This window comes from Pelmatolapia mariae, linkage group LG10_11 (assembly GCF_036321145.2).
Source record: "Pelmatolapia mariae isolate MD_Pm_ZW linkage group LG10_11, Pm_UMD_F_2, whole genome shotgun sequence".
Classification (NCBI taxonomy): Eukaryota; Metazoa; Chordata; class Actinopteri; order Cichliformes; family Cichlidae; genus Pelmatolapia; species Pelmatolapia mariae.
In genome coordinates, this window is record NC_086236.1 from 40,871,694 (window position 1) to 41,160,051 (window position 288,358).

General features: G+C 40.2%; 2 protein-coding genes, 1 long non-coding RNA gene and 1 pseudogene across 5 annotated transcripts; 2 read left to right on the forward strand and 2 right to left on the reverse strand.

The window, feature by feature from the left end:
* The first annotated feature begins 2,128 nt into the window (after positions 1-2,128).
* Positions 2,129-172,784, forward strand: tgfb2 (transforming growth factor, beta 2). Of its 3 annotated transcripts, XM_063487166.1 has the most exons (8): positions 2,129-3,384; positions 45,558-45,721; positions 125,078-125,210; positions 125,301-125,411; positions 126,015-126,189; positions 127,494-127,647; positions 127,762-127,896; positions 131,727-132,031. In XM_063487166.1, exons 1-8 carry the CDS (start codon positions 3,039-3,041, stop codon positions 131,727-131,729), a joined length of 1,221 nt encoding a protein of 406 aa, XP_063343236.1. In that variant the 5' UTR covers positions 2,129-3,038; the 3' UTR covers positions 131,730-132,031. The 3 variants fall into 3 exon arrangements, with proteins under 3 accessions (XP_063343236.1, XP_063343237.1, XP_063343235.1); XM_063487167.1 differs by lacking the exons at positions 127,762-127,896; positions 131,727-132,031 and adding an exon at positions 172,630-172,784; XM_063487165.1 differs by lacking the exon at positions 131,727-132,031 and having other exon boundaries at positions 127,762-130,634.
* Positions 34,107-34,225, reverse strand: LOC134638053 (5S ribosomal RNA; annotated as a pseudogene).
* Positions 172,785-175,344: 2,560 nt separating the features above from the next.
* cndp1 (carnosine dipeptidase 1) lies at positions 175,345-191,684 on the forward strand. Its single transcript, XM_063487992.1, has 12 exons — positions 175,345-175,454; positions 175,741-175,851; positions 177,816-177,959; positions 178,586-178,748; positions 182,461-182,549; positions 183,101-183,298; positions 183,388-183,472; positions 186,525-186,685; positions 187,052-187,216; positions 188,981-189,122; positions 190,679-190,826; positions 191,319-191,684. The coding sequence occupies exons 2-12, from the start codon at positions 175,741-175,743 to the stop codon at positions 191,395-191,397; spliced, it is 1,485 nt and encodes a 494-aa protein (XP_063344062.1). The 5' UTR covers positions 175,345-175,454; the 3' UTR covers positions 191,398-191,684.
* Positions 191,685-191,743: 59 nt separating this feature from the next.
* On the reverse strand, positions 191,744-220,198 carry LOC134637057 (uncharacterized). The gene is made up of 4 exons (XR_010095060.1): positions 219,816-220,198; positions 208,902-208,965; positions 195,386-195,587; positions 191,744-192,780 (listed from the first exon to the last, which is right to left on the reverse strand). It is a non-coding gene; the product is annotated as an uncharacterized LOC134637057 (long non-coding RNA).
* Between the last annotated feature and the right edge of the window lie 68,160 nt (positions 220,199-288,358).

Sequence of the window (288,358 nt, forward strand, 5' to 3'; positions counted from 1 at the left end):
ATTTAGATCTGGACTTTGACTGGACCATTCTAACACATGGATATGTTTTGTTTTTAACCATTCCATTGTGACCCTGGCTTTATGTTTAGGGTCGTTGTCCTGCTGGAAGGCGAATCTCCGCCCCAGTCTCAAGTCTTTTGCAGACTCCAAGAGGTTTTCTTCCAAGATTTCCCTGTCCCTACTGAAGAGAAGCACCCCCAGAGCATGATGCTGCCACCACCATATTTGACTGTGGGGATGGTGTGTTCAGAGTGATGTGCAATGTTAGTTTTCTACCACACATAACATTTTGCATTTTGGCCAAAAAGTTCCATTTTGGTCTCATCTGACCAGAGCACCTTCTTCCACGTGTTTACTCGGTCCCCCAAATGGCTTGTGGCAAACTGCAAACGGGACTTCTTGTGGTTTTCTTTTAACAATGGCTTTCTTCTTGCCACTCTTCCATAAAGGCCAACTTTGTGCAGTGCACGACTAATAGTTGTCCTATGGACAGATTCCCCCACCTGAGCTGTAGATCTCTGCAGCTCGTCCAGAGTCACCATGGGCCTCTTGGCTGCATTTCTGATCAGTGCTCTCCTTGTTCGGCCTGTGAGTTTAGGTGAACGGCCTTGTCTTGGTAGGTTTAACTGCTTGCTTTTATGTTGCTTTTATTATTCTACCATGTACAGTGTCCTTGAGTGTTCTGAAAGGCTTTCAAATAAAATGTATTATTATTATTATTATTATTATTATTATTATTATTATTATTATTGTTTACAGTTGTGCCATACTCCTTCCATTTCTGAATGATCGCTTGAACAGTGCTCCGTGGGATGTTCAAGGCTTGGGAAATCTTTTTGTAGCCTAAGCCTGCTTTAAATTTCTCAATAACTTTATCCCTGACCTGTCTGTCTAGATGTGCAAAGCTGGTAGAGACATACCCTAAAAGACTGGCAGCTGTAATTGCAGCAAAAGGTGGTTCTACAAAGTACTGACTCAGGGGGCTGAATAATTACGCACACCCCACTTTTCAGTTATTTATTTGTAAAAAATGTTTGGAATCATATATGATTTTCGTTCCACTTCTGATGTGTACACCACTTTGTATTGGTCTTTCACATGGAATTCCAATAAAATTGATTCATGTTTGTGGCTGTAATGTGACAAAATGTGGAAAAGTTCAAGGGGGGCGAATATTTTTGCAAGACACTGTATGTAGATTCTTCTGGGTCACTTGGGAAGTTTTGTAAGCAAAATTGACGATTGCAACGCACCCCATGAGCAGCCACAAAAAACAAAAAACAAAAGTACAAAGTCTTAAAACAATAAATAACATGTTGGTAAAGATTGGTGAGCTATTCTCTGGGAAAGCACACTTTGGAGATGTAGTCACTAAAAGAAATACACATATTTTTTCTTTATTAAAAGATGTCAACAAAACAATCAGTCCCTTTTCAGTAGCTGTGTGCAAACACTGGGGTGGCTTTTGCTCCTGAGGTAAAGCAGGTCATTTTGGTTCAATCCCTGGCTGCTCTAGTTTGCATGTTAAATATACTAACCCCACGTTGCTCTCCAATGCATCCATTGGAGTGTGGGAGTATTATACCTTATAACATTTAAATAGAAAGTCAAATAGAAATAATAATAACAATAAGCATAGAAGAAAAAAATCTTGCACAGATGGGTGAATGAGCCATGCTGTATAAAGGGCTTGAGTGCTCAGGTAGAATAGAAAATTACTATATAAGAACCAATCAATTTTCCATGATGTTTTTCTTAAGTTATGCAGCTCTATTTTTTTCTGTCATTTGGCAACCCCATTTCTGCTTTTGATTTTGGAAATAGAAACCACTAATCTCATTATGCAATTTTAATAAGATAATATGTGTTTTTGAAAATGTATGGTTTCAATATCTAAAGTTTAAGAGTCAAATTCTGGTTAAAATAATAATAAAAAAATCAATTTGTCTATTGTAAAAGACCGTGGACCCATGTGCACATGCCCAGGCCATATTAGAAAGGACAGAACCCCGGCTTTAAGACCCCGCATTCATGACCCGTGATGAGCCAGCGTATTAGAGTACTGTTGCCGCGCTGTCCCACTGTGCAAAACGAACACTCCTGTTTACCACAAATCGTCTGTTAACCTGGAATTGAAAGCATATCCTGCTCCGAAAAGTGAGGACGATAACTGTGGTTCAAAGCTCGTAGAAGGGGTAGCAAGCCGTACGACCAGTCCCTTAAAATGCTCCAGTAAGCGGCCACTACTAACAACTTAGCTTTTGTAAATAAGAAACGATCCTTCCCCCAGCTGGCTGAGCTGAAGGGAGACGCTCTGCTGTCGTACCAAGAACAACCTCCGATTTTTTGCTTTTGCTTTATTGTTTTCTTTCTCTCTTTTTTAAAGTGCTCTGCGTTTGCAGGAAGACTTTAGCGATGTGAGAACAAGACTGGAGATATTTTTGATTCGACTTCAAGGCGGCAGCTTAAGTTTGTGGCGCTGCTAAGAGTACGTTCGAGTTTTGATGCTAGTGTAAACCCATTTATCTGTCTGGACCATCAAAGCGCTGAAGTGTGACAGAGTGACTGTTTGGATTCCAGGAGAGCGATGAGAAGAGCGTTCGGATGCTCAGGCTCGCTGAAGATAGCTCTTCAGTTTTAGGCTCCCCTTCGTCTTTTTTTTTTTTTAAATCCGTGTGGGCTATTGCAGATCCGTTTGGTTGGCGAAGGTCCTTATCTGGAAACATTCAGTACCAGATTTACTCCTCACCCCCTTCAACGATCAAACAAGCCGGGAGCAGACCCTCGCTGTCCCACAGTAACGGATTTCTTTTTGGACTGAGGCAGTTGAATGGATTTTCCGGTACACTGCTAAAATTGGTTAAAAAGAACTGTTCGAGATTCAAATAATTTTTCGGTACCAGCTTACTCGTACTCGTAAATGCTCCACTTTGATCGTTGATAAAGGAATATATCTGTGTGAGATATTCAAAGGCAAAGTACTCCTGGTTTTGTTTCCTGATTATTTATTGTGATATTTGAATACGCTGGTGGAGAAAATGAACGTGTATGTCGTGTGCCTTTTCCTTACTTTGGATTTAGCCACCGTGGCTTTCTGTCTGTCTACGTGCAGTACGCTGGACATGGATCAATTCAAGAAAAAACGCATCGAAGCCATTCGAGGGCAGATTCTGAGTAAGCTGAAACTCGCCGCCCCCCCAGAGGACTTCCCCGAACCCGAGGAGGTGTCCCGGGACATCGTCTCTATCTATAACAGCACCCGGGACTTATTGCAAGAAAAAGCGAACGAACGGGCGGCGACTTGCGAACGGCAGCGGAGCGAGGAGGAGTACTACGCCAAAGAGGTGCACAAGATCGACATGCAGCCCTTCTACCCGTCAGAGAGTAAGTCTGTGTGCCCGCAGTGATACCATTTCAGGCTAAAAGGCACAACTTCGAATACCGCTGTTACGCGTGTTTGTGATTCTTTTGGAAAATCCTCTCCATCACGCTGGGAGAGTGAAAACCAGACAGAGCTAATATTAAAAATAAGCTACACTTTTTATATATCGGTCGCTTCTACTCTTCACAAGGCTGTGTGTTGCCTTGTAACTTTACCATTACACACCAAGTCAGCTGGCCACAATACATTTGTGAGCATGAACCTATGTTCGCTTCATCATGTCGCTAATTGAACTTGATATGTTTTGCTTCCTGATGTACATATTGCACATGCAAGTTTATTTTCCTTCCTCCTTCCTTTATCTTAGGGCTAAAACTGCAATTTGAGACAAAGAATTAACTAAATATATGGCCAGATTCTCTCAGGATTTCATGATAGATTAGTGATAGTTGATTAGTCTGTTAACTTATTAATTTGGCATTTACCATCCAGGTGGAATGTTACCCGCATTACTCACCACTCTGACCACTACAGTTTATATTCAGTCACACACACGAATTCATAGTTGTTTTGGGGGGGTTGTACTACATTACAGTTTTAGTTGCAGCAACTGTTACTCTGTTATTTTCTCGAGGGTGTGTGGTTAACCCTTTTCTACTATTCTAATGTTGTCAATTTCTAATTTTTGTAAAATATGCTGCTTTGCTGCCAGTATGTCAGTGAGCCAGTTCACATGAGTGATTGGTTATGTTGTAAAAACCTCTTTTTAGGTAGTCTAGTTCATAGCTAGAATGATCCTGGGTTAGCCGTGGTTGTTGAAACAAGATTTAGTCAAGTAGGGTAACAAAAATATACTTTGTATGTTAAACTTATTATTGACAGGATTATCAAGGTAACAACTTCCCAGGACATTTTCCCATAAATATAAATTGTCAGTGCTAATGACTGGTTGAAAAAAATAACATTTATGCATTCAAGTTTAATTGTACAAATGGAGTAACACAGTAGTGCTGTGGATAGCACTGTCATCTTCAGTGGTGGGATTGTTAAAACCCTTGCTGGACACGAATGGCCCCAAAATTTTGTTGTGCTTGCTGCTGCGTTCTACCTGTACATAATTTTGTTACACCCATTTTATGTGTACTAGACACACCTGTTCTGTCAATTCAAAACATGCATCACTCATCCATAAAGAAGAAAGCTTTGGCACTATCCCTACTAGTGAAGAGGTGTGTTGTTTCCACAACATTGCTTTCCTCACAAGTCTAGTGGCATTCAGTCAGTCAGTCAGTGGCATTCAGTAGTGGCCTCATTGTTTGACAAACAAAAAGAGCAGCTACACAGCACACTACGGTTGCAAAGGCCCGGTCACCTCTCGACTTCAGTCGAGACCTAGGTTGTGCTAGGAGCATCTGATTGGAAGATCTTAGTGCTCTATTGGGATTGTACAAATGGAGGAGTTCGGAAAGATAGCTGGGCGCTAAATCATTTAGAATATTAAAAGTGAACAAAAGAATTTTAAAATCTATACGATATTTAACAGGGAGCCAATGTAAGTTGGCTAAAATTGGAGTGATGTGTTCATAGATTCTAGTACCTGTCAAGAGACGAGCATCTGCATTATGAACTAACTGAAGCCGGTAAAGAGAAGAGTTTTGGAGGCCCAAGTAGAGGGAGTTACAGTAGTCCAGTCTGGATGTGATAAATGCGTGGATAAGCTTTTCAAGGTCCTTTAAAGGAAGGAATGGCTTTGCATTGGATATCTGACACAACTGGTAAAAGCTGTTTTTTACCACAGTGGAGACCTGTTTCTCAAGTTAAAAAGAGCTATCCAGGAACACTCCGAGGTTTCTTACAGTGAGCGAGAGATGGCTAGCAAGAGGACCTAGGGCATCAGCTAATTGGTCTGGCAGAATGTGACTATCAAAAACTATGATTTCGGTCTCAATAACTGAAACTAGCTGACCGTAGCACAAGTGTGCAGGAAGAAGTTGTTTTGAACATTTATCCCTGTGTCTGCAGGGGTTTACTCTAGGTATTTGCTCTTTTTTACACAGTCCAGAGGGATAAAATTATCCAGGCATGTGAGGCAGGAAAGGTGTTTAAAACTTAACTGTGGTTAATGACTATATAGTTTATTAAGTGTGCCTATGCACAGAGGCACACTTATTACTATTCGTCGGATTTATTATTATTTTTAAGTGTGCCTATGCCAAGAGGCACACTTATTACTATTCCTCGGATTTATTATTAAGTGTGCCTATGCCAAGAGGCACACTTATTACTATTCGTCGGATTTATTATTATTAAGTGTGCCTATGCCAAGAGGCACACTTATTACTATTCGTCAGATTTATTAAGTGTGCCTATGCCAAGAGGCACACTTATTACTATTCGTCGGATTTATTATTCTTATTGTGTGGATGCCTCAAGGCATCCACACTATTGTTTTCCTGTTTCTCTTTATTCTTTATCTTTATTATTGTGTGGATGCCTTTGAGGGCATCCACACTATTGAGTTCCTGTTTCTCTTTATTCTTTATACTTTATTCTTCAAGTTGCTAATTTCTTTGCCGCTTAACTACTCCCTCAGTTTTCATGCTATTTTCTCCATTCAAACTTTAAAAAATTCTGCTCTTTCTGCTAATGTGTCCTATATCTTTTGGTAATCATAACTTCTATACTTTTTGAGATATTGAATTTTTTTTGCAATATTTTTTGCCCATTTCTGCCATATTATCAGTGGCGTCACTGATTTTCTTGCTGGGATGACCTGTGTTTTAGCTCAGTGAGATGAGCATCCGTTCTCAGACTGGGAGGCCCGGGTTCAAATCCCTCTTATGGCAACATTTCTTTCAGTTAACAGTTAAACTTTTTTAACTCTTTTCAACACAAATTTCAGCTTTTTCACCACTTTTCAGCAGAATTTTCAGTTTTTTCACCAACTTTCGCTTTCTAGTTGTGTGGATGCCTCAAGGCATCCACACTATTGTTTTCCTGTTTCTCTTTATTCTTTATTATTCTAGTTGCTTCCGTACGTTTTTTGCCGTGGAACTACTCCCTCAGTTTTCAGCCGATTTTCTCAGTTCAAACTCTAAACTGTTCTGCTCTTTCTGCTAATGATGGCTATGACTTTTGGTGTTTATTACTATTATACTTTTTAAAATATTACACTTTTTTCCTTTAATTTGTCCCATTGAAATGAATGGAAAACTTCCACAACTCAGCTAAAACTTGCTTGGTTTTGAAACTTAACTACTTCCTCATACTTTCACCTAGAAACTCCATTCAAACTTTAAAATGTTCTCAAAGTATTGGACTATTCCTGTGTGATTCAGCTTTTTCAGACCTTCTACCGTTTTAATCTTATCTCTCTTTAAGTTTTCAGTTGCAAAGTTGTGATTTTTCAGAAAATACATGCGTTGCTATGGTTGCTATGCAATTAACTCAGAGTGTGTGCTGGTCTGTTCTGAATTTTCTCTTCATGTCTGAACAACTTCTTGCTACTCGCTTAATTTTCACTCAACCCCCACAAATTATACATCAAAACGTAGGTATTTCTGCTGGCTTTCAGACAATGTTACTATCTTTATTGTGAGATTTACCGTTTTTTCGCAATTTGCCTCGAAGTGACACATGGTCTGGTTACTCCCCATTCAAAGTCTATGGGGAGGTTTTGAAATTCAGAGCTGAAATTCTGTAACGGGAGGCATTTTTAAATCGCCATATCTCCTTAACAAAGCAAAGTTAGGACATGAGGCTTGTGCCAATATATCTTCAGACACTGCTGATACTCACAGTGGAAGCAGTTTTTACATTCATCTTACCGTTGAGCCATAAATTACGTTTGTTTGAGGGGTGGGTATCTGTCCTCCTCTCAGTTTTCACACTCTGAAAATGAAGCCGTTTCTTCTCTTGTCATATCTCCGCGACGGATGTAGAAAGAGCTATGAAAATCGCAGTCAAAATACACCAAAGTCCGCTGATTCACCCAGTACAAGAATTATGCTGCTAGCCCTCCTAGTTTTTGAGTTACACGACGTTTTGTAACTCCAAAAAGCGGCGCTTTTCGCCGCTCACCGCGATCTATTTTCTGACTGCCCAAATGTCTGTCTTTCAGCCGCCCGCCCCCTTGCCAGGTGGCGCAATCAGTAATGACACGGCTCTGCACCTCAAAGGTCGTGGGTTCAATCCCACCTTGGTCAACATTTGTTTTTTCACTACAAATTTATACACTATCACAGACCTGTCATTTATATTGATCATTTATTACAATTCTGCAAAGTTTTATAATTTTAGCAGCTTTTCTAATATGGACCGAAATACATACAAGTACCCAGCCTAATGAAGCAGACAGAGGCAGTAGCTCTGATTGGTGAATTTGAGCAGAATCAGGTTGTTCTTTCATTTCATTTCTTTATTTATTTCACACATGGTTCATCGTGTTTCTTTTTCTACATACAGAACCTTCTGCCTCTTTTCAGCAGAAATTCTGCCTCTTTTCAGCAGAAATTCTGCTCATTCACCTCTTTTCAGCGCAACGTTCTGCTTCTTTGCCTCTTTTCTGCAGAAATTCTGCTGATTCATCTCTTTTCTGCAAAATTTTCAGCCTTTTCACCTTTTTCAATGCTTTCATCTTTTTCAAATCATAGAGTTCAAATCAAAATATAGTATTTTCACCAAAGCATTGTATTTGTACGAAGTACAGTATTTCTGCCAAATCATAGAATTACTGCAATTCCATAGTATTTTGTGGAATCCCTATTGTTATAGTATTACTTCTAAGTCATAGTATTTCTGCTTTTTCATAGTATTTGTACTGAAACATAGTATTTCTGCCAAATCATAGTATTACTGCTATTTCATAGTATTTGATTGAAATTACAGTGTTTCTGCAAAAACATTGTATTTCTGCTACTGTATTTCCGCTGTATTACGTAGTGGCAAAGTAGGAAGCTGACTGTTACTAAGTGCATCAGTGTACATAGGTCATCTCTTGTGTTGGAGTGCCCTCTTGTGGCACCTTTTGGGTAGTGCTTTAGTAAACATGAACACTACAAAGAAGTGGAATCAGACTGGTTTGTAGTGGAGGAATTTGTTGCCAGTTTCTTTCATCTTTAATCCGTATTCATGTTGTAATGTAGTAGTACCACAATATGGCAGAAACACTATGTTTTGGCACAAATACTTTGATTTGGTATACTTTAGCTTCTTCACCCCTTTTCAGCAGAAATTCCAGCTTTTTTGGCTGTTTTCAGAAAAAAAACTCTTTTCAGCAGAAACTCTGCTGATTCATCTCTTTTCAGTGCAAGTTTCTGCTTCTTTGCCTCTTTTCTGCAGAAATTCTGCTGATTCACCTCTTTTCTGCAAAATTTTCAGCCTTTTCACCTCTCATCAGCACAATTGTCAGCAGCTTCTGCTAATTTCAGCAGAATTGTCCGTCTCTCCGCCTCTTCTTTGTAAGAATGACTTTGGCTCAAGGAAATGAGTAGCTGCCGTTAGAGTAGGAGGGCCAGGTTCAAATCCTGCTCAGGGTGACCTTTTTTTTTCCACCACCATACAACTTTTTGCAACTTTTCATCGTTTTCAGCTTTTCAGCAGACAGCTTCAGCGTTCCAGCATCCACACAGCATTTTCGCAGGAAATGCAAATTTTTCTAGTCTTTATACTTTATTGTGTGGATGCCCTAAAAGGGCTTCCACACTATTGAGTTCCTGTTTCTCTTTATTCTTTATACTTTATTGTGTGGATGCCCTAAAGGGCTTCCACACTATTGTTTTCCTGTTTCTCTTTATTCTTTATTATTCCTCTAGTTGCTTCCGTACGTTTTTTGCCGATTAACTACTCCCTCAGTTTTCAGCCGATTTTCTCAGTTCAAACTCTAAACTGTTCTGCTCTTTCTGCTAATGCCAGCTATGACTTTTGGTGTTTATTACTATTATACTTTTTAAAATATTACACTTTTTTCCTTTAATTTGTCCCATTGAAATGAATGGAAAACTTCCACAATTCTGCTAAAACTTGCTTGGTTTTGAAACTTAACTGCTTCCTCATACTTTCACCTAGAAACTCCATTTAAACTTTAAAATGTTCTCAGATTATTGGGCTATTCCTGTGTGATTCAGCTTTTTCAGATCTTCTACCGTTTAAATTTTATACCTCTTTAAGTTTTCAGTTCTAAAATTGTGATTTTTCAGAAAATACATGTGTTGCTATGGTTGCTATGCAATTAACTCACAGTGAGCGCTGGTCTGTTCTGAATTTCCTCTTCATGTCCGAACAACTTCTCGCTACTCGCTCAATTTCCACTCAACCCCCACAAATTATACATCAAAACATAGGTATTTTTGCTGGCTTTCAGACAATGTCACTATCTTTATTGTGAGATTTACCGTTTTTTCGCAATTTGCCTCGAAGTGACACAAGGTGTGTTAACTCCCCATTCAAACTCTATGGGGAGGTTTTGAAATTCAGAGCTGAAATTCTGTAACGGGAGGCATTTTCAAATCGTCATATCTCTTAAACAAAGCAAAGTTAGGACATGAGGCTTGTGCCAATATATCTTCAGACACTCCTGACACTCACAGTGGAAGCAGTTTTTACATTCATCTTACCGTTGAGCCATAAATTACGTTTGTTTGTGGGGTGGAAATCTGTCCTCCTCTCAGTTTTCACACTCTGAAAATGAAGCCGTTTCTTCTCTCGTCATATCTCCGCGACGGAGGTACGAAGAGCTATGAAAATCGCAGTCAAAATACACCAAAGTCCGCTGATTCACCCAGTACAAGAATTATGCTGCTAGCCCTCCTAGTTTTTGAGTTACACGACGTTTTGTAACTCCAAAAAGCGGCGCTTTTCGCCGCTCACCGCGATCTATTTTCTGACTGCCCAAATGTCTGTCTTTCAGCCGCCCGCCTCCTTTCCAGGTGGCGCAATCAGTAATGACACGGCTCTGCAGCTCAAAGGTCGTGGGTTCAATCCCACCTTGTTCATCATTTTTTTTTCACTACAAATTTATACACTATCACAGACCTGTAATTTATTTTGCTAATTTATTACAATTCTGCAAAGTTTTATGATTTTAGCAGCTTTTCTAATATGGACCTCAGATTCTTGTTAACGCTCCATGGCAGAAACAAGTACACAGCCTGATGAAGCAGACAGAGGCAGTACCTCTGATTGGTGAATTTGAGCAGAACCAGGTTGTTCTTTCATTTCATTTCTTTATTTATTTCACACATGGTTCAACAGTGTTTCTTTTTCTACATACAGAACCTTCTGCCTCTTTTCAGCAGAAATTCTGCTTATTCACCTCTTTTCAGCGCAACTTTCTGCTTCTTTACCTTCAGCCTGAGCCAGCTTCAGCTCAAAAGTTCTGCAGAACTCTTTTCAGCCCAAATTCTGCTTATTCACCTCTTCTGCAAAATTTTCAGCCTTTTCACCTCTTATTAGCACAAATCTCAGCTGTTTTCAGGAAAAACTCTTTTGAGCAGAAATTCTGCTGATTCATCTCTTTTCAGCGCAACTTTCTGCTTCTTTACCTCTTTTCAGCAGAAATTCTGCTGATTCACCTCTTTTCTGCAAAATTGTCATCCTTTTTGCCTCTTATCAGCACAATTCTCAGCAGCTTCTGCTCATTTCAGCAGAATTGTCCATCTCTCCACCTCTTCTTTGTGAGAATGAGTTTGGCTCAGTGAGCTGAGTGGCTGCCTTGAGACTAGGAGGGCCAGGTTCGAATCCTGCTCAGGGCAACATTTTTTTTTTTCACCACCAACTTTTTGCAACTTTTCATCTTTTTCAGCTTTTCAGCAGACAGCTTCAGCGTTAAGGCATCCACACAGCATTTTCGCAGGAAATGCAAATTTTTCTAGTTCCACTATATTATTCTAGTTGCTTCCGTACACTTTTTGGCACTTAACTACTCCTTCAGTTTTCAGCCGATTTTCGCCATTCAAACTTTAAAAAATTCTGCTCTTTCTGCTAATGCCGGCTATGACTTTTGGTGCTCATAACTTCTATACTTTTTGAGATATTGAATTTTTTTTGCAATATTTTTTGCCATATTATCAGTGGCCTCACTGATTTTCTTTGCCGGGAAGACCTGTGTTTTAGCTCAGTGAGATGAGCAGCCGTTCTCAGACTGGGAGGCTCGGGTTCAAATCCCGCTTATGGCAACATTTCTTTCAGTTAACAGTTAAACTTTTTTAACTCTTTTCAACACAAATTTAAGCTTTTTCACCCCTTTTCAGCACAATTTTCAGTTTTTTCACCACTTTTCAGCACAAATCCCAGCTTTTTCAGCTGTTTTCAGCAAAAACCTCTTTTCAGCAGAAATTCTGCTGATTGAACTCTTTTCAGCAGAATTTTCACCCCTTTTCAGCCCAAATTCTGCTTATTCACCTCTTCTGCAAAATTTTCAGCCTTTTCCCCTATTATCAGCACAAATCTCAGCTTTTTTCAGAAAAAAACTCTTTTGAGCAGAAATTCTGCTGATTCATCTCTTTTCAGCGCAACTTTTTGCTTCTTTACCTCTTTTCAGCTGAAATTCTGCTGATTCAACTCTTTTCTGCAAAATTTTCAGCCTTTTCACCTCTTATCAGCACAATTCTCAGCAGCTTCTGCTCATTTTAGCAAAATTGGCAGTCTCTCCACCTATTCTTTGTCAGAATGACTTTGGCTCAGTGAGATAAGTCGCTGCATTAGGACCTGGAGGGCCAGGTTCGAATCCTGCTTAGGGCAATGTTTTTTTTTTAGCAAAAATTTCCCTGTCTTTACCCCTTTCAGTAGAAGTTTTTGGCTTTTCACCACTTTTCAGCAAACATTTTCTGCTTCTTCACCTGTTTTCAGCAGAATTTTCAGTTTCTTCACCGCCATGTAACTTTTTGCAAGTTTTTAACTTTTTCAGCTTTTTCAGCAGGCAACTTCAGCGTTAAGGCATCCACACAGCATTTTCGCAGGAAATGCAAATTTTTCTAGTTGTGTGGATGCCCTAAAGGGCTTCCACACTATTGAGTTCCTGTTTCTCTTTATTCTTTATTGTGTGGATGCCTCATGGCATCCACACTATTGAGTTCCTGTTTCTCTTTATTCTTTATTCCACCATAATCTTGTTGCTTCCGTACGTTTTTCGGCACTTAACTACTCCCACAGTTTTTATCCGATTTTCACCATTCGAATCTTAAAAAATTCTGCTCTTTCTGCTCTTTCCGGCTATGACTTTTGGTGCTCATAACTTCTATACTTTTTGAGATATTGAATTTTTTTTGCAATATTTTTTGCCCATTTCTGCCATATTATAGATGGCCTCACTGAATTTCCTTGCCGGGTTGACCTGTGTTTTAGCTCAGTGAGATGAGCATCCGTTCTCAGACTGGGAGGTCCGGGTTCAAATCCCGCATATGGCAAAATTTCTTTCAGTTAACAGTTAAACTTTTTTTTTTTTTTTTTACCTCTTTTTAACACAAATTTCAGCTTTTTCACCCCTTTTAAGCAGAATCTTCAGTTTTTTCACCCCTTTTCAGCACAAATACCAGCTTTTTCAGCTGTTTTCAGCAAAAACCTCTTTTCAGCAGAATTCTGCTCATTGACCTCTTTTCAGCAGAATTCTGCTCATTGACCTCTTTTCAGCAGAAGTTCTGCTGATTCACCTCTTTTCTGCAAAATTTTCAGCCTTTTCACCTCTTATCAGCACAATTCTCAGCAGCTTCTGCTCATTTCAGCAGAATTGTCAGTCTGTCCACCTCTTCTCTGTGAGAATGTGTTTGGGTCAGTGAGATAAGCAGCTGCTCTGAGTCTGGTAGAGCCAGGTTCGAATCCTGCTCAGGGCAACATTTTTTTTTTTCACCACCATAAAACTTTTTGCAACTTTTCATCTTTTTCAGCTTTTCAGCAGACAGCTTCAGCGTTAAGGCATCCACACAGCATTTTCGCAGGAAATGCAAATTTTTCTAGTTGTGTGGATGCTGGAGGCATCCACACAATTGAGTTCCTCTTGGGACTTCCGTACACTTTTTGGCACTTAACTACTTCCACAATTTTCAGCCGATTTTCACCGTTCAAATTTTAAACTATTCTGCTATTTCTGCTAATGTGTGCTATGTCTTTTGGTATTTTTCACTATTATACTTTTTAAAATATTAAGCTTAATTTGTCCCATTGAAATGAATGGGAAACTTCTGCAATTCTGCTAAAACTTGCTTGTTTTTGAAACTTAACTACTTCCTCATATTTTCACGTAGAACAACCATTCAAACTTTAAAATGTTCTCAAATTATTGGGCTATTCAGGTATAAATCAGCTTTTTCAAATCTTTTACCGTTTTACTTTTATGCCTCTTAAAGTTTTCAGTTGCAAAATTGTGATTTTTCACAAAATACATGCGTTGTTATGGTTGCTATGCACTTGGCTTCCAGTGTGCCACTGAAGGTTTTGCAGTCTTCTCTTCATGTCCGAACAACTTCTTGCTACTTGCTCAATTTTCACTCAACTTCCACAAATTATACATCAAAACGTAGGTATTTTTGCTGGCTTTCCGAAAATGTCACTATCATTGTTTTGGGATTTATAGAATTTTGGCAAATCTCCTCAGACCAACACAAAGTCGCAAAACTCTCCATAGAAAGTCAATGGAGAGTTTGTTCAAAATCACCGCTTGATTTCTGTAATGAGAGGCATATTCGAATCGTCATATCTCCTTAACGAAGCAAAGTTAAGACATAAGGCTTGTCTCAGTATATCTTCAGACACTCCTGACGCTCACAATTCAAGAATTATTTTCTCACCTATTACCGTTCTGAAATGAGTTAGACTTGTTTGAGGGTAGGAAATTCGTCCTTCGCTCAGATTTCTTCAGATTTCAAACTCTGGAAATGAACCACTTTTTTCTCTCGTCATATCTTTTTGATGGATTTCCACAGAGACCTGAAAATTTCCATGACTGTTCACCAAAGCCTGCTGTGTCTTACGGTGAAACAATGATATCGATACTCTATATAGATTTAGAGTTACAAAGCGTTGTTTGAGCGCAAGTCAAAGCAGTTTTTGCTTCGCCTCTACTCAGTTATGGTGCATTGCAAGTCAAATATCTTTAATAATTCATATTTTAATGACAAATTGTCAACACTTTAAGATTCCCCCATCTCTTCTGAACAAAACGGTGTAAGAATGACTGTTCTAGCCCCTACGGTTAGGAAATTATAGCCATTTGTTTGAGGGGAATCCTGACTATGAAAAATACAGCACAAATCCTGTCTCTGTGCTGCGTGTGTGTAAAAACAGGTGCACCTGTTTTGGCGGGAAAAAGTACACAGCCTCTCTGATTGGTGGATTCAAATTTAGCAGCTCCCAGGCTGCTTGGCTGACCTAGAAACTTGCTTGTCTCTCCCTGTGTGTGTGTGCGTGTGTGTGTGTGTGTGACAAAGAGAGAGAGAAAGAGAGGGCGAGAGAGAGTTTTTATGGGAGCATCTTATTGTATGATTTAAATTCAATATATTTAGACTGGGTGACTGAATTTGATCCTGTGTGTGTCTCTCTGTGCATGTGTGTTTCCATATGTGTACATATTTGTGATTGTGTGACTGTTATACTTTTTTTTTACTGATTTTTTTTCGTTTCACAATTACATTTGAGGGACCCTTAGCATGTTCAGGATTTTTTCAGCTGTCCATTTTGCTTTTCCAATTTTTCTATTTAAGTTATTACTATTGTGCTAAGTCATAGCATTTCTGCTGCTTTTCAGTATTTATTTTTATTTCAGTAATCATACTATTTCTGCCATTTTATAGGATTTGTACTTAATATAGTATTTCTGCTTAATTATAGTATTTCTGCCATTTTATAAGATTTGTGCTAAATATAGTTTTTCTGCAAAAAAATAGTATCTCTGCCAAATATAGTATTTTTGATTAATTACAGTTTTTCTACCAAATCCTAGTACAGTTTTACTGCTTTTTCTATGGCTTCTAAGACAACCAATCATATCTGAGGGCTGGCACATTCAAATTTGCATATTGTTGCCTTCATGGCTTCCCAGCCAGCCAATCATATCTGAGGGCTGGCACATTCAAATTTGCATATTGTTGGCTTCATGGCTTCCCAGCCAGCCAATCATATCTGAGGCCTGGCACATTCAAATTTGCATATTGGGGCATTCATGGCTTCTAAGCCAACCAATCATCTATGTCATATGTCTTTAAATTTATATTTGTATTTTAAATGGTCAACATTTCAAGATTCCCCCATGTCTTCCGAACAAAATGGTCTCAAAATGACCGTTTTAGCCCCTACGGTTAGGAATTTATGGCTGTTTGTTTGAGGGGAGTCCTCACTATGAGAAATAGACTGCAAAAATCCTGTCTCTCTCTGTGCTGTGTGTGTAAAAGCCTGCACTTGGTGCACCAGTTTTGGCAGGAAAACGTACACAGCCTCTCAGATTGGTGGATTCAAATTGAGAAGCTCACAGCTGTTTGACTGACCTAGAAACATGCTGTTAACAGCCCCTGTTCACTTTCTGCTGCTGTGTGTGTGTGTGTGTGTGTGTGTGTGTGTGTGTGTGTGTGTGTGTGCGTGTGTGTGTGAGAGAGAGAGAGACACACACACACACAAAGACCCTTTTTAGGGCAGCATCTCATTGTTGGATAAAAATATAATATATTCAGACTGGTTGACTGGCATAGACCCTGTCTGTGTGTCTCTCTCTGTACATTTGTGTATCCATATTTGATTTCTTGTGTATTTGTTGATTTGTGTATCCATATTTGATTTTGTGTGTATCTGTTGGCTGTTCTTATTTTTTTTTTTCTAAATGTATTTTTATTTTATTTTTTCACAGGTGAACTACAATTAGTTTTCAGCGAACTTAACCATGTTCCTTTTTATTCAGCTTGTCATTTTACCTTTCCAATATTTTTACTTAAGTTATTACTATTGTGCTCAATCATAGAATCTGTTCTAAATCATTGTTATTAAGCTATATTGTAGGATTTCTGCTAAATCAAAGTATTTCTACTATATTATATTTTTCTTTCTAAATATAACATTTCTGCTATAGAATAGTATTTCTGCTATGTTATAATATTTGTGCTAAACTGGAGTATTTTTGCTAAAACATAGTATTTATTTAAAATTACAATATTCATAGTATATTGCACTGTCTCTGGTAAATCACAGCATTTCTGCTATGTTGTACTGTTTTTCTAAATCATAGTATTTCTGTAGTGATTAAGAATGTTTGGCTAAATATATTCTTTCTGTTATCTTATACTATTTCTCTTAAATTCTTGTATTTTTGAGAAGTTATCATGTTTCTGGTAACTTACAATGTTTCTGCTAAGTTCTGCTATGCTATTGTATTTCTGCCAAGTATTATGTTTCCTCTAAGATATTGCAGTTCTGCTAAATTACTACATTTTAGCAAAGTTCCTTAGCTTCTGCAAAATTTTTACAATTTCTGCAACTTTTCAGCTTTTTCAGCTATTTTTAGCAGACAGCTTCAGCATTCCAGCATCCACACTGCATTTTCGCAGGAAATGCAAATTTTTCTAGTTATTCTTCAAGTTGCTTCCGTACGTTTTTTGCCGTTTAACTACTCCCTCAGTTTTCAGCCGATTTTCTCAGTTCAAACTCTAAACTGTTCTGCTCTTTCTGCTAATGTTTGCTATATCTTTTGGTATTTATTACTATTATACTTTTTAAAATATTACACTTTTTATGCTTTTTTTTGTCCCATTGAAATGAATGGAAATCTTCAGAAATTCTGCTAAAACTTGCTTGTTTTTGAAACTTAACTACTTCCTCATACTTTCACCTAGAAACTCCATTCAAACTTTAAAATGTTCTCAGATTATTGGGCTATTCCTGTATGATTCAGCTTTTTCAGATCTTCTACCGTTTTAATCTTGTACCTCTTTATGTTTTCAGTTGCAAAATTGTGATTTTTCAGAAAATACATGCGTTGTTATGGTTGCTATGCAATTAACTCAGAGTGTGCACTTGTCCTTTCTGAATTTTCTCTTCATGTCTGAACAACTTGTTGCTACTCGCTTAATTTCCACTCAACCCCCACAAATTATACATCAAAATGTAGGTATTTTTGCTGGCTTTCAGAAAATGTCACTATCATTGTTGTGGGATTTAAAGAGGTTTTGCAAATCTCCTCAGAGCAACACAAAGTCTTAAAACTCTCCATAGAAAGTCAATGCAGAGTTTGTTCAAAATCAGCACTGGATTTCTCTAATGACAGGCATTTTCAAATCGTCATATCTCCTTAACGAAACAAAGTTGAGACATGACGCTTGTGCCAATATATCTTCAGACATCCCTGATGCTCACAATTCAAGAATTTGTTCCTCACCTATTACCATTTGGCCATGAATTACACTTGTTTGAGGATAGGAAATTTGTCCCTCGCTCAGATTTCTTCAGATTTCAAACTCTGGAAATGAGGCACTTTTTTCTCTCGTCATATCTTTTTGATGGATTTCAACAGAGAACTGAAAATTTCCATGACTGTTCACCAAAGCCTGCTGTTTCTTACGGTGAAAGAATCATTTTGATGCTCCATATAGATTTAGAGTTACAAAACGTTGTTTGAGGGCAAGTCAAGGCAGTTTTGCTTTGCCTCTACTCAGTTACAGTGTATTACAAGTCATATATCTTCAATAATTTATATCTTATCTCTGAATTATGAAGACCTGCAGATTCCCCCATCTCTTCTGAACAAAACGGTGTCAGAATGACCGTTCTAGCTCCTACGGTTAGGAAATTATGGCCATTTGTTCGAGGGGAATCCTGAATGTGAGAAATACACTGAAGAAAACCCATAGCTCTCTCTGTGTCTGTGTGTGTAAGGGCTGATTACAGCAGGTGCAGCCAATTTAGCTGACCTAGATATGCCAAGCCCAGACTCTCAACAGCGCCTGTACACTTTGATCTCTGTGTATGTGTGTGTGTATCAATATTTCTCCCATGTTAAAGTATTACTCCTCCATAATAGTATTTGTGCTAAATCAAAGTACTTTTACTACATCTTAGTACTTCTGCTCAATCATAGTATTTCTGCTGAATCATAGTATTTTTGCCATATCATGGTATTTGTGATAAAGCATTGTATTTCCACAAAATAACAGTATTATGTACTGTTATATTATTACTGCTTATAGTATTTCTGCCAAATCATAATATAACTGCAAAATAAAGATTTTTGAGCCAAATCATAGTGTTTGTGCTAAATCCTAGTAATTCTGCTCAGTGATATAATTTCTGCTATGCTGTAGTGCTTTTTGCTAGATTATAGAATTTCTTCTAAATCAAAGTATTTCATGTAAATCATAGAGCAGTTTTTACAGTCATCTTACTGTTAAGCCATAAATTACGTTTGTTTAAGGGTGGAAATCTGTCCTCCTCTCACTTTTCAAACTCTGAAAATGAAGCCGTTTCTTCTCTCATCATATCTCCGCGACGGAGGTACAAAGAGCTATGAAAATCGCAGTCAAAGTTCAGCAAAGTCTGCTGATTCACCCAGTACAAGAATCGTGCTTCTATCCCACCTAGTTTTGGAGTTACACAACGTTTTGTAACTCCAAAAATCGGCGCTTCACGCCTCTCACCGCGATCTAAATCGGACAGTTCATCTCCCCGTTTTCCAAGCTGCTACTCTGTTTCCCAGTGGCGCAGTTGGTAATGACGCCGGTCGGCAGTCCAAAGGTCATGGGTTCAATTCCACCTTCGTCAACATTTTTTTTTTTCCCTAGAAATTAATACACTATCACAGACAAGTAATTCATATTCATCATTTATTACAATTCTGCAAAGTTTTATGATTTTAGCAGCTTTTCTAATATGGACCTCAGATTCTTCTTAACACTCCATGGCACAAATACTCTTCCCTTTAGGCTCTGTGTATCTGTGTGTGTAACAATATTTTTCCCATTTTAAAGTATTACTCCTCCATAATTGCATTTCTGTTAAATCAAAGTACTTTTACTACATCTTAGTACTTCTGCTCAATCATAGTATTTCTACTAAATCACAGTATTTTTGCCATATCATGGTATTTGTGCCAAAACATTGTATTTGTACAAAGTCATAATATTTCTTCCAAATCATATTATTTCAATCAAATCTCAGGAGTTGTGCTAAAACACAGTATTATTACCAAATCATAGTATTTGTACCCAAACATATCTGTTCAACTTATTTAACTCTTCTCAACAGTCCAACACCTCTTCTTCACCCCGTTTCAGCAGAATTGAGTTTTTTCACCCCTTTTCAGCACAAATCCCAGCTTTTTCAGGTGTTTTCAACAGAAATCTCTTTTATTTCTGATTGCTGATGTCTTTGTTTTTCAGCCGCCCGCCCTCTTCGCAGGTGGTGCAATCAGTAATGACACGGCTCTGCAGCTCAAAGGGCGTGGGTTCAATCCCACCTTGGTCAACATTTTTTTTTCACTACAAATTTATACACTATCACAGACCTGTAATTTATATTGCTAATTTTTTTCACTACAAACGAGTAGTACAAAAACATACTATGTCTGCAACATCACAGTATATCTGTTATGTTATAGTATTACTACTAAATCACAGTATTTCTGCCAATTCAAGGAGGCTGACTGTTACTAAGTGCATCAGTGTACATAGGTCATCTCTTGTGTTGGAGTGCCCTCTTGTGGCGCCTTTTGGGTAGTGCCTTAGTAAACGTGAACACTGCAAAGAAGTGGTATCAGACTGGTTTGTAGTGGAGGAATTTGTTGCCAGTTTCTTTCATCTTTAATCCGTATTCATGTTGTAATGTAGTAACTTCTGTGGCACAAATACCACAATATGGCAGAAATAGTATGTTTTGGCACAAATACTTTGATTTGGTATACTTTAGCTTCTTCACCCCTTTTCAGCAAAATTTTCATTTTTTCACCCCTTTTCAGCACAAATTCCAGCTTTGTTTGGCTGTTTTCAGAAAAAAAACTCTTTTCAGCAGAATCTCTGCTGATTCACCTCTTTTGAGCGCAACGTTCTGCTTCTTTGCCTCTTTTCTGCAGAAATTCTGCTGATTCACCTCTTTTCTGCAAAATTTTCATCCTTTTCGCCTCTTATGAGCACAATTCTCAGCAACTTCTGCTCATTTCAGCAGAATTGTCAGTCTATCCACCTCTTCTCTGAGAGAATGAGTTTACTGCTCATTCTTCATCCCTTTTCAGCAGAATTGTGAGTTTTTTCACCCCTTTTCAGCACAAATCCCCTCTTTTCAGCAGAGATTCTGCTGATTCACCTCTTTTCAGTGCAACGTTCTGCTTTTTTCCCTCTTTTCAGCCGAAATTCTGCTGATTCACCTCTTTTCTGCAAAATTTTCAGCCTTTTCTCCTCTTATCAGCAAAATTCTCAGCAGCTTCTGCTCATTTTAGCAGAATTGTCCGTCTCTCCACCTCTTCTTTTGGAGCGTGACTTTGGCTCAGTGAGAAGACTAGCTTCGTTGATACTAGGAGGGCCAGGTTCGAATCCTGCTCATGGCAACATTTTCTTTTTCACCACCGTACAACTTTTTGCAACTTTTCATCTTTTTCAGCTTTTCAGCAGACAGCTTCAGCGTTAAGGCATCCACACAGCATTTTCGCAGGAAATGCAAATTTTTCTAGTCTTTATTATTATTCTTGGGCCTTCCGTACATTTTTTGCCGTTTAACTACTTCCTCAGTTTTCAGCCGATTTTCTCAGTTCAAACTCTAAACTGTTCTGCTATTTCTGCTAATGTGTGCTATGACTTTTGGTGTTTATTACTATTATACATTTTAAAATATTACACATTTTCCCTTTAATTTGTCCCATTGAAATGAATGGAAATCTTCAGAAATTCTGCTAAAACTTGCTTGTTTTTGAAACTTAACTACTTCCTCATACTTTCACCTAGAAACTCCATTCAAACTTTGAAATGTTCTCAGATTATTGGGCTATTCATGTATGATTCAGCTTTTTCAGATCTTCTACCGTTTTAATTTTATACCTCTTTAAGTTTTCAGTTGCAAAATTGTGATTTTTCAGAAAATACATGCGTTGTTATGGTTGCTATGCAATTAACTTACAGTGTACACTCATCCATTCTGAATTTTCTCTTCATGTCTGAACAACTTCTTGCAACTCGCTCAATTTCCACTCAACCCCCACAAATTATACATCAAAACGTAGGTATTTTTGCTGGCTTTCAGAAAATGTCACTATCATTCTTGTGGGATTTACACATATTTTGCAAATCTCCTCAGAGCAACACAAAGTCTCAAAACTCTCTATAGAAAGTCATAGGAGAGTTTGTTCAAAATCAGGGCTGGATTTCTCTAATGAGAGGCATTTTCAAATCGTCATATCTCCTTAATGAAACAAAGTTGAGACATGACGCTTGTGCCAATATATCTTCAGACACCCCTGATGCTCACAATTCAAGAATTTTTTTCTCACCTATTACCATTTGGCCATGAATTACATTTGTTTGAGGGTAGGAAATTTGTGCCTTGCTCAGATCTCTTCAGATTTCAAACTCTGGAAATGTGGCACTTTTTTCTCTCGTCATATCTTTTTGATGGATTTCCACAGAGACCTGAAAATTCCTATGACTGTTCACCAAAGCCTGCTGTTTCTTACGGTGAAAGAATGATTTTGATGCTCCATATAGATTTAGAGTTACAAAACGTTGTTTGGGGGCAAGTCAATGCAGTTTTGCTTTACCTCTACTCAGTTACAGTGTATTACAAGTCATATATCTTCAAAAATCTATATTCTATCTCTGAATTAAGAAGACCTGCAGATTCCCCCATCTCTTCTGAACAAAACGATGTCAGAATGAGCGTTGTAGCCCCTACGGTTAGGAAATTATGGCCATTTGTTCGAGGGGAATCCTGAATGTTAGAAATACACTGCAGAAAACTTATAGCTCTCTCTGTGTCTGTGTGTGTAAGGGCTGATTACAGCAGGTGCAGCTAATTTAGCTGACCTAGATATACCAAGCCCAGAGTCTTAACAGCCACTGCTCCCTTTAGGCTCTGTGTATGTGTATGTTTGTGTGTCTGTATCAATATTTCTCCCATGTTAAAGTATTACTCCTCCATAATAGTATTTCTGTTGAATCAAAGTGGAGAAGTTTTACAGTCATCTTACTGTTGAGCCATAAATTACGTTTGTTTGGGGGTGGAAATCTGTCCTCCTCTCACTTTTCAAACTCTGAAAATGAAGCCGTTTCTTCTCTCGTCATATCTCCGCGACGGAGGTACAAAGAGCAATGAAAATCGCAGTCAAAGTACACCAAAGTCCGCTGATTCACCCAGTTGAAGAATGATGCTTCTATTCCACCTAGTGTTTGAGTTACACGACGTTTTGTAACTCCAAAAAACGGCGTCTGTCGCCTCTCACCGCGATCTAAATCTGACAGGTCATCTGCCTGTTTTCCAAGTGGCCGCCATCTTCTTTCCCAGTGGCGCAGTTGGTAATGACGCCGGTCAGCAGCCCAAACATCGCGGGTTCAATCCCACCTTGGTCGACATTTCTTTTTCACTACAAATTTATACACTATCACAGACCTGTAATTTATATTGCTAATTTTTTTCACTACAAACGAGTAGTACAAAAACATACTATGTCTGCAACATCACAGTATATCTGTTATGTTATAGTATTACTACTAAATCACAGTATTTCTGCCAATTCAAGGAGGCTGACTGTTACTAAGTGCATCAGTGTACATAGGTCATCTCTTGTGTTGGAGTGCCCTCTTGTGGTGCCTTTTGGGTAGTGCCTTAAACATGAACACTGCAAAGAACTGGTATCAGCCTGGTTTGTAGTGGAGGAATTTGTTGCCAGTTTCTTTCATCTTTAATCCGTATTCATGTTGTAATGTAGTAGTACCACAATATGGCAGAAACACTATGTTTTGGCACAAATACTTTGATTTGGTATACTTTAGCTCTTCACCCCTTTTCAGCAAAATTTTCATTTTTTCACCCCTTTTCAGCACAAATTCCAGCTTTTTTGGCTGTTTTCAGAAAAAAAACCTCTTTTCAGCAGAAACTCTGCTGATTCATCTCTTTTCAGCGTAAGTTTCTGCTTCTTTGCCTCTTTTCTGCAGAAATTCTGCTGATTCACCTCTTTTCTGCAAAATTTTCAGCCTTTTCAAAAGGTTAAAAATTATTACCAAAAATATTATTACCAAACAGTATTATTACCAAATCATAGTATTTGTACCCAAACATATCTGTTCAACTTATTTAACTCTTCTCAACAGTCCAACACCTGTTCTTCACCCCGTTTCAGCAGAATTGAGTTTTTTCACCCCTTTTCAGCCCAAATCCCAGCTTTTTCAGGTGTTTTCAACAGAAATCTCTTTTATTTCTAATTGCTGATGTCTTTGTTTTTCAGCTGTCCGCCCCCTTTCCAGGTGGCGCAATCAGTAATGACACGGCTCTGCAGCATAAAGGTCGTGGGTTCAATCCCACCTTGGTCAACTTTTTTTTTTCACTACAAATTTATACACTATCACAGACCTGTAATTTATATTGCTAATTTTTTTCACTACAAACGAGTAGTACAAAAACATACTATGTCTGCAACATCACAGTATATCTGTTATGTTATAGTATTACTACTAAATCACAGTATTTCTGCCAATTCAAGGAGGCTGACTGTTACTAAGTGCATCAGTGTACATAGGTCATCTCTTGTGTTGGAGTGCCCTCTTGTGGCGCCTTTTGGGTAGTGCCTTAGTAAACGTGAACACTGCAAAGAAGTGGTATCAGACTGGTTTGTAGTGGAGGAATTTGTTGCCAGTTTCTTTCATCTTTAATCCGTATTCATGTTGTAATGTAGTAGTACCACAATATGGCAGAAACACTATGTTTTGGCACAAATACTTTGATTTGGTATACTTTAGCTTCTTCACCCCTTTTCAACAGTTCTGCTGATTGAACTCTTTTCAGCAGAATTCTGCTCATTCACCTCTTTTCAGCAGAAGTTCTGCTGATTGAACTCTTTTCAGCAGAATTTTCAGAATTTTCACTTCTTTTCAGCCCAAATTCTGCAAAATGTTCAGCCTTTTCACCTCTTATTAGCGCAAATCTCAGCTGTTTTCAGAAAAAAACTCTTTTGAGCAGATGTTCTGCTGATTCTTCTCTTTTCAGTGCAACTTTCTGCTTCTTTACCTCTTTTCAGCAGAAATTCTGCTGATTCACCTCTTTTCTGCAAAATTTTTAGCCTTTTCACCTCTTACCAGCACAATTCTCAGCAGCTTCTGCTCATTTCAGCAGAATTGTCCGTCTCTCCACCGCTTCTTTGTGAGAATGAGTTTGGGTCCGTGAGATGAGTAGCTGCCTTGACCTCTGGAGGCCCCGGTTCGGATCCTTCTCAGGGTGACATTTTTTTTCACCACCATACAACTTTATGCAACTTTTCATCTTTTTCAGCTTTTCAGCAGACAGCTTCAGCGTTAAGGCATCCACACAGCATTTTCGCAGGAAATGCTAATTTTTCTAGTTATTATTGTGTGGATGCCTCAAGGCATCCACACTCTTGTTTCCCTGTTTCTCTTTATTCTTTATTGTGTGGATGCCTCAAGGCATCCACACTATTGTGTTCCTGTTTCTCTTTATTCTTTATTATACTTTATTCTGGTTGCTTCCGTACGTTTTTTGCCGCTTAACTACTCCCTCAGTTTTCATGCTATTTTCACCGTTCAAACTTTGAAAAATTCTGCTCTTTCTGCTAATGTAGGCTATGACTTTTGGTGCTCATAACTTCTATACTTTTTGAGATATTGAATTTTTTATGCAATATTTTTTGCCCATTTCTGCCATTTTATCAGCGGCCTCACTGATTTTCCTTGCCGAGATGACCTGTGTTTTAGCTCAGTGAGATGAGCATCCGTTCTCAGACTGGGAGGCCGGGGTTCAAATCCCGCTTATGGCAACATTTCTGTCAGTTAACAATTAAACTTTTTCACCACTTTTCAGCACAAATCCCAGCTTTTTCAGCTATTTTCAGCAAAAACATCTTTTCAGCAGAATTCTGAAAAGAGTTCTGCAGAACTCTTTTCAGCAGAAATTCTGCTGATTGAACTCTTCAGCAGAATTTTCAGAATTTTCACCTCTTTTCAGCCTAAATTCTGCCTATTCACCTCTTCTGCAAAATTTTCAGCCATTTCACCCCTTATTAGCACAAATCTCAGCTGTTTTCAGAAAAAACTCTTTTGAGCAGAATTTCTGCTGATTCATCTCTTTTCAGCGCAACTTTCTGCTTCCTTACCTCTTTTCAGCAGAAATTCTGCTGATTCACTTCTTTTCTGCAAAATTTTTAGCCTTTTCACCTCTTATCAGCACAATTCTCAGCAGCTTCTGATCATTTCAGCAGAAATGTCATTCTCTCAACCTCTTCCTTGTGAGAATGAATTTAGCTCAGTGAGATGAATAGTTACTTTCAGACCAGGAGGGCCAGGTTCGAATCCTGCTCAGGGCGACATTTTTTTCTTCACCACCACACAACTTTTTGCAACTTTTCATCTTTTTCAGCTTTTCAGCAGACAGCTTCAGCGTTAAGGCATCCACACTGCATTTTCGCAGGAAATGCAAATTTTTCTAGTCTTTATTATTCCTCTAGTTGCTCCGTTCTTTGCCGATTAACTGCTCCCTCAGTTTTCAGCCGATTTTCACCGTTCAAACCTTAAAAAATTCTACTCTTTCTGCTAATGTGTGCTATGACTTTTGGTGCTCATAACTTCTATACTTTTTGAGATATTGAATTTTTTATGCAATATTTTTGCCCATTGAAATGAATGGAACACATTATCAATGTGGTCACTTATTTCTGCTCGCCGGGCTGAGCTGTGTTTTAGCTCAGTGAGATGAGCAGCCGTTCTCAGACTGGGAGGCCAGGGTTCAAATCCCGCTTGTGGCAACATTTTTTTCAGTTAACAGTTAAACTTTTTTAACTCAATTTCAGCTTTTTCACCCCTTTTCAGCAAAATTTTCAGTTTTTTCACCACTTTTCAGCACAAATCCCAGCTTTTTCAACTATTTTCAGCAAAAACATCTTTTCAGCAGAATTCTGAAAAGAGTTCTGCACAACTCTTTTCAGCAGAAATTCTGCTGATTGAACTCATTTCAGCAGATTTTGCACCTCTTTTCAGCCCAAATTCTGCTTATTTACCTCTTCTGCAAAATTTTCAGCCTTTTCACCTCTTATCAGCACAAATCTCAGCTGTTTTCAGAAAATACACTTTTGAGCAGAAATTCTGCTGAGTCACCTCTTTTCTGCAAAATTTTCAGCCTTTTCTCCTCTTATCAGCACAATTCTCAGCAGCTTCTTCTCATTTCAGCAGAATTGTCCGTCTCTCCACCTCTTCTTTTTGAGAATGAGTTTGGGTCAGTGAGATGAGTAGCTGCCTTGATCCCAGGAGGGCCAGGTTCGAATCCTACTCAGAGCAATGTTTTTTTTTTTTTCCCACCACCATACAACTTTTTGCAACTTTTCATCTTTTTCAGCTTTTCAGCAGACAGCTTCAGCGTTAAGGCATCCACACAGCATTTTCACAGGAAATGCAAATTTTTCTAGTTATTCTTCAGTTTCCGCCTGAAATTTTGCAGCGAAACTCGCCCCGCAGTTTTGAGACTGGCTTCATATATGTTACCTCACTTTGTGCGGCTGGATCTGGAATGGTGTGCTATGACTTTTGGTGTTTATGACTTTTATAGTTTTTTAAATATTAATATTTTAGTGAAAATTTTCCCGCGCTTCTCTGCCGCACAATTTTGACACAAGGGTTACATATGTTAGATCATTTTGTGCAGCTGGAGCTGGACTAGTATGGTATGACTTTTGGTGTTTATGACTTTTTATAGTTTTTTAAATATTTTGATTTTAGTGCAAATTTGGGCCAATTTCTAGGCTCCTGAGAAAGAAACTGACTTTTGGCCCCATAGAAACAGACGTCATTTGTGGTGTGTTGGCTCTCTCTAGTGGTATACCCGGAGTAGTACAGCCGAAAAGTTGTATGCTTGGGGGGAAACTCCATATTTCACAATTCATAGCACGCCTCTACAGCGTAAACAATGGCGGCCACCACTTCGTTTTATATGTCTTTTATTAGTGTTTCTAGGTCACAAAATAAAGTTTTAAGATATTTTCAGGCGAGAATGTAGGTGTGTAAACTTCAAATATCTGCTCGTTTTATCAAGACATCCCATATTAGCGACAATTCTCTTACGTGTTGCTGATAGCTAGCTAGCGCCGCTAGCGACCCTTCGTGAAAAAGCACCCAGGCTTGGCTTACAGTGAGGCGGCTGAAAGTCGTTTCAACACCCGATCGCTCGCTGACAGTCTGTGTTTTAGCTGGACTTATTTTTCGTTTATTTGGGCCGATGATGCTGGAAACCGAAGGCAGGATCGTGAGGTGAACTGAATTTCAGGTAAGAAGTTATGAACTGCACTCTATTTGGGTCAGATATAAACCGAGTTTAGGTTTAATTTATTTTCGTTGACCTTTTACAATCGTACTGCCACCGGAGTTTCTATACAGCTGTGTGCGCGCTAAGTTACTGACGTTGGACTTTATTTTATTCATAAGGGTTAGTTCGTAGAGTTGCCGTACAAACGGAATCGTCCCACATTCAGAGAAAATATTATGATTTATTCTGTCGTTACGAAGCCTCCACTGTCATTCTCTCGCGTGTTGAAACGTCAATCATGAAACTGATCAATGATCGGCTGTTCGCTCTTATTTATCGCGCTAAACAACAGCAGCACGTTTAAGCTTGATCAGCTGTTGTTAGAATTCATTTGATTTTAATTTCTAGTATCAGCTGATGTTTGCTGGAGCATGAAGATGAAACCAGGAGATGTCCTTACTGAATCATCAGAACTGAACTGGTGATGGAGAAACAGGTTTACACTTTAGGTGACATGAATGAGTTGAAGGGAAGTTATGAACTGTTTCTGAGAGACAAATAAAGACCAAGCTCCTTTTTTGTGTAGCTGACAGCTGGTAACTGTGCAGGGGCGGATCTAGCAAAGCTTTTGCCGGGGGGCCAGGTAGGGCATTAACAGAGAAAGGTGGACACAAAGATATACTTTTCTTTCTTACTCTCATATAAAATATTTAGCTTTTATTAAATAGTTATCTGAATCTTACAACCAAAGTTTGTATAATTATACACAAGATTGGCTGTAGACCATTGTTCATCATTCAGAACACTGTGTAAAAATAACAAAAAACAAAAAGTGAATGCACAGCCGGCTGTGTGGGTAAACCAACCATGTGTGAAAAGTGGTCCATAACGTAATGCTTCAAAGCGTGTTCATGCAAACATTGTCGGGTCTGCCGTGGTACAATGGGACTTCTGCTCACGAACCTGTGTGCACAGCGTCTGCAAATCGGCGCTGTACGAAGTAACTTCATCTTTACACAAAACTGTAAGCTGTCATCTGTGAAGCGTGAGCGGTGTTTGTTTTTACCATAGTTCATGGTGGAGAATGGCTGCTCTTCTGAGTTTTGCTCTCTGTAGCCGTATGAATGGCAAACTACACTGATTAGCAGCGGCATAGGCACACTTAAAATTTCTTGTGCAATGATTTGCATGAATAGAATATAGAAGACCTATCAAACGTCCCATTCTTGTTTTACAGAATTCTAGCTGCTCAGCCGTCCTTGGCTCTTCTTTATTGTATTTTTAGTTTCTTAATGTGCCAAGTGTTTTCATCTGCTGGCGGGCCATTCAGCACCCGGACTCTTCTACTATGAAGCCTTGCTGTTGTAAGAGATGCAGTATGCAGTTCAGTGTCATCTTGCTGAAATATGCAAGGCCTTCCCAAGATATGTTGCTCTAAAACCTGCATATACATTTCAGCACAGATGATGCCTTTCCAAATGTGCAACCCACTAATTTCATAGACATTTATGCACCCCCATGCCATCAGATATGCAGGCTTTTGAACTGAGCACTGATAATACGTCTCATATATTCCTCTATAGTCTGGAGGACTTGGCATCCATATTGTCCACAAAGAATTTCAAATTTTGATTCGTCTGACCAGAGAACATTTTTTTGCTTTTCCTAAGTCCATTTTAAATTAGTTTTGTCCCAGAGAAAACAGTGGCATTTCTGGTCATGTTCACATATAACTTCTTTATCTGCTTCATTAAAGGTTAAACCTGTATTTGTGGATGGCACAGTGAAATTTTCACAAAGATTCTGAAGGTGTTCTTCAAGGCCATGAACTTGCTTCCCATGACAGAATCGAGTTTTGTTTTTAATGGGGTGCCACTTGAAGGCCAAAGATCATGGCCATCTAATATTGATTTTTTTGAGTCGTCTCCCTTGCAGTACAGATTTCTGCATACTGCTACATACTGTACATGATTCCACAACAACAGACAAGTCTGGCAGAAGCAATAATGCTGTCAGTTATTATTAATAATAACATTAATCTTTGCCTAGTTGTCATAATTGTTATAACTCAAAAGCAAAAAAGTAGGATTAACAAAATATTTTTTTTAGTTTAGTTTTTTTTTTATTTTATTAAATGCCTACCAACACCATACTTTTGGACCGCCACCTCCAAACCACATTCTACATAAGTTATATTCCCCTTAAAACCATTTTTAATGTTTCTTTTTTATATTACCAAGTTTATTTAAAATTTTCTGCTCTCAGTGTAGAGGAAACATTATGCACAAGAATCCCAACTATAGCAAACTTGGCAACTGTGAAATGCACTTCACACACACAGTTCGTTATAGCGAGATGACACATTTAGTTCTGTTTTTTTTTGCTTATTGTGACAGTTCACAGTCTGGTCAGCTCCGGTCTCAGCTGTTCCAAGCTTCCCTCCGCTCCTCTCCCGTCTCACTAAAAAAGGGAAGAAACCGTCATCAGACCAAACGCCACCAGCTGTGTTCTCACCTGCCTCCCCAGCACCGCCCCGTTGAGCTCACTGCACCACTCCTCCCCTGCAGCCGAGCCCGGGACCACACCTCCGCCACAGTAACCTTGCTCATCTTTCTAACTGCTTTCCTCTGTGAAGCATTTTCCAACATTCAACAGAATGTTGAATACATTTCATGCCTATAATACAAAGCATGTGATTAACAAAAAAAAAAGTATAATAATAGTAATTGAGCTGAAAGAAGCACTTATTTAGCCAGTGCTATATCCGCCGGCTAACTCTGATCTATGAGCAAAGAAAAAAGTCATCTGTAAAAACAAAATAACAATGTAAAATGCAACCACAGATACATGGGGTGGCTCAGGAGGTAGAGAAGGTCATCTACTGATTAGTGGTTCGATCCCTGGCTCCTCCAGTCTGCATACCAAGTATCCTTGGGCAAGATACTAACCCCAAGTTGCTCTATGATGCATCCATTGGAGTCCCCAAAAGTTGATTCTGTTCATCTGGACAGTGGGAGAAACGTTTCGTCACTCATCCAAGTGACCCCTTCAGTCTCAGCTGACTGCAGGTTTCCCCAATCTTAAGAAGTCACTTGGATAAGTGACGAAACGTTTCTCCCACTGATAACGCTACGTCCAGATGAACAAAATAAACTTTTGGGGATTTACTTACCTGGATGATTGAGCATGCATCAAGAAACATCCATTGGAGTATGAATGTGTGTGAATGTTAGTTAGGAACCACTAAAAAGCTTAGAAGAAAGTGATTCGGTGAATGTGGCATGTTGTATTGAGCGCTTTGAGTACTCCGGGAGAGTAGAAAAGTGCTATGTAAGAATAAGTCCATTTACCATACAGTAACCCCAATCTGGTTTTCCTTTTCACATCAGAAACAAGAGCTCATAAACAGAAGTTAAAGTAAATTAACATGACACTGTATATGCGTTAAGATGTATTTTGCAGGACATGATAGGCTGATATAATCACTGATATCACTAATACATTCTTTCTGTGTGCCTATTTGATTTCAATGTTGTAGAGGGTAATTTACACAAAATTTCTATCTGTGAATTAGATGTACGTGATCTCTACAAATGTAACCACATTGTGCTGTTATTATGCACCTCATCTATCATGCACACATGCACCGTTACACAAAGAAGAAGAGGAAACCTTTTCTGGCTTGTTCCACTTCAGAAGCTGAAAAAGGTTCATGTCCTCATATCCTTAAAAACAAAAACTGTGTTTCATCTTATATTTTTTAATTGGTTGTCCCACAAGAGCGGTGGCAAGCCCCACAATCTAGTAAAGCAAGAGTAAACTCATAATTATCGTTTTAGAACATGAAGTGATATTTTCTAAAATAATACTTTTTGATCCCTAGAGTAGAGTTACATATACTAGGAGAATCAATGCCAAGGTTTGCCATTATGCCATGATGTTGTGACCCAACCCCTTTTGGCTATTTTTCTTAAATACTAACCCACATGTATTTTCTAAATTATTACTATCAACTTTGTAGTTTTGCTTTCCCTACAGTATCCAATACTGACAGACCACAAAGTGAATTGTATCATTTGGTAAAACAAGCAACTTTCTACAACCTAAGTAATACAAATTGGCTAGTAGGCATAATGGAAATGTAAGGAATTACTAGCAGTGTGCTCCACATACTTTTTTTGTACTACATTTTTGTTAAGTCATGGTCTAGCATGCAGGACGTGAATGCTATTGCTATTTGAACTGCTCAGCCACAGTGGCCAGCATTGCAAAACAGAAGGGAGAGAAAAGGGGAGATTGAGTGAGAGAGTTAAGAATACTACATTTTCCTCCAACAATGCATTGTTTACAGCAATGGCACCAGTCTGGTGTAAGATGATGGTTTTTGCAGAAGTGCAGGGGAAATGGGGGGGAAGATGTTTGATGCTCAGGCTGAGCCTGGGCTGGGGAGCATTTCTCATGCTACATGGGAGTTGGAGCTTTGTTTTTGGCTGTGCCTCAAATATGGCCTAATGGGTGGTGTGTAATTTATTGAGCCAATATTTGTCTGCCATGCTGTGATGTGTGTGTATACTGCCTTCTAGTAACTTGTTGCTATACATTTAAAAAAATGTGATGGAGAGCTATTACAGCAAGAAATTAAAGTGTGCAGCAAAAAAACTAAAAGAAAAAGGGTTTGGTATTTTTAACAGCTTTTTTAAGCATATATGGGATAAATAATCTAGACCAGGTTACTGGAATTTACTTCAGACAATAAAAATATATTATATTGTTGGCTGGGATTCTTTGGACATGTGCAGAGGAGGGATAGTGGATAATAGAGGGATTACACAAAGGATGTTGAAGATGGAGCTGCCAGGCAGGAGGAAAAAGGGAAGACCACAGAGAAGATTACTGGATATAGTGAAGGAGGAGATGTGCAAGGTTTGTATGATAGATGAGGATGCTGGGATAGGGTGAGATGAATGGTAAATGGACCGATTCTTACATAGCACTTTTCTACTCTCCCGGAGTACTCAAAGCGCTTTACACAACATGCCTCATTCACCCATTCGCACAAGCACTTTTTTCTATGGTCTGTGTAAGTGCTTTTTCTAATATTCACACATATTCATACTTCGATGGATGCATTGGAGAGCAACTTGGGGTTAGTATCTTGCCCAAGGACATTTGACAAGCTTCTGTATTACCCTTTTTTGCCCGATTTAGATTAATTTGGCAAAAAAGGTACTGAATCATAAAATGATTATAAATATAATACACTACATTATAGAAACATGGACATAGAAAAATGTCTGTGCATTTTGGGGTGGCTGTAGCTCAGAGGGTTAGTGGTTAGATCCCTGGATCCCCCTAGACTGCATGCCCAAGTATCTTTGGGCAAGATTAACCCCATGTTGCTGTCTGATGCGTCTATCAAAGTATGGATGTGTGTGACTGGTAGTTGGTAAGCACTTAACAGCATAGAAGACAGTGCTTGAGTGAATGGAGGAATGTAGCATGTTGTATAGAGTGCTTGGATTACTCCGGGAGAGTAGAATAGTGCTATATACGAATCAGGCCATTTAAGTACTTTTGTGCTGCAGTGTTACTCAGCTCTCTGTCGCTTCCCTTCTCCTTTCATTCCTCAAAACCCCATTTCTGTAGAGATTATGTCTGTTCCCAGACAATCCAAAAAAACAAAAAACAAAAAAAAAACAACCCAGAAAAATTTTAGCAAAAGAAATCAAAGAAATTACAATGCAGTATCCTCAATTGAACCAAAGAGGATTGGATGTGGATTATTAAACATTAGGTCTCTCTCCTCTAGGTCCCTGTTAGCATCTGATTTAATAATTGATCAACATCTTGATTTATTCTGCCTTTTAGAAACTTATTTATTACTATTATTAGTAGACTCAGTGGGCTTCTCTCAAAATTTAAAATAGCTGACTCACCACTATAATCACACTCTGGATCTCCTTCTGACACATGATATAGAAACTGAATATTTAACAGTATTTCCTGAAAACCACCTTTTGTTTGATTATTTCTTAATGACATTTAAATTTATAGTAACGTATTATACAGCAGTGGGGAGTAAATTTCATTCATTAGTGTGTCTATTATTGTAGACTCCATTGACGACTCAAAGAAGTCCTACCATTAATTAATACTTCATTCTGATCAGTAAACCCTTAATTAAATGGTAAATGGACTAATTCTTATATAGCGCTTTTCTACTGTTCCGGAATGCTCAAAGCACTGTATACAACATGCCACATTCACCCAATCAACACTTTCTCTATACGTAGTGCTTTCTAACTACATTCTCCAATACATATAGCACCTGGTATTCCCAGGCGGTCTCCCATTCAAGTACTAACCAAGTCCAGCCCTGCTTAGCTTCCGAGATCAGACGAGATCGGGCACGCTCAGGGTGATATGGCCGTAAGCATTAATTAAAAAGCCATCAGTTGACCCAGCTGTGTTATCTAACTATAGGCCAATCTGACACAGAGGAACGCACATGGGAACAAGGCAGACTAGGGAGTCAACGGGAGAAGACACAAAGAGGAAAACACAGAAACAATTAAGGGAGACAAGACACAGACTGAGAGAGACATGACGGTCTGGGGAGAACATGGCAGACAGGGAAGACATGGAATGAAACACGAGGGGAATGTGAAAACAGAAAAGGGAGATGAAACACAAAGACAAGACTAGGACACATGGAATGAGAAAGTGAGAGACATGGAAGGGGGAGAGAGGAACACACAGATGACATGAGAGACACACGTGACACAGGGGAGAGAGCAAGACACAGGGGGAACCTAACAGAGAAGAAACTAAACTGGGAAGACAAGGAAACTCAGTAACTCAGAAAGAATAAATTCAAGACAAACTAGTGAACCTTAAATCATCATCATAATACAGAAAAATCACGAAAACACAAGAAACTGAAAGGGGTGGCTGGAGTTTAGGAGATTGGTGGTTCGATTCCGATTCCTGAATGCTCCAATCTGTGTTAAATTGTTATTTTCTGTTATATCGCAAGAGTACTGTTGCCCGCGGGGAGTTGTTGATTTTCTGTACGCAATGTAAGATGGCATAAAGAATAAAGCGCTTGGAGTGAGACTACGACGTTGTGTCGTTGGTAGCAGAGGATGGTTACCAATTATAAAGTACCACCAAAGCTTGATGAAGCCAGGCCATACGAGTGCTGGAAGAATCAAGTTAATATTTGGAGATGAGTTACGGAGCTGGATAAAAAGAAGCAGGCACTCACGGTGGCACTGGGGCTCGAGGGGAGAGCCCGAGAAACGGCCATGGAGATACCCGCGGAAGATTTGAACAAAGGTGACAGTATGGAAACACTACTTGCAAAACTGGATGCGGTGTTTCAGAGAGAAGAAAAAGACAGCACGTATGAAGCTTACTTGTGTTTTGACTCCATTGTAAAGGATCACAGTGTGTCCATGGCAGACTACATTATAGATTTTGAACAACGTTATAACCGGATGAAAAAGTACAACATGACGCTGCCTGATGCTGTGTTAGCATTTAAGCTTCTAGATACAGCTTGTCTTGATGAGAACAGTTGACAGCTTGCACTGACAGCGTGCACAGACTTAACGTTTGCGTCTATGAAGTCTGCACTGAAACGGATTTTTGGAGGGAAAGTAGCCGGAGTTTTCAGCGGAATTCAACTGAACCAAGATGCAGTTTTCCTTACGGAGCAAAAGGGTCCTAAACACAAATGAAACAATGGTACTTCGTGGCAGAGTGGACAGCGACAACCACTACAAGGTACCAACCCACTTTACAAGTTTGGCAAGCGAACAAGATGTGCTATTTGTCAGAGTACTTACCACTGGGCTTAAGACTGTCCTCATTGGAATGGTGACCAAGTAAATCTAACTGAAGATGGAAAAGTGGAGGAGTGTAACATTACCTTGTACACTAAAGCCTCAATGACAGTCTCTGAAATCTTCCTGACTGAAGCACTAGGGTCAGCCATTATTGATACTGCATGTATGGTCAGAAGTGGCTAGATAGTTACGGATTATCTGATATCGTTGTGTTGGTGTTGTTCCCACATCATCATAATAAATGTTGTTCCAGGTTCAACATTGCAAGTGACCAATCACATTGTTGTGACGTCATACTTTTGCAAGCCAAGCGATTCATCCATTTATGAAATTCCAATGTTGCAAGGACAATATCTATAATGCTTACCATTTATTAAAGAACAGTATCCTGAAATGTAAAGAATTCAAATTGCTGGATCGGCGGACAGAGGCGGTTTCTCGCAAGTTAAGTAGATATTTTTTTTACGGCATTATTTTCCGAAGTCTCAAAAGTATGACGTCACAACAATGTGATTGGTCACTTGCAATGTTGAACCTGGAACAACATTTATTATGATGATGTGGGAACAACACCAACACGAGGATATCAGATCGTGCAAATAGTTACATGAGTGACCTCAGCCAAGGCCAAGTAAACAAGTTGCTGCAATCAGAAACCCCTAGCTCCAGACCAGTTCGCTTTGGGGATGGTACTGTAGTGTATTCCAGCAAAAAAGTAAAACTTTCGGCCAAAATTGGACAAACGAAGTGTGACATTGAAAGTGAAGTAGTTCCTGTTGATATTCCACTACCACTGAGCAAAACGTCTCTCATACATGGTTACAGTCCACATCAACTTGTATTTTGCCAAAACCCTAACCTTCCTTCTGTGTTGATGGATAAACCACCTGCCTTAGAGGGCACAACTGTAAGTGCAAGAGTAGCTGAACATATATCAGCATTACATGCTTCCAGGAAAGCATTTACAGAGGCAGAATGTTCAGAAAGGATCAGGAGAGCACTATGCAAGTAACTTAGGCCTATAGATGACAAATATGAGGCAGGAGATAAAGTATACTACAAACGAGTCGACTGTACAGAGTGGAAGGGTCCAGGTGTAGTTATTGGGCAGGATGGAGCTGTTGTATTTGTAAGACATGGGGTGACTCTTATAATAGTGCACCAGTCAAGGTTGAGTAAAGTGGATGCACAGAGTGGAGATAAACAAATACCACAGAGTACTACTGATGATGACACTGACAACAAAGACACAGTTGAAAATGATGAGACAGAAGCACTCGATGGTGGACAGAGTATTAGTGAGGAAGAAGACATCACTAGTGACAGAGAAACTAACACTACAGAAAACATGTCTGTGACACACTAAAATGAGCCTTCTACATACACTGATCCTGTCTCCTCTGCAGATGTAAAGTTAAGGGGAGGACAGCTGATCACTTTTACTCACAGGGACAACAGTGTTCAACATACAGCCAGAGTATTAGGTAGAGCAGGAAAAGCCAAAGGGCAATACAAAAACTGGTATAATGTGCAATATCTTGAGCCTGATGGTACTGAAGGTGAAAATAAAGCTTTAGACATGTCACTTGTTGATGGTTTTTGCACTGAACCTGAAAACAGAGATATAGATGTACTCATAACAAAAGATATCTCCTTTGATGCTGCTAAGCAGCAGGAGATTGAGAAGTAATGGTGTATTTGATGAAGTGAAAGACCTGGGTCAAAAATGTTTGTCTACTAGATGGATCTGTACACTTAAAGAAACTACTAATGGTATAGAGATCGACAGACCACGTGACTTCCGCGCATTGCATTGTAGGTACGAGTGGCGCTAGCATTTCCAGCGCCGGTAATCATTAATTCTGCAATTTTAATCCATACTTGCATTTTATTTGCCCCCAAAACAGTTATGTACAAAATGAAAGAGAACACGGCAGGTCCGTACAAAGACAGAGTTGACGAAAAGGCGAAAAAAAAGTACGAGGAAAAAATCAAAGGAGTGAAAGGGTTAGACTCATACGGGCATACAGAGTGGACTAAAGACGTTAGCGTGCTGCCCAACTTGCATCACGCACATATTTATAACTATATGGTCCTAAGTGTGAGTGCATACACTCACAAAATGTTTAGTAACTTCAGATCCCTGCAACAAGCCCAGGTCCAGTTTACTTTGGTGATTTGGACAATTCCATTTCACAGCTGTTGTTAAATTTTTTTTCTTCATCTCCTGTACAGGCCAACGCAATCTATTTGTCTTTTCAGGTTGTAGTATTACACAGCATTTTCAGATCCAATAGAAATGAAATAAGTGTTTCATAATTCATTACATTTATTGTCTTTATTTATAACTGGCATTATTGTTTCATTCTATTATAGAATCTTACAAGAAAGAGGAAAAATTGTATTCTATTGTGCTTTATTAGCTGCTTTGGTGAAAAACAAATCAACAATGCAAAAAAAAAACAAAACATTTCAAAACAACATACTGGAAAACAGTTATTCATCACTTGATTGCTTCAATACAACACTTGAGCACACATATGCGTGACCTTGCATGGCTGTTTTGATATCGCTCTCTCTCTTAACCGATCAAATCTCACTGTGGTAGCAGCTTTAAACTCGGTATGACCCAGGTTGATAGAGGGTGCCCAGTCTGGATCGCATTCCAGCATTTTGTAGGCTGGTTTTCCTACAAAACACAACAAACATTAGCCCGCAAAGCCACAGTAAACAAAGCAGCATAGCGCAACGAATTCAATTCAAATCAATATAAGACTTATTTGTGACCTATATCAACAATTATGTTATGATAAATTACGTAACAACTACAACAAAAGACTTACCTTTGTGGAAATACTTGGAGCAGACTAACATGTGAGCTGGAGTGTTCTGGAACGTTATATTTGGTCTTCGAATGGCTGCAATCCAGGCCATCCGGCGGCTCTTTGTTACTTCGGAAACATGGCTCGAGCAATTTCTCTTCCACGACAGAATCCGATTAAAACTGATCTCTTTACCAGTCGGCTTCCCGTGGCTGTTATGCGACCGGCTATTGCAGTTAATAATACAACAGCTTCTTGCCATTCTTTGTGTTTCTTTTTATCGCTGTGTGACTGTTTTCTTCTGAAAGCCAGCTTTTTTGCAAGGAATGGAACTGTCAAGAGACATTTATCTTAGCCACCTGAAGCTGGCAAGGACAATGTTCTATGGAAATTCAAAAAAGTGTGTGTATGGACTTGCAGATGCTTCACTTTATTGGTACAATAAGGTCGAAGACATTATGCTCAACACTGGTGATAAAATATCACAGGTTGATCCCGCAGTGTTCTATTGTCAGAATGAACAATTTGAGATTACAGGAGTGCTTGCATGCCACTTGGATGATTTCCTTTGGGCTGGTTCAAGTCACTTTGCAACTCATGTCATTGCTGCACTGAAATCTACCTTCCTTGTGGGACGTGAAGAACATGACAGCTTTTCTTATGTTGGTATGGACATTTGTACAGTTAATGATGTAATAGAGGTGCATCAACAACTTTACATTGACAACCTACAACCGGTTCAGTTACAAGCAGCAGGGGCTGTACAGAGGGATGCTTCCTTAAGTGAAACAGAACGGGAGCAACTCGGGTCAAAAATAGGACAGATTTTGTGGGTTGCCAAACAAACGAGGCCAGATGTTATGTTTGACATATACAGCCTGGCATCTAATATTAAAGATGCAACTGTGCAGTCCATTCATGAAGTGAACAAAGTTATCTGTAAACTTAAGGCAGAGAAAGTGACTCTTAAGTTTCAGCACTTGGGTAACAGTGAGGATTTGGCATTGGTTGTTTTCAGTGACGCGTCATTTGGCAACCTTCCTGATGGCGGTACTCAAGCAGGGGCATTAATCGTCCTTATGGGTAAAGGAGGAAAGTTTTGTCCTCTCTTTTGGCAGTCTAAAAAAATCAGGCGTGTGGTCAGAAGTACACTGGCAGGAGAAACTCTTGCCATGTCAGATGGAATAGACAGTGCAGTCTTCCTGGCAACACTTTTTTCTGAACTTACAACTGATAACACTGGTCTGAATCGCTCTTCCGTTGATCTGTGTGACTGACAATCATTCCTTGTTTGATGCACTCAAGTCCACTAAGCAGGTTACAGAGAAGAGACAGAGGCTAGAAATGAGCAGCATTAAAGAGCTCATACAAGCCAAGAAAATCAGACAGGTTTGTTGGTCAGATTCCAAATCCCAACTTGCTGATTGTCTGACAAAAAAGGGAGTTTCACCATTAACCCTCCTAAAAGCACTAGACGAAGGACTCTGGATACTGTGATCCTTTGTTTACTAAGTTTTCTTTGCATTAAAATGCACTATTGTTTATTTTGTGCAGTGATAGTATGCTTTAAGTAAAATGAAGCACATTGAAATGTTTTCTGAATGTTCAACAATGTTGACAATTTTTTGTTTACATATATATTCATGCAAATGTTTTAAAGAGGTGTGTATACTTCTATTTTAAAAAAGAAAGAGGGAGATTGTTAACTTGTTATTTTCTGTTATATCGCGAGAGTACTGTTGCCCGCGAGGAGTTGTTGTTTTTGTGTACGCGGTGTATGATGGCGTAAAGAATAAAGCGCTTGGAGTGAGACTACGACGTGTCTTTTGACTTACAATCTGTATGCCAAATCATGGGCGAGATACTAACATGAAGTTTCTCTCTGATACGTCCATTGGAGTTTGAATGTTAAAGCACTTAAGCATGGAAAAGAGTCCTTGTGTGAATGAGATAAGTATAAAGTACTTTGAGCGCTCAAGTAGAATAGAAAAGAGCTATATAAGAACCAGTGGAAAACCTAGTTCATGCGTTTATTACTTCTGGCCTGGACTATTGTATGTCACTATTATAAGGATGTCTTAAAAACATTTAATCCAAAATGTTGCAGCCAGAGTATATCTTTGGTTCCTCGTTTCAAGGACATTGAAGTGCCTCCCCAAGAGTGACAGAGAGAATGGATAAATGTTTACAGAGTTTTTTGTTAACATGAATGTTCAAGATGTTCAATAAACATGTTAAGTGCATATATTTTCCCTTTTTTCTCCAGTCTGTTTGCTCATGCAAAATGAAATGTGATTAATATAGAATAAAAATGAATGATATTTAATTGTGATTAATCAAAATTAATCCACAGTAACCCTGTGATGAATCTGATTAAACATTTTAACTGTTTGACAGCACTAATATATATTATATATTTGTGTATACTTTTTTTTAAAAAGTTGTATTTCACAGGAGAGAACCTGTGCTAAAAGATTAAAGAAAACTATTCAAATTCTCTTTGAATTTAAGCATACATTCTTTGTGTTTATTCTGCATTTACTTCCTTATATTGCATAAATGTCAGTTACAAGCTTAAATATAAAGTTAAAAAAATGTAACTGCAACCAGGCTCTTGATCTACTTGATCAAGAGCCTGGTTGCAGTTACATTGTGATTAATTACAGAAAATTGTGAGATTAATTAGTTTTTTTTAGATTTTTTTCAAATCTATTGACAGCACTAGTTTTTAGATTTAATGAATCAATATCGCATTATTCAAACTAAAATCGATTTAAATCAGGAAATTGACTTTATAAAGCCAAGAGTTGGAACACCTCTAGGAATTAGTAGCACCAACTTTCAATAGATTAATATAAGATACGATGGGTCCTGATTATTCAAGACCTTGTATGTAAGGAGAAGGATTTTAAACTAATTCTGGATTTAACAGGGAGCCAATGAAGAAAAGCCAGGATAGGAGAAATATGCTTTCTCTAGTCTGTCAGTCTGTCTAGTCTGTCAGTATTCTTGTGACAGCCTCATAATAATGAATTACAATAGTCCAGCCTAGAAATAATAAATGTATAAACTAGTTTTTCAGCATCCCTGAGACAGGATGTTTCTAATTTTAGAGATATTGCAAAAATGGAAGAAAGTGTTCCTAGGCATTTGTTTAATATGCGCATTGTAGGGAAAAAACAACTTCAAGATTCCTCATTGTTACTGGAGGTTAAAGTAATGCCAACCAAAGTAAGCATCTGGTTAGATGCCATACTCCTAAGAGATCTTTTATGCCTAAGAATAATACAATAATCACAGTTTTATCTGAATTCAGAAACAGAAAATTAGAGGTCATCAAGGTCTTTCCCACTAAACATGGGATGTGTCAGATAGATACGCGGATCATGTCTATATTGGGTCCGTTGCTCCATGACCAATTCTGGACATAAGTTTTCTAAACTAGGCCCACAATTTGGACATCCAACCATGACCCAACCTGGTTGTCAATATGATGTTCAATTTAAGATATGTCTGGAATACATATCTGATTTCCTGGCTGCTTGGGACGATCTGCGTGTTTGGGCGTGCTCTCTGCAATATCAAATGTGGAGCTACCCAGTGTGGTAGTTCCACACTGAGTAGCTTGTGAATAAGGTAGCAACCAAAAGAAAGAAACTACATGAAAATTGTTCTGCTGAGGAAATATGTTTTAATTTTGTACTGATCTCTGTGTAGAAATGTGACAAAAAACTGCAACATCTCAGTTCAGGTTGGTTTCAATAAAATATGAGTATTACTATAGAGCAGAGGTCCCCAATCCCCGGGCCTCGGACCGGTACCGGTCCGTGAGTCGTTTGGTACCGGGCCGCGAGAGTTGAGGCTCGGGTGTGAAATGTATGGCTTTCAGGGTTTTTATCGTTTTTCAGCGTTATTTTGTTATCGTTTTTTGTCGTTAACACAGTTTTCGTGTGTTATGAATAAATCTTCTTTTTTCGGTACCGGTACTAGTTTTATTTTGTTGTATTTATCCGCGACACCTTAAAGGCCGGTCCGTGAAAATATTGTCGGGCATAAACCGGTCCGTGGCGCAAAAAAGGTTGGGGACCGCTGCTATAGAGGAGCAGAAAGGGACTTAAACATGCAAGGTGAGGACTCAGTGAAGAGTTACAGGGCAGGGTCGAATTTTTGGACTATGTTCAAAGCATTGCACCATCTGCCTGGGACTATTATGCACTAGTTCTGAAAACATTTCCCACTCTCATTCCCAATAAATAAAACACCTCAAATATCACTAGCCCCATATACTCTTGGAACCAAAACTTTTGTAGGTTTAACACTAGTGTTAAATGTACTGTTTTTCTGTTTAATCTTCATAAATCATATTTATATGAGTGATTTAAATACTCTTCCCCCCCAAATTTTGTGCTATGAAAGGGACACTCCTTATGGAAAATGCCCAGCCACAAAATATATCTGTCCATGCTTTTCAGCTACTCTTTACTGTTTTTCTGTCATATCTTCAAATTGGATATATATTTTCACTGGTGAATGATGTCTGCATGAGGTGCGTGTTTTGTGAGTTGTACCAAGAATCTGGTTTTCTCTGATTCAATGCTTGTTTTTTCAAAGGGACAACAGTATTGAGTGTCGTACACAGTGAGTTCAGCTTGGTGCAACACCGTTTCTTTTTAGTTCTTTTTTTATTTCCCTTTGCATTTTCAGCTGGTTATTTTAGATGTTGCTTACTATACTATCGTTCTCAAAGACAGGGGGAGGCATAATTAAGCAACTGGCCACAGCTGCAATAACCAGCCTCACTTCATTTACGTGTGAATTATATTTCTGCATCAGATCTACGTCATAACTTAAGCCATAACTGGGAGTCCCATTTTAACCCTTCGCCACAAGCTTCTACGTAGCCTGGTGTGCAACTCTTGAGAAATGTAACTACATGTCGGTTTGATGCATACCACAACAATTGGAATGTAACGTTGCAGTATAGGGATTAAAAGGCGATTCCGGTTACCATCTGTCAGTGGCAAGACATTTTTAAAACACATTGAAAGAATACAAAGACAGTCAGAGTTAGTTCGCAGAGCTACGTGCACGGGTGAGTGATCGGATGATACTCACACCCTGCAGCAGTTGTCAGCCTTTATTTATACTCAAGCATGTTTGCGTCACAAACACATGTAGGAAGAACATACAACTCCTTACAAGGTGATAAGCATAAACATATACGTTCAACTGTCACAACAGGAACTGGTCCAGCCTATCTTAAGGGAAACAGAAGCCAGTTGGTTCCTGTTTCCAACGGCAGAATAGGGTTGCGTGTTTTTCTTAGAAGTCAGTAAGGGCTCACGTGCATGTGTAAGTGACAAGATACATGTAGTATAAAATATGTGAACATCATTGTACATTCACAAGCCTGTTTGGGGAAAGCATGTAACTTGACAAAACATTAAACGGTTGAATTAAATAAAATCTCTTAACATTCCCTGCTGTTGTTCAAATATTTTCTACCTACTTCAACTTCCAGTCACTTGTGTATACATTTTCAACCAGAGTATCATTTAGCAAAATTAATATGATCAACATTTAGGTTTGTTTTCACTTTGTTGACAATAATTAAAAATTGTCTTCTTCTTCAAAGTCTGTGTTTCGGCCCTGATGTGTAAGCAACATCATCGTCTCTTGGTGAAACGTAACATGTGGTGTGATGGCAGTGGCTATGAGTTTGTTGATTAATGCTCTAATGCAGGGAATACAACAACATCCACATAGAGTGAGTATTGCTGCAAATACAGCCATGGACACTAGAATTGATGACACCAGAGTACGGTACTTCCCGAACATATCCATCCAGCTGTCCCACATCGAAGTGTCGACTCCCGAATGTTCTTTCATTTTTTCATTTAGGGTCTTTAAACCCTCCAGGGCTCTGGTGAGGCTTCCATCCGCCGCTGTATTGTTAGGTATGAATGTGCAGCATTGTTCTCCAAACATAGGGTTGCGTGTTTTTCTTAGAAGTCAGTAAGGGCTCACGTGCATGTGTAAGTGACAAGATACATGTAGTATAAAATATGTGAACATCATTGTACATTCACAAGCCTGTTTGGGGAAAGCATGTAACTTGACAAAACATTAAACGGTTGAATTAAATAAAATCTCTTAACACCATCTAAGTTTGGATGTAGATTTCCTGAGAAGTCTAAATCAAGCATTTAGGCCAGGGAGCCATCTGGCCTAGCCTACTGCTACCCCTGCTGCCACAAGTGGGAGAAAAAAAAATCTGTGGCCGATTTTCTCTCCCACTCAATCACCTTGAATTTAATGGGGTGTAATGCCAGATATCAACGGCTGATTCGCATCATTTATGCGATGGAGCCCTGAACAGAGGGTGAAAGGGCGTTGTGAAAAAACAAGCAGTGCCTAACCAGTCTAGAGGGAAGACCCTTCCCGAAGTCAGCATCAACCTAGCATCACCACTGAGTGCAGCACAGACACTACATGTCCCTACCTGTTGTGAGCGCACCACTAAGCATTGTCCCACCAAGTTATCCTGCCTAATCGATTAATCTTAAAAGATTAGGGGTGGACAAGGTGATAGCTCTTGTTAGTAAGAGCAAAGGAACCTGCCATAGCACCCACTATTCCCTTGGCCACTGGTATGCCTTGGCTGTGTCTTTGATTAATACAATGGAAGACTGCTGCCCCTCCCTTTCTGCTTGTGTTTAGAAGATAATGACAAAGTATGTGCAATTTGTGGGCGCAGTTGTAAATGGTACATGCACTAACATTCATACAGCACTTTTCTTGTCTGGTAACCACTGAAAGCACCTTTTACAACACTTTATCAGATGCAAACTAACACTAATTGTTAGTGACAATTTTGTAATGTCTTGCTGAAGAACTCATCAAGCAGGCTTGACTAGTAGGGGATTGGACCATTGACCTTCAGTCCCACAACACTCTCAGGCTGTGATGTCTTTCCTTAATTGTAGTTTCATTTTAGTAGTTGGAATTGACTGCCTCAGTCCAAAGCAAGCGTTCCATTAGCAGTCATAAAGTATCCAATCCTTATCCAGACATTTTCTTTACATTTTTTTGCAGATGTTATTTCTCCTACACCCTTCAACCCTTACTTCCGGCGGCTGACTTTTGATGTGTCCTCTATGGAGAAGAATGCCTCCAACTTGGTGAAGGCAGAGCTCAGGATCTTCCGTCTTCAAAACCCTGGGGCCCGAGTGTCTGAGCAACGAATTGAGCTCTATCAGGTACAAACACTTTTGTCTGGAGTAACATTCATTATGCCATATTTCCTAAATATGAGTTGCTTTGTGTTTTATAAAGACTAGGAAGGATTGCTTAATATAATTTTAAAATGCAAAGATTTTTTACATTTCAAAAAAATATATTCTGATTTTTGTAGGTTTTTTTTCATAAACTTTGAAGATTCTTAATGATTAGTATAATGAGATTATCAGAATGGGAGCCCTGTGGAATTGTATAACTAACTTTTGTGTGTGGAAGGCTCATCGTTTAAATTTAAAAAATTAATTAATCCAATAAATATGACTCAAATCACTGTAGTATAGTTTTCATTCCCAGTGCAATTCAATTTTGCGATTACTGGTGTCAAAAGCAACAATGATCCAGCAGGACTTGCATAGAGACAGTCCATTGTCTGGCGCCATTAGAAGATTGTTAGTAACTGACTGGACATCCGTTTTTGTGCTAACTGAAACTTTTCAAACAATTGATTCCTTTCACAGACACAGAGATTTTAAAGGACTTTATCAGTAAAGGGAATGTTGGTTGTAGGTCTAAAGCACTCAGTTACACTCAACAAAAATATAACACTTCTGTTTTTGCTCCCATTTTTCATGAGCCGAACTTAAAGATCTGAAACATTTTTGACATACACAAAGGACCCATTACTATCAAATATTGTTCACAAATCTGTCTAAATCTATGTAAGTGAGAACTTCTCGTTTGCCGAAATAATCCATCCCACCTCACAGATGTGGCATGTCAAGGTGCTGATTAGAAAGCATGAATATTGCACAGGTGTGCCTTAGACTGCCGCAAATAAAAGGCCACTCTGAAATATGCAGTTTGATCACACAGCACAATGCTACAGATGTCACAGCTTTTGAGGGAGTGTGCAATTGGCATGCTGACTGCAGGAATGTCTACCAGAACTGTTGTTTGTGAAATGAATGTTCATTTCTCTGCCATAAGCCATCTTCAAAGGCCTTTCAGAGAATTTGGCAGTACATCCAACCGGCCTCACAATCGCAGACCACATGTAACCACACCAGCCCAGGACCTCCACATCCAGCATGATCACGTCAACGTTGTGGATTGAGTGGCCCATGGTGGCGGTGGGGTTATGGACAGTGAACACGAGTTCTTTCATGGCCAGCATACTCACCAGACATGTCACCCACTGATCATGTTTGGGACGCTCGGCTCGGCATATATGACAGCGTGTTCCAGTTCCTGCCAATATTCAGCAACTTTGCACAAGTATTGAAGAGGAGTTCACCAACATTCCACAGCCCACAATCAACAACTTGATCAACTCTATGCCCACTGCACACCATTTTCCTTACTGTGTGAGGCACCATTGTGAGTCAAATGGTGGCCACACCAGATACTGACTGGTTTTGCGACATCTGTAGCATTGTGCTGTGTTATCAAACTGCATATTTCAGAGTGGCCTAAGGCGCACCTGTGCAATATTCATGCTGCCTAATCAGCACCTTGACATGCCACACCTGTAAGGTGGGATGGATTATCTCGGCAAACGAGAAGTTCTCACTTACACAGATTTAGACAGATTTGTGCCCAATATTTGATAGTAATGGGTCCTTTGTGTATGTAGAAAATGTTTCAGATCTTTAAGTTCAGCTCATGAAAAATGGGAGCAAAAACAAAAGTGTTGCGTTCACATTTTTGTTCAGTGTAAATACTTGATTACAGAAGGTCTAAAAGCCTGTGGTGTGCAGCCTGCTGTATGACCCTACTACCGTATTTTTCGGACCATAAGGCACACCGAATTATAAGGCGCACTGTCGATAAACGGGTCTGTTTTCATACATAAGGTGCACTGGATTATAAGGCGCATTAAGCGAAACAAAACAGTCAGGTAAGTCAAACTTTACTCAACTTATTCTTCTTGCTTCCTCCACTTCCGTACCATTGATTCATTAATGTTGAATTCTCTCACAGCTGCTCTATTCCCATGTTGTTACAGTATATTAATAACTAACCTTGTGTTGTGGATTGATTATCTCAGTTTTCTCCTGACTGATGTTTGGTCCGTTTAAAGCATCCTGCCATGTGATTGCATTTGTCCCTAACCTTCTGGAACCCTCCCGTTAACTTTTATCAAGTGGAAAAAAGTTAGCATTCATCTTGAAGCTTCACTGTGTTTGTTATGATAACATAGCCGTGTCGCTAGCGATCACGTAGCATTATATACCAGCTAGTCCAACCCTACAAAAGTCACTGCTGTTTAGTTTTCTGTCGGGAGCGATAGCAGAGCTGTACGTTTTAATTTTTTCAGAAATCTCTCAGTCAGAACATGGTATATCATGTTTAGGTCGAAACTAGCGAGCTAACTTCCTGCTAACTTCTAACTCTATTAAATTTAATCAATTCTGTTTTCATGGGTGCCTGGATGTTTAACTTAATTCTTACACCTGGTAAAGCAGCAACACTGATCATTTTATTAAAGATGAAAGAATTTAGACAGTTTTTAACTCTCAGTGATGCCGCAGTGATGTAGCAGTGACTTTGGGACCTGAAGCGGATGGAGTTTTGGACCCAGATTACTCAAGGCTCCTGACTACAGTAGCTGTAATGCTTCAACAATCCATTCATGGCTTACCAAAGTCGTACTAAAGCATTTTTGACAGATTTTTGAGCGCCGTGTACCACATAAAATTGGTTCGAGGTCAGTAAGCACAACCAGAATTCATACATAAGGCGCACCGCAATATAAGGCGCACTGTGGATTTTTAAGAAAACTAAAGGATTTTAAGTCCGCCTTAGTGCGGAAAATACTGTAAATATTGAATTGTTTTAGACATGCTAAATAAATGTTGATGATTTCGATCAAGTGACAGTTAAAGCTAGTTTAGTGAGGGAGTCAATAGGACAAAGGTGGTAAATAGATTCGGTCATATATAGCATTTATCTACTGTCATAGCTCTTACAGTTGCCTCTTGTTGTTGTACTAGATGAAAGAATGGAAATGTTTATTAATCATGAATAATATATAGGTTTTTTATCATAAAGACATCCATGCTAGGTAACATTTTTCTAAATTAGTGGAAGACCAATTTCTTTTTAGCTTCTTTCACATTTACTTTTGTCTCTTATAAGGTGTATATTAACAGCCAAGAGCAAATTATATAATCTTTAAAAGTTCATTAAAAAAAAAATCACATCATGAAAACTTCGCCAAGTATTTTTTCTCTGTTTACTTTTTGTATTGTTAGTCTGTAAGGTTTCTCACTCAAGTCATAACAGGAGACCAGAGCAAAAAACAAAACTGTGGCTTATAGACACTCAAAACCCTGTACGCATTTCCTGACATTGTCTCTTATCTGCAGGTATCTGAAAATGTCTCTCCCTGGTAACTTGTATATCCCTTGTAACTGCTTGAAAGAGGCAAAGATACCCTCCCAGTATAGATTACTGATTGTGCAAAACTGATTGTGCACCTGTTTCTAAAGTCTAAATGTATTTTCTAGAAAAGATGGATTGCCTACAGTGGGCGTGATAGAAGATAAAGACTTCAAATTAAAGTGTAGTTTAGTAGCCATCATACATCGACTTATCAATGGGCAGGGAAGACAGCAGTAAAGCTCCTATACAATAAGGCTGACAAGCTCCAGTTGCAACCATGTGAGGGGACTGCTGTTGTCAGCTAAGCAGAATGTCATGAATTTTATATGCGAAGCCCAGTAATAGAACAAGAAATTTGGAAGCGCTAACCCTCACTCTATTTTAGACTTGAAAAGATGTTTCCTAGCAAATTCTATGTGTTTTATTGCCCCACAAAAAAGGTAAGATGAATGAATTCAGGTTTTTAAAAAATGATTTAGGAAGGAACATGGGGAGATTTTATAATAAGTACAACCACTTAGGCAAAATTATCATCTTTATAGCATAAACTCTACCAATGAGTAATATAGGGAGCATGTTGCAGAACTGTATACTTGACTGAAGCTCAGATATTAAGGGAGAGAAGTTAGGTTTTAATAGAGAGGAACAGCTGAATACCCAGATAAGTGAGCATCTCATAAACTCTGTCTATACCATGCTGGATGGGAGGTTTTGTAGCCAAGATGGGTTACTCACATGTATAGGGATTAGTTTACTTTTATTCAGATTCATCCTATGTCCAGAGAAGGACCCAAATAACTTAATTTTGACTAATACAGCAGGAATAGTCTTTTCTGGCTGGGTGATATGTAATAACACATTATCCATGTAGAGTGAGATTTTATTAGTAGTTGTGTCAGTATTATAACCAAAAACGTTGTAATTGGATCTTTACGTATGCTTTCAGCAAGGGGCTCTATTGCTAAGGCAAATATCAATGGAGGGAAGGGGTCTCCCTTAGCACTAAAACCTTAAATGGTAAATGGACTGGTTCTTACATAGCGCTTTTCTACTCATCTGAGCACTCAAAGCGCTTTACACAACTTGTGCATTCACCCATTCACACCCATTCGCACTAGCACATCTTTCTAAGTGCTTATAGCTAACATTCACACACATTCATACTCCGATGGATGCATCGGAGAGCAATTTGGGGTTAGTATCTTGCCCAAGGATATTTGGCACGTAGACTAGGGGAAGCCAGGAATCGAACCACTAACCTTCTGATCAGTGGATGACCTGCTCTACCACCTGAGCTACAGCCACCCTTAGAAAAGTGTTTGTGTGAATGGGTGTAATTGGGTGAATGAACGAGTTGTATAAAGTGTTTCGAGTGCTCAGATAGAGTAGAAAAGCGCTACATAAGAACCAGTCCATTTACCATTTACAAAGGAGTAAACCAGAGCCAATTACTCTGTCTTATCACCTTCACTGATGCATCCAACATCCAACTGCAGAGTCATCAGAAAACTCCTGAGATGGCAGGTCACTGTGCAGCTGCTGAAGTCTTGTGGTGTAGAGGATGAAGAGAAAAGGGAAGTGGATGGTCCCTTGTGTTGAACACGCACATATTGTGGTCTTCCTGTCAGGTATTCAAACAATCCAGGACACAAGGGGCATCCAGCTGCATCGCTGTCAGCTTATCACCCAAGAGGGTTGGCCTGACGGTATTGAATGCAGGCCTGTAATCCTGAGGGCGACTTAATTAATGCTTCAATCTTAAATATGGTCAACATAACTCAATTAATGGGCTATGTACCAAAGGCATTTTAGCTGGTAGTAATTAAACCACCAATATACCAGGCCAATCTCCAACCTTCCTTTTATCTAAACAATTCTTAAATGAGTAGTTGTAAAACAGATGCCTGATGATCTGCAGAGGGAGGGTTAATTTAAAGAGTTTCAGAGCTCATGAAAGTACAGAAACAGCTTTAATGAAATTTACAAAGAGATGTTCATATGACTTCTGACAGTGGACTCATCTTTGTGCTTGTCCTACTAGACCTCAGTGCAGCATTTGATACCGCTCACCATAATATTTCATTATAACAATTAGAGCATGCTGTAGGATTTAACAGTACTGTTCTGCAGTGGTTTCCTCATACACTAAGGTTAATTATGGAGTTCCACGGGGTTCTGTGTTTGCACTAATTCTGTTTACATTATAGGTGCTTCAGTTAGGCAGTATCAAAAACATAGCATTTTCACTGCTATGCAGATGATGCCCACCATATACATTCATGCTGCCAAATTACACACATGTACAGCCTGATGCAGGGGTGTCAAACGTACAGCATGTGGGCCAAAACCAGCCTGCTGGATGAATTTTGAAATATAAAAACAAAAAATCATAAAGACAGGAACTCAGAATTTGTAACAAAATGCAATTTCTAAATCGTCCGCACGGATGTTAGTCAGAAGAGAGGGGAGCACTGTGTTAGTCAAAGGGGAGGAGCGCAATGTTTTAATTAGAGTAAAAGAAGCAGCAACTCTGCCACTGTGAACAGCAGATAGTAGCAACACGACTTCTGCAAATTTGGTGTAGGCTACCTTATTCCCTACTCACCTTGACACCCTCGTTAGCCAAAATGTTTTTGTCAAAAAGGAGAAAAGTGGATAATGGGGTGTAGGGTTTTCCAAGAGAAATACACAGCTTCCTATTTATTCATACAGACCTGTGTGCTTGGAGTGTAATCAACAAGTGTCTGTGCCTAAGGAATATAATATTTATATAATATTCACTATTAGACTCATCATGGTGGAAAATACAACATCTTGCGAGGACAACTGAGGAGAGAGGAAAAATGAATTGCTGGGGGGTCTGAGGAAACAGCAGTTAATTTTAACCCGGAGCCGAGAGGTCAGTGAAGCAGCAGTAAAAGCCACCTATGTAATTGTTAATGAAATAGCATTAACATCAAAGCCGTATTCTGACGGTGAGTTTGTTAAAAGATGCATGACCAAAGCTGCAGAACTCGTGTCCTGAGAAGAGACAAGCATTTGCCAACATTAGCCAACAGCTGTAGGATCTTGCATTTCTGGTGGATATTACAGAGCACTTGAATATTCTGAACAAAATGTTCGAAGGCTGCAAAAAAGTTGTCATACGTGCATTCAAATTGAAGCTGACTTGTGGGAGACACAGCTGTCAAGTTGTGACCCTGCACAATTCCCTTGCCTAAGAAAGGTATGTGCAATAGGCATTAATGGTGACATTAAACAGGATAAAGACAAGATTGCAGGATTGCTGTGTGAGTTTGAGAAACGGTTTCAGATTTTTGATGAACTCGAGACAGAATTTGCAGTTTTTCGCTTACCCTTCACACTCAAAGCTTCTGATGTGCCTGTCAAAATCCAACTTTTGATTTGCAATGTGATGAAGATTTGAAGGACAAGTTTGCCTCAATAGGTTTGGACACATTTTATCAATATCCTTTGCCAGGGTACCCAAAATTAACAGCCCTGGCTGCACAAATGTTGTGCATGTTTGGGACAACCACCTTTGTGAAGAAGTTTTCTCAGTAATGAACATCAATAAAACAAAATTGCACTCAAGCCTCACACATAAGCACTTAGATGACATTCTGAGATTGACTGCTAGTCAAGACATGACACCTGATATTGATGCACATGTGCAAACTAAAAGATGCCAAGTTTCAGAAGCAAAAATAAAGTAGCCCAGAAATGACTAACTCCTTTAAAATGTTGCTTCAGACACAGATTACACTTAAAGAAAACAGTTCTGTGAAAATGAATTTTTGCTGTAGTTAAAAAATATTAAATTCAATGTAAGTCAACAGCTTCACTGCGAAAGAGTTTGGTGGAATCCTACTGTTCATGCAATGCTACATTTTCCATTTCCGAATGTTTTTGTCTTATAGTTATGTTTGTACTTGTGAAAACACTTACTTTAAGAAATCAGAGGTTGTTATATGTTTTCGTATGTTTTGTAAAAGGATATTTGATTAAACATGGAGGTTCTTTAATGTACTTCTACTTCTTTGCAGGAAAAAAAACATGGACTTATTATTATTTATAGGTAATTATGTTATAATTGTACTGCTCTGGCCCACTTGACATCTAATTACGCTCTATGTGGCCCCTGAACCAAAATGAGGGTTTTTTTTTTTGTTTGTTTGTTTGTTTGTTTTCTGCCTGTCCCGTTTGGTTCTTTTGCCATCAGAATTATTGTCTAAAGGCAAAGAAAGATGCCCAGACCAAAATGAGTTTGACACCTCTGGCTTAAAGACTTAGATACCCTCATATCCTCTAATTTTCTGCTTCTAAATTCAAGTAAAACTGAGGGTTAGTGTTGTATTGTCTACTTATTGTCCACTGATCTCAAATCAAAAGGAACAGAGTTCCAGAGTCTGGGGCACCATCAGCAGGCCTTGGTCACAGGACTTCAGAGAACTGCCAGACACAGAAGCCCTCTGAGATAACCTGGTGCCTCTCCATGAAAAGCTCCCCAAGTCAGCAAAAGAATCTTAAATTGCACTTGGAAACCAGAAACCAGTGTAGCTGCATCAAGATCGGAGCTTGTAGGATTTTGTCTGAAGCTTGGCAGCAACATTTTGAACAACTTGCCACCGTTCTAGGAGGTTTTGCCAAGACAAGTGTATAGTGCTTGCAGTAATTCAATTGTAAAGAAGCAAAAGCATGAATATTCATGTGACACAATGAAGCTTAGTTTGGTAATATTTCTCAGATGATGAAAGCAGGAATGAACCAGAGACTTGACATGTGCACCCAAAGTAAAACCAGAATCAAAGGATATGCTAAGGTCCCTAACAGATGATTTTGCTAAAAAACCAAGAGATCTAAGTGTTTCCGAAATGCATTTATCTAGTAGTGCAAAGATAATTGTTTTAGTTTTATGTTGATATAATTGAAGAAAACTGTCTACCTTCCACCGTTTAACAGTGTCTAGGCACTTTAACAAACTGTGGAGTTTAGACATTTAATTTGGGTGAAACAAGGTGTATAATTGAATATCATCTGCATAGATAAGAGATGTCCTTAAAGGTTGATAGAACATGCCCAAGGGGGAGCAAATATAATAAGAACAACAGAGGCCCCCAAACAGAACCTTGGGTTATACCAAAATGGACTGGATAAAGGGGAGATCTGTACTTAAAAGTAGGTACAGAAAGGGATCTGTCATATAGGTATGAAGAGAACCACTCCAAGGCAGTTCCTGATACCCCAACCAAGCACCTCAGCCTGTTAAGCAGAATATGATGGTCAACTGTATCAAAAGCTGAGGTAAGGTCCAACATGAGCAACATAGAACAGTTACTCTTGTCACTCTGCATCAAAATGTAATTTCATACTTTTAGAAGAGCTGTTTCAGTTGAATGTGACCTAAGAAAACCTGACTAAAAGTAGTCAGAGCAGCAGTTCAATGGTTGACCGCAACCTTCTCTAATACCTTAGCAGTAAATGGAAGCTTGGAGCTGGGTCTATAACTGCCAATGAGAGAAGGATCCAAGTTGTCTTTTTTCAAAAGCGGGTGGATGACAGCATTGAAATAAGTAGATAACTTACCAGAGGCCAGGACACATTTAGAATATTGAGCACACTGGAACCAATCCACTGCAAGACATTTTTTAACAAAGATGTAGGTGAAACATCCAGGGAGCAAGAAGAGTCTTTCATCGTACCAATAAGCTTCGCTAGACCAAGTAAAGTTTCTGGTGCAAAGCTGTCTAAGATAACAGGCTGACTGGTGTGGGAACCATCAACACAGATGCTGAGGAAGAGATTATTTCTTACATTTTTGACCTTGTCAACAAAAAAGGAAAGAAAACACTGACACTCCTTATTTGACAATATAGGAGCAGTAAGTGTAGCAGGAGTAATGATGCCACTAATAATGCTGAATAACAACTTATTATTACATGTGCTCTAAACCAGGTTAGAAAAATGTGTACCCCTCGCTTCCTTAAATGAGTTTTTAAAGGACACTAAAAGATCCCAAAAGGTTGATTCTGTTCATCTGGAAGTAGCATTTTCCATAGCGAGAAACATTTCGTCCCTCATCCAAGTGTCTTCTTTAGTCTCAGCTGACTGCAGGTTTCCCCAACCTTATAAACAGTACATTTGCACGATGACTGAACTAGCCCACTGAATGAACAATGGACTGTGAGGTCACTACTCAGTAAAAAAAATACTTATGACCCCCTGAAACGAGACTCAGGAAGTGGTTACAGGAAGAGGGTGATAGATTGTCTGAAGCAGTTAGAACAAGACAATGCTATTGACTGGACCTCATACCACAGGCAATACCCAGGGGAATCTACACCAAGTCTCTATGGTTTACCAAAGATACATAAACAGGGTGTACCTTTAAGACCGTTTTTCTGTATGATTAACTCGGTCACCTATAACATCTCAAAGTTTTTGGCTTCTATCCTAAACCTGTTGGTAGGGAGCTATTAACACCACATCCAGAACACCTTGGATTTTGTTGAGAAAGGTGAGAGATGTCATTATGGAGCAGATGAAACAATAGTCTTGAACAATGTTACATCCCTCTTTACTTGTATTTCAGTCACTGAAGCAGTGGAGGTAGTTCGTAAGACATTACAGGATCTCACCTACCTCAGAAACAGGACCACTCTCTGCACCAACCAAGCGTATTTGCTTTTGGAACTGTGTCTTCATTCCACATATTTCCCATACAAGGGTCAGTACTACAGGCAGAAACATGGATATGCCATGGGTTCTCCTGTTTCACCCATTGTGGCCAACTTGTACATGGAAGAAGTGGAAAAGAGGGCTTTGTTATCCTACCCTGGAACACCACCAAGTCACTGGTTCAGGTATTTGGATGACACCTAGGTGAAAATCAAATCTCAAGACGTACCACAATTCACAGATCACATTAACTCGGTAGACCAACACATCAAATTCACCAGAGAGGATATGAAAAGTGGCAGATTAGTCTTCCTAGACTGTGAGATTTCCATCAGTAATGGGGGACATTTCAAAATTGATGTGTACCGTAAACCCACACATACACAGAGTATTATCATTCCCAACGTGAAACATGCCAATGATTTGTTACACCACTAGGCATGTCATAGTAAAGCAAAAGGTACCTCGCTGTTGAGCCATGGTTTCTGGTTCAGGAACACTTTAACAGTCCTTGATGTTGTTAGACTCTCAGTACAGAAGTTGATGTATGAGAGTATGGCAGATGTGTGGCCCTCCAAGTCTGATGCTTCTGCAAATACACTCCAATCAGTGTTATCAAAACAGTCCTGTAGGGCTATGGTGGTTTCTGCGGTCCACACTCAAACAGTTTTTTCAGATGGTTTTTGTCTTTGAATTAGAGGTTGATAAGCAGGGATCAGGGACAAAGAGAGATGATCAGAGATTCCGAGGTGAGACAAGGGGGGTGGCTTTGTAGCATCCGGGATGTTGGTGTAGACCTGGTCCAGTGTGTTGTTTTCCCTCATCAGAAAGCTCACGTTTTTAAAGAATCCAGGCAGGACAGATTTCAGGTTTGCATGGTTAAAATCTCCTGCAACAATCACAGCGCAGTCCAGGGGCATTTTAAGCTGTTTATTAATGGAGCGCTGGAGTAGCTCCATGGCTAACTTAGCATTAGCTTGCAGCGGCACATAAACCGCTATTATTGTGATTGCCGTGAGGTCGCTCGGCAAGTAGAAGGGTCTACACTGAACCATCATGTACTCTATGTCCGGGCAGCAGTGGACAACTTTAACTGTGGTGCTGGTACAATAATTATTGTTTACAAACACTAGCAGACATTTCTTACCAGACTCTTTGTTCCTGTCCACTCTGAATGTAGCGTGTCCCGCTAGCTCGATTGCAGTGTCTGGGGTAAAAGAGTCTAGCCAAGTCTCTGTGATAATCATAACACAGTAATCCAAACAGCACGAGGTGATCTGCAGTGGTAGCTTATGCATCTTGTTGTTTATTGACCGTGAGTTGGCGAGAAAGAGACACTGAATAGCCAGTCTGTGTGGGTTAGCACGTAGCCTGGTCCTCAGCTCCGCTCTCTTCCCCTCCTCTGTTTCCTGTGCCTCCGTTGCCTATGCCACTTCAGCGGTTGTATGGTGAAATTAGAGTCTGTGTCCCTCCGGATCTCAGGGGGAATTGAGTCCCAGTCATTGTTAGCAAAGGTGTGCAGGTTTTTGTGGTTTATAACCGCAAGCAGTACGGTTTTACTATCCTGCATATGTGCTCCAGCATGTCGAAGGAAAAGTGAAAAAATTTTACACAAAATAAAAAGAAATCCGCTAAGTTGTGGAGAGCGCCGGGCCGCTGCGACTGCTCGTGCCGCCATCCTGGAAAAAGATTTAACATGCATCTTTTGTTCGGTTTATTTTCATGTAACACATGAAAAACATTTATAGATTCATTCCAACCCGCTCTCATTCCCAACGTGTAACATACTAACGATTGTCACAAATTGTCGGTATGTTACTATTTGGGATGAGAATGTGTTGGCATACAGCTCAGTTTTTAAGGTCTGATTCTCATCATCCACTGAAGCACAAACTGGGTGTCATCAGGACACATCAGGATCATATCAAGAAGGAACTGAGTAAATGTTGTTATCCCAGCTGGACATTTGTCAAAGCTGGGAAGGCGCATAAAGAAAGCTCCAGCCCTTCCCTTATGTGTCAGGATTATTGGAGCAGTTGAGATGCATTTTTTCTAAATACTGCGTTTCCATGGCTTTTAAACCCCAAAACACGTTGCGCCAAAAATTGGTCCACCCCAAGGATCATGTCCCCAGATACAAAGAGAGTAATATAGTGTATGCTGTTAAGTGCAAGGAGGATTGCCATGATTTTTACGGGGAAACCAAACAAACTCTGGCTAAGCGGCTATAACAACACAGAAGAGATAACCCGTCAGGCCAGGACTCTGCAGTCTATTTACACCTACAAGCCAGTGGACACTCTTTCAATGATGAGGATGTACACATCCTGGACAGGAAGGAGTGCTGGCTTTAGCGGGGAGTCAAGGAGGCCATTTACATGAAAAAGGAAAGACCATCTCTGAATTGAGGAGTGGGCCTAAGGGTACATCAACATTCACCATCTTACAATGCTGTGAATGCAGCCAAGTATAATAGGAATATATGTAAATTAATTTCTCTTTAGACTTTCAATTTTTCTGCAGGAACACTTTAAACAGCGTATATAATCATGGACCTATGGTGAGGACTGTAAAACTGTTAATTAAGGCTGACTGATAAAAGAGCCCCTCTCTTATCCCCTTCAGTAAAGGGGACCTTACTGCGGACCACTGCCTGGACTGAGTCAGGAATAAAAAAAAATAACAATCCACATTTTTGGATTGTATAAAGTCAGTCAGTAAGAATGATTTATTTGTTACTGACCAAGCATTAAACAACGCCATGCTTAGTAAGGTGGAGAACGAAGCAACGACAGATGTGACCAGACCCGTCTCACCCAAGAAAGTGGGTTTGATCCATGAAAGTCATTTAGTCTACTCACCATGGCTGTAGCTCAGGAGGTAGAGCAGGTTATTTACTGATCAGAAGGCTATTAGTTCGATCCCTGGCTCCTCCAGTCTGCATGCCAAGTATCCTTGGGCAAGATACTAACCCCAAGTTGTTCTCATTTGTAGTTTGCATCCATCAGAGTATGAATGTAGTTGGGAAGCACAGCAAGAGTACTGACAGGCACTAGAAAGAGAAAACCTATTTTTCCTATACAGTGGTCCCTCGTTTATTGCGGGAGTTATGTTCTAAAAATAACCTGCGATAGGTGAAATCCGCGAAGCAGCCAGCTTTATTTTTTACAATTATTCTAGATGTTTTAAGGCTGTAAACCCCTCACTACACACTTTATACACTTTTCTCAGACAGGCACGAACATTTTCACACTTTTCTCTCTTGTTTAAACACTCTCAAAGTTCAAACCTTCATAGAAAAATAAGTCCAGTATTAAAGAATGAAACCAAAGGCACCTGCAGGTGCCTTTGACGGTGCAAAACGTTTCATTGACATTGTTGTGTTCTTTGGGGAGAAAACTTACAAACATACAGCACAGCACTTCAGAGTCACACTGTTAGCGATCGAAGATTTATGTAAATTTGACAAACTGAACCCATTCTGTACTATACAGGAGACACAGCACTAGATTAACTGACAATGGTCTACAGCCAATCAGGACCAGAGATGGGCAGTAACGCAATACAAGTAACGCGTTACTGTAATCCGATTACTTTTTTCAAGTAACGAGTAAAGTAAGGGATTACTATTGCAAAAACGGTAATTAGATTACTGTTACTTTCCCGTAAGCACGCTGCGTTACTGCGTTACTAAAACCGTGATTTTTTTGCGAGAGTGTCTCATGACAATGACGTAAGCGAGTGCGACGTTCGTGGCAACAGCTGTGTGCAGATCAACAATGGATAATATATCGAGTGCGGGAGAGAGTATGAGCGTGAGCGTGCAGCGTTTAAAGCATGGAAGTACTGACCTTACTTTGAGTCTGATTCCGTAAAAAGTGACAAAAACATTAGCGTCCGCTGTTCACTGCGTGGGAAGAAAACTTCTTTTTACAGCGAAAAAACCCCTTAACTTCCGAGCAAGCACCAAGTACGCTACCACGGAATGAGAAATTCACAGACAAACTCGCGGATTCTTCCACTGACCGCTGCGGCACACCTGCACCAGGGCAAACATCCGCCTGCTATACAGGTGAAAATAGAGCAACAGGACCGCTGAGTCTTTGATTTTGTTTATTTTCTGCTGTATTTCACTTGCATTTATTTGAAAGACTGAGTGTAAACACAAAAAAATATTTTATTTTATGTGCTGGAATGTGCAGAAAATAGGTTTAAATGTTAAACAAATTTCTTCCAGTCAGAGAATGTTGCATATAATTTAATTTTTGCTTGATGCATAAAGTTAAAAGATTAAAACCAATAAAACCAAGTTTTAAAAAGAGACTTTTCAATTTGATTACATTTTGTATGATGGATTATGCAGAAAAAGTGGAACTGGGCTGAAAGATCTATTGCTTTATTACCTATTCAGGTTGTAAATCGTGTTTTTAAAAAGTAACTAAGTAACTAGGTAATTACTTTTTGAAAATAAGTAATCAGTAAAGTAACGGGATTACTTTTTGGGGGAAGTAATCAGTAATTAGTTACTGATTACTTTTTTCAAGTAACTTGACCAACACTGATTAGGACGCAGAACACAATGTGCTGTGAAAAAAAAAAGAAAAAAGAAAAAAAAAAGCATGCAAAATTGCACAAAAAAATCTGTGAAATAGCAAAGCCGCAAAAGTTGAAATGCGTTATAGCGAGGGACCACTGTAGTGGGTTCTCTTCACTGGCTGCCCGTTAAATCCAGAATTGAGTTTAAAATCCTTCTCCTCACGTTCAAGTTTTTGAATAATCAGGGTCCATTTCATCTTTAGGAATTCACAATACCATATCTAGTCATTTCAGAGAGTGAATTATACTCAACAGAGCACTTTACTGTCAGACTGCTGGCTTACTTGTGGTTTCTGGGATAATTAAAAATTGAATAGGAGGCAGAGCCTTCAACTTTCAGTCCTCTGTAAGGTGGAACCAGCTCCCACCTTGGATTTTGGAGACAGACACCTTCTGTTTTTTTCAAGATTAGATTTAAAACCTTCCTTTTTTCAAAGGATATAGTTAGCACTGGATCAGGTTACCTTGAATCCTCTCTTAGTTATGTTGCAATAGGCCTTGGCTGCTTATTTATCCTGTATTAATAATTACAAATGAATCAAAATTGCTAAACAGTAAATCAAATTTGTTTAATAATTACATGTATTTGAGGACTCAAAATAATGGCTGAAAACCTGTGTAGAAATTATATTAACATGACATCAAGATGGATAGTTTTGTCTGACATAAAATGAAGTGATAAATCAGATTGACATGATGTTTTTCAACCATAACCTTTAACTAGAAAAAATTGCATTTCCTGCGAAAATGCTGTGTGGATGCCTTATCGCTGAAGCTGTCTGCTGAAAAGCTGAAAAAGATGAAAAGTTGCAAAAAGTTGTATGGTGGTGAAAAAAAAAATGTCGCCATGAGCAAGATTTGAACCTGGCCCTCTTGGGCTGAAGGCAGCAACTCATCTCACTGAGCCAAACTCATTCTCACAGAGAAAAGATGGACAGACGGACAATTCTGCTGAAATGAGCAGAAGCTGCTGAGAATTGTGCTGATGAGAGGTGAACAGGCTGAAAATTTTGCAGAAAAGAGGTGACTCAGCAGAATTTCTGCAGAAAAGAGGGAAAGAAGCAGAATGTTGCGCTGAAAAGAGGTGAATCAGCAGAATTTCTGCTGAAAAGAGGCAGAAGGTTCTGTATGTAGAAAAAGAAACACTGTTCAATCATGTGTGAAATAAATAAAGAAATGAAATGAAAGAACAACCTGGTTCTGCTCAATCTCACCAATCAGAGGTACTGCCTCTGTCTGCTTCATCAGGCTGTGTACTTGTTTCTGCCATGGAGCGTTAACAATTGTGCTGATAAGAGGTGAAAAGGCTGAAAATTTTGCAGAAAAGAGGTGAATCAGCAGAATTTCTGTAGAAAAGAGGCAGAGAAGCAGATACTTGCACTGAAAAGAGATGAATCAGCAGAGTTTCTGCTGAAAATATTTTTTTTTTATGAAAACAGCCAAAAAAGCTGGAATTTGTGCTGAAAAGGGTTGAAAAAAATGAAAATTTTGCTGAAAAGGGGTGAAGAAGCTAAAGTATACCAAATCAAAGTATTTGTGCCAAAACTTTCATATTGTGGTACTACTACATTACAACATGAATACGGATTAAAGATGAAAGAAACTGGCAACAAATTCCTGCACTACAAACCAGTCTGATACCACTACTTTGCAGTGTTCACGTTTACTAAGGCACTACCCAAAAGGCGCCACAAGAGGGCACTCCAACACAAGAGATGACCTATGTACACTGATGCACTTAGTAACAGTCAGCCTCCTACTTTGCCACTACGTAATACAGCGGAAATACAGTAGCAGAAATACAATGTTTTTGCAGAAACACTGTAATTTCACTCAAATACTATGAAATAGCAGTAATACTATGATTTGGCAGAAATACTATGTTTCAGTACAAATACTATGACAAAGCAGAAATACTATGACTTAGAAGTAATACTATAACAAAAGGGATTCCTCAAAATACTATGAAATTGCAGTAATTCTATGATTTGGCAGAAATACTGTACTTCGTACAAATACAATGCTTTGGTAAAAATACTATATTTTGAGTTTAACTCTATGATTTGAAAAAGATGAAAGCATTGAAAAGGTGAAAAGGCTGAAATGAGCAGAAAAGAGATGAATCAGCAGAATTTCTGCAGAAAAGAGGCAAAGAAGCAGAACGTTGCGCTGAAAAGAGGTGAATGAGCAGAATTTCTGCTGAAAAGAGGCACAACAACCTGGTTCTGCTCAAATTCACCAATCAGAGGTACTGCCTCTGTCTTCTTCATTAGGCTGTGTACTTGTATGTATTTCGGTCCATATTAGAAAAGCTGCTAAAATCATAAAACTTTGCAGAATTGTAATAAATGATCAATATAAATTACAGGTCTGTGATAGTGTATAAATTTGTAGTGAAAAAAAAATGTTGAACAAGGTGGGATTGAACCCACGACCTTTGAGATGCAGAGCCGTGTCATTACTGATTGCGCCACCTGGGACGGGGGCAGGCGGCTGAAAAACATAGACATGACGAGTCAGAAGATAGATCACGGTGAGCGGCGAAAAGCGCCGTTTTTTGGAGTTACAAAACGTCGTGTAACTCAAAAACTAGGAGGGCTAGCAGCATAATTCTTGTACTGGGTGAATCAGCGGACTTTGGTGTATTTTGACTGCGATTTTCATAGCTCTTTGTACCTCCGTCGCGGAGATATGACGAGAGAAGAAACGGCTTCATTTCCAGAGTTTGAAGACTGAGAGAAGGACTGATTTCCACCCCTCAAACAAACGTAATTTATGGCTCAACGGTAAGATGAATGAAAAAACTGCTTCCACTGTGAGTGTCTGAAGATATATTGGCACAAGCCTCATGTCCTAACTTTGCTTTGTTAAGGCGATATGGCGACTTCAAAATGCCTCCCGTTACAGAATTTCAGCTCTGAATTTCAAAACCTCCCCATAGACTTTGAAAGGGGACTTGTCAGACCTTGTGTCACTTCGAGGTACATTGCAAAAAAACTGTGAATCTCACAATAAAGATAGTGACATTGTCTGAAAGCCAGCAAAAATACCTACGTTTTGATGTATAATTTGTGGGGGTTGAGTGAAAATTGAGCGAGTAGCAAGAAGTTGTTCAGACATGAAGAGAAAATTCAGAACAGACCAGCACACACTCTGAGTTAATTGCATAGCAACCATAGCAACGCATGTATTTTCTGAAAAATCACAACTTTGCAACTGAAAACTTAAAGAGAGATAAGATTAAAACGGTAGAAGGTCTGAAAAAGCTGAATCACACAGGAATAGCCCAATACTTTGAGAACATTTTAAAGTTTGAATGGAGTTTCTAGGTGAAAGTATGAGGAAGTAGTTAAGTTTCAAAACCAAGCAAGTTTTAGCAGAATTGTGGAAGTTTTCCATTCATTTCAATGGGACAAATTAAAGGAAAAAAGTGTAATATTTTAAAAAGTATAATAGTAATAAACACCAAAAGTCATAGCCATCATTAGCAGAAAGAGCAGAACATTTTAGAGTTTGAACTGAGAAAATCGGCTGAAAACTGTGGGAGTAGATCCACGGCAAAAAACGTACGGAAGCAACTAGAACTAGAAAAAATTGCATTTCCTGCGAAAATGCTGTGTGGATGCCTTAACGCTGAAGCTGTCTGCTGAAAAGATGAAAAGTAGCAAAAGTTGTATGGTGGTGAAAAAAAAAAATGTTGTCCTAAGCAGGATTTGAACCTGGCTCTCCTGGGCTTAAGGGAGCAACTCGTCTCACTGTTCCAAACTCACTCTGACAAAGAAAGAGATGGAGAGACTGAGAATTATGGTGGAATGAGCAGAGGCTGCTGAGAATTGTCATGAAAAACATAAAAGCGCTGAAAATTTCGCAGAAAAGAGGTAAATCAGCAGAATTTCTGCAGAAAAGAGGCAAAGAAGCAGAACATTGCGCTGAAAAGAGGTGAAATTGCTGAAAATTTTGCAGAAAAGAGGTGAATCAGCAGAATTTCTGCAAAAAAGAGGCAAAGAAGCAGAACGTTGCGCTGAAAAGAGGTGAATCAGCACAATTTCTCCTGAAAAGAGGCAGAACAACCTGGTTCTGCTCAAATTCACCAATCAGAGGTACTGCTTCTGTCTGCCTCATCAGGCTGTGTACTTGTATATATTTCTGCAAATTTATTGTGCTGATAAGAGGTGAAAAGGCTGAAAATTTTGCAGAAAAGAGGTGAATCAGCAGAATTTCTGTAGAAAAGAGGCAAAGAAGCAGAAACTTGCGCTGAAAAGAGATGAATCAGCAGAGTTTCTGCTGAAAAGAGTTTTTTTTTCTGAAAACAGACAAAAAAGCAGGAATTTGTGCTGAAAAGGGGTGAAGAAGCTAAAGTATACCAAATCAAAGTATTTGTGCCAAAACATAGTGTTTCTGCCATATTGTGGTACTACTACATTACAACATGAATAGGGATTAAAGATGAAAGAAACTGGCAACAAATTCCTCCACTACAAACCAGTCTGATACCACTTCTTTGCAGTGTTCACATTTTCACATTTAGTAAGGCACTACCCAAAAGGCGCCACAAGAGGGCACTCCAACACAAGAGATGACCTATGTACACTGATGCACTTAGTAACAGTCAGCCTCCTACTTTGCCACTACGTAATACAGCGGAAATACAGTAGCAGAAATACAATGTTTTTGCAGAAACACTGTAATTTCACTCAAATACTATGAAATAGCAGTAATACTATGATTTGGCAGAAATACTATGTTTCAGTACAAATACTATGACAAAGCAGAAATACTATGACTTAGAAGTAATACTATAACAAAAGGGATTCCTCAAAATACTATGAAATTGCAGTAATTCTATGATTTGGCAGAAATACTGTACTTCGTACAAATACAATGCTTTGGTAAAAATACTATATTTTGAGTTTAACTCTATGATTTGAAAAAGATGAAAGCATTGAAAAAGGTGAAAAGGCTGAAAATTTTGCAGAAAGGAGATGAATCAGCAGAATTTCTGCAGAAAAGAGGCAAAGAAGCAGAACGTTGCGCTGAAAAGAGGTGAATGAGCATAATGTCTGCAAAAAAGAGGCAGAACAACCTGGTTCTGCTCAAATTCACCAATCAGAGCTACAGCCTCTGTCTGCTTCATTAGGCTGTGTACTTGTATGTATTTCGGCCCATATTAGAAAAACTGCTAAACTCACAAAACTTTGCAGAATTGTAATAAATGATCAATATAAATTACAGGTCTGTGATTTTTGTAGTGAAAAAAAACCACGTTGGCCAAGCTGGGTTTGAACCCACGACCTTTGTGCTGCAGAGCCGTGTCATTACTGATTGCGCCACCTGGAAAGGGGGCGGCGGCCTGAAAGACAGAGACTTCAGCAGTCAGAAATAGATCGCGGTGAAAGGCGAAAAACGCCGGTTTTTGGTGTTACAAAACGTCGTGTAACTCAAAAACTAGGAGGGCTAGCAGCATAATTCTTGTACTGGGTGAATCAGCGGACTTTGGTGTACTTTGACTGCGATTTTCATTGCTCTTTGTACCTCTGTCGCGGAGATATGACGAGAGAAGAAACGGCTTCATTTCCAGAGTTTAAAGACGGAGAGAAGGACAGATTTCCACCCCTGGAACAAACGTAATTCATTGCTCAACGGTAAGATAATTGTAAAAACTGCTTCCACTGTGAGTGTCAGCAGTGTCTGAAGATATATTGGCACAAGCCTCATGTCCTAACTTTGCTTTGTTAAAGAGATATGGCGATTTGAAAATGCCTCCCGTTACAGAATTTCAGCTCTGAATTTCAAAACCTCCCTATAGACTTTGAATGGGAACTTGTCAGACCTTGTGTCACTTCGAGGCAAATTGCGAAAAAACGGTAAATCTCACAATAAAGATAGTAACATTGTCTGAAAGCCAGCAAAAATACCTACGTTTTGATGTATAATTTGTGGGGGTTGAGTGGAAATTGAGCGAGTAGCAAGAAGTTGTTCAGACATGAAGAGAAAATTCAGAACAGACCAGCACACACTCTGAGTTAATTGCATAGCAACCATAGCAACGCATGTATTTTCTGAAAAATCACAATTTTGGAACTGAAAACTTAAAGAGAGATAAGATTAAAACGGTAGAAGATCTGAAAAAGCTGAATCACACAGGAATAGCCCAATAATCTGAGAACATTTTAAAGTTTGAATGGAGTTTCTAGGTGAAAGTATGAGGAAGCAGTTAAGTTTGAAAACCAAGAAAGTTTTAGCAGAATTGTGGAAGTTTTCCATTCATTTCAATGGGACAAATTAAAGGAAAAAAGTGTAATATTTTAAAAAGTATAATAGTAATAAACACCAAAAGTCATAGCTGGAATTAGCAGTAAGAGCAGAACAGTTTAGAGTTTGAACTGAGAAAATCGGCTGAAAACTGAGGGAGTAGTTAAGTGCCGAAAAACGTACGGAAGCAACCAGAATAATAAAGAATAAAGAGAAACAGGAAAACAATAGTGTGGATGCCATGAGGCATCCACACAATAATAAAGAATAAAGAGAAACAGGAACTCAAGAATAAAGAGAAACAGGAACTCAATAGTGTGGATGCCTTTGAAGGCATCCACACAATTAGGGCCCGAGCACTAAAAGTGCGAAGGCCCTATTGTATCTGCTCCGTTTATTATTATTAGGGCCCGAGCACTAAAAGTGCGAAGGTTTGATTCCATTATCAGGAATATGCAGAGCGCCACCTAGTGGGAACAGGAAATGTCATGTCTTTCACTTTGATATACTGATTTTCACAGGTTCATCAGGTCCACCTCAAAAGCGGTAAATATTAACATCAGTCCCTCATGATGCTTCAGTGAGAAAATTGTGAGTTTAAAGTGAACGGCGCACCCTGGTGGCATGGCGGTTCACCATGAAAGATGAAGTGGCTTTTGAGGGGCTTGGAAAGTTCAAAAACTCTTGAAGTTTGGCCCCCACCTCCAATGTGATGAAGGCTTTCTTGTTATGTGATAATTTTTATGGAAAATTGCAAAATGGCTCCACAGCACCCCCTACAAAATTTCAAAACATCAGCCCCTGCTCTCTTTCATCTATGAGGTTGAAACCTGGTAAGCTCATGTAAGATATCAAGATATACAAAAAAGTCTCGTGGAGCAATATCCCATATATCTGTTATGTTATAGTTTTACTACTAAGTCACAGTATTTCCGCCAATTCGTAGTATTTGCAATAAATCATACTACTCGTGCCAAATCATAGTATTCAAATCAAAATATAGTATTTGTACCAAAGCATTGTATTTGTACGAAGTACGGTATTTCTGCCAAATCATAGAATTACTGCAATTTCATAGTAATTTTGAGGAATCCCTTTTGTTATAGTATTACTTCTAAATCATAGTATTTCTGCTTTGTCATAGTATTTGTACTGAAACATAGTATTTCTGCCAAATCATAGTATTACTGCTATTTCATAGTATTTGAGTGAAATTACAGTGTTTCTGCAAAATCATTATATTTCTGCTAAATCATAGTGTCTGCCAAATCATAGTATTTGTGCCAAATTATGGGATTTTGCCAAAACATGGTACTTGTGCCAAATTATAGTATTTGTGCCCAATTAATATTTCTGTTATGTTATAGTATTACTACTAAGTCGTAGAATTTCTGTTATGTTCTGCCAAATCATAGTATTACGGCTATTTCAAAGTATTTGAGTGAAATTACAGTGTTTCTGCAAAAACATAATCATATTATCTCTGCTAAATCATAGTGTCTGCCAAATCATAATATTTGTGCCTAAGCGCAGCATTTGTACCAAAACATAGTATTGCTGCTATATCATAGTATTTGAGCCAAATCATAGTATATGTCCTAAAACATAGTATTACTGCCAAATCATAGTATTTGTCCTAAAGCATAGTATTTCAACAAAATCACAGTATTTCTGCTATGTTCTAGTATTTGTGCTTGTAGAAAAACCTGTGTTATTGTGAGCTACATTACCCAGCAGCCTCTGATCAGTGAGAGAATTCATGGCACTTCTGAGCTAGATGGTCTTCCTTTGTTCCTGGGCTAACGATTGAGGAGAGAGCTGCTGGGAAGGGGAGCAAATAGCCCATCCTGTACTTGTTGGGGATGGTGTGTATCACATAAACGTGAGTTAATGTTCCATGCTTAAGATGTTTACCCTGCTACTTGTGTGTATCGGTTTTAGTTACCTTTAGCGTATGTGCTAGTTAGCGATAGCTATGGCAGCCCAGTTATTTGATTGTTTTGGGCTTGTTCCTGCTTTGTTTGTTCCCCCTGCAAATTTATGTCAATTTGTACACTGTAATATCGCTGTATTACTTAGTGGCTAAGTAGGAGGCCGAGTGTTACTAAGTGCATCAGTGTACATAGGTCATCTCTTGTGTTGGAGTGCCCTCTTGTGGCGCCTTTTGGGTAGTGCCTTAGTAAACGTGAACACTGCAAGAACTGGTATCAGACTGGTTTGTAGTGGAGGAATTTGTTGCCAGTTTCTTTCATCTTTAATCTGTATTCATGTTGTAATGTAGTAACTTTTGTTGCACAAATACCACAATATGGCAGAAATACTATGTTTTGGCACAAATACTTTGATTTGGTATACTTTAGCTTCTTCACCCCTTTTCAGCAAAATGTTGATTTTTCCCCCCCTTTCAGCACAACTTCCAGCTTTTTTGGCTGTTTTCAGAAAAAAACTCTTTTCAGCAGAAACTCTGCTGATTCACCTCTTTTCAGCGCAACGTTCTGCCTCTTTGCCTCTTTTCTGCAGAAATTCTGCTGATTCACCTCTTTTCTGCAAAATTTTCAGCCCTTTCACCTCTTATCAGCACAATTCTCAGCAGCTTCTGCTCATTTCAGCAGAATTGTCCATCTCTCCACCTCCTCTTTGTGAGAAAGAGTTTGGCTCAGTGAGATGAGTAGCTGCCTTGAAACTAGGAGAGCCAGGTTCGAATCCTGCCCAGGGCAACATTTTTTTTTCACCACCATACAACTTTTTGGCTGACTGTTACTAAGTGCATAAGTGTACATAGGTCATCTCTTGTGTTGGAGTGCCCTCTTGTGCCGCCTTTTGGGTAGTGCCTTAGTAAACGTGAACACTGCAAAGAAGTGGTATCAGACTGGTTTGTAGTGGAGGACTTTGTTGCCAGTTTCTTTCATCTTTAATCCGTATTCATGTTGTAATGTAGTAACTTTTGTGGCACAAATACCACAATATGGCAGAAATACTATGTTTTGGCACAAATACTTTGATTTGGTATACTTTAGCTTCTTCACCCCTTTTCAGCAAAATTTTCTTTTTTTTCAGCCCTTTTCAGCACAAATTCCAGCTTTTTTGGCTGTTTTCAGAAAAAAAAAAAACCTCTTTTCAGCAGGAACTCTGCTGATTCACCTCTTTTCTGCAAATTTATTTTGCTAATTTATTAAATTCTGCAAGGTTTTATGATTTTAGCATCTTTTCTAAAATGGACCTCAGATTCTTGTTAACGCTCCATGGCAGAAATATATACAAGTACACAGCCTGATGAAGCAGACAGAAGCACTACCTCTGATTGGTGAATTTGAGCAGAACCAGGTTGTTCTGCCTCTTTTCAGCAGAAATTCTGCTGATTCACCTCTTTTCAGCCCAATGTTCTGCTTCTTTGCCTCTTTTCTGCCGAAATTCTACTGATTTACCTCTTTTCTGCAAAATTTTCAGCCCTTTTACCTCTTATCAGCACAATTCTAAGCAGCTTCTGCTCATTCCACCATAATTGTCAGTCTCTCCATCTCTTTCTTTGTGAGAGTGAGCTTGGCACAGTGAGATGAGTCTCTGCCTTGAGCCCAGGAGGGCCAGGTTTGAAGCCTGCTCAGTGAGACATTTTTTTTTCACCACCATACAACTTCTTGCAACTTTTCATCTTTTTCAGCTTTTCAGCAGACAGATTCAGCGTTAAGGCATCCACACAGCATTTTCGCAGGAAATGCAAATTTTTCTAGTTCTTTATACTTTATTCTTCTAGTTGCTCCGTATTTCGCCGATTAACTACTCCCTCAGTTTTCAGCCGATTTTCTCCGTTCAAACTCTAAACTGTTCTGCTCTTTCTGCTAACGACTGCTATGACTTTTGGTGTTTATTACTATTATACTTTTTAAAATATTACACTTTTTTCCTTTAATTTGTCCTATTGAAATGAATGGAAAACTTCCACAATTCTGCTAAAACTTGCTTGTTTTTGAAACTTAACTACTTCCTCATACTTTCACCTAGAAACTCCATTCAAACTTTAAAATGTTCTCAGATTATTGGGCTATTCCTGTATGATTCAGCTTTTTCAGATCTTCTACTGTTTTAATCTTATACCTCTTTAAGTTTTCAGTAGCAAAATTGTGATTTTTCAGAAAATACATGCGTTGTTATGGTTGCTATGCAATTAACTCAGAGTGTGCACTTGTCCTTTCTGAATTTTCTCTTCATGTCTGAACAACTTCTTGCTACTCGCTCAATTTCCACTCAACCCCCACAAATTATACATCAAAACGTAGGTATTTTTGCTGGCTTTCAGAAAATGTCACTATCATTGTTGTGGATTTACACATTGTTTGCAAATCTCCTCAGAGCAACACAAAGACTGAAAACTCTACATAGAAACTCAATGGAGAGTTTGTTCAAAATCACCGCTGAATTTTTCTAATGAGATGCATTTTCAAATCATCATATCTCCTTAACGAAACAAAGTTGAGACATGAGGCTTGTGCCAATACATCTTCAGACTCTCCTGATGCTCACATTTCAAGAGCTTTTTCCTCACCTATTACCATTTGGCCATGAATTACATTTGTTTGAGGATAGGAAATTTGTCTCTCGCTCAGATGTCTTCAGATTTCAAACTCTGGAAATGAGGCACTTTTTTCTCTCGTCAGATCTTTTTGATGGATTTCCACAGAGACCTGAAAATTCCCATGACTGTTCACCAAAGCCTGCTGTTTCTTATGGTGAAAGAATGATTTTGATGCTCCATATAGATTTAGAGTTACAAAACGTTGTTTGAGGGCAAGTCAAGGCAGTTTTGCTTTGCCTCTACTCAGTTACAGTGTATTACAAGTCATATATCTTCAAGAATCTATATTTTATCTCTGAATTATGAAAACCCGCAGATTTCCCCACCTCTTCTGAACAAAACAGTGTCAGAATGAGCGTTCTAGCCCCTACGGTTAGGAAATTATGGCCATTTGTTCAAGGGGAATCCTGAATGTGAGAAATACACTGCAGAAAACTTATACTTCTCTGTGTGTCTGTGTGTGTAAGGGCTGATTACAGCAGGTGCAGCCAATTTAGCTGACCTAGATATACCAAGCCCAGACTCTTAACAGCCACTGCTCCCTTTAGGCTCTGTGTATGTGTGTGTGTGTGTGTGTGTGTGTCAATATTTCTCCCATGTTAAAGTATTACTCCTCCATAATAGTATTTGTGCTAAATCAAAGTACTTCTACTACATCTTAGTACTTCTGCTCAATCATAGTATTTCTGCTAAATCATAGTATTTTTGAGAAATCATGGTATTTGTGCCAAATCATGGTTTTGGGGCCAAACCATAATATTTACTTTATGTTATAGTATTACCACTAAGTGGAGGAGTGTCTGTTATGTTATAGTATATGTGCTGAATATAGTATATCTGCCAAATCATAGTATTTATCCCAAATCATAGTATTTATGCAAAATTACAGTATTTCTGCTAAATAGCAGAAATAGTACCTTTTAGCAGAAATTTCTGTCAAAAGATATTATTTATGTTAAAACATAGTATTTCTGCTAAATCATAGTATTTGTGCCAAATCATAGTATTTGTACTAAGTTATAGTACTTGTGCCAAATCAAAGTATTTGAACCCAATCATAGTATTTCTGCCATATCATCGTATTTGTGCCAAATCATGGTATTTTTTTGCCAAATCATGGTATTTGTGCCAAATCATGTTATTTTTGCCCAATTAAAATTTCTGTTATGTTATAGTATATCTGCTGAATATAGTATATCTGCCAAATCATAGTATTTATAACAAATCATAGTATTTGTGCCCAAACATAGTATTTCTGCCAAATTGTAGTATTTGTGCAAAAACATACAATGTCTGCAAAATCACATTATATCTGCTATGTTATAGTATTACTACTAAGGCATAGTATTTCTACCAAATCATAGTATTCCTTCAAAATCATAGTATTACTGCAATTTCATAGTATTTCAGCAAAATCGTAGTATTTGTGCAAAAACATAGAATGTCTGCAAAATCACAGTATATCTGTTATGTTATAGTATTACTACTAAGGCATAGTATTTCTACCTAATCATAGTATTCCTTCAAAATCATAGTATTACTGCAATTTCATAGTATTTGAGCAAAATCGTAGTATTTGTGCAAAAACATATTTTCTGTTAAATCACCGTATATATCTGTTATGTTAAAGTATTACTACTAAGTCACAGTATTTCTGCCAATTCGTAGTATTTGTACCTAATCATGGTACTTGTGCCAAATCATAGTATTTTTTGCAAATCATAGTATTTGAACCAAAACATAGTATTTGAACCAAAACATAGTATTTGTACGAAGTCATAGTTTTTCTTCTAAATCATAGTATTTCAATCAAATCTCAGTAGTTTTGCTGAAACGCAGTATTATTGCCAAATCATAGAGAGACATAGTTTTTCTGCCAATAAGAGTATTTCTACTAAATTATAGTATTTGTGCCAAATCATAGTATTTCTGCCACATTGTGCTAGTTGTCCCAAAACATAGACTGTCTGCAAAATCATAGGATATCTATTATGTTTTAGTATTACTACTAAGTCGTAGACTCTCTATTTTGTTATAGTATATCTGCTGAATACAATATATGTTCCAAATCATAGTATTTATAGCAAATCATAGTATTTGTGCTAAAAAAATAGTATTTCTGCCACATTATAGTATTTGTGTAAAACCAGAATGTCTGCAAAATCATCATATATCTGTTATGTTATAGTATTACTACTAAGGCATAGTATTTCTGGTAAATCATAGTATTTCAACTAAATAATAGTATTTCTGCCAAATTAAAGTATTTGTTTCAAATCATAGCATTTGAACCAATTCATAGTATTTGTGCCATATCATCGCATTTGTCAGTTCAACTTATTTAACTCTTCTCAACAGCCCAACACCTCTTCTTCACCCCGTTTCAGCAGAATTGTGAGTTTTTTCACCCCTTTTCAGCACAAATCCCAGATTTTTCAGGTGTTTTCAACAGAAATCTCTTTTTTACAGACATTCTGCTGATTCACCTATTTTAAGCAGAATTTTCAGTCTTTCACCTCTTATCAATACAAATCTCAGTATCTTCTGCTCATTTCAGAGGAAACCCTTTCACCTCTTTTCAGTACAAATTTGAACTTCTGTACCCCTTTGAAGCAGAATCTTTGCCTTTTCACCTCTTTTCAGCAAAAGTTTCTGTTTTTTTCACTTGTTTTCAGCATAATTTTTCAGTTTCTTTACTGTCATACAGCTTTTGCAGCTTTTCATCTTTTTCAGTCATTTTCAGCAGACAGCTTCAGCGTTCCGGCATCCACACAGCATTTTCGCAGGAAATGCAAATTTTTCTAGTTGTGTGGATGCCCTAAAAGGGCTTCCACACTATTGAGTTCCTGTTTCTCTTTATTGTGTGGATGCTGGAGGCATCCACACTATTGAGTTCCTGTTTCTCTTTATTCTTTATTATTGTGTGGATGCCCTAAAAGGGCTTCCACACTATTGAGTTCCTGTTTCTCTTTATTGTGTGGATGCCCTAAAAGGGCTTCCACACTATTGAGTTCCTGTTTCTCTTTCTTCTTTATTGTGTGGATGCCTTCAAAGGCATCCACACTATTGAGTTCCTGTTTCTCTTTCTTCTTTATTATACTTTATTCTGGTTGCTTCCGTACGTTTTTTGCCGCTTAACTACTCCCTCAGTTTTCAGCCGATTTTCACCGTTCAAACTCTATACTGTTCTGCTCTTTCTGCTGACGTAGGCTATGACTTGTGGTGTTTATTACTATTATACTTTTTAAAATATTACACTTTTTTCCTTTAATTTGTCCCATTGAAATGAATGGAAATCTTCAGAAATTCTGCTGAAACTTGCTTGTTTTTGAAACTTAACTACTTCCTCATACTTTCACCCAGAAACTCCATTGAAACTTTAAAATGTTCTCAGATTATTGGGCTATTCCTGTATGATTCAGCTTTTTCAGATCTTCTACCGTTTTAATTTTATACCTTGTTGAATTGTGATTTTTCAGAAAATACATGCGTTGTTATGGTTGCTATGCAATTAACTCAGAGTGTGCACTTGTCCTTTCTGAATTTTCTCTTCATGTCTGAACAACTTCTTGCAACTCGCTCAATTTCCACTCAACCCCCACAAATTATAGATCAAAACATAGGTATTTTTGCTGGATTTCAGAAAATGTCACTATCATTCTTTTGGGATTTACAGTTTTTTTGCAAATCTCCTCAGAGGAACACAAAGTCTTAAAAAGCTCCATAGAAAGTCAATGGAGAGTTTGTTCAAAATCAGCGCTGGAATTCTCTAATGAGAGGCATTTTCAAATCGTCATATCTCCTTAACGAAACAAAGTTGAGACATGAGGCTTGTGCAAATATATCTTCAGACACTCCTGATGCTCACAATTCAAGAAGTTTTTTCTCAACTATTACCGTTCTGAGATGAGTTACACTTGTTTGAGATTAGGAAATTCGTCATTCGCTCAGATCTGTTCAGATTTCAAACTCTGGAAATGAACCACTTTTTTCTCTCGTCATATCTTTTTGATGGATTTCCACAGAGACCTAAAATTTCCATGACTGTTCACCAAAGCCTGCTGTTTCTTACGGTGAAAGAATGATTTTGATGCTCCATATAGATTTAGAGTTACAAAACCTTGTTTGAGGGCAAGTCAAGGCAGTTTTGCTTTGCCTCTACTCAGTTACAGTGTATTACAAGTCATATATCTTCAATAATTTATATTTTATCTCTGAATTATGAAGACCTGCAGATTCCCCCATCTCTCCTGAACAAAACGGTGTCAGAATGAGCATTCTAGCCCCTATGGTTAGGAAATTATGGCCATTTGTTCGAGGGGAGTCCTGAATGTGAGAAATACACTGAAGAAGACTCACACTTCTCTGTGTGTCTGTGTTTGTAAGGGCTGATTACAGCAGGTGCAGCCAATTTAACTGACCTAGATATACCAAGCCCAGACTCTTAACAGCCACTGCTCCCTTTAGGCTCTGTGTATGTGTGTGTGTATCAATATTTCTCCCATGTTAAAGTATTACTCCTCCATAATAGTATTTCTGCTAAATCAAAGTACTTCTACTACATCTTAGTTCTTCTGCTCAATCATAGTAATTCTGGGTAATCATAGTATTTTTGAGAAATCATGGTATTTGTGCCAAATCATGGTTTTTTTGTCAAATCATGACATTTCCGATATGTTATAGTATTACTAGTAGGTGGAGGTATTTCTGTTATGTTATATTATATGTGCTGAATATAGTATATCTGCCAATTCATAGTATTCATCCCAAATCATAGTATTTATGCAAAATTGCAGTATTTCTGCTAAAAAGCAGAAATAGTACCTTTTAGCAGAAATTTCTGTCAAAAGATATTATTTATGTTAAAACATAGTATTTCTGCTAAATCATAGTATTTGTGCCAAATCATAGTATTTGTACTAAGTCATAGTACTTGTGCCAAATCACAGTATTTGTACCCAATCATAGTATTTCTGCCATATGATTGTATTTGTGCCAAATCATGGTATTTTTTTGCCAAATCATGGTATTTGTGCCAGATCATGTTATTTTTGCCCAATTAAAATTTCTGTTATGTTATAGTATTACTACTAAGTCGTAGAATTTCTGTTATGTTATAGTATATCTGCTGATTATAGTATATGTGCCAAACACATCACAGTATATCTGTTATGTTTAAGTATTACTAGTAAGTCACAGTATTTCTGCCAATTCGTAGTATTTGTACTAAATCATGGTACTTGTGCCAAATCATAGTATTTTTTGCAAATCATAGTATTCGAACCAAAACATAGTAGTATTTGTACGAAGTCATAGTATTTCTTCTAAATCATAGTATTTCAATCAAATCTCAGTAGTTGTGCTGAAACGCAGTATTATTGCCAAATCATAGTATTTGTACTGAAACATAGTATTTGTGCCAAATCATTGTGCTAGTTGTGCGAAAACATAGACTGTCTGCAAAATCATAGTATATCTGTTATGTTATAGTATTACTACTAAGGCATAGTATTTCTACCAAATCATAGTATTCCTTCAGAGTATTACTGCAATTTCTTAGTATTTGAGCGAAATCGTAGCATATGTGCAAAAATGTCTTCAACATCACAGTATATCTGTTATGTTATAGTATTACTACTAAGTCACAGTATTTCTGCCAATTCGTAGTATTTGTACTAAATCATACTACTCGTGCCAAATCATAGAATTCAAATCAAAATATAGTATTTGTACCAAAGCATTGTATTTGTACAAAGTACAGTATTTCTGCCAAATCATAGAATTACTGCAATTTCATAGTATTTTGAGGAATCCCTTTTGTTATAGTATTACTTCTAAGTCATAGTATTTTTGCTTTGTCATAGTATTTGTACTGAAACATAGTATTTCTGCCAAATCATAGTATTACTGCTATTTCATAGTATTTGAGTGAAATTACAGTGTTTCTGCAAAAACATTGTATTTCTGCTAAATCATAGTATTTCTCTCATCTTAAAGTACTCAATTATAGTATTTGTGCCAAAGTTGAGTATTTCTGCCAAATCATATTATCTCTGCTAAATCATAGTGTCTGCCAAATCATAGTATTTGTGCCAAATTATGGGATTTGGCCAAAACATGGTACTTGTGCCAAATTATAGTATTTGTGCCCAATTAATATTTCTGTTATGTTATAGTATTACAACTAAGTCGTAGAATTTCTGTTTCTGTTCTGCCAAATCATAGTATTACGGCTATTTCAAAGTATTTGAGTGAAATTACAGTGTTTCTGCAAAAACATTGTATTTCTGCTAAATCATAGTATTTCTGTTATCTTAAAGTACTTGCACTCAATTATAGTATTTGTGCCAAAACATAGTATTGCTGCTTTATCATAGTATTTGAGCCAAATCATAGTATATGTCCTAAAACATAGTATTTCTGCTAAATCATAGTATATATCCTAAAGCATAGTATTTCAACAAAATCACAGTACTTCTGCTATGTTATAGTATTTGTGCTTGTAGAAAAACCTGTGCTATTGTGAGCTGCATTACCCAGCAGCCACTGAGCAGTGAGGGAATATTTGTTGGGGATGGTGTGTGTCACATAAACGTGAGTTAATGTTCCATGCTTAAGATGTTTACCCTGCTACTTGTGTGTATTGGTTTTAGTTACTTTTAGCGTATGTGCTAGTTAGAGATAGCTATGGCAGCCCAGTTATTTTATTGTTTTGGGCTAGTTCCTGCTTTGTTTGTTCCCCCTACAAATTTTTGTGAATTTGTGCACAGTAATATCGCTGTATTACGTAGTGGCTAAGTAGGAGGCTGACTGTTACTAAGTGCATCAGTGTACATAGGTCATCTCTTGTGTTGGAGTGCCCTCTTGTGGCGCCTTTTGGGTAGTGCCTTAGTAAACGTGAACACTGCAAAGAAGTGGTATCAGACTGGTTTGTAGTGGAGGAATTTGTTGCCAGTTTCTTTCATCTTTAATCCGTATTCATGTTGTAATGTGGTAACTTTTGTTGCACAAATATGGCAGAAATACTATTTTTTGGCACAAATACTTTGATTTGGTATACTTTAGCTTCTTCACCCCTTTTCAGCAAAATTTTCTTTTTTTTCACCCCTTTTTAGAACAAATTCCAGCTTTTTTCGGCTGTTTTCAGAAAAAAAACTCTTTTCATCGGAAACTCTGCTGATTCACCTCTTTTCAGCGCAACGTTCTGCTTCTTTGCCTCTTTTCTGCAGAAATTCTGCTGATTCACCTCTTTTCTGCAAAATTTTCATCCTTTTCGCCTGTTATCAGCACAATTCTCAGCAGCTTCTGATAATTTCAGCAGAATTGTCAGTCTATCCACCTCTTCTTTGAGAGAATAAATTTGGCTCAGTGAGATGAGTAGCTGCCTTGAAACCAGGAAGGCCAGGTTCAAATCCTGCTCATAGCAAAATTTCTTTTTACCACTTTTCAGCAAAAATGTCTCCATCTTTACCCCTTTTCAGTAGAACATTTGGGTTTTCACCACTTTTCAGCAAAAATTTGTGCTTCTTCACCTGTTTTCAGCAGAATTTTCAGTTCTTCACCGCCATACAATTTTTTGCAACTTTTCATCTTTTTCAGCTATTTTCAGCAGACAGCTTTGGCGTTAAGGCATCCACACAGCATTTTCGCAGGAAATGCAAATTTTTCTAGTCTTTATTATTCCTCTAGTTGCTCCGTTCTTTGCCGATTAACTACTCCCTCAGTTTTCAGCCGATTTTCTCAGTTCAAACTCTAATCTGTTCTGCTTTTTCTGCTAATGTGTGCTATGACTTTTGGTGTTTATTACTATTATACTTTTTAAAATATTACACTTTTTTCCTTTAATTTGTCCCATTGAAATGAATGGAAAACTTCCACAACTCTGCTAAAACTTGCTTGTTTTTGAAACTTAACTGCTTCCTCATACTTTCACCTAGAAACTCCATTCAAACTTTAAAATGTTCTCAGATTATTGGGCTATTCCTGTGTGATTCAGCTTTTTCAGATCTTCTACCGTTTTAATTTTATACCACCTTAAGTTTTCAGTTGCAAAATTGTGATTTTTCAGAAAATACATGTGTTGCTATGGTTGCTATGCAATTAACTCAGAGTGGACAGTGGAAATTTCTGAATTTTCTCTTCTTGTCTGAACAACTTCTTGCTACTCGCTCAATTTCCACTCAACCCCCACAAATTATACATCAAAACGTAGGTATTTTTGCTGGCTTTCAGAAATTGTTACTGTCATCGTTGTGGGAATTACAGAATTTTGGCAAATCTCCTCAGAGCAACACAATTCTGTAAAGTCTCCTTAGAGATTCAATGGAGAGTTTGTTCAGAATCAGCACTGGATTTCTCTAATGACAAGCATTTTCAAATCGTCATATCTCCTTAACGAAACAAAGTTGAGACATGACGCTTGTGCCAATATATCTTCAGACACCCCTTATGCTCACAATTCAAGAATTTTTTTCTCACCTATTACCGTTTGGCCATGAATTACATTTGTTTGAGGGTAGGAAATTCGTGCCTTGCTCAGATCTCTTCAGATTTCAAACTCTGGAAATGAGGCACTTTTTTCTCTCGTCATATCTTTTTGATGGATTTCAACAGAGACCTGAAAATTCCCATGACTGTTCACCAAAGCCTGCTGTTTCTTACGGTGAAAGAATGATTTTGATGCTCCATATAGATTTAGAGTTACAAAACGTTGTTTGAGGGCAAGTCAAGGCAGTTTTGCTTCGCCTCTACTCAGTTACAGTGTATTACAAGTCATATATCTTCAATAATTTATATTTTATCTCTGAATTAAGAAGACCTGCAGATTCCCCCATCTCTTCTGAACAAAATGGTGTCAGAATGAGCGTTGTAGCCCCTACGGTTAGGAAATTATGGCCATTTGTTCTAGGGGAATCCTGAATGTGAGAAATACACAAATACAAATATCCTGCTCAGGGTGACGTTTTTTTTTTTTTTCACCACCATACAACTTTTTGCAACTTTTCATCTTTTTCAGCTTTTCAGCAGACAGCTTCAGCGTTAAGGCATCCACACAGCATTTTCGCAGGAAATGCAATTTTTTCTAGTTATTGTGTGGATGCCCTAAAAGGGCATCCACACTATTGAGTTCCTGTTTCTCTTTCTTCTTTATTATACTTTATTCTGGTTGCTTCCGTACGTTTTTTGCCGCTTAACTACTCCCTCAGTTTTCAGCCGATTTTCACCGTTCAAACTCTATACTGTTCTGCTCTTTCTGCTGACGTAGGCTATGACTTTTGGTGTTTATTACTATTATACTTTTTAAAATATTACACTTTTTTCCTTTAATTTGTCCCATTGAAATGAATGGGAAACTTCCACAACTCTGCTAAAACTTGCTTGGTTTTGAAACTTAACTACTTCCTCATACTTTCACCTAGAAACTCCATTCAAACTTTAAAACGTTCTCAAAGTATTGGGCTATTCCTGTCTGAATCAGCTTTTTCAGACCTTCTACCGTTTTAATCTGATCTCTCTTTAAGTTTTCAGTTGCAAAATTGTGATTTTTCAGAAATTACATGCGTTGCTATGGTTGCTATGCAATTAACTCAGAGTGTGTGCTGGTCTTTTCTGAATTTTCTCTTCATGTCCGAACAACTTCTTGCTACTCGCTCAATTTCCACTCAACCCCCACAAATTATACATCAAAACGTAGGTATTTTTGCTGGCTTTCAGACAATGTTACTATCTTTATTGTGAGATTTACCGTTTTTTCGCAATTCACCTCGAAGTGACACATGGTCTGGTTACTCCCCATTCAAAGTCTATGGGGAGGTTTTGAAATTCAGAGCTGAAATTCTGTAACGGGAGGCATATTCAAATCGCCATATCTCCTTAACAAAGCAAAGTTGGGACATGAGGCTTGTGCCAATATATCTTCAGACACTCCTGACACTCACAGTGGAAGCAGTTTTTACAATTATCTTACCGTTGAGCAATGAATTACGTTTGTTTAAGGGGTGGAAATCTGTCCTCCTCTCAGTTTTCAAACTCCGAAAATGAAGCCGTTTCTTCTCTTGTCATATCTCCCCGACGGAGGTACAAAGAGCAATGACAATCGCAGACAAAGTACACCAAAGTCCGCTGATTCACCCAGTTGAAGAATGATGCTTCTATTCCACCTAGTGTTTGAGTTACACGACGTTTTGTAACTCCAAAAATCGGCGTCTTTCGCCTCTCACCGCGATCTAAATCTGACAGGTCATCTGCCTGTTTTCCAAGCGGCCGCCATCTTCTTTCCCAGTGGCGCAGTTGGTAATGACGCTGGTCAGCAGCCCAAACATCGCGGGTTCAAACCCACCTTGGTCGACATTTCTTTTTCACTACAAATTTATACACTATCACAGACCTGTAATTTATATTGCTAATTTTTTTCACTACAAACGAGTAGTACAAAAACATACTATGTCTGCAACATCACAGTATATCTGTTATGTTATAGTATTACTACTAAATCACAGTATTTCTGCCAATTCAAGGAGGCTGACTGTTACTAAGTGCATCAGTGTACATAGGTCATCTCTTGTGTTGGAGTGCCCTCTTGTGGCGCCTTTTGGGTAGTGCCTTAAACATGAACACTGCAAAGAACTGGTATCAGCCTGGTTTGTAGTGGAGGAATTTGTTGCCAGTTTCTTTCATCTTTAATCCGTATTCATGTTGTAATGTAGTAGTACCACAATATGGCAGAAACACTATGTTTTGGCACAAATACTTTGATTTGGTATACTTTAGCTTCTTCACCCCTTTTCAGCAAAATTTTCATTTTTTCACCCCTTTTCAGCACAAATTCCAGCTTTTTTGGCTGTTTTCAGAAAAAAAACTCTTTTCAGCAGAAACTCTGCTGATTCATCTCTTTTCAGCGTAAGTTTCTGCTTCTTTGCCTCTTTTCTGCACAAATTCTGCTGATTCACCTCTTTTCTGCAAAATTTTCAGCCTTTTCAAAAGGTTGAAAATTATTACCAAAAATATTATTACCAAACAGTATTATTACCAAATCATAGTATTTGTACCCAAACATATCTGTTCAACTTATTTAACTCTTCTCAACAGTCCAACACCTGTTCTTCACCCCGTTTCAGCAGAATTGAGTTTTTTCACCCCTTTTCAGCACAAATCCCAGCTTTTTCAGGTGTTTGCAACAGAAATCTCTTTTATTTCTGATTGCAGATGTTTTTGTTTTCCAGGTGCCGCAATCAGTAATGACACGGCTCTGCAGTTCAAAGGTCGTGGGTTCAATCCCACCTTGGTCAACATTGTTTTTTTCACTACAAATTTATACACTATCACAGACCTGTAATTTATATTGCTAATTTTTTTCACTACAAATGAGTAGTGCAAAAACATACTATGTCTGCAACATCACAGTATATCTGTTATGTTATAGTATTACTACTAAATCACATTATTTCTGCCAATTGAAGGAGGCTGACTGTTACTAAGTGCATCAGTGTACATAGGTCATCTGTTGTGTTGGAGTGCCCTCTTGTGGCGCCTTTTGGGTAGTGCCTTATTATACGTGAACACTGCAAAGAAGTGGTATCAAACTGGTTTGTAGTGGAGGAATTTGTTGCCAGTTTCTTTCATCTTTAATCCGTATTCATGTTGTAATGTAGTAGTACCACAATATGGCAGAAACACTATGATTTGGTATACTTTAGCTTTTTCACCCCTTTTCAGCAAAATTTTCATTTTTTTCACCCCTTTTCAGCACAAATTCCAGCTTTTTTGGCTGTTTTCAGAAAAAAAAACTCTTTTGAGCAGAAACTCTGCTGATTCACCTCTTTTCTGCAAAAGGCCAGGTTCAAATCCTACTTAGGACAACATTTTTTTTTCACCACCATACAACTTTTTGCAACTTTTCATCTTTTTCAGCTTCAGTTTTTTTTTCACTACAAAATTGTACACTATCACAGACCTGTAATTTATATTGCTAATTAATTACAATTCTGAAAAGTTTTATGATTTTAGCAGCTTTTCTAATATGGACCTCAGATTCTTGTTAACGCTCCATGGCAGAAACAAGTACACAGCCTGATGAAGCAGACAGAGGCAGTACCTCTGATTGGTGAATTTGAGCAGAACCAGGTTGTTCTTTCATTTCTTTTCTTTATTTATTTCACACATGGTTCAACAGTGTTTCTTTTTCTACATACAGAAAAAAAAACTCTTTTCAGCTGAAATTCTGCTCATTCACCTCTTTTCAGCGCAACGTTCTGCTTCTTTGCCTCTTTTCTGCAGAAATTCTGCTGATTCACCTCTTTTCTGCAAAATTTTCAGCCTTTTCACCTTTTATCAGCACAATTCTTAGCAGCTTCTGCTAATTTCAGCAGAATTGTCCATCTCTCCACCTCTTCTTTGTAAGAATGACTTTGGCTCAGGGAAATGAATAGCCGCCTTGAGACCAGGAGGGCCAGGTTTGAATCCTGCTTTGGGCTTGTTCCTGCTTTGTTTGTTTCCCCTGCAAATTTATGTGAATTTGTGCACTGTAATATCGCTGTATTACGTAGTGGCTAAGTAGGAGGCTGACTGTTACTAAGTGCATCAGTGTACATAGGTCATCTCTTGTGTTGGAGTGCCCTCTTGTGCCGCCTTTTGGGTAGTGCCTTAGTAAACGTGAACACTGCAAAGAAGTGGTATCAGACTGGTTTGTAGTGGAGGAATTTGTTGCCAGTTTCTTTCATCTTTAATCCGTATTCATGTTGTAATGTAGTAACTTTTGTGGCACAAATACCACAATATGGCAGAAATACTATGTTTTGGCACAAATACTTTGATTTGGTATACTTTAGCTTCTTCACCCCTTTTCAGCAAAATTGTCATTTTTTTCACCCCTTTTCAGCACAAATTTCAGCTTTTTTGGCTGTTTTCTGCAGAAATTCTGCTGATTCACCTCTTTTCTGCAAAATTTTCAGCCTTTTCACCTTTTATCAGCACAATTCTCAGCAGCTTCTACTCATTTCAGCAGAATTGTTTGTCTCTCCACCTCTTCTTTGAAAGAATGAGTTTGGCTCAGTGAGATGAGTAGCTATCTTGAAACCAGGAGGGCCAGGTTCAAATCCTGCTCATGGCAGACTTTCTTTTCACCACTTTTCAGCAAAAATTTCTCAGTCTTTACCCCTTTTCAGTAGAATTTTTGGCTTTTCACCACTTTTCAGCAAAATAATTCTGCTTCTTCACCTGTTTTCAGCAGAATTTTCAGTTCTTCACCGCCATACAATTTTTTGCAACTTTTCAGCTTTTTCAGCTATTTTCAGCAGACAGCTTCAGCGTAAAGGCATCCACACAGCATTTTTGCAGGAAATGCAAATTTTTCTAGTTGTGTGGATGCCCTCAAGGGCTTCCACACTATTGAGTTCCTGTTTCTCTTTATTGTGTGGATGCCTCAAGGCATCCACACTATTGTTTTCCTGTTTCTCTTTATTCTTTATTATTCTGGTTGCTTCCGTACGTTTTTCGGCACTTAACTACTCCCTCAGTTTTCAGCCGATTTTCTCAGTTCAAACTCTAAACTGTTCTGCTCTTTCTGCTAATTCCAGCTATGACTTTTGGTGTTTGTTACTATTATACTTTTTAAAATATTACACTTTTTTCCTTTAATTTGTCCCATTGAAATGAATGGAAAACTTCCACAATTCTGCTAAAACTTGCTTGGTTTTGAAACTTAACTGCTTCCTCATACTTTCACCTAGAAACTCCATTCAAACTTTAAAATGTTCTCAGATTATTGGGCTATTCCTGTCTGATTCAGCTTTTTCAGACCTTCTACCGTTTTAATCTTATCTCTCTTTAAGTTTTCAGTTGCAAAATTGTGATTTTTCAGAAAATACATGCGTTGCTATGGTTGCTATGCAATTAACTCAGAGTGTGCGCTGGTCTGTTCTGAATTTTCTCTTCATGTCCGAACAACTTCTTGCTACTCGCTCAATATCCACTCAACCCCCACAAATTATACATCAAAACGTAGGTATTTTTGCTGGCTTTCAGACAATGTCACTATCTTTATTGTGAGATTTACCGTTTTTTCGCAATTTGCCTCGAAGTGACACATAGTCTGGTTACTTCCCATTCAAAGTGTATGGGGAGGTTTTGAAATTCAGAGCTGAAATTCTGTAACAGGAGGCATTTTAAAATCGCCATATCTCTTTAACAAAGCAAAGTTAGGACATGAGGCTTGTGCCAATATATCTTCAGACACTCCTGACACTCACAGTGGAAGCCGTTTTTTCATTCATCTTACCGTTGAGCCATAAATTACGTTTGTTTGAGGGGTGGAAATCTGTCCTCCTCTGTTCTCACACTCTGAAAATGAAGCCGTTTCTTCTCTCGTCATATCTCCGCGACGGAGGTACAAAGAGCTATGTAAATCACAGTCAAAATACACCAAAGTCCGCTGATTCACCCAGTACAAGAATTATTCTGCTAGCCCTCCTAGTTTTTGAGTTACACGACGTTTTGTAACTCCAAAAAACGGCGCTTTTCGCCTCTCACCGCGATCTATTTCTGATTGCTGATCTATTTATTTTTCAGCCGCCCGCCCCCTTGCCAGGTGGCGCAATCAGTAATGACACGGCTCTGCACCTCAAAGGTCGTGGGTTCAATCCCACCTTGCTTCAACATTTTTTTTTCATTACAAATTTAAACACTATCACAGACCTGTCATTTATATTGATCATTTATCACAATTCTGCAAAGTTTCATAATTTTAGCAGCTTTTCTAATATAGACCGAAATACATACAAGTACACAGCCTAATGAAGCACACAGAGGCAGTAGCTCTGATTGGTGAATTTGAGCAGAATCAGGTTGTTCTTTCATTTCATTTCTTTATTTACTTCACACATGGTTCATCGTGGTGCAATCAGTAATGACACGGCTCTGCAACTCAAAGGTCGTGGGTTCAATCCCACCTTGGTCAAAAAAAATTTTTTCACTAAAAATTGATACACTATCACAGACCTGTAATTTATATTGATCATTTATTACAATTTTGCAAAGTTTTATAATTTTAGCAGCTTTTCTAATATGGACCGAAATACATACAAGTACCCAGACAGCAGACAGAGGCAGTAACTCTGATTGGTGAATTTGAGCAGAATCAGGTTGTTCTTTCATTTCATTTCTTTATTTATTTCACACAGCATTTTCGCAGGAAATGCAAACTTTTTCTAGTTGTGTGGATGCTTTATGCATCCACACTATTGTTTTCCTGTTTCTCTTTATTGTGTGGATGCTTTATGCATCCACACTATTGTTTTCCTGTTTCTCTTTATTCTTTATACTTTATTCTTGTTGCTTCCGTACACTTTTTGGCACTTAACTACTTCCACAATTTTCAGCCGATTTTCACCGTTCAAATTTTAAACTATTCTGCTAGTTTTTCTCTTTCCGGCTATATCTTTTGGTATTTTATACTATTATACTTTTTAAAATATTAAGCTTTGTCCTTTAATTTGTCCCATTGGAAATGAATGGGAAACTTCTGCAATTTTGCTAAAACTTTCTTTTTTTTGAGACTTAACTACTTCCTCATATTTTCACCTAGAACAACCATTCAAACTTTAAAATGTTCTCAAATTATTGGGCTATTCATGTATAAATCAGCTTTTTCAAATCTTTTACCGTTTTAATTTTATCCCTTTTAAAGTTTTGAGTTGCAAAATTTTGATTTTTCAGAAAATACATGTGTTGTTATGGTTGCTATGCACTTGGCTTTCAGTGTGCCACTGAATGTTTTGCAGTCTTCTCTTCATGTCCAAACAACTTCTTGCTACTTGGTCAATTTTCACTCAACTTCCACAAATTATACATCAAAACGTATGTATTTTTGCTGGCTTTCAGAAAATGTCACTGTCATTGTTGTGGGATTTATAGAATTTTGCCAAATCCCCTCAGACCAAGACAAGGTCGGAAAAGTCTCCATAGAAAGTCAATGGAGAGTTCGTTCAAAATCACCGCTTGATTTCTGTCATGAGAGGCATAATCGAATCGTCATATCTCCTTAACGAAGCGAAGTTAAAACATGAGGCTTGTCCCAGTATATCTTCAGACACTCCTGACGCTCACAATTCAAGAATTTTTTTCTCACCTATTACCATTTGGCCATGAATTGGGTTTGTTTGAGGGTAGGAAATTTGTCCCTCGCTCAGATTTCTTAAGATTTCAAACTCTGGAAATGAGGCACTTTTTTCTCTCGTCATATCTTTTTGATAGATTTCCACAGAGACCTGAAAATTTCCATGCATGTTCACCAAAGCCTGCTGTCTCTTACAGTGAAAGAATGATATCGATACTCCAAATAGATTTAGAGTTACAAAGCTTTGTTTGAGGGCAAGTCAGGGCAGTTTTCCCTTCGCCTCTACTAAGTTATGGTGCATTACAAGTCAAATATCTTCAATAATTCATATTTTAATGATAAATTGTCAACACTGTAAGATTCCCCCATCTCTTTTGAACAAAACGGTGTAAGAATGACCGTTCTAGCCCCTACGGTTAGGAAAATATGGCCATTTGTTTGAGGGGAGTCCTGACTATGAAAAGTAGACAGCACAGATCCTGTCTCTGTGCTGCGTGTCTGTAAAAACAAGTGCACCTGTTTTGGCGGGAAAAGGTACACAGCCTCTCTGATTGGTGGATTCAAATTTAGCAGCTCCCAGGCTGCTTGAATGACCTAAAAACGTGATTTTCTCTCCCTGAGTGTGTGTGTGTGTGTGTGTGTGTGTGTGTGTGTGTGTGTGTGTGTGTGTGTGTGTGTGTGTGTGACACACAGAGAGAGAGAGAGAGAGATCCTTTTTATGGGAGGATCTTATTGTATGATTTAAATTAAATATATTTAGACTGGTTGACTGAATTTGATCCTGTGTGTCTCTCTGTGCTTGTGTGTTTCCATATGTGTTCATATTTGTGATTGTGTGACTGTTATACTTTTTTTTTTGCTCATTTTTTTTCATTTAACAATTACATTTGAGGGACCCTTAGCATGTTCAGGATTTTTTCAGCTGTCCATTTTGCTTTTCCAATTTTTGTATTTAACTTATTAGTATTGTGCTAAGTCATAGCATTTCTGCTGATTTACAGTATTTGTGCTAAATACAGCATTTGTGCTAAATCATACTATTTCTGCTATTTTATAGGATTTGTACTTAATATAGTATTTCTGCTTAATTATAGTATTTCTGCCATTTTATAGTATTTGTGCTAAAACATAGTATTTCTACTAAATGCAGTATTTCTGGGTAATCATTGTATTTCTATATATTTCTGCCAGGTCCCCAGGGAGTCAGTCCTCTGTAAGGACTGTAATATTCAAACTTACCTATCAGGACCTGGACGGCTTCCCAGCCAGCCAATCATATCTGAGCCCTGTCACATTCAAATTTGCATATTGGGGCCTTCATGGCTTCTAAGACAACCAATCATATCTGAGCCCTGGCACATTCAAATTTGCATATTGGAGCATTCATGGCTTCTAAGCCAACCAATCATCTATGTCATATATCTTTAATATTTCATATTTGTATTTTAAATGGTCAACATTTCAAGATTCCCCCATGTCTTCTGAGCAAAACGGTCTAAGAATGACTTTTTTAGCCCCTACGATTAGGAATTTATGGCTGTTTGTTTGAGGGGAGTCCTGACGATGAGAAATAGACTGCAAAAAACCTGTCTCTCTCTGTGCTGCATGTGTAAAAGCCTGCACTTGGTGCACCAGTTTTGGCGGGAAAAAGCACACAGCCTCTCTGATTGGTGGATTCAAATTGAGAAGATCACAGCTGTTTGACTGACCTAGAAACACACTGTTCACTTGCTGCTGCTGTGTGTGTGTGTGTGTGTGTGTGAGAGAGAGAGAGAGAGAGAGAGACAGGGAGGGAGGGAGAGAGAGAGAGACAGAGAGAGAGAGAGAGAAAGAAAGACACACACAAAGACCTTTTTTAGGGCAGCATCTCATTGGTGGATAGAAATTTAATATATTCAGACTGGTTGACTGGAATAGACCCTGTGTGTTTGGCTCTCTCTATGCTGCGTATGTGTAAGCAGTTGCACCTGTTTTGGCTAGAAAAAGTAAACAGCCTCTCTGATTGGTGGATTCAAATTTAGCAGCTCCCAGGCTGCTTGAATGACCTACAAACTTGCTGTTCTCTCCCTGTGTGTGTGTGTGTGTGTGTGTGTGTGTGTGTGTGACAAAGAGAGAGAGATAGAGAGGGCGAGAGAGAATTTCTATTGAAGCATCTTATTGTATGATTTTAATTTAATATATTTAGACTTATTGACTGAATTTGATCCTGTGTGTCTCTCTGTGCATGTGTGTTTCCATATGTGTACATATTTGTGATTGTGTGACTGTTATACTTTTTTTGCTGATTATTTTTCGTTTCACAATTACATTTGAGGGACCCTTAGCATGTTCAGCATTTGTTCAGCTGTCCATTTTGCTTTTCCAATTTTTCTATTTAAGTTATTACTATTGTGCTAAGTCATAGGATTTCTGCTGCTTTTCAGTATTTGTGCAAAATACAGCATTTCTGCTAAATCATACTATTTCCGCTATTTTATAGGATTTCTACTTAATGTAATATTTCTGCTTAATTATAGTATTTCTCTCATTTTTCATATTTCTGCTAAGTTCTGCTATGCTATTTTATTTCTGCCAAGTATTATGTTTCCTCTAAGATATTAGAGTTCTGCTAAGTTACTACATTTTAGCAAAGTTCCTTTGCTTCTGCAAAGTTTTTACAATTTCTGCAACTTTTCAGCTAGTTTCAGCAGACAGCTTCAGCGTTCCAGCATCCACACTGCATTTTCGCAGGAAATGCAAATTTTTCTAGTTCTTTATCTTTTCTTCATCTTCAAGTTGCTTCCGTACGTTTTTCGGTGCTGAACTACTTCCGCAGTTTTTGTCCGATTTTCTCCGTTCAAACTCGAAACTGTTCTGCTCTTTCTGCTTATTGCAGCTATGACTTTTAGTGTTTATTACTATTATACTTTTTTAAATATTACACTTTTTATGCTTTTTTTTGTCCCATTGAAATGAATGGAAACCTTCTGAAATTCTGCTAAAACTTGCTTGTTTTTGAAACTTAACTACTTCCTCATACTTTCACCTAGAAACTCCATTCAAACTTTAAAATGTTCTCAGATTATTGGGCTATTCCTGTATGATTCAGTTTTTTCAGATCTTCTACCATTTTAATTTTATACCTCTTTAAGTTTTCAGTTGCAAAATTGTGATTTTTCAGAAAATACATGCGTTGTTATGGTTGCTATGCAATTAACTCAGAGTGTGCACTTGTCCTTTCTGAATTTTCTCTTCATGTCTGAACAACTTCTTGCAACTCGCTCAATTTCCACTCAACTCCCACAAATTATACATCAAAACGTAGGTATTTTTGCTGGCTTTCAGAAAATGTCACTATCATTGTTGTGGGTCTTATAGATGTTTTGCAAATCTCCTCAGAGTAACATAAACTCTCAAAACTTTCCATTCAAAGTCAATGGACAGTTTGTTCAAAATCAGCACTGGATTTCTCTAATGAGAGGCATTTTCAAATCGTCATATCTCCTTAACGAAACAAAGTTGAGGCATGACGCTTGTGCCAATATATCTTCAGACATCCCTGATGCTCACAATTCAAGAATTTTTTTCTTACCTATTACCGTTTGGCCATGAATTACATTTATTTGAGGGTAGGAAATTCGTGCCTTGCTCAGATCTCTTCAGATTTCAAACTCTGGAAATGAGGCACTTTTTTCTCTCGTCATATCTTTTTGATGGATTTCAACAGAGACCTGAAAATTTCCATGACTGTTCACCAAAGCCTGCTGTTTCTTACGGTGAAAGAATGATTTTGATGCTCCATATAGATTTAGAGTTACAAAACGTTGTTTGAGGGCAAGTCAAGGCAGTTTTGCTTCGCCTCTACTCAGTTACAGTGTATTACAAGTCATATATCTTCAATAATTTATATTTTATCTCTGAATTATGAAGACCTGCAGATTCCCCCATCTCTTCTGAACAAAACGGTGTCAGAATGAGCGTTTTAGCCCCTACGGTTAGGAAATTATGGCCATTTGTTCAAGGGGAATCCTGAATGTTAGAAATACACTGCAGAAAACCCATAGATCTCTCTCTGTGTCTGTGTGTGTAAGGGCTGATTACAGCAGGTGCAGCCAATTTAGCTGACCTAGATATACCAAGCCCAGACTCTTAACAGCCACTGCTCCCTTTAGGCTCTGTGTATGTGTATGTTTCTGTGTCTGTATCAATATTTCTCCCATGTTAAAGTATTACTCCTCCATAATAGTATTTGTGCTAAATCAAAGTACTTCTACTACATTTAAGTACTTCTACTCAATCCCAGTGAAATCTGTCCTCCTCTCACTTTTCAAACTCTGAAAATGAAGCCGTTTCTTCTCTCGTCATATCTCCGCGATGGAGATACAAAGAGCAATGAAAATCGCAGTCAAGGTTCACCAAAGTCCGCTGATTCACCCAGTAGAAGAATGATGCTTCTATTCCACCTAGTTTTTGAGTTACACGACGTTTTGTAACTCCAAAAAACGGCGTTTTACGCCTCTCACCGCGATCTAAATCTGACAGCTCATCTCCCTGTTTTCTCAGCCGTCGCTCTCTTTCCCAGTGGCGCAGTTGGTAATGACGCCGGTCGGCAGCCAAAAGATCGCGGGTTCAATTCCACCTTGGTCCACGTTTTTTTCCCCCTACAAATTAATACACTATCACAGACCAGTAATTCATATTGATCATTTATTACAATTCTGCAAACTTTTATGAATTTAGCAGCTTTTCTAATATGTACCTCAGATTCTTGTTAACACTCAATGGCACAAATGCTGTTCCCTTTTGGCTCTGTATATATGTGTGTCTGTATCAATGTTCCTGCCATGTTAAAGTATTACTCCTCCATAATAGTATTTGTGCTAAATCAAAGTACTTCTACTACATCTTAGTACTTCTGCTCAATCATAGTATTTCTGCTAAATCACAGTATTTTTGCCATATCATGGTATTTGTGCCAAAGCATTGTATTTCCACAAAATAACAGTATTTCTGCTATGTTGTATTATTACTGCTCATAGTATTTCTGCCAAATCTTGGTATTTGTTCCAAAGCATAGCATTTCTGCCCAATCACAATATAACTGCAAAATAAAGGTTTTTGAGCCAAATCATAGTGTTTGTGCTAAGTCCTAGTAATTCTGCTCAATGATAGAATTTCTGCTATGCTGTAGTGCTTTTTTCTAGATTATAGAATTTCTGCTAAGTCAAAGTATTTCATGTAAATGATAGTATTTCTACCAAGTCCCAGTGTTTCTGCCCAATCATAAATAATGTGGTGTGTTGGGGGAACAGCTAGTTCTCTCCCATCATGCCTTGGGACATGTGCTGCTGTTTAGATGTTCTTGTTTCATGGTTTATGGTCACGTTACTTTTAACTGTTGTCTTGAATGTTGTGTTTATACTACGGTACAAAGTCACTGACAGTTATTGTTTTATAGGAAGAATGAAGTACCATAAGTGAGTTCTGTTATGCTGTTATTGACCCTTGAAGCACATTGTGGCACAAGCAAATGTGTTTAATTAAGAGCACTCCCTACCATCTTGGGGTGAAAAGACAAGCATAATCTCTCTCTGTCGGCTTCTTTGTAAGAATATACACTATCCAAGACATGTGATTTATATCAATCATTTATTACAATTCTGCAAAGTTTTATGATTTTAGCAGCTTTTCTAATATGGACCGAAATACAAACAAGTACACAGCCTAATGAAGCAGACAGAGGCAGTAGCTCTGATTGGTGAATTTGAGCAGAACCAGGTTGTTCTGCCTCTTTTCAGCAGAAATTCTGCTCATTCACCTCTTTTCAGCGCAACGTTCTGCTTCTTTGCCTCTTTTCTGCAGAAATTCTGCTGATTCATCTATTTTCTGCAAAATTTTCAGCCTTTTCACCTTTTTCAATGCTTTCATCTTTTTCAAATCATAGAGTTCAAATCAAAATATAGTATTTGTACCAAAGCATTGTATTTGTACGAAGTACAGTATTTCTGCCACATCATAGAATTACTGCTATTTCATAGTATTTGAGTGAAATTACAGTTTTTCTGCAAAAACATTGTATTTCTGCTACTGTATTTCCGCTGTATTACGTAGTGGCTAAGTAGGAGGCTGACTGTTACTAAGTGCATCAGTGTACATAGGTCATCTCTTGTGTTGGAGTGCCCTCTTGTGGCGCCTTTTGGGTAGTGCCTTAAACATGAACACTGCAAAGAACTGGTATCAGCCTGGTTTGTAGTGGAGGAATTTGTTGCCAGTTTCTTTCATCTTTAATCCGTATTCATGTTGTAATGTAGTAGTACCACAATATGGCAGAAACACTATGTTTTGGCACAAATACTTTGATTTGGTATACTTTAGCTTCTTCACCCCTTTTCAGAAGTTCTGCTGATTGAACTCTTTTCAGCAGAATTCTGCTCATTCACCTCTTTTCAGCAGAAGTTCTGCTGATTGAACTCTTTTCAGCAGAATTTTCAGAATTTTCACTTCTTTTCAGCCCAAATTCTGCAAAATGTTCAGCCTTTTCACCTCTTATTAGCGCAAATCTCAGCTGTTTTCAGAAAAAAACTCTTTTGAGCAGAAATTCTGCTGATTCTTCTCTTTTCAGTGCAACTTTCTGCTTCTTTACCTCTTTTCAGCAGAAATTCTGCTGATTCACCTCTTTTCTGCAAAATTTTCAGCCTTTTCACCTCTTACCAGCACAATTCTCAGCAGCTTCTGCTCATTTCAGCAGAATTGTCCGTCTCTCCAGCTCTTCTTTGTGAGAATGAGTTTGGGTCCGTGAGATGAGTAGCTGCCTTGACCTCTGGAGGCCCCGGTTCGGATCCTTCTCAGGGTGACATTTCTTTTTCACCACCATACAACTTTATGCAACTTTTCATCTTTTTCAACTTTTCAGCAGACAGTTTCGGCGTTAAGGCATCCACACAGCATTTTCGCAGGAAATGCAAATTTTTCTAGTTATTATTGTTATTCTCAATCTTTCGCCTAAATTTCGGCGCGTAACTCGCCCCGCAGTTTTGAGACAAGCTTCATATATTTTACCTCATTTTGTGCGGCTGGATCTGGAATGGTGTGCTATGACTTTTGGTGTTTATGACTATTATAGTTTTTTAAATATTAATATTTTAGTGAAAATTTTCCCGCGCTTCTCTGCCTGAACAGTTTTGACAATAGGGTTACATATGTTAGATAATTTTGTGCGGGTGGAGCTGGACTAGTATGGCATGACTTTTGGTGTTTATGACTTTTATAGTTTTTGAAATATTTAGATTTTAGTGCAAATTTAGGCCAATTTCTAGGCTCCTGAGAAAGATTCTGCTTTTGGCACCATAGAAACAGACTTCATTTGTGGTGTGTTGGCTCTCTCTAGTGGTATACCGGGAGTAGTACGGCCTAAAGGGTGTAATGCTTGGTGGAAAACTCCATATCCCACAATTCATAGCACGCCTCTACCGAGTCAAACAATGGTGGACACCACTTCGTTTTATATGTCTTTTATTCGTGTTTCTAGGTCACAAAATAAAGTTTTAAGATATTTTCAGGCGAGAATGTAGGTGTGTAAACTTCAAATATCTGCTCGTTTTATCAAGACATCCCATATTAGCAACAGTTCTCTTAGGTGTTGCTGCTAGCCGGCTAGCTAGCTAGCGCGGCTAGCGTCTCTTCGTTAAAAAGCACTCGGGCTTGGCTTACAGTGAGGCGGCTGAAACTCGTTTCACCAACCGATCGCTTGCCAACAGTCTGTGTTTTATCTGGACTTAGTTTTCGTTCATATGGGCCGTTGATGCTGGAAACCGAAGGCAGGAGCGTAAGGTGAACTGAATTTCAGGTAAGAAGTTATGAACTGCACTCTATTTGGGTCAGATATAAACCGAGTTAGGTGTAGTTTATTTTCGTTGTGCTGACCTTTTACAATTGTACTGCGTGCTAGCTAGCACGACGGGAGTTTCTATACAGCCGTGTGCGCGCTAAGTTACTGACGTTGAACTTTATTCATAAGGGTTAGTTCGTGAGAGTTGCCGTACAAACGGAATCGTCCCACATTCAGAGAAAATATTACGATTTATTCTGTCATTACAAATCCTCCCGTCATTCTCTCGCCTGTTGCAACTTCAATCATGAAACTGATCAACGATCGGCTTTTCGCTCTTGTTTCTCGCGCTAAACAACAGCAGCACGTTTAAGCTTGATCAGCTGTTGTTAGAATTCATTTCTCATTCAATCTCATATAAAATATTTAGCTTTTTATTAAATAGTTATCTGCATCTTACAACCAAAGTTTGTATAATAATACACAAGATTGGCTGTAGACCATTGTTAATCATTCAGAACACTGTGTAAAAAAAACCAAAACAAAAAGTGAATGCAAAAGTACATAAATATTTATTTTACGTGTTTGATGTGTGCTGCCGCTGCAGGGGAGGTGGACCCACGGGCGTAAAGTCTGTGCTCTCTCGGCTGTTTTTTGGGTGTGTGTCGGGCTGTGAGTTGAAAAGCTACAGCTGGCTGTGTGGGTACACCAACCATGTGTGAAAAGTGGTCCATAGCGTAATGCTTCAAAGCGTGTTCATGCAAACATTGTCGGGTCTGCCGTGGTACAATGGGACTTCTGCTCATGAACCTGTGTGCACAGCGTCTGCAAATCGGGGCTGTACAAAGTCACTTCATCTTTACCCAAAACTGTAAGCTGTCATCTGTGAGGCGCGAGCGGTGTTTGTTTTTACCATAGTTCATGGTGGAGAATGGCTGCTCTTCTGAGTTTTGCTCTCTGTAGCTGTATGAATGGCAAACTACACTGATTAGCAGCGGCATAGGCACACTTAAAATTTCGTCTGAAATTTTCGCTTTCTAGTTATTATTATTATTATTCCGGCAAAACAAGGGCCTTTTTGAGGGCCTAAACATGCTCAAAAACTTTTGCACACATGCCAGGTCTGGTGAAAAATTTTGTTTTTTAGTGGTTTTACATATGAGCACTGGGAAATGGCTCTAGAGCGCCACCTATGCCGTGTTAAATGCAGCCCTACGAACACATCGTTTGAGCTACATGTATGAAATCTGGCACACATGTGTATCATGCCAAGACGAACAAAAAAGTCAGTGGGACCATTCAATTCAATTCAATTCAATTTTATTTATATAGCGCCAAATCACAACAAAAGTCGCCTCAAGGCGCTTTATATTGTACAGTAGATAGCACAATATTAAATACAGAGAAAAACCCAACAATCATATCATATGACCCCCTATGAGCAAGCACTTTGGCGACAGTGGGAAGGAAAAACTCCCTTTTAACAGGAAGAAACCTCCGGCAGAACCAGGCTCAGGGAGGGGCGGCCATCTGCTGCGACCGGTTGGGGTGAAAGAAGGAAAACAGGATAAAGACATGCTGTGGAAGAGAGACAGAGATTAATAACAGATATGATTCGATGCAGAGAGGTCTATTAACACATAGTGAGTGAGAAGGTGACTGGAAAGGAAAAACTCGATGCATCATGGGAATCCCCGGCAGCCTACATCTATTGCAGCATAACTAAGGGAGGATTCAGGGTCACCTGGTCCAGCCCTAACTATATGCTTTAGCAAAAAGGAAAGTTTTAAGCCTAATCTTGAAAGTAGAGATAGTGTCTGTCTCCCGAATCCAAACTGGAAGCTGGTTCCACAGAAGAGGGGCCTGAAAACTGAAGGTTCTCCCTCCCATTCTGCTTTTAAATACTCTAGGAACAACAAGTAGGCCTGCAGTGCGAGAGTGAAGTGCTCTAATAGGGTGATATGGTACTACAAGGTCATTAAGATAAGATGGGGCCTGATTATTTAAGACCTTGTATGTGAGGAGCAGGATTTTGAATTCAATTCTGGATTTAACAGGAAGCCAATGAAGGGAAGCCAAAACAGGAGAAATATGCTCTCTCTTCCTAGTCCCTGTCAGTACTCTTGCTGCAGCATTTTGGATTAGCTGAAGACTTTTCAGCGAGTTTTTAGGACATCCTGATAATAAAGAATTACAGTAGTCCAGCCTGGAAGTAATGAAGGCATGAACTAGTTTTTCAGCATCACTCTGAGACAGGATATTTCTAATTTTAGAGATGTTGCGCAAATGGAAGAAAGCAGTCTTACATATTTGTTTAATATGTGCCTTGAAGGACATGTCCTGGTCAAAAATGACTCCAAGGTTCCTCACAGCATTACTGGAGGCCAAGGTAATGCCATCCAGAGTAAGAATCTGGTTAGATACCATATTTCTAAGATTTTCAGGGCCGAGTACAATAACCTCAGTTTTATCTGAATTAAGAAGCAGAAAGTTAGCGGCCATCCAGGTCTTTATGTCTTTAAGACATTCCTGCAGTTTAACTAATTGGTGTGTGTTACCTGGCTTCATGGATAGATAGAGCTGCGTATCATCTGCATAGCAGTGAAAATGTATGCTATGTCTTCTAATGATGCTGCCTAGGGGAAGCATGTATAATGTAAATGGAATTGGTCCTAGCACTGAACCCTGAGGAACACCATAATACACCTTAGTGTGTGAAGAGGACTCTTCATTTACTTGAACAAATTGGAGTCTATTAGATAGATATGATAAAAACCACTGCAGCGCAGTACCTGTAATACCTACAGCATGTTCCAATCGCTCTAATAGGATATTATGATCAACAGTATCGAACGCTGCACTAAGGTCTAGCAGGACAAGCACAGAGATGAGTCCACTGTCAGAGGCCATAAGAAGATCATTTGTAACCTTCACTAAAGCTGTTTCTGTGCTGTGATGAGCTCTGAAACCTGACTGAAACTCTTCAAATAAGCCATTCCTCTGCAGATGATCTGTTAGCTGTTTGACAACTACTCTTTCAAGGATTTTTGATATGAAAGAAAGGTTGGAGATTGGCCTATAATTAGCTAAGACAGCTGGGTCTAGAGATTGCTTTTTAAGTAAGGGTTTAACTACAGCCACCTTGAAGGCCTGTGGTACATAGCCAATTATTAGAGATAGGTTGATTATATTTAAGATTGAAGAATTAATTAATGGCAGGACTTCTTTAAGCAGTGTTGTAGGAATGGGGTCTAAAAGACACGTTGATGGTTTGGAGGAATTAATTATTGAAGTTAACTCAGAAAGATCGATTGGAGAAAAAGAGTCTAACTTAACATCAATGGTACTAAAAGTAGCTGTAGATAATATTACATCTGTGGGATGATTATTGGTAATTTTTTCTCTAATGATAAAAATTTTATTTCTGAAGAAGTTCATGAAGTCATTACTAGTTAACGTTAAAGGGATGGTTGGCTCAGTAGAGCTCTGACTTTTTGTCAGCCTGGCTACAGTGCTGAAGAGAAACCTGGGGTTGTTCTTATTTTCTTCAATCAATGACGAATAGTAAGATGTTCTGGCTTTGCGGAGGGCTTTCTTATAAAGCAGCAAACTATTTCTCCAGGCTAAATGATGATCCTCTAAATTTGTGACACGCCATTTCCTCTCCAGCTTACGAGTTATCTGCTTTAGGTTACGTGTTTGAGAATTATACCACGGAGTCAGGGACTTCGGATGTGAGGCCTTAGTTTTCACTGGAGCTACAGTATCCAGAGTCGTACGTAGTGAGGAGGTAAAATTATTAACAAGATAATCGACCTCTGTTGGAGTAGCGTTCAGATAGCTGCCCTGCTCTATGTTGGTACAGGGCATTGAAGATGATAACAGTGGGTGGATTATATTCTTAAACTTAGTTACAGCACTTTCAGAAAGACATCTACTTTGATAAAGTCTACTCTCCATTGCTGTGTAATCAATCATTGTAAATGTAAATGTTATCAGGAAATGATCAGGCAGCAGAGGGTTTTCAGGAAACACTGTTAAATGTTCAGTTTCTATGCCATATGTTAAAACAAGATCTAGAGTGTGATTAAAGTGGTGGGTGGGTTCTTTTACATTTTGAGAGAAGCCAATTGAGTCTAATAACAGATTAAATGCAATGTTGAGGCTGTCATTTTTAGCATCTACATGGATGTTAAAATCACCCACAATAATTATTTTATCAGAGCTGAGCACTAAATCATATAAAAAGTCTGAGAAATCAGAGAGAAACTCTATGTAAGGCCCAGGTGGACGATAGATGATAACAAGTAAGACTGGTTTCTGAGTTTTACAGCTGGGTTGGACAAGGCTAAGCATCAGGCTTTCAAATGAATTAAAAGTCTGTCTTGGTCTTTCGTTAATTAATAGACTGGTGTGAAAAATTTCTGCCACACCGCCCCCTCGGCCTGTGCTTCGAGGTTTCTGGTAGTTAGAATGACTCGGGGGTGTTGATTCATTTAAACTAACATAATCATCCTGCTGCAACCAGGTTTCTGTAAGGCAGAGTAAATCGATTTGTTGGTCAATTATTAAGTCATGTACTAACAGAGACTTGGAGGAGAGAGACCTAATATTTAATAATCCACATTTCACTGTTTTACTCTTTGGTTCAGATGTGGATTCTGTATTGTTCTTTCTTTTTGATTTTTTTATGTTTAAGTTTTTTATTGCTGGTTTTTGGTTTGTTTTTTGTCTTTTTGGGAGCTGACACAGTCTGAATGGAGATGGGTTTTTGGGGGGGTAGCAGGAGGAGAGAAGCTGCAGAGAGGCGTGTAAGACTGCAACTCTGCTTCCTGGTCCCAACTCTGGATAGTCATATTTTGGGGGGTTTAATAAATTGGTCCATATTTCTAGAAATGAGAGCTGCTCCATCCAAAGTGGGATGGATGCCGTCTCTCCTAACAAGACCAGGTTTCCTCCAGAAGGTTTGCCAATTATCTATGAAGCCCACATCGTTTCTGGGACACCACTCAGACAGCCAGCAATTTAAGGAGAACATGCGGCTAAACATGTCACTCCTGGTCTGATTGGGGAGGGGACCAGAGAAAACTACAGAGTCCGACATTGTTTTGGCAAAGTTACACACCGATTCAATATTGATTTTAGTGACCTCCGATTGGCGTAACCGGGTGTCATTACTGCCGACGTGAATTATGATCTTACTGTATTTACGTTTACCCTTAGCCAGCAGTTTTAAATTTCCTTCAATGTCGCCTGCTCTGGGCCCTGGAAGACAATTGACTATGGTTGCCGGTGTCTCTAGCTTCACATGTCTGAGAACAGAATCACCAATTACCAGAGTTTGACCCCCGGCGGGTGTGTCTCCGAGTGGGGAAAAACGGTTAGACACATGAACAGGTTGGTGGTGTACCTGGGGCTTCTGTTTAAGACTATGCTTCCTCCTCACCGTCACCCAACCGCCCTCGTTCCCCATCTGCTTGGGGTCTGCCGGGGGAGAGCTAGCGGGGCCTACGCTATCGTCGGCTGCACCAGCTACAGGGGCCTGGCTAGCTACGGGTGAATGAAGGGTGCGAAGCCGAGTCTCCAATTCAGTAATCCTGGCCTCCAGAGCTGCAAATATGCTACATTTGTTACAGGTATCATTACTGCTAAAGGAGGCCGAGGAGTAACTAAACATCTGACACAATGAGCAGGAAAGTGCAACAGGGACAGGTGAAGTAGCCATGGTGCTAAAGAGTCGGCTACGAGCTAAGCTAAGCTAGCAAAACAGTAAAGAGACAGTGAGTGAATACTTTGGCTATAAATTAGGTAGTGAGCACACAGAAAGGGTGATTCAGATGAAGCACGTTAAGATTATACTATGAAAAAGGGATGTATCAAAAGATTTCAATTAAATTGCTAAGCAGAAAAGCTACTCAGAAACACCACTGTGTTTGAGCAGGAACAGGAAGTGATACTCTACCACAAAGCGAGCGAAACACCAAGTGACAGCACCACCCACAGACCATCAGTTCTGTGGGTGGCGCCACCCAAAAGGAAGTCCGCCATTTAGAAGTGAAGGTGACATTTTGGCTCTAATTTTGCCATTTCCATGCCTCGAACTTTTTCGAACTCCTCCTTGGGATTTGGTCGTATAAGCTTCATATTTGGTCAGTGTCAACTACACACCTGGGCCATGTTAAATTGCGGAGCTATTGAGTTTTCGTGATACGGTGAAGCGGTGGCGCCACGGCGAATTTCGATGACTCGCCATGAAAATCTTATTGCCTCTCATTCTGTCATACATGGTCTGATCTGGACCAAAGAGCACACATACGATAAGGCTCCCCCCCTGAACATATTTGAACTGCCATATTTGACATCAGGGACAGCGCCACCTAGTGGGAACAGGAAATGTCATGTTTTACACTTTGGGGTTCAGTATTGTGATGGGGCACATCTGCAGCCTCAAATTTCTCCAGGAAAGCCTTAAGGAGTTGGTCTTGGGTTACAGTGAAAACTGTGAGTTTTCGAAAGAGGGTGTGACACCTGCAGCATGGCGAACTTTGATGTGTCGCCTTGAAGAAACAAATTAGTATAACTCAATGAAATCCACTCTGATCAGTACCATACTTTAGAGGCGTGATGTGAGACCCGCCCTGAACATATTGCTGTGCCCATTGTCAGGAATACGCAGAGAAATGTCATGTCTTTCGCTTTGTTGTACTGATTTTCACGGGTTCATCGTGGCCACCTCAAAAGCGGTGAATATTAACATCAGTCCCTCGTGATGCTTCAGTGCGAAAATTGTGACTTTAAACCGAACGGCGCACCCTGGTGGCAACACGGTTCACCATGAAAGATGAAGTGGATTTTGAGGGGCTTGGAAAGTTTAAGAAGTCTTGAAATTTGGCGCACACCTCCAATGTGATGAGGGCTTTCTGGTTATGTGATCACTTTCATTTAATCGCGCAAAATGGCTCCAGAGCGCCCCCTACAAAATTTCAAAACAACAGCCCCTGCTCTGTGTTTTATGTATGAGTCTGAAACCTGGTAAGCTTATAGGAGATATCAAGATGTACAAAAAAGTGTCTTGGAGCAATATCCCAAATCCAACAGGAAGTCAGCTATTTTAAAATTAATGTGTAATTTTGGCGACATTTTGCCCTCTTTTCAGGCACTGTTCTTTGACGAACTCCTCCAAGGGATTTCATCAGATTGACGTGATCTCCAGTGTGGGGAATCTAAATACCTTTGTGATGTTAAATTGCGGAGCTTTTTACGTTCAGAGAAACGGGGTGGTCATGGCGGCACGTGGAGTTTCAATCACTCGCCAAAAAGCAGTAATCTGCTATCACTCAAAAATACAATGTCCAATCTCTCCCACAGGTCGCAGTTATGATGAGACTGGAGCTCGGAAATGTTTGTTATGCCATTTTTCAATAAATGTTAGAGCGCCACCTAGTGGGACGACTATAATCATGATTGAATGAGATGAAATGTTAGCTGGTGGTTAAATGCATGAATTCCATCAATGTGACATCAGATAGGACATGCTGGTTTTAGGTGTTGAGCGTGCCTCAACGCGCGGGGGAGCGAGGGCCCTCATAACGCTGCTTGCAGCTTTAATTAGGGCCCGAGCACTGAGAGTGCGAAGGCCCTATTGTATCTGCTCCGTTTCTTCTTCTTATTATTATTATTATTAGGGCCCGAGCACTAAAAGTGCGAAGGCCCTATTGTATCTGCTCCGTTTATTATTATTATTATTATTATTATTATTATTATTATTATTTGGGCCCGAGCACTAAAATTGCGAAGGCCCTATTGTATCTGCTCCGTTTATTTATTTATTATTATTATTATTATTACGGCAAATGAATCGGCCTTTTGAGGGCCTAAACATGCCCAAAAACTCATGAAATTTTGCACACGCGTCAGGTCTGGTGAAACTTTACGTATTTTAATGTCCTCAGAAATGTCAAGGGAAAATTGGCTCAGTAGCGCCACCTAGAAAAATGAAAAATGAGAGCCCCCGGTGTGGGTATGACCTACATGCATGAAACTCGGAACACATATCTAACGTTAGGAGACGCACAAAAAAGTCTGTTATGGCCATGTCCTAAACCCAACAGGAAGTCCGCCATTTGGACGTGAATATGACATTTTGGCTCTAATTTTGCCATTTCCATGCCTCAAACTTTTTCGAACTCCTCCTTGGGATTTGGTCGTATAAGCTTCATCTTTGGTCAGTGTCAGCTACACCCGTGGGCCATGTTAAATTGTGGAGCTTTTGAGTTTTCACAATACGGTGAGTCCGTGGCGCCATGGCGAATTTCGATGACTCGCCATGAAAATATTATTGCCTCTCATTCTGTCATACATTGTCCCATCTGGACGAAAGAGCACACATACAATAAGGCTCCACCCCTGAACATATTTCAACTGCCATATTTGACACCAGGGACAGCGCCACCTTGTGGGAGCAGGAAATGTCATGTTTTACACTTTGGGGTTCAGTATTGTGATGGGTGACATCTGCAGCCTCAAATTTCTCCAGGAAAGCCTTAAGGAGTTGGTCTTGGTTTACAGTGAAAACTGTGACTTTTCGCAAAAGGGTGTGACCCCTGCAGAATGGCGAACTTTGATGTCTCGCCATGAAGAAACAAATTAGTATAACTCAATGAAATCCAGACTGATCAGTACCAGACTTTACAGGCATGATGTCAGACCCGCCCTGAACAGATTAATGTGTCCATTGTCAGGAATACGCAGAGCGCCACCTAGTGGGAACAGGAAATGTCATGTCTTTCACTTTGTTGTACTGATTTTCACAGGTTCATCGTGGCCACTTCAAAAGCAGTAAATATCAACATCAGTCCCTCTTGATGCTTCAATGCGAAAATTGTGACTTTAAACTGAACGGCGCACCCTGGTGGCAACGCAGTTCACCATGAAAGATGAAGTGGATTTTGAAGGGCTTGGAAAGTTTAAGAAGTCTTGAAATTTGGCGCACACCTCCAATGTGATGAGGGCTTTCTGGTTATGTGAACACTTTCCTTGAATAGTGCAAAATGGCTCCACAGCGCCCCCTACAAAATTTCAAAACAACAGCCCCTGCTCTGTGTTTTATCTATGAGTCTGAAACCTGGTAAGCTTATGGGAGATATCAAGATGTACAAAAAAGTCTCCTGGAGCAATATCCCAAATCCAACAGGAAGTCAGCTATTTTAAAATTAATGTGTAATTTTGGCGACATTTTCCCCTCTTTTCAGGCACCGTACCTTGACGAACTCCTCCAAGGGATTTCATCAGATTGACACGATCTCCAGTGCGTGGAATCTATAGAGCTTTGTGATGTTAAATTGCGAAGCTTTTTACATTCAGGGAAACGGGGTGGTCATGGCGGCACGTGGAGTTTCAATCACTCGCCAAAAAGCAGTAATCTGCTGTCACTCAAAAACACAGGCCGTTTATCAATGCCCAAGTACGCGAGTACGTACTCGCGTTCTCGGTGAGTACGTACCCGCCGAGAACGCACGGGAGTACGTACCCGCCGAGAACGCGAGCACGGACTCGTGGGACGTTTCTCAATTCTCAAGTATGCGAGCACGGACTCGTGATTTGTACAGTCGGAACACCAGCGTACGTGATGATGTCACAGGTCCGGAGTTTTTACTGCCGTCCCCTCCTAATTTAACTGTGAGTAACATGTTATGAAGCTTAACTTTAATCACAGCCAAACCAGTTTACTCAGGAACAAATAAAACACTGAAATAAACCAAACATTAACATTTAGAAGTGATCTAAGTGACTTATATATCATTGTTAACCTCAGTAGTGAAACCTCTATTAATAAAAATAGTGTACATGTACATACGTGTACATACCTTAATAAAAACAAGCAGGTGAGATGTTAGAACGCTTTTATTTCTATTCTAGTGGACACTCAATACTATAGACAGCTGCTGGGGTTTCTTTAACCTGAGTAGTGAGAAGTCCGCGAGCGGTTTGAGGGGGGGGGGGTGGGGGGGTTGGAACCGATGTGTCGGGAGTCCGCTGTTGAGTTTTGGACGAAATGCATTCTGGGATATATAGCTGTCCCAAGTCTACACCGATGCATGCTCGATAAAACGGGCGGATCGAGAACACATCCGGGACTTTTTCGCGTTCTCGGCGTGATGCGTACTTCGAATTGGAACAGTACTTGGTCTCCGACTGATGACTATCACGAGTACACGAGAACGCAAGTACGCACAAGTACGCATATTGATAAACGCCCACAATGTCCAATCTCTCCCAAAGGTCGCAGGTGTGATGAGACTCGAGCTCAGAAATGTTTGTTATGCCATTTGTCGGTAATGGTTAGAGCGCCACCTAGTGGGACGACTATAATCATGACTGAATGAGATGATATGTTAGCTGGTGGTTAAATGCGTGAATTCCATCAATGTGACATCAGATCGGACGTGCTGGTTGTAGGTGTTGGGCGTGGCTCGACGCGATGGGGTGCTAGGGCCCTCATAACGCTGCTTGCAGCTTTAATTATTATTATTATTATTATTATTATTATTATTATTATTTTCGGCAAATGAATCGGCCTTTTGAGGGCCTAAACATGCTCAAAAACTCATGAAATTTTGCATACTCGTCAGGTCTGGTGAAAATTTACGTATTTTAATGTCCTCAGAAATATCAAGGGAAAATTGGCTCAGTAGCGCCACCTAGAAAAATGAAAAACGTGAACCCCCGGTGTGGGTATGACCTACATGTATGAAACTCGGAACACATATCTAACGTTAAGAGACGCACAAAAAAGTCTGTTATGGCCATGTCCTAACCCCAACAGGAAGTCCACCATTTGGACGTGAATATGACATTTTGGCTCTAATTTTGCCATTTCCATGCCTCGAACTTTTTCGAACTCCTCCTTGGCATTTGGTCGTATAAGCTTCATCTTTGGTCGGTGTCAACTACACACCTGGGCCATGTTAATTTGAGGAGCTTTTGAGTTTTCACAATACGGTGAGGCGGTGGCGCCACGGCGAATTTTGATGACTCGCCATGAAAATCTTATTGCCTCTCATTCTGTCATACATTGTCCGACCTAGACCAAAGAGCACACATACGATAAGGCTCCACCCCTGAACATATTTCAACTGCCATATTTGACATCAGGGACAGCGCCACCTAGTGGGAACAGGAAATGTCATGTTTTACACTTTCGTGTACAGTATTGTTATGGGTGATATTTGCAGCCTCAAATTTCTCCAGGAAAGCCTTAAGCAGTTGTTCTTGGGTTACAGTGAAAACTGTGACTTTTCACTCAAAAACACAATGTCCAATCTCTCCCAAATGTCGCAGGCGTGATGAGACTTGAGCTCGGAAATGTTTGTTATGCCATTTTTCAATAAAGGTTAGAGCGCCACCTAGTGGGACGACTATAATCATGATTGAATGAGATGAAATGTTAGCTGGTGGTTAAATGCATGAATTCCATCAATGTGACATCAGATCGGACATGCTGGTTTTCTTTTTTTTTTTTTTTTTTTTTGTAAACCTGTCCCGTTTGGTTCTTTTGCCATCAGAATTATTGTCTAAAGGCGAAGAAAGATGCCCAACGGATTTACTTTACCAAATGGACCATCCCAGCCTTGCCGTAATGGTCCATTTGATTTACCTTTTATTGTTTATTTTATTTTATTTATTTATTTTTATTTTTTACTTGCTAGATACGGGACAGGGGAAAAGAAAAGGGAGAAAGAAAGAGGGGGAAGAAAAAAAAAACAGCGAAGAACAGGGACGGGGATAAAGGGCAAAAAACAAAAACCAACAAAATAAGCAGACAAAAAATACATATATCGATCACCTGGATCACCTGTTGGGAAAGAAAAAAGAAAACAAGCAGAAGAAAACGAGAGTAATAGAATAAACAACATCACAATGATATATGGGAATATAACGCTAAATACTTAATATTAAACATTATTGTGCAGCACGTAAGATCGACAGCGCACAGTGTGCTTTGAGGTAGGAGCCAAAAAGGGTGTAGTTTGTGTGTGTGATCACCTGTGTGTACACCTGTGAGCATGAGCGCGCTTGTATTTAAAAGGTTCCTTAATGTAATGATCTGCTAGGGGGTGTGGGGGCCACAGTCCCATCCTCCAGGGCATGAAGCAGGTATGGAGGAGATCAATACTCCAGACATCCAGAGGCCCCCAGAACACAAGAGACCAAGGAAGACCAACAGAGGGGCAGCCGCGCCACTGTCCCAGAAAGAGCTGAGGAGAGTCCCAGATGAGGGGTCACTCAGCAGCCGCGGAGCAGAAGCCAGGGGGGGTTGCAGTAACGTGCCCGTGAGCTCCGCCGGCAGCCAGCTGTGCCTGAGTGACCGAGCCCCAGGCCGAGAGGCCGAGGGCACCCCACCCCCGAAGTGGCCCGAGCGAGCCCCAGGTTCCAGGCCCCGATAAGCAGCCACCAAGGAGTGAGCCCACCCCCGGACACAAAGAACCACCAACGCATCGATGTCTGAGGGCGTCTGCCACCGGCAGGGGAAGTGGTGGGGGGAGATAGGCCTCCAAACCTTGGAGGGCCTGAGATGTCCCCAGAGAGGTGGCGTCTGATACCCAACCTGACATATAGACACAGACATACAGGCACACTCAAATACAAACATCCATTCCCACCCTCATGCTCTCATAGGCAATTACTCCACACTCAACCAACGTGGAGACAGACATAAAGAGACGCTGTACACACAATCACACTCCCCAAGCGTACTCTAAGAACCGGGTCTAGGTACCCTTGCCCCTGGAGGGGGAAACTGCACCCAGACCCAGGTGGTGTTACCCTTTTCCCTGCAGTGGGGAGAAGCAGACTGCCCCGACTCCGCAGCAGCAGGGAGGCCCCACACACCAGACCCCAGTCGGACGGCCAACTCCTCCTCCTAGCCCCTCCGCTCCAGCAGGCCGCAGAGACCGGGGGTGTGAGAAGACTCCAAACCTCCCTCTACCCGCTCATATGTAGTGTTGATGTATATGTGTTCTAAGGTGCAATTAAAACCCAGGAGGGCATGGAGCTACCTGCCAGAGAGCAGCAGGTAAGCGCATAGCCCCTCCTGATAGCCCTCAATGTCTACGTGTATTTAAAATTGAGAGGTGGGCAACGACGCCAGGGGTGAGGTGTACACCCTGATGGTAATTTGGAGTCCGTGTTGTGAGCCCACCCCCAAGATCCTATATGTATGTGTTATGAGAGTGTGAGTAATGTGAATGTCTAAGTTGTGAGATAAAATTGAGGCAGAGGCAGCCAGAAGGGGACAGAGGGGGGGGATGCCTCCTCTGCACCCTGGTGACACACCCCTACCCCAAGGCCCTGCATGTGTGGGTGATTGTGGTGGAGCGGGAAGAGGGAGGCAGCTGGAGATGGGGAGGGAAGAAAGGGAGGGGCAAGTGACCCCTCCCTGGGGCCAGCTCCCCCGCTGACCCCAGTAGGCACCCCCATGCTCTGCAACCCGCCAGGGAAAGGGGGCCCAGGCCCATCCGGACCAGGGCCCAGTGCAGCAGCGCCGCCCGGCCCCACAGAGCCCGGGACAGCCCACCCGACCCCACTACAGAGAAAACTGCACCCACCCCATCATCCACTCATCTTTCAGACTACACAAGACAATAGACGCCCGGGCTGAGATCTTCCTCCACCTCTCCTATATCTCCCCCTCCTGCAGAGAGAATTCCTGAGGAGAGGAAAGCTCCTGCAAGATGTGATAACCTCCCCCACCAGTTGAAGAGTCCCCCAGGTGGCTCGATGCACCGGTGGCGCCCTGCGCCAGGACTGGGCCCCCATATACCCACCCGCCCACAACCCCAGCAACACACCAACCAGGACCCGAGCCCCCGAGGCCCGGCCAGGGCCCCAGCCCAGAGACGGAGCGCTCCCAGAACCTCACGCCCGTCCCGGACCCTCACGCCCGTCCCGGACCATGCTGGTTTTCGGTGTTCGGCGTGGCTCGACGCGCCGGGGTGCGAGGGCCCTCGTAACGCTGCTTGCAGCTTTAATTAGGGCCCGAGCACAAAAGTGCGAAGGCCCTATTGTATCTGCTCCGTTTCTTATTATTATTATTATTATTAGGGCCCGAGCACCGAGAGTACGAAGGCCCTATTGTATCTGCTCCGTTTCTTCTTCTTCTTATTATTATTATTATTAGGGCCCGAGCACAAAAGTGCGAAGGCCCTATTGTATCTGCTCTGTTTATTATTATTATTATTATTATTATTATTATTATTATTATTATTATTTTTCATTGAAATGAATTGCCTTTTTGAGGGCTTTAACATGCTCAAAAACTCATGAAATTTTGCACACATGTCAGGTCTGGTGAAAAATTTTGTATTTTAATGGTTACACATATGAGCAGTGGGAAATGGCTCTGTAGCGCCACCTATGCGTTGTTAAATGCAGCCCTACGAACACATCTTTTGAGCTACATGTATGAAATTTGGCACACATGTGTATCATGCCAAGACGAACAAAAAATTTATTGGGACCATTGACGCAAACCCAACAGGAAGTCCGCCATTTTGGATTGAAGGTGACATTTTGGCTCTAATTTTGCCATTTCCATGCCTCGAACTTTTTCGAACTCCTCCTTGGGATTTGAATGTATAAGCTTCATATTTGGTCTGTGTCAACTACACACCAGGGCGATGTTAAATTGCGGAGCTTTTGAGTTTTCACAATACCGTGAGGCCGTGGCGCCATGGCGAATTTCGATGACTTGCCATGAAAATCTTATTGTCACTCATTCTGTCATACATGGTCCGACGTGGACCAAAGAGCACACATATGATAAGGCTCCACCCCTGAACATATTTCAACTGCCATATTTGACACCAGGGACAGCGCCACCTAGTGGGAACAGGAAATGTCATGTTTTACACTTGGGGGTACAGTATTGTGATGGGTGACATTTGCACCCTCAAATTTCTCCAGGAAAGCCTTAAGGAGTTGGTCTTGGGTTACAGTGAAAACTGTGACTTTTCGTCAGAGGGTGTGACCCCAGCAGCATGGCGAACATTGATGTCTCGCCATGAAGAAACAAATTAGTATAACTCAATCAAATCCAGTCTGATCAGAACCAGACTTTATAGGCATGATAACAGACCCGCCCTGAACAGATTGATGTGCCCATTGTCAAGAATACGAAGAGCGCCACCTAGTGGCAACAGGAAATGTCATGTCTTTCATTTTGTTGTACTGACTTTTACAGGTTCATCGTGGCCACTTCAAAAGCGGTGAATATCACCATCAGTCCCTCATGATGCTTCAGTGAGAAAATTGTGACTTTAAACTGAACGGCGCACCCTGGTGGCAACGCAGTTCACCATGAACAATGAAGTGCCTTTTGAGGGGCTTGGAAAGTTTAAAATGTCGTGAAATTTGGCGCACCCCTCCAATGTGATGAGCGCTTTCTTGTTATTTTACCATTTTCATTGAATAGCCCAAAATGGCTCCACAGCGCCCCCTACAAAATTTCAAAACAACAGCCCCTGCTCTGTGTTTTATCTATGGCTCTGAAACCTGGTAGGCTTATGGAAGATATCAAGATGTACAAAAAAGTCTCTTGGAGCAATATCCCAAATCCAACAGGAAGTCAGCCATTTTGAAATTAATGTGTAATTTTGGCGACAATTTCGCTACTTTTCAGGCACCGTTCTTTGACGAACTCCTCCAAGGGATTTCATCATATTGACCCAATCTCCAGTGTGTTGAATCTAAAGACCTTTGTGATGTTAAATTGCGAAGCTTTTTACGTTCAGGGAAACGGGGTGGTCATGGCGGCACGTGGAGTTTCAATCCCTCGCCATAAAGCAGTAATCTGCTGTCACTCCAGAACAAAATGTCCAATCTCTCCCAAAGATGGCAGGTGTGATGAGACTCGAGCTCGGAAATGTTTATTATGCCATTTGTCAGTAATGGTTAGAGCGCCACCTAGTCGGATGACTATAATAATAGTTGAATGACATAAAATTTAAGCTGGTGGATAAATGCATGAATTCCATCAATGTGACATCAGATCTGAAGCGCTGGTTTTTAGATGTTGGGCTTGGCTCGACATGCTGGGGTGCTAGGGCCCTCATATCGCTGCTTGCAGCTTTAATTAGGGCCCGAGTACCGAGAGTGCGAAGGCCCTATTGTATCTGCTCCGTTTATTATTATTATTATTATTATTATTATTATTATTATTATTATTATTATTTTTTATTGAAATGAATTGCCTTTTTGAGGGCTTTAACATGCTCAAAAACTCATGAAATTTTGCACACATGTCAGGTCTGGTGAAAAATTTTGTATTTTAATGGTTTTACATATGAGCATTGGTAAATGGCTCTAGAGCGCCACCTATGCCTTGTTAAATGCAGCCCTACGAACACATCGTTTGAGCAACATGTATGAATTTTGGCACACACCTGTATCATGCCAAGACGAACAAAAAAGTCAGTGGGCCCACTGACGCAAACCCAACAGGAAGTCCGCAATGTAGAGGTGAAGGTGACATTTTGGCTCTAATTTTGCCATTTCCATGCCTCGAACTTTTTCGAACTCCTCCTTGGGATTTGGACGTATAAGCTTCATATTTGGTCAGCTTCAACTACACACCTGGGCCATGTTAAATTGCGGAGCTTTTGAGTTTTCGCGATACTGTGAGGCCGTGGCGCCACGGCGAATTTCGATGACTCGCCATGAAAATCGTATTATCTCTCATTCCCTCATACATGGTCCGATGTGGACCAAAGAGCACACATATGATAAGGCTCCACCCCTGAACATATTTCAACTGCCATATTTGACACCAGGGACAGCGCCACCTAGTGGGAACAGGAAATGTCATGTTTTACACTTTGGGGTACAGTATTGTTATGGTTGACATCTAAAGCCTCAAATTTCTCCAGGAAAGCCTTAAGCAGTTGGTCTTGGGTTACAGTGAAAACTGTGAGTTTTCACAAAAGGATGTGACCCCAGCAGCACGGCGAACTTTGATGTCTCGCCATGAAGAAACAAATTAGTATAACTCAATGAAATCCAGACTGATCAGTACGAGACTTTACAGGGATGATGTCAGACCCGCCCTGAACAGATTGATGTGCCCATTGTCAGGAATATGCAGAGCGCCACCTAGTGGCAACAGGAAATGTCATGTCCTATATTTTGTTGCACTGATTTTCACAGGTTCATCGTGGCCACTTCAAAAGCGGTGAATATCACGATCAGTCCCTCGTGATGCTTCAGTGAGAAAATTGTGACTTTAAACTGAACGGCGCACCCTGGTGGCAACGCGGTTCACCATGAAAGATGAAGTGGCTTTTGAGGGGCTTGGAAAGTTTAAGATGTCTTGAAATTTGGCGCACACCTCCAATGTGATGAGCGGTTTCTTGTTATTTTACCATTTTCATTGAATAGTGCAAAATGGCTCCACAGCGCCCCCTACAAAATTTCAAAACAACAGCCCCTGCTCTGTGTTTTATCTATGACTCTGAAACCTGGTAAGCTCATGGAAGATATCAAGATGTACAAAAAAGTCTCTTGGAGCAATATCCCAAATCCAACAGGAATTCAACCATTTTGAAATTAATGTGTAATTTTGGCGACAATTTCCCTTCTTTTCAGGCACCGTTCTTTGACGAACTCCTCCAAGGGATATCATTAGATTTACGCGATCTCCAGTGAGTTGAATCCAAAGAGCTTTGTGATGTTAAATTGCGAAGCTTTTTACGTTCAGGGAAACGGGGTGGTCATGGCGGCACGTGGAGTTTCAATCACTCGCCAAAAAGCAGTGATCTGCTGTCACTCACAAATACAATGTCCAATCTCTCCCAAAGGTCACATGCGTGATGAGACTTGAGCTTGGAAATGTTTTTCATGCCATTTGTCAGTAATGGTTAGAGCGCCACCTAGTGGGACGACTATAATAATGGTTGAATTAGATGAAATGTTAGCTGGGGGTTAAATGCATGAATTCCATCAATGTGACATCAGATCGGACGTGCTGGTTTCAGGTGTTGGGCGTGGTTCGACGCGATGGGGTGCGAGGGCCCTCGTATCGCTGCTTGCAGCTTTAATTATTATTATTATTATTCAGGCAAAACAAGGGCCTTTTTGAGGGCCTAAACATGCTCAAAAACTCATGAAATTTTGCACACATGCCAGGTCTGGTGAAAAATTTTGTATTTTAATGGTTTCACACATGAGCACTTGGAAATGGTTCTGTAGCGCCACCTATGCGTTGTTAAATGCAGCCCTACGAACACATGGTTTGAGCTACATGTATGAAATTTGGCACACATGTGTATCATGCCAAGACGAACAAAAAAGTCAGTGGGACCATTGACGCAAACCCAACAGGAAGTCCGCCATTTGCAAGTGAAGGTGACATTTTGGCTCTAATTTTGCCATTTCCATGCCTCGAACTTTTTCGAACTCCTCCTTGGGATTTGGTTGTATAGGCTTCATATTTGGTCAGTGTCAACTACACACCTGGGCCATGTTAAATTGCGGAGCTTTTGAGTTTTCGCGATACGGTGCAGACGTGGCGCCATGGCGAATTTTGATGACTCGCCATGAAAATCTTATTGCCTCTCATTGTGTCATACATGGTCCGACCTGGACCAAAGAGCACACATATGATAAGGCTCCACCCCTGAACACATTTCAACTGCCATATTTGACACCAGGGACAGCGCCACCTAGTGGGAACAGGAAATGTCATGTTTTACACTTTGGTGTACAATATTGTAATGGGTGACATCTGCGGCCTCAAATTTCTCAAGGAAAGCCTTAAGGAGTTGGTCTTGGGTTACAGTGAAAACTGTGAGTTTTCGCGAGAGGGTGTGACCCCTGCAGAATGGCGAACATTGATGTCTCGCCATGAAGAAACAAATTAGTATAACTCAATGAAATCCAGTCTGATCAGAACGAGACTTTATAGGCATGATGTCAGACCCGCCCTGAACAGATTGATGTGCCCATTGTCAGGACTACATAGAGCGCCACCTAGTGGCAACAGGAAATGTCATGTCTTTCACTTTGTTGTACTGATTTTCACAGGCTCATCGTGGCCACTTCAAAAGCGGTGAATATCACCATCAGCCCCTCTTGATGCTTCAGCGAGAAAATTGTGACTTTAAACTGAACGGCGCACCCTGGTGGCAAAGCGGTTCACCATGAAAAATGAAGTGGCTTTTGAGGGGCTTGGAAAGTTTAAGAAGTCTTGAAATTTGGCACACACCTCCAATGTGATGAGCGCTTTCTTGTTATTTTACCATTTTCATTGAATAGCGCAAAATGGCTCCACAGCGCCCCCTACAAAATTTCAAAACAACAGCCCCTGATCTGTGTTTTATGTATGAGTCTGAAACCTGGTAAGCTTATAGCAGATGTCAAGATGTACAAAAAAGTCTCTTGGAGCAATATCCCAAATCCAACAGGAAGTCAGCCATTTTGAAATTAATGTGTAATTTTGGCGACAATTTCCCTTCTTTTCATTGACCGTTCTTTGACGAACTCCTCCAAGGAATTTCATCATATTGACCCAATCTCCAGTGTGTGGAATCTAAAGACCTTTGTGATGTTAAATTGCGAAGCTTTTTACGTTCAGGGAAACGGGGTGGTCATGGCGGCACGTGGAGTTTCAATCACTCGCCAAAAAGCAATAATCTGCTGTCACTCAAAAACACAATGTCCAATCTCTCCCAAAGGTCGCAGGCGTGATGAGACTCGAGCTCGGAAATGTTTGTTATGACATTTGTCAGTAATGGTTAGAGCGCCACCTAGTGGGACGACTATAACAAATGGTTGAATGAGATGAAATGTTAGCTGGTGGTTAAATGCATGAATTCCATCAATGTGCCATCAGATCGGACGCACTGCTTTTAGGTGTTGGGCTTGGCTCGACATCCTGGGGTGCGAGGGCCCTCATATCGCTGCTTGCAGCTTTAATTATTATTATTTTTCATTGAAATGAATTGCCTTTTTGAGGGCTTTAAAATGCTCAAAAACTCATGAAATTTTGCACACATGTCAGGTCTGGTGAAAAATTTCGTATTTTAATGGTTTTACATATGAGCACTGGGAAATGGCTCTACAGCGCCACCTATGCCTTGTTAAATGCAGCCCTACGACCACATCGTTTGAGCTACATGTATGAAATCTGGCACACATGTGTATCATGCCGAGACAAACAAAAAACTCATGGACACATATGACACAAACCCAACAGGAAGTCCGCAATTTGGAAGTGAAGGTGACATTTTGGCTCTAATTTTGCCATTTCCATGCCTCGAACTTTTTCAAACTCCTCCTTGGGATTTGGTCGTATAAGCTTCATATTTGGTCAGTTTCAACTACACACCTGGGCCATGTTAAATTGCGGAGCTTTTGAGTTTTCGGGATACTGTGAGGCCGTGGCGCCATGGTGAATTTCGATGACTCGCCATGAAAATCTTATTGCCTCTCATTCTGTCATACATTGTCCGATCTGGACCAAAGATCACACATATGATAAGCCTCCATCCCTGAACAAATTTCAACTACCACATTTGACATCATGGAGCGCGCCACCTAGTGGGAACAGGAAATGTCATGCTTTACACTTTGGGGTACAGTATTGTGATGGGTGACATCTGCAGCCTCAAATTTCTCCAGGAAAGCCTTAAGGAGTTGGTCTTGGGTTACAGTGAAAACTGTGAGTTTTCGCGAGAGGGTGTGACCCCAGCAGCATGGCGAACATTGATGTCTCGCCATGAAGAAACAAATTAGTATAACTCAATGAAATCCAATCTGATCAGTACCAGGCTTTACAGGGATGATGTCAGACCCGCCCTGAAAAGATTGATATGCCCATTGTCAGGAATACGCAGAGCGCCACCTAGTGGGAACAGGAAATGTCATGTCTTTCACTTTGTTGTACTGCTTTTCACGGGTTCATCGTGGCCACCTCAAAAGCAGTGAATATTAACATCAGTCCCTCATGATGCATCAGTGAGATAATTGTGAATTTGAACTGAACGGCGCACCCTGGTGGCAACGCAGTTCACCATGAAAGATGAAGTGGATTTTGAGAGCCTTGGAAAGTATAAGAAGTCTTGAAATTTGGCGCACACCTCCAATGTGATGAGGGCTTTCTGGTTATGTGATCACTTTCCTTGAATAGTGCAAAATGGCTCCACAGCGCCCCCTACAAAATTTCAAAACAACAGCCCCTGCTCTGTGTTTTATGTATGAGTCTGAAACCTGGTAAGCTTATACGAGATGTCAAGATGTACAAAAAAGTGTCTTGGAGCAATATCCCAAATCCAACAGGAAGTCAGCTATTTGAAAATTAATGTGTAATTTTGGCGACATTTTCCCCTCTTTTCAGGCACCGTTCTTTGACGAATTCCTCCAAGGGATTTCGTCAGATTGACGCGATCTCCAGTGTGTGGAATCTAAAGACCTTTGTGATGTTAAATTGCAAAGCTTTTTACGTTCAGGGAAACGGGGTGGTCATGGCGGCACGTGGAGTTTCAATCACTCGCCAAAAAGCAGTAATCTGCTGTCACTTAAAAACACAATGTTCAATCTCTCCCAAAGGTCGCAGGCGTGATGAGACTCGAGCTGTTATGTAACTAACATAACAATGTTTGTTATGCCATTTGTCATTAATGGTTAGAGCGCCACCTAGTGGGACGACTATAATCATGATTGAATGAGATGAAATGTTAGCTGGTGGTTAAATGCATGAATTCCATCAATGTGACATCAGATCGTACGTGCTGGTTTTAGGTGTTGAGCGTGCCTCGATGCTCCAGGGTGCGAGGGCCCTCGTAACGCTGCCTGCAGCCTTAATTAGGGCCCGAGCACCGAGAGTGCGAAGGCCCTATTGTATCTGCTCCGTTTATTAGGGCCCGAGCACAAAAGTGCGAAGGCCCTATTGTATCTGCTCCGTTTCTTCTTCTTCTTCTTCTTATTATTATTATTATTATTATTATTACGGCAAATGAATCGGCCTTTTGAGGGCCTAAACATGCTCAAAAACTCATGAAATTTTGCACACGCGTCAGGCCTGGTGAAAATTTACGTATTTTAATGTCCGTAGACATGTCAAGGAAAAATTGGCTCAGTAGCGCCACCTAGAAAAATGAAAAACGCGAGCCCCCGAGATGGGTATGACTTGCATGTATGAAAGTTGGCACACATATCTAACGTTAGGAGACGCACAAAAAAGTCTATTATGGCCATGTCCTAAACCCAACAGGAAGTCCCCCATTTGGAAGTGAACGTGACATTTTGACCCTAATTTTGCCATTTCCATGCCTCGAACTTTTTCGAACTCCTCCTTGGGATTTGGTTGTATAAGCTTCATCTTTGGTCAGTGTCAACTACACACCTGGGCCATGTTAAATTGCGGAGCTTTTGAGTTTTCACGATACTGTGAGGCCGTGGCGCCACGGCGAATTTCGATGACTCGCCATGAAAATCTTATTGCCTCTCATTCTGTCATACATTGTCTGATCTGGACCAAAGAGCACACATATGATAAGGCTCCATCCCTGAACATATTTCAACTGCCATATTTGACACCAAGGAGAGCGCCACCTAGTGGGAACAGGAAATGTCATGTTTTACACTTTGGGGTACAGTATTGTGATGGGTGAGATTTGCAGCCTCAAATTTCTCCTAGAAAGCCTTAAGGAGTTTGTCTTGGGTTATGGTGAAAACTGTGATTTTTCACGAAAGGGTGTGACCCCAGCAGCATGGCGAACATTGATGTCTCGCCATGAAGAAACAAATTAGTATAACTCAATGAAATCCAATCTGATCAGAACCAGACTTTACAGGCATGATGTCAGACCCGCCCTGAACAGATTGATGTGCCCATTGTCAGGAATACGTAGAGCGCCACCTAGTGGGAACAGGAAATGTCATGTCTTATATTTTGTTGCACTGATTTTCACAGGTTCATCGTGGCCACTTCAAAAGCGGTGAATATCACCATCAGTCCCTCATGATGCTTCAGTGAGAAAATTGTGACTTTAAACTGAACGGCGCACCCTGGTGGCAACGCGGTTCACCATGAACAATGAAGTGGCGTTTGAGGGGCTTGGAAAGTTTAAAAAGTCTTGAAATTTGGCGCACACCTCCAATGTGATGAGCACTTTGTTGTTATTTTACCATTTTCATTGAATAGCACAAAATGGCTCCACAGCACCCCCTACAAAATTTCAAAACAACAGCCCCTGCTCTGTGTTTTATGTATGAGTCTGAAACCTGGTAAGTTTATGGAAAATATAAAAATGTACAAAGAAGTCTCTTGGAGCAATATCCCAAATCCAACAGGAAGTCAGCCATTTTGAAATTAATGTGTGATTTTGGCGACAATTTCCCTTCTTTCCAGGCACCGTTCTTTGACGAACTCCTCCAAGGGATTTCATCATATTGACCCAATCTCCACTGCGTGTAATCTAAAGACCTTTGTGATGTTAAATTGCGAAGCTTTTTACGTTCAGGGAAACGGGGTGGTCATGGCGGCACGTGGAGTTTCAATCACTCGCCAAAAAGCAGTAATCTGCTGTCACTCCAAAACACAATGTCCAATCTCTCCCAAACATCGCAGGCGTGATGAGACTCGAGCAGGAAATGTTTATTATGCCATTTGTCAGTAATGGTTAGAGCGCCACCTAGTGGGACGACTATAATCATGATTGAATGAGATGAAATGTTAGCTGGTGGTTAAATGCATGAATTCCATCAATGTGACATCAGATAGGACATGCTGGTTTTAGGTGTTGAGCGTGCCTCAACGCGCGGGGGAGCGAGGGCCCTCATAACGCTGCTTGCAGCTTTAATTAGGGCCCGAGCACTGAGAGTGCGAAGGCCCTATTGTATCTGCTCCGTTTCTTCTTCTTCTTCTTCTTATTATTATTATTATTACGGCCCGAGCACCGAGAGTGCGAAGGCCCTATTGTATCTGCTCCGTTTCTTCTTCTTCTTCTTCTTCTTCTTCTTCTTCTTATTATTATTATTATTATTATTCAGGCAAAACAAGGACCTTTTTGAGGGCCTAAACATGCTCAAAAACTCATGAAATTTTGCACACATGCCAGGTCTGGTGAAAAATTTTGTATTTTAATGGTTTTACACATGAGCACTAGGAAATGGCTCTGTAGCGCCACCTATGCCTTGTTAAATGCAGCCCTACGAACACATCGTTTGAGCTACATGTCTGAAATTTGGCACACATGTGTATCATGCCAAGGCGAACAAAAAAGTCAGTGGGCCCATTGACGCAAACCCAACAGGAAGTCCGCAATTTAGAGGTGAAGGTGACATTTTGGCTCTAATTTTGCCATTTCCATGCCTCGAACTTTTTCGAACTCCTCCTTGGGATTTGGTCATATAAGCTTCATATTTGGTCAGTGTCAACTACACACCTGGGCCATGTTAAATTGCGGAGCTTTTGAGTTTTTGCGATACGGTGAGGCCGTGGCGCCACGGCGAATTTCAATGACTCGCCATCAAAATCTTATTGCCTCTCAAACTGTCATTCTGTCATACATGGTTCGACCTGGACCAAAGATCACACATATGATAAGGCTCCACCCCTGAACATATTCCAACTACCATATTTGACTCCAGGGACAGCGCCACCTAGTGGGAACAGGAAATGTCATGTTTTACACTTTGGTGTACAGTAGTGTTATGGTTGACATCTGAAGCCTCAAATTTCTCCAGGAAAGCCTTAAGCAGTTGGTCTTGGGTTACAGTGAAAACTGTGAGTTTTCACAAAAGGGTGTGACCCCTGCAGCATGGCGAACTTTGATGTCTCGCCATGAAGAAACAAATTAGTATAACTCAATAAAATCCAGACTGATCAGTACGAGACTTTTCAGGGATGATGTCAGACCCGCGCTGAACAGATTGTTGTGCCCATTGTCAGGAATATGCAGAGCGCCACCTAGTGGCAACAGGAAATGTCATGTCTTATATTTTGTTGCACTGATTGTCACAGCTTCATCGTGGCCACTTCAAAAGCGGTGAATATCAGCATCAGTCCCTCATGATGCTTCAGTGACAAAATTGTAACTTTAAACTGAACGGCGCACCCTGGTGGCAACACGGGTCACCATGAAAAATGAAATGGCGTTTGAGGGGCTTGGAAAGTTTAAAATGTCGTGAAATTTGGCGCACACCTCCAATGTCATGAGCGCTTTCTTGTTATGTGATCACTTTCCGTGAATAGTGCACAATGGCTCCATAGCGCCCCCTACAAAATTTCAAAACAACAGCCCCTGCTCTGTGTTTTATGTATGAGTCTGAAACTTGGTGAGCTTACGGGAGATGTCAAGATGTACTAAAAAGTCTCTTGGAGCAATATTCCAAATCCAACAGGAAGTCAGCCATTTTGAAATTAATGTGTAATTTTGGCGACATTTTCCGCTCTTTTCAGGCACCGTTCTTTGACGAACTCCTCCAAGGGATTTCATCATATTGACCCACTCTCCAGTATGTGGAATCTAAAGACCTTTGTGATGTTAAATTGCGAAACTTTTTACGTTCAGGGAAACAGGGTGGTCATGGCGGCACGTGGAGTTTCAATCCCTCGCCAAAAAGCAGTAATCTGCTGTCACTCCAAAACACAATGTCCAATCTCTCCCAAAGGTCGCAGTTATGATGAGACTCGAGCTCGGAAATGTCTGTTATGCCATTTGTCAGTAATGGTTAGAGCGCCACCTAGTGGGACGACTATAATCATGATTGAATGAGATGAAATGTTAGCTGGTGGTAAAATGCATGAATTTCATCAATGTGACATCAGATCGGACGTGCTGGTTTTAGGTGTTTAGTGTGGCACGATGCGCGGGGGTGCGAGGCCCCTCATATCGCTGCTTGCAGCTTTAATTATTATTATTATTATTATTCAGGCAAAACAAGGGCCTTTTTGAGGGCCTAAACATGCTCAAAAACTCATGAAATTTTGCACATATGCCAGGTCTGGTGAAAAATTTTGTATTTTAATGGTTTTACACATGAGCACTTGGAAATGGCTCTGTAGCGCCACCTAGGTGTTGTTAAATGCAGCCCTACGAACACATCGTTGTAGCTGCATGTATGAAATTTGGCACACATGTGTATCATGCGAAGACGAACAAAAAAGCCTGTGGGCCCATTGACGCAAACCAAACAGGAAGTCCGCCATTTTGGATTGAAGGTGACATTTTGGCTCTAATTTTTGCCATTTCCATGCCTCGAACTTTTTCGAACTCCTCCTTGGGATTTGGTCGTATAAGCTTCATATTTGGTCAGTGTCAACTACACAGCTGGGCCATGTTAAATTGCGGAGCTTTTGAGTTTTCGCGACACGGTGAGCCCGTGGCGCCACGGCGAATTTCAATGACTCGCCATGAAAATCTTATTGCCTCTCATTCCCTCATACATGGGCTGACCTGGACCAAAGATCACACATATGATAAGGCTCCACCCCTGAACATATTTCAACTGCCATATGTGAAAATAAGGACTGCGCCACCTAGTGGGAACAGGAAATGTCATGTTTTACACTTCGGGGTACAGTATTGTGATCGATGACATCTGCAGCCTCAAATTTCTTCAGGAAAGCCTTAAGGAGTTGGTCTTGGGTTACCGTGAAAACTGTGACTTTTCGTCAGAGGGTGTGACCCCTGCAGAATGGCGAACATTGATGTCTCGCCATGAAGAAACAAATTAGTATAACTCAATGAAATCCAATCTGATCAGTACCAGACTTTACAGGGATGATGTCAGACCCGCCCTGAACAGATTGATGTGCCTATTGTCAGGAATACGTAGAGCGCTACCTAGTGGGAAGAGGAAATGTCATGTCTTACATTTTGTTGTACTGCTTTTCACAGGTACATCGTAGCCACCTCAAAAGCGGTGAATATCACGATCAGTCCCTCGTGATGCTTCAGTGAGAAAATTGTGACTTTAAACTGAACGGCGCACCCTGGTGGCAACGCAGTTCACCATGAAAGATGAAACGGATTTTGAGGGGCTTGGAAAGTTTAAGAAGTCTTGAAATTTGGTGTACACCTCCAATGTGATGAGGGCTTTCTTGTTATGTGATCACTTTCCGTGAATAGTGCAAAATGGCTCCATAGCGCCCCCTACAAAATTTCAAAACAACAGCCCCTGCTCTGTGTTTTATGTATGAGTCTGAAACTTGGTAAGGTTATGGAAGATATCATGATGTATAAAAAAGTCTCTTGGAGCAATATTCCAAATCCAACAGGAAGTCAGCCATTTTGAAATTAATGTGTAATTTTGGCGACATTTTCACCTCTTTTAAGGTACCGTTCTTTGACGAACTCCTCCAAGGGATTTCATCATATTGACCCAATCTCCAGTATGTGGAATCTAAAGACCTTTGTGATGTTAAATTGCGAAGCTTTTTACGTTCAGGGAAACGGGGTGGTCATGGTGGCACGTGGAGTTTCAATCACTCGCCAAAAAGCAGTAATCTGTTGTCACTCAAAAACACAATGTCCAATCTTTCCAAAAAGTTGCAGTTATGATGAGAAACAAGCTCGGAAATGTTTGTTATGCCATTTGTCAGTAATGATTAGAGCGCAACCTAGTGGGACGACTATAATCATGATTGAATGAGATGAAATTTTAACTGGTGCTTCTACGTATGAATTCCATCAATGTCACATCAGATCTGACGTGCTTTTTGTAGGTGTTGGGCGTGACTCGACGTGCTGGGGTGGGAGGGCCCTCGTTTCGCTGCTTGCAGCTTTAATTATTATTATTATTTTCGGCAAATGAATTGGCCTTTTGAGGGCCTAAACATGTTCAAAAACTCATGAAATTTTGCGCACATCTCAGGTCTGGTGATCATTTACGTATTTTAATGTCCACAGATATGTCCAGGGAAAATTGGCTCAGTAGCGCCACCTAGAAAAATGAAAAACGCGAGCCCCCGGTGTGGGTATGACCTACATGTAGGAAATTCAGAACACATATCTAATGTTAGGAGACCCACAAAAAAGTCTGTTATGGCCATGTCCTAAACCCAACAGGAAGTCCGCCATTTGGAAGTGAACGTGACATTTTGGCTCTAATTTTGCCATTTCCATGCCTCGAACTTTTTCGAACTCCTCCTTTGCATTTGGTCGTATAAGCTTCATATTTGGTCAGTGTCAACCACACACCTGGGCCATGTTAAATTGCGGAGCTTTTGAGTTTTCGGGATACGTTGAGGCCGTGGCGCCATGGTGAATTTTGATGACTCGCCATGAAAATCTTATTGCCTCTCATTGTGTCATACATTGTCCGATCTGGACCAAAGATCACACATATGATAAGGCTCCATCCCTGAACAAATTTCAACTGCCACATTTGACATCATGGAGAGCGCCACCTAGTGGGAACAGAAAATGTCATGTTTTACACTTTGGGGTACAGTATAGTGGGGTACACTTTGGGGTACAGTATAGTGATGAGCACTAGCCTCAAATTTGTCCAGGAAAACCTTAAGAAGTTTGTCTTGGGTTACAGTGAAAACTGTGAGTTTTCGTAGAAGGGTGTGACCCCAGCAGCATGGCGAACATTGATGTCTTGCCATGAAGAAACAAATTAGTATAACTCAATGAAATCCAGTCTGATCAGTACCAGGTTTTACAGGAGTGATGACAGACCTGCCCTGAGCAGATTGATATGCCCATTGTCAGGAATACACAGAGCGCCACCTAGTGGGAACAGGAAATGTCATGTCTTTCACTTTGATATACTGATTATCACAGGTTCATCATGGCCACTTCAAAAGCGGTAAATATTAACATGAGTCCCTCATGATGCTTCAGTGAGAAAATTGTGAGATTAAACTGAACGGCGCACCCTGGTGGCAACGCGGTTCACCATGAAAGATGAAGTAGCTTTTGAGGGGCTTGGAAAGTTTAAAAAGTCTTGAAATTTGGCCCACACCTCTAATGTCATGAAGGCTTTCTTGTTATGTGATGGCTCCACAGCGCCCCCTATAAAATTTCAAAACATCAGCCCCTGCTCTGTGTTTCATCTATGAGTCTGAAACCTGGGAAGCTTATGGAAGATATCGAGATGTACAAAAAGTCTCTTGGAGCAATATCCCAAATCCAACAGGAAGTCAGCCATTTTAAAATTAATGTGTAATTTTGGCGACATTTTCCCCTCTTTTCAGGTCTCGTACTTTGACGAACTCCTCCCAGGGATTTCATCAGATTGACTTGATCTCCAGTGCAGGGAATCTAAAGACCTTTGTGATGTTAAATTGCAAAGCTTTTTACATTCAAGGAAACGGGGTAGTCATGACGGCATGTGGAGTTTCAATCACTTGCCAAAAAGCACTAATCTGCTGTCACTCAGAAACACAATGTCCAACCTCTCCCAAACTTCATAGGCATGAGTCGAGAGTCAAGCTCGAAAATATTTGATATGCCATTCGTCATTAAAGGTTAGAGCACCACCTAGTGGGACGACTATACTCATCATTGAACGGGATGAAATTTTAGCTGGTGGTTCTACGCATGAATTCCATCAATGCTACATTAGATCGGACATGCTGGGTGTAGGTGTTGGGCATGGCTCGATGCGCCGGGGTGCGAGGGCCCTCTTAAAGCTGCTTGCAGCTTTAATTTTAACTATTTATGTCTTGAGGGTGTCTAATTCTAACCACCCTTAGCCCCACAGATGCCATCTGCAAACCTTTATAGACATATATAGGTCTAAAAAGACCTTTATAGGTAATTTTAGAAACCATTTACCAATATTTTTTTGTAAATTGTTGGCCATGACTACAAGGCTACAAAATAATTTTATTTAAATTTTGGCTCAGTTTTAGTATTAATACAGGTATTTTATCCATCTTTTTATCTACAGTGTAAATTAGTACTATTGAACATTCAACATTTAATTAATCAGAACTTTGACTTCACATTCCTTTAATTTGTCAACAGATTTTAGGATATAAAGATCTGACATCCCCAACACAGCGGTATATTGACAGCAAGGTAATACGAACACAAACAGAGGGGGAGTGGTTATCCTTTGATGTTACAGAGGCAGTTAGTGAATGGCTAAACCACAGAGGTGAGTACATTCTGTCCCATCAGTATTGCCTTTTCCTAATTGTTTATGCTTTGTGTTAAATAACTTCTCATTACTTTTGTTTTTCCATAGACCGAAACAGTGGATTCAAGATCAGCCTGCACTGCCCGTGCTGCACTTTTGTACCATCAAATAACTACATCATTCCTAATAAGAGTGAGGAGCTGGAGGCACGATTTGCAGGTTATTCGAAAAATGTTGCATCAAGGCACTTTTATGTTGTAAGGTAGACCCTATAATAATAGTTCAGACTAGAAAGCTGTTGTGGTTTGGCACCCCAGTACATCTCAGAATTAATCACCATCTACAACCCAGTCAGACCTCTCACATCATCAAGTTTAGATTTTTTAAATGATCCCAGAATCAGATCTCAGTCTGCTGAGGGTTATTTCAGTTACTGTGGTCCTGTTCTTTGGAACAAGCTGCCTGCTGACTTGAGATCAATTACATCTGTGCGTACATTCAATAACAGATTCAAAACCTTTTTATTCACACACATTAATTAATAGGTGTTGTCATTTTGTTTTGTGCTATTTAGCCATTTTCACTGTGTCAAGGCATTGCAAATCTATGCAGGTTTTGTGTTCTGTGTTAAGTAGAGTACATGTCAGTCATTATTTCTGTCTGACCCCCTCCCCCTTTAACAGAAATTTCACCTTTCTGTAAGCACTGGAGCTATGCTGATGATTTTACTCTGAATACTTTGATAATGTTTTGTTTTTTTAATGAACTTTTCTGTCATTACCAGCCCTTGCGGTGCTGCTTATTAATCTCTTATGTTTTCAGGCATCGACGACAACCTAATCCATGGTCGTGACCTAAAGGTTTTTAGGAAGTGGCAGCACACTGTTCGGGATCCACATCTTCTCCTCATGTTGCTGCCTTCATACCGCCTGGAGTCCCAGTCCCAACAAAAGAACCATCGATCCAAGAGAGCTCTCGATGCTGCCTACTGCTCCAAGTACTTGTCTGAAAACCAAATTGCCAAATGCAAAGCAATAACAATGTCCCTATCTGTTGTGGAGATTTTCAGAAATGAGTCGTCAAGTAAAAAGGGGCCAAGCAACACTAATAGCACTAGGCACTGCACAGAATTGGTTGTCATTAGGTACAAAGATATAGAATAACTGTTAACACTCTGACTTCTTGGCTAGAACCCATAGTGATGTTAAAGGTGAGTGCATGTTTTAACCCACAGCCCATCAACCAGAGCCTAAACTTCAACAAGTAACAAAAGGCAGTGATCAGCAGTCAGGGTGCAGCCTCCGTTTCCACCCGTTCATGTTTCTAAAGTAGAATCACCGTGGTGATTGCTTTAAGTCTCTTTGTGCTGGTTTTCATCTTTGCTTTGAGTTCATACATAAGTGTAAAAGGAAAAATATTATGTGTATCCTCATTAGGATAGGGTTTTGTGTTGATGTATTGGATTGTACTCAGGTTTATATTGTTAACTGGTAATTATGTGACAATGCATTAATGTAACTTTAGTGTAACAAATGAGTTTCATTGTTACTTTTGAGTGATGACCCCTACACAAGCTATTTTGTTCTTACCACTGTGCAATACTTCATAATGCCATGCAATCCTTATTTTAAATAAGGAAACATCTTTACCTCCAGGTGAAGGGGAAAAAGTAGCAACAGTGTTGTAAGAAAAAAAGTCGGTACCAGTTCAAGTCCAACTGAAGAAACTGGAACAATTTTGTTAAACGAAGAAGCCAGGAAGAGCGCAGCTTTCCAAAGTGTTTTCCAACAGAATGCTGACAATTTGAAAACAAACAAACAAACAAACAAATAAAACAAGGTTCTGGATATAGCTTTCCTTTTCTTCGTGAACTACGCTTGATGTACCCTTTCCTGGTGAATTAAAATGAAAAACTGTGCATTGGTTCAGTTCCCACAGTCCCTCTCTCTGGACAGTCAATGGGGCATACATACTAAGGCACTGATGCTTGGCAGCACACAGAGAGTGTCAACAAGTTGACCACTAACTGGTATTGCAAACTGCTTTCAAAACAGGCTGAAAGCAGAAGTGAAAGGCAACACAGAAATTGTCACCCTGGACAACTTGTTGGCTGATCTGTTTAACTCTGTATATTTATCTTGTCTGGTTCAGTGGTTGCCCACAATAAGTAAAGAATCCAATCTGAGCGCATCTTCACCTATCTTCATCTCTCCATCTGTGACTTTTTATAGACTGCACACACTAGTGACGAGAGGATTCCCACAGCTCTGTTATTCACTTTTCCACTTTATGTCTTTACAGAAATGTTCAGGATAACTGCTGCTTACGATCGCTCTACATTGATTTTAAGAGGGACCTGGGCTGGAGGTGGATCCATGAGCCCAAGGGCTATGAGGCCAACTTTTGTGCAGGGGCCTGTCCATATCTGTGGAGTGCGGACACCCAGCATTCCAAGGTATTGAATGAGGAAGTTTGAAAGGCTACACAGTAAACGTAAACATGAATGCAGTTGCACTGCACTGTAAATCAGATTTTATTTTATGGTATGGTTCTAATATGTATATTCCAGGTGTTAGGTCTGTATAACACCATCAACCCTGAAGCATCGGCATCCCCCTGCTGTGTCTCCCAAGACCTGGAGCCTCTCACTATCCTGTACTACATCGGCAAGACCCCCAAAATAGAACAGCTCTCAAATATGAAGGTCAAGTCCTGCAAGTGCAGCTAGAAGTCCTTAGAAAATACATACTCTTCTTTCATCCAGAGTGGAGTGAGTTAACGTACCGTCAAAGTGCCGCTGCACTCATTTACTAGCAATCCTACAGCAGTCGTTTCACACAGGCATGGCCAGGAATGGTATATTAGAGAATAAAAGGAACAAGTCAATGTGAGTTCAATGCATATTCAACATACAGGACCAGAGCAGTTATAATACCAAAAACTTTAGTTCGATGCACTGTATGGACAAAAAATGTTGGGCCTTCATGTAAATTCATGTGTGTCTTGTTGCTACAGGTGTTAATAATCATGCACCTAGCCATGAAGTCTGCCTTTAAAAGATCTGTAAAAGAATTGGTCATTCTAAAGAGCTCGTTGACTGAGTATGGTACTATAATAAGATTTAAAGATTGCAACGAGTCATTTTGTTAAATTTTATTTCTCATAGATATGAAGTGATCAACTGTAAGTAGTTTTATCCCAAAGTGAAACAGCAACTCATCCAGGAAGTGAAAGACCGTGTAAAGTTACAAAGGAGTTCTGAAGCATGTTGTACATAAAAGTCACTAACACTCTGTTGATTCAATAACTGCAGAGTTAATTAATTATTTATACCAGAACTGCATACCAGAGCTGTCAGAAGCTTCATGTATAGGTAACCCAGTACTTTTGTTCATATAGGAAGAATTGTATTTCTGTATTGACACAGGTTTGCAAGTAAAATGAGCTTGTGTGCTGTTCTCCTAATAAATGGTCAAAGAAGAATAATACTTCTTAATAATATTTCTTAGTAAGGGTAATTTACACCATGAAGGCCTGCTCTCAAAAACTGATATAGATAAATCCAGCTACACAAACAGTTATAAGAAATAAGTGCTTACAGTTTTTTAGAAAATGTTTAGTGCCATCTTGTGTCAGTACAGAACATTATGTCACCTGGTTGGTTTGTTGGTTGCTGTTAACAGACTTGCACTGAACCAACCAACTCAGGTGAAAATAAGGACACTAAAACTAACCCTAACCCTTTTCTACTCTCCCGGAATACTCAAAACGCTCTATACAACACGCCACATTCACGACATTCACACAAGCACTGTCTTCTATGCTTTTAAGTGCTTACTAACTACGGTGGATGCATCGGAGAACAAGTTGGGGTTAATATCTTGCCCAAGCATATTTGGCATGCAGACTGGGGGGGAGCCAAGGATCAAACCACCGACCTTCCGATCAGTAGATGCTCTACCTCCTGAGCTATAGCCACCCTACAGAGTAGGCAGCACAAAAGTGAACCCTTTAAATGAAATTTTAGTTTTAGCCTCCTCATATTCCACTGAGTTACTAGTTCTGTTATTAGTTTGCTAAAATAAACGGAAGTCAAACAAACCAACCAACTCGGTGATGTAGCATTCTGTATCACAAGATGGTGCTAAACATGTTTAAAACACGCACTTGTTTCTTAAATCCAGCTACAAGGAGTGTTAAATCCACATCAGTTTTTGGGAGCAGGGCTCCATGGTGTAAATTAGCCTTTGTCCACTTTAATCCATCAGAAAAATAAATAATGAATAGTTCACATGGTTTTTTTCCCTCACCAATATGCAATACTGAAATATTTTCCTCAATAACGAAATGATCAAGTCTAGTATTTACAGTTAATTTTATTATTGAGTCTTCGTCATTGACTTTTTAGGAGTCTTGTTAAAATCCAGTGGCGTTTTAGATCATAACAAACTTTCCACCAGTTATATTTTTGGTTCATTACATGAGGCTAGAGATTTGTTTGGAGTTTTTTTTTTTTTAAATCGTACACTTGCAGAGTTCTGAATTTAAAAAAACAGAAAAGTACTGTCATCTCCAATATCTTTTTGAAATATTGTGGCACTAAAGCGGCACACATTCAAAAAATCCAGGCCGGTATAGTATTCAGTACCAAGTTATGTGAGAATACAGCAAACACTGGAAATGTAAGTGATATGTGTATATATGTGAAATAAGTCCTTGAAAAAACAGATCTACTCAGACCTACCTAACACTTTGCTTTCAACCACTTAGCCCTTCAGCAGATATCAAAGGCACAATACCACATTCTTATACATCATTATTTATTTTATTCCTTGAGAAGTATTCTTAGTTTTGCATTTTCTGATTCTGTACAGTAAGACATTGCAGTAAGATGTCCTGCAACCTTGCAGTGTTGACATATATTATCTACTCCATTTTGTAGTTTATATAATACACACACACAACTTTTATTAAGCCGTTATAAGAGAGAATAAGATGTTGCATTAGAATTGTAAAGGCTATTTGGATTTATTATGGCAATAGTATTAATTTTATAGCTTCCCATTTATATTATAAAACACTTTTTCAAGGGGTAAGAAAAACAGTGTTGTATGTAATAACTTTTAATTGCTAAATTGGCATACTATGTTAACAGTTTTAAACAGTAATGGAGCGATAGTCTCCTTCTAGAATTTCTCATGAAAATTATTAGTTTTGTTTGTTTGGATGAACTGGCAACTGGCCCTTTTAAATAGCCCAGTGTAACAGATGCCATAACACGTTTAAGTAAAAAGCTTAGATTCTGAATCATTACAACCCCGAGTCTGCTGTCTGTGTTGTTTAAAAACTAAAATACATGTTTATTTATGATGTCCAGATTTCTGAAACAGAAAATTCTGTAAATGTGTAATGGCAATGAATAAAATGTGTTTTCATCATTAACAGGTTACTTGCTGAAATTAGTTTACAATGTGCGGTCACATCCTACGTATAATTGTGACAGTAATGCTGTACGGTATTAGTGACAATAATACATACAGTAAAACTGTTGACAATAGAAATATTTCTGACTTTATGAACAACAACAATAATAATAATGATAGTAATAATTTTTAAATTATTATTATTATTATTAGTATTATTATTATTATCATAGCAATTTTAAAGATATTATAATTCTTTGCGTCAGTTCAGCAGTGTGTGAATGTGTGTGAATGGGTGGATGGCTGAATGTGTAAAGCGCTTTGGGGTCCTTAGGGACTAGTAAAGTGCTATACAAATACAGGCCATTTACCATTTACCATTCAGCAATTTGAGGTAGGTTTTGGGATTTGGGATAGAGAGAATATAAAACATGGATATTAATGAAATAAAATCAAATTCAAACAATCTTATTGAGCTGGGAACAAAAAAAATGGAAACAAATGTGAAAAAAAAGGTCTGCTGCTCAGCTCAATGAAATATCCAGTTATTAGTGCTTAGAATTAGTTTGCAATTTTCACATTACGATTGTTGAAATATGCAACCCTAAGCTCCACCACATTTTATGTTATAATGGGGAAAACTAAAGATTATCCAGAGGCCATCCAATTCATTTTCATTTACATAGCACCAAATAACAACAATAGTTGCCTGGTGGTGCTTTACATTGTAAGGTAAAGATGGTAAATGGACTGATTCTTATATAGCGCTTTTCTGCTCTCCCGCAGTACTCAAAGCAATCAATACAACATACCACTTTCACCCATTCACACAAGCACTGTCTTCTATGCTTTTAAGTGCTTACTAACTACCCTTCACACACATTCATACTCCGATGGATGCATCAGAGAGCAACTTGGGGTTAATATCCTGCCCAAGGATATTTGGCATGCAGTCTAGGGGGAGCCAGGGAACCACCAACCTGAGCCATCAACCTGTGGCTGCAGCTCAGCTGCAGGGGCAGAGTTGAGCAGCGAGTTCAGGGTGAGGCGTCAGGGAAGGTTAGTTTTCGCAGCCGGCAAGCACCACCTAATCATTCCTTCCTTATTTCAGTAGCGGCTTGGCCAGACAGGAGAGAAGAGCTGCTGGAGCAGAGAGAGAGAGAGCACTGAGCACTGCAAAGTGCAGAAGCGCAAGAGTAAAAGTGCAAAACACTGTTAATAAAATATCCTGTGGAACCCCATAATTAACCTTTTTGTGTCACGAAAGACACAACACCACACAAACATTGGAGAAAAACTAGATAGATATGCTTCAAACTACTGTATTGCAGTACCTTTAATTCATGCTCTAATCCAGGGGTGTCAAATTCATTTTACATTGTGGGCCACATACACTTTGATCTTAAGCGGGCTGGATCAGTGAAACTCCCCTTTCTGTGAAGTTCCATATTTAACTGTTTTTCTACATGTTAAAGAAAAAGCTGCTGTGACAAAGAAAAGAATCTGTCAAGCACAACTCTTTGGAATTTAAATTGTAAGAAATAAATGTGTTATATTACACAAGAAGTTCTGGTAGCTCGTTGCCCAGACTGTCCGTTTTGTTGTTTTAGTTTTTTTTTTAACTGTAGTCATAAAAAATAGAATTATATAGCAGAAAGTGAAAAACAAAAAGTTTTCTGTTTTTCACAAAATAAGAGAGGTTTTATTAGAGACATAGCTAAAAGGTTTTGCAAAATTTTGCATAAATTGTGAATTTTCTTTGGTATTGAATAGCAGAAATTAGGCTTTGCCAGATGTAATTTTTTTGGGGGAGGAAAAAAAAGCGGTATACAGCGGCCGACAGCGCTGTATAGAACGCTAGACTGGTGTCTAATAAGCAAGCAAATAAGGCAGAAAATAGAGAAGTGCACTGAGAGATAGAGCTGTGCGATTTTATTATCTGCATACTTACTGTGAACCCCTGTTTGTTAATTTTATCTTGTGCTTTTGTTTATATTGTTCTTCATTTTGTCAGTAGTAATATAGGTGCTCTTGTTTAGCAGGCAAAAAAGAGCACCTATATTACTACTTTTGTCATTGTTCTATTATGTATTTTGTTCTATTGTTAAGTGTCCTTGGGTGTCTTGAAAGGCACTTTATAAATAAATAAATATGTCTGTGAAGGTTCTCAGTCATCCAGGTCATCGTAGTCTAAGGAGCTTGGAAAGTAAAGCGTCTGGACTTCTTTGAGTTGCTTGAAGACGTTTCACCTCTCATCCGAGAAGCTTCTTCAGTTCTAATGGTCAAATGGTGGAGAGTCCCAGATTTAAACCCAGTGGGAGTTTCCCCCCAAAGAGGGACAAAGGTCCTAAACACAACAGATTACCACACAAAGATCACTACTCTCCTCAGTGACAACAATACCTACGAAGCCTTAAAGCGAGACCCAACAAGCAGCTACAAAAAGAAAGTTATAGCTTGCCTTCAAGACCTTGAAAGGGACAAAATCATTGACCGCCTTACATATCACCGCCTTTACCCAGGGGATGCCATACCCTGCATTTACGGACTTCCTAAGATCCACAAAGAAGGTGTCCCACTCAGACCCATTGTCAGTAGCATAAACTCAGCCACTTACAACATCTCGAAACACCTTGCTACCATCCTAGCACCTCTTGTGGGGAACACCCCACATCACATCAAGAACTCCACCAACTTCACCGACAAGGTCCAGAAACTTACCCTGGACTCAGATGAAACCATGGTGTCCTTTGATGTAGTCTCCCTCTTCACTTGCATACCCACCATGGAGGCAGTGGAGACTGTCAGAAAACGACTACAAGAAGACAGCTCCTTGGAAGACAGGACCAACTTCACACCCAATCAGATTTGCACACTGTTAGACCTCTGCCTCACCACTACATATTTCAAATACAACGAGGGTTTCTACAGACAAAAACATGGCTGCGCCATGGGCTCCCCCGTGTCACCTATTGTAGCCAACCTTTACATGGAGGAAGTGGAAAGAAAGGCTCTTGGCTCTTTTAAAGGGAGCGTACCCAGCCACTGGTACAGATATGTAGACGACACCTGGGTCAAAATCAAAACACAAGAAGTGGAATCCTTCACTGCGCACATTAACGCCGTGGATAAAAACATCAAGTTCACCAGGGAAGACACAAAGGATAACTGTTTGCCTTTCCTGGACTGCGCTGTGCACATTGAAGAGAATGGCAACCTTAACATTGAAATTTACCGGAAACCCACACACACAGACCAGTACCTCCTCTTTGACTCCCATCACCCTCTGGAACACAAACTTGGGGTAATCAGGACCCTACACCACCGGGCAGAACATGTTCCCTCTAAGCCTGAAGGGAAAAAGAAGGAACACACACATATAAAGGAAGCACTTAAAACATGCGGTTATCCTAATTGGGAGTTTATAAAGTCAGCAAAGATGCACAGAAAAGAAGATCAGACACCAGCTAGGGAGGATAAGAAAGACAGACGTAACAACATTGTCATCCCCTATGTAGCTGGTGTATCAGAGAAACTCAGGAACGTTCTCTCCAAACACAATATCCCAGTGTACTTCAGACCCAGCAACACACTCAGACAAAAACTGGTTCACCCGAAAGACAAAACTCCTAAACACAAACTTAACAACGTGGTGTATGCTGTACAGTGCAGCGAGGAATGCCCAGACCTCTACATCGGAGAGACCAAACAGCCACTTCACAAGCGCATGGCACAACATAGAAGAGCCACCTCCACGGGACAAGACTCAGCTGTCCATCTACATCTAAAGGACAAAGGTCACTCTTTCGAGGATGCCAATGTTCACATTTTGGACAGAGAGGACAGATGGTTTGAAAGAGGAGTGAAAGAAGCCATTTACGTCCACTGTGAGTGACCATCTTTGAACAGAGGCGATGGTTTACGACACCAACTGTCTGCCATCTATAATCCAGTTTCGAGATCCCTTCCCAGACGCCTTAACGCCCACTCACATCCTGGGCCATCTGACCTCAGGAAATCACATGATAGGGTGGGGCCAGGTTTCACAATGAGCTCACCCAAAACCCTGGCTGATTGTGACCCACACCCGCTTTCACACCTTGGCTCATGTGATTAGGTAGAGGATCATCAGGGGGTCATTTGTCCCTCTTTGGGGGGAAACTCCCACTGGGTTTAAATCTGGGACTCTCCACCATTTGACCCTTAGAACTGAAGAAGCTTCTCGGATGAGAGGTGAAACGTCTTCAAGCAACTCAAAGAAGTCCAGACGCTTTTCTTTCCAAGCTCCTTAAATAAATAAATACACTTATTATTGTGGTGGAAGCAGGGCAGCCAAAGAAAGAGGGAACTCATGACAATGTTTTTCAAACGCAAAGTTTAGTGGTCTTCTTATGCTGCTGGTTCATTGAATTTTGCTTTCATAGTGATGATGTGAGATGTCGGCTTTCTGTTCTAATCGATGTAATAAAACATTTTGGTCAATAGTATTGAACGTTGCACTGAGGTCTACCACAGAGATCATTTGTAACTTTCAGTTTGCTGTTTTACAAATACTCTTTCAAGAATTTTTGAGATAAAGGGAAGGTTGGAGATCATTTCTTCACAAGTAAATTTGAACATTTAGAGAAAAAAATAATGTAAATTCAGTTCAGTTTTATTTATATTTCACCCAATCACCACAACAGTTGCCTTAAGACACTTTACATTATAAAGCGAACTTTATAACAGGTTACTTGTTCTGACCTGTCTCCCCAATGTGATGTTTGTGTAATGTATGTATGGTTGGTACGGGGCCGATTTCATTGCAGGTAACTGCATTCATTAATTCATAAAGACCTTACAATAATTCAAAGACCTTTAAGAAATCATCAAACTAGTTAATGTTAAAGGAATATTCAGTTATTATCATTATTATCATTTATTATTATTTTAGTAACAGACTTCTGACTCTTAGTCAGCCTTTCTACAGGGCTCGGAAATTTCTCTTCAGCACTGTAGGACAGGCTGACTAAGAGTTACCCCTCTTTTTAAATCCTTGACTCCTTGTCCTGTGATTCTCAGATTCTGACAGTTAATGACTCAGGTGTTGACTCATTTAAACTAACCTTTTGTAAGGCAGAATAAATTAATATGCTGGTCAATTATTAAACAGGGATTATTTAACAGGGACTTGGAAGAGATATCAAATAGTTATAATCACCCATATTTCACTGTTTTAGTCTTTGGTGAAGTTGTAGATATATTGTTCTTTGTGATTGTTTTTATATTTAAATAATGATTTTTAGTTTGTTTGGGAGCAGACAGTCTAAGGACATAACAAGACTGAAACTCTGCTTCCTGGTCCTGGTTTTGGGGGGTTTAATAAATTTGGACAGAGTTCTAGAAATGAGAGCTGCACAATCTAAAGTGGGATGGATGCAGTCTCTCTTTACAAGACCAGGTTTTCCCCAGAGAGTTTACCAATAATCTAAATTATCTAATAAAGCTGACATCAGTTTTTTGGACACCACTCAAACAGCCATCAAAGTAAATATTTGGTATAATCACCTTTATTCTTCACACCTTGAAGCTTCCATATCATTTCTTAAAGTGTGAAATTCTCCCAAAAACTTCAATTCAGAATTTGTGTAGTTCTCTGGGTATGATAGTCTGCCCACACAAGTCTGAGATTGTCCATTACTGTAAATTGTACCACAACTGCCCAATCTAACTGGCGCTTTTAGTCCGGTATAGTTTTTAACTAACGTGGAATTATGAAAAGATAATAATTCCACATTATTAAAGACATTTCTCTACGTAGAATAACCAGATAACAGCAAATCATTTATAGATCCACTGAAATTGAAAAAAATGAACATGAATTATAACGAAAATGTCAGGTTTAAATTTCCAGTTTATGAAATGTTGCTTGCCTTACCTTTGAAAATAATCTCTTATCTTCCTCCCCAGTGCTCCCTCTATTATATTTGTCATGCAATGGCATTCTTTTTCTTCCTGAAAAATACAGCAACTATACTTATAGCTAAGAAGACAGACTGTGTGCTAAAGTGCATGGAACTATTTGTTTGTGTTAATTTGTTTTGAAGCTTTTTGAAGTTACCTACCACCTGGGAAGTGTTACTCAGTTTATACTTTAAGCGTCTTGAGGTAACTGTTGTGAAATGTGGCTATATAAGTAAAAATGAATTGAACTAAATAGAATACTTGCTCATCTTTGCTAGAGCTATTTAGATGCTCAAGTACCATAACCACAAATTTATAGTGGCATAAACACATGCTGTTGTCATAACATGGCCAATAATAAATGAAAGTAACTGTGCACAGGAGACTAGCCTATCAGACTAGACTTTAGAGTTATTCACTAATGGAAAAGTGAAAGTCATTATATAATGAGGTACAGCTAAATGATTTCTAATCAGTGTATTATACCTTTAAAATAAAATGTAATCAACTCTTTCTTTGAAGTTTTTTTGTTTTGTCACTGGTGTCACTGTCTCTTGGTCTGTCACTTTTTGAGAAGTGTTAACCTGATCGGCTTCAAACTTGAATTGATCGGCGGCCTGATAGGTCCAGAGTTGAATTTGAGGTTAACAGTCTAATCATATTCTGATTATTAAAAATAATCTACTTTTCTTGTCACATAATAAAAAGGCATACAATTCTGTATTCACACAAAGTTACACAGTTCAAATGTATATGAAGGTATAATACACTGATTAGAAATCATTTAGCTGTACCTCATTATATAATGACTGAAGCTTTTGTATGCTCCCTATCTCCTCCTAGACAAGTGGACCAGTTTTGATGACACTTTGCTCAAAGACTACCAACTTCTGCATTTTAAAGAAATCCCATAATCAAATATATTTGTTCAACTGTGCACCGAATGAAACTAAACGCCAGCATTCACTCATGCTCTGGAATATGAGATAAGAATGGTGTGTCAACTCAAACACACTGAAAGACTTGGTTTGTGTCATAGCTATATCAACAACCCTCTCCACAGCCTGCCTTTCTGCTTGTTTGAATGCTGTCCTTTTGCGGGGCAGTATATGAAGCGTGGTTTTTTCACAGTCATGAACAGTGGTAACACTGTTGTGCAGTGGGAAATGGACTGGTTCTTATATAGTTCTTTCTTTCTGCGCTATACAAGTCTCATTCACCAACCTATACAAGCACTTGTGTTTTATATAGTTTATATGGTTTTAGTTTTATATATGTATTTTTAAAACCTAATCATTTGACTTACAGGCTGCCACGGCTTACGCTGCAATGCATTCTGGGTAGCTAGTTCAAATGGGTTGCATTCAGAATCCTTAAGTGAAGAAGCCACAAGACTGATGACAGATCCAGAGTGTGTGAATTCATGTCCAGTGCTCTTACATTCAGTCAATTGGCTACAGCTGCCATCTACACCTTTAAATTACATTCTGCTTTCTACAAGTCCTGCTGAAAAACCAGTGTCCTTTCCTAGCTACAGCTTCCAATGATAATGTTGATTGATTCCCCCAGTTTCACTCTGATGGCATTCTCTGCCAAAATGAGAAGCTTTCCAAGCAGACGCAAGAGGGGATTTGCTGACACCTGCTGATGTACTGCCGAAATTACATTTGTACATAATGGCCTGCATAGACAGTATCTGGAATTTGGTGTATTTCCTCAGGGGATGAAGTCCAAACTAACAACTCTACTGCGTAAATGTGCTATACTTTGTATATTACGTCAGATGATCAGTGATGACTGATGTCAGATGTTTAGCATTAGTCTGCAAAATGAACTATGACCAATAACACAGACTATTAAAATAATATATTCAGCCCACTGAAATGTGTTATTTTATTGGAGCTGAAAACAATATATCCCAAACATAAGCAATGGAATATAATAATCTTGTGTTGTATGTAAATTCCAATATATTTAAGAAATGCATTTAAAACAGAAGCAGACACATGCAGACACACAAACTATATAGAAAAAGATAGGTGAAAGGTATTGTGAAAACAATCAACAAATGTGTTCAGATTTGGCAAATTGATGGCAAGTCAGCTCATAATACATGATTCCACCCTTTGTGATGATAAGAAACACACATTTAAAAAAACAACAAAAAAACACAAAAATATTGAAATTTCTTTTCCAACTCCTGGAACGGTGTTATTTTATTGGAGCTGAAGACACCATCAACACCATTGTGCACTCAACGAATTTTCACAATGTGCATCCTTCCACAGTCAGAGGAGGGGAAAAAAAACAATTTCAAACTTGAATTTTCATTCTTACTCGCACTATGCCCTACTCTGAGTCACCACCCTTTTGTTCAAACGATGACAGTAATAATACAAAAAACTTCACAAAAACATGAAATTACACAGAAATATGAAACAGCATTAGTTGTTCATGTGCTAAAAGAAAGCTTCAACTTTACCTACATCAAGTTGTGCATTTATGAGAAACTGTTGTTAAGATAAGCCATAAGGAAGCCATTTGGTGTGAGACATATTTCTCCACTTTATCATTAAATCCATCAACATATTTCCCAATTTAGTAATTCTTTCTATAACAAAAACAAATAAACAAAAAAACAAACAAACCCACAACCCTCATCCCTAGCTAACTGATTAAGGCACAACGTCTCACCAAACATCACACACACTCCTCAGTGCCATTCTATTTTGCTATGTCCAGATGTGTACCATCATGGACAGGGAAGTGCGACTGAACCTGTAGGTCAACGAACACAACAAACAAAAGCTAATTCTGATGTTAGTGCATCTAAAAGTCTGGGGTAAAACTCAGAAGTAGCCATGTGTTTCCACACTGCCACCATACATCTTCTGATCCAAATATGACAACAGAGTGATAGATCTTGTTTGCCATCTATGCAGTGTACTGTAATCTTTACCTTTGTAGGGCAATCAGCCCATTTAAAATAGAATAGAATTTAACGTTATTGTCATTGCACATGTCACAAGTACAAGGCAACGAAATGCAGTTTGTATCCATCCAGAAAGTGCTTTAGCAATAATATAGATATATTACAGAATATGGCTCTATTATAGGTATGTTACAATGTACATGGTATGGAGGTATGTTATGAATATGCTATAACTATAAGTATGCATAACTATAAGTTATACATATATATGTGTTAGTTAAGTTAGTTATACTATATACTATAGTTAGTTATACTATAGTTAGTATAGTATAACTATATATTATACTATAAGTATAACTATAAGGCTGTAGTGAGTGTACAAGCTATGTACAGGCTTGTACAGGATATAAATATGGTTAAAAATATGAAAACTATACAGAAATATGAAATTACAGTGGTTCCCTCGTTTATCGTGGTAGTTACATTCTAAAAATAACCTGCGATAGGTGAAATCCGCGAAGTAGCAAAATTTATTTTTTACAATTATTATAGATGTTTTAAGGCTGTAAAACCCCTCACTACACACTTTCTACACTTTTCTCAGACAGCCACGAACATTTTCACACTTTTCTCTCTTGTTTAAACACTCTCAAAGTTCAAACCTTCGTAGAAAAATAAGTCCAGTATTGTAGAATGAGACCAAAGGCACCCGCGGTTGCCTTTGATGGTGCAAAACGTTTCTTCGACATTGTTGTGTTTGTTGGGGAGAAAACTTACAAACATACAGTACAGCACTTCAGAGTCACACTGCTAGCGATCGAAGATTTATGTAAATTTGACAAGCTGAACCCATTCTGTACTGTACAGGAGACACAGCATGAGATTAACTGACAATGGTCTACAGCCCCCAAAAAGAAAAAAAGAAATCAGCGAAACAGCGAGACCGCGAAAGGTGAACCACGTTATAGCGAGGGACCACTGTATATAGTGTCCCGAGTTCTTTGATGTTGGGCTGAGAACAAACAACCAATACTCAGAGCAGGTCCAGTCAATACACAATTATTTATTTATCATGCATGCAAGGGAGAAGTACACAATACCACCTTCCACGTAGATCTCAAAGAGGAAGCACTTTGATACACAGTTTTATATGTCAGGGTTCACGCCCCTTTGTGCATAAGCAGATAACATAACATGCATCAGTTACAGTTAGTGACAGCTAGATACGATTCCTTTTTTGGTGATCTTCTACAATTACTCAGAAATCTATCTTAACTGCCTTTCACCCCCACCTGTATCCTGTTGTTCTCGTTATGAGTCTTATAATAGTAAATGACACATCCTGAGTCCATCCTGTTCTGACTGTCACTGTGCAAGCACGTATGCAATTGCAAGCAAAGCTCTTCTTAGTAAGATTAGTACTTAATTTGGTACGATACTACTGAAACATAACACTTTATTGGGGTTAATGATACTTCATATATTGCCATTTAGGCTTTTATTTCCCATATTCCCCCTTTTCACCGTCGCAAGAAGCTCACCATACTTCTGATGCTACTACTCCCCTAGGCACCCCATATATGTTAAAAACCCCACAAATAAGTCAAACAAGTAAGTGTACGTTCAGAATCAGCAACTTGCGTCTATGCCGGGCTGTGAGCTGCCCTGCCCTCTTTCCTGAGACCCTTACCCCCTTTTCACCCAGCATAATAGTACAAACCCGCTCTTACCCATGGGCCAATTTATGTCATGTTTTCCCCTGGAGGCATTCCCTTGAGCTGGATACACCACCGTACACCAGTCCGCTGGGATCTCTCCTGCGTCATACTTCTGACTTCCCTCGCTGCTCACTGTAAAATCAAAACAGGTATAGTTAGCTTTTCTTCAGGTAAAAGGTCCTGGATTAGTTTTATTATAAATTAGTGGAAACAAGCTGGATAGAGTTAAGCAGTTTCCTATATAAACAGCACTTCTGGTTATTTTAAGCACACAAACAAATCCCCACGTGTCATTCGAATAGACAGGGCCAGGTTTGGTGGACAGGTGTGGGCGGGTTGCTACGCACGGCACACAGTCTGACACCTTTTGTTCCTTTATATTTTGAATTAGCCAATTTAACCCCGGGTTGCTATTTCTATACCCAGTACATGTCAGTTCTCTTAGTTGTCGCGCTTTTTCCCTCCCCGGACAGTCTGTCCCCCTTTAACGGCTGGACCGGATGTGGGATGACCACTGTGTTCGGGCAATTAACATAACATAAAAATCACACAGACTATTAGTAAAGCTAATACTCTCAGACCTCCCATTACTATGAAACTATACAGATGGTAGATATACAATTGTGAGTATTAATTAACAGTTGTAAAGAGTTGAACTATAATTATTGTATTGTACGGAATGATTGTCTATGCAGCATTTTACAGTAGTGCAGTTGATTGTCTATACAGCATTTACATTAGTGCAGTTTAGATCATATGGATCATATGGATAATTCTATAGTAGTTATCTAAAGTGCTAGTGGTTGTAAGTGGTGGTGGTTCAGTCCATGTTATTATTGTGTGTATGAGGGCACAGTTGGCCATTTGTTTGTTTTGTTCATTGTGTGTGTTTTCAGTTATAGGTGTGTATGCTGAGTCCATGAGTTTAATGTGGGTGAGGTGTCAGGAGGCAGAGTTCAGGAGTCTGACAGCTGTAGGGAAGAAGCTGTTCCGGTACCTGGTGGACTTAGTCCGGAATCTCCTGTAGCGCCTCCCAGAGGGCAGGAGGGTGAAGAGTCCATGTGCTGGATGACTGGGGTCTTTGATGATTTTCCCAGCCCTTTTCAGACCCCGCTTCCTGTAGATGTCTTGTATGGCAGGAAGTGGTGCTCTGGCAATGCGCTGGGCGGTTTCACGACCCTCTGAAACACCTTCCGGTCTGAGGTAGAGCAGCTCCCATACCAGACTGTTATACAGTTGGTCAGGATGCTCTCGATGGTGTTGCGGTAGAAGTTCACCAGGATGTCTGAGGACAGGTGGTTCTTCCTCAGAGTCCTTGGAGCAGTTGATCGTCCAGATGGGATCCTCAGAGATGTGGACTCCCAGGAACTTGAAGCTGTTCACATGCTCCACAGCCGTCCCTTTAATGTAGATGGGTGGATGTGGGTCAGCATTTCTCCTGTAGTCCATGATGAGCTCCTTGGTCTTCTCAGTATCGAGCAACAGGTTGTTGGTGTCACACCACTAAGCCAGACGATCCACCTCCTCCCTGTAACCGGCCTCATCATTGTCTTTGATGAGGCCAATCACCGTGGTGTCATCTGCAAGCTTAATGATTGTGTTTGATCTGCAGTCATGGGTGAAGAGGGAGTAGAGGAAATGGCTCATCACATAGCCTTGTGGTACACTGGTGTTCATTGTGATTATAGATGAGCAGTGGTTGTCCAGCCAGACACCATGGGGCCGATTGGTCAGGAAGTCCAGTAACCATTTGCACATGCGGGAACTGATGCCTAGGTCTGTGAGTTTCCAGATGAGTTGTGAGGGGAAGATTGTATTGAATGCTGAACTGAAGTCTATAAACAGCATTCTGGCGTAGGTGTTTTTATTGAACAGGTGTGAGAGGACAGAGTGTAGCACAATGGAGACTGCATCCTCTGTGCTCCTATTCTGACGGTATGCGAATTGGTGGGGGTCCAGGGTAGGGGGGAGACAGGATTTGAAGTGTGCTAGGACCAGCCGCTCTAAGCACTTTGTAATGATGGGGATGAGGGCTACCAGGCGGTAGTCGTTGATGCTTGATGTTTTGGAGTTTTTGGGTATCGGGACGATGGAGGTGGATTTGAAGCAGGCTGGTACCACAGCTTGGGCCAAGGACAGGTTGAATATGTCTGTCAGCACTCCTGCCAGCTCCCCATAACATGCTCTGAGAACACACCCGGGGATGCCATTAGGACCTGGACATTAATTCTGCTCAGCACCCCTCCTACATCCGTGGGGGAGAGAGTCAGTTGGTGGTCTGGAGTCACGTCTGCTTTAGTTGCAGTTGTTGGATTCCCTCGCTCAAAACGAGCATAAAAGTTGTTGAGCTCATTGAGGAAGGAGACATCGGAGGATGCAGGGGAGGGTTTGGTGGTCCTGTAGTCTGTAATGGTCTGGAATCCTTGCCACATACGTCGGGGGTTGGAGTTGGAGAAGTGTTCTTCTACCTTCTTTTTGTAGTGGTGTTTGGCATTTTTGATGCTCCTCTTTAGCTTAGCCCTGGCTGTATTGTAGGCCTGTGCATCTCCTGACCTGAATTTAAAACCTCTCAAGGGCATTTACAATAATCTTTACTGTCCCCACATCAGTGATGCCTGTTGGGGAAACCAAAACAATCAATTACAGTTAGCTCTGAAAGAACAACCTCATTCTTTAGGTGCTCCCAGCATGTTTGAGGCCTAGTAGTAATAAAATGTGATGAGCCCAAAATCCTACCTTTAGGGTGTCAAAACAATGTGTCAAAATTCAGTACAGATGTCAGGAGTAACTTACAAGTGTTGTTACTATGTTTACTAAGATAATCAGGATCTAATGCATTTATGCATCTGTTACGACCCCCTCTGCTAGGCGACAGGAGGGGAGTAACATACACAAGCCCCCACACAAAAACTGAGTAAAATAAAAGGTTTTATTGCAAACTTTAAACAGAAAACCGATAGGGCTGTTCAACAGTCCACTGGGCAACCAATTAATACATAAAGGGAAAAAAAAGACAAGAGTAAAAGCTAAGGGTTAACTAAGGCAAGCTAGCGTCACAAAACTCTAATAAAACTAAGTTCAGCTGTATACCAGGTTTAACAAAGAATGTGCAACACTGTGAACAGGTTTAGCAAACAAAGTTCAAAAGAGAGGCAGACGAGGGGGACACTGCATGTTCACTTCTGAGCAGCAGTCCCCGTAGTGTGAAGGATCTTCAGCCTTTTATACCCACAGGTGCACATAATCAGCCAGTCATTTCCTCTTGGAGTGTCATGGGATCCCCAGGCAGCTAATCGTTTGTGTGGACTGGCACACTTCAATCTGAATAGAAGAGGGCTGGCACAGGTCTCCCAGTAACCAATCATCCACGAGTCCTAGCACACTTGGATTTGCATAAATATAAAAAGGCATTCTCACTCCCAAGGCTCAGAGCCGTAACACTCCTCCCCTTAAAATACAAAACTAGGTTTTGTATACACAGACTTCACAGTTCATAACAGAAAACAAAACAAGTCATACTCACAACCAGGAGAGGCCAGCCAGTACATTTTCTGATCCCTTTATATGCCGAATCTCTAAATTGTACTCTTGCAGCAGCAGGGCCCATCGCATGAGGCGTTGATTGTGATTAAACATTCGGGCAAGGAATACAAGCGGATTATGATCAGTGTACACTACAATGGGTAATGCACCAGACCCCAAGTAAACATGGAAGTGCTGAAGAGCTAGCAACAGAGCCAATGTCTCCTTCTCAATGGTGGAGTAATTTACCTGATGCTTGATAAACTTGCGGGAGAAGTAACAAATGGGGTGGTCGTATCCCTGCAAGTCTTCTTGCAACAGTACTGCCCCAGCCCCAACAGCACTGGCATCAACCTCTAACTTGAATGGATACTCAGCAGGTACTCAGTTTCCTGTTTCATCAACAAGCGTTTGGTGGGATTTACGCGAAAAGGATGTTGCTTGATGGGCTTTGCATTTTGGACGTCTATGTCATGTTTTAGCACTGTAGTGCGTGTCGGCACGTCACCAAATAAACAGGGGTACTCATGAACCAAACTCGCTATGTCTTCTTGTTGCTCGGGAGACAGGTGATCAAGCTGACTCTGAAATGATTTTAACACTTCAGAGGTAAGCAAGCAGGGCCAAGAACAACTGGAGTAGTTCAGTTTTAAACCATCAGCCTCGTCTGTGCTTTGTACTTCTGAGTGACTGAAGACGGTCAAAGGAGCACAGCTCCCAGTGGGTTCGGATTGGCGTCGGGAGTGGTATAACTTTAACATGTTTATATGGTAAACACGAGTTTTATGTCTTCGATTCGGCGTGCCGATTATGTAACCAGTTTCTCCTACTCTTTTGCGTACCTCATAAGGTCCCTCATACTTAGCAGGGAGAGATGATCCGGGGACAGGCAAGAGAACAAGTACTTTATCTCCTACCTGGAAGTGTCGTTTGACAGCAGCCTTATCATAAGTGCCTTTCATTTTCCCTTGTGAAACACCGAGGTGCTGCTTAGCCAGAGCATTAGCCTGGCTCAAACGCTCACGAAAATCTTGCACATACTTTGTCACTCCCACTCTAGGGCTCCCTTCTTAGGTCAAAAGTTCCTCTTTTATTGCTTTAATTGGGCCATGAGGTGTATGGCCAAATACTAATTCAGAGGGACTGAACCCGAGTAACTCTTGGATGCTTCGCAAGCAGCAAACAACACAAAGGGAATCCGTTCATCCCAATTCACTCAGGCTTCTAAGCAATACTTGCGGAGCATGGCTTTTAAGGTTTAATGCCACCGTTCTAAAGCTCCTTAGGATTCTGGGTGATAGGCAGAGGACACAACCTGTTTGATATTTAGGCTTTTAGCTACTTGCTTGAATAATTTAGACTGGAAGTTAGAACCTTGATCTGTTTGAATGACTTTGGGCAGGCCGAATACAGAAAAAAACTTAGTTAGGGCTCTCACAACCGACTTTGCTGTAATTTTGTGTAGTGGAATAGCCACAAGGAAACGTGTAGCTGCACACATAATGGTGAGTAAATATTGGTTTCCCAACTTTGTTCTTGGTAGTGGTCCTACACGGTCTACTATGATGTGATCGAATGGTTGATCCACTACATAACCCATCGCTTTTCTTTGGCTCCTGACGAAGGCGGTCACACTTTTCTCCTCTCCCTTTCCTTTATCTTCCCTGCTTGGCTTCTTGTGTCCTTGTCTAGTCTTGTCTACTTTTCTGCTTTTTGCCCTGGAACACTCTCACAGTCTGTTCTCTAAAACCTAAAAGAAGAATTATGGATTTGATCAACTGGTCCCTGAATGCAATTGACACCCTCTTCTCAACGAGAAGCCTGGGCTCGGGTGAGCCTGAGTGTCCTGGAGGGACGTTCCCTGCCGGATACACGATGGACGGGTGGAACAGTCGACCTGGCGGAGAGTCCCGCCAGGTTGTGTGCCTGGCGGGACTGTCGATCGAGGACATTGAAGACATCTACCTTTTCGGAACCTTTTCGGAACCATGATAACAGGGTTCTTGCTGATCGGAGTTTGGTTGGCCCTGGCTTATCAAAGATTAAAGAAAGCGGAATCAGCTGTTGAAAACCCCACAAGGCTGCCCGCTGTGATTGAAGCAATGGGACGAGTTGTGACTTCTCAAAATGGGCTCATTGAACGCAGCACGGAAAAGATCTTGGAGAGGCTTGAGGCTGCCGTGAACATTAAGACTAAGACCTCTGAACGAAAATTGGATAACATCTTGGGGAAGCTCACGGCGGCCGTGAGTTCTCGGAATTTGCTCTTTGAGCGCAAGATTGATAACATCTCACAGAAGCTCACGGCTCTCCAACCGGGAGTTTGAGAGACCAGTATTGCTAGAGTGGCTGTGAAATTGACATGCAGTTGTTCGCACTAAAGAAAAAACCACCATCATTTCATGCGGCTACCATCTCGGCGCCAGCTGTGGTCTCAAGGCCACCTGGGTCGGCTGGAAGACTGTTTACGTAGCCTGGCATTGCGAAGGACACTCTCTCAGCTAAACTCAGGACACACACACGCATACACATACACTGATACACACTCATCCCCCCTCCCTTTCCAAATGCCTTCGATGCTTGTCCCCTCCCGGGGCAGATGGCGAGTCGACTGGACCAGCGCAGACATGCTGCAGGACTGGATGCGCTGTCTACACCGGCTCTCGCTTACCCTTACCCACCCCTGTTGCTTGTCTTGTGTTTCTATGGTGTATTGACAGTCATGTGCTTTTGTGCTGGGGTGTTTTTATTTGTTCTCCAACTGTTCTCCCATTAGGAGCTCAGTCTGAGTGGAATTTTTTTTCTCCTCCTCTCTCTGGTTTATAGGACACTGGTTTTTCAGCAGGACTTGTTATAAGCAGAATGTAATTTAAAGGTGTAGACGGCAGCTGTAGCCACGTGACTTAATTCACATTTGCTGACACCTGCTGATGTACTGCCAAAATGACTTTTGTACATAATGGCCTGCATCAGACAGTATCTGGAATTTGGTGTATTTCCTCAGGGGATGAAGTCCAAACTAACAACTCTACTGCGCAAATGTGCTATGTTAACATCTTGAATTGAAAATACCTTGACTTATTTTTTTGTGTCTTGAAGAAATTTTACCTCTCATCCAAAAGACCTTTACAACAGTTTCAGACTTAAAAGCAGTTGCTGAGCCATTCACACTTCCAAGTCACTGAATTTATGTGTTGTATTACAATAAAAGACCTTGACATTGCTTTAGAAAGTAACGACTCCAATTGCAACTAACTGAAAAAACCCCTCAAAACACTCCTACTAGTATATTTCTGGTATCCATCAAATTTTGAATAGAATTGAATTTTGAAATCTACACTGCTTTGTATGTCAAACTCTATAAAAAAAAATAAAATACAAAAATAAAAATACAAACAACACTTGCTACTACTCATTCCACTGTCGAACAGCAAAATCAAACCAATATGCAGATATTAAAGTTTTTCTCCGTCGCTTTGGTGCTTTTCTCAGATCAGAATGAAAATTCTCAAAACCATTAGTGCAACATCCACAACATTTAGTCATTTGTACACATCATAGTTGCAATTTCTCCTTCCTCTGAACAAATTGCAAATGCTCTTGGACATGTATCAGTTGCTTCCATACAAGTCTCTGCCGTTTTATAACATTATCATTTGCTTATGTCATGTCAGTCAAAATGAACTCTACTTTTGGATGCTGAATAGCCGTTCCCAATAAAACTAATAGTCTTCATTTCATTGCTTGAGTCATTACATGCAAAATTGGTGAATTTGTTTTCAAATGCTGTCTAGCAAATTTTATACCTTTTTTAAAATTATTTTTTCCTGGAAATGTCCACGAAAATGAACAATTTCTCTCAGCTGAACTTCAGCTTTCACTGATGAGGAGGTGTGGAAAGTATTGGTTGTAACCAATGACAAGCAACTTGTTCACAGTCACTCATCGATCAATCCCATGAACCCTCAATTGGTAAGCATATATGAACCGAGCAGGACATAGTGTGTACCATTTCTACAATTCTGTGACACAGAAATGGAAGGTCAGCATCGTGGAAGAGGGGTGAGGATGCGGGGGGGGGACAAAACAGGGGAAGAGGGAAAAGACGCCAAATACATAGGCAGATCCCTAATGAAATTAGGGCAACACTTGTTGACCATGTTGTCAATCACGGCCTCACAATGCATGAGGCTGGTCGGAGGGTGCAACCAAATGTTGGAAGAACACTGTGAATTCAATCAGTCAAACATTTCGTAGGGAGAACAGTTATGCATAGTATTGGACAGTAATCCAACATCTCATAATATCTCATGCTTAGTGTACATTACTGTAATTTTACTTTTACTTTGCTGTCTTGAGCATTTTCAGGTAATGTCACCGAGTTCTGACCTTTTTTGCATTGGAAAACACTGAGAGAATACTGTAAACTGTCATAATGGAAACATGACAAAGCCATTTGACTATCTTGTTCATCAAGATGGTGTCAAGACTTATCATTTTGATGACACTGGCAGTTTCATTGACATGAATACTTGCTTTTGAGGAATGGATTATCGATTTTGAGCAAGTGACCTGTTTTTGCAGGTTATCCACTAGGTTTTGCAGTTTGCACCAATTGTTTTGAGAAATACACTAACTGCTGTGCAAATGTTAATGGTGATGTGAGAAAAGCTCCAAAGTGACTGAGAGAAACTGTAATAACATATCAATGTAATAGTCTGACTATGCGATTTATAAGCAGCCATAGTCAGCCATTGATTTCTTCAAAACAATAAACAACTAATGTTTTGAGGAAACTGCAAACCCTTCTGGCCAATAATCACACAAGATATACATGCAGGAAGCAAAGGCTGATAAAGGAGCAGGCACAAAATTCAGACAAATCCAAGACATAATGAAACTAATTAAAATAACAGTGTCCATGCACAAATCAGGCATCAGTAAACACTTAAAGGTCACAATCTTTAGAACCACAGCCAAACAAGAATCCCTTTTCTTCTTTTTTTTTATAAATAAATGTGTAGATTCTAGCTAAATGCATTACAAAAAGGAAAACAAAAGGAGGGCCATAGCAATCATGGTAAGAGGAGTTGGCACTGTGGCCCTAACAAGACCATTCAGTTCTGCTTAAAAAATCAGTTTCCCTTGTGTCCGAACAACACAACAGCTGTATTTTATTTTGGTTTTTCTTCTTCTTCTTCGAAAAAAAATATTGCGGTCACTGATCTGCCCCTCTGACTGCTGTGCGTGCTCCCGACACAGGGGGAGGAGCTGGGGAAGCTGATGAACTAGGGGTGTATAAAAACGACCATTTTTATCCACCCCTACCCTCATTGAGCTGTGAGGAATGAAGCTAATATAGATTAGACTGCAGCAATTTTGGTTGCTGTGATATACAACTTGATGTTAAGTACACATAGTTATTAATTTTGGTGCTAGAGAGTGGGGCCAAGTTCTTTCGCTGGTTACATTCCGTGCTGAGATTGGTGAGCCCGTTGCAGTGCCTTAGACTGTGTGTGTGAATGTAAAAGCGCGAAAGGTCACGTCTCGATTGAAATCGGGTAGTTAATTGAGTTTAAAGTTAAAAATTTGCGTCTAAAACCGTGCATGTGTAGAGTGAGACACGCACTCGTAATAGTGTGTTGGCTGTAAGAGAGAATGGGAGAAGTGTCTCCCAGACTGCAGCTAGGCAGAATGACAGAGAGAGGAGGAGCAAGTGGCCCAACTCAGAGGGGTGGAGTTGAGCGCGAGGGCGTAACTGAGGAGGAGCGCCAAGGAAGACAGAAAAAGAACAAGGGTGACATCTGGTGGACAGTGGTAAGTATTACAATTGAGAAGTGAAAAATGGCAGATTCAAAGGAAATGATCAGAGAGGACTCTAGGGCCCAAATAGAAGATGGAAGCAAATGGAAGGCATTGGAAAACAGAAGGAAGAATTGGGAAAAGCCCTGAAGAATACTATTACTGGAAACAATACAGGTAAGGATGGGAAAATATTGGAAATGTGGAGAGAAATTAAAGAAATATGTGATGAGCAGGGGGTGACGGATGACATGTGCCGCCCGCTGGCCAAGGTGTTGCTGGAAGCAGCACGAGCTTCTGAAGAAAAGGAAAAGAAGCTGAGAAAGGCGACGGAGGGAATTAAAACATTGAAGAAAAGGGGAATTAAGAAACAAATTAAGGATGAGGAGAGAAGTGCTAAACTAATGAGATGGGGAACTAGCTGCCAAAGGGTGGAGCACTGGATGAGGGAACCAGTGCAGGAAAAAGGTAAGCAGGGTCTCAGTTCTCCACTGCCCCGGCCCACTGCGCCGCCTGCTGCGTATGCTCTGCCACTGTATTCCGGAAATTACCCTACGCTAGTGGTAATGGATGGAAGCATGGAGAATCGGGATGGCACAGTGGTGAGGCTCAAATCTGAGACCATCAATTGTGATTATGAGCTGACTCAACGAGCTAGACCCCTGAATAAAACCTCACCAACGACTTCTAACTCGGACCCGAAGAAGACCACTTTGGAAATGGCCACAAAAGGGGGTCCTGAGGGGGCCTTGGTGGAAAGTGAAGGAGGAGAAGAGCTGTTCCAGTTTAAAGAGTTACCCACTCCAGGCCAGACTGAGGGAGAGGACAGAGGGTGCAGTGCAGCCCAGGAGGAAGAGGAAAGTCTGGAGGTTACAGAGCGCGAGAGGAAAACGGGATACACCTGGTGTGACCCTGGCCCCTAAGAAATTGGTGAAGAAATTAGAGGGAGATCTGGAGCAAGGGAGCTGGGAAAAATATTATAAGGGGTCTACTCCGCCGCTGGAGCATAAAATGAAAATAAATGATAAAGAGTGGGATGATGATTCGTGGGGCGGTTGGGTGACGGCTGCATTGGAGTAGGACGAGGACCCCACGAAATGGCGACTGAACTTTAATGAGACTGAAGACCCTGAAGAGTATGAAGAGTATGAAGGCGGGACAGAGAGAACGACGTGAGAAGAAGAAGCGAGGACCAGAAAGAGAAGGTTGTCGTATGCGCAGCCAGTCCAAAGGGGGGAAGATCCATTGGGATCCTCAGAGCCAGGCTCATAGAATGTACCCCATATTGGCTTTGGGCGACGGAGACAGAAGGTACAAACCCTATAGTGTGGGGGATGTAGCCAGTCTGGTACAGATGCTGCCTCCAATTACTGATGGAGGGGCAGGGTGGCTGAGACAACTGGATAAAGTGACTTCAGGCAATCAATTGGCTCTGGGAGACTTTAGGGCCATAGCTGGAAGATGCATTACTATAACAGTGTTAGAAGAGGTGCAGGTGATAGCAAGGGTGGTGGATCTTCCTAACACCACACCTTACTGCCGTGTGCAGGAGAGAGTGGGGAATGCTGTCAGACAGAAGTATCCAACCCCAAATGCTTTGGCTATTACTAAGTTGGAGTGGAAATTAGACCAGAACCCCAGAGACCATATAGAGTAGGGCAAAGAGAAGTGGCTGCAGCAAACTGGCCACAACTCCACTACAAGGGGTCTTAATCAGGATTGGTTTATGAAAGCAGTGTTGGAAGGAGTTCCAGAGGAGGCAAGGGAGAAAATTTTGGGGGCAGAGGCACACCGTTGGGAAAAACATTTGGTGCATCATATTGAAAAGCACAAACAGGGAAAGACAAAAACAAAGGTGATTTGGAGGAACTCCAAGAACAATTATTGAAGTTTAAGGTGGGAGAAGTGAGACAACAGTCGACAGGCAGAAAGAAAGAACAGAAAGGTGATTGTGGCTCAAGGCTACCCACCTGATTCTAATTGGCCTGATTTTTATTCCAATAATTATCCATCAAATCCATATCCAGGACGCTATGACAGACTGCAGGCTGCACCCATGGCCAGCAAGGGTGGTAATATTGGGCCTGGTAGGGGCAGGGCAAGAGGCCGTGGTGCCCCGGTGGGTTTGAGGGGGGCACCTGGCTACAGAAGGGGAGCACCTGGGGCCGGACGTGGGCCGCATGGCGTTTGTTGGATCTGTGGTCAGTCAGGGCACTGCGTCAGAGACTGTTATCAGCAGCAGCCTCAACAATACACTGGTCAGCCACAAGGGGGCAGAGGGGGACCCCAATACCAAGCACCTAACCCACACATGAAACCTGGACCATGCCCAAAATTGCCGACCTGGGAGGCCGGCTGGGACGGGCAGCAGTGGATGTAGTGACACACCCCACAGAGAAGCCGGGGAGACAGGGGAAAGACAGATCCCTTACTCCCAATGACGGTGAATGGACTGACTCTGCCGTCCCTGGTTGATACAGGAGCCACATACTCCACCATTTGTGAGGTTCCACGCTTCGTCCCCACACTTATCTGGGTTCGAAGTCAGTGTGGTCGGCTTCTCTGGGGTTCCAATGACGCTGCCTGTGACAACACCTCTAAAGACTGAAATTGGTAATCAAGCAGTGACGCACCCGTACGTGATTTCAGCACAAGATTTTCAGCTCTGTCACCCCTGGATAATGGCCTACTCTTCTCCCATTGACCCATACCACGTGACGCTCTTTTCCGATCGCGATAAAACTGAATGGTATGAAGATCTGTTCTTTGAGTTTCTCGAAGGCAAATCTTGGGAGATCTGTTCTAAAGACATTTATGTGGGACCTCAGGGTGTCGCCGCCCTGGTCCTGTTACCGGAAGACAAACAGAGCTGGTTCAGAATGGGCGATGAGTCAGTCCTTCATGTGTCCTTGGCAGTGCACTCCAGACATCAGACGAAGGACCTGGGTCCCATGATATGGGTGCCAATTGGTTGCTCCCGAGCAACCAATTGGCAACATACTCAGATTCCTGAGGTCTCCTTCTCCCCAAGTACAAGCACGTACAGAATCTCTACTACCCAGAACGATGAGGGGGTGTTGGAACACTGCCCCATTCGCAGGACTCATGGCAGGGAGCTCACGGACCACCCGGAGGCCGTTAAAGGCCTGGCGGCCCTGCCATCCTCCCTGTGGTCACAGGGGCCCACAGATGTTGGCTTAACCACATGTTCCCCTGTGACTTTTGAGTTAAAGACGAAGGCTCCGATTTGGCATCTGCAATACCGTCACAAACCTGAGGCAGAGGAGGGTATTACGGAGACCATCGAAGGCTTGTTGGAGGTGGGGGTGTTAGAACCCTCAACCTCGCGGTGGAACACCCCGATTTTGCCTGTAGAGAAGCACAGCACGGGAATGTATCGTATGGCGCATGATTTGAGGGCCATCAATGATGTTTTGAAAACTAAAACTGTTCCTGTTCCCAATCCTTTCACGGCCCTTACCAATCTCTCACCGGAACATAGGTGGTTTACCTGCATTTATTTGGCTAATGCTTTCTTCTGTTTGCCATTGCACCACTCCCTGAGAGATGTCTTCTCGTTCACCTACAAGGGTCGCCAGCTTAGGTACACTAGACTGCCACAGGGGTTCGCTTTATCACCAGGTATTTTTAATCAGGTACTCAAACAGACACTGGAAACATGTGCTTCCAGCGAATTGCACCCTGGTTCAGTATGTGGACGACCTGCTCATCGCGGCTCCCATGGCAGACGCCTGCTTCCAAGCTACCATGACCATGCTCAGTAGACTGGCGGAGGCAGGGTTTAAAGTAAGTAAGGATAAACTGCAGCTGGTGAGGCCCCAGGTTACATTCCTGGGAAGAGAGATCCAGCAATTTCGGGTAGGAATGTTGGCCAACCACAGAAGTGCCATATTGTCCCATCCCAGACCAGAAACGGTGAAGGAAATGCTTTCTTTCCTGGGTCTTACGAGGTATAGCCGGCACTATGGTGGGCCACACCAAACCCCTGCATGACTTGGTTAAGCAGCATGGCATGAGGGACCTGACTGCTAAACTGGATTGGACCGAGGCGGAGCAGACCTTTATTTCACTGAAACAGGATCTGTCACGCGCTGCAGATCTTGCGGGTCCAGACTATAACAGAGATTTCTTTTTGGATGTTTCTGAAACAAATGGGGTAGTGAATGGAATTTTGTTTCAGAAAAAAGGGGGAGGTAGACAGGTGCTGATGTACATTAGCATTGGCCTAGACAGCATGGAGAAGAGACATCCAACATACACACAGCATGCGGCAGGAGCAGCTAAAGCTATCCAAAAGGTCACTGACATTGTAAGGGGGCACCCGCTGAGAGTGTTGACCAGACACAGCGTGGTGGCCTATGTGAACTCACAGGCTTTCACTATGACTCCGCTGAGACAGCAGAGACTCAGCAGAGTGCTGGAAGCCCCAAATTTGATATTTACACATGAAGGAATCAACATGGCAGACCAAATGGGATCCGGAGAACCACATCTCTGCCCCCAGGCGGTCTGGAAGAAGGAAAAGACTAGACCAGGCCTTAAAGCAGAGCCATTGGAGGGGGTGGAAGACCTCTTCACAGACGGCTGCTGTTTTATAGATGAGAAAGAGGGATTGAGGGCAGGCTATGCAGTAGTGAGGGGAGAAAATGGAAGAGTGGTGACTGAAAGAGAGGGAATATTGCGGGCCCAACAGTCTGCCCAGCATGATGAGCTTAAGGCTGTTATTGAGGCCCTGAAATTAGGGAAAGGAAAAAGAGTAAACTACACGTATTCAGCATATGTGTTCGGAGCTGCACTTGTGGACTTGGGCCAGTGGAAACGGGCTGGATTCCGAACCTCAGCACAACAGCCCATCAAACATGAAAAGGAAATGAAAGAGCTAGAAGAAGCACTAGAAGGACCTCTGGAGGTGGCAATCATTAAATGCAAAGGTCATGATGACTCAGATACATGGGTGGCGAGAGGAAACAGAGCAGCAGATGAGGTGGCAAAGAAAGTGGCCAGATACACGGGAGTGAAACAGATGGTGAGTATGGGTATGGAATATGAGGAAAACCCTGGATTGGAGAAGGAGGAAATTATTAAAGAGCAGGAGAAGGCCCCACCGGAAGAGAAATCAGCATGGAGGGGGGGGGGGGGCAGAAAAGTGGAGGAAATATGGAGAGGACCCGATGGGAGACCAGTCATAACGGCAGGTCTGGCAGAGAGGAAGATTAGAGAGGCTCATGGCCTAGGCCATGTGGGTGTGGCCCAGATCGAGAGGAATTTCTGTCATTGGTGGCACCCACACCTGAAGGACATGGTGCGAGAGCATGTGAGGACTTGCTTGATCTGTGGACAGTACAACTCCAAGGAGCGAAGACAGTAAGACAGTGATTAAGTGCTTGGTGAACCATTACATTCCTTGGCATGGTTTCCCCGAAAGAATCAGATCAGACAATGGGACTCATTTTAAAAACAGACAGATACAGGAGGTGCAACATATGTTGGGGCTCCAACATAGATTCGGGACTGTTTATCATCCACAATCCCAGGGCAGAGTGGGAAAAATGAATTGAAATTTGAAAAACAAATTGGCAAAAATCTGTGCACAGACAAAAATGGATTGGGTTGATGCGCTCCCAACGGCCCTGATGAGCATTAGATGCTCTGTGAATCAGTCTACTGGGTTCACTCCTTATGAGTTGCTCACGGGGAGACAATTTCCTGGGTCCACTGCAGGGGTCCCAGCTTTGAGGGAGGAGGCACCTGAGTCAGAACATTTAAGGCAATTTAAAGCACTCAAGGCTCTTGTCTCAAGTTTTACATCACAGGTAAACGGAGATCAAGGACAGGAGCAGGGAGAAATCGGAGAAGTGATCAAAATGGGGTTGTGGGGAAATTGGAGAGTAATGGGAGTTTTAGGTGTCATTACTGTTGTTATTTTTCTTGCATGTGAGTTGCCCCGAGACAGACCTCAGATCACGCCAGTGACTCTGACATACCAGGCCACGGTGAGACGAATCAAGCGCAGCACATCAGGTAAAACTGACACCTGTTTAAATTACTACGGCGGAATAGAGTTGGACTTTATAACAGGGTCCATGACTTTGCTCACATTTGATCTCTGTGCAGTCATAAATTGTGGGGGCCGAAGCTACAGGATTTATGATATTTGGGTGTGTTATCAACTCTCGGTCAATCGCTTCTGCCAACAGGTGTGGACACGCATGAGCGGGAGATTGTCTGGTTGCAAGTTGTGGAAACCACATGACCAAAATCAAGGGAGCTGGGGGGACAGGTTCTATATACAGCGAGATTTTAGCACCACACAGAATCTAGTGACTCTGTCGTTGGGGAACTGGACGGCTCTGCCACGCACAGGGATCACCAATAGGGCGGTTTATTTTAGTCTAGGAATAAATGTCATTGGGAGTGACCCATATGGGGTGATCAAGGTGAACTTTAGAAGTCCACCACAAAATTCGACCTTGTCAACCCAAGTACCACTTTTACCTTTAACAGAGAATTTTACGGGGATTATTGAAGCAGGTTACACTAAACAGAAACCCAGACAACTGATCTATATGGCTACTGGCTATAGGGATAGTAATTTGTGGTTAGATTGGCTAATTCAAAACTCCCAAGAGCAAAATGTGTCTCATTGTGTGGCCTGTGCGGTGGCCAGACCACATCTGTTTACTGAACCGGCACCCCTCTATCCAGAGGATCGCTGGGGATTTAAGTGTATGGTCAGATTAATTAGGGAGGCGGTTTCGAAGGGTAACTGTACCACACTAGCCAGCCTGTTTCCCCCAATTGATAATAAAACTGTATTAGGACCGTTCACACAGAGAAAAGCAAATTACACCTGTTTTAACTTTACTGTTTCTGGACTTTCCAGCCACAAGCATGATGCCAGTGAAATTCGAGCTGACTGGTGTGTAGAAGTCTATCCAGCCAGGGGGAATGCCTCACGGGACAATGACACGTATATTGGTTCATGGGCACGATCTGGTTTGTATTACTATTATGTAGAATATCGCTTGTTCGTGAATTCCAAGGGGAACATCTGGCCTGTGCGCGCTGGTGCGGTTGGGAGCCCCATTAATCCTAGTGGGTGAAAACGGGGTGAGACTGGGTAAACCCGGCACTACCCAATTAACGGCGAGGTGTAGACGCCATGTTTTGAGAAAGCGTTCGACAAGCTTGTTTGTTTGACCTTTCTGTGGGTTCACCAATGTATATAGACTCTATTGGTGTGCCCAGAGGGGTGCTGAACGAGTACGAATTGGCTGACCCAATTGCAACTGGGTTTGAGAATTTGCCTGTACCTGCGGGAATTATTCCAATAACTCCAAATAAGAATGTGGACCGTATTAACTACGTCCACTACAATATCCTTAGATTGGCAAACTTAACCCGTGATGCAGTAGAAGGATTAGCAGAGCAATTAGGCCCCACTTCTCTTATGGCTGTGCAGAATTGAATGGCATTAGACATGTTGTTGGCGAAAAAAGGGGGCATTGCGTGATGTTTGGCGATATGTGCTGTACTTTTATTCCTAATAATACCACCCCTGGTGGATCTGTGACCAGAGCATTGGAAGGCCTGAAGACTTTGTCTAACATCACGTATGAGCACTCGGGAGTCAATAATCCGTTGGAGGAGCGGATGACCTCTGTCTTTGGGCAATGGAAGGGTTTTATTATGTCTATTATGGTTTCTCTATCCATTCTCTATCCATTTTTACAGCTATTCTGATAACTTGTGGTTGTATCAGAGCATTATTGGTGAGATTGATTAACCACGCTGATACCAGGGCAGACAACATGATGCCGATGTTGGGAAATGAGGAGAATCAAAATGCTGATATTATGTTTGATGATTTGCAGTAGTGTTGATCTGTCATTGGGGCAGATCAAAAGGGGGAATGTTAAAATGATGTTTCTGAAGTGCCTTAATGCTGTGCTTTATATTAACCAAAATGTAATATAATCATATAGTGTAGTATTGGAGTGGACGCGGCCCTGATAATAAAGGCATTAGACTATGTGTCCTTTAGTAGTAGAATGATGGAGACCTTCGCCCACACTTGTCTGTAGCAGTAGATAACAGGGAACCATCTTTTAGTGGAAATTTACTGAAATACTGTTGTTTAGACTAGAATGGGACACCTGGTAATAAAACTGTTAGGGGCGCACCGCCATTTCGAGATCCGTGGCAGCGTGTCATGCAGGACGCATCTCCCTTCTAGAAGTGTTTTGTGAGAGAATAAAAGTGTTAAATGACCTACTGAGTAGTGTGTTGTTCTCCATCGGATGCCTATGAGGAATCAAAAGAACCTGGTGAAATGTTGATATTTAACAGTATGTAGTTGTACCTGATGACTTATGCTTAAAGTTTTAAGGTCAACTATGGCTTGTGCAAGAGACTGAGCATTGAAAGAAGCCTCTGCTCACTCTCTCATCCCCAAACACATGGCCCTGTTTAGAAATGAAATGGCGCAATTCATTTTTTCTTTAAAGTTTGTTTTGTAACTACCTCACAAAAGGCTTTATTTCAAGAAACACATTTCTCTAATGTATGATCTTAAGTCATTTCAGATTGCTCAGTAAACAAGTGGCTGACGAGCCAAAGAGCTGGGAGAAATTTCTTTCATCCATCAGATAGCTGACTAAAAGCACAGGGTCTCGTTTTTTTGTTTTGCAGAGTGGAAAGGTATCCATCAGAGATCCCAGAGGAATACGAGAGAACAAGCTTTAATATATTAGACAGAAAATGTTTGGATCCAGTTGCAGTAACTCATTAATCTGTTTTTGCTGGCTAGTGAGGAAAAGGTCTCTAGTCCACTGTGATGGCATTGCACGTCTGAGTAGATTTTGTTAAACTGATTTGAGTTTTATTTATGTACAGCCAAATCACAACAAAAGTGGCCTCAAGGAGCTTAACATTATAAGGTAAAGACCCTACAACATGGGCGTCAAACATAAGGCCAGGGGGGCAGAATGGAAAATGTAAAGGAAGGCATACACTTAGGACTTTTAATTGTATAAAAATGACCAATAAACAACAGAAATTTCTATTTAACATTTTTTAATATATGATGATATTAGTTATGAATGCATTTTTGAAGTAGCCTCATGCTTAGTATGCATAGCATGAATATTACCAAGTGTTGGTTTTTTGTTTGTTTTTCTTCTCGTTTTTTCCCACCACAACAACAATAATTAAAAAACAAAAACAAAAAAAAAAAAACTAGCGGTATTTAAACCAGTCCCACATTCGTCACAGGAGAAATATTGATCATGTTAATGACTTGATCGTTCGGTGGCAGTTTCCGAAAAGCAAATCTGTTGGGTCTGTGCTTCCACAGGTCCCGCTAGTTTAGAAACTTATTCCTCATGAAGAAAGCAAGACAATCAGCGATCGATTGATTTTACTTGCGCAAGGGAGGCCATGGTCGGTGTCTCAGAAAAGCACTTCGAATCCTACCACAGACAACCTCGACTCAGGCCTCCACTCGCTGCCTTTTATTGAAAAAACAGTTACAATACACACAACAGTTTACACAAGCACCTCCCCTCGTAAACCCTCCTATGGTTACAAAAGACGAGGCACTGTGTGTGTATGTGTGTGCACGTGAGTGAGTGTGTGTGAGAATGTGTGTGTGTGTGTGTGTGTGTGTGTGTGTGTGTGTGTGTGTGTGTGTGTGTGTGTGTGTCTGTGTGCGTGACTTCCTGATCACAACTGTTTTTAACAACATCCTTGGTCATAAAGAGGGTAACCTCCCCCACACACAATATATGGCTCAGTTCCTGTGTTGGTTCACCATGCACAACACAGGTGAAGCCATAAAAGGGCAGGAAGTTTACCAAACAACAAACAGAATCTTCACATGGGATGTGTCTGTGATAAAACACTACAGCCTCCCCCAAAACCATCGACAGGCTGGGGAGGGGAACAATGGAATGTCTTTGATCACACAGTTTAAAACAATGTAGAGATGGTAAGCATAAAAATGACAACATTTAACAATTCACTTTAACATATCCCTCCCGTTTCGTTATTTTTATGCTCCAGATTATTCCTGTGTAGTATATTCTAAGCCATGCACCACTTGCTTGACATTTTCAGCGCAGGCGTCACTTATACACAGGCTTCATTCATGTCATTCATTACACATTGTTGCAAAAGTACATAATTAACAAATGTATTAGAAATCATTTTAGTTAGCACTGATCTTATACAAGGTCAAATGCATCCTATACATAAACAAATCAATGTTAACAGTCCAAAAACAGGAGTTAATATTTTCAAAAGAAAATGTCACCAAGGTCTAGACATTAACCAAGCTATCCAGCTTTGTGGTGCATCTCCTCCCGGTGTGCGATTCATCATCTATTTCTGCAATGTGGTTAAATTCTGCAGTGCTTCATAAATGTCTCCTCCACTTGTATATCCATCTGTTATAAACGTACAACATGTTTCTCCTATCAATTTGCATACTCCTCCTTGCGATGCAGTTATCAAGTCCAAAGTCAGTCTGTTTTGCAATACCATTGTCCTTATGGCCTTTTGCTCCTCTGCTAAAGCTGTCCCAAGGGTCTGGGTCCAGTTTATGTGTCTCAGTAGTGCATATCTGTTGATTTCTACATGAGTTCCAACTTTCCTGACCCCGATCCATGGGAACAATCCTTATAAGAACTTGGCTCCGGGTCCCCAGATGCGAAATTCCCAGGGGACCTCACTCAAATCCGTGAGCCCCGTGCTTGCACTCTGTACGACTCTCTTTGTCTTTGATCCTGGATGGTGTTCAATTCTTTCCATGAAGAAAACATGATCAGACAATTTCACGAGTGCACATAGACCACCCCACTGTGCTGGTAAAGATGGATAAGCCTTATGTCCACATAAGAAATACCAGTCTGCTAACACACTCGTACCTTTAGGTGTTGGTGCGATCGTTGAGCATTTGGTCACATTCTGTCTTCCCTCAGTAAGTGTCGTTTGGTATGAGGAGTCAAATGCAGTCTGCTGTTCGCTGTATTTCATCACTCGCACATCTGGCATTCATCAGACACGTCAGGCACTTAATTCTGTTCAACAGAGGGCAAAAAGAATAGGTGGCGTTGCACAAATTCCATGGCAAATCCCCAGCTTGGACTGACCCATTGCCTTTCATACTCATGGGTAACTGGCCTGCTTCCAGTTTGTTTAGCAGTATTATGTCTGGCAGTGGGTCAGATACTTGGGATCAGGCTAGCAGGTCTGTCGTACCAGAGCAATTCACCTTCCCAGCTACTGGTGAATCAACCTTCCATTCAGGTTCAGGGGAGTTGAAAAGTTGGCAGTCTTCCAAGTATGTCTTACTCCTGGGTGTGGTTTGCTTTGTCTCAGTGCGCTCCTGTCAACCCACTCAGGGCTAACAGGCTCAAGGAGATGCACAGCACATCCCTAGCCATTTTAAATGGGTTCTGGATCCGTTGGTTTCTTCACCAGGATTGAGATGGAAGGCCCTAGAGACTTTCTCCCCCCTTTGTACCCTGGACTTTTCACCATTACCCAGAGTTGGCCAGGAAGTGTGTTACCTTCTTGCAGTGCGCTTGATGTATCCAAATGGGCCTCTCAACAATCTTCACTGCTCTGGGCGTCGTCAGCAGCACCTCAGAGGGACCTTGCCACCGCGGACTGGACCAGCACTTCCTCTTGATGGCCTTTATCAGCACCCAATCTCCAGGCTTCAGGCTCTTAGCTTTACATTAGTTCTTTCTACCAACCCTGCACTTTGTGGGTGATATGAACAGTGATGGTTTAATGTTATCCCTAGATGCTGTGCCATTAACCCAATCACTTCATTTACAAAGTGTGGGCCATTATCACTATAAATGGTCTCCGGAATCCTGTGTTCCAGGATGATATTCTTACATACTGCTTTGGCAACCGAAATAGCATCTGCTTTCCTAGTTGGAATGATTTCTACCCACTTTGAAAAGGGCACACTATCACTAGACAGTACTTATAGTTATTTCAGTTGGACAGCTCTATAAAGTCCATGTGAATAACTTGAAATGGGTGACTGGGTCTGGGGAATTTCCCTCTCTTAGGTTTCAAATTACCCCGAGAATTGTGCTTGCAACATATCATACATGACCTGCAAAATTTTTTTTTAAAAAAGCATTAAATCCTAGAGTATGAAAAAGCATTAAATCCTAGAGTATGAAAATATTGCTCTACTGCTGCCAGCATCCCCCCAGTTGAGACTCAAAGTCGCAGCAGTCTTATATAAATTCTTAGGCAGTATTGGTTTATCACATAGATAATAAACATCATCTTGCAAGCTCGCTCCTTTTGTGAACCACAACTGTTTGTCTGCAGTAGGTGAGTGGGACTGCATGTCTGCCAATACATCTCGTGTAATAGGAATGTCTGCTGGTGTTGCACTGCTAAAATGTGAACACCATGTGCTCCCAAAGCTGCCTCTTTTGCAATCTTATCTGCTAAGGCATTCCCTAATGTGACTGGATATTTCCCTCGGGTACGTGCTGCACATTTACAAACGGCAATTGTACTGGGCAATAATACTGCTTCCAGCAGATTTTGCAGGAGTTTGGTATGTTCTACAGGTTTCCCTGTAGAGGTTGTCATACCTCGTCTTGCCCACTGTGCTGCAAAGAAATGTAATGTAGCAAATGCATATTGGCTATCAGTGTATATTGTCACATTTTGTTTCTCTGCAGCTTTACACGCTTCCGTTAAAGCTACTATCTCTGCTGCTTGAGCAGACATGGAACATGCTAATTGTCCTGCACAGATAACTTTCTCACTATCTACTACAGCAAAACCTATTTTAGCCTGTCCCTCTGCTGTTGTAAAACTCGAACCATCAACAAACCAAACCTTTCCCTCAACGAGTGGCACATCTGTTAAGTCATTTCTTGGTTTACACTCCATATCCACATGCCCTCTACACTCATGAGGAGTACCCTCTTCCTCCATCGGCAAAAGGGTTGACGGATTCAGAGTTGTGCACCGCTTTATGGTTATGTGTGGTTGTAAGAGTAGCAGTGGCATTAAAGACAAGTGTCTTGCAGGTGACAGAAATGTCATTTTAGCCTGCAGCAGTAAAACATCTATCTCGTGTGGAACTAACAGTGTCAAAGGGTGAAATAAAACTATTTCCCAGAACATTGTACAGCTTGAGCCGCTGCACATACTGATCTCACACACGGAGGTAAAGCGCAAGCAACTGGATCTAATCTTTTACTGGCTTCATTTTTGGGAAAAGTGCTGTTAGTTATTTCACAGTCACCTGGCATTTGTGCTGTTCACAGAACCACAAGTCCATCGCTGAACTTCCTCTCTGCATCATCGGATAGAGCTTGGCACGCTCCCTTCATCCTTCATCCAAAATCTACACATGCCTGTTTGACCGTTGCCAGTTAATCTAACACCAGTTAATGCGAAACACTGGTGTGGGGATGTAACATGAATTTCGACGTGACCTAGGCAGTAATGGAGCCCGTTAGGTTTTGATTTACCCATCTCATATGCCGGTTTAATTTAAAGCAATCATAAGGACTTTAATAGCCAATAACGAAAAGCCACTATACTGAAACAGCTCATTTGCAATCAAACATATACAGCTACCGTTCTGCCTTTTATACTTGGCATCCGTGCTAACGGTATCGCTTGCACATTTCAACACTAAGTAAGAGGAAACTTAGATTTTGATACTTACCTGAATTAAAGTAGCTGGAACAGACTTCCAAGCATCTTGAAATCATGGAAAATTCGATGTCTGCAAGTCTTACTGCAGATATCAAAGCTATCCATAACTCGTTACGGCTTAACAAATAGCGCCTTCTCTGACAACTAGGTGGCGATCCAAATGCGGCACAATCCTGGATGTCTTTACATTGTCAAGTCCTATAATGGGCCACCGTCACTATGACAACTCCTGGGTTTTTGCGGTTGACCGTAAATAAGCGGTAAAATCTCAGTAGGGTGGGTATTGTCCTACTGTTACATTGTGCATAATTGGGGTTGCTTATATCTCACCTGTTGCTGTAAAATGTTTTTTTGATTCACAGCCTGTGCATTTTTTTAGTGTTTCAAATCACATTTTATCCACCATTAGCTCAAACCTTTTGTATAAGCATGGTTGTGATTAATTTCAAAAAGCGTAATTTTAGACATGCTCGTCTAAGGAGCTTGGAAAGAAAAGCGTCTGGACTTCTTTAAGTTGCTTGAAGACGTTTCACCTCTCATCCGAGAAGCTTCTTCAATTCTAAGAGTCAAATGGTGGAGAGTCCCAGATTTAAACCCACTGCGCTGTGCACATTGAAGAGAATGGCAACCTCAACATTGAAGCCCACACACACGGACCAGTACCTCCTCTTTGACTCCCATCACCCTCTGGAACACAAACTTGGACTAATTAGGACCCTACACCACCGGGCAGAACATGTTCCCTCTAAGCCTGAAGGGAAAAAGAAGGAACACACACATGTAAAGGAAGCACTTAAAACATGCGGTTATCCTAATTGGGCATTTATAAATTCAGCAAAGAGGCACAGAAAAGAAGATCAGACACCAGCTAGGGAGGATAAGAAAGACAGACGCGACAACATTGTCATCCCCTATGTAGCCGGTGTATCAGAGAAACTCTGATAACGACATCCCAGTGCATTTCAGACCCAGCAACACACTCAGACAACTGGTTCACCCGAAAGAGAAAACTCCAAAACACAAACTTAACAATGTGGTGTATGCTGCACAGTGTAGCGAGGAATGCCCAGACCTCTACATCGGAGAGACCAAACAGCCACTTCACAAGCGCATGGCACAACATAGAAGAGCCACCTCCACGGGACAAGACTCAGCAGTCCATCTGCATCTAAAGGACAAAGGTCATTCCTTCGAGGATGCCAATGTTCACATTTTGGACAGAGAGGACAGATGGTTTGAAAGAGGAGTGAAAGAAGCCATTTATGTCCACTGTGAGCAACCATCTTTAAACAGAGGCGGTGAGTTATGACACCAACTGTCTGCCATCTATAATCCAGTTTTGAGATCCCTTCCCAGACGCCTTAACGCCTACTCACATCCTGGGCCATCTGACCTCAGGAAATCACATGATAGGGTGGGGCCAGGCTTCACAGTGAGCTCACCCGAAACCCTGGCTGATTGTGACCCACACCCGTTTTCACACCTTGGCTCATGTGATTAGGTAGAGGATAACCAGGGGGTCCTTTGTCCTTCTTTTGGGGGATACTCCCACTGGGTTTAAATCTGGGACTCTCCACCATTTGACTCTTAGAACTGAAGAAGCTTCTCAGATGAGAGGTGAAACATCTTCAAGCAACTTAAAGAAGTCCAGACGCTTTTCTTTCCAAGCTCCTTAGACTATGATGACCCGGATGACTGAGAATCTTCACAGACATTTAGACATGCTCAGTGTTTTATGAAAAGCCATGATAGCAGAACAGGTATTTACAAAAAAAGCTATGCATGCTTAATGCTATGTTGTGATTAATATAAAATGTAAATAACTGAGTTTAGATATCTGAGGGGTTATTAAAAAAATTATTAGTTCTCTTTATGCATTTTATAGTGACCTTAGAGCATACCACCCTGAGCACACCCAATCTTGTCTGATCTCAGACGGAAAGCAGAGAGTCAATCTTCAAGCTGGCAGGAGTTAAACATACTTAAAAATCCATCACTTGACTGTCTTAGGTAATTATAGGCCAATCTCTAACCTTTTATCTCAGAAATCCTTGAAAAAGTAGTTGTAAAACAGCTAACTGGTCATCTGCAGTGGAATTGTTTATTTGAACAGTTTCAGTCAGGTTTCAGCACTCACAGTACAGAAATAGCTTTAGTAAAGTTTACAAATGACCTTATGGTTTCTGAGCGGACTCATCTCTCTGCTTGTCCTCCTAGTTTCGATTCGGGAGAAATATAGCCTTTCTACTTTTAAGATTATGTTTTAAACATTCCTTTTTGTTAAAGAATATAGTCAGCGCTGAATCAGATACATGAATAGGTTTAGGCTGCTGGGGGATTCCCGTGATACATTAAGTGCTGGGCGCTGTCACTTGGTGTTCGCTCGCTCTGCGGTAGAGTATCACTTCCTGTTCCTGCTCAAACACAGTGGTGTTTCTGAGTAGCTTAGCAATTTAATTTAAAACTTTTAAATACATTCTTTTTTCATAGTATAATCTTCACGTGCTTCATCCGAAGCACACTTTCTGTGTACTCACTAGCTAATTTATAGCCAAAGTATTCACTCACTGTCTCTGTACTGTTTCGCTAGCTTAGCTTAGCTCATAGCTGACTAGTTAGCACCATGGCTACTTCACCTGTCCCTCCTGCACTTTCCTGCTCATTGTGTCAGATGTTTAGCTACTCCTCGGCCTCCTTTAGCAGTAATGATACCTGTAACAAATGTAGCATATTTGCAGCTCTGGAGGCCAGGATTACTGAATTGGAGACTCGGCTTCGCACCCTTCATTCACCCGTAGCTAGCCAGGCCCCTGTAGCTGGTGCAGCCGACGATAGCGTAGGCCCCGCTAGCTCTCCCCCGGCAGACCCCAAGCAGATGGGGAACGAGGGCGGTTGGGTGACGGTGAGGAGGAAGCATAGTCTTAAACAGAAGCCCCAGGTACACCACCAACCTGTTCATGTGTCTAACCGTTTTTCCCCACTCGGCGACACACCCGCCGGGGGTCAAACTCTGGTAATTGGTGATTCTGTTCTCAGACATGTGAAGCTAGAGACACCGGCAACCATAGTCAATTGTCTTCCAGGGGCCAGAGCAGACGACATTGAAGGAAATTTAAAACTGCTGGCTAAGGGTAAACTTAATTCAGTAAAATCATAATTCATGTCGGCAGTAATGACACCCGGTTACGCCAATCGGAGGTCACTAAAATCAATATTGAATCGGTGTGTAACTTTGCCAAAACAATGTCGGACTCTGTAGTTTTCTCTGGTCCCCTCCCCAATCAGACCAGGAGTGACATGTTTAGCCGCATGTTCTCCTTAAATTGCTGGCTGTCTGAGTGGTGTCCCAGAAACGACGTGGGCTTCATAGATAATTGGCAAACCTTCTGGAGGAAACCTGGTCTTGTTAGGAGAGACGGCATCCATCCCACTTTGGATGGAGCAGCTCTCATTTCTAGAAATATGGACAAATTTATTAAACCCCCCAAAATATGACTATCCAGAGTTGGGACCAGGAAGCAGAGTTGCAGTCTTACACGCCTCTCTGCAGCTTCTCTCCTCCTGCTAACCCCCCAAAAACCCATCTCCATTGAGACTGTGTCAGCTCCCAAACAGACAAAAAGCAAACTAAAAACCAGCAATAAACAACTTAAACATAAAAATTCACAAAGAAAGAACAATATACAGGGTGGGCCATTTATATGGATACACCGTAATAAAATGGGAATGGTTGGTGATATTAAAGTCCTGTTTGTGGCACATTAGTATATGTGAGGGGGCAAACTCCTCAAGATGGCTGGTGACCATGGTGGCCATTTAGAAGTCGGCCATCTTGGATGCAACTTTTGTTTTTTCAATAGGAAGAGGGCCATGTGACACATCAAACTTATTGGTAATGTCACAAGAAAAACAATGGTGTGCTTGGTTTCAATGTAACTTTATTCTTTCATGAGTTATTTACAAGTTTCTGACCACTTATAAAATGTGTTCAATGTGCTGCCCATTGTGTTGGATTTTCAATGCAACCCTCTTCTCCCACTCTTCACACACTGATAGCAACACCGCAGGAGAAATGCCAGCACAGGCATCCAGTATCCGTAGTTTCAGGTGCTGCACATCTCGTATCTTCACACCATAGACAATTGCCTTCAGATGACCCCAAAGATAAAAGTCTAAGGGGGTCAGATTGGGAGACCTTGGGGGCCATTCAACTGGCCCACGACGACCAATCCACTTTCCAGGAAACTGTTCATCTAGGAATGCTCGGACCTGGCACCCATAATGTGGTGGTGCACCATCTTGCTGGAAAAACTCAGGGAACGTGCCAGCTTCAGTGCATAAAGAGGGAAACACATCATCATGTAGCAATTTCAAATATCCAGTGGCCTTGAGGTTTCCGTTGATGAAGAATGGGCCCACTATCGTTATACCCCAAATACCACACCAAACCATCACTTTTGTTGTTCCAACAGTCTTGGAGGGATCCATCCAATGTGGGTTAGTGTCAGACCAATAGCGGTGGTTTTGTTTGTTAACTTCACCATTCACATAAAAGTTTGCCTCATCACTGAACAAAATCTTCTGCGTGAACTGAGGGTCCTGTTCCAATTTTTGTTTTGCCCATTCTGCAAATTCTGTGCGCCGATCTGGGTCATCCTCATTGAGATGCTGCAGTAGCTGGAGTTTGTAAGGGTGCCATTTGTGAGTAGCTAATATCCGCCGAAGGGATGTTCGACCAATGCCACTCTCCAGTGACATGCGGCGAGTGCTACGCTGTGGGCTCTTGCTGAATGAAGCTAGGACAGCTACTGATGTTTCTTCATTACTGACTGTTACGTCCCCACAGTGACAGTTTTCTTGCGTCCACATTTTGGCAAATCCAACACTGAACCAGTTTCGCGAAACTTAGCAAGCAGTTTGCTAACTGTAGCATGGGAGACGGGTGGTCTCGTAGGGTGTCTTGCATTGAAATCTGCTGCAATGACCCGGTTACTGCGTTCACCAGATATCAACACAATTTCGATCTGCTCCTCACGTGTTAACCTCTTCAACATGTCAATGGCTGTGAACAAAGAGAAACTTGTAAATAACTCATGAAAGAATAAAGTTACGTTGAAACCAAGCACACCATTGTTTTTCTTGTGACATTACCAATAAGTTTGATGTGTCACATGGCCCTCTTCCTATTGAAAAAACAAAAGTTGCATCCAAGATGGCCGACTTCTAAATGGCCACCATGGTCACCAGCCATCTTGAGGAGTTTGCCCCCTCACATATACTAATGTGCCACAAACAGGACTTTAATATCACCAACCATTCCCATTTTATTACGGTGTATCCATATAAATGGCCCACCCTGTAGTATCCACATCTGAACCAAAGAGTAAAACAGTGAAATGTGGATTATTAAATATTAGGTCTCTCTCCTCCAAGTCTCTGTTAGTACATGACTTAATAATTGATCAACAAATCGATTTACTCTGCCTTACAGAAACCTGGTTGCAGCCGGATGATTATGTTAGTTTAAATGAATCAACACCCCCGAGTCATTCTAACTACCAGAAATCTCGAAGCACAGGCCGAGGGGGCGGTGTGGCAGCAATTTTTCACACCAGTCTATTAATTAACGAAAGACCAAGACAGACTTTTAATTCATTTGAAAGCCTGATGCTTAACCTTGTCCAGCCCAGCTATAAAACTCAGAAACCAGTCTTACTTGTTATCATATATCGTCCACCTGGGCCTTACACAGAGTTTCTCTCTGATTTCTCAGACTTTTTATCTGATTTAGTGCTCAGCTCAGATAAAATAATTATTGTGGGTGATTTTAACATCCATGTAGATGCTAAAAATAACAGCCTCAACATGGCATTTAAACTGTTATTAGACTCAATTGACTTCTCTCAAAATGTAAAAGAACCCACCCACCACTTTAATCACACTCTAGATCTTGTTTTAACATATGGCATAGAAACTGAACATTTAACAGTGTTTCCTGAAAACCCTCTCCTGTCTGATCATTTCCTGATAACATTTACATTTACAATAATTGATTACACAGCAGTGGAGAGTAGACTTTATCACAGTAGATGTCTTTCTGAAAGCGCTGTAACTAAGTTTAAGAATATAATCCACCCACTGTTATCATCTTCAATGGCCTGTACCAACATAGAGCAGAGCAGCTATCTGAACGCTACCCCAACAGAGGTCAATTATCTTGTTAATAATTTTACCTCCTCACTACGTATGACTCTGGATACTGTAGCTCCTGTGAAAACTAAGGTCTCAAATCAGAAGTACCTGACTCCGTGGTATAATTCTCAAACACGTAGGAAATGGCGTGTCACAAATTTAGAGGATCATCATTTAGCCTGGAGAAATAGTTTGCTGATTTATAAGAACGCCCTCCGCAAAGCCAGAACATCTTACTATTCGTCACTGATTGAAGAAAATAAGAACAACCCCAGGTTTCTCTTCAGCATTGTAGCCAGGCTGACAAAAAGTCAGAGCTCTTTTGAGCCAACCATCCCTTTAACACTAACTAGTAATGACTTCATGAACTTCTTCACAAATAAAATTCTTATCATTAGAGAAAAAATTACCAATCATCATCCCACAGATGTAATATCGTCTACAGCTACTCTTAGTACCATTGATGTTAAGTTAGACTCTTTTTCTCCAATTGATCTTTCTGAGTTAACTTCAATAATTACTTCCTCCAAACCATCAACGTGTCTTTTAGACCCCATTCCTACAAAACTGCTCAAAGAAGTCCTGCCATTAATTAATTCTTCGATCTTAAATATGATTAACCTATCTCTAATAATCAGCTATGTACCACAGGCCTTCAGTCTTAGCTGATTATAGGCCAATCTCCAACCTTCCTTTCATATCAAAAATCCTTGAAAGAGTAGTTGTCAAACAGCTAACAGATCATCTGCAGAGGAATGGCTTATTTGAAGAGTTTCAGTCAGGTTTCAGAGCTCATCACAGCACAGAAACAGCTTTAGCGAAGGTTACAAATGATCTTCTTATGGCCTCTGACAGTGGACTCATCTCTGTGCTTGTCCTGCTAGACCTCAGTGCAGCGTTCGATACTGCTGACCATAATATCCTATTAGAGCGATTAGAACATGCTGTAGGTATTACAGGTACTGTACTGCAGTGGTTTGTATCATATCTATCTAATAGACTCCAATTTGTACATGTAAATGGAGAGTCCTCTTCACACACTAAGGTCAATTATGGTGTTCCTCAGGGTTCAGTGCTAGGACCAATTCTGTTTACATTATACATGCTTCCCCTAGGCAGCATCATGAGAAGACATAGTATACATTTTCACTGCTATGCAGATGACACGCAGCTCTATCTATCCATGAAGCCAGGTAACACACCCCAATTAGTTAAACTGCAGGAATGTCTTAAAGACATAAAGACCTGGATGGCCGCTAACTTTCTGCTTCTTAATTCAGATAAAACTGAGGTTATTGTACTCGGCCCTGAAAATCTTAGAAATATGGTATCTAACCAGATTCTTACTCTGGATGGCATTACTTTGGCCTCCAGTAACGATGTGAGGAACCTTGGGGTCATTTTTGACCAGGACATGTCCTTCAACGCACATATTAAACAAATATGTAAGACTGCTTTCTTCCATTTGCGCAACATCTCTAAAGTTAGAAATATCCTGTCTCTTAGTGACGCTGAAAAACTAGTTCATGCATTTATTACTTCCAGGCTCGACTACTGTAATTCATTATTATCAGGATGTCCTAAAAACTCGCTGAAAAGCCTTCAGCTAATCCAAAATGCTGCAGCAAGAGTACTGACAGGGACTAGAAAGAGAGAGCATATTTCTCCTGTTTTGGCTTCCCTTCATTGGCTTCCTGTTAAATCCAGAATTGAATTCAAAATCCTGCTCCTCACATACAAGGTCTTAAATAATCAGGCCCCATCTTATCTTAATGACCTTGTAGTACCATATCACCCTATTAGAGCACTTCACTCTCACACTGCAGGCCTACTTGTTGTTCCTAGAGTATTTAAAAGCAGAATGGGACGGAGAACCTTCAGTTTTCAGGCCCCTCTTCTGTGGAACCAGCTTCCAGTTTGGATTCGGGAGACAGACACTATCTCTACTTTCAAGATTAGGCTTAAAACTTTCCTTTTTGCTAAAGCATATAGTTAGGGCTGGACCAGGTGACCCTGAATACTCCCTTAGTTATGCTGCAATAGACGTAGGCTGCCGGGGATTCCCATGATGCATTGAATTTTTCCTTTCCAGTCACCTTTCTCACTCAGTATGTGTTAATAGACCTCTCTGCATTGAATCATATCTGTTATTAACCTCTGTCTCTCTTCCACAGCATGTCTTTCATCCTGTCTTCCTTCTCTCACCCCAACCGGTCGGAGCAGATGGCCGCCCCTCCCTGAGCCTGGTTCTGCCGGAGGTTTCTTCCTGTTAAAAGGGAGTTTTTCCTTCCCATTGTCGCCAAAGTGCTTGCTCATAGGGGGTCATATGATTGTTGGGTTTTTCTCTGTACCTATGAAGCACCTTGAGGCGACTTTTGTTGTGATTTGGCGCTATATAAATAAAATTGAATTGAATTGAATTGAAGTGTTTTTATTCTTCAGTCAACTTTTTCACTCTCTGCACCTCTCTGCATTTAATCATTATCAATCTCTGACTCTCTTCCACAGCGTGTCTTTGTCCTGACTCCTCCTCTTACCTCAACCTGTCGTAGCAGATGGCAGCCCCTCCCTGAGCCTAGTTTTGCTGGAGGTTTCTTCCTGTTAAAAAGGAGTTTTTCCTTCCCACTGTCGCCACTGTAGCTGGACGATTGCTAGTTTGTGCTATTGCTAGTTTTCTTGGTAGGCTGTCCTGAGCAGTCATTGTTTACTAATACTCTTTGTTTGTCACCATCATCAAATTTGTCAAAAAAGAAGACTTCTTTCATGTCTCTTAGGAGAGAGAGTATTGACAAGAGTATTGACAATTTAGTGATCGTAGATCAAACATAAATTTCAAAGTTCAGGTATTTAGGGTAACTTACTTACTGTTTCTCACATTATTGTGGGTGAAGTTTGGCCCACTCATCTTTATGATGTTGCTTCAGTTCAGATCAGTTGAGGTTTGCTGGCATTTAATTCGGCTCTCCTGACACAGCATTTCAGTCAGGTTGAGGTTTGCACTTTGACTAGGCTAGTGCAACACATTGATTCTTTTCGTTTTCAGTCATTCTGTTGTAGATTTATTGATGTGCTTGGGTTGTTTTCCTGTTGTATGACACAGTTTTAGTCTGTGAAACAGATGGTGTTACATTTGACTCTACATTACTGTGGTATACAGAGGAGTTGGTTGACAGAATGGCTGTACAGATCCTGTGGGTGCAAAACAAGCCCAAATCAGCATGTTTGACCAGTTGGTACAAGGTATTTATGTTGGTGTGCTGTCTTTGGTTTTCACCAATCTTGGCGCTGTGCATTATGGCCAGACATCTGCATTCCAAAATGGCATTGTTCCAGAAATTATGTGGTCTGTTCATATCCTTTGCAAGCCTAAGCTGTGTTAATGTGTCATATTCTTTTTAAAGAGAACAGGCTTTCTCCTGGTAACCCGTTGAACAAACCATAATATATATATATTTAATGATAGTCCTTTTTTTCACAGGCAGCACGGCAGTGGAGTGATTAGCACTGTTGCCTCATAGCAAGAAGGCCCTGAGTTTGATATCACCACCAGGCCGGGTCCCTTCTGTGTGGAGTTTGCATGTTCTCCCCGTGTTTGTGTGGGATCTCTCCAGATACTCTGGCTTCCTCCCACAGTGCAAAGACATGCATTTAGTGGGGTTAGGATAATTGGCCATTCTAAATTGCCCATTGTGAGTCTGAACCTGAGTCTCTATGTGCTAGCCCTGTGACCCCCCCCCCCCCCCCCCCCCCCCCCCGCCACCCCCCGTGAACCTGAAAAGGATGAGCGGAAGTGGATGGATGGATAGGTGGATTAATGGATGGAGTCCTTTTTTTTGCTAATTGTGCTGTCATGAACGTTAACATTTAACATGTTAAGAGATGTAGGTCCTGGGTTTTTTGCATATTCTCTGATCGTTTTTCTCTGTCTTGAATCCTTTTCACTTGTGAGTAATCTATCTTGAATTTAAAAGTGAATTGAATTTCTCAGTGTAGGATGAGATAGTTCACATTTTTTCGATATGACCTTTTCCACGATGGGAACAATTGCTTCTCTAAGATCACTGGTAATGTCTTTCCTTGTTGGTATAGTGTTTACTGAGTGCTCCACATCAGCAAACTGCCAAAACTTTCTTCTATAGAAGTGCTTGCTGATGAGCAGTTAATCAAGTACATAGCAGCAGCTTCTACATACCCTCTTAATTCCTATGCAAGCAGTAGGAGTCTGCTTAGTTCAGGGCTACATTAAAAAAAAAACCTTCTTTTTCACATGACTGTATCAGCTCATTGTGGAAAATAAGAAAGACCATAAGAGCATTCATGCATATAGGTAAACAAAGTAAGAACTAAGAAGTTGGCAGCTGTCTTTGGCTTTCTTGACCCCCCCCCCCCCCCCACCCACCCCGTACATTTTTATTTCAGTGTGACAAATCCAGAGTCTCTTTTCCTGTCTCACACTGAGACCCACAAAAAGAAACAGGATGTTGTGAGCAAGGACAATTTATCCAATGAACAGGAGGTGGTGACGGGATTAAATATGTTCAGACAATCCCAGCTTAGGTTAATAATGTCAGGTAGAAATGGCTGACATTAAGTTAACCACAGTGGGACACCAGGCTAATATGGAACAACAAAAGCTTTGCTGAGCTCTGTTTTTGTCCTCATGGTTGGGTTTGCTTGGAGATTCCAAAACACAAACAGCGGGACTTTCACATGCTCCTTTGTTCCCGCTGACCCTGCATTCCTAAGGTCCACTCTTTGCCCACAGGTACACATACTTGGAGTCAAATCAATAGATCAGAGTGTAATTCCTGCACTTTTCAGCAAAAGAAAAAATCACTTTGTCAGCTGTCCTGGCTTTATGTCAAGAAATGTTTCACTGCTTGACCCTGGGGCTCGGTAGGAGTGTGATAAGAAGGGTGGGTGTATAAAAAGTCAACAGCACAGGGCCACAATCTGCGAGCCTGAGGAAACTATCTTACACATTTCCAGCAGAGAAAAGGTAAGACACAAGTTAGCGGACAGTAACTTTCAGAACGCTTGTAGGTGAATTTTATATCAAACTAAATTAAAACATGCATGATTTCAGGATACAGTCCTCCATTTCAGCTTATATTCTAAACTGATGTGGAGATTAACAAAAATGTGACAAAAATTTAAAATAGGAAAGTTTTAATCTGTTGTGTTTTGGCTGTGGGAGCTTTCGGAGTACACACATCTAGTGTAATAAAGTAATAATCTTTTTGTGTGTGTGGTTTTGCTGATTTTGTTTCTGACTCTTGTAACAGATGAACCCTCAAGTCCTGCCTTCCATCCTGCTGCTCATTTCTGCTGCCCATGCTTTCCAGTACACGGAGCTAGCGCAGTATGTTGACAGCCACCAGGACGAATATGTGGAGGTACAAATATCTGCTCCTTACTCTAGCACCACTGAACTCTGAATGCTAGAACTGTTGTAATCTATGCCGTTAGGTGTATTGGGTTTAGACAATTTACTTTCATATCTGAGCTTGTGAGTCAAACAAAATCTCAATCATCATCAATAACGACCCTAGTGCCAGCCCTAACCTAACCCCACACAGATTCAAAATATATGAGTTTTGGTTTTATTAAATTATTCTGTCAAGTCGTCAAGGTTTATTGTCATTTCGTATGGTATCTACAGAAATACACAGACTGAAACTAAATGATTATTGCAGCCTATATACTAAAATAATCAGTAAAAAATAAAAGTACTGTATAACAATCAGCTTGCCGAGATACTCAGCAAACTCAAGTGTAAAACAATCACACTCATTCCGCTAGCAGCGGTCCGCTCAGAGAGGGATTCAATTAGATCAGCTAAGTGTTTTTATGAGGAGAATGCTATATGTGTGTGCCTGTCACAGTCCATTTGTTGGTTTTGCAGTATGGCTTCTGTCTGTCAGTGTGTCATACAGTTTGACAACATTAAAGACCTTGGCCAAAAAAGGGCCTCCATCTCCAGTTCATTCAAATGTATAAATGTATCAATATTATCTTCAAACCAAAATGTAATTATTTTTATTTAAAAAACAACAAAAAAACACCACCAATCAGCTGAACTGACCCTCTAGTTTACCTGCATACATCCTGTTTACATGTCAGCTGTTTAACACCTGCTGGTGATTTAGGAAACACGCCCACATTACCTTGTTATCGTCAGGCAGCTTCTGGTCAGTATAATGTAACGATATTCAGCACAAAATTATGGCTTCAATACATATATATATATATACATATATATATGTATATGTATATATATATATGTATATATATATATATGTATATATGTATATGTATATATATGTATATGTATATATATGTGTGTGTATATATATATATATATATGTATATAGAGCATACTTATAGTTCCATATTTCACTCTAGACCATTATTAGAGAAGAAGAAAGAATAGAATTTAATACCAATAGATAGGCCATTAGAATAAGACACCAAATAAGAAATAAAAGTAAGGCTAATTTGCAGCTAAGCATGCTGTATATAATCACTAACTACAAAGGAATCTGCATGTGATATAAGTGTGAATCCTTGAAGATTGTCGGGGCTGAGGTCAAAAGTACACTCTAATGATTCTGGATCACTTTCTTTACTCAGCATCAACACGGAAAGACAGTAAGGTGAGGTGCTGACTCTGAAGTAACAACCACAACTTTTACCTGTACAATATCAGCTGTTGTTGATAAAAATAATAATACTCTGACTACTTGAATATGAATCTGAAAGCAGTTATTCCAACTAAAGAAACATTAAAATGTATTTTTGTCAAAATTTTGACAAAATTTAAAATAAAAACATCAAATAAAGGCTCAGGAACAGAGTTTTTAGAGAGAAAAGTTAAGGAAAAAAATGGGGTAGGGTAATCTCCAAATATCATGAATAGTACTTTTAAAAATTTTACTATCCATTGGTATGCACGAATACATCCGCTAAAGCACAAAGCAAGTTTGAAGAAGAAATTAGCCAACTCTCACATTCAGCTTATTCCAAGACATTGCAGGAGACTTGAATAAATCATCAACAGTATTTCACACTTTTTGTGTGTTTTTTACATCTTGAACACAGTGATTTTCCAACAGGGAGAAATGTAATATGTAATGTCCTATGAATGAGTGTTGGTGGCCAAAGTCAAAAAGTGGCAATATAGCAACTGACTATTTCTGAATGTCGGTGTTGCAAATAAAATATATCTTTAGAATCAAGTGCACATTTTGCATACTGGACACTAGTTGTGGGCAGCAGTATTAAATAACATAAAACTCAGTGGCAGGTGGATTAGATCAAGTCCAGTGACGATGTTTTGGATCTTGGTTGTGTGTTTCAGATGCTGAGGGACTGGGTTGCAATCGAAAGCGACTCCAGCAATGTCCAAAAGAGACCAGAGCTGCACCGTATGATGGAGACTGTGGCTCAGAAACTCCGGCTGATGGGAGGGACTGTACAGCTGGTGGATATCGGAGAACAAGAAGTCAGTGAAAGAACCGCCTCTCTTTGCAATATTACCCCTCCCTGCTCTTTAGAAGTGCTTGTTGATATATTGGAGCTTTGTATCTAATCGTCAGTCTAATTGGCTGGTAAATGTGGTGGATTTCTCACAGAGGTCAGCTCATTGGCAAACCTCAAAAAAGCAGGAGAGCGCTCAGGACTAGCTTTGCCTTCTTATTACTGACTGGGCCACAACAAAGCCGCTTTCCACACTCATTAAACACACTGTGTAGGTGTGTGTGTGTGTGTGTGTGTGTGTGTGTGTGTGTGTGTGTGTGTGAGAGAGAGAGAGAGAGAGAAAGAGGCCATACTAGAGGGCCACATCTTAGCTTTTCACCATTAACCATTAATTAGGTGCCACCCAGTGTGAACTGTTACTGTACTATAATGCCTCCAGAAAAGTAGATCTTCTGGCCTCCTGGAGGATTATCCCTCTTACACACAGTGCATTGTTGAAATTCCATTGATATGTGAGAGAGTCATAGACTGAGTGTGCATCCAGCTGAATACTATTGCAAGCGTTTTGAACACACTTTAAAATCAAAATGATTGATAGATTGATGGAAAAGAAATTGTGTGCTGATCTCGACTGTTCTGTTGTATGTGCAGCTTCCTGATGGCCAGACATTAGAGTTGCCTAAAGTGGTGATGGCTCAGTTTGGTAATGACTCCAGCAAACACACAGTGTGCATCTACGGCCATGTGGATGTCCAGCCAGCAAAACTGGAGGACGGCTGGGCAACAGATCCATACAACCTGACTGAAATCAATGGTAAGAGCCTTTAAGCTAATTAAAAATACAAAGGAATGCTATCCAAACTCACAAATTTCATTTGATTCTAAAAAAGAGGAACATGTCTGGGTAAACCATGCCTCCCTAAGACGATGACCAGAGGGGCAACTGGTTTCCTGCTCAACAATGTGTGGTGCTGTGATAAAGAATAGAAAAAGGGAGCTGATGTCAGTTTCATAACAGGAAGGTTTATTCTTCACAAGAGCTTCAGGTATCACCACACTAACTGCAAAGAAATGGCCTTATGCTTCAGTCCAATTTACAGTACATGGCCACAGTTTCCTGAGCTAGAGACTGTATTAATCTCTCACAACACAACTTTGACAAAGCATAAACAAAATGTTGCTTAAATCCATTGACAATATCACATCCACAACAAACACATTTGTTTTACAAAGATAAACAAAATACAATAGTGTACTTCATTTTTAACTACATTTACAAACATCATAAATGAACTCATTTTTAAACATTTTAGTTCTCGTTTCAGCACTAAATTATTTATGTGAAATGTATTTCCACTGTACTGACAATGTAACTTCCGTTTTTTATATATAGCTATTTTACTCTTTACAAAAAAAATGTCTTTGACATACAACAAACACATTCACTGTTGTTATACAACCTGCAAACTATATAGAGTGCAATGCTCCTTTAACAGCGTTCACTACTACTATGCAGTCACCATTGATCCATAAGTTTCCTTATAACATTCTATAATTGTCTTTGGTATTAAACCACAAAATTGTTCTTCTAAACACAACATTAACCAGAAAAATAAAACACTGTATAAAACCCATTTAACAGAGAGCATAATACATTAATGGTTCAGGGTCCAGCAGTCTCTCAGAGGTTAGATTAGCTTCCCCACACACACACACTATTCCACGTCAGCCAGGTCCGCTAGCATTAGCATTATTTAACCTGCAGCCTTAACCCATGATTCAGTTACAACTCAAAACGAACCCATTTCTTTAGCGAGTTGCGCTCATTACCCACATAAACAACATCCTCTGTTTGTAAGGTCTGCAGTATACATTCATTTAAATGCATTTACTAACCTGTGATAAAGAATAGAAAAAGGGACACATGTTGAGCTGATGTCATTTTCACAACAGGAAGGTTTATTCTTCCTCTGTGCCCCAAAACGCTACTTGATACCACTGCGCACAATGCGCCCTATAGCGGCTGGATGGAGAATAGCGTGTTTAAATGACAGGTACACAAATACAATCATAATGTGTTGGGCAGGTTACTTTGAAAAAGTAATTAATTATAGTTACTAGTTACTTCTTCAAAAAAGTAACTGAGTTAGTAACTGAGTTACAATATTCTAAAAGTAATTAATTACTTGAAAAGTAACTATTGCGTTACTTAAAAAAATGTTTAACCCTATGAGGTCAAAAGAAGTCAAAAATGGTCAATTATACATTGGCCATTTTTGACTTCTTTTGATTTTCCCTCTACATTTTACCTTTAAAAACTATTTACTTTGCCTTGTTTGGTATCATTCTTTTCAGCACAACCTCACGGGTCTGAATTTACAGTTATGTTTTCATTTTTGACATACTGTCTTAACACAATTGATCTAAAATCAGACAAAAAACATAAAATCCGAGTAGAAAGTTATATTTTTTTTACTGTAACAACCACAAACATGTTTATTGAATCATATTTCATAACTTTAAATATAAATTGTCAATTTTAAAATCATATGAACAAGTTTTACAAACAACAAAGTTATTTGCAGCCATTTACCTTTTACCCTTTTTTAAATAACCATTTCAACAATCAGGCGTTCTGCATTCAATAAGATGCCACACAAATTATTTGTGCCACTCCAAAAAAATAATTTCTGTCCACTATAAAGGAGAACATCACAGGACTGATACCTGCAGGCCTGACAGCAGCAGGTGTATCACAGCAGTCACCTCATTGTTCTGACACACAACACAAAACTATCCACGACACTACACACTAACTATACAAGACAACACATTAACTACACACTGCAAACACGCTAAACGTCACAAATCTCTCACATCTCAAAACTCGCTCTCTCTCTTTTTCTGCTCTCTCTCTCTCTCTCTCTCTCTCTCTCGCCGTCACTCCTAAAACTTCCCCCTTTTCCTAAACAACCAAATATCACGTTGCCATATCATTTTTGATTGGTCGACATGGTGCATTTTTCCACCATTTGTTTTTTTATTTTTTGGTCATAAGCAGAGAGTGCTTGCTAGCGCTGTCCTTAGACGTTAAACGTGACGAAACTATTCAGAAAAAACCCCACCGCGTATATATTGTTCATCATGACTCTGGTTTTAGTGGACTATCAACACAATTTAAAAACTGGTATATATCACCTTGTTGTTTTGTAATCTTGAAGTGGTCATGTGATTGGCTTACCACGACTACTTTATTCTTCCTCAGTCAAACAGCAGCACTCATGCGATTGTTTTGCCCCATTAGCTCCAGGTGTTGTGCCAGAAAGTGATCGTGATTGCCGTCCACGGGAGCGCGCGCAGCTGCTTAAAGCTGTAGCATCCAGATTACTTACAGCTACTTCCGTGCAACTGATATGAGGTGCTGTAAGCTGAACACAGCTTCAACTGTCTGTTTGTTGAAAAATAGTAACGGACCTCACCGAATTTTCTTGTTCCTATCGTTACAACGCCGTTGTAACGATAGGAATAGTAGTTAGTTAGATTACTCTTTACTGAAAAAAGTAACGCCGTTAGTAACGCCGTTATTCCCATCACTGATCATAATAAAAAACTTTAGGGGGGGGCGCGGCTGTTTTCCCAGTCTATTTCTGATACCAGATTTTAATAGAAAGCTATTTCCAACTTTCTACACACTAAACAGCTAGAATATTCTCATGTGATGAAATGGTGCAGCCAAAAAAGCATAAGAGAAGCATGTACAAGGAAATTATGGGTGCTCCATGCCAACTGTGTAGGGATAACATACAAATAGTAAGGCAGCAGGAACAAATAACAAACAGGATAAATATATGCAGTTAAGAGAAATATATACAAACTAGAGGAATATACACAAAACAAGAGAAAGACACACATTGGAGTGCAAAGTTGAAGTAGTGCAAAGAACTTGGTCTGAGTATAGTCCACATATGAGTGGCTTGAGTGATGAAGGTTACTCAGACCATGACTCAGATTGGTGAGGTGAGTCGGGAGGGTAATAACTATTCATCACAACCAAGCTATGTAGAGTATATCAACCCGTAGGGCACCTTTGGGACTGTTCATCTAGATGTAGCGTTTTCAGTGGGAAAAACGTTTTGTCACTCATCCAAGTGACTTCTTCAGTCTCAACTGACTGCAGCTTTCTCCAACCTTATAAACAGTACTTTTGCACAATGGCTGAAACTAGCACCACTGGTGAACAATGAGCAGTTGAGTTTCTTGGGGAAACCTTGAGCTGAGACTGAAGAAGTCACTTGGATGGCTGACGAAACTCTTCTCCCACTGAAAATGCAATGTCCAGATGAACAGAATCAACTTTGGGGGTTTTATGTAAAGAGTCAAAACGATTTGGAAGGTGATGCTTTTTTCATATGAGGCTTCATGGATGCATGTAGATACATTTAAAAAAATAGGATGAAAAATAGAATGCAAAAGTTTTATCTACATCATAAATAAATACAGTGATATTGTAATTTTTATACTTTTAGGCAATCTGTATGGACGAGGAGCATCAGACAACAAGGCCCCAGTTTTAGCCTGGATCCATGCTGTGGAGGCTTACCAGGCTCTCAGTATGGTAAGAGACTGAGTTCACCATATTGTTAGATAGGCTTTCACGTCCCAGCTGAATGGAAACATTTGAAATGCAAAGAGTGGGAACAGAGAGAGGTGCCTTTGGCAGGCTAGATTCAAGAGATAACTTCTATTGCTGTAGCAGATTTTTTTAAGCTGAGTGAAGTACTCAGCAGCTATATGGGGAACAAAGTGCGTACCCTCAGGCTAGTGAGACAGCAGAGCCAAGTCTAAGGCAGACTAACTTTCCGTGTCAGTGCTAGTTGTGTGGAGTCACTAGAACAGTCTGTTCCTGCCATCCATGCTGCTTTGTTGTCATGTTACAAAATATGGAGCTATATGTACACATCAGAAGGCCTCAGCCACATGCTGAGTGCACTGTGGAAGAAGAAATGCGTTGGTGTGGACGCTGAGAAGACTGATTCAAACAAAGCTAATCACTCACAATGTCAAAAAGACAATTTAGGTTTTTATGGAAACAATAATTTTCTGCCCAGAAAGCCTGTTTGTTTGCTTCCTACCAAACATCATGGAGCTGTTCCCCCCATTCACCAGGATCTGCCAGTGAATGTGAAGTTTGTCATAGAGGGCATGGAGGAGACGGGCTCTAATGGCCTGGATGCCATGATCATGGCCCAGCGAGACACCTTCTTCTCAGAAGTGGATTACATCATCATATCAGACTGTGGCTGGCTCAGCAGACGCCCCGCCCTCACCTATGGCACCAGAGGCAACTGCTACTTCTTTGCTGAGGTGGTGTATTAAGAAGCATCCATCCATCCATCCATCCTTTATTCAAAGAGTCACCCTCCAGTCTTTGATTTGTGCTGCCATGTTTGCAGGTTGAAGGACCGAAGCAGGACTTGCATTCTGGTGTTTATGGAGGCACTGTGATTGAACCAATGACCGACCTCATTGGAATTCTCGGTGAGCTCATATTTGAATGCGCGTAAGCGAGCAGCCCTTGTTCATGAACCGCATAATTCAGTCAAATGTATGAAGAACTTCTCTGAATGTCCAACACATCAGACCTTGAAGCAGATGGGTTACAGCAGTAGAACTGGGTGACACTCTTCAACCAAAGAAAATTGGAAAAATGTTGCCAATTCTGATGAGTCTTAATTTCTTCTGTGACATTGATGGAAGTGTCAGAATTTGGCATTAACAACATTAAATGATTCTTAATCCTGCCTGTTATCAACAATACAGTATTTCAGTAGATACTGCCCTTAGTACCAGTGGAGCATAGTTTAAATGCCGATCTTCTGTACCCTTCTTCTGCTTCCGGCTGCATAATGCACCATGTCATAAGCTCATATCATCTCACACTGGTGTCATGAACATTATAATAACTGAATTTTACTCAAATGGCCTCCAAATTCACTAAATCACAAACCAATAGAGCACCTTTTTGGGATGTGGAAGATTCACAACACTGTGAAATGCCATCATGTCAATACAGCCCAAAATCTCAGGAATGCCATGAAGAATTAAAGCAAATCTGGAGGCAAAAGTGGGTCCAACTAGCAAGAATTACCTAATGAAGTGCCCACTAAGGGTATATACATATATATATATAGATATATATATATATATATATATATAGATATAGATATATATATATATATATATAGATATATATATATAGATATATATATAGATATACACATATATATGTTAACGTTATACAAGCACTGGTGCAATTGGAATTACAGCTGATCTGTTCTGAGCACTGTCCGGCAAAGTGCCTCAGTGCTGACCGGCTTACATATTTGTGAGAGTTGCTTCTCATCCTTCAGTCTGGAAGCACTAGGAAATTGTTGTTTTAAAAGTACTCTTGGCTCATCAGCAGAATACCAGTTATCTCCCCCCGCCCAAGCTAACATCCAGTCAAGCGCCCTGTTTTATTACATTAGACTTAAATAATCAAGGAACTGATCTAACAGCCCATTGTTCATTGAGTGGACTAGTTTCAGTTATCATGCAAATGTACTGTTATATGGTTGGGGAAACCTGCAGTCAGCTGCAGAAGTCAGTTGGATGAGTGACAAAAAGTTTCCCTCACTGAAAATGAACAGAATCAACCTTTTGAGATTTACTTACCTGAATGATTGAGCATGCATCAAGACAAAGACTTAAATAAATTGTAGAAGCTAAATTGTTGTCAGAAAATATACCCAGTACTCTCAACATTGCATTTCCAGTTCCCTGGAAGCAATGACTACAAATGGAAACTGGAGGAGCTCTCTGCAACAAGAAATCTTTTTCCTACCTTCAGATAACACAGAGATTGCAAATCAAGCGTTCTGTCTGTTGCTGACAAGTCGCTGTTTCATTGATTTTGTTCAGCAGGGTTTATATGAACTCAGTGGTGATAAGGTTAACCCTTGGTGCTTTCAAACATTTTGAACTCACTGTGATAAGGAATCCCACTATTCCAGCCAGAAATGTGAAATGAGACCACATTTCCAGAAAGATTGTCTTCTTAGGGTGCCGTTTTAGCTCAGTGCGTTGAGCAGGCGCCCACATGCTATATGGCTGAGAGCGGCCAGCCCGGGTTTGAGTCCGAAGTGCGGCCCTTTGCCACATGTCTCCCCCCTTCTCTCTCTGCCCCCGATTTTCTGTTGTTTCTTCACTGATCTATCTATAAAGCCGAAAAAGGCCAAAACAAAAGAATGTGTTCTTGGAAGGCTGTGCTATATCAGCATTAGGCAAAAACAGTTCTGACAGTACCAGATCTCCTGGAGACAGGAGATTGAGTTAGTGTGTGTTCATGGCTATGCGATTTTGTACAAGCTACAATGTGTGTCTGTGTGTGTGAGAGAGAGGTGGTTGCATATCAGCATTCTTTGAGGTTTGCGCTCCTCTGGGAAATTTTCTGTTGCATACAAACAGACGTTCTGATGGTGTAGATCAGAGATTCCTACAGTGAAGGTGTCCCCTTGTGGGTTATGTAGGTACTGCATGTGGGCCGTAGCAATAACAGAAGTTTTAAATTAAAGCATAAAAGTATGTACAGTTCTATATTTTTATAAATGTAATTATTTATATAAAACATGAATTAAAATTGTTAATAGGAGGTGATTAGTTTGTGATACTAGTCATTACTGTGACCTTCATTTATTGCTCTTGTATTAAGTTTGTGTCCCAGTCACACACTGGCCTTAACACTTTACATGTGATTGGCCAGCGCTAGCAATTTATTGCCAACAGCCTGTGTTGTTTATGTTTTTTGTAAATAAAACATCAGGGAAGACCATCACATTCGCTTGCATTTTGATTAGACTAAAGCTTTAAGATTGGGCGTCTGTTTTTTAAGTGGACCACAGCATTCTTGTCTGTGTAGTCATAGACTCCAACTCTACATTAAACTGCTTACATGGTGAGAACTGAGCTTCATTTAATCCACAGTCGTGGATTAAATGAAGCATCAGAGCAAAAGAATTGCAACGAGAGTTTTTTATTTACAGTTTGATAAATCTTTGTAGCCCTATGACAGGCCTTGGTTGCCTACTGCAGCCAAGGCCTGTCATAGGGCCTTGGCTGCATTCAGTAAGCTACATTCTCTTGGATCAGGCATAAGAGGCATGCGTAATAATCAGTGGGACTCCAGCATCAGGAGGATCAGGTCTCATCAGTACGTGATTAACCCTGTGAGGCCTAAGTCAGTGTCAAAGATGAGAAGTAAACCAAATAAAAATAAAATCTAAGATTTGGTTGAAAAATGTTAATAATGTTCGCTGATTTGGGAGTGGGAGAATTTTTTTACATTTTCAAATGTCATATACAGTAATCAGTAATCATAATAGAGATTTTTTTTAGTCCTTACAGTGTTGAAAGAATCTTCCCTACTGAAGTCCTTGAGCAAAGCATCAAATAATTCTCCTAAGTATTTGCAATAAACCAGTCCAGTCTTATCTTTGGAAAATCTAAGTTTAGTTCCATTAACAATAACATCATCCTATTATTACTTCATTAGACACACTGATCAGCCCCAGTGGAAAGATCCTGATTCCTGGGATCAGGGAGGCTGTAGCTCCCCTCTCTGATGAAGAATGGAAAATGTACCAGGATATCCAGTTTGACATGGACAACTACAAGAATAAGATTGGTGTCAACCAGCTCATGTACAGCAATAAGGTAATGTAAGGCATCCTTGGTGTCAGAAGACCATTAAGAGCAGTTGAGTACAATCCAGAATTTAGATTGTCATTACCCTTCCTTCCAATGTTACTGTGAAGAACCTTTTTAACTACTGTTTAAACAAGTTTCTCATATGGCTTTATTTCCTACGTAAAACATTACCAGAACTAGGATGATCCTGAAAAAATAGTTCATCTATTTGCTTCTTTCCATGTATAGAAAGTGCTTGGTCATAGAAGATCAACGCTTACAATCTCGTGAGATCTTTACAGGATAAAGCTCCTTAAAATGAGTGTTGTTTTCATTGACCATATATAAGTAAAATTTTTAGTGAAAATAAAGAATTATATCCCTCTTCCAAAGGTGGACTTGTTGGCTCACATGTGGCGCTACCCCACAGTCTCCATCCACGGTATTGAGGGGGCCTTTTCAGACCCTGCGACTAAGACTGTCATCCCTGCTAAGGTTACTGCTAAGTTTTCAATTAGACAAGTTCCTGACATGGACCCTGCTATGGTCAAGAAACAGGTAAAATACATGAAAAGTATGTACAGGGTGGGCCATTTATATGGATACACCGTAATAAAATGGGAATGGTTGGTGATATTAAAGTCCTGTTTGTGGCACATTAGTATATGTGAGGGGGCAAACTCCTCAAGATGGCTGGTGACCATGGTGGCCATTTAGAAGTCGGCCATCTTGGATGCAACTTTTGTTTTTTCAATAGGAAGAGGGCCATGTGACACATCAAACTTATTGGTAATGTCACAAGAAAAACAATGGTGTGCTTGGTTTCAATGTAACTTTATTCTTTCATGAGTTATTTACAAGTTTCTGACCACTTATAAAATGTGTTCAATGTGCTGCCCATTGTGTTGGATTTTCAATGCAACCCTCTTCTCCCACTCTTCACACACTGATAGCAACACCGCAGGAGAAATGCCAGCACAGGCATCCAGTATCCGTAGTTTCAGGTGCTGCACATCTCGTATCTTCACACCATAGACAATTGCCTTCAGATGACCCCAAAGATAAAAGTCTAAGGGGGTCAGATTGGGAGACCTTGGGGGCCATTCAACTGGCCCACGACGACCAATCCACTTTCCAGGAAACTGTTCATCTAGGAATGCTCGGACCTGGCACCCATAATGTGGTGGTGCACCATCTTGCTGGAAAAACTCAGGGAACGTGCCAGCTTCAGTGCATAAAGAGGGAAACACATCATCATGTAGCAATTTCAAATATCCAGTGGCCTTGAGGTTTCCGTTGATGAAGAATGGGCCCACTATCGTTATACCCCAAATACCACACCAAACCATCACTTTTGTTGTTCCAACAGTCTTGGAGGGATCCATCCAATGTGGGTTAGTGTCAGACCAATAGCGGTGGTTTTGTTTGTTAACTTCACCATTCACATAAAAGTTTGCCTCATCACTGAACAAAATCTTCTGCGTGAACTGAGGGTCCTGTTCCAATTTTTGTTTTGCCCATTCTGCAAATTCTGTGCGCCGATCTGGGTCATCCTCATTGAGATGCTGCAGTAGCTGGAGTTTGTAAGGGTGCCATTTGTGAGTAGCTAATATCCGCCGAAGGGATGTTCGACTAATGCCACTCTCCAGTGACATGCGGCGAGTGCTACGCTGTGGGCTCTTGCTGAATGAAGCTAGGACAGCTACTGATGTTTCTTCATTACTGACTGTTACGTCCCCACAGTGACAGTTTTCTTGCGTCCACATTTTGGCAAATCCAACACTGAACCAGTTTCGCGAAACTTAGCAAGCAGTTTGCTAACTGTAGCATGGGAGACGGGTGGTCTCGTAGGGTGTCTTGCATTGAAATCTGCTGCAATGACCCGGTTACTGCGTTCACCAGATATCAACACAATTTCGATCTGCTCCTCACGTGTTAACCTCTTCAACATGGCTGTGAACAAAGAGAAACTTGTAAATAACTCATGAAAGAATAAAGTTACGTTGAAACCAAGCACACCATTGTTTTTCTTGTGACATTACCAATAAGTTTGATGTGTCACATGGCCCTCTTCCTATTGAAAAAACAAAAGTTGCATCCAAGATGGCTGACTTCTAAATGGCCACCATGGTCACCAGCCATCTTGAGGAGTTTGCCCCCTCACATATACTAATGTGCCACAAACAGGACTTTAATATCACCAACCATTCCCATTTTATTACGGTGTATCCATATAAATGGCCCACCCTGTACATTCTCTGTGCTGTTGCATTTACTTTTTGTAAACTGCTTCTGATGTTTTCTTGTTGTGCTGTTCTTCAGGTAACAGACTACCTTCACTCTGTGTTTGCCAAAAGAAAGAGTCCCAACAAGCTCAAAGTCACAATGGTGATAGGAGCCAAACCTTGGCTGGCTGACACTCACCATCCACTCTACGAGGCTGGAAAGGTTGCTATTAAGAGAGGTATTGACCGTTCACCTTACCTTAATCACCGGTGATGTTGTCAGTTATCAGAATGTCGGGTCTCGGGTTTGATAAACTGCAAATAAAATTACACCAAAACTGGCTCTTACAAGCCAGACAATTACTGACAGTTTTTACCCAAATAATCTTCATTTTCATATGTTAACATTACTAGGCAAATATTTTCATTTTTCGGTCATTTGAATAGACTTTAATGAAATGATAAAGCATTGGGACATTGTGTTGATACTGATTTTCCCTGTCCCACAGCAGCTATAAATGACTTTTGTTGGCATAAGGCCACTCTGTTTTGACAGGAGTACACCCTAAACCTAGTGGAACTAGTAGTAATAATAACAACCATTTCTTTGTTATGATTATGATCACATTGGTGTTTTGGATGGCAGTCTTCAGTTTCCCTTACATAACAGTCTCCTCAAGGCAAAGACTCTAGAGTATCAACAAAACTGATGACATCAAAGAAGTGGGTTGGAACAGTGGGAATGAAGAACTCTTTTTAATAGGAAGAAACTTCCAGAACCAGAACCAGTCTCAGGGAGGAGCAGTCATCTGCTTTTTCATCATATTTGAAAATGACTCTTGGTGGTTATAGTTATTGTTTAAACTAGTGCTGTCAGCGTAAATCTCGTTAAAATGATGTTAACGCCATAACCGCATTAACGCAGCAAATCTCCGTTAGTGAGTTAACGCGGATCGCCCCGTGCAAGGGCTGCACGGCGTCAACGTGTTAGCGCAGTTAGCCTGTTAATCCGTTAGCGCTGTGCAGCCCCTCGCACGGGTCGAGCCGCGTTAACTCGCTAACGGACATATGCCGCATTAATGCAGTTATGACCTTAACGTCATTTTAACGAGACTAACGCTGACAGCACTAGTATATATACAAAGTATTGTAGCGTCTGTTGTATGACAGAGAACTAGGTGACAGGAGTTAGAAACTGACATGATATAGGTGTATGTACTAAAAATCTTCGATGAGATCAAATCCCAGTGACTTTGATCTCAAGGCCAAGGTCAGAGGTCATGTTTTTGAAAATCTTGCGAATGCAACAACGTAGGACCTAGGTGACTTAGGATTTGGAAATTGATACCATGGGTGTTTCTACTAGGAGGCTGAGGGGTAGCACTATAAGGCCACCAGTATTTTACTCCAGTAAAATACAAAACCTGGAGCTCTTAGTTTAGTAGAAACACAAGAAATGCATTTTCAATGGTTTTGACACAGCCTTAGGATATTGACTAACTTTTAACTTTTGTATCTTTTTATTATTATTATAGCTTCATTCCTTTGTAGTGTGCTTTGTTGCATGTATATCCTGCAGGTTTTTAAAAGGTTACCAAAGAAACAGTGTATGTTTTCACCTGTCCTTAATTGTTTAGTATTATAGAAATGTAAAAAAAATGTGAGACAATGTAAAGAAAACAAGTTAGTCTTTTAATTTTCACAATTAGTCATTCAAACATGCCAGAATAGTTCCCACTTAGTGTTCATGTCCACTTTACTAGCAGAAAATATTCTGTCTTTGCTCTATCTTTAGTTTTCAACACGGATCCTGATCTAATCCGTGAGGGTGGAACCATCCCAATTGCCAGGACCTTCCAAGATGTGACGGGAAAAAGTATCATCATGATGCCCATCGGAGGCTTTGATGATGGTCTGCACTCTCAGAATGAGAAAATGAGCAGGTTAGACTGTACTGTCTGTACACTCCTGCAGTTTTATTCATTTCACAGGAATGTTTAAAGAAAGCAGCTTGTACTGAGTCTTTCTGAGTGTTTAACACAATATTTAAGAGAAAAGCTTGAGGGCGAAAGCTTTGCAGTCTGTTAGAACCATCCACAGCCTTGAACTGAAAAATAATTTAACTACCATAGAGACACCATACAGGACCTGGACACAGGAAATTATTTTAACACTGAAACATTAAGCAGACCCAGGTAGACAAATTTTAGAGGCAGTTTTGTTGGAATCCAGCATAGGACAACAAGGGTAAATAGGCAGATTCTGGAGAAATCAGAAAAGATGGGGACTTCTAAGAAGGTGTAATGTACCCATCTATTGCTGCAAATAATAGTGTATGTGAATTTATTGTATTTATGTTAAGGAAACTTGGAAATTTGCAACCCAACAAACAGGACCTTTAACTCTGCCAACCATATTTTTTCTCTCTCTCCTAGGTACAATTATATTGAAGGAACCAAGTTATTCATCGCATACCTGAATGAAGTGTCCCAGATTAAGAGGACTAGTGTGTGATGTTTTATGGTATGATCACATGACCTCATCAAAAACATTCCAGCTATAGAAAAGTGTCTTTTGATATTTTTACTGTGCCTTTATCTTTATTTCATAAGGTTTTGAAACTTGTGGTGCATTTATTGATCTGCACCTCAAGTCTGTCTATCTGTCTATCTATTTTTGCATTATCTCATGGTTATTTGGCTGTTTCCACCTCTTTTGCCAGTGTTTATGTTCACATAAACTTAGGCAGTACTGTGAATGTGTATGTATGTGTGTCATGTAATAAAAGCTGTACAATGCAATATTACGAATATGTCTTTTATTTTATGAGAAATACAAAATGTTATTTTATGAATGTTAATAATACGAGAGACATATACAAATACTGTTTTTTCTTTAGCCATTAGTCATTTATTCACTCTTATAGTATGTCATTCCTTAATCAAATGATTAGTTCATTACCAGGCCTCTGGAGAACTTCAAAACATGTTGAGGAGGTAATTTAGCCATTTACAGTTTTTCTCAGTCGCTTTGGTGCGTTTCTCACATCACTATTAATATTTGCACAGCACTTAGTGTATTTCTCAAAACAATTGGTGCAAACTGCAAAACCTAGTGGATAACCTGCAAAAGCAGGTCACTTGCTCAAAATGGATAATCCATTCCTCAAAAGCAAGTATTCATGTCAATGAAACTGCCAGTGTCATCAAAATGAGAAGTCGTGACACCATCTTTATGAACAAGATAGTCAAATGGCTTTGTCATGTTTTCATTATGACAGTGTACAGTATTCACTCAGTGTTTTCCAATGCAAAAAAAGGTCAGAACTTGGTGACACTACCTGAAAATGCTCAAGAAAATGCTCCACCCTCTCCACTCTGCTGTGATGTTGTCACATGCTGCATCCATGGCTGCTAGCAGGGCCATTTGCACATGTGAATGCCAGTCATAAAACTTCCACCACCAGGCAGAGAAAAACTCCTCTATCAGATTAAGGAATGGGGAGTAGGGAGGGAGATATTGAACCAGCATTCTGTCATGTGCTGCAAACCACTGTCTGACCAGATGTGAGTAGTGAAAACTGACATTATCCCACACAACAACATACTTGTTGAGTTGGCCTCCACCCCTCTCATTCTCAGGGACTATGTACCTGTAAAGAGTGTCTAAAAAAGTCAGGAGATGTTGTGTATTCTATGGACCAAGAAGGGGAATATGGGTGAGAATGCCATTGTCTGAGATGGCTGCACACATTGTAACATTCCCTCCGCGCCGGCTTGGGACTTCAGTGGTTGCTCTCTGTCCAATGCAATTTCTTCCACGCCTTCTGCCTTCGGCCAGATTGAAACCCGCATCATCAAAGTATATGAATGTGTGCAGTGGTTCCCTGGCTTCTAGCTTCAGAGAGAGAGAGAGAGAGAGAGAGAGAGAGAGAGAGAGAGAGAGAGAGAGAGAGAGAGAGAGAGAACTGTAACAACTTTTCCTGTGTAGCATAATGCATTTTGTATGTACTGTGAATATATATACAGAATTGCTAGTCTACTGCATGAAACTACACAAAGTAAAACAGTTTACAGTGCTGAACATTAGAGTATACATAGAAGACATGTTTTACCTATACATACTGGTGACGGATCTCCTTCACTCTTTCACTGTTCCGTTCAAATGGCACTTTGTACAATTGTTTCATGTGTATTTCTTTTGTCTTGAGCACTCTGTCAATTGTTGCAATTGACACAAATACAATATAGAAGCTTCTCGACAGAGAGGTGAAATGTTTTCAAGAAACTTAAAGAAGGCCACTTGCTTTCTTTCTTTCCCTTATACTGTCCAGTGGTTCCCAATCCCAGTGAACAGTAACACACACACACACACACACACAAAAAAAAAACTGTTGTGGTTGGTTGTAGCCACACGTAACACTGTGCATTATGGTCAACCACGTCCACTTGTCTGTCCAAACATTACTGTTCCAGAAATCTTGTGAATTGCAGATGTAACAGATGTAACTTTGCAAATCTAAGCTGTATTGCGATCTTCTTTTTTAGCGAGAACAAGCATCCTGGAAACCATTCCTAACAAGTCAGTTTAGTTTTTTCTAATTGCACTGTCATGAGCTTTAACATTTAACATGTTAACTGAGGTCTATAGACGGCCAGATGAGTTTTTATTGTGCCTTGATATGAAAACTCTTAAAACTGACTTTCTTTATGCCATGACTGTACTGTAGCAATACAAATTAAATGAAAAGACAATACAAGACTGCTATGAAAGTAAATGCTGAGGAACATGCTTAGTCTACTCTCTATTCTAAGAAATGGTAAATGTGAAATTGATTGTCTTATAGTAATAGACTGAAAATGAAAGAAACTCCCAATGACTTTAGATCAATTAACAAATAAATTTGTTCAAAATCATTCTTTTATTCTTTACACTCTTATGCAATACTACTTACACCAGGACATTCAGAATAAACTGACAATCTTTCATGAAGCAACCCTACAAGCATTTCAGAGAAGAAAAAAGAGATACAAAAATATATACAAAAAGTCTCAAGCCACCTCTCATTTCCTGATATTTTGCTTTCAATTTGCTAGACTTCCTTTTTTGGTTTTTATTTTTATTTATTTTTTTCTTTTTTCTTTCTTTGTTCTCCAGGCTTTCTGAAAGTCTCTCAAAGCTTTTCTTCAGACATTGCACTGGATCATTTTCTGAATTTTTGGATTTCTGAATTTTTGAATGTTTTTAAGACACTTGTCTAAAAAGGTACAAGTGTAAAAAACCATTGTTGTGTCTACACACAACAGACAACTTAGCAATGAACCTATTTTACGCAGACATATTGTTATTAGAACCTCCCACCCTGTTTCTTTATTTAAAACTATGAAAAATGCCAAATAAAATACAATTTGACAGACAGAAAATAATATTTCCAGAGGTGGTGAAAGCTTGACATGTCTCGAGAGGCAGTAAAGTGTGTCCTGTAAAAATCTGAGGAAACTGGACAAGCAGAGCACAAAAACATAAGTGGCAGGGCTGAAACAGATGAACTGATTCTGAAAGTCATGCCCTTAAATAACTGGAACAAATCCAACAAAGACCTAATACAGAACCTGAGAGATGCACCTGACACCTGGTGATCCATCTACTGATCACTGAAGTGTGGGATCATGTTGAAAGAATGATAGTGCAGAACAAAAGACAGCCAGCATCCAGACAAGAGCTTGTAATGTCATTCAATGAGCCTAAAGTTATCAAAGTATTCCTGAAGAATACTTCAACAAATGACAAGAAAGCTTGTCTAAGAGAGTTCATGCTGTGTTGAAGAATAAATGTGCTCAAAGCAAGGATTGACTTTCAAGCTTGTTAGAATTGAAATGAAATGAAGGGTGGCCCAAGACTTTTGCAAAGTCCTTAAGTCGTAAAGTAGATTACGATCCATAGTCTAAATAGTTTAGTGTGTAACATGGCAAGAAAATATACCTATATTTTATATATATATATATATATTTTTTTTTTTTTTTCAGTTTCAAAAGGGCACAACAGTGTAGATAATAGTGATAATAGCAAACTGTTCCAAAGCTGGTAGGTAACACGATACTATTGGTAATAAGTCATAAGTTAATTGTTATTTACTGTTTAACAATGAAATGACATTCTTTAAAAACTTGTTAGTAACTCGTACATTTACACTTTGTGTTTTGCTGTATTCTGATGTACAGCATTGTGCAGAGACATGTGGTGGATGTGTCCTAGCAGGAAGTAGTAGGGAGGAACCCTGGTGTTGTGAAAAAGCCGTGCGTGACACTTCAGCGGCCTGATTCACAACACCAGCTGACCCTCCCCACCCATCAGTGCTGTGGTAGCTAATGGAAGCTTATCTTCAGTGACAGGACCAAGTCAAACTGTCAACCAGTATTTTTGAAGCTTTTTTGTTCATCACACTGTGGAGCCATTAAAACCATTTATTTGCATGAGAAGTTGGTTGACTGAGAATACTCACCTTTCCTCTCCACTCTTGCTATACAACTAACTGCAGCAGCAGCAGATGGTGATTAACTAACAAACACTGAAAGGAGAGCAGGGAGCACTTTGCACACAGTACACAGTCTCCACCGGGGGGGCACCCAACATCTTTCCTTCTTGCCCCCACACTTTGAGGACGATGATCTGATGCTGGCAGCTTGCACACACCACAACTTAACCTGCAGATAATGAGGCAGAAACAGGAACATTAATTTCATGCTGGAGGATTAGCTTTCAATGCAAATGTAGTGTTTGAGAATTAAAGTTGAATAAGTAGGTTGTGACCCAAGGACAGCCTTAAACATCACACAGGACTCAGCTACATAAACACATCTTTAGCCAAAAAAAAAAAAGTGTGTGACTGCAAAGTGAAATGCAAAGCAGGGTCCTTGGATGTAACAGTGCTCTATTTATTGCCTATTTTTAAAGTGCTTTGGAATTGAGGTTAGGGCCATGATGGAGCTGAGAATAACTTTGGTTTCACAGCGGCAAGCCTTAATCCACCTTGAAGCGGCCCGCTGTGTACCGAAGCTCAGAGTAATGTCACTGTAAAGTAGGTTTACAGTAAAATGATCTGCATGCAGGGCTTCAGTATAACAGGGCATGTTAGGAAAATCAGTTTCCCGGTATGTCTGTTTGTTGGAATTGTTAACAGAATTGTGTACAGGCTTTGTGCAATTGTGCAATGACCGGGTCCTAAAGAGTCATGACGTTTAAGAGTCAGGAGCAAAATAGAGTTAGATAGAATTTGTCAGTCTATGAAATATGAAGAATGCCATCCAATTTGTGTCCTGATACTTTGGTATCAAAATCCAAAACATAAAAATATTACTGTTAATCAAAGTTCAGCCATTCGGGCATCAAAGGGAAAAACCTGAACTCCTGACCACTAAAATGTGGGTGTTTGGTGGGTCTGTCATGCTGTGCCAGGCTCTTTTGTTCCTCTTTTATAACTGTGTGCTTGATTCTTCTTATTTATGGCAGCAGCTAGTCAGATCTGGGATGTGTCATGTGATATTTCTGTTATTAATGGGATGCCTTTAGTCAGCTCTCCCACAGAGCTCTGTTAAAAATCCAAATGCTTGCCATCTTAAACGGCACTTGGGCACTTTGGCAGTTACCCAAAATATTTTGCCTAAGTAGGCACTTCACCCCAATCTAACCCTGCTGGGACGGACAGAGACCCAGAGGCTTCATACTGTAGAAGGAAGTATCTGTCCTCATGATGGTGTTCACTCAATTAAACTGTGTGTCTTGCTTTATCTGTCAACTTGAGAGAGTTTCTTATTTAAAAAGTGCTCTGATTTTCTTGCTGCTACATTAACTGAAGTGTATCAGTTTATTGTGCTAACATAAATGTGAATTCTTAAAATCATTGTTTCCCCCTATACTGTCATTTAAACCTCTGGCTGTCCTAACAGACGGGTTGCCTTTATTCTTGGAGCGGACTAACATTTATAACAAGATGTGAGCTAAATGAAATCTTTACGGCACCTAGGACCTGATCAAAACCTCCACATTTCCTGGTACTATAAACTTTTACAAAATACTGTACCAAAGTTTTAAAATCACGCTCAAAGCCCAATCATTGTAAAAAATGTTTTGGTTATTACTTTATTTACCTTGACCAACAAGCGGCAGGTGAAAAACCCAAATATACCGACGATTTGTCACCTAGCCTAAAATGTTACACTTTGGGAGTGAGAACGTGTTGGACATGCATTAAATAAACAAATATCAATTTTACAAATATGTGTTTCATTGTTTAGAAAATTTGTTTCTCTGTTTAGGAATAAATATCAAGTTTACTTTGTTATGATAATTATAGCTGTTCAGAAATGTGTGTTTTTGTATTCTAATTGTTATATATTTAAAAGATAACAATTTGTTATTGTAATGCATGTAAAAAAAGTCATAATAAAATAATGTGGCAAAATAATAACAAAGTATAGAACATGCTGTTGTATTATAATGTATTATATTAGCCTAGGTCACCATCAGTGTGTGGTAACTGTGGACCTGGGCACTGCATCTATATTTTTTATTTATCCATATTATATGTTATTCTAATAGAACAATGCGATTTATTGAGGATGGTCAAATCTGATCTTTTCCTGGAACACCCATGTTGGCATAAATCATATTTTGGTCTGGGGGTGGGGGCACCTCACTCCACCGGTTTGGGCCCTGCTGACTGGGGCTGACTACACTGGGCTGTTTGACGTAACAGATTTTCCTGGCAACCTGACTCAGTCCAATTTAAAAAGCATCATAAAACTGGTGCAGGCAGCTCCTCCCTTATCATTCTAATAATGATGTTGATCATACCACTGTGCTGCTGAGGCATATTTCTTGGGCTCTGTGGAGTTTGAAGTAAATCACCAGCTTCAGTTAAAAATCAATAAAGTAACAAGAGCATAAAAGTTTTCCAGAAGCAGAAGTCCAGTCCCAGATCCTGTGTGGTGTCGCCCCCTTTAGGCCAAACTCTGCACCCTCACAGCAGGCAACCTCACAGGATGAAGTTGCACCCTGCTGTTCTGAGGTGCTGTCCTGGACAGCAGTCGAGAGGGACAGTTTACAATACCATGGGAGGTGTGCAGTAGGACCAGTGTCCACATTGTTGTGTTGTGAAACTGGGTTGTAAGTGTAGCCTCTGACCACTCCATTAATCACAGGTTTGTCCTTTTGCCTGACTAATCCAGGACGGGTCAGGCCTGCACTAATTCTTCCACAAGTGGCCATGTCACACTGAACATAATATCCCAGCAATGCATTTCTTCTAATCCCTTTTTATCAGGTCTGCTGGCCTTTCTGGTCAATCTAATTGTGACAAAGCACACATAAGGGCTTTTGTGCCAAAAGAAAGTTCTTTTACGGTTTCAATTAAACGCCTCGGCCAGCCCAGCGGAAGCCTCTTGGCTCAACGCCAGTGTCCTTCAGACAAAGAATGTCACTGCGCATAATGGATAGAAACACTTGAGTGAGGAAGGAGGAAAAGAAGTGCAAAATGTGGGGGGATTTTTTTTTCTTTTCAGAGGGAAGGAACACAAAGATTTAAGTAACAATCAAAACTAGCCTGAGGGATTAGGAGCTGGAGAAAGCTGTGTGTGTGTGCGTGTGGAAATAGAGGGGGAAGCTCAGTCACAGTTCAGTCACAGAACGCTATTGGAGGAAACACAGTTTAGAAAATAAGGTCTAGCATTTCAGTTTGAAGATTTTGGGAAATGACTTTTTTAAAAGCTTCCATTGATTTCTGTTTTGTTTGATGTTCCAGCAAGTCCGAAAACCTTTCATATTTTACCACAGCTCACAGAATCTTTCCTTTTCCTTTAAAACATCCAAGTGCATGACTCCAGAACTCTTTCCTTCTCTGACTGTCCAGAATGATTTTAAGCTTTTCCACCCAACTCTCTCAGCAGCCTTTACATCACCAGTTCTCCTCTCTCATTTGGACCGAGTCACACATACGGCTGCACAGAGCTTGTGAAAAAGTGGATCGCAGTGCACTTTGTCAGAAAAGGCTCATATGTATTTGTCCGTACACATCAGTGTGTGTACAGTTGCAGAGACTTCAGTGCCAATGCTGTTAGTGTGCTGTACAGAGGCAGAAAGTGAGGGTGGTGGAGGTTTCCCTGTAGTGAATGATTCAGTGTTAAACCAATACTTCGTTGTAATATTAGGAACTTCTAATATTTTGACATCTGCTAAGAATTGAAACAACAGATGCATTAAGAGAGCAGCAAACAGAGCTGCCACTCAGCCTCTTGTCCGGTTCCTCTCAAAGGTGACTTGCTCTAATGCAAGGAATAAAAAAATTCCAAAAAGGATGCTGCTGTGAAAGAGACATCTGTTTCACTCTTCTTCTGTTCTTGGCTGTTGGTGTTTATCATTGCTTTATTTAATCCTTGAATATTAAATGTTTAGACCTTCTTAATCATTTTGACTTTCATGTCTTATTATGTTTTGCTGGGGGGTTGATGGTTAGAATGGGAACATTTCTTTAACAGTTTTCTTTACTTTACATATCTAATATGTAAAGTAAAGATATCTAAACAGCTTTAGTTTTATATATCTAATATTTTTTTCTTCACATTTTCTATTAAGCTTTTCTATCATGGCTTTTGTGGCAGCACACTATGCCTCCACCTGGTGTAAAATTTGCTATTCACTGCAGTCTTAAAAAAATATCTGTTTATGACAACAATGCCAAGGTAATTTACTGGTTAAGACAGGTTAAGACCTTAAATATCTGAGAGATAACTCTAGTGATGAAACAATTAAATCCCCTGGAAATGGTGGGAAGGAAAAACTCCCCTTAAACAGGAAGAAACCGCCACCAGAACAAGGCTCACGACGGGTTGCCTTCTGCCACGATCTGTTGGGGGTGATGGGAGGAAGGACAGGACAAGTTGCAGCTCAACTTCATTTACACCTGGTTAATAATAACATCTACGAGAGATTTCAATCTGGTTTTCGCTCATGTCACAGTACAGAAACTGCTTTACTTAAAGTCACTAACGATCTTCTAATCGGAGCTGACTCTGGTCTTCTCACTATTCTCGTCCTTTTAGATCTGAGCTCAGCCTTCGACACCATTTCTCACTCTGTACTTCTAAGCAGACTTTCTGCTCTCGGCATCTCTGACACACCCCTCGCCTGGTTTCAATCATATCTCCTCGACCGTTCCCAGTTTATTCAACTAAGATCATTCCGCTCTCGTCTATTCCCCGTCACCTCTGGTGTACCCCAAGGCTCAGTCTTAGGCCCTCTTCTCTTCATAATACACATCCTCCCTCTAGGTACCATTTTCCGCAAATTTGATCTCCAGTTTCACTGTTTTGCTGATGACACCCAGTTATACCTCTCTTGCAGACCTGACTCCTCCCTCCCACCTTCCTCCCTTTCAGAATGTCTATCTGAGCTAAAATCCTGGTTTAACTCTAATTTTTTAAAGCTCAATGAGGATAAAACTGAGATCCTCCTTATTGGCACCAAATCCAACCTTTTAAAGGCGAACCATTTCTCACTCACCATCGATAACTCCACAGTTTTCCCTTCTCCTCAGGTTAAGAGCCTTGGTGTCATCCTAGACAGTTCACTTTCCTACAAATCTCACATCAATAATCTCACCCGTTCTGCCTACTTCCATCTACGCAATATTAACAGATTACTTCCTTCTCTTTCCACCCAGTCTACGTCCATTCTTGTCCACAGTCTTGTTACATCCCGTATTGACTATTGCAACTCTCTTCTGCATGGTCTCCCCCAAAAATCCCTCCATAAGCTTCAACTGGTTCAGAACTCTGCTGCTCGCATTATCACCAGAACCCCCTCCTACCAGCACATCACCCCTGTTCTTCAGGAACTTCACTGGCTCCCTGTGAATTTCCGGATAATATTCAAACTTCTTCTGCTCACCTTCAAGGCCATTCATAGCCTCGCTCCTCCTTACCTTTCTGACCTGTTAACCACTACCTGCTCTGCCCGTTCACTTCGATCTTCCTCTTCTATCCAGCTTGCTGTACCTTCCTTCCGCCTCACCACCATGGGAAGCAGAGCTTTCAGCTGCTCTGCTCCCAGGCTGTGGAACTGCCTACCCCCAGAAATAAGAAACATTGGTTCTCTCCCCCAGTTTAAATCCCAACTCAAAACTCATCTGTTCAAATCTGCATATTCACTGTGAATCCACTGTTTGTTAATTTTATCTTGTGCTTTGTTTTATTGTTCTTATTTTACCATTGTTTTACTATGTGTCTTCCTATTGTAAAGTGTCCTTGGGTGACTTGAAAGGCGCTCATAAATAAAATTTATTATTATTATTATTAAAGACACGCTATGTAAAAGAGCCAGAGACTACTGATAACTAATGATTAACTGCATGTGTATAGACACGTAGTGAATGAAGAATAAACACTCAGTGCATCATTGGAAGCCCCCAGCAGCCTAGGCCTATTGCAACGTAACTAAGGGAGCATTCAGGGTCACATGATCCAGCCCACACTATATTCCTTATCAAAAGAAAGTTTTAAGGCTAATTTTAAAAGTAGAGAGGGTGGCGGTTCCCCTATGCACTGAAAACACACTTAATCAGAAGCAGCTGAAAATCTTCTTCAAGTGTAAAAAGTAAAATAATTAATTTTGCAAAGCGGCCCAAAGGCTTGACAATTAATTTTGTAAAGGTGGTATTGGAGGTATTGTAATTGACTGAATAATACATATACATATGCATATGCAAGCATCAGATTAATACCGTCAAGCTAATTTGAAAAACTTCCTAATAATCTCTTTGCTCTATCTCTCTCTGTATCAAGCCTCAGCTGTCTGCCTGAGGTGGTCACTGACTGCACTGAGTACAGGACAAAACCCTCTTGGTGCCTCTCTTCTGCAAGGCTGGCAGCCCCTCTGTGGTTTTCATTTTTATATTGAATATTCCTGAATTGTTTTGCATTTAAACATTTTACTGAATGTAACTAACTTCGGTTTTATGGTCTGAATCCCAGGCTTTGAAATTTCCAGCCCTTGACAGAGCTTTAGGTCAGGCGGGCCAAGAAGTCAAGCTTCACCACTGTCCTGACAGATCTCAGTACCAGCCCACAATGCAATACTACTGACTGACATCCTACTAATAAATCTCCTAGTGGCTGTTTTATTTAAGCTCCCTCAGTCTGTCCACTGCTACAGCAGGTGTTTGCATACCACTTTGCAACCCAGCTCCTCCCTTTCTGCTGCACCTGACTTAATCAGAATAATTAAGGACAGTCCTGTTGTGTGCTGGGGTCTATCTGCTGCACTCTCTGCCTTATGCTTTCCATGGAAGGATGGGGGCGGGGGTCCCAGAATAGAAATAACAACCTGCCTTCGACAGATGGGTGGTCCTGACTGAACTTAACTTTAGGGAAAGATTTCCCATGGTCTAATAGGACAATTAAAGCTTTGGTTATTAAAAATACCGCATAGGTTCATGTTATCATCAAAGTTGTTATTAAAGGTTTGGGCTTAACTCTTTCCCCTGTAAAGACAAGACAACAGAGACAATAACTCTGTATCTTTAATAACGAGTTGTGACACCTTCGTATGTATCAGTTAAGATGTGGTTTGACAACCATCAGAACAGTTTGCAGGTTAGCTGCAAAGGCAGAGAGCACCCTCACTAACCTCAATACCACTCAGTTGAGAAAAGAGCTTCAAGTGTTACTTCTGATAGTCTTTGAAGAGGTAAAGAGTCCAAGCCTTCCCCACCTCCTTCCTTCTTCCCTCAGCTCCTGTAAGAGACGTCCATCCTTCATGCTGCTTTTAGACAGCTGTGCTTACGTTGCATTACGCAGAGGGGAGTGTGGGGAAGACAGAAGATGGAGAGGAGAAACAGAGAGTGCCTGCTGGATAAAAGCAAGCTTTTTGTTTCCTAATGGATCCTTGCCCATTTTATTCAGATCAGTCATGCAGGCAGTGGCTGACATTGGCATCATTGATTTAACATCATTCATTTCAGAAGGAGGAGGAGGAGAACGAGGAGCTGAAGGTAGCTGACACTTGTGAGAAATGAGGAGAGCAGCAGGAATTCTGCATTCACCCAGTCATTCATTAAGTCGCATTCTTTTTTATAAATATGTCAGTTTAAAGCATAACCAGAATCTTTTGATTCCAGCTTAAAGGCCTGTTCATTGCTCAAGCAGATGTTTTCCTATTTTAAGATTTAACTGTGAATCAAATCCATTATTCAACTTTAGTGACAGGATGAGAGTGTAGAAACAAAACTGTTTCTCAGCTATGGATTCAAAAAAATTACCAGAAAAAAAACCACAAGAATTTACAAACAAGCTCGTTCACCCTCATCACGGCCGATTGAACGACAGTGAGAAACCTGTGATCTGGTTTGTGAGAAGACAGAGAGGCTAGGCGATCGGCACGCAGCCAGACTGAGTCCGGTATTTTCAGCCTCAGAATAAACTCCAGTCTTATCACAGGCGGAGCAGCTGGCTGCCGAGCAGGACAGGTGACGGAGACAGATACTGACAGCAGCCCGACCTGCCAATCTAACGTCTTTCCAGATTCCCAGAGCGAGGAGGGAAACGTGGAGGTGAACTCCACTGCTGCTTGAAAGGAGCTGCACAGTTAAAGTTGCAGTCTTCTCGTGAGTCACAGAAAAATGTAGCTGATCTGCAGATTGAGCTGCATTTACAGCTCAGGAAATGCAAAATGTGACTTCCTGACATGCGTCATCTAATAGGATCGAGGAATTTGGAACAATCCCCGGTTTGAGTGACTGGTACCGCATGTTCAACATGTAGTGACAGAGCCTGATCTCAGAGGAAATTCCTTTTGACACTCACCAAAAATATGTTTTTGTCACTATGATGTTGTAGAGTTTGACACCAGAGGGCTGTTTCCACCTCTTCATCTGCTGAAGAAGGGAACGTTCCTCTGTGCTCAGCTCAACTTCGAGTTTGACACGTGGATCTGCAAGCAGGATTTTGTGACATCGCAGCTAATTTTACAACATTCATGCTCCAGAATTTGGGGAAGGTGATTCAGCTTTTATTCACAAATATATCTGCAGAGAATCTTGGGGGGAAAAAACCCCAGGCATTAAGCAAAACTATATATTGTTTTTTAGCCTCTCCCAGTGGATGTGTCTGTTTCCTGGCGGTTCATTTTCAGCATCCTTATCTTCTCTTTTCTGTTAATTTAAACTGTGTTTAAAATGCTTTCAGTGCTGCAGATCATTAGCGCAAAGGAGCTCTTAACATTGATGTGGGAAACACCTGGAAAGAGCATTAATGTAAATGCTCTGAAAAACACCAACACAAAGCGTGCTTGGTGTTATGCTGAACTTTATGATATTTGTTTTTCCTCGAGTCAGAATCAGTTTTCAAGGTCAGAAAGGTTTCATTACTTTATGTTTAGCTAATTAGAAAAAAGTGACCATTTAAAACCATAAAGAATTAAACTCTGAATGTTGCACTTAAGGCATCACAAAGACTACACAAAGCATAAACACACACTCTTGATAATTCCATCAAAACTGCCACTCACACGACAAACCTAATGCAGTGACTGGAATTAGAAGAGGTGAATCCCCATAGAGGGGTAACTTGTGTTTGCATCCACCTGTGAGCTTTGTTTAAAACAGTCAGTTAAACATAAGAAAGCTGTTTTATGGAGCAAAATTAGCTATACATGCTAAAATTTAAGCAGCTGTTTGGTTTTAATACTTACCTAACCCTTCATTTTCTCTCCAAAGTAAATGTGGCAGTATCTCCAGGTCATATCAGGACAGTGGCAGAGCTTCAGGAAGATTAATTAACGCCTATCAACAGCAGACTGTCTCTTTCTGTGCTGGTAGATGTCTAAACTTGAACCAGGCCTTACCAGACTCTATGACTGCATATGCAAATGAAACATAGGAATGAAAATTCCGATTTTTTTTCCCATCCCCCAGTAATTTTCTTTGACTTGCATAAAAATCTGGACTTTCTTGTCAAAGAAGGCAACTTTTAGTGCTTAATTAGTTCATAAAATCTTGCAATGTGTGCCAGCCCTGAAGCAGGGTCCCCACGGCAGACCAACAACAGTCTGCTCATTAGAGGAAGCCATTGGTCTGTGTCTATTGCTCTGCATGGGCTGCTATCAAAGTCTCTGTGGTTTAGAGGATGCTACAGGAACACACATGCTCAAATGTAGGTACATGTGCACACTATGCACTCTGAAAACTCTGAGATTTTTTTCTTTGTGCCTACAAATCCCAAGAAAAGAACCAAAACCAACTAACAAATATATCTTTTTCCGTTTTGTGCCAGAGAGCTCACATATAAAAACATGTCAAATCTTTAGTTGTTAAATTTGTACACCACATTGTATTTATATTAATGCCTTTGCCATCTCTAAAAAAATTAATTTAACTGATGTGGGTATTATACTGATTGTTCTCTCAGTTCAAATATAATTTACAGAGCTACACTGAAGGAGGACACTATTTTGGTTTAAGTTAGGAAAATAGCTCAGCAGCAGGGCTGTTTCTATACAGCATAGCACAAAGAGATTAAGATAATGTAAAAGACCTGGAATATTTTACTATTTTAACACTGGAAACAAAAGAAATGGAAATATACTGGATAACAAGATGTGAAATATATATGCTTCAACAGAATTAATTTTATAAGATAAAATGCAAACAGTTCCAAATTCTGCAAATTATAAGCATACTGTGGACTTAAATAAATATAGTGTTCTAAAATGTTTAAATATATATGTAGATGGCTGTAAAGAAAAGCTGAACGGCAGTATTAGCTTTATTTAACTGGAAAAATCTGGTATGTTTTTATCTTTTCTTGAGCTTTGCTGCCTTAATGTTTTGATATGTCACCTATATTAGTGCCTTTTTGGTATGATGAGCAACCTTTAATCTAAACCCTGCTGCATCCTGTTTAATGAAATTAATTTTAAAGCATCTTATGTGTGTGGAAATGGAACCGGACTTTGTATTTATATACTGCTCTAGTCTTAGCGTCCACTTAAAAGTCTGTAGGCTGTACAGAACTTGATTTAGAATCACCAGTTAGCCTAATGTGGATGTCTTTGGGATGTGGGAGGATGCTGGACTACCTGAGGGACTCCTACCTTTTGCTTTAAGAGGACAGCTCTAACCAGTGTTTACTGTCACTCTCATCCCTCTCCCTGCTGTTTTTCTTTTCCTTTTTAGGAACCGTGTGTCAGCACTCTGACAGAGAACACCAACTATACCACCATCTGTGCCTGCAAGTAAGAGGCACAATGCAACAAAGTGGTGTGTCACGGTATCGCAAGGCGAGGCCGTGGAGCCACTGATAATTTCATGATGGGGGAGCTATTGTGTTGCAGCTGCAGAGAGGGGGAGAAAAGAGAGAGGGACTCTGGGCTGGATACTTGGCAGGCGTGGCACCACAGCAGCAGCAGCAGAAGCTCTGAAGCAGCTGGCATCCACAATTAGAAAGACGGGAACAGAAAGAGACAGGAAGGAAGCTATGAGACAGAGGTGAAGAAAGGGAGGGTGAGGGAAGGTTAGGAGGGATAGAAAGGAATGGAAGACAAGCACTCTTTGCACACACACATGTGAGAAATGTTCACATCTGGTTCTCTCCTCTCTGTGTACAGGGCACCAAATTGAGTTGTCATCTGCAAGAGCCTGTGGTAGCGAATCACAGATTAAATTGTTGCTTTCCCTAATTAGCTCCAGTGTGAACTCTGAGGCCCAGCATCCCAGAATGTGTGTCACTTTTATAATCCTTCCCGCAGAGCAATTTAAAATGGGAGGTAACTACCTTTAGGCTGCACCGTGGCTGGAGTCATTTCCAGGCCACATTAAATGATAAGATCTGTAATAAGGCTGAAATATAGCTTAGCTGATTGAGCCAGGTGAAGGAGACAGCTTTTGTCATATTAATCCTAATGTGAAAATGATGGAAGAAAAATGAAGTCAGGGATGAAAATGATTAATCGTGCAAGGAGTTGGATGTGCCAGTTGTGTAACAAAAAAGAGAAAGGAAAAGAAAAAAAAATACATTCAAGCATTTAAGCAATTATGTAATTTGTTCCATGCTTCGAAGAGTGCAAATGCAAATTGAATACAGTGACTCACAGCCACGAAGCAGGTGCACGCGAGCAGAGGCAGGATTATCTGATTGAATCCAACCCAGAACTCAAAACTAATTAAAACATTCTCAGACACAAGAGCATTATCTCCTGGTCTTTATGAGCAAGTTTGTTGTGTGTTTAGTGTCGATTTTTCGAGCAAAGGAAGAACTTTCAGGGATAAGAGTGAAAGTGTGGGATTATTCGGAGGAGAGAAAAGGTTGCTATGGCGTTACTCAAGAGCTGTGCCGACAGTTTGCTTTATCCCTCTAGTTAACTGAGTAGGATGTCTGCCAAGCTCCCCAGGGATCTGTGTGTGTGAGAGAGAAAGAAAACAGAGCGAGAGGAAGGAGAGTAGTTCCAGTGGGGCAGGATTTGCTGAATGGACTGACAGGCAGAGACTTTATGAAAGTGGTCTGTCACAGCGGACACACAGCTACGCCAGAGGACAGCTTGACGTGAAGCTCAGCCGGCTGGCAGAAATCATTTTCGTAGTGTACATGTTAGAACTGACCAACACTGCATTATGTAGCTCACATTGTGTGTAAAGAGCCAGAGCCTATTCATCATATTTTGTCACTGTAGACATCAGGGTGTGTTGACAGAAAAGAATTTAACTGGATTTATGTCTGCCAGCAGGTACAAGTAATAAACTACTCCACCACAAGTGAAAGTAGCAGAATAATATCAAAATTCTAAAAAGTAAAAGACGTCAGCGTGCAGTAAGGCAGTCGATGTCTGGTTAATTGAGGTTTAATGCTTTTGGAGCAAGGCAAAACCGACTTGCTCCAAAAGCACTGGAGCAAGTAGATTATAATATGTGTGCCTGTGAATCATTACAAATGATGACTTAGACTTCAGAGGGTAGAACATATGATAAAAAGTTGTTTTAATGTGAGAAAATATTATTTAAAAAATAAAAAAAAATAAAAATACAAGGTTATTATTTATCTTTATTCTTAAAAGATGCTTTGCTGGACATAAATTAGTCAGCACTTAGTATGGCTATCATACACCCCAACCACCTCCTACTGACTGTGATGAACTTTATGAATATGTTGCTTCATTCATTCATGAAAAAAATTCTCCAAAAACCCATTTAGTCAGTAATTACATTTCTTATCACAGAGTAATTGAAAAACAGTTTATCCATATATGAAAATAAATGAGCATTTTTATAGACATGTTAGGAAATAATGGTCGTTTTTTACTGTGTTATTATGTCTTTTTTTATATATAAAACACAATTTATAAGACCTTAGCATAAAAATAAGAGACTCTAATTAAAATAACTGCCTTTTTATCATTATCTTTGGAAAAATATGGATAATTCCGAATGTTAGAGTCGCCTTTAAAATAGCTGCCTCGGTGCATTTCAGCTGAATCATTGAAGTTTCCAGGACGAGGAGTCGTCCTGCTGCCACCTCACACTATCAGCCACAGTGGCCTCCTAATCAGCAGTGGAACCAGCCCGACTGAACAAACAGGCAGTTTTATACAGAGGAGACATGCAGAGCGTGACCTTGACCTGACTGCCAACCAGAGTAACCAGTGGAAACCACAAAAAAGCAAATGCTTTTCATTGATTTATGGAGCTATATTCGTTAAATGTAATTTATTTCTTTTCTTTTTTTTTCTATTCAATTTGGACCCATGATTAGGTGCAATTAAATTCAGACACGGGAGGAACAGCATTTTTTTTTCTTTTCTCACACAGAGTTTGGTTACAAGGTGTCACTGCAGCTGTTACATCTGAAAAGGAGAAACTTGAAGTATAAATTTAATGCAATCAAATGAGTGCAATCAAAGCCAAATGAAAGTGACCTTCATGTTCACATGGCTGAAGCAAACAGGCAGTAAACAGACTCATTTGCAGTAATTCCTACCTCTCAGCTGATTTCAGGTAGTGTGGAAAAGCTTCTGCTCTCCAAATAAAGGCTGACAGCTGGCCTGTGGGAGGAAAGCAAATGTCAGAGTAATTAATTTGTTTTCCTTTAAGAATAATAATAGAGGGTCAGTGGTGTGTGTTAAACAGGCTGGACTGGGACTCCTCACACATATAGAATCTTTGTATTAATTAACTGTAATAAATCACATAAGCATGGTCAGCGACTGCACACAGGCATATGATGCATGTGCTCTGCATCCGTGTGTACATATACATGCACCTCCCCGTTGACCGTGTCTGTCCCAAGCAGCGCTGTGGCGCTGAGGTCCGTTTTGTGTTGATAGCAGTCTCGTTAATCATGCACACGGACAGCCTGCAGCTCCACACCTATGATTATCAGCATTGATTGGCTCAGAGAAAAAGCAACTGCCGTCTTTGGACCAATGGAGGCAGAGGTTGTTGGGGTGTAACAGAGTGGATGGTTATTGATTTAAGTGTGAGAGGAGACTAAATGGAATCTGAATATTTTTCCTCAGAGATGAGACAGTTATTGGTGGTGCTGGGTGTGTCAGCAAGACACAGTCCCCAAAAGGATGGATTCAGTTTCGCACTCAGGATATAATAACTTAAATTGAAGTAATTAATATTAATTAATTACTTCAATTCTGTTGATTTTAATGTATGCATTAGATTCTAAACCAGTCCTGCAAAAGCGGTAAAACATCACTTTGATTACACTGAAAATTTCAAAAATAATACACCTCATCTGGTTGTTTTTTTGTTTGAATTAATTATTATTATAATTTTAATATAACAAAAGTGGTGCTGTCATAGCAGATTACAAAGGGCTAAAATATATTTACCACAACATGGAATTAAAGATGGTAAAAAAATACCATCAATTCAATTCAATTCAACCTTATTTATACAGCGCAAAATCACAACAGCCTCAAGCTGCTTAATAATGTAAGGTAGACCCTACAATAAAAAATATTGTGTAAAAAATTTGAATTTTTTCATGATTTCTTCATAACAGGTATCTGAAAGGTGATTACCTGCTTCTGTGACAGGGTGCAGCTGCAGACTGTCATGATATCAAATTTTCACAGCATGATTATTGCATCCAAAATGACTCACAATAATGATTTCCTTAAAACGGCAGTAGAAAATGTAATTACTATATATACACTTATACTGTGTAAAACTCATCTTTAATATGTGTTTGTCTATTTTTTGGCAAATGAATTAACTCAGACTGTACGGAGGTGGAAAAAGACAAGAACTGTGCAAAAGCTATAGAATAATTACATATCTATTTACAATTTTATCAATTTTATCAAGTATTAATATTTCATTTTTAACAACAAACTAATCTGAAAATGTTACTTGGAAGGAAGAAGCGTCTAAATAGAATTTTAAATTTTAAGCTTCACATTATGAAATGAAAAGACTGTATGGTGGATAATCTTTAAATTATGGAGCTACTAAAATATAAATTCTTATGTTAAATGATGAATACGATTCACTTTTTCATGCTTACATCATGTCATGTTGTACTTGCTGCCACTGATGCAGGGATTTATTTATTTTTTATCTTTAGTGTGTTTTATGCATATTCTATTTATGTCATTCAAATTTAATAAAATCCTATGCAACAGAGTTATTCATTCAGGGTGAATAATAATAATGAACTATAACAATAAAAATAAATAATAAAAGTCATTAATGTAGTTTATCGTTGTTTGTAAGCACATTCTAAAGTGACTGTTTGCTATTATTCTTGTGTATGTTTGGAAATAGGCTGCAATCACAAAAATCGATTACCAGCATTAACAAAATGGATATATTAAGCAAATAACATTCATTTAAATACATAATCACTTATTAGGCTTCCATACATTGCGCTTTAATTAATTCGGTTTACAAATGCATGAATGAGGACCATTTTGCTCATTGTCAGCTCAAAGTCATATGCAGATCATCTGACTGATCACACAAACTGATATTAGTATTTGTAAAAAAAAAAAAAAGAAGAAGAAGAAGAAGAACCAAGAAGCTGTTTAAACCATTTATAATTAGCAACAACTCTTAAATCCATGGTTAGGTTAATGCATCCATGTGGATAATGTTGCTTTTATCTGACTTTGCTAACAGTGTTGTTTGTATTTTAGGCAAACTGAGCCTTTAATTCCTGTGAAAGTCTGAACTGTATCAGTCATTGAAATATAATGAGGCGTCATATGGCGCACTCAGGGGTGCGTTATATTCACATGTATCTCTGTTACCATCAGAGTGAATGCTGTACTTTGTGCTACAACAGTTCCTCACCTTCTCTACAAAAAAACCAGGATATGGAATCAGGGCAGCCTAAAAAAGAGATGGGAATAGAAAAGATGAGCACAGAGGCTCCAGGGTCTGGTCAAAATTACCTCAGTCTGCTCCTCAAATGAAAGCAAATGTGTCCTCAAAGCCCCGCTAAAAGCGTCACACGGAGGCTGCTGGAGACGCACTCACACAAGGCCTTGAATAGTATTAGCTTTCAACTGTGGCAAAAACTTTTTGAGCACTGATTAACAAACTCGGGACTCACGTATGTCCGTGTATGAGAAAAGGGTCACTTTTGCTCTTTCCTGGAGGTGATTCGAACTGTGTGAGAATCTGGAGATCTCGACACAAATCACAGCATCTGAAGAGAAATGACATGCAAGGATGCTCACATCTTTTAAAGCCTCCCCTCCGAGTGGCCTATCAAAGCTCTCTGATTTCAAGTTTCTGTTGGGATCAAGAGGCTTTTAAGACAGCTGCACACGCTGAGGAAGGTAGCGGCACCTGGTTCACCTATCCTCGCTCTCACACCTCCTGCCTACACACCGGGCTCCTAGGAATGGCCCGAAACCAGCAGACCAAAAAAAGAAAAAAAAAGAGAGACTCAGTAAGACCACACAAGCATAAATCCTCTTTTTCTCACAAGCCTGCACACACACACACACGTATCCTGTGATAAAACCCACTAGCAAACTCTGTCACTCAATTAATGTCTCGTTTTATCTGGTTTTAACATACCTGCCATCCTCAGCTGGAATTAAAGCCTCACCTCTTTCTCCCCCCTCTCTCCCCTCCCCTTCATGCACACACTTTCTCTCTCTCTCTTTCTCTCTCTCTCTCTCTCTAAGTAGCTGCACACAGTGTGCAGGATTAAGCGCTGTGGTAATAACTTCCATATTGAAAAAAAATGCAGGGTTGGGCTTCCTCACGTTCACAAAGACTTCTTAGAAACAGAAATGCCTTACACTTTGTATATAGCCACAGACCTCGTGTCCTCTGTGGGTTTTACTTCTGGTTTTATCGTGGAGAAACACCAGCTGCGTTTTATGTTTCAAGTTTGGTTTTTTGGGTTTTTTTTAAGGATTCCAAGGGGGGCTGATGCCGTGAACTATCTTGTACAGTGTTTTCCCACAGTGTTTTGCAGTTCAAATGGCGGATTGGAAAGTGCTGACATTCTGGTGGCAGATACTGCTCTCTTGCCCGCCAGCGCCATAAATCCCCTGTTGCGAGGAGTGTGGTGTGAAATCCATTTAGCACAGATTCCTGCAGAAAGCTTGTCATCTCATTGAAAAGATCCCCCCTGAAATATGGAAAGAAGCCTTAACTACAAAACAGAAAAAAAGTAGGATGTTCTTTTACTGCCACAAAATCAACCCCACCACCACCCTCGAGACCGAACCTTTGTTTCTTCTTCAGTGTAATACACAAAAAGAAAAGCTGCTAGTAAACAAAGATGGCTGCCGCATCTCTGTCATGGTGGCGTTAATCTTTCATAAAGTCTGTATGCAATATGCAGTCGTCCCCCCCCCCCTCCCCCCGCACGCAGCACCGGAGCACTAACAGGTGTAAGTGAAGCTTTATCATTTCTTTTACTACAGCACTTCTGCTCCCAGGGTCTCTGCGAGGATGCCAGTGACAGTCGACTCGCATCACCCCAGGACAGGAATGGTCTCAGAGCGAGCTGATGTGCTCTGTAGAGTCAATAGCTCCTCTTTTGTCTGAGGGGAGACAAAGGTCTCTTGCAGCTTCTCTTGGAAGCAGCTTCATTATTAGTGCATTTTATAATGTCAGAGAAGAAGAGTGCAGACATTTGGAAAGAGAAATGCAACCAGAAGCATTGTTTGATTATAGAGGCAACCTCCAGCATCAGCACGTTGTTTAGTTTGAGCCAATCAGAAGTGGTCCTGATGAGAGTGTCTGACTCTGTGTGTGTGGAGGGGTGTACTCTCCATTGCTATTTCAGGTCTGAATGTCTTTGTGTGCAGCTATATGTCAAACAAAGGGCCGCTATGCCTGCCAGCATGCCGTCCGTATGGACGGCATGCCCCCCACCCCCACCCCGCCAGCCAGGGTGGGGTGTGGGGCAGAGATGTAGTGTGTGTGTGTGTGTGTGTGTGTGTGTGTGTGTGCGTGTGTGTGCATGTGTGTGAGATTTTGGAGTGGAGGGGGGTGTGCTGTCTGCGGGGAGCAACCAGGCGTGTGAAATTACTCCACACTGCCTGTCTCTTTCCTCTTCCTCCTGACGCCTTTGTGCTCTGTTTCTTTTCTTTCCACTGTCCTTTTCCTTCATCTCATTCACGCTCGCCTCATCTCCACGACCCCTCTACCTTTCACCCTCTACTCCCTTCTAATTCTCCCACCTCCCGCCATGCTTCCTCTTCCTGTCTGTCCCTCAGATGTCATTCCACTACACAGCTAGGAGCTAATATTAGCCCGCAACAAATGATTATGGAAAGTTTACCGCCCATTACAGCTCCTTTGATGGGAGACAGTCTTTGATATGGAAATGCCGCCACTGCCACCATGTAGGATGCACGCATATGCACTGCATTTGTGTGCTTCTGTGTGTGTGTATGTATGTGTGTCAGACAGAGCGAGACAAGCGTGAGAAGACAATGAAAAATGGAAGGTGTATCCTCGGGGAACCCTGTCGTAAACTGTTTGGACAAATTGGGACTGAGGGTAAACTGTCTCAGAGGGTTTGTCGCAGCCCACAGCTAATATACGCACACATGAAACTGACACATGACGAATGGTAGGTGTGGATGATGGAGTTACTATGAGCCAATAATCTCTTTAATATGTTCAATCCCGCTTAGACACACTAAGTACCTAAGTGCTCAAAGTGGAGAGGCAGGCAACGTGAACAAAGAAAGATGAGCATACAGCTAAGACATGTTAGGGTGATAGATAGGAGTCAAATATCTTCCAGGTGTGTAGAGAGAATATGAAAATTAATTTCAAAACATTCTTAAAGTCCGTAGACTGAAGGAGTCCACAAAGATAAAGAAAGAGGGCTTACCTTTCAGTTCCACAGCCACATGTGAGAGTCCATCACCCTTCACACACACACACACACACGCACACACAGTCATCATGCATGTTCTCCCACGCGCTCATACACACTGTGTGCAGGGAGGGAGAGACGAGAACCCATCATTGTTCTCATAACCCCTCCCACACGGCTGCGTAGCTCTGTCTGGATGGATACATGTAGGAGTAGCACTCTCACACACACACACACACACACACACACACACACACACACACACACACTTTCTCACAGTGTCTAGTAAAAAAGAAACATGCAGCATCAACAATCTATCTTCTTGTACCCTCTCTTTACTCTAGGAATTCCAACACATACACACACACACACACACTTCCTCCACTCTATATGCTTACAGCAAACAAAGACTCCCACTCACACACCATGTGATCATGTGATGCGTGTGATGCACAATGCTTGTGAGAGCATGTGGTATATTTCCACAGTTACTTTGTCTACGTTGCGCACATTTCCTTTTTGCACCCTGCTGTGATACAGCAATGTAAGATGTGTGTTTTCCTCGCACGTACACACTGTGTAACATGTGACTACATAAGTGCGTATTTGTGTGTTATCCACTAAAGGCATTATGGGTGAGGATAAACAAACACACACCCTTACAAACCCTTGTTTGGCGAGGCCACTTGGGCGAGGAAACTGCTCTCGTGTCCGTTCTATTAGTCCTGAGGGGCAGTAAAGCTACCTGTACTTACCCCCACTGCATTATTGATGGATGGTAATGGTGCCATTACAAGGATAGGAAGCTGCTGATGTTTTAACACAGGGTTAATGAGGAAGCGTTAAGGAATTAAAGTCCGCTGGGCCAACTTTGGCATTTTAAAGGGAGAGGAGCAGGAGGCAGAGTGGAGTGTTTTCACAGAGAATGAGGGTTACTAAAAGAATGGTGGTCCAAGCCCTAACACAGCTCAGCTATTTTCTAGGCCTTTATAAAAATGATAGACAGCTAATTAATGTTCTAAGATATGGCAGTTTGGTGTGATAGTACTGGTCTGAACCAAGCCACTGTGGTTTATATCCTGCTGACCGAGGCGTTTGAGTCCAGCCAAGTCGTCAACTTAGCCGTCTGTATTTTTTGAATGTGCAGACATGGTGTAAATCTTATAGCCGTAAATCTTAAAAACAGCAGACGGCTACCTTTTAGCAAAGTGGTTGTGTGTGACAAAAAGCCAAGCTGGCTTCCCGTTCTGATCTGCATACCGGCTGCATTTGTAGCAGGCAGCACTGCTGTGGAAACAAGACAGGTTGTGAGGGTCAGGATTTTATCCAAGCAACATTTACAATCTGTCTTACTAATTAGGAAAACACACACACACACACACACACATGCAAGAAAAGACACTTTGCTCTCCCATGAACACACCATACAGTGTTGATCCAGCACCAAAGTGCATTATGTTTTTTTTAATGGTTTTTATTTAAAATAAATCAGAACACACCTGCTGAAGTTTGTAAATCGTATTTTTGCTTTGGCTTGATTTTTTTTTAATTATAAGATGAAATTAATTAACGTCCTATCTGATAAGCCTTTGTACTTTCCTCAGCAGCTTTGTTAAACAAGTTTTTAAATGAAGTGTAATTAAATAAAATAAAAGGGTGCAAATGAAGTCACATTTGTAATTATTAACTCTGCAGTGAAAGTGAAATTTACACAATTTTGCAACATGTCTGCAAGTACAGATGTGTTGAAACACCCATTTTAAAAAAAACCTCTAATTAGATTTGTGGGTAAGTGTCTTTGTTATCGACTCTGTGATGGAGAACAAAGGACTTCAGCAACGTGCACGAATACACGTGCATGCTCAAGTAAGCGTTGTCTGATGTGCCTTCTACTCTGTTAACTGTACAGTACTTACACCTACCTGTTGGTAATTTTCACTACTTTTTCTTGCAGGTATTTTCTGCAAATGATGGAAACATTAAGAATGAATGAACATTTTTACTATTTTAAAAAGGCTTACATTTCATATCTATATTTTCTGTATATTTTAGCGTTTTCTTATGTCTGACTATTTCTTTTTAGGTCAAGCTTGTTATATACATTTGAAATAACAACTACTACTAACTAGTAGGTACTCTTTCACTTAACATACATATATTAGCTTTTTGTTAAAGATCACATGCAGGTGAAATTCAGTGAGCAGTGAGATTTCATCAGTAATGTAATCTTTGAGTATATTTCTTCAGTTTTGTGTTATTCCTTCATAATGTGTTTTCACCTGTAGAGAGCAGTGCAGAAGCACTTATCTACTGTCTGGGATTTAATGTGAACACAATGAGATCTGACTTTGGCTGATAACCTGTCAAAAGCCATGAAGAGTTAAAGTTTGTCACACAGACATTTCACCTGCAGGCATTTATACGTAATGTGTAAAAATGTTTTAAATGAATAGTATTTATTAACATCAGAAAACTTTGGATAACAACTGACCACTGGTTTAGCCCTACAGTTTTTATCAAAACATTAAAAAATCTAATACATTTCCTACTTTGAAAACTAATAAATTATAAAGGTTGAAGGTTAACTAAGGTTTCAAACATAAGGCGCAATAATTACTGCTAAATGTCAGGAATTATACTTCTTTGATAGATTGAAAAACATTATAAATATATTACAGCCTTTAATTGCAACCATAATCAGGCAGCGCTTTAAAATAATGTCTGAGTATGTGAGAGCTTCTTTGATGGTCTGCGTTTTCTCAGCTTCAATGCGATCCCGGTGGAAGATATGACTCTTTATAGTACACTGTGTTCCATTACACATGCCTTTCCACCACTCCATGTCATTCTCTGAAAATGCTTTTAATAAAACTAACAAAAATAAAGGAAAAGAAAAAGGATGCAGAAAAATTTCGAGAGGATTAAACACATCTGAGTGGCACAAAAGCGTTCAGTCAGTGAATGCCACACCCAAGGCCCCTCACTCAAGCACAGTATATGGATACCCACTCCTTTTCCTTCAGAGGCCATCTCACTGACACACACAAACACACACACACAGCGGCAGGGTCAGTGGCCAGTCTCAGTGAAATACAAGTTTCCCCGTGTATGATGACACCGCTGTATTCTCTGAGATTGCCTGGCCACCAAGGCTGCCGCCTCATAGCCTCTTGACAAGAGAGCACAAGGATGACCAAACAGTCAGCGAGACAAGCAGACTGAATTAGTGCCGATCGAATCAAATAAATCAAACAAAACTAATCAGATTTTTTTAATATAAATGCTTGGTTTGGATTAATTTTTTATTGGGTTTTAAAATTGAAACGTGACGTTTTTAAACCAGCTTGGAACTCCGCTCTGGTTCCAAACACCTGTCACGACAAAGCAGGGAAACAATAGGAATTAATGAGAAATATTCAAACGTTTTCCAATAAGTGTTTGTGTGATTCACAGAAGAGCGGAGGGGGTTTGCAGTACACCGCTGCATACAGCAACTGCTCCGTGTATTTCAGATATTCAAATTATCTCTCGCTTGTGCTCGCTGGCATGTGAGAGCACAGAGGCTTCATGGCATAAAAGCTGGCCAAATATACAAACTCATAAGCTATCAGTATCAATGCTTTGGGCAATTATTAGCACATAAAAGAAGCTTTTAGATACATGGGGGGATGGGGGTGGGGGTGTAAACTGATCGTACTATGATAGAGTATGAAAGAGAAAACAGGATAAGAGAAAAAATATGTTTTTGCGTGTGTGATATCAGCTTAGATAAACGGAACCTGTGGGGGAGGGCGGCGGATGAGGCAGGGTGGGCTGGTGCCACATGTACAGTACCTGCTCTATCTTGGCATAGTAATGAGCTACCCAGCTCTGTGTACTCCTCTCTGTGCCATTCAGTGCAAATAAGGAGATCCCAAGCCCACGAACACGATCATTTAAACATCTTTGAGATATTTTACTTCACCAGAATTGACACTCAGCTCAGTTTAAACGATGAAAAGACCTTTCGGGGGTTTTTTAAAAAACCTTTTTTGTTTAAAACAGCTTTCTGAATGCATCTGACACCAGCAGCTCTGAGCATGTGCAAGGCTGAATTTATCTGTGGATTAATGAATGAAGCACACGGTGTCAGAGCTGCGTTGATACTCTGTCAATATCAACACAAGCTGCAAGCTTGTTTCCAGAGCTTAGACAAAAAACCACTGACCCCGCCTTGTCTCTCCAGTCCTGCCATGTTAACAGCTGTTTCTTTTACTCTTGGTGAATAAATAATAAACATTAAGTATTAAGACTTTCAGAGATACTAAACCAAATAATAATGAGAATGCTTACATTGTGAATAATGAAAAAAGAAAACTGCTCCAGGTAGAAAACAATCATAATGATCTCACTAGACCAGGTGAGCCTCGTCCACAGGGTCCCCACCCACTCAACTTCATCAGCAGCACATGCACAGTCTCCATGACAACCACTTACCATGACACCCCCCCCCCCCTCCCATCCCCTTTCACCATGACGACCTCTGCCACCCAGCTGTCCTCCCGAGGCCTGTAACTGAGCTAATATGGCTGCTGCTGCGGAGCGCCCAGCGACACTGAGAGCACCAGCCCTCTCCTCCTCCTTTCCTGTAATTCCTCCACCCCAGGGGGTTAAAGCAACTCAATCCAAGGACTCCTTCAGACAATAAAACCCACTCTATCCTTCGGTTCCACTGGGTTTAGTGACCCATTGCCTGCTAGCATAGGAATCAATTTGATGTCCAGTGCTGCTAACTATCAGCCTAACAACTCCTTAGAACTGGCAAGCCTCTCTCACATGAAAAACTCTACCCATGATTCCTCTCCCAGCCAGAAAAATTTCTAAATGGCTTCTGTAACCTGGTTTGGGTCTTGCTTATTTTGAAACTGAGCTCAAATGAGAGGTTGATTGTGTGCTACAGGAATGTGTAAGTGCACTACAACTACAATCCAAACACACACACACACAGCTTTTTAAAGCATCTCTTTGTGTCTGGGGGGTTGCATAATGATTCCATGACAGCCTGTCAGACATCATATGAAATTGATTCCATGCAGCCGAAGCTCCCCTCACTCTCTCTACACCATTGTCCCCTGATGACTCCGCTCTTGATCAATCCTATTATGTGATAACATGCTACAGTATCCTAACAAAGACAAAGAAAAGTACAGATCACAAATGGAGGCATCGTTAATGTCCGTTAAACGCTGTCACAGTTGATTTTGCGTGCAGAAGTTGGTACCTTTCAGGTCTGTGAGATCTTCCTTCGTTAAACGTGCGATAAAGCTTCTGACCTGCAGGGCTGGCCACATCAGGAGAATGTTACTACCGACTGGAAAACCGTTTAACCTGACTGGAACAGCATTTAAGACTTTGTTGAAAGATTGTCAAGTGTCCACTAGGTATGAAATGTAGCCTTTAGGCCTTTCCGAAAGGGGAGCATATCCATACACTGAGATGCTGTAGTGTGTAAACGCCTGAGTGAAAGTGTGTGTGTGTGCGTGCGTGTAGAGCGGTGGATGTCGAATGCATGCATGTGCAGCAGAGTAGTGTGTGACTTACCCCTGGCTGTCCCTGAGGGCTGAACATGCTCTGACAATGCTGACGCTTCTCAGCGTCCCACTCCTCCGACAGCTTTCATCTACAGTATGTTCGCTATCACTCAAAACTCCCTCCTCTGCTTCCTGAACACTCTTTTTTGTTTCTATAGTGTTTATCTTCCCGTGCTATATCTTCATACTTCCTGCCTCTTTTTCTACTACGTTCTTCTTCTTTCTCCTCATCTTTCTCTTACTCTCCTACTTTCCATGCTCTGCATTTCCAACTCTTTATTCACTTTCTCACTCACTTTCTTCTTTACTCATCTCCTTCTTTTTTCCTCCCGCTCTTCTTCTCCTCCTCTCTGTCGCCCTCATCAGTGCTCCAGGAGCTTGGTATCGCTTGTCTCTCGGCTGGCACAGAGAACAGGCAGACACATGGGAGGGCTGTTTTGTAATCCAGCAGGTCATACCACCCTGGCACAGGAAAAGGGGGGGGGGGGGGGGGGGCTGATGGGATGCACAGAGGGAGGGGAGGGGGGAGGGAGGACTTAGAAGGTCTATACTACTACCTTCCAACCTATACCTTTTTTGCATCCCTCCGTCTGCGAGCTGATGGTCTCTCCCTTTTTTTTTCCCATCGACGCCGAGGTCTCGCCTCACTACATCCTCTCTGCGAGTTTGAGGTTTTAAGAAGGAGATGAAGGAAGGAAAGAAGGAAGGAAAGAAGAATGAGGGAGAATGGGAGTGGAAGGAAGTGTGGGAATGAAAGGAGGGATGAAAAGGAAGAGGAAAAGATACTGATGAATAGAGGAAAGGAATGGGGGAGGGATGCCTCGAAGGGTTGTAGACAGAATCAATGAAGCCTCTTCAGGAGATATTTTTTAAGTATAGGAATCAAATGTATGATAAAACGGGAACAAGGAGAGCAGTCATGATTTGGTGATGCAAGGAACAAACAGATGAGCAGAAAGAGAGCGGTAGAAAGACAGCCAAAGAAAAAGACAGAGGTTAGGACTCAGTGGCTAAGCGGCTGTCTGCCTCGCTGTGAGCTGTCATCTCTCCTGCAGTTGGTCAAATTGCTGTCCATTCATCCTCACTTTCACCTCAGTCAGTTCAGGAAGATGCTGCTCTTCAGCAGTTACAGTGTGATTGATATGACAGATTTGCCAGATCCTGCTACCATTTTGAGCCTGGACATTATACCTGCATTTAATGCTACTTATGGTGCAGAATTGGGGAGAAATTTCCTTATCTATTATCTTTAAGTGATGGCATATGAACCCTGCTTCCGGGTCCAAACTACTCTGCATATATTAAGGCGGTTCAGTTTTTGTCTTATTCTATTTAATCTGAACAAGCCCCTAAAAAAAGTCAGTGATCATTGTCGGCCTCTCTCGGTTTTTATTACCAATATTCATCAGCAGCATGTTTTAAAGCTCAGTTTTTAAACCTTACGCTATAACTACAGTCCAGACCATGCAGCAGTATTTTAGTGACTAACCTCGTATTGTGGATGGATTATCTCAGTTGTTCTCCTGACTGAAGTGTGGTCCATTTACAGGATCCTGGCGATCACATTTGTCCCTAACCATCGAGAACCCTCATGTTAACTTTTATCAAGTTAGCGTTCATCCTCCAGCTTCACTGTGCTAATGTGTTTATATTATGCTAACCATAGCTGTGTAGCTAGCTACCATGTAGCACATCATTATATACCAGCTAGCCCAACTTCAGTAACCCCACAAACATCACTGCTGTTTAGTTTTTTGTCTTCATTTATTTCTGAAGTGATAGCAGAGCTGTACGTTTTAATTTTTACAGAAATCCCTCAGTCAGAATATGTTATATTATTATTAAATCGAAACTAGCGAGCTAACTCCCTGCGAACTTATTAATCAGTTAAATTTCACAAATTCCGTTTCTCATTGATGCCTGGATGTTAAACTCACCTGGTAGAGCAGCCACACTGATCATTTTATTAAAGATTAAAGAATTTAGACACTTTGTAACTCTCAGTGATACTGCAGTGTTTGTTTGACTTTGGGACCTGAAGAGGAGTTTGGACCCAGAAACGGCTAATGGCGTCAGACTGATAGGTGGATAAATGCCATAGTGTTAACTCGTGGCAAACCACAAAGTGGAACTCAGTCTCAATGCCTATAGAACAGCTGATCTCACCAAAGCCAACATTAGCTAAGCTAATACCCTTTTGCACATCCAATTGTCACACCTTGATTAAATGTATAGAAACATGCTATTTAAACTGCTTTGGGCTGTCTACAGTTGCTGTGCATCTGCAAGCTGCTTTGCAACCAACCTCCATCCTAGCTGCTCCTTTTCCTACAACACTGAAGTACAGTCAAACTATGCAAAAAGGAGACAATAAAACCATATATTTTTATTTAAGAACGAGAAAGTGAAAGGGATTATCCATGAATGTAAGATACAGTACGGTGCTGAGAACACATAAGCAAACATTATTTAGAGCAAAGCTGTTTACTTTTATGGTGGTTAAAAGGAAAAAGCTCCCAGCGTCCGCGGCTCCATCCTCCTTTTACATCTTAAGCAGAGAGGAATGCAAAGATGAAGGCAGCATTTTGACTGACGGGTTTTTTTCTTCAACCATTTGAAAACAGTCATTCCAATTCATTTACCAAAATACATCAGTCACCACAACTATGTGCCACCTATGGATTGATGCACATGCTCAGCTATGGATGAAGTCAGTTAGTTATGCCTGTGAGAGGAGGTATCGATCGTCATCCACATGCAATCACAATGGACTGGGAAATGAGCCTAGCCCACACCACACTAACTGACATCATTCAGACCTTGTATATACATTTTAGACTTCATAATTTCTCTTATTACTTGAGATCCTAAAAGGGTTTGCACCGCCGTAATTTTTATGCTAATGTGTTCAAATTAAAAGATCTGCTGACTGAGAGAAATTAAGGACTAAATTTACTGAATTATCTTCTTCCGCAAACTGTCACAGTCTCTGGTTCTTTGACCTTCGGTTTGGATGTTTTTATGAGTTTATGTTTTCTTTTGGTTTCGAGAATGATTTATCTATTAGTTTCATTTTTAAAGAATTTATGATTCCTTTGATTGTTTTTCTTTTCCTTTTTCTGTTTTTTTTAGTTTGGGGTTCTTTATAGTTGTCTTTATAGTTCTTCTATATAGTTCTTAATAGTATAGTCTTTATATGAGTTATGTTTTCGTTCTGTTCCTTCAGTGTTCCCCACTTAATACTGCTAGCAAAGACCCAGCCTACAGGCATTTTTTTCATCAAACTTGGTACAGTTAAAACTTAAAATTTAAAAGGAACATATTCAATTATTACCAATTTCGAACCACTTGAAATGCAATAGGAACATTCAAGTTATAAGAAAAGACGGAATGGCAACAGCCTCATCCCACATGTGGTACATGTGGTCGTCAGCTATTTGAACGATTTGAACGACTGTTATACATATCTTTCTGCTCAAGGTCAAGGTGAAGGTCAAGTTTATTTATATAGCACATTTCCAACCAGCCCATGCTGCACAAAGTGCTTAATAGAGATGTGCAAAGCAGCCGGTATTTGTATCTGTATTTGTATTTGTTGAGGAGGGAAAGGTATTTGTATTTGTATTCGAGTAAAATTCAAAATAGGCTTAAAAATCCAGGGGTTTTTTTGTATTACACTAGTGTAAGTATTCTTTAATTATATCCATTATAATAATTATGGATATGCAATATTAGTTGATGTTTTTCCATAAATCCAGCACTGAACATGTAACAAGGAACGTCATTGAAAAGAAAATAACATAACATAACATTGGCTGTTATGTTATTTATGTTATTGCCAGATGGCTCAGCAGCAGCAACACTCTTCTATTTGGTTCCCCAAATCCATGTGGGGAGTTTCAGCTAAGTTAATGAGTGACAGCTACACAAGCCTTTTAACCTTTTTAACCGAACGTTAACGTTACTCTGTCAACAGCCTATTGTCTAAATTACCAAGCTAACAGAGCTACGTAAACAGAATGAACATGAGAGCACCTGACTGCAGAGGTCAATAATGCAGTGCAATGGAATAATCTCGCGATATTCGCGAAAGTTATAAACCGGAACCCAGTTAAGGTACAAAAAAATCGATTCAACAAAAATCGTGATGCAGTTCACTCTTTTTTCGCTCAGCCGAGCCTTCTCTTTTGCTGTGTGGAGCAGCCCGTGTCAGTCACCTCTTTCACACGTCACTCACTCATCCGGTCATGTTCTGCGGTCTCATAAGGAAATTTAGCTTTTGATATAAAGTTTTTCCTTGTTCCCGAATACAAATATTTTTGAAATATTTGTTCGACACATTATTTGTGCCTTTCCGAATACCGTATTCGGGTTCGGCTCTACCCCTAGTGCTTAACAATGTAAAATGCCACTAAAGTAAATAAAATGCAAAACAATGATGCAGGAAAATATAGAAAGACAAATAAGTCAGTAAAAACACCTAAAACAACAACAACAACTAAGGCTGTTAAAACCAAAATGTTTAGGTCAATGTGTGTTTAAAGCCAGACCTTAAAAATGTGTCTTTAGTAATAATTTAAAATGTTCGAGTGTTTGTGCAGATCTAATATTAAGAGGAAGGCTATTCCAGAGTCTGGGACCTGCCACAGGAAGGCAGGATGAAGAAGCAGCAGGATGTCAACAAACGTCTAGACACTAACTCCTCACAGCGCTTTGTTACATTTATTACCCTGACGGTGCTCGCTGCACTACATGGATAAATGGAAAATGTTTTGCCCGTTTTGTGGCGTTAGCTTCAGCCTCTTCACTCCTTTTTGTGCATCCCGCGTTTAGCTGCTGCTGCTTCTTCTGCCGCTAATTCAAAGGCGCTTTACCGCCACCTGCTGGGCTGACGTGTGGCCCATGATGGTTTTAAGGCCTGGATATTTTCTTAAGAAAATCCCCGTGACATTTAAAAATCTAAACATCATTATCTCACCCATACTCTTTTGTAAAATCTCTTCAAACATTAACTGAACACTACTTCTCTGAAAAGCCCTCGTTTAGCTGACTACAAATCACTTTTCTGTACTACAAATATGGAGTAAGCCTAATCGTTGAGTCACTTCCGGTATTTCAGACAATCCCTTTCCGTCAAGAGCCACTTGTTAATTTGTTGTGGACTTGTTAATTTGTTGCAGACTTGTTAAAGTGTTTTCTGAAATGTTATTTTGTTGTCAATGTTTTTATTTGTTTTGTTTTTTTTATGTAAAAGTGTTTTCGGAAATGTTATTTTGTTGTTGATGTTGTAAATGTGATTTGCACTTCCCAGCCACCCTACTTCTATCTGTAATGGAGTGGAATGGTAAAGTCACACCAGATAGGAAATAAAATCTTGTCAATTTTTAAAACTGAAACCCTGTGGCGTGTACATGCAACGTATATAAGAACATGTGATGTACTGTGATCATGTAGTTTCTACATACGAATACAAATAATAAGGACTTTTTATTTCAAGTACGTATTTTAATCAACCACCATATTATCATAGTATTACAATTGTGTCGCTCTCCTGTGTTAAGTTCAGTGATGTTTCTGCATTCCCCATTTAGTTACAGTTCCCGCTTCCTGTTTTATTTTGATAGTCACAAGTTGCTGGTGTTTTGTATTTAATTTTGTTACCTTGTCTCGTTGTTCATGTGTCTTCTCCTTGCTGGGCTTCGTCTGAGCTTTCTAAGCATATTCTGGGTGTTAGGAGTCTTTGCTATGTTTGGGATTTTGGATTTTTGGACCACAAAGAACTAAAGCTTGTTTAAAGATTATTCCTGCATTTGGGTCCATTAAACTTTCCTGTCATTCCCATAAAAAAGTACTTAACAACTTGAATAAATGTCAGTATTGAACATATTTCCAATTTCACATTCACCAATCTAATCATGTTTGCTTATGAAGTCATGTGTGCCTAAATGTCTGCAAGCAATTGTGAAACTTTCCTAACCATGTGTGTTAAACTGGGTTACAATTCTGTGTAGCTTTGAAGACTTTTTTAAAACAATTTATTTTTCTGTGATGTACACAGTTCTGCCGTATTGGTATATTACCTCAAGAAGAGCCAAGTTGTAGACAACAGAGACTGGCAGTTTTGTTAAAAAATATTGGACTTGTGGCCTTAACTATAGACAGAGAGAGGAAAATCCAATGACAATTCAATAAAAGAATCCAAAGTCGAACAGTAACCATCGAAGAACCATGAAAGCTCACCTTCATTTCCTGGCATCTTAGTCCCTCCCCCAGAGAAGTGAGCAGATGAAGAAGAGGCATGAGCGGGTCCATCATTATAAACATGACATTTGACAAAACTGCATCATAAACATTTATGCTGTTGCCCACCTATAGCTGTATCTGGTGATCTGAGACATAATAATGTAAAACTGACAACATTCACAACACCGATTTTATACTGTTACATTTCGCACATGCAGAATCACGGAACAGTACAAAGTCTGATTAACTTAAATAAATAAACCAGCTTATGAATAAAAAGCCATTTAAAGAGGCCTCCTCCTGCCATAGTTTGTATATTCCAACAGTGTGCTCTTTTACATTCTAGAAGATAATAAAAAACTCAACAAACTCATCAGCAAAGGATACATCTTATGCACCCTCGATAATAGTTCCTTTGGCAAGAAGAAGGAGACAGACAAAGGACAGAGGAGATGAAATGATGTGGATTCACATGAGGGAGATGCAGTGACAGCAACTTGACAAAGACTGAGCGAGAACGCACATTAAATACACACATTAGGAAGTGTAGAGACACAAGGAACAGACACTAATGTGGGTGGGAAAACAACAAAGGAGGGAAGTAAAACACAGAAAACCACATAAGGAACTAACCCTTAAAATAAAACTGGAAGTAAGCAAAAGGAGGGCCAAAAAGAAATGAATACACTGCAAACACGGAAGAACACACAGACACACTCAGAAGAAAAACACTCCGCAAAACAATACATATATGATTAAAAACAGAACGGCAAATCAGTGAACTACAACTGGAAAACAAAGAAAATTCCTTCTGTTTTAGAAACATGTCTACATAGCTAGTAGACATGTTGTAGGCATGCTGTAGGCATATGTGTTATGCCTACAGCATAACTATCTATCATTCTATCTACAGATATATATCAGTGTTGTACTCAACACACAAGAGAAGTGCATACAGCAGATTCCTGCAGTTACTGGCACCATAAGGCAAGGCTAATGGGCGCCGGGGCTCATATCGACAGGCTGTATGATTGACAGGTGCACAAAGAAGCCCTGCAGTCAAGGCTGAGCTCGCTGCAGCCATATTCTTCACTGCCCCATTTACATGCTGCCATGTGGAGTAACTTGCAGCTCAGAAACCGATTTTAACCATTATGCTTGTGTAACAAATTGTATCATTAACCTATTTTAGCTTCATGAGCCGCATGTTAAGCTAAGTAGCCTTCTTTGACGAGGATGCCACTGCTAGATGCCACTCAAAAATGTGAAGTGTTTTTCTAAAGCCTTAATTTCAGTCACACTGCATCTCTGTGACATTCTGTTGCAAAAGAAGTGCTGCGGCTCAGGCACAGATATCAACATCTTTCTATGCTGCATTTTAAAGAACATATGACGGAACGTGTACCATCCAGTTATGTTAAAGTGCACATTATTATCCATGTGCATTTTCAAGTAGCTGTGTCAAGAGTGCATCAGTTGATGTCGTGTTCTGTACTTCTGCCTGTGTGTCGGTCAGGGAGAATGACAGAAGCGAGACAAAGCACTCATGCTCGTATCCACAGACAGTTTGTTGTGTGTTTGAGACGTTTCGTGAGTGTGTATACTTCTAGTTGTAAGTGTATTGTATGCAGCACTGTATGTCCATGATATACATAAAGCACATGAAACATTGTATGAGAACGTCCAGGTGTGATGTGGTGTGTCTGCTATTCTGATTCCTGAGCTAACAGATGTGGCATATCTGCACATGCACAGCCACCACATAGTGAACATGCTATGGCAGTTTTAGGGATCCTCATTTTGTCTGCAATATGAAAATCAGCTGTTGTTATTTCCTCTGAAAATTATTTATTTAAACAATATTTAATTTTTTTTTGTTGTTAAAGAAAAAAAACCTTATTACCACACTGCCACTAATTGGATACAACAGTCTCACATAAACATATGAAAAATAATGCAGGCTGCGCGTTGTTCCAGCAGTGGGGGTGTACAACTGACTGCAATATTTCTCTTTGCATACAAACTGACATGAACAATACACACCATAAATATGCATATTATGGTGCATTATGCCACATGTCAGTCGTTGCTCCTACAAAAACGGCATCAAGTGGGGTCAACTGCATGATCAAACTATGTGCATGCACACAAACACAACAGCACTTTATAGAACTGTGCAGCAAACTCTCAGATTCTGAAACAGCTGGTGTTCTTTGCACCAGCCCGCTAAGTGGAGCTTCTTGTAGCTATCTTATGTTACAAAGGTATATACACACAGATGGCACATTGGTCGCTGCTGTACATTTGAGTGATATGTCAAAGCAGCCACCATATTGTTTAAGAGGAGCTGGACTTGGTAATGCATTTATGTCTATATCTATACATGAGGAGTCTATAGCAAATTTTTAAAAAGCAGTAGTCACAGGTCCACAAATCTTTCATAGTTTTTTTAATAGGTATTTTTAAATGAATGGTTATTAATGCTAATGATTAAATTTGGCATACTTATACTTACTTGATAGTAAAATACTAGTTCTAAAATAGGTTCAATTAGGTTAAACATTGAAGTTAACTGTTGCTAAAACTGCCAACTTAGTGCTGTGTAACAGATATAGCAATCAGAGTTAACAATCCAAGATTACAATGCTGAATGTAAACAGTAGTAAAACTATAAAACCTTTCATCTCTACTGCCATTGTTGCTTGTTTATGATGGAGTAAATGCACTTTGGCATGGACAGAGCCTGGGCATATGCAGGGCATTACCATGGCTCTATCCATAACTGTGATGCAGCAGTGTTTGAAAAAAGTAATTGTCTTGTATTGCTAGTGTAACCTAAATGTCTGTACTTTGGTAAGGACCAATACAAATCCTGTTTTCCTCATGTCCGAATTCTGAGGCTTCCAGTATAAATACCTCAGCCTCTTCCTTGGTTTTTATTACTAGACCATTCTTAGGTCAGAATCTAAACCTCGAACAGAACATATGTGTCATGTGAATGCTTGAGGGTTTGAAATGGTTTGGGTTTGTGAAGCCATTTCACCTCTCATTCCAGAGGCTGTGAGTGCACTGAGGAGTGCTTAGACTCTACATAGGAGAGACCAAACAACTCCAAGCGCACTTCACAACAAAACAGAGCCGTCTCACCAGAACAAGACTGAGCTACACATCTGCACTCTTTTAGTGATACTAATTTTCACATTTTGGAAGAAGACCGATAGTTTTTTGAGAGAAGTAAAATGGCTCGTTTCCATTTGTACCCATTTTCCATTAGCTGGTAGGACCTGTTACCAGATACTTTTTTACCTGCTCAGCTGGGGTTCCACGTGGGATGAGTCATTCTGAAAATGTGACGTCAATAGACTGCATGCCATTGATTGGCCAGTCAGTGGCATCACTCGATGAGACATGAGAGGGACTCTTTTACTAAAATTAAAACCGCCATTTTTGAAACCGAGGAATGAGACAAACCATTTCCCTCTGTGGTCCACTGATGAGGTGGCAGGTATAGCATCGCCTCAATGTCTTCTATTGTTGCGTTGTTTCTTTTGCATACAAATGATGTCAAGTGACCTAAGGCTGCTTTGCTTTAACAACCCCAAGCACATTGTGGTACTCAATTGTAATGGAAAACAACTGAAACCAAGTTGAGTCAAGCTGAGTAGGTACTAGTGGAAAAGAAGCTGAGTGACACTGGAAAACAGTAAAAAACACCTACAGCAAAAATGATTACTGCATGATCATGTCTGTTTGGTAAATGCTACTTTCATTATCTGCAAAGGACATAACAATGGATGTAATCTTTTTAGTCAAAAACTGTATTTTGTCAGTATACTGCATGTCTTAGTCAATAAGTGTATGCATGGAAAATAATGTGCTAAAATGCTGACTGAAGTACACAACTTCTATCAGGAAATTCTGAAGGTAATGTAGCACGTAGCTAGTGCTGTTACTTTGTGACTGCATAGTATCACCATTGCTCATCCTTGTTTGGACCTCTCAGTATTGTCTTATATTGATGTAATAGCCCTGTCAATTATCTTTATCCTTGCCAAATGTTTCTGGCTATCAGTAGCAGAGTTTCCACCAATAACCTGCTGGTCAGTCATGCCTGTGGCTGTGATTGTTAACTCCGGCCGCCACCCATCTAGTATGAAAAGATAATCCGCAAGGTTATTTTGCAGATTATTGTTTTATCAAATATTTTATACCAATTGCCCTTCTTAATGCAACCCTTCCTATTTATCTTGGTTTGGAACCAACATTAGAAGTGCACATGCTTGTAATCCCCACTGACTAAGTTCAATTTACTCCACAAACATTTTTTGGTTATCCTCCAAATCTTGAATAGTACTCATAAGTAGAGCATAAATATTTCCAAATCTGATTGAACATTAACAGGAGGGTCGAAGTGCTCCGCCAGCACAGTGAATTACCTCCAGTTGGCATCATCCAGGCACAAGAGATGAAACAAAAATCACTTAAAATCGAGTGTTTAGAGAAATCTCAAACTTGGGCATTTGGCTTACAGGTATTACTTGTACATATTGTGACCCCATTAGTGGAAATTTAGCCATGTTTAATATGAGTTTCCGTTACTGTAACAGTACCTTTACAAATGTTAGAAAAAAGCAGAACCAATTAAGTTCAATTAAATTACAATTAAAGCTGTGCTAGTATAACAGATTGTCTTTTTAACTGCTCAACCTCTATACACAGCTATACCAAAATGAAACCACCACAGCAGTTTTGTGGGTATTAACACCAAATGACACCTACAACCAAATTATAGACTATAGAGTACATGAGTCCATGTTAGCAAACTAGTCCAAGTATTAAGTTATGTGCGTTAATTATTTTCTTCTCAGTGCAGTGCATTAGCTTGTGCATGTACCCACATTTCATCTCATTATTATCCAAGAGATTAACAGTGATGAGGCCATTAGGAGGCTGTAAGCCCACTCCTCTGTCTGTTATGATTACATAAGCTAGCCGCTATATTATCATACCCAACAATGCTAATGGGATGGAGAAAAGAGTAAGATGCAGAAAGATTCTGTGAATGCTGAAATGACAGCTGACTTGTGTGGTTTTCTTATATTTTCCAAATGTGGCTTTTAAGTAAACAATTAAGTATGTTGGTAAATTGGTCACCCTCGCTTTATTTCCTTTACCACTGTGCAGCGTAAAAGGCTTTCTTTCATAGAAAAGAACCATTTCTACCATTAAAGACATGCAGCAGCTTTACTGGAGCCTTAGTGCAAACACAAAATATCTGCTTTTAGAGGGAGCCTTCCACATCTGTTTACATCTGCTGGTGTGAGTTTATGCAGTTGACTTTTTCCCTACCTGTCTTGATTGAGGAGTGAGAAAAACATGGGTGCTTGAGAACATTATTACAGTGATAACCAAAACAAATGATGGTAATTAAATGATATTAATGAGCAAATCTGTCTTTCTATCTTTCCACTCTTGTCTTCATTTAACACACTGGGGTCTTATGGAGCCATCATCAGAAAGGGGTTGCAGTATAGTAGTTCTGAAGGAAATTTTTCTCATTAATATGCAAATGCAGGCATCAGGGTGATCCAAAATCTAATCAGATTATCTCCTCTATAGGGAGAGAATTTCTTGCCATGCAGTTTTCTGGAGTTATCTTGCACGTGATGTGTATGTGTGTGTAGATGTCATATTACAGATGTAATGATTAAGAACAATTAAGCCATGCAGTTTAATTTTTAATAACTTTGTGGCATACTTTATAAACTTAAGCGTGTGTGAGAGACAGAAAGAGTGGCCAACTGTCCTTAACTTAAACCACGTCCCCTAATCTCTATTTTGACCTTGTAACAAATGACTGGTGGTAAGTTCAGTTCAGTTAGATTCAGTTTTATTTATTGTATACAGTACTGGCTGACAATTCCACCAATTGCCATTTCGTATTGAAATACTATGGAAAGCAGGACCTCCAATTTGCACAGCACCAGATGCATTTTTATATATAATGCTTAGTTAGTTTTAGCTGTTAGCAACCTTCTTAGCTAACCTGTACAAGTTAATGCTACCTCTATGGTAGAACATACTAATCTAAAAGGGTAATTGTTATTACCTGCCTAGTAACACTGACTGAATAACTATTTGGCAAAATCAGGACATACAATATACAATAAGGTTTAATGGGAAACATATTTTCTTACAGGAAGACAGAAACAGAATGGCTTTCTCTTGGCAAAGAAGCAAAAGCTTCACATTTGGATGTGAAAGTGACAAATGGTGGATTTTTATACAGGGCACTAGGGTTAGAGTATTATGTTAGACCACTTTTAAATTCATGTGTAGACTCTGCTTTATTTAGTTTCAGGACTAATACCCAGTCCATACACAGGTTCTGCTCAAGTGACAGTATGCAAATGGGCTAATAGTTATAAAGCACTTTTCTACTCTAATTGAGCACTCAGTATGTTTATTTACTACACATCTCATTTACACACATTTATATAGAACTGTTATTCTGTCCCTAAGTGCTTTACCTAACAACCACACGCACTGATGAATGCATCAGAGGCATCACCCTAGTGTACTTTGACATGCAGACTTGAGCAGCCAAGCTACCAACCTTCTGATTAATAGAGAACCAGCTCTCAACCAAACAAGATTCAGTGATTTGTCATTGTGACAGATGTGTTTCACCTTGTCCAACATGTGCGATGTAGATAAGGTGGGGTTTGGAAAACTTGTTTAGAACTTCTTTAGCACATTAGGAAAGAACGCTCTGACGATGATGGAGAGGGGATGATAGCTCTGGCCATGTCTGACTGGTCTAATAAAACAGAAAAGCTCACCAGGTGCAGGCTCAACAGCACTTTCAAATCAGCAACTATGAGAAATGACTCAGTTGAATAAATACAATACATTTAATTGTCTGTTTTGCTAGCACTCCACTTACATTTTCAGTAATATTTTGAATCCCTCTGAAGAAATTGACAGTTAACTATGTGGCACAATGCTTTTTTTTTTTTTTTTTGCTTTTTTTTTTGCCTGTCCCGTTTGGATCTTTTGCCATTAGAATTATTGTCTAAAGGCGAAGAAAGATGCCCAACGGATTTACTTTACCAAATGGACCATCCCAGCCTTGCCGTAATGGTCTATTTGATTCACCTTTAATTGTTTATTTTATTTTTACTTGTTGTATGCGGGACAGACTTTACTGGGGGAAAGAAAGGGGAGAAAGAAAGAGGGAAAGAAAAACAGCTGGGAAGAAGGACGGGGGAAAAGGGCAAAAAAACAAAAACCAACAGAATAAGCAGACAAAAAAAAAAATACATATTGACCACCTGGATCACCTGTTGAGAAAGAAAAAAGAAAACAAGCAGAAGAAAACAAGAGTAATAGAATAAACAACATCACAATGATATATGGGAATATGGCAGTAAATATTAAATGTTAAACATTGTTGTGCAGCACGTAAGATCGACAGCGCACAGTGTGCTTTGAGGTAGGAGCCAAAAAGGGTGTAGTTTGTGTGTGTGATCACCCGTGTGTACACCTGTGGACATGGACGCGCTTGATTTTTTTAAAAGGTTCCTTCATGTAATGATCTGCTAGAGGGTGTGGGGGGCCACTGCCCCGTCCTCCAGGGCATGAAGCAGGTGTGGAGGAGATCAAAACTCCAGACATCCAGAGGCCACCAGAACACAAGAGACCAAGGAAGACCAACAGAGGGGCAGCCGCGCCACTGTCCCAGAAAGAGCTGAGGAGAGTCCCAGATGAGGGGTCACTCAGCAGCCGCGGAGCAGAGGCCAGGGGGGGTTGCAGTGACGTGCCCGTGAGCTCCGCCGGCAGCCGGCTGCGCCTGAGTGACCGAGCCCCGGGCCGAGAGGCCGAGGGCACCCCACCTCCGAAGTGGCCCGAGCGAGCCCCAGGCTCCAGGCCTCGATAAGCAGCCGCCAAGGAGTGAGCCGGTGTGTACCTGGACGCCCACCCCCGGACACAAAGAACCACCAACGCACCGATGTCTGGGGACGTCCGCCACCGGCAGGGGAAGTGGTGGGGGGAGATAGGCCTCCAAACCTTGGAGGACCTGAGATGTCCCCAGAGAGGTGGCGTCTGATACCCAACCTGACATATAGACAGACATACAGGCACACACAGATACAAACATCCACTCCCACCCTCATGCTCTCAATTGCAATTACTCCACACTCAACCAACGTGGAGACAGACATAAAGAGACACTGTACACACAATCACACTCCCCAAGCGTACTCTAAGAACCGGGTCTAGGTACCCTTGCCCCTGGAGGGGGAAACTGCACCCAGACCCAGGTGGTGTTACCCTTTTCCCTGCGGTGGAGAGAAGCAGACCGCCCCGACTCCGCAGCAGCAGGGAGGCCCCACATTCCAGACCCCAGTCGGACGGCCAACTCCTCCTCCTAGCCCCCCCGCTCCAGCAGGCCGCAGAGAACGGGGGTGTGAGAAGACTCCAAACCTCCCTCCGCCCGCTCATATGTAGTGTTGATGTATGTGTGTTCTAAGGTGCATTTAAAACCCAGGAGGGCATGGAGCTACCTGCCAGAGCAGCAGGTAAGCGCATAGCCCCTCCTGCTAGCCCTCAATGTCTACGTGTATTTAAAATTGAGAGGTGGGCAACGACGCCAGGGGTGAGGTTGTACACCCTGATGGTAATTTGGATTCCGTGTAGCGTGCCCACACCCAAGATCCTATATGTATGTGTAATGAGAGTGTGAGTAATGTGAATGTCTAAGTCGTGGGATAAAATTGAGGCACAGGCAGCCAGAAGGGGACAGAGGGGGGGGATGCCTCCTCTGCACCCTGGTGACACACCCCTACCCCAAGGCCCTGCATGTGTGGGTGATTGTGGTGGAGCGGGAAGAGGGAGGCAGCTGGAGATGGGGAGGGAAGGAAGGGAGGGGCAAGTGACCCCTCCCTGGGGCCAGCTCCCCCGCTGACCCCAGTAGGCACCCCCATACTCCGCAACCCGCCAGGGAAAGGGGGCCCAGGCCCATCCGGACCGGGGCCCAGTGCAGCAGCGCCGCCTGGCCCCACAGAGCCCGGGACAGTCCACCCGACCCCACCACAGAGAAAACTGCACCCACCCCATCATCCACTCATCTTCCAGACTACACAAGACAATAGACGCCCAGGCTGAGATCTTCCTCCACCTCTCCTGTATCTCCCCCTCCTGCAGAGAGAATTCCTGAGGAGAGGAAAGCTCCTGCAAGATGTGACATCCTCCCCCACCAGTTGAAGAGCCCCCCAGGTGGCTCGATGCACCCTGCGCCAGGGCTGGGCCCCCATACACCCACCCGCCCACAACCCTGGCAACACACCAACCAGGACCCAAACCCCTGAGGCCCGGCCAGGGCCCCAGCCCAGAGACGGAGCGCCCCCAGAACCTCACGCCCGTCCCGGATCCACCCAGGGGCAGCCAGGCTACCAGGTCAGTAACCCACGTCCGTCAGCACAGACCCTCCCCTAGCCCCACTGCACGCAGCCACGAGGAAACCGTCACCTAAGAGCCGACAGAGCCCCTAATTGGCCATGACCGCTACCCCGGGTTGAGCCCCCCAAGGAAGATGCTCCTGGGGAACCCCCCGACGCCCTAAGCCTGTCCCTACCCCCACACCAATCACAACAGTGAAGGTGGGACCAAACTATGACCCCCCACCCCCACTAGGTGATGGAGCTGATCAAAGGAGCCCAGAGCAATTGATCTGATGTGGAGGCAGAGGCTGTATCAAGACTAATGTAATCTAATAGATAATTTCTATATTGGTTAGAATTAAGATTATTTTTATTTTTCCAGTTCATGAGGACTGTTTTCTTGGCTATGCATAGGGCAGTGAAAACCATATGGGCTATATTCTTTTCCGTAGTGACATTATCTAAGCTGCCCAACAAACATACTAAAGGAGAACTTGGAATGTTACATTTCAGACACTTTGATAAGTCTTCACATATCTCGCGCCAAAACTTCTGAACTGGTGGACAGAACCAAAGAGCGTGGATATAATTGTCCGGTGAATTGGTTTGGCAGTGTGAGCAGTTGTCGGTAGACGTAAAGCCCATTTTGAACATCCGATGACCTGTATAGTGCACTCTATGTAGTATTTTGTATTGAATTAATTGAAGACTTTCTAATTAGATTAAAGGTTTTTAAGCAAATCTGAGACCAGAAGTTTTGGTCTAAGTTAACTGATAAATCCGCTTCCCATTTTGCAATAGGAAGTGATATTGATTCATCTGTTTTACAAAGCATTCTGTATATTTTGGATAGTAATTTGGGGGTTGTAAGAGCAAGATATTGAACCACACTTGGTGGTGTTTGTAGTTCAACTTGACCCAGTTTAAATCTCTTTTTTACTATGGATTTAATTTGTTGATATTCTAAAAATCTTTTCTTGTTGATCCCATATTGTGTAACTAGTCTGTCAAATGAAATAAATTCTCTTCCTTTTAATATATGTTCTAAGTATTTGATTCCTTTACCACTCTAATCTGAAAAGTTTATCATATTATTGTTTTGTAATATGTCAGGGTTGTTCCAGATAGGTGTATGTTTGCATGGGATTAATGAGGACTCTGTCATTTTTAGAAACTCCCACCATGCTGTCAGAGAGGAGCTAATGTTGACGCTTTTGAAGCATTCATGTCGTTGGATGTTTGAGCTGATAAATGGTAGATCTGAAATCTCTAGATTATTGCAAAGTGCTTGTTCTACATCTAGCCAAGGTTCATCTAAGAGGGTATGTTTTTGCCATCCTGAGATAAACTGAAGCCTGTTGGCTAAGAAGTAGTGCTGAAAATTAGGTAGTTCTAATCCTCCTTTATCCTTGGTCTTTTGTAGTGTTTTATACGTGGGGGCTTATTTTTCCAAAGGAATTTGGACATATATGAATCTAGAGATCTGAACCAATCTTGTGGCGGTTTAGTTGGGATCATTGAGAATAAATAATTTATTTTTGGTAATACCATCATTTTCATAGCGGCAACCCTTCCCATGAGTGATATGGGTAGACATTTCCACCTAGCCAGATCACCTTCTACTTTCTTTAAAAGTGGGATATGGTTTAATTTAGTTAGATCTGCAAGCTTGGGAGAAACATTAATACCTAAATATTTTATATTTCCCGATTGCAGTGGAGTAGAAGAGGAATTATGAAAGGAGCAATTAATCGGAAGGACTGTAGATTTTGACCAGTTAATTGAGTAATCTGATATTCTTGCAAAAGAGTTTATCAGTTCAATCACCCCAGAGATATTGGTTTGTGAATTTTGGAGAAAGAGTAACACATCATCCGCATAAAGGCTGATTTTATGTTCCACGTTCTTGCATTTTATGCCCTTAATTACTGAATTCTGTCTAATTGCTGCTGCTAGTGGTTCGATAAAAATTGCAAACAGTGAAGGGGAGAGTGGGCATCCCTGTCTGGTGCCCCTCAGGAGACAGAAGCTGGAGGATGTTTGGTCATTTGTTCTGACACAAGCTGTTGGGGAATTATATAATATTTTTAACCAGTTGATGAAAGAAGATCCAAAACCAAATTTGTGTAAAGTTGCAAATAGAAATTTCCAGTTAACTCTGTCAAACGCTTTTTCTGCATCTAAAGAAAATATTGTAGTTTCAAGGTTTTTACTGTATGAGTAGTCTATCAAATTAAGTAATCTACGTGTATTAGTTGATGAGTGCCTACCTTTTATGAAACCAGTTTGGTCAGGATGAATTAAGAGGGGGGTTATTTTCTCTAGTCTCTTCGAGAGAGCTTTGCAGATTATTTTGAGGTCTACATTTATAAGGGATATTGGACGATAGCTTGAGGGATATACAGGGTCTTTGCCTGGTTTTAGCAGGAGATTAATGTTTGCAGAATTCATATTTGATGGAAGTCTGCCATTTTCTTTGATTTCCAACAACGTTCTGTAAAAAACTGGTGCTAGAATCGTCCAGAATTCTTTGTAGAATTCTGCAGGAAAGCCGTCTGGGCCTGGAGCCTTATTATTGGGCATATTTATCAGGGCTTCCTGGAGTTCACCTGATGTCAGTGGCGAATCCAGTGCCATTGCTTGAGAGTCTAATAATTTTGGGAGAGTTATGTTGTCTAAAAATTGATCAATTTCCTTTTTAGATGGGTTTATTTGTGGTGAATACAACGTTTTATAGAAATCCCTGAAAATGTTGTTTATTTGTTTCGGGTCATATACTGTGTTCCCAGATGAATCTTGAACAGCACATATAGTTGTTTTTTCTTTATTTATTTTTAGCTGGTTTGCTAGAAATTGACCGGATTTATTACTATGTTCATAATTTTGCAAGCGTAGTTTTTGTACTAAGAATTTTGTTTTTTTATCAATTATCTCATTTAATTCTAGTTTTGTTTTGCGTATTTTGTTCAGTGTTTCCTGATCTTGGTGGGACACGTAGGCTTCTTCTAGTGATTTGATGGTTTTTTCTAATTCCTGAATATTTTTGTTTTCTTTTTTCTTTTTATGTGATGAGAAAGAAATTATTTTACCTCTCATCACAGCTTTCCCTGCTTCCCATAAAGCAGAAGCTGATGTTCCGGGAGTGTCATTAAAGTCTAAATATGAAGTCCACTCTTTTTTAAAATATTTAATAAAGTCTTCATCTTTAAGCAGTGATGTATTAAATCTCCAGTTTTTACTTGGCGTAGTATTATTCTTGTGCATTAGTGTTAAAGATACAGGAGCATGATCGCTGACAGCTATAGGGTGAATCTCAGTGTCTGAAATGTCACTTAGCAGTGAGCTGCTGACCAAAAAATAATCCAGACGAGAGTAGGAGTGATGAACATGTGAGAAAAAAGTATATTCCTTACTGGTGGGGTGAAGGGAGCGCCATGCATCGCAAAGACCAAAGTCACTCATATACTGTTTGATTATATTTGTGGACTGCCAATTACGCTGAGTGGCACAATGGCACAATGCTTAAGCTGATCCATCGATCCATCCATTTTCTGCCACTCATTTGGGCCGTGGCAGCAGCAGATGAGCGCAGAAGCCCAGACTCAGCCCAGCCGTCTCTTCCAGCTCATTTTCTGGGGGGAAACTGAGTCATTCCCAAGCCACCTGAGGTATATAATCTCTCTGGCAAGTCCTGGGTTTGCCCCAGAGTCTCCTCTCTGAAGGACATGCCCGAAACACCTCTCCTGTGAGGTGTCCAAATCAGACACGCAAACCAGCAGAACTGGCTCCTCTCGATGTGGAAAAACAGTGTCTCTACTCTTAGTTGCTCTTAAATGACAAAGCTTCTCTCATCTCTAATGGAGAGCCCAGCTACCCTTTGAAGGAAACTAATTTTCATTACTTGCATCTGCAACCTCAGTCTTTCGGTGACTACCCAAAGCTTGTGACCACAGTTGAGGGTAAGAACACAGACTGACTGGTAAATGTATCTAACAACCTTTACGCTCTGACTGCTCGCCCAGGACCAATTTGCCTCAGGAGCCCTACCAGAGGTAAACTGCCCCAAACAACAAAGCTCCTGAGATTACTGAAACACATAAATCCCTCCACCGTGATAAGGTGGTGATTCACGGAGGGGATTTAGCTGATTATTTTGCTAATTAATGTCTGACTTTTTAAAATCAAGATTTTGGCCTGTGTTTCTGAGTTAATGAACAACTTTCTATTTCAGAGATATGGTGTCCTCACAGGACAGTACAACAAGCCTGTGATATGATTTATATAACTTGATGCTGTATAAAAGTATAAAGCATTTAAAATGAGCTCTGCCTGAAAGGATATGCAGCAGAAATATTAATTTATTTAACATCAATGGTAAACATTTTTCTCTGCAGAATAATTTGTAATCATCATCATGATCATTAATTATTTAGTTTTACTTTTGACACTTTTTACAATAATATAGTTTTATTTTAGTGTCTTCATGTTGTTTTCTTTTCCTGTAGGAATGTTTTAAAAAGTCTTCCACCACTAAAATTGTTTTGGTAATATAATAGATATTTATTCACCTGAAGAAGTAATGATATTTTACAGCTCTTCAGCCAGGAAGGAGTGCAGAAAGGTGAAAATTTCCACATAGAGTGCTGCAAGGTGCAGGAGTCTGCAAGCTTATTTAAAACAATAAAGGACAGGAAGCACAAATGGTACTTTTTTGCATTCTCTTCTTGCATTTCTTTGTGCATTATGTTATCTTAAAGTTGTGATTACAAAATTTTGTCTTTCCCCCCATATAGATAACATTTGACAACCTCTCCAGTATCCTTAAAGATGAGATTTGATACTTCATTAGATATCAATAAAGACATGGTTTGCTGACCATTAGAATAACTTCGGGTTTTTCAAAGGGTAGCTGCATAGGCAGAAACCACCCTCACTAACTTCTGATGGATATTTTGGCCTGAAATATGACAGAAAACACTCAGTTAACAAAAGAGCTTCAAGCGTTACTCCTGGTAGGCTTTCAGTGGGTAAAGATTTATGGTCTTGAATTTTTCGGTATGAAATGTTTAAAATTTCTTATTTTAAAAGTCAAATTATTTTTAGATTTGAGACCACACTGACATAAAATCAGATGGAATTTGTCTCAAGTTAATTTTGAGCCTTCTTTATAGGGTTCTATATGTTTGTCCTTGTTGTATACAGCTGCCAGCTCTCATGATTCTCCCTGAAGGATGATAAATAAGTAATATCAAGGACTCTAAGCTGAGGACTGAGGCTGTGAGTAAAGCAAAGCCTTATTATGTCTGTTTGTTAGACTATAATAGTGGAGAGACAGACTGCACACAAAGCAGCAATATGGATGAACCTGGGCAACATTTTAGTACTAGTCATGACCACAATTTGACACTCAAAAAGGACCCTGGAAGAGTCACATTACACGTTTTGAGGTAATAGTCATCTGCACATCAAGAGGTTAAAAGAGAAAATATGCAGAAATAAAACCTCATCACTGATATTCATCAGGGCTCGAGTATGAACCTACAAGAGGCACTTCACAACATTTTCACAGAGTGGCTGAGTCATACAGGACACACACGAGAAAGACTTGTAAAAGCTCCAGTAGGGGGTTTCAGAAAGCCAAGGCCACTGGCATACCAATTAAAGATAAGGAGAGACAAACTGTAGCACCATGAAGTGGATGTCTTTGTATGTTTTCAGATTGTCTCATATCCAACATGGCCGCAGGCAACAAGCCACTAAACTTGTAATTACTTTCTTTTGTGAGGCAGATTGCATGTTTTTGTATTTTGCTAAATTCATCATCTCCAAAACTACTGCTATGTGGACGTATGTTAGCATATTCGTATTATTCTGTGGAAGACAAAATGGTGAATCATGAAATGTATATTGAAATGGCTGGATATGAGGCACTGAGACGGGAGCATTTAGCTGCAGCTGCAGTATAAGCTAGCAGAAGGCAATGTGAAGGTGTGTAGTTATTCATGATGAATAACAGATAATAAAACTCAGTCTAGGTGGTGCCTGTGACATCTTACATCTTACTGACTGAATATAAATTAGAGATGGAATTTATTTCATTTTTGTTGAATTCAAAGTGTATTATTAAATTGGGGAAAATTACATATAAGGTACAGGATAGAATATACCATAGTCCTGCAGAGCTGTAAAAAAATCAAAGCACATGGTTGGCATCAACCGACAGTGCTAAATATATTCTTCAAATGTGTGCACAAATGAATGGATAGACAACAAATATTTCAGCTTGCCTTTTTATGGACACTGAGACAACCACCACTTGACTTTAGTTCACGTGAGACACTTATTTATAACTTCTGAACCATAAGGGGAGAAGAATATGCAAATAAAAAGCACATTTACTCAGTCCAGAATCCATAGTTCACTGCTGTGGACACAACATCGAAGATCTACAAGCACCTGCAAAAGACATGCTATTTTACACACTGTCTATGATCCTAACACAAAACTAGCAGCTACACACCCCCAGATCCAGAGTGATGGTCAAGTAAAGTATGAAAATGTGGAGAGAAGGCTTAAGTTATCACAGGACTATGCAGTCTTACGAAAAGGGATTTCACAGAATTTAAGACAGTAGTACCAGCCTGGTGCTGCTAATCAAATGCATTCAAATCAGTGATCATCAGCAACTGTGCAAAGGACAAAAGCAGAAGCTGGTTGAGGGCATTCAGGTGTGTTACTGTGCAATACTCAGAGACCCCCCCAAAAAAAAAAAAAAAAAAAAAAAATATATATATATATATATATATATATATACAAGAGATAAACTTCAGACTAGACCTCAGTTAGCATGTTAAATGTTAAAGATCATGACAAGTAAAAGTAAGACAGTGAGTGCGGTTTATCTGGAAGTGTTGCCAGGAGAAAGTCTTTGGGTGATGATTTGGGTTTGTTTTGCAGCCAGAGGGCCTGGGAGCCTTGCAGTCATGAAATCTCTATGCTTAAGTATTCTATAATCAAATGTGTAGCCATCTGTCTCACAGCTAAAACTTGGTCAAAATTTATTTGTGCAACAGGACCTGTTGCAAATCTACAACAGAGAAAAGTGAAAAAGAAAAATAACAAAGTGTTGCAATGGCCCAGTTAAATTCCAGACCTCAACCTCATTGAAATATTATTGTGTCTTAAGAGAAGCTATGCATAAATGCCTATAAACCTCAATGAAATCAGGTGATAAGAAGACTGGGACACAATTCCTCCACAACAGTGTGACAGGCTGATCAAGTCATACTGAAAACAATTACTTTGAGCTGCAAGCAACTGAACCATATTTAGGAAAACAGCATACCTAGTTTTTGATAAATAAGTAATGACAACGTGGAATATGTTCTATGTTTTTGCTCATCTGAGGATCTATTTATCCATTTTTAAGACTAAGGACTAGATAGGTACTAGGGTGTACTTTTTTAACCTTACCTGTACTTATTTGTACTTTAAAGTAGCACCAACAAGTTCACCATGAGGCATTTAGCCTTTAAGGCACATCAGCATGAAAAAATATTCATCTGGTAAACGTAAACTAATTTTTATTCAAGATGCATTTAGTACACATGCATTTAAATTATACTTAATTAATTATATTTAACTATAGTTTTGCTGTACTTAAAACTGTAGTTACTTACTATTACTCAGTATAGCTGGCAGTTCAGTGTGACTGGAGACTGTGATAAAAAATACGCAGTGAGGTGCAGACAGTTGCATCAGCAGCATCCTTTCACAGGAGGAGCTTTTACAGGACCCGAGGCTGAATTCCCCCGGACTTTAACAGCGACTCACAGCTTCCTTTTAATATTATCTGTGTTTGTAACTTTCTGTTACACTAGCTGTGGCTGCCAAAGTGAAATGGCTTGTGCACAGTCGTGCTTTGCAAACACCCCTGTGCGAAGACTGCAGGTGGAACGTCCCAGTATCTCTGAGTCTCCGTAGTCATTAATATGACAGCCACCAGACACCAGTCACCAGCTGTCCACTTGTCATCTCCCTTACCTCCTTACCTTCGGGTGAGTCAGCCTCCCCTCTCAGCCTGTATCTTTTCATCTCTCGTTCTCTCTTTCTGTGTCTAAGAACACTGAATATTTTATCATTATCAGCCATACACTGTGATTCGGCACAAAGGCAGTGATCAGTGTAATTTAGCATTGTCACTATAACAATAATCGGTCTCATAATCATCAACAAAAAAGAAACATCGTCATCATGACTCAGGTCACGATGACAAAAGGCTTAAGAATACACTGACCGATTTGGCCGTTGTGTAATTAAATAAAAGTAGGATATACTCATATTTGCAGGAGCATTGCCCCACTGTGACATATGTAGCGTATCCAGATGGGTCAGACAAAGATCCAAACCATGTGCTCGGTATGTTATCAGCTCATGCCCACGTGGCCCTCGCTACATTTCATCTCAATGAATTCAAGCCTCAATATTCTGACATGTTGTTCTCCCACAAAAACGGACAGGTTTGTAAGTATAAGAATTAATTATTTATCCTGGTAGATAGCACTGAATTATTCAGAGTACTGGACTATTTGAGAAGTCAGTGTCAACATTTACCAATGTAAAATAGTTTGTTTGTTTTTGTCTTTACTGTCTGACAAGTCTGCAAAAAACAGAGTAGATAAAAAATTAATTATAGCTGAATTTTCTTTGCATTGTTTCTTTTTATCACAGTATCATGGCGAAACTAAAGCATGTACTTTGTGAAATCATTGATTTGGTGACATATTACGAGCAGCAGTGGCTAAAGCTAGCAAGCTAACTAACATGTTAGCTAGAGCCGATTAGTCACAGAGCTTTTCAAGCTCATAAATCAAAGTTAAAGTCAGAGTCTGCCATAATCTTGCTTCACATTCTTGCACGCTGATGTACTTCCCCAACACTAACAACTGAATAGAAAACATTTGGGCTAAATTTTCTCCAAAGAACATCATCCCAACTCTCTGTGAATGTACCCATGGCCATTGATCAGTGGTCTTTGATCAGTGCGTTTCGGTCAGTGGTTGTTGATCAATGGTCATGAGAATTTGCATAATTAAGATTAAGGAACTGACCTCCCAGCCCATTGTTCCTTCAGTGGGCTGGTTTCAGTCATTATGCAAATGTACTGTTTATAAGACTGGGGAAACCTGCAGTCAGCTGACACTGAAGAAGTCACTTGGATGAGTGACGAAACATTTCTCCCACAAAACGCTACATCCAGATGAATAGAATCAACTTTTGGAGATCATACTACCTAAGATACATAATGTTAAAGGATGAAGTGCTAAAAATACTATAAATGCTTGAATTTAGCAGTATTTTTCAGATGTAATTGTGGAATAGTGATATGAGGTTTAAATATACAGTCCTCGTTCAATATAGCACTCTATATTGAACTCTCTTTTCTGTACCTTTCACAGCCATAATTACAACTCGCTATTGATGGAAATGTTATTATAAGTGGAAACTGTTATTTAAAGTGAGGCCAATATGACATGCATGCTACATAAATGGGGACACAGAAACTGGGTTGTAAAGACAGATTTTACCAGGAAATTGGTGAGGGGTCCCATTTTTCTAGTCCTCTTCATAAACAGTGTTGTTCTCAATGCATCACTGTAAATACAATGATATATTTAGATATAATGTTAAAATATATAAGAACATGCACTGAAATCTGTTGTGCTGATTCTAGATGCCACATTGTCTACTGCCTGTCATTCCTTAGTTCTTTTACTTGGAAAAGGTGAAATTAAAATAAACATCACAGCTGATTCTTGTGCTTCAGCACAGCTACCATATTGTTATATTGCAGTCCAATCTGTGTTCGCCAAATATCCTTAAAATGCCCAGGGAACATTTTTTTCAGTATATACAGAATCATATGAATTTAAAGCTTGGCGTAAATCCATCAATGAACATGAGCAGCCATCTACTGTACATTACACAGTTTTGTTTAATATCAACATGGTGGAAAATAATTGGGCCTAATGTGAAGTTTAGTGCTTCATTAGAGTGATTATCTTTCTTATGTGCACACACGCATCATAATTGCAGTATATAGTTATGTATACAGTGTTTATAGAAACACTTAGTTGTTCATTGAGAAAATCAATTTTGGAAAGCAAAGGCTTTTAGTAATGTGTCGAAAGTGCTGTGCAAATAAAGAGTGCTCGTTAATTCTACCAGAAACACTCTGTCCCTAATGTGTATGCATAATCAATGAAATCAAATATTTACATTTAAAAACATAGCATAAAAAATATTTTGTTTTAAAAACATTTAGTTTTGCTCTTTGAGGGCAGTCGTGAATTGAAAAGCCATCATAAACCAAGAGCCGCATGCTTTCATGACATGTTATTTTCTCTTTAACTGCAGCATTAAGCAGTTGCAGCAATCAATGTCATTCAGCAACTTGTGATATTTTGCATTTTGCTGTTTCATGCTTGAATGTGCATCAAGAAACACCATGGAAACAATCAATCAAGTCTGGCAACACACAGGGCTGCAAATTACCCCACTGCGAAGCACACTGAGTTTGACTGCATCCGTATTTTTCATGATCTAAACTGTCAGTTCATTTTAGAGAGACAGCAGCTCCATCCCTCAGCTATTGTGAGCACTGAATCATGCCTTAGGCTTTACAACAAGATAACCAAACAATGCGAATGAATAAATTATTAAGATATTACTGCAAAGAACATTTTTTTATTTGCCTTCACCACTGAAATCATGGTACTTAAAGGTTTGGGGACGCCAACATTTAGAAGCTGTGCACAGTAATCCATCAAATGACTAATTTTCTGGAAAAGCCTCATTGTCAGTGGATGGGACACTGACTCAACAGAGAGCACAAAAAGTTGATCTACAGAGTCATTGCAGGCAGCACAGATTGAATTTCTCTTGTTTTGTTCTGTAATTTAATATACCATATTAAAGCAGCACCACATGTACATTTTATTAAGGAATTTCCCCTGGTGTTGTGTTTCATCTGTTTGTGACTGCACTGTGATTTTGAGAGATGGGAATGCTGGATCAGTGCAAAGTCTGGCTCCCTGACAGTGAGAAACGACTGAATCACTGGGCCGTCTCGGTGGCACAATCAAGTGTTGGAAAACACGCACTCACACATATAGTTTGTTAATATGCATGCTACTCTTGTAATGAAATTCTTAATTCTTACCTTCTCCAATTCTTATCATTACATATAGTAATTCTTGAATTACTCTATGTGGCTTTGTTATGAGGCAAAAGAAACTGCAAGCATTTAATAATCTACTCTTTATATATGCTTTGTTTTACAGAGGACATTTTTAATAAATATGGATATTCAAAAGTAACACTTTTTAACCACCAACATTGTTTAATGCTGTCATGGTCCTGGGTCAGTGACCCAGTGTTTTACGTTTTTGTATCATTATTGAACTTTGATTTTGTCATTGTTTATCTTTTCTAGTCTTTTGGTTTCTGTTTCTGTGTTCCATGGTTGCTGTTCCCTCCTAGTCAAGTCCGCGTCTGTTATGTTTCCTGTTTTACTTTGAAAGTCTGTGTCCTATGTAAATGCATTGAGTTTTGCTTCCCCTGTCTCGTCTTGTCAGTTACTCCCAGCTGTGTTCTCCTACTGTGTCTCATTCCCTCGTTATCCCTCTCTGTATTTAAGCCTTGTGTTTGCCTCTATTAGTTGCTGGTTCGTCTGCGTAACTCCCGCCGTCATCCTGTGTGGTTTCCCCTGTATCTTTCTACGGCTCCCTGCATCTCTGTTTGATGTCTCAAGGTTTCAGGTTTGTTTTTGCTTAGCTTTTCCCAGTTTAGGTTATTCTTAGGTGTTGGTTTTTGTCCACCACATTCCTGTTTGTTTTCGCCCTTCATATTAAATAAGAAGGCTCACTTCAAAAACTGCCTGCATCTTGGGTCCTTTAATAATTCATACACGGCTTGCCCCGCAAACCGTGACAAATGCACTTATACATCTTACTAATTATTCCCCAACACAGCTGCTAAGCTAAAATCCAGTTCACAACTGGATCCAACTCACAACTGGATTTTAGACTGATATATGGTAAAAAAAAATATCACCCATATGTGTTGCATGGACAAAGAGAAGCTGGTTGATTACCTGGTTCATTTGATGTCATTCAGACAAATTTCCATATGTGTTAATTTAATACGATCACAAAAAATGCATCAAAATGGCGATGATTTGATAAGTGGCAGAAAGTACATTAACATGAGTTTGTAGTTTGTTTGGACTTACTGTTTGGACTACCGGCATATGGTATGGCACTGAATTCTGTTTGTTTGTTGTGTGAATCAATGATTATCATCAATACGGAGCTTTTACAGGAGATTAAATGATATATGAGATTAAAATGTTGACGTATGTAAAATGTGAAATTCCACAGCTAGTTTTGTCTTCTCCTCATGCCAAACTAAAAAATAACTTAGAGAAAAAGGCAAAATAAAAAACTTTATGAGAATCACCTGCTTCCAACTCCTGTGAGTCATAAGCAGCTTCCTTTTTGTTGTAGGATTTCATTTGCTTTGTAGATTCATCAATCAAATTCCACTAAAATCTGCACATCTTGTGACTTTGTGGTGACTCAGAGTTTTTTAGGTGTAGCATCAGCAGCAAGGAGCAATGACAGAGCCACTGGAATAACTTTTGAAGTCTGGCACATAGTAAATAAAATAAAAATATGAGACAATATTTAATATACAACATGTGGGCTCAGATAAACAGGTCAAACCAAATTTTATATCCTGTGGAAGCTTCTCTACTCTCTATTTTGTCACTAAATGCTTGGATTAATACTGAATGATGTTAAAAACTATCTACAAGCAATTTGGTTTGGTTTCACACACTAATGTTGCAAACATGAGGCCTGCAATGAGTGCTAGCTTTGCTAGCATTGATAACCGAATATGTCATCTGGCATATGGTATATGTAAATAATAATAATAATACTAATGCAGATATCATAATATTATATATATAATTGTGTAATTGTTGTTTTTGTATTCAGCAAACATTTAAGCATTAAATAATGGTCGGTTGATCGTCTTTTCTCGACATCTGAGTTATAAGAAATTGTTCCAAAAAGTACTGATCTCTAGATTTCAGTTCACTGCTAACGCATTACTTCAACATTTCTTAAACATGTTCAACTTTCCACAAAAATAAAAGGTTATATTAAAAAATTGTTTCACATAATAAGTAGGTCAAAAAAACTAGACAAGATATTGTGCGGCTTCCTGTTTACTAATTAGTGACCAAATTATTTGTCAATCAAATGTCATTGGATTAAAATTGTAGTATACATGGAAACAACATCAGCCCATCCATGGTTCAGTTTTTCCTGTCACATCTTAACCAGTTCTGGCCCAGGTCGCTGCTTCAACCATATTTATTGGATATAGTTACAGATTCTCTCGTTACCACAATTTTCATTTGTTAAACCAAAAACATCTACTAGCTGCTTTGTTATTCACAAGGAGTCGCCACAGCTTATGTTAGTTAGCATGTTTTTATGCCACGCACCCTTTCTGACGCAGCCCTCCCAGAGATTATATCACACAGGGATACATATAAAGTTAGTGCATGAATTTAAATGCTAAACGTCAGCAAACGTTGAGTTAGAAAAACAAATACTGTGACAACAATAGTCTACACACAGTGGCAGATGTCATTAAAGTAGTAACATGAACAACACACAGTCAGGGAAAAAATTATTTGAACCCCATCTGATTTTGTTAGTTTGCCTTCTAACAAAGAAATGGTCAGTCTATTTCAATGGTAGGTTTATATGAACAGTGAGAGACAGAACCGTAATTAAAATCCAGAAAAATGCATTTCAAAACAATATATAAATTTCAAAAACATTATAAATTAATTGCTGTGACACAAATGTGGACCCACACACACACAGCTTGTACATTGCTACACGCTTTGCTACAGGCGCTGTTGATGTTGCTGGACCAGGAGCAAATTTTCTCATGTATCTTCCGTGGAGTGAATAACTGACAGGGACCTCCACAGATTTTCCATGGGTCTGGAGACCGACTAGGCCACTCCAAGACCTTAAAATGCTTCTTCTTGAGCCAATCCTTTGTTGCCCTGGCCGTGTGTTTTGGATCATTGCCATGCTGGAATACCCACCCACGACCCATTTTCAATGCTCTGACTGAGGGAAGGAGGTTCTCACCCAAGATTTGACTTTATATGTCCCCACCCATCCTCTCTTTGATGCGGTGCTGTTTTCCTGTTCCCTTGGCAGAAAAAGGCCCCCAAAGCATGATGTTTCCACCTCCATGTTAAATGGTGGGGACTTCTTCCTGCTCCAAATACGGCAAGTTGAGTTGATGCCAAATAGGTCTCATCTGACCCAGAGCATTCTCATTCCCAACATGTAATATACCGACAATTAGTCACAGCCCGAAGAGTGTCATAGTAACGCGAAAGGTACCCTTTCTCCGGTTGCAGCAGTAACACATGCTTAGAGCAGAGACTCCAGCTGTCCATTCCATCCCTGACCATAACCTTAACCCTATCAGACAGTGTTTTACAAAGTGATTCATGATCAGAATGTAAAACACATTTACATGTATAGATTCATTCCAAACGGCTGTCATGCCTCCGAGCACGTAACATACCGACGATTTGTCACATAGTGCCGGTATGTTAAGTTTTGGGATCAATGTTCCCTCTAATTTTTCATGTGTCTGAGTGAACACACAAACTCCCTGAGCGGTCCCTTGGACCACTGTGAGCAACAGCAGACATGTGCACTGTGGTCACGCCAGCATCCAATCCATTATTTATTTATTTTTATTTATTTATTTGGTTTATTAAAATAATCAAATTACAGTTATATAGTTACTTCTTCAAAAAAGTAACTGAGTTATGCGAAGTTTCTTGCAGCTGTTTACCTAAAAATGCAGCCAAGGTGTTTTTTTTAAATAAACATTTCAAACTATTTACAGAACAATTAGCTGTTCTGCATCAAATTTGATGCCACACAAATTATTTGTGCCACTCCAAAAAATAATTTCTGTCCACTATGAGATAAAGGAGAACATCACAAGCCTGATACCTGCAGGCCTGACAGCAGGAGATGTATCACTCCTGTAACACCTGTAACATTCAGCAGTGGCCTCATTGTTCTAACACACATAACAAAACTATTGACTACACTACACACTAACTACACAAGATTTGCGCTAAAAGTCGCAAATCTTTCACATCTCAAAACACAGCCGTCACTCCTAAAACTTCTCCCCTTCCTAAACAGCTAAATGCCATGTTGCCATATCATTTTTTGATTGGTCGACATGGTACATTTTTCGACCAATAGGAAAGGGTGGGGGTTTTTTGGTTTTCTTTTTACTCACAGGTGGAGAGTGCTTAATAAAACGCAGTTTTTACCGTTTCTTCCTGCAGTAAATATAAACAATAAAGTATTCAGGAAGAAAACCAAACATTGCATATATTTTTTATCATAATGGTTTTACGTGGCCTATCAACACAATTTAAAAACACTTTTTCCGTCAATTGTTCCGTCTGTCCTGCTCACATCTCCAATGGTTGTACACGTTGTCATTAACGGGGCTTCACTCCACATCAGCCACGCCGCTTCACTAGCTAAAACACCGGTGTCGGCACATAAGGACGCTGTCATACCCTGTCAACGATGTTGATTAGCTGCGTATATACGAATGTGAATCGCATCATTGGCTGAACTATGGGATAAGGTGGCATCGTTGTAATCCCATACTGGAGGAGCCAGTCACTTACTGACTAACACTGCAAAACAGAATTGTTAACGTATTTATTTTAATTTCAATTCTGGTTAGAGGGTTTTTTTGTGCGCAACGCAGATTTTCTGTGCGCAGAGACCATGCCAGCAGTGCGCAATTGCGCACATGCGCAGCTTAGAGGGAACATTGGTTGGGATGACAAAGTGTTGTCTGACCACAACGCTTTACCCAGTCCTCCTCATTGAGATGTTCAGTGGGAATCTTCAAACATACATGTGCTTTCTTGAGCAGAGGCACTGCAAGATTTCAGTCCTTCATGGTGTAGTGTGTTACCAACTGTTTTCTTGGTGACTGTAGTCTCAGCTGCCTTGAGATGATTGACAAGTTCCTCCTGAGTAGTTCTGGGCCAGTTTCACACCATTCTCATTATCACTGAAACTCAACAAGGTTGAGATCTTGTGTGGAGTTCCAGTCCGAGGGAGATCGGCAGTTATTTTATGGTTCTTCCATATGCTAAAAATCGCACCAACTGTCATCACCTTCTCCCCCAGCTGCTTGGCGATGGTCTTGTAGCCCATTCCAGACTTGTGTAGGTCCACAGTCTCGTCCCTGACATCCTTGGAAAGCTCTTTGGTCCTGGCTATGGTGCAGAGTTTGGAATCTGGATGGATTGGTTGCTTCTATGGACAGCTGTCTTTTATACAGGTAACAAGTTGAGAAGGCTCCCAATGTCAGCTTGTTACCTGGACAAAATACACCTGGGAGCCAGAAATCTTGCTGATTGATGGTGATCAAATACTTATTTAATTCACGAAAATCTGAATTAATGTATAACTCTTATGAAATGCATTTTTCTGTTTCTTTAATTATTGTTCTGTCTCCCACTGTTCAAATAAACCTACCATTGAAATTATAGACTGATCTTTTCTTTGTTAGTGGGCAAACTTGCAAAATCAGCAGAGGTTCAAAAAATATTTCCCTGACTGTAAATGATTAATTGTCTGAAGTGCTTGTATGATTTCTGTTTGTGTAAGGGCAAAGCCGAGCAATACCAGAAAACATAATTAGACTACTTTGAATAGGTGAAAATGACTAATAATGCCTTTTATGAGAGTAAACAGGTGATGAAGGTCATACATTTGATATTTTTATTTTATTTTTTTCAACATAACTTATGTTCTGCAGGGCGTAGAAATGTTGATAGGAGCAACATCTTAGCGCAAAGAAAAAGAAAGAATCCCCATCCATCATCATGTAGCTTAAAATCAAAACTCCATTCATCACTGCTAAAAGCCAGAAAGTGTGGGGAGTGAGGGAGACGTTAACACAGAGAGAGAAGGAAGACAAAGACAAAACGTTGATTCACAGAAAGAGAAAATTCGAGCAAGTAAAGACAGAGACAAGGGAGAAGTGGTAGACACAGAGATGAAGAGAAAAGGAGACACAAAGAGCGAGGGGGGAGGTGCGGCAGACTTTAGGCTGAAACCACTGCGGTGTTTAATTGCTGTAAAATAGGCAGTAAGCTTCTTCCCACCTACTCTTAGTGTTGTTAATATGCTGTTAGCCTCTTCTCCTCCTCCTCCTCACCACCAGTCCCCTGACACACACACACACACACACACACACACACACACACACACACACCCTACTTACATCCATCCCTTAATGCACACATGTATGCAGAGACACATTTAGTAGCTGTGACAGCATTTACACCTCTGTTTATGTGTGCATTTATGGAAGGTCAAAGGGTTCATATCCACCTGCTTAGGCTTTTAGCTTTACATAAACAAATATGCACATATATGTGGTTTCTTGGCACGTGTGTGTTTCTGTGTGGCTCTAGCATTAAGCAACTGGGGCTTTGAGAAGCTCTTGACAAGTTTAGTGAGGAGGCTGCTTCCTGGCTGAGAGCAGCCGTTATGCAACGGAACTGCCGCTCCTGTCTGCATCCACCTAAAATCTCCTCCCCACTCTCTGACTTCCACAAAGACACACACATAGACGGATGCACATTTATGCACTTGTATTCAGTTTTTTCATTCCATCTGTCTCTTGTCTTCTCCTCAGGTTGCCTCTCCTACCCTCTTCTCACTCCTGCCCGCTCCCCTGCATGTTAACTGAGTGAGTGGATGCTGAAGGCTTTAATCAAGGCAGCACAATGCACACCAGGCTCTGTGTTGAAGATCACTTTTCATCAGCAATGCGCCGCTCTCTGTTCATCTGTCGGGCTACTGTTCCCGTTTTGCTGGTTGAATTTTTTTGCCTTTTTGTCAGAAAGACTCAAATCTTCACACCAATGGTGCAACAGCATTGATAACCTGAAGGGCTGTAAGCTACTGTGGTGATACAGCCATTTATCAGGAAGAAAAATGGGCTCCAAATAATGAACATATTGAACCATTTATCAACGGCTTACAGTTCTAACATTTCATTAATACATGACGGAAAACATGAAAAGTGCAAATCCTTTGCTGTCCCACCTCTATACACACACACACACACACACACACACACACACACACACACACACACACACACACACACACACACACACACACACACACACACACACACACACACACACAAAGATGCTTCACTGCATTATCTTTATTTGTAATTTGGGTTGTGCTTTTAAAATAGCACACAAAACTATTTTTAGACAACTTCACTTTCAGGAAGAGCCTACTACAGAGTCAACTGTCATTCATTGTGATTTTCTCACCATGACTTCTCTTTGTTCGTTTTTTCCCTCAACTCTTCAGCCCCTAACGCAGTCTTCTAAACAATTAGGCATACAGGCTACTTTTTAGTATATACATCAAATACATTTTGAAACAAATAAAAACTAAGCAAAAATAAATAAATAAATGCACATATGTGCATGATGTGCTCAGGGTTCCCAGTGAACAACACAATCAATATGCAAATGAATGACCAATTAAAGGAAAAAAGCAACATGAAGTGTTCTTACTGCAGGGAGTCTGTACTGCACAGTGTGCAGGTCAAATGTGCTGGGTGAGGACTCAGACATCGGACAGACAACCAGGGATAACGCCATATTAAACTAGTGATAAAAGTGTAATAACAGTGATGAAATCTGTGTTGGTGTAAAAAGTGTCAGCAAAATAGACAGTGAAACCTCGAAATGATGGTGTAAAGCCTAAATTATACTCCTTTGTGGACATGGTCACAAAAATCAGACATTACAGACCTTTGCACTAACCATTTGATGCTGAAATTTACATCACTGGGACCTAAGCAGAAGCTAGTGACTTGTTAAGTACCCCTAGTAGTAAGTAGTCCCTGCGTAAGTGTGCACACTTACGCAGGGACTATTTAAGTGTGCACACTTAATCCTGCGTGCTTAAGTGTGCACATTTAAGCATACAGGATGTGGACGGGGACCTGAGCTGCACTATAAACCTGGAGAAAACCCACGAGTACAGAAAAATGTTTACTAGCATAACAAAGCAGTAAGATACATTAGTACAGTGCTTAATCATAACACTCCTTGTGTGTCTGCTGGATAGTTTAACTATTGTCTCTCCCTCAGTCTGCTGTGCAGATGTCCATGTAATTTGCAAGCGATAACCACAGACATCACACTGTTTATATGGTTTTATAATGCAGTGCCTTCGATTATAAAGCCTCACTCAAAATGAATTGCCCATCTGGTTTCATGACAGTTTTTTATTTTGAATTCTGCTTTGTGTAAATGATTCTGTCATTTCTTTTGTGGCTTAGTTTGTCTACATAATTAAAATAGCACTTGTTCAAATTATTTACATATTACATTTTTAAATATTTGTATTTGCAGTTTTGTATTATTAGTTTTGTCTTGTATTATATGTCAGGAATAAAAGGAAAACTGTACCCGTATTTGTAATTTTACCACAGATTTTCTTCAAAATTGCGCAGATCACAAATTACACATGAACATCTGTATAAAACTAACTACACTTTTAAATCTATGATCGTCACTTGTACCCAGACACCAAACAATTCACTGAAAGAGTCCACAGTGACAAGTAAATCTGTTGTGTTTAACATAGTGTATCAGGTTCAGGAACCCCACTGGGAGGTGCTTGTCATTTTGTCCTCTGTTACACAATCAACCCAGAGTTCTAGTGTGTCGTCCTGATGCTTGTTTCATGCCATACATGCCAACCCTCCCGATTTTTCCAGGAGAATCCCGAATTTCAGTGCCCCTCTCGGAAATCTCCCGGAGCCATTCTCCCGAATTTCTCCTGATTTTCCACCCGGACAACAAAAATGTAAAAACCATATCCCAGAATTCATAGCGCGGCCCAGCCAATTCCAGTTTGTGTGTACCTCAACTGTGCGTAGGTTGAATGCTGATAGGTTGACATGATGGCCGGAACAGCGAAGCCACACCATGTCGACGTTCACCTGAAAAAGAAGAAAAGCATAAAAGATCAAAAGTACAAAAATAAAAATATCATACAAAGCACAGAGTGGCTACAGTGACACTTTTTGTTTGTTTCAACCTTCAGTTTTTCTTCAGTTCTTTCTATGTTATAACTTTCTTCTTCTACAAAAGCACAAGCAAGAGTAGCCAACACTCTGGTGGAACCAGAGTGTTGGCTACTCTTGCTTGAGACACTGTCTCCATCTACAAACAGATGCTCACTACAGGTAGACAGGCTGTTCGTAATTCCCTATAGTCTCCCAGCACAGTGCCAGCAGAGAACCATGTTGATTTCATGAGGCATCTAAGGGAGGACAAGTGATGCAACCCAGCTTAACTGTGGTGCTCACCGCCAGCCCTAATCCATTTGGTCCCTGTGACTTTGTCCCCCACTATGAAAAGAAATTCAAGGTGGAGGGTTACCATTTTGACAACGTAGAGGAAATCCAGCAACCATTTGAAAGTGATCAAAATGGTACTTCCAGCTGAACAAAGGCATTTTAATAAAGGAAAAGTGGCTAAACCTAAACCTATCCAGAGTCCAGAGCCAGCTACAAGCCAGCAGCGATAGCATGATCAAAGGATCAAAGCAGTTATGAGGAAAATTATGGAGATGAGGGAAAAAGAGAAAAGGGCTGGTTTCCTGTTACCTGGCCAAGTTATTAAAGTACCAAAAAAATGATGTAAGTAACAGACATTTGTTTTGTTACATAAATATGCTGCACATGTGAAGATGGGTGTATAGTGCAGCTTGGGGGAAATTGTTTCATCATTTCATTTATTGTAAAAATAACAATAAATTTGCATTGAAAAACAGTTGTCTTTTGTTTTTAAATGCTGTCAGTTACAGTTGTTTGTATTGTATTGGCAGGTCACCCTGGAATTGGCCAAGAAAATTGGAAAAATAATAATTAAAATTTTTTTCATCCATATAATCATTTTTCCTCTCCTCTACTGTGGGTTTCAGTTTTTCATGTTTTATTATATCTTTCACACCGTGAATATTGCTTTTTATGTTTTAGGCAGATAATTAATCAGAGCTTTTTTTCTCTCTCCGTATAACGCCCATTGTCAATTATGAAGTTGAACTAGTGCGATTATTAGTGAATAGAAACTTCAATGTGCTTGCAGTCTTGTGGAATATAATATAACTAATTAAAGCGGCTAAAATCCCCAGTGAGGTGACAGCTGTGTATTCACACTGTACTGCACACAAACTTTTGCTGTTCTTCTGAGAGAGTATTTGAATTTATGTTAGTAAAGCACAAAAAGTTTCTTTAACCAACTGGCGCGGCTGTAATCTGATCTAAAAGTTCGAACCTGTGTTTTCCATTCACGGTCTGTTCTACATTAGCTACGACATAATAACATAAGACTGAATGACAACTTAGAATTCATTTGCTGATGCTGCATGGCGTGTCCTGGGGACAGGGAGTAATTCCTGTGTCATTGTGCTTTTGTGACACTTCATCTTAACCTAAACCATATGGCCATTTGTTGCACTCATCAGTGTCTAACCTCCAATCCTCCTCTCCTCTTCTTTGCCCCAACGCCCAATACATCTACTATCTCTCTCTGCTCTGCAGCCTTCACTCACTTTTTTCTCATCTGCTGCTGTAACAAAAACAAGCTTTCCTTCTTAACAGAGAGCCATTTCAGAGTTAAGTTCCAGTCTTTAGTGGACCTCTCCAGGGACAAGCCTTTTATTGTGTAACATGCCGTCTGCTTTTACACAGCTCTGTGCAGGTAGAACGCAGAGGTGCAAACCCCCTTCAATGAATGAATGTTTCAAGAGCCCATTAAAAAAATACTCCCGTGTGTGTTACCTTTTTAAAAAAAGAAAAATTGATCACAGAGTTGATGACTTGACACTAGAGAAGTGGAAGGATGAAGGGATAATGCACAATAGTGGTGTGAGCTTGGTGGCATCTGCCCAACAAACAGGAAGTGACATTTTTAAAGGGGCACTTCTCTTAAAGGATAAATTCTTAAATGCATCACGAGGACTGTAACTACATAGATAGTTTTGATTTTACGTGTTTTGAAAATGTTTAAAACTAGACTGTACCAAATTAGACAAGCATATATTAATGTTCTTTTTGAGAGTTATGGTTTCAGAATATGGCAGTGCAGTTAGGCCTGGACACAAAACTAGCCTGTAGTACTGTGTAGATGCTGTACTAAAAGGCAGTACCAATAACAAGCTACAAACACAGGCAAAGGATACCAGTAGCCAAGGACCACAAAGGGAGGGGGAATAAAGAGACAGACACACGAACACCAAACTTCCTTCTAATACCATATCACCCCATTAGAGCACTTCGCTGTCAGACTGCAGGCTTACTTGTTGTTCCTAGAGTATTTAAAAGTAGAATGGGAGGCAGAGCCTTCAGTTTTCAGGCCCCTCTTCTATGGAACCAGCTTCCAGTTTGGATTCGGGAGACAGACACTATCTCTGACACTATTTCTAATTTTAAGATTAGGCTTCAAACTTTCCTTTTTGCTAAAGCATATAGTTAGGGCTGGATCAGGTGACCCTGAATCCTCCCTTAGTTATGCTGCAACAGGTGTAGGCTGCTGGAGGATTCCCATGATGCACGGAGTCTTTCTTCTTCAGTCACCTTCTTCAGTTTCTCATTCATGTGTTTAAACACCTCTCTGCATTAAATCATTACTTATTATTAATCTCTGGCTCTCTTCCACAGCATGTCTTTTGTTCTGTCTTCCAGGGGAGGGCGCGACAGGGAGTTTCTCCTTCCCACAGTTGCCAAAGCGATTGCTCATAGGGGTTCATATGATTGTTGGGGTTTTCTCTGTTGTATTATTGTAGTGTCTACCTTACAATATAAAGCACCTTGAGGCAACTGTTGTTATGATTTGGCGCTGTATAAATAAAATCAAACTGACTTGAACTGAAAACTGAGTGCAGTGGTATTTTAACCCAGTCCAGTTTATTATCTATGTGCATCTAAGTGGATCCTGATGTGAGCCGACTATAGGTCTGAACTGGTCATGGGTGAGTCTTTCCAGGGTCTTCATGGCAAGTCAGTACCACAGGTCTGTAATCCTGGAGGCCACTGGGATGTGATGTCTTTGGTACAGGAACGAGGCATTACATCTTCCACAGCACTGGGACCCTCTGCAAACTCAAACTCATCATGAACAGGTTATCAAAGACTCCACAAAGCTGGGGGGCACAGGCCTGGAGACAGAGGAACTCAACCGGAGTCGTCTTCCCATTTGTTTTTCTCATTCTCATTAAATTCTTCTCATTAAAAGTTAGACTGCCACCTGAGCCAGATGATACTAGTTATACCCATGACCAAGTGAACAAGAAGCCCACCTACAAAACTGCAGCTATGCTATAGCAACGCCAGGCTAGACGATGGCAAAACCGCAAAATCGCAAAAACGCGAAGCAGGCAAATCAATCAGGCAAACACTCTCAGGCAATACGACAGCTATTCAGGAGGACGGATGACCAAAATAGTGGTTGCTATGGGTTATAAAGCCATATACAACCTTGACTGAATTTGATCAAGACTGCAGAAGGTGTCGAACGTGGGCAGCTGACAGGGTGCAGCCATGTTCATCCGTCCGTACATTTTCTATTGTCTATCAGACCAGTTCCTTGGGGCACCTGCCTCAGCAGAGAAGCCCAGGCCTCCCTTTCCCCAGCCACCTCAAACTCATCTAGGGGAACACCGGAGCATTCCTAGACCAGCTGAGAGATGTAATCTCTCCAGTGTATCCTGGGTCTGGAACTGGCTCCTTTTAATGTAGAGGAGTCACACAGCCATGTATCCATTAGTTTTACGCTCCCCATTTTGAAACGTCAAAATTATTATTTTTGCTGCTACCATGTTTTAGTCACTGGAGCCAGTAGTGACTCCACTGGATAAAAGCATGGAGTGCAAAGTTTATAGCTAACATTAATAATCTTGTACAGGTGTACACACATGTACGCCAATTAGTTTTAAGTAACTTAAATGTACAATAATTTCAACAACCAAAGCTCGAGAGGAAACATGTTACTAAACACCACACCTTATATTTGTCAGATAATTCTATTAAAAATGCTCCCAAAGGTACTAACAGCACAAACAGTAAACAATGAGCTAATGTCCAACTACATGTCTAGCTTTCCCCAGGTGCAAGATAGTCTTATTTTAATGGAATCAAGCATTCCATTTTTCTTCATCACAGTTAGTTTTTCTAGTCTCTAGTTTTTCTTCTCCTTATGTGTTTTAAATGTATGGCTGTTTTTTGGACTTTGCCTTTTTGCTTGCCTTGATTGTTTACTCTAACGATGACTGTGTACCTGTGTAAGAGCTCTGGCTGAATTGAAGGTTTGGATTGTATTGCATTTGGCTCCTCTTCTCTTGTTTGTTACACAAACTGTCTGCTGATGCCAACATAGTTTTTTTGTACCAGCCTGGAAACATCCTTTTTAATTAAGCACATAAGAATCTGTGAGGATTCACTTACCTTTGGAGCCAGCCTCGAGTGGACACTAGACGAAGTGAAGCTTTTTAATGTAACATTGTCCAATATAGTTTTGCGAAAAAGTCTTTTTGGCTGACTTGAATATCTCCTTCTTACTCATCTGCAGTACCCCTGACAAAATAGATACAACAACAACTTGAATGGTCTGAACCAGTGGAACACAAAAACCATATAGTAATATTGATCATTTTCCTATGTTACTAAGAAGCTACAGTTTCCTTCTAATCTCATCACTAGTGTCTAAAATGCAATCTGATATTCTAGCCTGCTTAGTCAAATGTATGTCAAGCTGATGGAACAATGCTTAATACAAATACTAATTTTCTCCTGCTCTTTTCCCACTCAATAATGGTCAACTAGTTTGATACAAAAGATTGTAATCATCACTATAATGTCTAGGGACAGGCACTGAGCGTGCAGAGCGACTGGCGGGGCTGCTGCTGCAAATGACAAGACTCATTTTAGAAAATAGGCAGCCTGCCATCCGCAGTGAATCCTATAAGCTTATCAGGCTCTCAGAGGTACGGATGAGTCAAATTCTTTTTCATCCATAAGAGCTTTGCCTTTGTATATTATAGTGCTGGTGTATTCATGTCTGCATTTGCGCTTATGTGCATCGTTTTATCTCTAATCCTATCACGGGTGTGTGTCCACCTCAAAACAGCTAGATCACGTTTACACTCTGTAATGACCCCCAGACCAGCACTTCCTCCCCTCTTTAAAGCCCCAGCACTACTGCCGACATATTGGCCTGTTTCCAGCTGCATGTTACGGTCGCTATAACACCACTTAATGTGATCTAAATGCTGTTAATGACAGGGTGAGTATTCCCAGGGTAGAGACAAAATTTGACACTACAAGCCCTACTCGGATGGAAAAAAGTGCAGAGGAATTGATTCTGTGTTGGCACCATTAAGGCTCTGAATCAGCTGTCCATGAACATCATTTCAGCACACCAAGATGTTGATTTCTCTCTAAGCTTTCTATTTGTTCTTTATCATAGTGATGCGTGATGGGCTCGGCCTGACTTGAATGAAGCGCATGTGACTCACAAATGCACAAAATGGGCTGCAGCATCGCAGTTCCTCTCGGAAGAGTGGTGCCTGGACCTCAAACAAAGCCCTAACAATGCAATCAAAACATCATTGCTTGCTTCAAAGCCAGCTGGTATCAAATGCCTCATTGCCTCCATGCCTGTAAGTCCTGTCTAAATACGTGCTGCTGAACTTGCTCTGTTTTTTGGGGGTTTTTTTTGGTTTTTTTATGGCTCTCCTCTCTCTTTCTCACATTCTTACTTATTCACCATTTGCATTTAGTGATCTGAAGTGATCTCCTCGTCAAAGCTGTGGTGCTGAGCGAGCTGCGGCAGTGCTACTGCCGCTGCCGCCACCACGCCCGTGATTTGTCGCCATTTCACAGCAGCCGGGGTAGCTATTTTGGTGAAATTATGGGGCTATTGATTGCAGAATGAGAGCAGTTTTACTGAGAGCAGCAGAGCAGGACCAGAAGCAGGCTGGGAGAGCAGAGTACTGCCACTTTATTAGCTTATAGGGTGTTAGCTCACTGCCTCCACCTCCTCGTCTGTAGCCTCTTCTTTCCTCTTTTATCTTCTGTTTTGCCTTTTCTTTCATTTTCTTTCTTTTTTACCTGCCATCTTTTCTCCCTCTCATTTGATTTGACCTTACATAAAGTTTCACAGCATATTCTGGCCTTCATTTTCTAAAAGATCTTCTTTGAAAAGCCATTATGATTCATTTTAGCCTGGGGACATCAGCTGTGTCTGTCTCTTTTCTCTCACTGTTGCTTTCCTTTTCTTCCCTTTTCTTTGTCTACTGTCTTTTAGTCAAAACTTTAAAGCTGCAATTTGTGCATTATTCCAAAATAAATGTTACCTATTAAACCGAGTCTCTTTGCTTTTTCTCCGCCTTTCTTTTTGTCAGGGAACACAATTTCACATCACGCCTCAGGGTCAGCTGAATCGCAGAGACACAGACTGATGAGAACCCTCACACAGAGTCAAACATTGGAGGTTATTACGCCCATATTTTTTTAGAAAGTGCTCCAACCCAATCACAGTGTGTGGTGTTTTCTGTTAGGGGCTGGAGGACTGCTTAGGGCAGCAGGGAAGCAGCCAGACAGACGTGCTCCGTCAGTGTCAGATGCTGAAACTCAATTGTCTGTATCCTTCCCGATATTGCATAACATGCAGTGAGAGAGCTGGAGCAGCCGCAGTAATTAGCCCATTAACCCTAATGTGTCTAAATCATCTGGACAGGGAAATGGCTTACTGTAGAGCACAAGCAGGCTATTTTGTGGGCTAGCCTCAACCTGAAAACCCATATTATGATAGGGATAAATCACTCTTTGCTCTATGTCAATTCCTGTTCATTATTCCTCTACAATTGCTAGAGATGATTAATTAGTCAATCAACTAGTCACTTAATGTGTAAGGACACAATTATTTTTACAAGTTCTGCAAAAATCACAATAAAGAATTATGTCAATGCATCTTTCAGTCTTTTCTGACTTCTATCTACTGCTTTAAAGCCCACTTGTTCACAGATGTATTGTTAGGGATCCTTTTTGGTCACAGATTGAGACTTTGTGTTGTAATTCTGGTGGCATGATGGTGTGTTTGGGATCCAGTGACTAGTGTTCATGACTGTAAATGAACATCAGCATCAGGCAAGGCAACAAACACTGTTACTGGATTCTCAAAGGTATGCGTCTGTACCTTTCAGCATCTGTGTCATGATGCATTGGGTTTAAGCAATAGTGAGACGAGACCTCAGCATTGACTATTGACTGTATTAGCAGAAAAAATCTATTTAAAATGCGACAAATCCAAAGTAGTTTTTGGTTAACAAAACGACAAAACAGCTTTAAACCTTACCAAAAATCAAACCGATACCTCACTAAAACAAAATGTAAAAAAATTGTTGGTTTTTATGATAGGTGAAACTATCCATATGTACCAATTTTTTAAGCATGCTTTGTAATACTGTCACAGAGGACAATTTTACATTAGTTTTTGAAGCCTCCCTCAAGTGGACATTAGAGGTACTGCAGATTTTGGCTTTAGCTTCTTTCATTTTTCAACCCTACGGGTTGAAGATTGGATGAGCCTGTCTTTGGATTTGTTATGTCAAACCTTCATTTATTCTCCCTCAAGTTCCTCACCATTCTTAACAACAAACAGTTTTAGATAAGGAAAAAAAATCCTGGGACTGATTTTTGAGGAAGGCCCAAAACCAATACCGCTACTTTAAAATTGCACAGATTTTGAGCCCTCATTGGCTTTCTGTCTCTATAAAACTAATTTTTGGATCTCAGCATTGCAGTTTCAAGAGGCTGTTATTGATAGTGACCAAGAAAAATCAAACTACTGACTGATTGAGCAGCAGATGCAGTTTAACGTATTTTGAAGGTAAAACTTCAGCTGTAGTTTACCCACCAATGTATTTTCTCACTCAGATTAACAACTGCATGAACCTTTAAGCTGTTGTCTGAAAAGACCAATGAAGCTATTTCCCTGCAGACAAACAACAAATTGGCAAGCTTTACCCTGAAATAGATGCAATATGAAATCTGATGGAGTTATCTAAGCAAATAAATCCTATTAGCTGAATGATATAATCAACTTTGAATTGCATATTGATCGGCACATCAACAGTGATGTAGGTGTGTCTACTGTAGCAGAAAAAAAGATGATAGTAAAACCTATTTTCCTTTAAGTATTATTGCACTATAATCCCCCCACCCTTCTAATATTACAAGCATGCACACATTTCCCCCCTCTAGTAATGCATCCATTTCCTCCCACCCACCCCCCACCCCCATCACGCTCCTCTTATTCGGGGTGTGTCCATCCATCTCAGCGTCTGGTCGGGCTTTTGGCGAGTAGTGGGGGGTTTCCCATCGCACTCGGCGACGGAGCTGACCAGCCAGCACTCTCGCTCATTACCCCCATGCTTCTTCTTCCTGAAAATGCATTTTTAAAGCACCTTAATTGCATTGGGGAGATAACCCCGTGGGCGCAAGACAGGAAGCCTTAGCCATATAGAGCTTTAAGGAGCTGGATGGGTGGAGTGTGTGTATTGAGATAGGGAGGGTGGAGGGCTGATGCTCTTTGCATCAAATCAATGGCCCATCCAGAGGCTAATGCAGCTCTGGGCAACTCCTCAGGAAGCATTAAGACTATTAGTGCAGGCCTGGCAGGAACACACACACACAAACACACACACTCTTTTTCTCTACCTGTGATGCACACACACAGATGCATTCACACTATTTAAAGATACAGATGACCTGAAGCAATTTGGATTTTGCTCATATGTTATAGTCACATCTGCTCATGCTAGTTGTTGTGCTGTATCTATGTCTATGTGTGCATGTGTGCGTTTGTGTGTATTTTGTTTGTGTGTACAGTGACATGCAGACAAGGCAGTGAGGCCAAAACTCAGCACACCAGAGCAGCTCTACATCTGCAGGGTCAACACTCACAGCAGGGAGCGGGCTGTAGTTGGATTTGTATAAGTGTGTGTGTTTGTGTGTGTAGCTATCTTGGTTTTGTGTGTGTATTGAATTTGCCTGTATGAGCAGAATTATAAAACCTAGCAAATCGGTGTGCGCTCACGATTGAGTGTTTCTGAGCCTTGCAGTAAACTCAAAATTGAGCACGCATTGATGCCATGTGTGGGGGAATGTGTGTGTGTGCTGAACTTGCTACCAGCCAGCGTTATAGTGTGTGTGTGTCTGATTTAGATCATGACTGAATTAACCTCCAAGGGGGACGATTGTTTTGGGGGAGAGCCTCAGTGCAGTTCAGTTTCATTACTTTCCCACACAGCTGGAAAACAAGCTTCACTTTAAAGCTGAAATTATGTAGGCTGACAAAGTTTTGGCAATATTTTTTGATAGTTGCATAATTAATTTTGTCATTTTTTGAGTGGCCACTCAGTCAATTTAATGTTTACTTTTTGGCTTCAAGGAATAATTGTTCAATATTTTCTTACAACATCATTGTCAAAAAAATTCCTGTGATATATAGAGAGCTTGGGAATCGCAATGCATTCTGGGTAGTTGTTGTTTACACAAAGTCAAACAAAGATGTACACCAGCAGGTAATAACATAATAACAAACACTGAGAAAACTTCAGTTCAGCTCAGTTCATTTTTATTTCAAACATATACATTCACCAACATTTCATAAAATCATTCCATGCAGTTGTTTGAAAAGGAGTAGGCAGAAGTATATACTTATTTAGCCCTACCCCCTCAGGTTTACATCCTCATCATCTAAATTTAAACAACAAAAACGTTTACAATGCCTTCAACTTAGAACATAATAACATCACAAAAAAAAAAAAAATTCTCATGTTCAACTAAAACTATATTTAGATTTGCTAATTTGTAGAAGAAAATAAACATCAGTTTGACTGCTGTCTTGGGTTAATTGCATTTTCTTCATTCTTATACTTATTTAAAATTTCTTTTTTGAGTTTTATTTTAAACTGGTTAATATCACTACTGACCTTTATTTCTTCTTTTAACTCATTCCAGAATTTAACTCCCGCTATTGAAATAGACATCCTTTTCAATGTTGTTCTTACTCTTTGTAATTTTAAATTCCACTTCCCTCTAAAATTATACCTCCCTTCTCTTTCTAAGAACCATTTACTTATTTCGATTGGGAGCATCCCTTTCCTTGCCTTATATATTATTTGCACTGTTTTAAACTTGACCAGATCCTGGAATTTTATAGCTTGCATCTTAATAAAGAGCGTGTTTGTGTGAGCCCTATACCCCTCCTGATTTATTAGTCTAATAGCCCTTTTCTGCATTATGATTATAGTCTGAATATTACTTTTATATGTATTTCCCCAAACCTCTACACAATAACTCATGTATGGTAATAGTAAAGCACAATATAACATATACAATGTTTTCCTATCCAGAAATTGTTTTACTTTCCCCAAGACAGCAATCCCCCGTGCTAACTTTCCCCTCACATAAGTGATGTGTGATTTCCAACAGGTCTTATGATCAATGATCACACCAAGAAATTTTATGGTATTAACCCTTTCTAGATATACATTATCAACACAAATTTCAATGTTAATGTTTTTCTTATAGTTTCCGAATAACATAAATTTTGTTTTATTTAAATTTAAGGATAATTTGTTTCTATCAAACCACTTCTTTAATATCTTTAACTCCTGTGTGATCACCTCCAAAACCTGTTGAAATTCCACACCTGAACAAAGTATATTGGTATCATCTGCAAAAATTACAAACTTTAGTATCTTCGATACTTTACAAATATCATTTATATACATAATAAACATTTTTGGTCCCAATACTGATCCTTGAGGTACTCCACATTCAATATCCATCAATTTAGATTTAAACTCATTTATTTGTACATATTGCTGTCGATTCATCACATAGCTTTTTATCCAATCCAATACCACACCCCTAAACCCATATTTTTCCAGTTTGATTATTAGAATTTTGTGGTCAACAGTATCAAATGCTTTTTTTAGATCTAGAAAGACTCCAAGTGCATACTTCTTGTTATCCATACATTCAGTTATTTCTTCCACTAAATCCATCAATGCCAAAACTGTTGATCTGTTATTTCTAAACCCATACTGGCAATTTGCCAACAATTCATGTTTATCCACAAAGTTATCAAATCTTTTTAGAAATAGTTTTTCCAGTATCTTAGAAAACTGGGAGAGTACCGACACTGGTCTATAATTTGTAAAACAATGCTTTTCACCTGATTTATAAATGGGAATAATTTTTGCAACTTCAATTTTTGTGGAAAAACCCCTTCCAGGAAAGACAAATTAAAAATATATTGTAGCGGTTTTACAATACCATCAATTACTCTCTTTACCGTTACCATATCAATATCATGACAGTCAGTACTTGTTTTGTTCTTAAGTCCACTGACAATATCATATATCTCCTTCTCTTCCACTGCTCTTAAAAACATTGAACTTGCATTCCTTTCAATGTTTCCTCCAGTCTCCCTTTCTATCATATCAACCTTTATTTCCACAGCCAGTTTTGGACCTATATTTACAAAAAAAACATTGAATCCATCTACTACTTTGTTCGTTTTACTAATAGTATTTGTCCCTTCCATAAAATACCCAGGGTAGTCATTAGTCCTTGGTCCATTTTTTATTATACTATTTAATACCTTCCATATCCCTTTCATGCTATCTTTATTATCTTCTAACTTTTTGATGAAGTATTCTTTTTTACAAGTTCTCATTATGTTAGTTAATTTATTTTTATACTTTTTATATTTCTTTTCAGATTCTGTAGTTCTCTTTTTAATGAATTCTCTATATAAGGTGTTCTTTTTTTACAGGCATTTTGCAGTCCCTTCGTCATCCATGGTCTTCCTGTATACTTATCTTTCCTGTTGACTTCAATGAGTAGGCTGTTTTTCTCTAATAAGGCCATGAATATGCTTAAGAATGCCTCATAGGCTTTATTGACATCCTTGTGTTTATATACAATAGTCCAATCTTGTTTTATTAACTCATTTTTGAGACACTGCATTGTCTTTTCTGTTCTAATTGTTTTATATATCGTCTTACATTCATTTCTATGAACTTTATAGCAACAGTCATAAGTTACAAAAACTGGTAAGTGGTCACTTATATCATTTATCAATATCCCGCCTTTTATATTTTTCTTCCATTACATTTGTAAAAATATTATCTAATAGAGTTGCACCATGAGTGGTTATTCTCGTCGGTCTTGTTATCAGGGGAAATAATCCCATACAATACATTGAATCAATAAATTCTTCAATACTCTTATTATGATTTGGGTTCAATAAATCAATATTAAAGTCTCCACAAATAAACAGTCTTTTCTGATTCAGATTTGTATACAAGTCCTCCATAATGTCCTTAAAAGTCTCAATCTTTGACCCTGGTGTTCTATATATGCAACTTCCAAGTGACCCTTGACAGTTTCAGCAGAAAACTGCACTGCAATAACATCTTTACATGTTTTACCTTGTAGTTGAAGCTGTACTGTGACCCTTACAAATAAAGGTAATTCAAACGTTAAGTATTTTACAATATTTACAATTTTGTACAATATTTCATTACATCACTTTGTGTTCTAGTACAGAAACAGGTGCAGAAGTCTCTTTATTCTCCATTAACACTTTTCAGAGGTAGCAACTTCTGTGTGTCCGAGGTGTAACGATGGTACCCAGTCACACGCAATTGGATTTCTTAAGGTTCCCCCTCTCCCGCAAAAGAAACCATGTTACTTATGTTGCAGCATGCCTACAGCAGTCATTCTAACTCACAAGCGTCCTGCTTATATTTTCCCCCAAACCCTAGGATTAGGATTAGGGGTACGGTTCAGACTTTGGGTTGGGGTCGTTGCTGTTGACTTACTCTAACTTGGATCTCAGAGGGTCAGTTGCCTGAAACTGTCACGGCTGGGGCAGCAGCCGTGTGATGTGTGGGAAAGAGGACTCAAATGCAGCACTTACTGAGTTGCGAGGGTGGTTTATTATAAATGGCTGAACACAAAGAGGGGATGGCAAAACAGAACTTAGGATAAACTATACTGGGAGAAACTAAACTATAAAACGACAAACCTGAACACGAAGGGAGGACAGCAGGGAGAGCACACAGTGGATTCACAAAGAGTTTCCAGGAGATGAACACGGAGAAACACAGATTGACACGGAGTAACACAGACGACGCGACGAGGAACACAGGCAGACACACACTATAAATACACAGAGGGACACTGGGAAATCACACACAGGTGGAAGACACAGCTGGACCTGATTAACCTGACGAGACAGGGGAACACTAACACCAGGGACCAACAGAGGGAGCGCCAACCCAGAAACCCAGCATCTAAAAACCCCAAAACACAAACCATCCCAAAACAGTCCACAAATAATAATGATAATAATAATAACAATAAATGCACCAAACACAAAATCACTGAGTCCACGGACTCAGGACCATGACAGAAACAGAAGAAGAAAATATTTGAGAAAACTAAAATTGAATTGAATTGGACTGATTAGGTTGTGATATTATCTTGAGAACATCAAAATGATGTTTCCTGTTTTTCTTATGTGTTTGTCCAGTAGTGCCCTGTTCATCGATCGTGGCTCAAGAGTTGGCAGTTCGTCTTGCAATCGGAAGGTTGCCGGTTCGAGCCCCGGCTCCGTTGTGTCCTTGGGCAAGACACTTCACCTGTTGCCTACTGGTGGTGGTCAGAGGGCCCGGTGGCGCCAGTGTCCGGCAGCCTTGCCTCTGTCGGTGTGCCCCAGGGCAGCTGTGGCTACAATGTAGCTTGCCATCACCAGTGTGTGAATGGGTGGATGACTGAATGTAGTGTAAAGCACTTTGGGGTCCATAGGGACTAAGTAAAAGCGGTATACAAATACAGGCCATTTACCATGTTTTGAGTAATTCTGCTAAGACACAACCCATACCAATCACACAACCTCCTTGGTGGAGGTAAGAAAGATCGTAAACCTGGAATAAACGGTCACAAGATGCAGGACCTGCTGATATTCTACTTTAGTTGTGTTTAAAATTAATTATGCATATCTAAATGATACGGACTAAACCTGGGACTTTTGTGGCCCCAGTGCATGTGCCCTATCTGCCTTGTTGGTGTCCTTGATTTTTAAAAGTAAAATGTCTTATTATGCTATAAATAAAGCCAGAGAGCGAAATCCAATATTCCTCATGTAGCAATTTAAGCATTTTTGGCTTCTAACCCTTAAAGACAAAGCCAAGTCACAGAAAGAAAAAAAACACTGTCCAGTTCCTTTTACTGACTGTTTTTCTCAGCCTAGAGTGGTTCTGGCAAAGTGTAGACCAGTTAGATCCGAGTTAGCAAAGAGCAGATAGGTAGACTTTTAGCTGCTGTGAAAACCACAGCAGTGGAGCATTTAGCAGCAAAAAGTCATGCTTCCCTCAGGAGTTAGCAAAGACCAAAAATGGGTGCTGATCCTAATACAAATACCTGAAGACAAAGTGCCTTGGTTGTTTTCGATTTTCAATTCTTTTCATCAGACATAATAACTACTCAGATCTCCTGGACTTTTTTCTTTCTTTCTTTTCATTCCTGAAGACATGCACGTCTTCAGGAACAAAGCTACAACCCGGATGACATTGTCAAAAGTGTCTTTTACTGAGCTAAGGAGAAAAGGTGGACTGCTGAATGAAAGTAAGATTTGCATTTGGTTTGGAAATCAAACTCCTCGACCAATACTTAATATTCTTTTTCCATATTTTCTAACACACACACACACACCAACAGATATTGTGTATATATAAATGGTGAATGCTCATATCGAACATGGGCCAAGTTTCAAATAATGAGGTCAGTATATGTACAAGTAATCCCTGCTCCAAGCACAGAAGTACCACCCACCTGCTGTTCAAAACTTCTGAGGAGCAGCCAATAAGACAAAAGTTGGCTCAAAGAGAGGACAGCTAAACTGGCATATTTCAGATGGAAGATAAATTGAAGGACTGCACCAAGACTCAGTATAGGATAAATAAGCATATTTTCAGCTATGAATCACACAAATTTGCTGTAGTCCACAAATTAAAGTATGGAGCTGGAAATAAACATAATTAGCCCTCTTTAAGGGACTGAAACATCTCTAGATTGTATTTTGAATAGATCATGAGTGGTCCATTTTTTAGTCATTTGCTATAATAAAATCCCCCTCATAATGTAGTGGAGAGTTGCCAAGGCCATCAACTGAGAATCTATCTGCAGCCGTGGTTTTTAAGATGCGGTACTTTTTAAAATACACACAGTGGGACACTGCCATAGACTGGTGACCTGTACAGGGTGTACCTTGCTTCTCAGTCTGTGACAGCTGCTCCAGCCCTCCATGACCCTGAATCAGATACACCATTAAAAAGGGGGTGGATGGATTGACAGGGGATCAGAGGTATGGTGGACTGTAACTAAATAATTAAATAGAAAAAAATTAACTGTAAAAATAAATCTGTTAGGGTGCCTGGGTTCGTTGACCCAAAATTTTGAGTTTTACATTATTATTGAACTTTGATTTTGCCATTATTTATAATTTCTAGTCTTTTGGTTTCTTAGAGTTCTGTCTTCTGGTTTCTGTCTCTGTGTTCCATAGTTGTTCTGTCTCCCCCTGTCTGCTGTATCCCCTCGTCAAGTCCGCGTTGTCTGTGTTATGTTTCCTGTTTTACTTTGAAAGTCCGTGTCTCATGTTAATGTATCTGATTTTGCTTCCCTTGTCTCGTTACCCTTATTTGTCCCAGCTGTGTTTCCCTCTTGTCTCCCATTCCCTGATTGCTCCCTCTGTGTATGTAAGCCCTGAGTTTTCTTTGGTCTTTGTTGTGATCTCCCTCATTCTATGCTGTGTGTTCTGTCTGGCTGCCTATGTAAGTTTCTTTTGGTATTCTCGCTTTTGTTACATTTGTGTTCAGCGTTAAAGCTGTTTTGAGTTCACATTTTTGCCTTCAAGTGTCTGCACATTGGGTCCACAGTTCCTGCCTGCACACAGCACATGACAAAATCATTGTGTAAAAACAAAACAAAATGCTGTCTTCTTTATTGACCATTTACAGTCAAACACATTTCAACTATAAGCTTTCATCAGTGCAAACCAAAGCCACATCCCCAGATATAGAACCATGGGAGGTTTAAACACTAATTGACAACTAGAATACATACTTACATCATGTATGGACCAATGAAGAGGCAGCCATGAATCAAGCCAAAGTTAGAAACCTAAGATAAAACTTTTTTTTCTTTTCTTTTTTTTGCCAATGTTTATAATTAGGGTGTAGACGGGTACACAAAGCTACATCATCTGGGGCTGAAAAAGAAAAGCAGCACTGAGGTGCTGAAAGATGCAGTTCCAATAGTGGCCACTTGAGGCTGGGAATCATGGGTGTCCCATGTTAAAATGTCCAACTTTAAACATGGATAGTTTCTGTCTATGATAACTGAACTCTTTCTCAGAACTAAACTGCTTCAGTTTTGCTGAGGCTTAAAGTTTGGGTGCATGTCCTCTTTGATGAACTCTTTGGCTTCCACTAATACACTAAATGGCTGAACTGAACCTCTCAACTGTGTTTGTGCTCATGGTGCCTTTTGGAGTATTTTTTTATGACAAATAGTCTGGCTTGCTATCTGCTACAAACCATCCACTTCAGTTTTGGTGAGTAAAATGCTAGTATTTTATTCATCTGTTTCTTTGCTTTAAAAGAGTCTTCACGTGACATCAGAGCTACTGGGACATGCCCACCTCAAGGTTAAAACAGTAGTGCAGTCCTTTGCTCTCCAGCCACCTTATGAACGTCTTTGAGTTTAGCCAAAATGCCAGATAGCTGCTGCCTTTTCATGTTTCTTTACAGCGGCCAGAAGGGCGTAGAATATGGCACCAACATGTGAACACACCCCTCCTGACCCTGCCTTACAGGTCAAATCACGCCAATCCCTGCATCTCGACAGTAACCTAGTCTGTCAATGGAGGCTCATTTAAACTGTAGGACTGATTTACCTTACATCTGAAAAAATACTTGGTCCTCTTTACTGTTATGACACAACATTAACGTGATGAATTAATACTACCGAAACTGTTCTGGCTCTACACTGTAAAATTCCAAGTCAACAAAATATAAGGTTTACACGTGGTCATTCATTTCAGCAAACAACAATTTCTTGTTCTTCACCTCTCTGACGACAACCTCATTTACCCATCCAGATCGAAAACGCATGTAGATGTCCAAACTTTGAAAGCTTTGATCTTGGTACCAGTGTAAGGTGATCGAGCCATATAAGATGCCACCGAACTGGAGCTCTGGGAGAGACATTGATTTAATTTAAATGTAGATAAAGCTGCCAGTATGGCTCACAAGTCCCAAAATCCATAGCTTCTCTGAATGCAGCTTGCTAACGTTAGCCCAGATTTGTGACTCCAAAAATCCAACATGGTGGCCATGTTGTTTTCTTTGCAGGGTCCTGAAATCAGTGTGAGATGTCCATGTGGCTACAAGCACATTTTATATATAGTCTATGAATGATAGAAAATAAAATCTAAACCATAGCAACATTAAATTACACCTGTGATATCTTTAGCATTGAAGGTGTCTTTATTTGGTATTCAGTAAATGTATCTCCTCATCTTTGTTAATGCTAGATTATTTTAACTACCATTTGTTGTTACCATGGCAATGATTCCCTTCCCTAGGTTTCATACTGTATGTACATTGTGTTACTGTAAGAACTGTTTGTGTGGATCTGTATGGGTAATGTGCACTTGTATACCCATCTAACTGTGTGTGTGTGTGTGTGTGTGTGTGTGTGTGTGTGTGTGTGTGTGTGTGTGTGTGCGCGTGCGTGCGTGCGTGCGCGCATATCTGTATGTGAGAGAGAGAGTGAGCGAGAGAAGGAGAGTGCTGGGAGCCTAATTGGGGCCATACTATTAAGTGTGGAGCAGCACTACAGTGTCCCATTCTGTTTAAGCTGGAATTCTCACTGTCCGGTAAGCACTTCATAGACATGGGCTGAGTGAATAATTTGTTTCTGCAAGTTGTGCTGGTGGGTGTTAGTCATGCCATGTGCAACTGGAATATTTCACATGTGCTCTCTGTTGGTAGATGATCACCCCTTGTTGGAATCACAGCTCAGTACTCGTCGAGTCAGGGGTTGTGACACAGAAAAGTACACAGCTGTTAAATATGGACACTGACTCACCGGCACATCAAGTTAATAGTCTGGAGCTTGCACACATAAACCTATACACACAACTGATGGCGCTCAGACACTGTCTATAGCTATTATTTCACTTTCTTTCAAGTGTCTACTTTTTGAGGTTTTACCTTTTTAAAAAAATAAATAAATAAAAAAAACTCTGTCAACAGTTCCCCTGTCATTTTCTCTCTCTCACTCTCTCACTCACTCACTCACTCACACTCTCTCTCTCACTCAAGGTTAATTGTGCACAATACATTCTTTGCTGCACATTTGCAGCCAGTGGAGTGAAATTTAGTCAGACACATTCATTTGATGCAGTACTGCTGTGGATGGTGAAATCATAGTGTAAAGTGTAAAGCATAGACAATTCAGATAAATTTAAAGAGTTTTTTAAAAATATACAATGTAAAGAATCAAACGAATAAAATGTCATATTTCAAATTCACTTGAATTATTATCACAACAGGCAGGAGGTAGTTTCTCTACCACTCTCCTCCACCTCCAAAGAGAAATATTTGTCATTCAACCTAGAAAATAGGAGGAAGCCAGCATATAGTGTATATACTGTAAACTTGAGTATTAAAATATTTACATGGATGTGAGAAAGCAACTTCCAAAGTTACAGCAAACTGGCCTACCACCACCTTTGCTTCTGGGCATGATCTGATCTAAATTAATATCGTTTGACATCACAGCTATTAGAGCAGCCAGAGTAATGTTGTAATGTTCCTGCTGCATGAGATACATGAAACATCGTGTATGGAAGCAACTTTAATATTTTATCTTGTGTGTTTTTTGTTTTTGTTTTTTTGTTTTTTATTAATTTTACTCTTCCTGAGCACTTAAAGCACTTTATGCAACTTGCCTCTTTCGTCCATTCAAACAAACACTTTTTTTTTTTTCTACGTTACTCTGATGGATGCATCCGATAGCAACTTGGGGTTAGTATCTTTTCCAAAGCGCAAACCATCAACCTTCCGATTAGTAAATGACCTGCTCTACCTCCTGAGCTACAGCCTCCCTATGATAACATAAAAGATGGGTGGTCAGCGTATTCCAGAAAGTGGACACATAGTAGACATTACAAATGTGTGTCAAGGAAGCCTGGAATTAAACATTGAGCTATTACTGTGGAACCAATTCATTATTTTTGCTACTCACATGTAGATCTAAATCTAAATAGAGAAGTCTATCTTATTTATAAGGACAGACTGTGTGTTATCCTGTTCCCATTTTGCTCACTGAGGTAAATTCGGGATTTTGAGATATATAAATAATACTATCTCGACCTGTTGTTGGGAAAGCAACCTTATTTTGTTTGTTGCCCCCTCCTGCGCAGGACATTGGGTGTGTCAGTCCAATAGAGTGCTACCGTTTTACCACGAAGATAATATTTTTGTATCTGCTTCACTGCTTCACTTTCAGTACACCCTGCCCACCTCATAGGCAATTCTCTCTGATAGGGATAGTGATCCCGCAAAGGCCCAGAAAAGATTAATGTTGATACTTTCCAGTGTGTTGCATCCATATAGGACAGCATTTCCCTTTTCAGGTGATTACCTATCTGTTCAGCCATCTGAACAAGATGAACAGGTATGTGTTCCATCTGCCGCCTCTAATGAGTGGCACGCATTGTCAGACCATTGTTACACATGCCAGATCCACTGGTGAACTTGGTGATTAAATCACAGGCAACCAGTAGCAGGCCCCTGGAAAATAACCTCATGGACTTCTGTGCTCTCGCTTGCATTGTTTATATATCGATTCACTTCTCTGCCCACCTAAACACAATATATTGTTGCACAGCAGTGCATCATGGTCATTTTAAAGTCAAGACACTGCTGAATCTGTTTGCAACATTTATAGCCTCACTAAAGAATCTGTCCAGAATGGCTGGTGGCCTAAATACTAATGAGCATCTGTGTCAGAGTAATAAAAAGCATTTCTGCTTACATTTCTTTTAGTTCGCTGGCTTGAATGCTCTGACCTTGTGATATGCTGTTGATGATCACTGCATTCTACATCTTTTTCAGCATACTGTTTTGCATAATAACAAACAGGTGCAACTGATGTTAAACATTAAAAAAGGCTGAGTGTATATTCTACGCAATGTGCATAATAAACTATAAAGTAAAATCATTTAGTGCATATGAAGATTGTTTAAGATTTTTAGTTCCTGACATCCCTTTAAGTTGTGAACAAAAAGAAGCGCATGAAAATAAATAAAATAAAGCCAATCTCCCCTTGAAGATCAACTTCTTGGGCATGTCCAATGTGCTTTCAGTGTGTTTCTACTTTTAGATTTTCCAGTGGAAGCACTGTTTTATTCTCTTGTACTATTATATCTCCAAACCATATGAGATCTCCTCCTGTGTGTCATATGAGTCATCCTTTAAGTTGCTTTTTATTTACGGAGCAGATTCTAGTGAGCATTTAGGTAAGAAGCAGAGTTTATACAGGAGTAGAAATGAGTGTATCACAGGGTCAGCCTAGGTTGAGTGATTTGGTGACAAAGTTAGACAGGGAAGTTCAAGATTGTTCGGACATGTGCAGAGGAGGGATAGCAGATATACTCGACAAAGGATGCTGAAGATCAGGTTTCGGGTAGGAGGTAAGATAAAGACCACAGAGAAAGTTTATGAAGCTGAAAGACAGGTTTTAATGTCTGTATGAGTTTGAGGTCCATAGTTAAAATGCAGAGCTTATAGTACAAGTAATGAACAGTGCTGAGGAAATTCTACTGTCTGAGTAGGTAACTCCTTCACGGCTGAGGCGTCACATATAGAAATGGCTATCTTCTTAGCTATTTATACAATCAGGTTTGTGGTAGGCACAGTTGGCAAAAGTACAGACATTCTTAAGTAAAAGTACAAATAATACTATTAAAAATACTTTAGTAAAAGTTGAAGTACTGATTAAACTTCTTGACTTAAGTAAAAGTAAAAAAGTAGAGGTTCTGAAATAATAAACTAAAAAGTAGCTCTTTGGAGGATGTTTCTATTTTTATTTTTGTTTTGTCTATTTTTGTAGTATAAGGTTCAAAGCTAACTGAACCTTGTGCTACATTAACATGATGATACAATAATATCAGTAGATGGGAATACAAACTTTAACTATACTTTTTAAAATTCTAATTATACTGTGCTTGAATCTGAAGAAAAAGAAAGAAAATATAAAAATCACACTGAGCAGTTGCAGTCGCTCAGTGTGGGGAAAAGAATCACACTCACAATAATTTCTTTTGAGAGCTTCAGTAGATTTTCTTAGTGTACAGGCTGTGATCAGCTGACCTGCTGCTCTTTGTGGATATACACAACTCAATTCAACCAGATGTAAGCAGATGTTTCATGAGTTGTCCTGGCTGAAGTCCATCCTCTACACTGACAGTACACTGTTTATGCTCACTGTTTTCTAGATGGTATGAAGTTGGTGTGAAGGTGGAATTCAGTGAATGAAATTCAGCATCATCAGCTAAAAATTCATATGAATCTCTGCTACACTTGATGTAACCTAACTCCTGACCATAAACCACAGTCACTGTGCACCAGTCACACGCAGTGCAGCAAACTAACCTGGTTATCCTGCACTGAACTGCAGAGGATTGTCATGCAACTATTAAATAACACAGTTAGTCTACCTCAGTTTGATTTGCATGTTTCACAATATGGAAAAAAAAACAATGTCACACGTACAGACCCAATATCTGATTTAAAAACATGAGGACTTGCATGTAAACTTTGAATGAGCAGTCCTTCCCTTTAAATCAAAGCTCTCGTCTTCCTCTCCTGTCTTTCTTATCTTTCTTATCTTTCGTTTGAAAACGCATCGTTTTCTCTCCGTTTTGGCCTCCCGTCCACACTGAGATGGCATTTTCCCCAAGGAAAAACGCAGCGTTTTGAAAACGCTCTCGAAAACGCATACATTTCAAAACGGAGCTGTCCCGTCGCAGTGTGGACACTCGAAAACGCAGACTTTCGAAAACGATGACGCATGTTGGTCATATGATGCAGTCATGTGACCACTTAAACCAAGATGGCGGACGGCATCGGACAGCAGTTGTTTTGTTTGTTTTGTTTGGTAGTCGAGTCATCTTGCATTTCACGCATGCGCGGAACAGCAACGTCACCGTTTTCGGCCGTTTTAGTGTGGACGCGCAACTCTTTGAAAACGCTAGTGTGGACGCTGTTTTCAAATCTATCCGGCCTAGTGTGGACGTAGCCTGAGTGACAAACAAACAGTTTGTGTGTTTGCTGATGTTTGTAGAGCTGATAGAAACGCTGCATTTGAAATTACCTGACACTTAAATAGTAACTCCCTTTATGCTCCTAGCTCCTCTTTTGTAGGGCTAGCTAGATGCCAAAGTACAGCAACCGCATCTTATGGACACCTGCAGTTGTTCCAGTGTTGTGGCAACAACAAAAACATAACAGAAAAAACCACCATCCAACTTTTAACCACGTCATCTCTTTTTATGCGACATCTCTTGGTGTTTAATAAATGAACAGCACTTCCTTTCATGTGTTTCTGTTTAGGCTCAAATCAGTTTGATGTTTGGAGGCTCGCAGTGACGATATAACTCGACCCAAATACGGTAATGCAAACTAACAAGAACGTTTTGAAAATGTAAGGAGTAGAAAGTATAGAAAAAACCTAATAAAGTACAGATACCTGAAAATTCTACTTAAGTACAGTAACAAAGTGTTTGTACTTCGTTACTTCTCACCTGTGGTGGTAGGACTGCAGGCTGTGTCAGCTTACTGACACTGGGGCAACAGGCAGTGTTCACCCAAAAACAAGAACATGGGCCATTCGAATCCCCACCAATGGCATTGCTTAGAATTACCACTTAACTCAGTCCGGTAACCCATTGTTAATTTTCAAATGACATAAAGTAGCTACAAAAGTAGTTTTAAAAAACCCTGTAATCCCCCTTTTGCTCTTTTCATTTACTGTTTACATGAAACCAGAGCTCAAGTATGACTGACCAGTAATACTAAGGCAACAAACAGAAACAAGAAAATGTCTTTTACCCCAAATCTTTTCCATTGCATGTAGTGGGACTGTAGACGAAAGTTAAAGTACCTGGAGAAAGCCCATACAGGAACAGGTGGAACATGCAAATTTCACAAAGAAAGTCCAGCTGCACAAGACAATCATCATACTGCAATTGCAGGAGGGTTTCATACATCCAGATCCTTTGAAGTAAAACACAAGAAGGTACAAACCTAACCACTAAAAGAAACTTTTCCTATATTTTAAATCCTGATAAGCCCTAGGCTGTTTTCTTTATTAAATATCCTATGGTATAAGTCATTGTTTTAATAATATGCCACTGGTTTGAGAAAGTGTAAAATGGCTCCACCGATTTGGTTTCAGGAGGACAGAGAAAAGAGGGAAAATGGGGCAAATAAGGAAAGTAATATAACAAGTTTTGCATGTGTTTAAATTGGCTCATTTTATCATCCCATAGATGTTATCGTATTAGATGCATTACATAAAAAGCACTGTAGAATACACTGGGAGGAAAAACAGCATTATACTTGTACTGACTAAATTATGTACCTACAGCCTACAAGAAGTAACCATATTTAGACAAAAAGGTCATGTGTTAAGTTATTGGCAAGTTTGGTTAGCATGTTGCATCCACAGCTATAGACTAATTTGTCCATACTCTTAATTTTAACCCTTTGAGGCCTACTTGTTATTAGTAACAACCACAAGCCTAGGCCTGAACACAAACCCTGTGTTTTGGGGAGTAGCAAAAGGTCCTTATTAACATTTAAAAAAAAAAAATGTTAGTTACAACAAACAAAAAGATTGAGATGACATATTCTGATGCTTAGATTTTTTTTAGAGTTAGGCTTAGAGTTGGGTGTCAAATCTGTGTTACGGATGATGACTTAGATCTCAGAGGATTAGAAGAGTTGGAAGAGTATTGGAAGTCGAAAAAAGTTTATCTCAGTTTACCCGCCCTAAGCTCGTCATGGTTATGTCACCTGTATTTGCATGAAGTCGGCTAATAAAAATTCACTTAGTAACAATGTTGCTGCAAATTGCTACCAGTGTGTACGTAGCTTTAGCATTAGGGTTTGGGTCATGTCTGATGATGACTTAGACCTCAGGTGTTAAACAAAAAAGTAGATTGATAATGATCCTTCATATTCATACAGTTTCTGTGAATTCTTAAAACATTTTTTCATTAGTTTGCATTTTACAATTCAAAATCAATAGGCAGTATTTATGTTTTTTAAATTACAGAAACAACTAGTTCACATAGGGGGAGAACTGGCTGCTAGGGAGTTGGAAGGGAGTCACAGAGGGCTGGACTGTCTGCTGTGTGGTCAGGAGTTGCAGTGGATGTCATCAGCGCGAACATCTCTGTTTCCATGAGAAAACTCACATCCTGATATCAAAAACCACTTTGACCTCTGGCAACAGTAAGCTTTGTATTCTACAAATCATTTTTCAGTGTATTTTATCCTCTGATTTGCATATCTCCAAAAAATATCTTCACCTACCCAACTCATTCCAAGAGTTTTATTTTGGATCAGTCACGTAACGTGTGAGGCAACACCAAATGAGGGGTGACTGAATATAGTTTTTCATAAGCATTAAGGTTTGTTGGGATGAATGTGTTCGTGTTATTAAGCACTGCATCTGCTGCGGCACTCGGAGCATGTTTGGATTTCGGAGCTGTTAATCAGTCCTGCAGATCAAACCGATGTGGCTCTTAAATGAGTTATGTTGGCTTTGCAGTGATTTTAAATGAATGTTGATGAGGGTTAAATACAAAGATAGTAGAGCTGCTGTCAGTTTAGCTGCTGGAATCATTTGCCAGATTACATGAGACAAACTCCATCATCAACATTTAAAAGCAATTCAAAGGTGCACTTTCCCCTCGCACACTTGATTAGCTTTGTTTTGTTGCACACTTTAATATTGTTGAATTTTCTTTTACTTCTTTGTCTTCCTCTTCTTCTTATACTTAGTTCTGTAAAGTAATTGAATAATAATCATTTGAGTTTGTATAATTGCTCCTTTTGCATTTTAGAGTCAATTTATTACTCACAGTTGGTTTACCTTTGTAACCCTAGTCATGACATGTAACACTTTTGTGCTTGAGTTTGTTTTGTTTTTTTAATTTATACTGAACAGAGTTTTGCCTGCACACCGTCATTCACCACCACTGCTGAGCAGCCTTCTAGCTGACTCCACACACACCTCTCACTCCACACCCCGGTATCCTTGAAAAAGGGTGAGAGTGTGATTACTGATGCAGCAGCTATCCTGCCAGCCTCCCTGGCACTGGCCCTCGAGCCTCCTGCACCACCCATGCCTTGCAGCGGAGCTATAGACGACACCTCTGCCACAAACTTAAACAAAAACATATAAGGGCATCAGGTTTGGGTTTTAAAAACGCACACACACACTGATGACATACTCTGCTGGTCAAAAGTTTTAGAAAATCCCAATTTTTCCAGTTTTGTATTGAAATATAATATCTCATTGCATCCATTGAAATGAAAGCATAGTACAAATAAGCATTTTGAGTTAAAAAAGAAATCGCAGAATCAATTTATAGACCAAAATGTATTCTAAACCTTTGACTTATCAAAGTAGCCACCTTTGGCAGATATAACAGCTCACCCATGGCGTTCTTTCTACAATAGAAATCAAAGATTCTTCATAAAGTTCTTCCCATATGTGTTGCAGAAGTTCCCATAAATGTGCGGCACTTGTAGGTTGCTTTGCTGTGAATCTTCTGTCTAGTTCATCCCAAACCAACTCGATGGGGTCAGGAGTCTGGAGTTTTCAAGCTTACCATCTTGTTCTTTGTTCCTGAAGTAGATCTGGCATAGCTTGGACTTGTGTTTAGGGTCATTATCTTGCTGTAGGATGAATCCCTGATGCTGTGGTAGCCATTTTGGTTTAGGGTGCCTCTCACTGTGTACAAGTCACCGGCCCTGGATCCAGCACATTCTCCTTTTTTTCCATTTTCCTCTGTCATTTGCTGAACCCTGCTCTGCTTCTTTCGTTTCTTTTGGAAGTACCGTATACCATATATATGATAGAATATTACTATGTTTTGATAATATAGGTTTAAAGATGTCAGGTTTAAGACAATAATACTCTGGCTCACTTTTTTTTTAAATGTAATTCACTTCCATTTTTTACTGACCTCTTGAAAGGGCTCCCGACTACATGGGGCCCTAGGTATCTGCTGAAAATGTCCATGTCCAATGGATAATTCAGCCCAGGGTTAGGGTTAAATAGGGTTAAAAAGGTTTAGTCAAAAACAGCATTAATGGTCAGTCAGTAGAGTACAGTCTGAGTATGAGTGCAAGCAAGTGGGATGAAGAAAATGGACAAAACTGCAGCCCAAAGATTGTCTGTGATAACCCTATCCACAGCAAAAGGCTAGTAATAACGTGTGTGTGTGTGTGTGTGTGTGTGTGTGTGTGTGCGTGTGTGTGTGTGTGTGTGTGCGTGTGTGTGTGTGTGTGTGTGCGCCGAGGGTGCCTCACCTGAGTTCCAGACTGATAGATGAAGAGACAGACAGACACATGACGTACAGGCACGTATCACCACCATCATTATCACATCCATGAAGATATCACCATGGAGACCTGCATATATGTGGGCGTGTCGCTGTGGGTGTTGGACGGCGCTGCCTGGCATGGCAGACATCAGTACACCTCCTCACCTATACAATATCATCACCATCATGTATTATGGATTCCCCACCATCCCTTTGTTCTTGCTTCCCTGCTGTCGATCGGAGTTGCGGCGTATTTTTAGGCGTGTGTTCATTCTTTCTATCCGCTTTCACATAACCCGACATAGCAGCTTCAAATTGATTTTGGTGTGCAAGAACTCTCCCGCTGCCTCTCTCCCTTCCATCCCTCTGCCTCTCTCCAGTGTTCCCTCTCCACACTTCTTCTCCTTAGATTCCCCCTCCATCTGTTTTTTCTCAGCCACCATCCCCATGCTTTCTATTCATTCTCTCAGCTTCTGGCACTTTGCAGTCTTTTCAGTAGTCTTCTTTTTCTTCTACTCCTCTTCTGCTTTTCTCTCTACTTCCCCTGCTTTCATACTCCCTGTGCCATGTCACAGCAGCTGAGGCCTGCCATGAGCAGAATCTGTGGGTACCTGCGCGCGCGCGCGTGTGTGTGTGTGTGTGTGTGTGTGTGTGTGTGTGTGTGTGTGTGTGTGTGTGTGTGTGTGTGCGCACGCATGTTTGTGTGTACAATAGGACCAGCAGTCCTGTGGGGTGGGAGGCACAAACAACATCCGCAGGGCAACAAACAGTATTTTTCCACTGATGCTAAAACACATTCAGGGAAGAAAGGAAGGATCTGGAAGGGTGGGGGATGATGAAGAGAAAGATAGGAACAGAGAGATAGGGACAACTGGATGGTGTTAAAAATACTGTTTTCTGGATGTTTTTTATGCGTTACCTATGGGTTTGTTGTAGGCATCTGTGGTGCTGTAAAATCTCACCAACGATGGCCTCTGGATATGCAAGTCTCTTACCAGGCTGCAACAGTCAGCACAAGACTGAGCAGCACTTCACAATACTGAGCCACTGAAGAAAGACATCACCTTTGAAATTCTTATGTAATCTTTGTTTTGATGTTATACATTTTATTTTTTGGTGACCTGAAACATCTGCCCTTTGAAATAAGTTTTGTTCCATTCCATCTAATGAAAGAGTGGCAGAGTCAAATCAAGTCTCATGTGTCAACATTTCTGGCTCAAGCACATGTAGAAATTTGGTGGTTGAGAGGACGCACAAAAAGTGGGTGGTCTTCAGTGTTAGGTGTAATGAGTGCCACAGTAAAATATCCCTGTACAAATTACATTTTTCAGTAATGCAGTAACTTAACATTATAGTTACAGAAATTAACAGTCTCTAATTTTTTATGTCAGTTTCATTTTAATGGAGAGAGACAGAGCATCATCCAAAAATCCAGAAAAAAGATTGTACATAAAGGTTATTAATTGATTTGAATGTGAAATAAGGATTTGATCCTTTATAGCCCAGCAAGGCCTCCCTGTTCAACAAAAATTAAGCTTTTTGTTTGGAGGAATAGAAATCCTGAATATGACCCGAAAACACCATCTCCATAGTCAAGCACAGAGGTGGAAATATTATGCTTTGGGTCTGTTTTTCTTTGCTAAGGTTATAGGATGATTTCACCACACTGATAGGGTCAATAAAGGGGCAAAGGTATGAGAAAATCTTAAACCAGAACATCCTTCCTTAGTTAGAACACTGAAGATGGCTTGTGGATGGGTCCTCCAGTATGACAAAATCTATTGCCAAGGCAACAAAGGACTGGCTAAAGAATAAGCACATTAAGGTCATGGAGTAGTCTAGCCTTTCTTCCAGACCTTTAGTCTTACAGAAATCTGTGGAGGGAGCTCAAGCTTTGAGTTTCCAAGAAGCAGCAAACCTGGTGACCAATGACAAGAAACGTCTTACCACTGTGCAAAGGGTTACCTCCACAAAGTATATTTTGCTGGGGGGCCAAATACTTTTTTCACTGAATGACCTGCAGATCAAGGTATAACTTTTATGTCATGTGGTTTTTTTTTCTTTTTGGTTAATATTCTGACTGTCTCCAATAAAATGAAATTACCTTAAAAATTAGAGTTTTGTAAATTTTCTCACACAAAAAGAAATGAAAAATTTACCAGAAGATCAAATAATTATTTCCCCCTATATTATAAGCCAACCCCAGCTGAGCAACCGGACAATAAACGTAAGCAGTTAGCAAAAAGCAAAAGTATTGCGGCATCTATTTCTATGTGTAATTTTATACAGTGGAATCAGTGTGGCAATTGATTTGAAGTGTTTCTGGGCAAGTTTGCAACTGTTCTATGTTTTTGTTGTAAGCTTTGTCTTCAAATTTAAACACTAAAAGAAGGATCTTGTCTGTCCTCATTAGGATATGGGGTTATGGTGGCTTGTGGGTCTGTACAGGGTGGGCCATTTATATGGATACACCGTAATAAAATGGGAATGGTTGGTGATATTAAAGTCCTGTTTGTGGCACATTAGTATATGTGAGGGGGCAAACTCCTCAAGATGGCTGGTGACCATGGTGGCCATTTAGAAGTCAGCCATCTTGGATACAACTTTTTTTTTTCAATAGGAAGAGGGTCATGTGACACATCAAACTTATTGGTAATTTCACAAGAAAAACAATGGTGTGCTTGGTTTCAACGTAACTTTATTCTTTCATGAGTTATTTACAAGTTTCTCTTTGTTCACAGCCATTGACATGTCGAAGAGGTTAACACGTGAGGAGCGGATCGAAATTGTGTTGATATCTGGTGAAAGCAGTAACCGGGTCATTGCAGCAGATTTCAATGCAAGACACCCTACGAGACCACCCGTCTCCCATGCTACAGTTAGCAAACTGCTTGCTAAGTTTCGTGAAACTCTGACAGGTTCAGTGTTGGATTTGCCAAAATGTGGACGCAAGAAAACTGTCACTAATGAAGAAACATCAGTGGCTGTCCTAGCTTCATTCAGCAAGAGCCCACAGCGTAGCACTCGCCGCATGTCACTGGAGAGTGGCATTAGTCGAACATCCCTTCGGCGGATATTAGCTACTCACAAATGGCACCCTTACAAACTCCAGCTACTGCAGCATCTCAACGAGGATGACCCAGATCGGCGCACAGAATTTGCAGAATGGGCAAAACAAAAATTGGAACAGGACCCTCAGTTCACGCAGAAGATTTTGTTCAGTGATGAGGCAAACTTTTATGTGAATGGTGAAGTTAACAAACAAAACCACCGCTATTGGTGTGACACTAACCCACATTGGATGGATCCCTCCAAGACTGTTGGAACAACAAAAGTGATGGTTTGGTGTGGTATATGGGGTACAACGATAGTGGGTCCATTCTTCATCAATGGAAACCTCAAGGCCACTGGATATTTGAAATTGCTACATGATGATGTGTTTCCCTCTTTATGCACTGAAGCTGCCACGTTCCCTGAGTTTTTCCAGCAAGATGGTGCACCACCACATTATGGGTGCCAGGTCCGAGCATTCCTAGATGAACAGTTTCCTGGAAAGTGGATTGGTCGTCGTGGGCCAGTTGAATGGCCCCCAAGGTCTCCCAATCTGACCCCCTTAGACTTTTATCTTTGGGGTCATCTGAAGGCAATTGTCTATGGTGTGAAGATACGAGATGTGCAGCACCTGAAATTACAGATACTGGATGCCTGTGCTGGCATTTCTCCTGCGGTGTTGCTATCAGTGTGTGAAGAGTGGGAGAAGAGGGTTGCATTGACAATCCAACACAATGGGCAGCACATTGAACACATTTTATGAGTGGTCAGAAACTTGTAAATAACTCATGAAAGAATAAAGTTACGTTGAAACCAAGCACACCATTGTTTTTCTTGTGACATTACCAATAAGTTTGATGTGTCACATGGCCCTCTTCCTATTGAAAAAACAAAAGTTGTATCCAAGATAGCCGACTTCTAAATGGCCACCATGGTCACCACCCATCTTGAGGAGTTTGCCCCCTCACATATACTAATGTGCCACAAACAGGACTTTAATATCACCAACCATTCCCATGTTATTACAGTGTATCCATATAAATGGCCCACCCTGTAGTTTATATAGTTAACTGGTACTTAACTGGTGGCAGTGCATTTTAGGTCATGATATGGAGGTATGCAAACATAATGTAAAGAGTAGTGTAACAAATTAGTTTCTTCAATAGGTAATTGAGTAACACACTGCATAACTTTTAACAAAGGTGACAAGTAATATGCTATATGATACATATAATATGCTATATATATATGTGTATATACATACATACATACATACATACATACATACAGCCGTGCAAGTGTATACATGGCTAAGAGCAAAATAAAAATGAGTACACCAAAACAACCTGTGGAGTCATCGGGTTGAGTTACTTTTTTTTTTTTAACTAACAACCCACAACACTGGTGGTTGGGGAGGAGGTTCTGCCTGAAGATAGTTTGAATATCAGATGCATCCTTTCAAATTATATGTGTTTTCTAAATTTTAGTAGAAATTTGTTTATATATCTAAAAGAAGACAGTCAAAAAAAAACCCCACAGAGAATAGTTCAACTGTGTTATAGTGTGCTGATGCGCTAAAGCAGTCTGTATTGCTGTTTTCCACATTTCTCAATATCATTACAGCAGAGTCAACGCGTATACTCTTCTGTGCTTTTTTTTTTTTTTGCCTGGCTCCAAACATGAAAGTCTACAGTTTTGTTTGATATCAGGCTAGTTTTGTGTCTTTTGTTTGGGGAACTAAGTTGCTTAAATGTGCACATGTCATTTCATATATTTACATTTACAAACTCATGAACTTTAATGGCTTTGATGTTTGAGCAAGAGTTTTGTTCTTATCCAAAACTTTCAGCACATTCAGATCTCTTAACACACAAGTGCTTTGGAATGATTTTTACATTAGGCTTAATAAGTGTGTTATTGTGTGGATGTGGATAGAGAATATAGAGAGTTAAGAGAAGAACACAAGAGTAAAAAAAAAACATAGAGAGGCAGAGGTCAAGGTAGAAGGGCATTATAACCAGTGATGGGAATAACGTCGTTACAAGTAATGGCGTTACTAACAGCGTTACTTTTTTCAGTAACGAGTAATCTAACTAATTACTATTTCTATCGTTACAACGCAATCGTGGCTCAAGAGTTGGCAGTTCATTTTGCAATCGGAAGGTTGCCGGTTCGAGCCCCGGCTCCAACAGTCTCAGTCGTTGTGTCCTGGGGCAAGACACTTCACCCGTTGCCTACCTGTGGTGGTAAGAGGGCCCGGTGGCACTAGTGCCCGGCAGCCTCGTCTCTGTCAGTGCGCCCCAGGGCAGCTGTGGCTACAATGTAGCTTGCCATCACCTGTGTGTGAATGGGTGGATGACTGAATGTAGTGTAAAGAGCTTTGGGGTCCTTAGGGACTAAGTAAAGAACAAAGTAGTTGTGGTAAGCCAATCACTACTTCAAGATGACAAAGCAACAAGGTGATATATACCAGTTTTTTAAATTGTGTTGATAGGCCACATAAAACCAGAGTCATGATAAACATGATATATACACGGCGTTTTATCCTCAGTAGTTTCGTCACGTTTACTGTCTAAGGACAGCACTAAGCATAAGCACTCTCTGCTTATGACCAAAAAACAAAAACAAAAAAAACAGCCCTTTCGTGTTGGTGGAAAAATGCACCATGTCGACCAATCAAAAATGATATGGCAACATGACATTGGCCGTTTCTCAATTCCCAAGTACGCGAGTACGTACTCGCATTCTCGGCGAGTACGTACTGGCCGAGAACGCACG

Bases quoted from the DNA above. Each gene is read 5' to 3' on its own strand.
- tgfb2 (XM_063487165.1), top strand. From the start codon at position 3,039: ATGAACGTGTATGTCGTGTGCCTTTTCCTTACTTTGGATTTAGCCACC. The intron at 125,412-126,014 runs GTTATTCGAAAA...TTATGTTTTCAG, and splicing joins GCTGGAGGCACGATTTGCAG to GCATCGACGACAACCTAATC. The intron at 126,190-127,493 runs GTACTTGTCTGA...ATGTCTTTACAG, and splicing joins GATGCTGCCTACTGCTCCAA to AAATGTTCAGGATAACTGCT.
- cndp1 (XM_063487992.1), top strand. From the start codon at position 175,741: ATGAACCCTCAAGTCCTGCCTTCCATCCTGCTGCTCATTTCTGCTGCC. The intron at 178,749-182,460 runs GTAAGAGCCTTT...TTATACTTTTAG, and splicing joins CAACCTGACTGAAATCAATG to GCAATCTGTATGGACGAGGA. The intron at 183,473-186,524 runs GTGAGCTCATAT...TTACTTCATTAG, and splicing joins CGACCTCATTGGAATTCTCG to ACACACTGATCAGCCCCAGT.